General features: G+C 42.0%; 1 protein-coding gene across 1 annotated transcript; it reads left to right on the top strand.

Moving 5' to 3' along the window:
• Positions 1–81,285: 81,285 nt before the first annotated feature.
• Positions 81,286–266,959, top strand: WNT11 (Wnt family member 11). The gene is made up of 6 exons (XM_073661500.1): positions 81,286–81,744; positions 131,484–131,675; positions 156,559–156,794; positions 170,829–171,106; positions 171,249–171,541; positions 259,075–266,959. Exons 2-6 carry the CDS (start codon positions 131,599–131,601, stop codon positions 259,247–259,249), a joined length of 1,059 nt encoding a protein of 352 aa, XP_073517601.1. The 5' UTR covers positions 81,286–81,744; positions 131,484–131,598; the 3' UTR covers positions 259,250–266,959.
• The last annotated feature ends 21,399 nt before the right edge of the window (positions 266,960–288,358 follow it).

Raw genomic sequence — 288,358 nt, 5'->3', positions numbered from 1 at the left:
TTGGATTAGGTGCCTCCTTCTCGGTATCCAAGTTCCACCAACGTCTGCTGGTCCTTGGTAGTGCTTTCTGGCACAGGTACCTCCTGCTTAGTAACCGAGTTCCAGTAACATCAGCTGGTCCTCGGTAGTTCCATTGGCTCTTGTACCTTCTGCTACCCATCCGGGTTCCAGTACCGTCAGCTGGTCCTCGGTAGTTCCATTTGCTCTTGTATCTTCTGCTACCCATCCGGGTTCCAGTACCGTCAGCTGGTTCTCGGCAGTGTCTTTGGCACGGGTACTCCCTCCTGCCCAGCCTGGTTCCAGCACGCCAGCTGTTTCCGGGTAGTGTCAACGTCACTTTGCCTCCAATGCGTTGTCCTGTCGTGTTGCGGTCGGGTTAGCCGACTCTATGGTGCCTGCAGTTTAGGTGACTCCTATGTGGGCTGCAGGATCTGGCAATGAAGGCTGGTTCCATAGTGCCAATAGGACAAGCACCCTCTGTAGGACTGTGGGTTTTGGTAACTGCGGCCGGCTCGCGGCCTTGAACTTTTTTTTTACATGGGTACCTTCTGCTACCCATCCGGGTTCCAGTACCGTCAGCTGGTTCTCGGCAGTGCCTTTGGATTAGGTGCCTCCTTCTCGGTATCCAAGTTCCACCAACGTCTGCTGGTCCTTGGTAGTGCTTTCTGGCACAGGTACCTCCTGCTTAGTAACCGAGTTCCAGTAACATCAGCTGGTCCTCGGTAGTTCCATTGGCTCTTGTACCTTCTGCTACCCATCCGGGTTCCAGTACCGTCAGCTGGTCCTCGGTAGTTCCATTTGCTCTTGTATCTTCTGCTACCCATCCGGGTTCCAGTACCGTCAGCTGGTTCTCGGCAGTGTCTTTGGCACGGGTACTCCCTCCTGCCCAGCCTGGTTCCAGCACGCCAGCTGTTTCCGGGTAGTGTCAACGTCACTTTGCCTCCAATGCGTTGTCCTGTCGTGTTGCGGTCGGGTTAGCCGACTCTATGGTGCCTGCAGTTTAGGTGACTCCTATGTGGGCTGCGGGATCTGGCAATGAAGGCTGGTTCCATAGTGCCAATAGGACAAGCACCCTCTGTAGGACTGTGGGTTTTGGTAACTGTGGCCGGCTCGCGGCCTTGAACTTTTTTTTTACATGGGTACCTTCTGCTACCCATCCGGGTTCCAGTACCGTCAGCTGGTTCTCGGCAGTGCCTTTGGATTAGGTGCCTCCTTCTCGGTATCCAAGTTCCACCAACGTCTGCTGGTCCTTGGTAGTGCTTTCTGGCACAGGTACCTCCTGCTTAGTAACCGAGTTCCAGTAACATCAGCTGGTCCTCGGTAGTTCCATTGGCTCTTGTACCTTCTGCTACCCATCCGGGTTCCAGTAACATCAGCTGGTCCTCGGTAGTTCCATTGGCTCTTGTACCTTCTGCTACCCATCCGGGTTCCAGTACCGTCAGCTGGTTCTCGGCAGTGTCTTTGGCACGGGTACTCCCTCCTGCCCAGCCTGGTTCCAGCACGCCAGCTGTTTCCGGGTAGTGTCAACGTCACTTTGCCTCCAATGCGTTGTCCTGTCGTGTTGCGGTCGGGTTAGCCGACTCTATGGTGCCTGCAGTTTAGGTGACTCCTATGTGGGCTGCGGGATCTGGCAATGAAGGCTGGTTCCATAGTGCCAATAGGACAAGCACCCTCTGTAGGACTGTGGGTTTTGGTAACTGCGGCCGGCTCGCGGCCTTGAACTTTTTTTTTACATGGGTACCTTCTGCTACCCATCCGGGTTCCAGTACCGTCAGCTGGTTCTCGGCAGTGCCTTTGGATTAGGTGCCTCCTTCTCGGTATCCAAGTTCCACCAACGTCTGCTGGTCCTTGGTAGTGCTTTCTGGCACAGGTACCTCCTGCTTAGTAACCGAGTTCCAGTAACATCAGCTGGTCCTCGGTAGTTCCATTGGCTCTTGTACCTTCTGCTACCCATCCGGGTTCCAGTACCGTCAGCTGGTCCTCGGTAGTTCCATTTGCTCTTGTATCTTCTGCTACCCATCCGGGTTCCAGTACCGTCAGCTGGTTCTCGGCAGTGTCTTTGGCACGGGTACTCCCTCCTGCCCAGCCTGGTTCCAGCACGCCAGCTGTTTCCGGGTAGTGTCAACGTCACTTTGCCTCCAATGCGTTGTCCTGTCGTGTTGCGGTCGGGTTAGCCGACTCTATGGTGCCTGCAGTTTAGGTGACTCCTATGTGGGCTGCGGGATCTGGCAATGAAGGCTGGTTCCATAGTGCCAATAGGACAAGCACCCTCTGTAGGACTGTGGGTTTTGGTAACTGCGGCCGGCTCGCGGCCTTGAACTTTTTTTTTACATGGGTACCTTCTGCTACCCATCCGGGTTCCAGTACCGTCAGCTGGTTCTCGGCAGTGCCTTTGGATTAGGTGCCTCCTTCTCGGTATCCAAGTTCCACCAACGTCTGCTGGTCCTTGGTAGTGCTTTCTGGCACAGGTACCTCCTGCTTAGTAACCGAGTTCCAGTAACATCAGCTGGTCCTCGGTAGTTCCATTGGCTCTTGTACCTTCTGCTACCCATCCGGGTTCCAGTAACATCAGCTGGTCCTCGGTAGTTCCATTGGCTCTTGTACCTTCTGCTACCCATCCGGGTTCCAGTACCGTCAGCTGGTTCTCGGCAGTGCCTTTGGATTAGGTGCCTCCTTCTCGGTATCCAAGTTCCACCAACGTCTGCTGGTCCTTGGTAGTGCTTTCTGGCACAGGTACCTCCTGCTTAGTAACCGAGTTCCAGTAACATCAGCTGGTCCTCGGTAGTTCCATTGGCTCTTGTACCTTCTGCTATCCATCCGGGTTCCAGTACCGTCAGCTGGTCCTCGGTAGTTCCTCAGCTTTCTTGTACCTTCTGCTACATTTCCAAGTTCAAGCTTTTTGAAATGGTTCTTGGTAATCACTCTGGATCTCCCTGACGAGGACCCTGAAGACGAGGACCCTGAAGACCAACCCTAAGAAGACGAGGACCCCGAAGACAATGACCCTGAAGACGAGGACCCTGAAGACCACCCCGAAGAAGACGAGGACCCTGAAGACCACCCCGAAGAAGACGAGGACCCTGAAGACCACCCCGAAGAAGACGAGGACCCCGAAGACGAGGACCCAGAAGACCAACCCGAAGAAGACGAGGACCCCGAAGACGAGGACCCCCGAAGACGACGACCCTGAAGACCACCCCGAAGAAGACCAAGAAGATGACCCTGAAGAAGTTGACCAAGAAGACAAAGAAGAGAAGACAAGCACCAAGATACAGAAAAACAAGAGACAGAAAACCAAGAAGCAGAAATACAAGAAGCTGCAGAACAAAAAGCGGAAGAACATTAAGCATAAGACTAAAAATCAGAGCAAAAGATAATATCTAAATTATAAGCAGAAGATGACTAAGCAGTGTATGGGGGTGAGTCCGTTCCTCCTCGTGGTGCCCCTGGAAAAGACCTGCTGCTGCAGGCCAAACTGAACGCGGACAAATCCTGTTGTAAATCTTTTGTGACGGGCAGAACGAAAGGTGTAATGTCCAACCTTTTATAGATAACAACTACAGGAATGCCTGTCACAAATAAGAATATGATGAAGAAGAAGAATATGAAGAAGATGAAGAAGTAGAATATGAAGAATGTAAAAAAAAGAATAATACGAAGAAGGTGAAGAAGAAGAAGGTGAAGAAGAAGTGGATGAAAAAGATGCTGAGGATGATGAAGGAGAAAGTGTGGGAGAAGTAAAAAAGAAGGTGAAGAGCATGGAAGTAGTGAAACATAAATATCTGACAAAATATAAAAATACTTAACATAGTTAATATTTCCGTAACTCAGAACATAATAAAAAAATATTAATTCCTGCTATTCCATTTGACTGGGCTAAACCTCTATGCCTTTATTGTCTCCCCCACCTCCCCCAATACATTCTACATTATTCTTAGTTGTTTTCCTTCATGTAGAAATAACCTACAAGGAAAGAAAGGGTTTATTTTAATTCCGATATTTATGTCCCATTGACTTGCATTGGTTTCCGGTATCGGAATCGGCGATATCCGATACTTTTTCGGTATCGGTCCGATCCAATCCGATCCGATATTTCCCGATATCGGAAGGTATCGCTCAACACTAGTAGTGAGATGTTTTTTTTAAAAAAACTTCAGGAGGGGGTCGCGTAAAAAAGGTGAAAATCAGTTCTACACAGAAGGGTTAAGAATAGAAATTCTTCAAATTCATCAAACGTGCAACAATTTGATACATTTTAGAAAGTAAAAAGTGTACACACTGTTCTTTCCACCTAGTTTTTCAAGAAGGTAGAGCTTAGCTCCAGGGCAGTCTAATGGTGGTTTGATGAGGTACAGTGTCATGCAGGTGATGGCGCAGGTAATAACTCTAGGACACAGTGGGGTGCAGTCTTCAAAGTTTACTCACGGTTTTCAGACTCCAAGTTACCAGCGCCAAGGTAACCTCCCACGCCTTCCTGTGTTTACCAAGGCAGGGGTTCAGCAAACTCCCAGGTATCTCAGGAGTACCTAACGGGACCCCTTTCTATGTGCCTTCCTCGGTCGTCTTCCTGCGCTGGATCTCACCCTCCTGCCCTGCTCCTCGCAACCAGTGTCCCAAGCCGGTAACCTCGGATCTTGGCGGGCAACCTGTAGTCCCCTGAATCCTATGTGGCTACCTTTTTTCGGTTGTGAGCAGCTGCACCCTGACAGTGCAGTAGCCTCCGGTTTCTAGCTGAGCTTTGTAGTTCTCCACTAGTTAGGGGCCGGTCCCCTTTTGTGGCCTGATCCCTCCACGTTCAGGTAGATTCGGGCGCACGGGTGGCTTCCGTACTCGCCGTGCCCCTGGGATCCCCTCACTTCTGGAGCCTTCCCTCTGCTCCCTTCCTCTTCCAGCTAGTCCTCCTGGGCCTCTCAATCTAGGCCCTCTTCTCTGAGCAGAGCTCCTACAGAGCTACTGCTCCCACTACTTCTCCTCTCTAACTGATCTGTCTCTTCCCAAGATGGCTCCCCTTCCCAAGATGGCTCACAAGTTCTCCCCTGTGCTACTTCCTCCACCCACACCCACTACCTTGTTCCCCCTCACTCGGTTCCCCCCACTTCCAACCAGGGACAGGGCTCAGCATAAGCCAGTGCATCTTGCCCCTCCTGCTGGTCTGGAGTGGTGTAGCGTTGGATGCAGGTGGGTGGGTCCCGGGCAGTACTCCTTCCTTACCTGAGAGTGAGATACCACACCTCTGGGTGAGATGCAGTACATCTGTGGAGACTGAACCCGCAGGGGCGCCACATACCCCCCTGGTAAAACACAACACGTCCGCGGGCTGGAACAGAGTAAAACAAATTTTTAGACGTGCAAAATTTTTTAGATGCATCACATAGAAGAATATCACACAACTTTTCTTCCCTTTATGGGAGGCTCATCTCTTGAACATTACAGGTTTCTTAGCAGCTTACTAAACATTATTAAACTTTCTCCAATAAAATCTTCTTCACATTTATAAAACACTTTTCGTTATAAAACACATTTTTCAGCAAACTACAGTGAGATCTATAATCGGGTGTCCATCTCACTGGTGAAGGTGCAATTTGAGGGACCCCTCAACGTAGGACCTGGGCGTGGCTGCAGGGCATAACTGATCCACTTGTTGGACCATGTCTTCGGCCACGCCAAACGGGTTTTTGTTCAATGGTCAAGATAAAACCAATAAGAAGCACCTTAAGAAGTGCAAACTATTTGCAGTTTAAAAGTTTTGGGCTGCTCACTGTCCTCAGCCTGACAGTTTTTATACCCTTACTGGGTAACTATGCAAACACACAAACTTTCCAAACCTTCTCTAACAATGATGTACCCTTCCTGGTAACTATATACTGTTCAGTTCTTACAACGGGAGTTTAATAGTGGTGCTCCCTTCTGGGAGACACCTGTCCTGCACAGGCTGGCCCAGCCGGGTCATCAGCCTCGGACTGCAGGGGCATGTCCTCTTCCTCCTCCACTACCCTGTGCACAGGGAGGGCATACCAACCGCGCTCTCCCTTATGCCGGGTATAGGTGACACAGTTACCAGGGTACAGGTCTCGACCGGGATGTCCTTGCTGGAGGTGGGACTCCATGTCCCTCCTGTTTACAAAGAGATCCTTTGTCACTTGCGGTTCTCTTATGAAGCCCCACCAGGCTTCCAGGTCGAACTTTACTACAGTCACTTCTGCACGGGGACTGGGTGTGGCCGTCTTGGTCTTCGGGACCCGGTTTTGGCCTCCATGTTCCGGGCCTCCATCTTCTCCCACCTCTCTTGCCGTTCCCGGCGCTCTGCGGTCAGCTGCCTGAGCTCCCGTTCACACTGCTCTTCCCTCCGGAGGGCCTCCGTCTCCCTTGGGAACCCCATGAGGTTACCCTCTGGGTTGTCCCACCAGTAGGCTTCCACTCCCTGGCAGGCAAATGGGGGCGCGGGCGTGGGTAGAAGAGGGCTCTCTGCTGGTCCTCATACTTGGCTGACCAGTCCCACGCAGAGCGCCCGTACACCCATGCAGGTGCGGGGAAAGGAGGTTCCTGAAGGGGGCCCAGGAGCTGGTTGTCGCTGCAGGCACCCGGGACTTGCCCCGCCTACTGGTTTGGAATGGTGTAGCGTTGGATGCAGGTGGGTGGGTCCCGGGCAGTACTCCCTCCTTACCTGAGAGTGGGATACCACACCTCTGGGTGAGATGCAGTACCTCTGTGGTGACTGAACCCGCAGGGGCGCCACATACCCCCCTGGTAAAACACAACACGTCCGCGGGCTGGAACAGAGTAAAACAAATTTTTAGACATGCAAAATGCTTGCTTATTTCAATGTTTTTTGCCCACATTTTTTCCAGTCTTTTTGGACCGTCTTTTTTTACTGATATTTTCTGTTATTTTCTTTAAACTCCATTCAACAGTGAAGAAGGTTTTTCAAGCAAAAACACTGACAAAATGCTCAAAAAGACTCTTATATATCTTCTGGAAATCATTTGAGCCTGTCTATTGACTTGTATTGTAAAGTGTATAGTGTCTTCAGACCGAAAAATGCCTGAAGAATGGTCCGCTCTCTTCTTTTAACCACCTGGCGTATTTGGAAACGGGAAGTCTCTCAAAAGACTGAATATATGCACATCAAGTCATTTTTACATAGCAATACGCATGTTCATTATTTTGAGTATTTATTTAACGTTTTCTTCACTGTTTTTTGGAGGGGAATCCACCTCAAATATTCGTCTGTCATATGGCTGGTGGTGGTTCTCGGAGATGGCTCATTTCGTTCCTCTGCAGGGTTTTACCATTTACTCTAAAATGAGTCAGATGATTATTTAAGGTTGTGCATCGTCTTCACTATCTAATCTCAGACTGAAGTCAGGTCCAAAAGGACTATGCATGAAATTCTAGATATTTCCCTGGGTGTCATCTTGGGCTTTCATCTCCAGACCAATAAGCAGACTGAATGGACCAATCAATCCCTTGAACAATTTTTGTACTTTTACATTTGTAATCTATGTGGTAGTGGAACCACTGTGCCGTGAACCGAGGAGAGCCTGGAGGGAAGTGACTAGGCAAACACCTGACACTTCTCTAGATCCCCTGATGGTGGGGGTAGACTTGGCTCCAGATGGACGCCAAGTGCTACTCCAGGTCAGACCTTGGACACACGGCAGCTGACCTGCAAAGGGGCAGGTAGTTGGAGTGGCCAGGATTGGGTGGGCATGGCAGGTACAGGCAGGCACGACTGATATACAGGAAGGCATGGCAGGTGTAGGCAGGAAGAGGCAGGTATACAATAACAGGGGACCTGACAACTATCAAGCGTGCAGACAACCTGACAGAATACATTGCTCTGGCACCTCCCAACAGGCGAAGGTGCCTTAAATAATTAGTGTCTCCCAGCCATCGGCTGGGGACATTTTAGGACACTGTGCGCTGTCTGACAGGAAGCGTGCTCGCGCGCCCTAAGTGCAGTGCCCGGGGATCTGCCAGATGTGCGCAGACCCCATGAGACCACTGCAGTAGGAGGAAGCGCGGGTCGGGGCGGTGAGTGAGTCGGCGTCACTGCTGGTGGAGAGGAGGATGTGGATCAAGCAAGGACGCCGGCTCTATAATGTCTTTGCACGCCGAGATAATTAGCTCGACTTTGTGTTGTAAAGAATTCTCTGTTAACCATATCTTCATAGATTTAGGAATGCTTCAATGTAAAGGAGTTCTCAGATTCCAACCTTGTTTTCCTCTTTTTTTGTTTTGTTCGTTCCCGCAGTCAACACACTTTTTAAAGATGCCATAAAAGGCCCCAATTTTGGGGTTAAAAATAAATATTTGCTGAACAGTTAGCATTGCCCTGGCCCTATAATTCCCCCCAGAGACGGAGTTCAGTTGTCTATCGAGAAAATGAGTCTTCTCCTTCACGCTGACACCTTGCTCCCATATCTCTTTGGTCTTGCTTTTTGTCTATGTTTTCCAACTTTCTTAAGACTTCTAGACCAGATTCAGGTTCAGTTTCTGATTTGATGTAATTTGCTCAGTAGCCATAAGCTACACCTCCAACAATGCAGCGCAGCAGAGACCCCCGTACATTACAGGAGCACAATAACTCAGGGTTCTGGGCTTGATTACACTACAAAATATATGTATACAATACAGACTCCTGCTTCCGGCCGTGCAACAAATAGGTAGATTTTAGCTTTTAATGGTCTGGCTGTCACATTCATCCTATTAACTGGGGATAAGGCTCAGGCCCCCATTGACGTGGAATGTAGGGGTCTGGCATGTGTCACAAACTCCGATGACAAGTCCTCATCACAGGTGTAAAGCAAAAATACCATTCTCACCCTGCCAAAGTCTCGGAGAAGATAAATGCCCCAGTCCTGGTTATCACAACGCTGTAAGTCAGTGCCTGTAAACATAAGCGCATCTTAAAACGATGGTGTGTCATCCTATCAAAACAGTCGTGATGGGCTTATTGGAAGCAGGAAGCTAAAAGAGACTCGGAAAGGTAATATTTTGGGGTGTTGATACAAGAGATGCTGCAGTTTTATTGTACGTTCACAACCCTATTTTCCATTATAGTTTCCTGTTCAGCTGTCTGATTCATGAATAGAATTCCACATCTATAGTAAATACTGACACTTGCATAGACTGAGTAATAGGATGGATAGTATGCAATCATTGTTTGATTGTTGGGGGTGCAGGATCGCCAATAATGATGAGAATGAGGTGTTTTAATGTTAGTTAAGCTCTATTGCCCCTTTGAAGTTATTTTCCGATCCCGGGCCAGGTCTGCCATAGCTATAGCCACTTTTTTTTTTTTTTTTTTACCAGCTCTGCTATGGCTAATAACTTGGAGGCCCTTCTATATAAAACAAATGTAATGTAGAAATTAAAAGCTTGTCTTATAGAGACTTCTTTAAAAACAAAAAGGAAAGGTGATATAATTGTCATTAAAATTCTGTGATCTAATCCTCAACAATCCGCTGTAATCTGTGGAAATTTGGAAGCAAGCGTTTTCCTGCAGTGCCTCCGCAGGTTCAATGAAGTATTACATAATTAATAATAATTTTTATTTCTATAGCGCCAACATATTCGGCAGCACTTTACTATTCAGAGGGTACATAAACGGACAATATCAAACATTACAGAGTAACTCATAATGGAAGGGCAAAGCGGAAATAGTTATATAAGTGAGGTCGTAGGCCAGTCTAAAGAAATGTGTTTTAGGGCACGCTTAAAACTGTGAGCATTGGGAATTAATCAAATTGACCTGGGTAGTGCATTCCAGAGAAGTGGCGCAGCTCACGAGAAGTCTTGGAGATGGGAGTGGGAGGTTCTGATTGTTGAGGATATTAGTCTTACGTCATTAGTGGAATGGATGGCACGGGTTGGGTGATAGAGAGATGAGGGAGGAGATGTAGGGTGGTGCAGAACCGTGGAACGCTTTGTGGGTGAGATAGATGCGTTTATATTGGATTCTGTAGCGAATGAGTAACCAGTGCAATGTCTGGCACAGGGTGGAGGCTTTGGTGTAGCGGCTGGACAGGAATATGATCCTGGCTGCTGCATTCAGGACTGATTGGGGGGATAGTTTAGTAAGAGGGAGACCAATTCGTAGACAGTTGCAGAAATCCAGGTGAGAATGAATAAGAGCAACAGTAAGAGTTTTTTTGCAGAGTCAAAGGTAAGAAAAAGTCAAATTCTAGAGATGTTTTTGAGGTGTAGATGACATGAGTGAGTGAATGATCGGATCTGGGGAGTGAAGGAAAGATCTGGGTCAAATATAACCCCAAGACAGCGGGCGTGTAACGGTTCTCATTGAAATACTTTTTAATTACCCTCCGAGTATGATGATACTATGTATAACTAACAATATTAGTGTAGTGCATTTCCTGTATTCAAATAATCTAGAAAATCTCTTAATTTGACCCTTAAGAAAAATCTGTAAGCAGAAGACTGAGCAGATTGAAATAATCATAAACCTTTGTTATTTTGGGGGCTCCTCAACCCTCACAAATTAAAAATAAAATATATTAACAATCTGTAATCCAAAATTTTTGATCATCTGATACCAGATTAAAGGCATATAATCTAATAAAATATAATGAATAAAAGCGTACAATATAATAATACAAAAAAATATATTAAAAAGGTGCAAATAATGCTACCAGCTGCAACATTGTAGCAAGAGCTAGAAATAAAGGCAAGCTGTAAATCACATTTGTTTCCATTTAATTTTCTCCACTCTCTGTTTTGCATTACGATTTGCGCGGCCCCATCGTCAGTGAATTATTCATGATTTGGGTCCATTGTCTTGGACGTTTCCCTGATGGAGTCCTAAGAGCATTCAGAGGTGGAGCTGGATACTTAGAGAGATCTCGCTGGCTGCATTCAATATCTCTTGGTGACACTTTGTTATAAATCACATGGTAACAGACAGCAATTGTTTTCTCCATTTTGGCTCAAAGTGAAGTTTTTTGTAGGATTTGTCCAAACTCTCGGAAAGATTTCATTTAGAAAGGGTTTCCATGTTTCATACTGTACATTTTATAAGTTAGCCATAAAGTTGATTATTCTTGATGAATAGATGTAAAACAACTTAATTCTTAAGCAATCCTAAACCAGCTCATCAATATCAGATTGGTAGGGGTCCAACAGTCAGCAACCCCACCAAACTGCTGCTTTCAGCTCATCAGTCGTTGGCTGTAAGCTGGGAAAGGAACCAGAACAGCACGACTTCATTTGCTGAGTTGTGTCCGTTCTCAGGTGCTACAGCTCCGCTCCTATGCACTTCAATAGATGGCAGTTGTAGTACCTGTCAGTGGCCACTATATGGTGAATGGAGCTGTGCTGTTCAGCTCTAGCCACTGTTGTAGCTGAAAGCAACTGATTGTAAAGTCATCAATGCTATAATCATGGGAAGTCATTATCACCCAATAAGTCAATAATAAGTGTGGAAAAAGTGCTGCAAAGTAAGAATGGTTTCAATAGAAGTGTTAATAATATTTTTGTATCAGTTAACTCAAATCAAAGTGAATGAACAAAAGAGAAATCGAAATGTCATCAATATTTGATGTCCACCTGTCGCCTTCAAAACAGCATCAAAGGATAAATTATAAATTCTTCTTGGTATACTTGCAAACAGTTTTTTGCAGGAAGGTTGTTCCAAACATCTTGGAGACCTGACCCCAGATCTTCTGTGTATGAGGCTTGTGAGGATCCTTCTGTCTTTTCATGTGATCCCAGACAGATGGGATGATCTGAGATCAGGGCTTCCGGGGCCGAGTCATCACCTCCAGGACTCCTCATTCTTAATGACCTTGGCTGGATGTCGGGAGTCGTAGTCCGGCTGCAGAATAAATCTGGAGTCAATCAGATGCCTCCTGAATAGAGATGAGCGTTGTTCTACTCGAACTGTTCGCCAATCTCAAATTCGAGCTGTTTTGGGCGGTGTTCGAGCCGTTCGGCAAACACGAACAATTTGATAAAAATTCGGCTGTTCGAGGTTATGTTCGATAACTGTTCGTGCACCAAAATCATAACTGGATTTTTTCTCAGTAATGATGAAAATTAATGTTAATACGCAGTTTGAGTGTACAGCGGGGTGGGGGGAGGGGCAGGGGATGGATCTCTGCAGGAATAATGAAGATCTCCATTTTTTTTTTCTCTTTCCCGCATTTGCAGTGGGGAGGTGCAATCTGTCAGCCTATCAGCAGCGCACACACGGAGCGAAGTGCTTTTTTTCACACAAGCAAGGGCATGTGTGATTGGCAGTGTATGTCACATGTCCTTGCCCTATAAGACCAAGCCATTTTCCCCGTCGCCACCATTTTCTCACTGCTGCAGCTGCGCGTTAGACGGCACCGCTGTTGCTGTGTGCGCTATACCTTGTTAATTTCAAGCCAATTTTCGCACAAATCTACAGATAGCTTGGGAGTAGGGAATAGTTGTGATTGCAGTCCTTTTAAGGACTAGGTTACAGCATTTCCTACGACTTTTATCAGGCAGGTCTGTGCTCTTAAATAGATAGATTGTGGGAGTAAAGACTAATTGTAATTGGAGTCCTTTTCAGGACTAGGTTACATCAGTTCCTATCAGTTTTTGCCAGGCAGGTCTGTGCCAGTGCTGTGCAAGTTTTTTTTCACAGCATTTGGCTGAATCTAGCAAAGCTAATCCTTTTTGGCCTATTGCAGAGTGTGTTAGTCAGTGGAGTAGCCTATCTGTGTTGCAAGATATACCACCTGTGTATAGAATACCAATTTTTTTACTGCACCTAGTGAAGTAAAATCTTTTGGGCATAGCATCATTCTATTAGTCCATCTATACTGACCTCCATCAGGTTGCAAATTAAAAATAATTTTTTTCTGCATCTACCTCTGAAAAAATATTTGGGCTTCTAGCTGTGTGTGGGACTTGTTGTATTAGTCCATCTATACTGACCTCCATCAGGTTGCAAACTGAATATATTTTTTTCTGCATCTACGTCTGAAAAAATATTTGGCCTTCTAGCAGTGTGTGGGACTTGTTCTATTAGTCCATCTATACTGACCTCCATCAGGTTGCAAATTGAATATAATTTTTTTCTGCATCTAACCCAGCCAATAGTTTTGGCCTAATACCACAGTTTGGCCACTCAGCTCTGCTCGGTTACCATCCATTGTTTTTTTGTGCAAACAACTCCAGAGTTATGAATTAGTTAACCACCAAAATGAGTGGAAAAAGGCCTGCTGCTGGTGGAAAGGGGAATAGGCGTGTTGGGAAGGGGAAAAAAGGTTGTGTCCGTGGGGTAGGTGTTAAAGCAACAGTAACATCTGCAGAAGAAAGACCATCTTCCAGCCAAACTAAAATGTCTAGTTCTTTTAGCGGACAATGTGATAAGATCCCTTTCTTACGGCCACGCCAATCGCTACAAATTCCAGATGAGGCACAAAAACAGCAGGTGCTTCAACGGATATCAAGTGCTCCTTTAAGTGGGCTCTCCTCCACATCAACTTCAACATCACAAATACTCCAGTCCTCAAAGGTGTCACCCAAATCACACTTGCTTCCTCACAGCTCCCAAATCTCCAGCTGCCCGTCTGAGTATGAGGTAGAACAGATGGTTGAGTCTGCAGAGCTGTTTACTCATACTATAGCCTGGGAATCAGAGGTCGACTCCAGCGCTTCTGTGAATCCAGACGAGGAAATGATCTGCACTGATGCCCAGAATCTTTATGAGTCGGATCCAGGACCAGACGCAGAAGGTTCTGACCATAATGTAGACCCTCATTCCCAAACTGTAACTCCTGTTGGTGGAGACAATGAGGAAGATGATGATGAGACTCAAATACCTGATTGGAGCGACAACTTTAGTTTTTTGTCAGGGCAGGAACAGGTTGGCTCTGAGGACGACGGGTGTGATAACGCACAGGGTGATGATGATGAGGTTGGAGATCCCACTTACTGTCAACCCACAGTCAGCCAAGAGATGAGGTCAGCAGAGGAGGTGGAGGAAGATGCTAGTGACGACAAGGTCAGGTTGCGCCTTCCTGGACAGAGACGTAGTACTGGAAGCACGTCAACAACTGCATCCTCAAACACAACTCTGCCTCTCACCACAAGTCGTGGTGGCTCTTCAGGTCGCATGGGTGCTAAGCCTTGCATAGCCTGGGCATTTTTTCAGATCGATTAAGATGACCCAACTCGTGTTATCTGTAACATTTGTCAGCAAAAGCTAAGTAGAGGCCAAAAAATACATAGTTTGAGTACTTCATGCATGAACCGGCACATGGACATGAAGCATAAGTTGCAGTGGGAAGCTCAGTGTGCTACAATGCGGCCTAGCCGGCCGGGCCAACCACCGTCTGCCATATCTTGTGCATCCGCGGCCTCTTCATCCTCTGTGACTGGGGGGACAGCAGTCACACCTGTTTTGGGGCGCAGACCTGCCACCTCTTTACCCGCAACAGCCAGCGTGATTGGCAGGTCATCATTTTCTTTGGAGGTGGTAACAGCAGCTGGTGTTGAGCGCTGTCCGACATCGATAGCACCACCTTTGGATCAAGGCAACCTAACATGTCCGCCTGCATCTTCCTCACAGACTGGCAGTTTGCCGGGGACACCCTTATCAACCCCGTCTAAGCACAATAGCCAGCCCTCGGTCCCTCAGATGTGGACAAGTAAAAGACCATTTCCTCCTAGCCATGAGAAAGCTAAGAGGTTGAATTTCACCATCTGCAAGCTCTTGGCTACAGAAATGCTGCCTTTCCGCCTGGTGGACACAGAGGATTTTCGAGACCTTATGTCCGTCGCAGTGCCCCAGTACCAGATGCCCAGTCGGCACTACTTCTCAAAGAAAGGTGTGCCTGCGCTCCACCAGCATGTCGCACACAACATCACCGCTTCTTTGAGAAACTCTGTGTGTGACAGGGTGCATTTCACCACAGACACTTGGACGAGTAGGCATGGACAGGGGCGTTACATGTCGCTGACTGGGCACTGGGTAACTATGGTGACAGCAGGACAAGGGGCTGCTGTCCAAGTCTTGCCGTCCCCACGAGTTGTGCGTCAATCCTCTTTATGTCAAAGTTCCTCCACTGCTTCTGCCTCCTCAACCTCCTCTCGGTCTTCCACCTGCACCCAAAGCCTGTCTGGTCATGCCACAAGCTTTCTAACTGCGCAGAAGGGATCCTGCACACCTCCTTACTATGCTGGCAGTAGGGCTCAACGTCATCAGGCGGTTTTTACATTGAAATGTCTGGGAAATGTGAGTCACACAGCTGAGGAGTTGTGGTCAGCTCTGGAGAACCAATTTCATGAATGGTTGTCTCCACTGGACCTGAAACCAGGGAAGGCCGTGTGCGACAATGCTGCAAACCTGGGTGCGGCCCTTCGCCGGGGCAATGTCACACACGTGCCTTGTATGGCTCACGTGTTGAACCTGGTTGTCCAGCAATTTTTAGCCCACTATCCCAGACTAGATGGCCTTCTGCAGAGGGCACGGTCGCTGTGTGCTCACTTCCGCCGTTCGCATCCCGCAGCTCAGCGACTTACATCTCTACAGAAGTCGTTGGGCCTGCCACTTCACCGGCTAAAATGCGATGTGCCTACCCGGTGGAATTCAACTCTGCACATGTTGCAGCGACTGTGGCAGCACCGACAAGCCCTGGTGCAATACGTTCTGACGTATAGCCTGGGCCAACGAGATCCGGAGGTGGGGCAAATCACGCTGGAGGAGTGGTCTCAGATCAGGGACCTATGCACCCTTCTGCACAGTTTTGAAATGGCGACGAAGATGTTTAGTGCTGACGATGCCATTATCAGCATGACTATTCCGGTGATTTACATGCTGGAGCACATGTTAAACAGAATTCGGAGTCAGGTGGTGGCACAAGAGGAGGTGGAGGAAGTAGAGGAGGAGGAGTTGTATGCGGAAGGGCTAACATCTGCAAGGTCCAGACGGTCGGCAGCACCAAGGCGGCAGGCATGTGAGGGTGGGGGAGATGGTTTTACCAGGGCGCATGGTAGCAGCCAAACTAGTGAGGAAGGTGCAGGAGCCCAGGAAGAAGTGGAGGACGAACTGATGGAAGACTCATCAGATGAGGGAGACCTTGATCACATTTCTGTTGTGCGAGGTTGGGGGGAGAGGACAGAGGAAGGAAGCATGATTGTTACCTCGCCACCAACACAACAGGGACTTGGTGCTCCTGGATGCGCAACACACATGAGTGCCTTCTTGCTGCACTACCTGCAACATGACCCTCGAATTGTGAGAATTAGAAATAATCCTGACTACTGAGTTGCCACACTGTTAGATCCCCGGTACAAAAGTAAATTTGCAGAAATTATTCCTGCCATAGAAAGGGATGCACGCATGCAGGAGTATCAGCAGAGACTGTTGCAGAATCTTACATTTGCTTTTCCACAAAATACCAGTGGTGCACGTAGTGAATCTCACAGTTCCAACTTGCCAACCGTGGGACCGTCAAGTGTTCAGCACTCAAACCGTAACAGAACCACAGTATCTGGTGGTAACATCAATTTTGCGGAATCATTTCACCACTTTTTTAGCCCATCCTTTGCAAGGCCACAGGAGACAAGAAGTCTGACACATAGTCAACGCCTAGAGACGATGGTACAGGAGTATCTCCAAGTAAACATTGAAGCCACGACTGTGTCACTGGACCCTTGCTCTTTTTGGGCTTCCAATCTGGATAAATGGCCGGAGCTAGAGACTTACGCCTTGGAGATCTTGTCATGCCCCGCAGCCAGCGTTCTGTCTGAACGTGTGTTCAGCGCTGCTGGTGGTGTGCTGACAGATAAGCACACGCGGCTCTCCACTGATAATGTAGACAGACTCACGTTCATAAAGATGAACAAATCATGGATCCGAAACGACTTTTCTACCCCTGTGTCATCCTGGGGAGAGTAAAAGCTTGATGATTGGTTAAAATCACCCTACCAACCGTTTTAAGCTTTCAAATTACTAATCATGTTTATCTGTATCTTGACTGGAAAATAATTTGGGCTTTGTAGCAGTGTGCAGCACTGATCCTATTAGGCCATCTATAATAAGCTCCACCAGATTTAAAATTAAAAATAATTTTTAGCTGCATCTAGCCCGGAAAATAATTTTGGGGCTCCGAGATGCGCAAGACACATAAGTGCCTTCTTGCTGCACTACCTGCAGCATGACCCTCATATTGTCAGAATTCGAAGTAATCATGACTACTGGGTTGCCACACTCTTAGATCCCCCAAACTTTTCGATCAACCTTTTCATTTTAATAAAGACCAAAAAAATGGTCATTTTTGAAATTATAAGCATTAGCAGGTTGTTAGAAACTGAAATCAAACAGTTTTCAACTCAAAACTTTATTCTAGGTGATATTACATTTTCACATAGGACCCCTTGTTCGAAAGGAGCTTCTGAACTCTCTCGTCCATTGAATTTGTCAGGTTTTGGATGGTTTCTGCTTCAATTGTTTTGCATGAGGACAGAATACCCTCCCAGAGCTGTTGCTTAGATGTGAACTGCCACATAGACACTCCTTTTAATGATGCTCCAAAGGTTCTGAATGGGGTAGAGGTCAGGGGAGCATGGGGGTCACACCATAAGTTTGTCCCCTTTTATGCCCATATCAGCCAGAGATGCAGATGTTTTATGTGCAGCATGAGATGGTGCATTATCATGCAGAAAAATGATCTTGCTGTGAAATACACGGTTCTTCTTCTTGAACCATGGCAGGAAGTGCTGTTTGAGAAAATCCACATACATTATGGAGTTCATCTTTAGCGCCTTCAGGGATCCTAAAACATCTCCCCATGATTCCAGCCCAAAACATTACTCCACCTCCTCCTTGTTGGCGCTGTAGCCGTGTTTGCGTGGGGTGTCCATCAACCAGCCATCCTCCACTCCATCCATCTGGACCATCGAGCGCTGCACGGCACTCATCCGTGAACAAAACTGTTTTGAAATCAGTCTTCATGTAATGTTTGGCCCACTGGAGCCGTTTCTGCTTGTGTGAAGTGGATAGAGGAGGTCGACAGGATGGCGTATGCACAGCTGCAAACCTCTGAAGGACCCTGCATCTTGTTGTTCGGGGGACGTTGGAGGCACAAGCAGCTTCAAAAACTTGTCTGCTGCTATGACAAGGCTTTTTTGCCGCTGCTCTTTCAACCTGACGTAATTGCCTGTAGGAAAGAGTCCTCAATTTGCCCTTATCAGCACGCACACGTGTGTACTGTGAATCAGCTACATACTTCTTGATTGCCAAGACACTTCATCCTGATCATCGCACAATGTTGATTGTAGTCATGCCTTGACCTAAACACTCCACAATTTGTTGCTTCTCAGCAGCCGACACATCCTTTTTCTTTCCCATTTTGGCAGAAAATGTAGGCTGCTTAATAATGTGAGAGAGCCTTCTTAAGTAGTCTTGCCTTTCATTGGACACACCTGACAAACTAATTAGCACAGGTGTCTGCAATTGCTTACAGTGATATAAAGAGCCCTGACACACATCACCATCAATGAGTTTAACTGACAAACAAACAAATTCTTCCCTTATCACTCCTAAACACTTTTTGCATAATAATTTGGAACGCAGTGTACATGTGCTTTTCCACAAAACACCAGTGGTTCACGTAGTGAATCTTACAGTTCTAACTTGCCAACCGTGGTCTGTATGGAGTTGTTCAATAAAGGGCCCAAAATTAAGATAACATAGATGGGAGAGGTCTCTATGAATAGGAATCCCTAAGTATTTGATACCCTGTGAGGGCCAGGCAAAGGGAAGGTTGGACTGGATGGAATCCTATATGGATTTGGGGAGGGAGACATCGAGGGCCTCAGACTTCGCTGCATTGATTTTAAAATTTGACCATGTAACAAAGTGATCTATTTCAGCCATAACAGCAGGGATGGATATATGTGATTGAGTGATATATACTAGGACATCATCAGCAAATAGAGAGCACTTGTACTCGGTGCCTCCCACCTCAATCCACCTAATATTGGGGTTATGGCGAATTGATGAGAGCAGGTGCTCCGTCACTAGGATGTATAAGAGAGGGGACAGAGAACATCCCTGCCTTGTCCCATTGGTGATTGTGAAAGGTGATGAAAATGTTATGACGCGCCCCCTGGGCCTTGGGACACCCGGAGCCGGACCCTTTTTGGTGGATGCTGGTGGTTGTAGTCTTCGTGGCGGCGACCCGGTTCCGTGGCTCAGGGCGGTCAAACCAGTGGCGGAACTATTTATGTGGTTTTGATGTTTAAATGTCCGACTACGCCACCCGTGGATTGCGGTCAGAGTGAACCGCCGCTCCAGGGCAGACCGCTGAGGCTGGTGTTGTGGGTGCAGCAGAGCGTAGCATAACTCCCCACGGGAGGAGTATAGCCTCAGGGCAGTGTATGCGGAGGATGGGGGTGATGGTGCAGGGCAGCAGCAGTAACGACACGGAGTCAGTGATGCAGTTCAGGGCCTTTACTCACAGTTCTTATTATCCAGACCACGTCTGCAGGTAACGGCTGCCCACGTCGTACTGTGCTCACCAGGTGAGGGGCTCAGACAACTCCCAGATAACTTTGGAGCGCTTCACAGGACCCCCTTTGTGTGTCCTTTGTCTGGCCTTTCTTACCAACCCTTCTGTCCGGCTGCCTCAGGCCTCCTCTTGGTAAACTTGGCGCCAGTTTCCCTGACCCTATGTGGTGCCTTCCTAGCGGGTGTAGCGAGGGGCTGCGCCACATAAAATGTCACAGCCTCCTGTTTCTAGCTGAGAGTCGTTTCCTGCCTCCACTAGTTTCGGGGACCGGTCTCCCCCTTTGGCCTGACCCCTCCACGCAGGTGGATTCTGGCGTGCGGTGGCGACTCGCCCGTCCGCACCCCTGAGATCCCTTCGTTCCTCGTTCCTGGAGCCTTCTCCGCTCCTCTTCCTTCCTTCTCCCTCTTCCAGGCCTGGGCCTCTGTTACTAGGCCTGCCTCCGGAGCAGAGCTCATGCAGAGCCCCTGCTCCCTGCCACTTCTGCTCAGACTTCTCTGCACTGAACTAAGATGGTGCCCACCTTTTATACTCCCTTCTCAATGCACCCAGGAACTGCTTCCTCCCTGCTCTTGCACTACAGGGTTCCCCTTCCTCAGTGTTCCCTCCCCCCACTCCAGCCAGGGACAGGGACTGTCGTGCCCATCTCAGGGGCATATTGGTCGCCCTGCCCCACGGCAATGTGGTGTAATGCATGCAGGTGTCGGGTCCTGATCCACACTACATCCTTACCTGAGAGTGAGATATCACACCTCTGGGTGAGGTGCAATACCTCTGTAGCAACCGAGCCCTCAGGGTGCTATAGTTCCATTTATCTTCAGCCTAGGTGACGTATTGCGATACAGGGCCGTGATTTTGGCTATAAAAGGGTCCCCTAGACCCCTACCCCAAGCTTTTTAAGAGAATCATATATGGCGTGCCAGGAGACTCTATGGAATGCTTTCTCAGCATCCAACGAGAGTATCTAATTACAAATTTTTAACTGCATCTAGCCCAGGAAATACTTTGTGCCTAGTAGCAGTGTCTGCTAGTCAGCGGATTATCCCGGCTGTTAAGCAAGCTACACCACCTGTAGTTTGGACACTTCATTTTTTCAAAGGAAATGCTTCGGGACCACGGGATACTCAGTGAAGAGCATCAGGAGGCACCCCAAGGCATAGGGGCTGGGACTGGCAGTAGGATGCCTTGCGGTGGACAGCCGAGCTCGATCCTTATAAAAGCTTTTTAACTGCAGCAGCTTTAGTGGACGCTACTGGAGCTGGAATTACGCGGCTGCTGGCATGAGACTTGCCCTCCAATAGATCCTTGTAAATGGATTTAAAGTGTATTCATTCAAATTAGAGAGACAATTTAAATTAAAAAGCTTAGAGCTGCCTCCACCACAGGGGGGCTCGCTCGACCCACCAGCGGACAGGCACCAGTATTGGGAGAGGGGGGCTGGCCATCAGGGTTCACCGCGGCTCTGGCACAAACCCGGCGACACGGAGGTGGCACGGGCAGGAGCGGACTGGCCGTGTCGGCTTCTCACTTTTTGTATTTTAGAAGGGCATGACATGCCTATATCTGTGTCTCCCCCTCCTTTTACTCCTCCACCTCTTTTATTTTCGCATGACTATATGTACTTGTCACTTTTCCATGTGTTAGTTGTGTCTTCTGAGCAGTTTGTCAGCTTTTGGACACCTTTGAAGGTGTTTTCTATGTGTTTCTATGTGTTTTTGTTTGCCTGCCATTGGTTTTAACGGTGTTCGAAGGTGTTCGACGAACAGTTCGACGAACAGTTCGGCGAACACACGGGTGTTCGACGAACCGAACCGAACTCGAACACTACGGGGGTGGCTCAACACTACTCCTGATGGTATTATATGATGAATTATCTGCCTGGATTTCTCAGCATTGAAGACACCATTAAACCTGACCAAATTCCAAAACTCCATTCGCTGAAATGTAGCCTCAATTCTGCAGGACCCTCCACTGTGCTTCTGCTCCCACAGACCCTCACAATTGTGTCACCCTCCAGCCCCATTCGGGGAACAATCTGCTTCTGGTACAGCCAAATATTTCACATTGTGATACCTCAGTCCAGAGACCTGCTGACATTTTTCTGCCCCCCCCAGTGCCTATGATTTTGTACATAGCTGAGTCGCTTGTCCTTGTTTCCATGTGGAATGAAAAAGTTTTTGGCTGCAATTCTTTCATGATGACCATTTCTGGCCATACCTCTTTGAACAATAGATGGTTGCTGCCACCTCTGAGCTGATGGCACTGCTGGACATCTTCCGATTTCGAAGGGAAGTAACATGATGTGTCTTTCATCTGCTGCACCTTGGCCGATCACTACATGTACAGTCCTCAACATTGCCCATTTCTTGGTGTCTCAAATGCTGAGAAATGCCGGCAGATACTTATCCATCATGTAATACCATCAGGAGGCGTCTGATTGGCTCCAAATTTATTCTGCAGCCGGAGAACAGCCCCAAACATCCAGCCAAGAACGAGGAGTCCTGGGAGTGATGATCTGACCCCAGAGAGCCCTGATCTCACATCATCCAGTTTGTCTGGGATCACATGAAGAGACAGACGGATCTGCGCAAGCCTCAAACACAGAAGATCTGGGGTAAGTTCTCTAAGATGTTTGGAACAACCTCCTGCCGATATCCTTCGTAAACCGTCTGGAAGTTCATCTAGAAAAACTGATGAAGGCAAAGGGCGCGTCAGAACTTATTGATGGGATTTAGATTTCTCTTTTCTTCTTTCACTTGCATTTTGATGATAAAAAATAAACTAACACTTCTATTTTTTAATGTCGTCTTACTTTGCATTTTTTTTTTCTACAACTGCCTGAATCTTTTGCACAGTACTGTAGGTACACAGTGACTTGACTGTTTATGTAGATTGCTACGAACTAAAATAAAATGTAATTGGTGTCTGAAGTTGAACATCCTCTATACAGATTGAAAAAAGATAAGAATATTTGGTCTGCTATGCTCTCGACTTGGAGGCTGGACACGATTTATGTCTTCACTTTCCTCCAGAAATCATGTAACTTATGACATTAGATTTATGTCCCAAGCTCATATTACCCGGGAGCGGGATCCAGTTTTGGAGTTGGTATAAATCTTACACATAGAGATAACTGCATGAATTTATGAAGATGACGACCCCGACAGGATGTTAACAAGCTGCACAATAGGCGCTGCGCAAGGAAAACTAATGAGAACTCGTCACTTTTCCACGATTTACAGTCATCCACGCCACAAGTAAGCAGATCTCAACAGCAAAGAAGACTGCTCCAGCGCCACTGAGCTCAGCCCCTGTTAGGTTACCAGATTGGAAAGTTATATCTATTTTCCAGTATAGGAACTTTTAATTTAATTATAGTAAGAAACAAGACCCATATATAGTAACATATGGATGCGAAACCTGGACGATAAAGAAACAAGACAGAAGAAAAATCGACGCCTTCAAAATGTGGTGCTGGAGAAGAATGTTATCAATACCATGGATGGGAAGAAGAACAAACAAATCAATCTAGGACAAATCAAGCCAGACATGTCACTGAAAGCAAGGATCTCCGACTTAAGTCTTGCCTACTTTGGACACATCATACGAAGAGAGCAATCACTGGAGAAGGAGATCATGGTCAGAAGAATAGAAGGAACAAGGCGAAGAAGAAGACCAGCAACCCGATGGCTATAATCAAGATGACGTCGGAGAAGACCCTGGTGGACCTATCTAGGCTTGCACATGATTGATGTTCCTACAGAGCGTTCATCCATCAAGTCGCCATGGCTCGATATCGAACCGAAGACCACAAAATAATAAAAATTATTTTTTACATAGGGGCTGTGTTTGTACGTAACGGTTTGAAGAGGCGCATGACTTTTAATGAATCAGGAATGTCCGCTGAACGTCGTGTGCCATAAATCTTACTCCAGTCCCCAACCAATTCATGTTGAGCTGCGGCGTTACGCACCCGACACGCCCTTATCCTCCACTGAGGGAGCTGGGGAAAAGTGGCATGGAAACTCCAAAAGATGCAAAAATTTTGTGGCATTTCGAGTTGTGCAAAAATCTTGCTACATTCAGTAACAACTAACTCCTGAATTTTGACAAATTGTTTTGATGAATTGGGGGTCAATGTATTTATCTACATGACGGCAGAAGATCACATGTCAACGATAATAAGTTATCAGTATTGCCCAAAGTCATCACAATGTATCATCATGCATCATTGAGTTGTGGACCCAACCTTAAATCAGTAAAGTCTTTTTTGACAAGTTCTTAATCTATAGAAACCCTTTGGGCAATATGAGTTGGAGCCGAGACACCTAACCCAAACCTTACCCATATGGGGAATGCAAGTAATTTTACAATAAAAATCGACATGAAGTCCATTATCGTACAAAAATAAGGAACTGTATATTGTTTTAATGTCTAGATCTGCGGTGGAGGTTACTCGTAAAGGTTAACATTTTGGCTATGCTGCCGAATGAACCAGCTCTACCCTATTCACAAGCAGCATGTTATCCACACGCGTTGACCACCATGTTGAGAACTAGTAGCACTCCGGGTGGTGACATTGCTCGGCCTGCTCAGTCTCTTTTATGAAGTCTGATTATCTTATGACCTTTCACAACAGCTTGGAGAATTAAAAAGGAGTTCAGCTGTTATGTGTCCACAGTGCTAGGACAGGAGTTAGGTTACCTCCACATAATCCCCTACTGAGAACCAAGATTAACTCCTGAAATTCTTCATATAAAAATTACTAACACTTAAAAGTGCAATAACTGTCCTGTTTATTTAGTCTATGGAGTGAGGTATAATTCCCATCATCAACTACCCACAGATGTCCTCTGTATACAGCGAAGAAAGACTCACACTTTAAGCTACAAGCAAGGATGTCAAGAGAAAATTCAGTCAATGTACTTGTTAAGAAGAACTGTACGATTAGGATCATTAAGGTCTTACTACTTATCTTACTAACACACTACCCCAATGTATAAAACTATACTTACTATGATACTACCCTCTGTGTACAAGAATATAACTACTATAATACTGCACCTATGTACAAGAATATAACTACTATAATACTGCCCCTATGTACAAGAATATAACTACTATAATACTGCCCCTATGTACAAGAATATAACTACTATAATACTGCCCCCTATGTACAAGAATATAACTACTATAATACTGCCCCTATGTACAAGAATATAACTACTATAATACTGCCCCTATGTACAAGAATATAACTACTATAATACTGCTCCTATGTACAAGAATATAACTGCTATAATACTGCCCCCTATGTACAAGAATATAACTACTATAATACTGCCCCTATGTACAAGAATATAACTACTATAATACTGCCCCTATGTACAAGAATATAACTACTATAATACTGCCCCCTATGTACAAGAATATAACTACTATAATACTGCCCCTATGTACAAGAATATAACTACTATAATACTGCTCCTATGTACAAGAATATAACTACTATAATACTGCCCCTATGCACAAGAATATAACTACTATAATACTGCCCCTATGTACAAGAATATAACTACTATAATACTGCTCCTATGTACAAGAATATAACTACTATAATACTGCCCCCTATGTACAAGAATATAACTACTATAATACTGCCTCCTATGTACAAGAATATAACTACTATAATACTGCCCCCTATGTACAAGAATATAACTACTATAATACTGCCCCCTATGTACAGGAATATAACTACTATAATACTGCTCCTATGTGCAAGAATATAACTACTATAATACTGCTCCTATGTACAAGAATATAACTACTATAATACTGCTCCTATGTACAAGAATATAACTACTATAATACTGCTCCCTATGTACAAGAATATAACTACTATAATACTGTCCCCTATGTACAAGAATATAACTACTATAATACTGCCCCTATGTACAAGAATATAACTACTATAATACTGCTCCTATGTACAAGAATATAACTACTATAATACTGCCCCTATGTACAAGAATATAACTACTATAATACTGCTCCTATGTACAAGAATATAACTACTATAATACTGCCCCTATGTACAAGAATATAACTACTATAATACTGCCCCTATGTACAAGAATATAACTACTATAATACTGCCCCTATGTACAAGAATATAACTACTATAATACTGCTCCTATGTACAATAATATAACTACTATAATACTGCTCCTATGTACAATAATATAACTACTATAATACTGCCCCCTATGTACAAGAATATAACTACTATAATACTGCCTCCTATGTACAAGAATATAACTACTATAATACTGCCCCCTATGTACAAGAATATAACTACTATAATACTGCCCCCTATGTACAGGAATATAACTACTATAATACTGCTCCTATGTGCAAGAATATAACTACTATAATACTGCTCCTATGTACAAGAATATAACTACTATAATACTACTCCTATGTACAAGAATATAACTACTATAATACTGCTCCCTATGTACAAGAATATAACTACTATAATACTGTCCCCTATGTACAAGAATATAACTACTATAATACTGCCCCTATGTACAAGAATATAACTACTATAATACTGCTCCTATGTACAAGAATATAACTACTATAATACTGCCCCTATGTACAAGAATATAACTACTATAATACTGCTCCTATGTACAAGAATATAACTACTATAATACTGCCCCTATGTACAAGAATATAACTACTATAATACTGCCCCTATGTACAAGAATATAACTACTATAATACTGCCCCTATGTACAAGAATATAACTACTATAATACTGCTCCTATGTACAATAATATAACTACTATAATACTGCTCCTATGTACAAGAATATAACTACTATAATGCTGCCCCCTATGTACAAGAATATAGCTACTATAATACTGCTCCTATGTACAAGAATATAACTACTATAATACTGCTCCTATGTACAAGAATATAACTACTATAATACTGCTCCTATGTACAAGAATATAACTACTATAATACTACTTCTATGTGCAAGAATAAAACTACTATAATACTGTCCCCTATGTACAAGAATATAACTACTATAATACTGCTCCTATGTACAAGAATATAACTACTATAATACTGCCCTTATGTACAAGAATATAACTACTATAATACTGCTCCTATGTACAAGAATATAACTACTATAATACTGCTCCTATGTACAAGAATATTACTACTATAATACTGCTCTCTATGTACAAGAATATAACTACTATAATACTGCCCCCTATGTACAAGAATATAACTACTATAACACTGCTCCTATGTACAAGAATATAACTACTATAATACTGCCTCCTATGTGCAAGAATATAACTACTATAATACTGCCCCCTATGTACAAGAATATAGCTGCTATAATACTGCTCCTATGTACAAGAATATAACTAATATAATACTGCCCCTATGTACAAGAATATAACTACTATAATACTGCTCCTATGTACAAGAATATAGCTACTATAATACTGCTCCTATGTACAAGAATATAGCTACTATAATACTGCTCCTATGTACAAGAATATAGCTACTATAATACTGCTCCTATGTACAAGAATATAACTACTATAATACTGCTCCTATATACAAGAATATAACTACTATAATACTGCTCCTATATACAAGAATATAACTACTATAATACTGCTCCTATGTACAAGAATATAACTACTATAATACTGCTCCTATGTACAAGAATATAACTACTATAATACTGCTCCTATATACAAGAATATAACTACTATAATACTGCTCCTATGTACAAGAATATAACTACTATAATACTGCCCCTATGTACAAGAATATAACTACTATAACACTGCTCCCTGTGTACAAGAATATAACTACTATAATACTGCCCCTATGTACAAGAATATAACTACTATAATACTGCTCCTATGTACAAGAATATAACTACTATAATACTGCCCCTATGTACAAGAATATAACTACTATAATACTGCTCCTATGTACAAGAATATAACTGCTATAATACTGCTCCTATGTACAATAATATAACTACTATAATACTGCCCCCTATGTACAAGAATATAACTACTATAATACTGCTCCTATGTACAAGAATATAACTACTATAATACTGCTCCTATGTACAAGAATATAACTACTATAATACTGCTCCTATATACAAGAATATAACTACTATAATACTGCTCCTATGTACAAGAATATAACTACTATAATACTGCTCCTATGTACAAGAATATAGCTACTATAATACTGCTCCTATGTACAAGAATATAGCTACTATAATACTGCTCCTATGTCCAAAAATATGACTACTATCATACTACCTGGAATGTATAAGAATACAAAGGCTATAATACTGCATTTAGATCAAAGATCAAAGGATCGCAGGCTTAAAGGGGTTGTCCAAAGCTTACATTTATTTTAATCCCAAATGTCTGTATATGTAATGTAATAATCTAATCTCTTTTCTAATATATTTTATAGTCAAAATGTCCCTAGCCTTCTATCGCTACGCAATCTAATTGCTTTATTTTATTTGTTTTTACCGAATTCCTGTTTGATGACTCTTTGTTCGGGAACCCTCAATGCATGCTGGGATAGTCAAATGAGGCATCATCAGGGGGCAGAGGTTGCGGTCACTGCCGGATCTTCTGTTTCCTCCCTGAAACAAAGCGCCATCAGTGCCGTTCGTTTCAAGGTCTGGGCTAGTCCCTTCTCTATTGAGCATGTGCCGGTTGTCAATTCTGCTGTATGCTCAGTAGGATCTTGCTACTGTGTAATATTTTTATTCTTGTCAGAAAGAAAGAGAACAGTTTCTCACCGGCACTGCAAGCTCCGGCACATTCAGGCACTCTTCAGAGACAGGTGCATTAATTCAAGTAGGAACCGGTAACAATCCACATATGATCCCCAGACCAGTTATCCAGCACTGTTGCAGCGGTGCTCAGCTCAGTGTAGAGATACATCCATAATGGCAGGAGAAAAATTAGTGGCACTTGTTGGTTACATGAAAAAAAGCTGTTTTTTATTGAAACTTGTGGAAGTTGCACTGGCTGGACAGTGCACCCAGCTGGTGCGTACATAGAAGTAATGGGGGCCCATAGCTGAAATTCTAATTGACATCCCCTACCCCCCCCCCCCCAAAAAAAAAAAATTAACAAATTGTCGGGGTCACAGAAGAGCAGATCTCACAAATTTCCTGCCTTTATGTGGTAATTTTCCTCCTGCCGAAGTCCTAGATTCCTCTTTCATTGCCTCCATAAAGTATGATGCCAACAAAAGTGCCCCCCCAAACACCGTTTGATACTCCCATGGTGAATTCCTCCACATTAGCCTCTACATGCACGGTATACTAACCCTACTGTACTCCCGACGCAAAGTATGGCGACCCCAACTGTGACCTCCACACAGTCGTCCATGCAGTATAATGGGCCTCCTTACCGTATAATGGCCCCCACACTGTATAATGGCCCCTACTAGCCCTCCACACAATATAATGGCCCCTCACATAGCCCTCTAAATATTATAATGGACCCACACAACCTTCCACATAGTATAATGCACACACCATAATCCTCTATACAGTATAATGCACCCCCATGGTCCTCCATACAGTATAATGCACCACCCATGGTCCTCCATACAATATAATGCACTCCCATGGTCCTCCATACAGTATACTGCACCCCCCATGGTCCTCCATACAGTATACTGCACCTCCCATGGTCCTCCATATAGTGTAATGCATTCCCCATAGTCCTCCATACAGTATAGTGCACCCCCCATGGTCCTCCATGCAATATAATGCACCCCCATGGTCTTACATACAGTATAATGCACCCCCATGGTCCTCCATACAGTATAATGCACCACCCATGGTCCTCCATACAATATAATGCATCCACATGGCCCTCCATACAGTATAATGCACCCTCATGGTCCTCCATGCAATATAATGCACCCCCATGGTCCTCCATGCAATATAATGCACCCCCATGATCTTCCACACACTATAATGCACCCTCAAGGTTCTCCATACAGTATAATGCACCCCCCATGGTTCTCCATACAGTATAATGCACCCTCCATGGTTCTCTTTGCAATATAATGCACTCCCCATGGTCCTCCATATAGTATAATACACCCCCCATGGTCCTCCATACAGTATAATGCATCCCCCATGGTCCTCCATACAATATAATGCACTCTCTATGGTCAACCTTACAATATAATGCGCCCCCATGGTCTTTCATACAATATAATGTGCCCCCATGGTCCTGTATACAATATAATGTGCACCCCATCGTCCTCCATACGCTATTATGACCACCAGTCACTGATATAAAAAAATAAATCCAACACTCACTTCTCCTCGTTCGACCTGCTGCTCCAGTCTGCTGAGCCTGTGCTGTGAAGCGCCGCAGTGTCAGAACAGCAGGTGCGCTGTAATGACGTCATCGTGCCCACTGCTCTGACACGTCAGACGTCGAGGAAGAATGATGGGGGTGGAGGCATCTGCTGAAGCTCCCTCCATCATCATCATTGCTCGCACTGACGGCCGGAGCCCCCCTCCGTCCGTAAGTGGAAGCAGTGATGATTGAGTAGGGAGCATCAGCAGATGCTTCCACCCCCATCATTCTGTGCGGGCGGGCAGTGTGGGCGCTGACAGGCGGAGTTGGGGCCCGGTGCGGGCGTTGACATTGGGGGCACCCCCCAGCTCATGGACCCCATAGCAGTGGCCATGGCCTGCCACCACTGGCAGTACGCCACTGGCACCCATTTGCCAACGGCATTTTGCACGAACACGCGCTTTATTTAGGCCTTATTCAAAGGCCGTTGAGTGCCCTGTCTAGCCAGTGCAGCTTGCACAAATTTCAATAAAAAACAACACTTTTTCTTGTATGCAACGAGTGCCACTAACTTTTCTCCTGCTACTATATTCTTATTCTTGTTACTGTGCAAAATTATTTTTCATGCACATTGACAGCACATTTCCTCACTTGCTTTGATCAGAAGTAACAAGCCAGCTACAGAGCGCACTGTCATTGCACATTGTAAGGAGTTTACCTGTTGAGCATGAAAAGCAAAGACCACCCAAGCCCCTGCAACTGGTCTTTGCTCACTGGGTAATCTCCTTACAATGCGTACTAACAGTGCACTCTGTTGCCAGCTGGCTACTTCTGATCACAGCTGGCGAGAGTGTGCAGCCCCGGCCGGCTGCTGCAGTCATCGTACTGGTGCACGATGGTCCGAGTGCTGGTCAGGCCCGACCGGGGTCACGCAACAGTCTTTGTCAATTGTGGGGTTAGTAATAAAAAGAAAGGTTCGTGACGCCATTTGGGATGTTTGGCTTGGTATGGCTGGGCACTGATGTAGGCGCCTGGGAGTTTGGTGGCGATGAGCAGTGCCAGATTATTAACCCTTCCCAACCAGTGCTGGCTCCCAGGGGAGTTGGAGCAGGAATAGTGCAGCAGCGAATAGTCAGCGTTAAATGGGGTAATAAACAGTTTGTACTGAAGTTCTGCAAACAGTTCCAGAAGATTCCATACAACTCGCATACATTGTTTTGGTCAGACCTGCACGTTGAGAGCTCAGTTTCTCTGCTGTGAGGTAATGTAGCCTTCATGGTGCTAATTATACCTCTGGTAAATGATTCTTTGGATCCCCAGGGATCCAAGGTGAATAGTTACTGGATCTGTGATTCCTTCCAGCGAGCAGGCAACTTGAATCCCCTGGGAAAACACTTTCTCTTATAACAGTGTTCTTGAATCTATGTGGCTGCTAAGCCCCTGGGCAAAAGCACTTCACTGCTCCTTATATGAAGACTGAGCAGTCTCTCAGTTTAGCACAGACTCTGGAGGTCACTGTGCTCTAAGGACTGATACCCTGCCTTGTGCAGCTTGTACTTGCAGAGAGCACACTGCTCTCCTCTGCACCTCCATGATGTTCCATCTTCCTCATACTGCACTGCTCCACTGAAGCACACTACACGTCAGAAGCACCTCCTCCCCTCTGAGGCATCATGCACCCTTCCTGGTTCAGACAAAAGTGCACAATCCTCCAGTAAAGGATCAAGTAACAATGTGTGGATGGAATTATGACAGCAGAGAAACCAGCCCTTACCATAGCTGGCAATACATATGAAATTCTATCACATATGCAGGCATTTTGTGGCCCTACAGACACGGGTGCCACAAGAGAGTGCATTGTCACTGTTGAAAAACGCTGCAAAAATGCCGCAAAAACGATGTATCAGGTTTTGCGTTTTTTGTGAAACGCAGGTACAGCAGTATGAGAAACCCATTTATTCTTGTGATGTTCCCAAGTTTACCATCTTGTCTTGGTCACCTGAGATGGCAGTTTGGATTAGTACAGTTAAATTAAATTAGTGATGTGTACAAAGTAAACGTTGGCTGACCAAGGTGTGAAATTGAACAATACCTGTGGCCTGGGAAGGTGTGAAATTGAACAATGCCTGAGCAACTCAAAGGCAGACCAAAATGTGAAAGTAAACAGTGTCCTACAAACTCAATGCACTGCCAGTGTCTTAGGTAAACTATTCCTGAACAATTCACCTCCCCACACTGTTACATTTGTAATTCTGGTTAATATAGTTTCACACATGTCTAGCATTGGTGACCTGTGTTCATGCTTCTGTGGTGGAAGCAAAGCTGAACTTTGGGATCCTGAAAAACACACCAAAAACGCAAAAAAAAAAAGTACCAAAAACGCACCAAAACCTGCGTTTTTCACTCTGCTTCTTTTCTGCCAAGAGTGCAGGTTTTCCCGCAGAAAAAAATGCACCAAAAATGCCCTGTGTGAGCATACCCTTAAGTTCCTCTTTGGTATTTAAAAATGTAATATATTTTTTTTAAATGTAAGAATTAGAATCAGCTTTCTCTTTTTCCAGTTTAAAAATAAAGATATAAAAAAATAAATGTATATGAAATCACCATGTCCAGAAATGTCCAATCTATCAAAATATAAAATTTTTGAAGTTATATGTTTCATGACATAAAGAGAGAAAAAAAAGCAAAATGCAAGAATTGCTGTTTTTAGGTTGTTGCACTTATTTTTCTTTTTTTAAAAGTGCAATGAACATGCTGTAGGTACACCAAAATGTTATCAACATAAATGTCAGCTTACTTTGCAGAAATCAAGCCTCAACTCCAAAAATATGAGTATCGGAAAATGACGGCAACATATTTTTTTTTTTACAAATGTTATAATTTGTTTAAGTCACTAAAACAATAAAACTAAATATACAAGTTTGGTATCTCTGTGATTGTACCATCCTGCAAAATCATATAGCAAGGTTGTTCTTACCATGCAATTTACAGAAAATAATGTTGAAATCACATGTTTTTCACCAATTAATTTTACTTGGAACTCCTTTTCTAGTTTTTCAGTACACAGTATGCTAAAATTAGTTATGTATTTATACGACTCGTTCTGTAAAAAACAAGCCCTCACATGATTATGGACGGATAAATAAAGTTATGGCTCTTGGAAGAAGAGGACAAGAGTGCAAAATGAAAAATCGCCCTGTCCTTAAAGAAGTTGTCCACTAATTGGACAACCCCTGTTCATACCCCACGCTTGCCCCGATAAAATAAAAAAGCTTATACTCACCTCCCGTGCTGTCGCCGTTCCTGCGGTGTCAGCACTCGCTTTTCGCGGGACTTTGCTGTTGCTGTGATGTGATGCTGGAGCCCAATCAGCTCTTGCGTCAGTGTCCCCAGTGCAAGTGCTGACACTGCGGGAACGGTACCAGCACGGGAGGTGAGTATAAGCTTTTTTATTTTATTGGGGCCAAGCGTGGGGTATGGACAGGGGTTGTCCAAATTGTGGATAACTTCTTTAAGGACAGGGCGATTTTTCATTTTGCACTCTTGTCCTCTTCTTCCAAGTGTAGTTTTTTTTTTATTTTATCTGGGCCAAACATTTAGATCAAGGAGGGGTTTAATATTAATATATAAATTTTTGTGTGGTCCTATATACAGAGGCTTGCAAAAGTATTCACCCCCCTTTAGCATTTTTCGTGTTTTGCTACCTTACAACCTGGAATTTTACTGTTTTTGTGAGGGTTTGCATCAGTTCATGTAAAGAACCTGCCTACAACTGTGAACATTTGGTTTTCTTTATTTTTGAGAAGCAAACAACAAATAAGACAAAATAACTAACAAAGTCAGTGTGCATAACTATTCACCCCCCTAAAGTGAGTACTTTGAAGAGCCTCCTTTTGTCGCAATTACAGCTGCAAGTCTCTTTGGATAAGTCTCTGTGAGCTTTCCACATGTTGCCACTGGGATTTTTTCCCATTCCTCAAGGCACAACTGCTCCAGCTCCTTCAAGTTAGAAAATTAGATGTTTCCTCTGGTGAACAGCAAACTTCAAGTCTGACCACAGATTCTCCATTGGATTAAGGTCTGGGCTGTGACTAGCCCACTCCAAAACATTTACACGTTTCCCCTTAAACCACTCGAGTGTTGCTTTAGCCATATGCTTTGGGTCATTGTCTTGTTGGAAGGTGAACCTTCGTCCCAGTCTCAAATCATTCACAGACTGAAACAGATTTTGCTCAAGAAAATTCCAGTATTTCGCACCAGCCATCTTCCCCTTGACTTGGACCATTTTCCCTGTCCCTGCTGCCAAAAAACATCCCCAAAGCATGATGTTGCCACCACCATGTTTCACTGTGGGGATGGTGGTGTTGGGGTGATGAGCTATGTTGGTTTGGTATCAGACATAGCGTTTACCTTGGTGGCCAAAAAGTTAAAATTTGGTCTCATCTGACCTCAGCACCTTCATCCATACATTTGGGGAGTCTCCCACATGTCTTTTGACAAACTCAAAACGAGCCTTACAATTTTTGTGTGCAAGTAAAAGCTTTTTTCAGCCCACTCTTCCATAAAGGCCACTTCTATGGAATGTACGGCTTATTGTGGTCGTATGGACAGATACTCGAGTCTCTGCTTGGGAACTCTGCAGCTCCTCCAGGGTTATCTTTGGTCTCTGTGCTGTCTCTCTGATTAATGCCCTCCTTGCCTGGGCTGAGAGTTTGGGTGGGCGGCCCTCTCTTGCCAGGTTTGTTGTGGTACCATGCTCTTTTTATTTGATGATAATGGATGTTATGGTGCTCCGGGGGATCATCAGAGATTGGGAGATTTCTTTATAACCCAACCCTGACTTGTACCTCTCAACAACTTTATCCCTGACTTGTTTGGAGATCTCCTTGGTCTTCATGGTGTTGTTTGGAGATCTCCTTGGTCTTCATGCTGTTGTTTGGAGATCTCCTTGGTCTTCATGGTGTTGTTTGGAGATCTCCTTGGTCTTCATGGTGTTGTTTGGAGATCTCCTTGGTCTTCATGGTGTTGTTTGGAGATCTCCTTGGTCTTCATGGTGTTGTTTGGAGATCTCCTTGGTCTTCATGGTGTTGTTTGGAGATCTCCTTGGTCTTCATGGTGTTGTTTGGAGATCTCCTTGGTCTTCATGATGTTGTTTGGAGATCTCCTTGGTTTTCATGGTGTTGTTTGGAGATCACCTTGGTCTTCATGATGTTTTTTTGGAGATCTCCTTGGTCTTCATGGTGTTTGGTTAGTGGTGCCTCTTTTTAATGGTGTTGCAGCCTCTGTGGCCTTTCAGAAGAGGTAAAAGTGTATATAGTGACAGACATGTGACACTTAGATTGCACACAGGGGGGGCGTCCTGTTACTAAGCATGGGACTTATGAAGGGAATTGCTTGCACCAGAATTTTTTAGGGGCTTCATAGGAAACGGGGTGAATAGATATGCACATGCCAATTTTTATTTATTTGATCCCATACATTTCAATTTATTCCTGTATTTTTCTCACTTCACCAACTTAGACTATTTAGTGTTGATGCATCACACACAAATCGGATTACAAAAATATTTAAACACAGGTTGTAATGTAACAAAATGGGTAAAAAGCCAAGGGGGTGAATACTTTCACAAGCCACTGTACATAGACACAATGGTTGTTATGCAAGTAGTCCTCATAGGAAGTCATGGGATATAAAGAGGTTATGTTCCTCCCTCAATTGTTACATTGAATTCACTAATGATGATACATTGTATTATATGCAGTCATAGTGTTGTAGGTTGGTTGCGGTACATGTGACCTCTGAACTCTCACAGTATCTGTTTCCTAAATCTGTTAAAAATGGGCATTTTGCTCAATATGTTTGTCCTGTCAAGATGAAGAATATGAGATCAGTGCAGAACCCCTACTGGTCACATCCCGGACTAGGGAAGGAATGTGCAGGACAGAGGGGTCAGACCAGACGGGGATGTCAAAGGTTCATAGGGAAGACTGTCCAGATAATGGGGAAAAAAAACATTAAAGGAGGGAAAAAAAACTAAATGAAAGTCTCTTTTATGAGTTTAAAAAGTCAAAAATTATTTTCCTTTGTCATGTCAGAGGCTACATGAGAGAAGTTTTGGTGTCCCCAAGACAATACTCCTTGTTCCTCTATTCTGTAATCAAAATGATATATTATCGATCATGTTCTGTTCATATTTTATTATACCGACTACAGTACATTATTAACACATGAGCAGTATTATAGTAGTTATATTCTTGTACATAGGGGCAGTATTATAGTACGGTAGTTATATTCTTGTACATAGGGGCAGTATTATAGTAGTTATATTCTTGTACATAGGAGCAGTATTATAGTAGTTATATTCTTCTACATAGGGGGCAGTATTATAGTAGTTATATTCTTGTAGATAGGGGGCAGTATTATAGTAGTTATATTCTTGTACATAGGGGCAGTATTATAGTAGTTATATTCTTGTACATAGGGGCAGTATTATAGTAGTTATATTCTTGTACATAGGGGCAGTATTATAGTAGTTATATTCTTGTACATAGGAGCAGTATTATAGTAGTTATATTCTTGTACATAGGGGCAGTATTATAGTAGTTATATTCTTGTACATAGGGGGCAGTATTATAGTAGTTATATTCTTGTACATAGGGAGCAGTCTTATAGTAGTTATATCCTTGTACATAGGGGCAGTATTATAGTAGTTATATCCCTGTACATAGGGGCAGTATTATAGTAGTTATATTCTTGTACATAGGGGGCAGTATTATAGTAGTTATATTCCTGTACATAGGGGCAGTATTATAGTAGTTATATTCTTGTACATAGGGGGCAGTATTATAGTAGTTATATTCTTGTACATAGGGAGCAGTCTTATAGTAGTTATATCCTTGTACATAGGGGCAGTATTATAGTAGTTATATCCCTGTACATAGGGAGCAGTATTATAGTAGTTATATTCTTGTACATAGGGGGCAGTATTATAGTAGTTATATTCTTGTACATAGGGGCAGTATTATAGTAGTTATATTCATGTACATAGGGCAGTATTATAGTAGTTGTAGCATCGGCGTCTCTGCCCCTTGCTAGGCAGAGACGCCGTCCCTCTCACCTCCCCGCTCCTGGCGCGGCGTCCTCCAGCGCTTCTCTCCCCGCTGCTTTCGGCACGCGCTCCTTCCCCGGCAGTGTGCTTAGGGCGCGCGCGCTCCCCCTCTCTTAAAGGGACCGCGCGCGCCGTCCTAAGGAGTCCCCGGCCAATTGCCGGAGGACCTTCCATATATAAGGCACCTCCTCCAAAATGGAGGTGCCCGAGCAAAGTTGTTTGCACTGTGTCTGATCTGTGCTTCAGCCCTCAGGTCCCGCTGCTAGCCTGACTTCTCGTCCTGCCTGCCAGCCTGTTATCTGCCCGTTACCTGCCGAGCCTGCCAGCCTGCTCACCTGGAGCGCTCACTTGTTAGCTGCCTGTTACCTGCCTTGGCTATCTGTCCGCTCACCTGGGAGCATCCGCCTGCCCTGTCTGTCAGACCGCTCACCTGGGAGCGTCTACCAGTTTCCTGCCTGTTACCTGCCTCACCGCTTACCTGGGAGCGTCCACCAGTTACCTGCCAGTTACCTGTCTCGTCTGTCTGCCTGCTCACCTGGGAGCGTCCACCAGTTACCTTCCTGTTACCTGCTGTGTCCGTCAGCCCGCTCACCTGGGAACGTCCACCAGTTACCTTCCTGTTACCTGCTGTGTCCGTCTGCCCGCTCACCTGGGAACGTCCACCAGTTACCTTCCTGTTACCTGCTGTGTCTGTCAGCCCGCTCACCTGGGAGCGCCCACCAGTTACCTGTCAGTTACCCGCCTCGTCTGTCTGACCGCTCACCTGGGAGCACCTGCTTGTTTCCTGCCAGCCTGCCTGGAGACCCTGCCGTCACTTGCTGTGACCATCTTCCTGGTAAACCTAAAGACTGTTACCTGCCCCGCTTTCTTGAACTGTGACCACCTGCCAGCTACCAGAGACTTCCGCCTGCTTGCCGTGTCCATCCGCCATACCGGTCAGTCCCAGCCATCTGACCCGTGAGAGCCACCTGCTCTCTTACAAGGTCGTCCCCAGAGTAGCACCTGGTCCCTCTGCCCGGATCCTCCCTGGTCACGGTGTCGTTTGCTTCTGTACGACCAGGGTCAGTTCGGGTGGATACTTAGTCACGCCCCTCTGGGTCCCTCCTTGCACCTCGGCACAGAGGTTCCACCACCCGGCCCCGTAACAGTTTGCTCGGGCCATGGAACCCGGTGGCCCCCAGATCTCCGATCTGCACCAGGAAGTCTTACGTCAGAGAACTCAGCAGGAAGTGGTGCTGTCCTATCTACGGTCCGTTAACTCTCGTCTAGGCGCATTGTTTGACTCGTCTATGTCTATCTCTGGTCCAGTCGTGCCTGTTCCTGCGGCACCGCAATCCAGTCCCATTATGGCACAAGGCTATGGACCTTGGCTCCTGGCACCTCCCTGCTTTGCCGGCGACCCCGCCTTAGCTCGAGGTTTAATAAACCAGTGCACCCTGCACTTTGAGCTCTTGGCATACCAGTTCATCTCCGACCGGGCCAAGGTGGCCTTCATCATGTCCCATCTCACTGGGGAGGCACTGGCATGGCTAAATCCCCTGTGGGAGAGAGGGGACCCCCTGGTGTCCGACCTGTCGTCTTTCCTCACTGCTTTCCGGAGAGTCTTCGATGAACCTGGACGGAGAACCTCTTCTGCCTCTTCTCTGCTACGTCTCCGACAAGAGAGTCTCACCGTGGGCCAATATGCCATACGGTTCCGTACCCTCGCATCTGAGCTTGCCTGGGGAAACGAGGCTCTGGTGTCCGTCTTCTGGGAGGGTCTTTCCGGTCGGATTAAGGATGAGTTAGCCGGTCGGGACATTCCTATCACCCTGGATGACCTGGTGTCACTAGCTACCCGGATTGACATCCGGTTCCAGGAACGTACCAAAGAGACTACCCGGGAGAGAGAGTCTTCACGCCTTGCTCCTAATTACCAGAGACCGGCCTCTCAACCAGTCACTCCTCGGGCGCACTCGCCTGAACCAATGCGGATCGACCTAACCAAGATGGTCAAATCTCGCCAAGACTCACGCCGAGCCGAGGGAAGCTGTTTCTATTGTGGCAGTAAGGAGCACTTCATCCGTTCTTGTCTGGAGAAGACAGGAAACGCCAGTGTCTAGGACCGCTCGGAGAAGTCGTCCTAGACAAAAGTAAACCCTCTCCGTCCCTGACTTTGTCTGTCTCTATCTCTTGGGGAGAGAACCGTCACTTTGAACTCGCCCACCTGGATTCTGGAGCTGCTGGAAACCTCATTTCCCAGTCCCTGGTGGAAAAATACCGTATTCCCACCAAATCTCTGGCTGAACCACTGTCAGTCGCCTCCGTGGATGGAAGACTCCTTCCGGTGACCATCCTGCTCGTCACTGAACCCATAACCCTGCAGGTGGGAATGCTGCACTCTGAAAAGATCTCCTTCCATGTGCTCCCCGGACTCTCTCACTCCCTATTGCTAGGTCTGCCCTGGCTCCAGACACATGAACCCGTGTTGAACTGGCGATCCGGTGAAGTACTCCGGTGGGGTCCGGACTGCCATAGGACTTGCCTGGTTCCGGTTCGTCCGGTTCGTCCACTGCCCACTCCAGCTAATTTACCTGGTCTTCAGGCTCTTTACTGGCCCTATGTAGACGTCTTAGGTAAAAAGGAAGCAGAGACATTACCACCTCATAGGCCATATGATTGCCCGATCGACTTGGTACCTGGCGCCACTCCACCCCGTGGGCGTATTTATCCGTTGTCTGCAGCTGAAACCCGGGCCATGTCTGAGTACATAGAGGAGAATCTGGCCAGGGGATTCATCCAGAAGTCTACTTCCCCGGCTGGAGCCGGATTCTTCTTTGTCAAAAAAAAGGATGGCTCGCTACGCCCCTGTATTACTATAGAGGACTCAATCAGATCACGGTTAAAAATAAATACCCCCTTCCGCTCATCTCTGAGTTATTTGATCGCCTTAAAGGCGCCAGGATCTTTTCCAAGCTGGATCTACGTGGAGCGTATAACCTGGTCCGTATCCGTCAAGGAGACGAGTGGAAAACGGCATTTAATACCCGGGACGGACACTATGAGTACCGTGTGATGCCCTTCGGCCTCTGCAATGCTCCCGCCGTCTTCCAAGAACTGGTCAACGACATCTTCCGTGACCTTCTTTACTCCTGCGTGGTGGTATACCTGGACGACATCTTGGTCTTCTCTCCGGATCTTCCCACACACCGGAGGGATGTTCGTCAGGTCCTGCTTAGGCTCAGGCGAACCACCTTTATGCTAAATACGAGAAGTGCCTTTTTGAGCAGACCTCTCTTCCATTCCTGGGCTATGTTATCTCCCAGACAGGCTTGCGAATGGATCCCGAGAAGCTCTCTGCTGTCCTAAAGTGGCCCCGTCCTGAGGGCTTGAAGGCGATACAGCGATTCCGGGCTTTGCTAATTATTATCGTCTCTTCATTCCTCGCTTCTCGTCTCGGACTGCTCCCATATCTGCGCTCACCCGTAAGGGAGCAAATCCCAAGGTATGGCCACGCGAAGCTGAGGAGGCCTTCCTTTCCCTGAAGCAAGCCTCCTCCTCTGCCCCTGTGCTGCACCGTCCAGACTGCAACAAACAGTTCTACCTGGAGGTTGATGCTTCCTCCTCTGGAGCCGGAGCGGTGCTCACCCAAAAGTCTTCATCCGGGAGAATGGTAACCTGCGTTTTTTTCTCCAAAATCTTCTCCTCCTCTGAGCGCAATTACTCCATAGGAGACCGAGTACTGCTGGCCGTCAAATTGGCGCTGGAAGAGTGGCGCTATCTGCTTGAAGGGGCTCTCTACCCGGTGATCATTTACACGGATCACAAAAACCTGGCATATCTCCAAAATGCTCAGAGACTTAATCCACGTCAGGCCCGGTGGTCTTTGTTTTTTGCCCACTTCGATTTCATCCTTCATTTCCGCCCGGCGGACAAGAATGTCAAAGCTGATGCCTTGTCCCGATCCTTCCTGTCCTCCGACCAAGAGGAGGAGCCTATGCACATTATCGACCCCTCCAAGGTGATGAATGTGGCCCCCTTGGATTTGACTCGTCTTCCACCCGGTAAGACGTTCGTGGCGCCTCCTGACCGTGAGAAGGTTCTTCGCTGGGGTCATTCTTCTAAACTAGCTGGCCATGCCGGCCAAAAGAAGACCTTCCTACTCATTTCCCGGCATTACTGGTGGTCTACCCTGCGTAAGGATGTGGTAGACTTCGTCTCTGCCTGTTCATCTTGTGGCCGCAACAAAGTTCCCAGACACTTACCAGCTGGTCATCTCCTGCCGCTTCCCATACCTGTTGCCCCGTGGCAACACATCGCTATGGATTTCATTACCGATCTTCCTGTTTCTGCCGGGTGTACTGTCATTTGGGTGGTCGCGGACTGTTTTTCTAAAATGGCCCACTTCATTCCCCTGCCTGGTCTCCCGTCTGCACGCGAGCTGGCTAAGGACTTTATCCACCATATCTTCCGTCTCCATGGCCTACCCCTCCACATCATGTCGGTTCGAGGGGTTCAGTTCACCTCACGCTTCTGGAGAGCCACATGTAAACTGCTGGACGTCACCCTGGATTTCTCCTCCGCTTACCACCCTCAGTCCAATGGTCAAGTGGAGCGGATCAACCAGATCCTTACCAGCTATCTCCGGCACTTTGTTAATGCCCGCCATTCTGATTGGGTGGACCTCCTTCCTTGGGCCGAATTCTCTTATAATAACCACGAAAGCGAATCCTCTTCCAAGTCCCCGTTCTTTATTGTATATGGCCAGCACCCCCGGATTCCGTTTCCCGTCTCCGCCTCTGTGGACAACCCTGCCGCACAGTCTCTTGTCAGCGAGTTTTCTATCATTTGGGAGAGTACCAGGTCTGCACTTCTTCAGTCCTCCGAGCGGATGAAGAGATATGCTGATAAGAGACGTCTGGATCCGCCTCAATTCCGTCCGGGAGACAAGGTTTGGCTCTCCTCCAAACATATACGTCTCAAGATACCCTCTTACAAGTTAGGTCCTCGCTTCATCGGCCCTTTCGAAATCCTCAGGCAAATTAATCCAGTGGCCTACAAATTAAAACTCCCGGCCACCTTACGGATTCCCAACTCCTTCCACGTATCTCTCCTCAAACCCGTTGTCTTTAACTCTTTTTCCAACAATCCAGGTGCTCCCTCTGCTCCGGTTTCCGCTGAAGACGTCTTTGAGGTAAAGAGTATTCTGGCCACCAAGAGGGTAAGAGGAAAGACCTTTTTTCTGGTAGACTGGAAGGGGTTTGGTCCTGAGGAGAGAACTTGGGAACCCAGGGAGAACATCAACGCCCCGCTTCTACTTGAAAAATTTCTTTCTGGCCTAAAAAAGAGGGGGCCTAAAGGGGGGGTACTGTAGCATCGGCGTCTCTGCCTCTTGCTAGGCAGAGACGCCGTCCCTCTCACCTCCCCGCTCCTGGCGCGGCGTCCTCCAGCGCTTCTCTCCCCGCTGCTTTCGGCATGCGCTCCTTCCCCGGCAGTGTCCTTAGGGCGCGCGCGCGCTCCTCCGCGCTCCCCCTCTCTTAAAGGGACCGCGCGCGCCGTCCTAAGGAGTCCTCGGCCAATTGCCGGAGGACCTCCCATATATAAGGCACCTCCTCCAAAATGGAGGTGCCCGAGCAAAGTTATTTGCACTGTGTCTGATCTGTGCTTCAGCCCTCAGGTCCCGCTGCTAGCCTGACTTCTCGTCCTGCCGGCCAGCCTGTTATCTGCCCGTTACCTGCCGAGCCTGCCAGCCTGCTCACCTGGAGCGCTCACCTGTTACCTGCCTGTTACCTGCCTTGGCTATCTGTCCGTTCACCTGGAAGCATCTGCCTGCTCTGTCTGTCAGACCGCTCACCTGGGAGCGTCTATCAGTTACCTGCCTGTTACCTGCCTCACCGCTCACCTGGGAGCGTCCACCAGTTACCTGCCTGTTACCTGTCTCGTCTGTCTGCCTGCTCACCTGGGAGCGTCCACCAGTTACCTTCCTGTTACCTGCTGTGTCCGTCAGCCCGCTCACCTGGGAGCGTCCACCAGTTACCTTCCTGTTACCTGCTGTGTCCGTCAGCCCGCTCACCTGGGAGCGCCCACCAGTTACCTGTCAGTTACCCGCCTCGTCTGTCTGACCGCTCACCTGGGAGCACCTGCCTGTTTGCTGCCAGCCTGCCTGGAGACCCTGCCGTCACTCGCTGTGACCATCTTCCTGGTAAACCTAAAGACTGTTACCTGCCCCGCTTTCTTGAACTGTGACCACCTGCCAGCTACCAGAGACTTCCGCCTGCTTGCCGTGTCCATCCGCCATACCGGTCAGTCCCAGCCATCTGACCCGTGGGAGCCACCTGCTCTCTTACAAGGTCGTCCCCAGAGTAGCACCTGGTCCCTCTGCCCGGATCCTCCCTGGTCACGGTGTCGTTTGCTGCCGTACGACCAGGGTCGGTTCGGGTGGATACTTAGTCACGCCCCTCTGGGTCCCTCCTTGCACCTCGGCACAGAGGTTCCACCACCCGGCCCCGTAACAGTAGTTATATTCTTGTACATAGGGGCAGTATTATAGTAGTTATATTCTTGTACATAGGGGGCAGTATTATAGTAGTTATATTCTTGTACATAGGGGCAGTATTATAGTAGTTGTATTCTTGTACATAGAGGGCAGTATTGTAGTAGTTATATTCTTGTACATAGGGGCAGTATTATAGTAGTTGTATTCTTGTACATAGGAGCAGTATTATAGTAGTTATATTCTTGTACATAGGGGCAGTATTATAGTAGTTATATTCTTGTACATAGGAGAAGTATTATAGTAGTTATATTCTTGTACATAGGGGCAGTATTATAGTAGTTATATTCTTGTACATAGGGCAGTATTATAGTAGTTATATTCTTGTACATAGAGGGCAGTATTATAGTAGTTATATTCTTGTACATAGGGGCAGTATTATAGTAGTTATATTCTTGTACATAGAGGGCAGTATTATAGTAGTTATATTCTTGTACATAGGGGCAGTATGATAGTAGTTATATTCTTGTACACAGGAGCAATATTATAGTAGTTATATTCTTGTACATAGGGGCAGTATTATAGTAGTTATATTCTTGTACATAGGGGCAGTATTATAGTAGTTATATTCGTACATAGGGAGCAGTATTATGGTAGTTATATTTTTGTACATAGGGGCAGCATTATAGTAGTTATATTCTTGTACATAGGGGCAGTATTATAGTAGTTATATTCGTACATAGAGGGCAGTATTATAGTAGTTATATTCTTGTACATAGGGAGCAGTATTATGGTAGTTATATTTTTGTACATAGGGACAGTGTTATAGCAGCTACAGTTGTGCTCAAAAGTTTACATACTCCGGCAGAATTTTTCCTTTCTTGGCCTTGTTTCAGAGAATATGAATCATAACAAAAAAACTTTTTCTCCTCTCATGGTTATTGGTTGGGTGAAGCCATTTATTGTTAAACTACTGTGTTTTCTCTTTTTAAATCTTAATGACAACCAAAAATATCCAAATGACCCTGATCAAAAGTTCACATACCCCAGTTCTTAATACAGTGTATTGCCCCCTCGAACATCAATGAGAGCTTGAAGTCGTTTGTGATAGTTGTGGATGAGGTTGTTTATTTCCTCAGATGGTAAAGCTGCCCATTCTTCTTGGCAAAAAGCCTCCAGTTCCTGTAAATTCCTGGGCTGTCTATCATGAACCGCGCGCTTGAGATCTCCCCAGAATGGCTCAATGATATTGAGGTCAGGAGACTGAGATGGCCACTCCAGAACCTTCACTTTGTTCTAGTTAAGGGGACGGTTGCAAACAACTTTATTAATAATGAAAAGCAACCGAACCCGGGGTCCGCGATGCAGCCTGGAAGACTGCGGCCGAACACCTTCCGGGTAAGAAGGTAAAACAACCAATTAATATATAAATCCCTGTAGTGTTACTGCTCACCGGGACGGGAAAAGGGATTCGCACGATCTCCGTTAACTGCACGAGAGATGTGCGACAAATAACGTAGCCGTAGCCCTGTCAACTGCACAGAGGCTACGCAGTAGGCGCTAGTACGCGTGTGTGACTCACGCCGGCGTAGATGTGCTCCCAGCCGGCGTGCTAAGGGATTGCGGAGTAACGCTCCACGTGGCTAACAGGCGGTGCCAGGAATACGGAGTCCGCAGTCTGCTCGGGGTGTATAGCGACCCCCTAGTCGGAGCCAGACTGTCAAACGGAACTACCTGCCTCCCTCCAGCTAAGACTGCCTATCCCCAGCTAAACCAGCCTGTCCGAAGCTAGAGCAACCAGAAAGCAAGTGGAGCCCAAACAGACAAGCGAACACAACCATAGCTCAATGATCAGAGCGCACCGCCATGTTTGTGGGCGGGCAATTTAAAGGCTAAGCCCTGCCCACCGTCACATTATTGGTCGCGCTACTGATGACATCACCTGTGGCCAATCAGGCGGTGCCAGGTCACCGGATCAGTTGACACCAAACCACCAATCATGGTCCGCCATGTCACGGGCATGCTCAGTGCAGTGCATCCTGGACTTAGGCTGTAGCAGCCCTTGTTCTCCTCCGCAACCTATGCTTAACACTACTAGGAACAAAGACCTGAGAGACAGCCTGTACTTCTCATGCACTGGCTAGGTGTCGGGACTGACAGTGATGGTAAGCAGCATCTGCCCTGGCTGGACCAGAATGGGAGACCACAGATGATTCTGACCCAATTTCAGGTCCAGCAACCGCCCGACGCCTAACAGTTCTGCTGTAGCCAATGACAGGTCGACTTGGCCTTGTGTTTTGGATCGTTGTCATGTTGGAACGTCCAAGTACGTCCCATGCGCAGCTTCCGGGCTGATGAGTGCCAATTTGCCTCTAGTATTTGCTGATAATGTGTTGCATTCATTTTTCCTTCAACTTTTACCAAGTTTCTTGTGCCTTTGTAGCTCACACATAGCCAAAACATCAGTGATCCACCTCCGTGCTTTACTGTAGGAATGGTGTTCCTTTCATCATAGGCCTTGTTGCTCTCTCTCCAAATGTAATGTTTATGATTGTGGCCAAAAAGTTCAATTTTGGTCTCATCACTCCAAATTACCTTATTCCAGAAGTTTTGAGGGTTGTCTCTGTGCTGTTTGACGTATTATAGGCGAGTTACTTTGTGGCATTTGCACAGTAATGGCTTTCTTCTGGCAACTCGACCATGCAGCCCATTTTTCTTCAAGTGCCTCCTTATTGTGCATCTTGAAACAACCACACCAGTAGTTTTCAGAGAGTCCTGAATTTCAGCTGATGTTATTTGTGGCTTTTTCTTTGCATCCCGAATAATTTTCTTGGCAGTTGTGGCCGACATTTTTGTTGGTCTACCTGACCGTGGTTTGGTTTTTACAGAGCCCTTGATTTTCCATTTGTTAATCACAGTTTGAACGCTTCTGACTGGCATTATCAATTCCTTGCATATTTTTTTGTATCCCTTTCCTGTGTTATACAGTTCAACAATCTTTTCCCGTAGATCCATTGACTATTCTTTTGCTTTCCTCATAACTCACAATCCAGAAATGTCAGTGGCTAGATGAAAGATGCAAGAGTCTGTCTGGATCCCAGAAACTCACTCAGCTTTTATGCACACACACTGATTACAAGCAAACAGGTCACATGTGAGGATGTTACCTTTAGTAGCCATTCAAACCCATTTGTGTCAAATTCTGTGCATGTTATCAGGCCAACAATCACCAGGGTATGTGAACTTTTGATCAGGGTCATTTGAATGTTTTTTGTTGTCATTAAGATTTCAAAAGAGAAAACACAGTAGTTTGACAATAAATGGCTTCACCCAACCAATAACCATGAGTGGAGAAAAAATTTTTTTGTTATCATTCATATTCTCTGAAACAAGGCCAAGAAAGCAAAAATTCTGCTGGGGTATGTAAACTTTTGAGCACAACTGTATATTCTTGTACATAGGGGGCAGTATTATAGTAGTTATATTCTTGTACATAGGGGGCAGTATTATAGTAGTTATATTCTTGTACATAGGGGCAGTATTATAGTAGTTATATTCTTATACATAGGGGGCAGTATTATAGTAGTTATATTCTTATATATTGGGGCAGTATTATAGTAGCTATATTCTTGTACATAGGGAGCAGTATTATAGTAGTTATATTCTTGTACATAGGGGGCAGTATTATAGTAGTTATATACTTGTACATAGGGGTCAGTATTATAGTAGTTATATTCTTGTACATAGGAACAGTATTATAGTAGTTATATTCTTGTACATAGGGAGCAGTATTATAGTAGTTATATTCTTGTACATGGTGGCAGTATTATAGTAGTTATATTCTTGTACATAGGGGCAGTATTATAGTAGTTATATTCTTGTACATAGGGGGCAGTATTATAGTAGTTATATTCTTGTACATAGGGGCAGTACTATAGTAGTTATATTCTTGTACATATGAGCAGTATTATAGTAGTTATATTCTTGTACATAGGAGCAGTATTATAGTAGTTATATTCTTGTACATATGAGCAGCATTATAGTAGTTATATTCTTGTATATTGGGGCAGTATTATAGTAGTTATATTCCTGTACATAGGGGGCAGTATTATAGTAGTTATATTCTTGTACATAGGAGCAGTATTATAGTAGTTATATTCTTGTACATAGGGGCAGTATTATAGTAGTTATATTCTTGTACATATGAGCAGCATTATAGTAGTTATATTCTTGTATATTGGGGCAGTATTACAGTAGTTATATTCTTGTACATAGGAGCAGTATTATAGTAGTTATATTCTTGTACATAGGGGGCAGTATTATAGTAGTTATATTCTTGTACATAGGGGCAGTATTATATTAGCTATATTATTTTACACCGTGTGCAATGTTTTAATAATTATTTTCTTGTACTTTGTGCGCAGTATGTATTATGATATTACATAGTGTGAGAAGGTCACAGGTAAAATACTGAAGGGGAGATATGTGTCACTCAAGATGTTGGCCTCAGTGATGTGAACCTGGAAAAATACTCCAGCACACTATGTGCTGAGAGGGGTTAATTGGCCATATTAAGGGCTGGGTTTTTGTGAATAGCTGAAGAGTTGGTGGGAGGCTGTTCACCATATCTCCACCTAAGGGTGTGGTCCAGAAGGTAAATGTGGAGCCTTTGGACTCATTTATTGTTCGATGTGTCTGGAGATGAGATCTCCAGAGCTGTGCTCGTGTTAGAGAACTGAACCTTGTTTTTTTGTTCCTTGAGCAGGCGGATCCCCGCAGCCACACAGACTGTACTGTATGCTATTTTGTTTTTCCCGCTATGCCAGAAGTTCCGTGTTTGTTTTCCTAATTTTGGACTGGTTTTTGCAGTATGGTTTTAATAAACCAGTTGAAAACTTCAACGGAAAGTGTTCCTGCGACTACCTTTTTAAGAAGCCGAGTGAGTGGATCTAGTAATCATAATACACTGCTCAAATAAATAAAGGGAACACTTAAACAACAGAATATAACTCCAAGTAAATCAAACTTCTGTGAAATCAAACTGTCCACTTAGGAAGCAACACTGATTGACAATCAATTTCACAGGCTGTTGTGCAAATGGAAAAGACAATAGATGGAAATTATTGGCAATTATCAAGACACCCTCAATAAAGGAGTGGTTCTGCAGGTGGGGACCACAGACCACATCTCAGTACCAATGCTTTCTGGCTGATGTTTTGGTCACTTTTGAATGTTGGTTGTGCTTTCACACTCGTGGTAGCATGGGACGGACTCTACAACCCACAGAAGTTGCTCAAGTAGTGCAGCTCATCCAGGATGCCACATCAATGAGAGCTGTGGCAAGAAGGTTTGCTGTGTCTGTCAGCGTAGTGTTCAGAGGCTGGAGGCGCTACCAGGAGACGTGGATGGGGCCGTAGGAGGTCAACAATCCCGCAGCAGGACCGCTACCTCCGCCTTTGTGCAAGAAGGAACAGGAGGAGCGCTGCCAGAGCCCTGCAATATGACCTCCAGCAGGCCACAAATGTGCATGTGTCTGCACAAACGGTTAGAAACCGACTCCATGAGGGTGGTATGAGGGCCTGACGTCCACAGATGGGGGTTGTGCTCACAGCCCAACACCGATCAGGATGCTTGGCATTTGCCACAGAACACCAGGATTGGCAAAGTCGCCACTGGCGCCCTGTGCTCTTCACAGATGAAAGCAGGTTCACACTGAGTACATGTGACAGACGTGACAGAGTCTGGAGACGCCGTGGAGAGAGATCTGCTGCCTGCAGCATCCTTCAGCATGACCGGTTTGGCAGTGGGTCAGTAATGGTGTGGGGTGGCATTTCTTTGGAGAGCCGCACAGCCCTCCATGTGCTCGCCAGAGGTAGCCTGACTGCCATTAGGTACCGAGATGAGATCCGCAGACCCCTTGTGAGATCATATGCTGGTGCGGTTGGTCCTGGGTTCCTCCTAATCCAGGACAATGCCAGACCTCATGTGGCTGGAGTGTGTCAGCAGTTCCTACAAGATGAAGGCATTGAAGCTATGGACTGGCCCGCCCGTTCCCCAGACCTGAATCCGATTGAGCACATCTGGGACATCATGTCTCGCTCCATCCACCAACGTCACGTTGCACCACAGACTGTTCAGGAGTTGGCGGATGCTTTAGTCCAGGTCTGGGAGGAGATCCCACAGGAGACCATCCGCAACCTCATCAGGAGCATGCCCAGGCGTTGTAGGGAGGTCATACAGGCACGTGGAGGCCACACACAATACTGAGACTCATCAGGAGCATGCCCAGGCGTTGTAGGGAGGTCATACAGGCACATGGAGGCCAAACACAATACTCAGCCTCATCAGGAGCATGCCCAGGCGTTGTAGGGAGGTCATACAGGCACATGGAGGCCAAACACAATACTCAGCCTCATCAGGAGCATGCCCAGGCGTTGTAGGGAGGTCATACAGGCACGTGGAGGCCACACACAATACTGAGCCTCATCAGGAGCATGTCCAGGCGTTGTAGGGAGGTCATACAGGCACGTGGAGGCCACACACAATACTCAGCCTCATCAGGAGCAGGCCCAGGCGTTGTAGGGAGGTCATACAGGCACGTGGAGGTCACACACAATACTCAGCCTCATCAGGAGCATGCCCAGGCATTGTAGGGAGGTCATACAGGCACGTGGAGGCCACACACAATACTCAGCCTCATCAGGAGCATGCCCAGGCGTTGTAGGGGGGGTCATACAGGCACGTGGAGGCCACACACAATACTCAGCCTCATCAGGAGCATGCCCAGGCGTTGTAGGGAGGTCATACAGGCACGTGAAGGCCACACACAATACTCAGCCTCATCAGGAGCATGCCCAGGCGTTGTATGGAGGTCATACAGGCACGTGGAGGCCACACACAATACTCAGCCTCATCAGGAGCATGCCCAGGCATTGTAGGGAGGTCATACAGGCACGTGGAGGCCACACACAATACTCAGCCTCATCAGGAGCATGCCCAGGCATTGTACGGAGGTCATACAGGCACGTGGAGACCACACACAATACTCAGCCTCATCAGGAGCATGCCCAGGCGTTGTAGGGAGGTCATACAGGCACGTGGAGACCACACACAATACTCAGCCTCATCAGGATCATGCCCAGGCATTGTAGGGAGGTCATACAGGCACGTGGAGGCCACACACAATACTCAGCCTCATCAGGAGCATGCCCAGGCATTGTAGGAAGGTCATACAGGCACGTGGAGGCCACACACAACACTCAGCCTCATCAGGAGCATGCCCAGGCGTTGTAGGGAGGTCATACAGGCACGTGGAGACCACACACAACACTCAGCCTCATCAGGAGCATGCCCAGGCGTTGTAGGGAGGTCATACAGGCACGTGGAGACCACACACAATACTCAGCCTCATCAGGAGTATGCCCAGGCGTTGTAGGGCGGTCATACAGGCACGTGGAGGCCACACACAGTACTCAGCCTCATCAGGAGCATGCCCAGGCGTTGAAGGGAGGTCATACAGGCACGTGGAGGCCACACACAATACTCAGCCTCATCACGAGCATGCCCAGGCGTTGTAGGGAGGTCATACAGGCACGTGGAGGCCACACACAATGCTCAGCCTCATCAGGAGCATGCCCAGGCGTTGTAGGGAGGTCATACAGGCACGTGGAGGCCACACACAATACTCAGCCTCATCAGGAGCATGCCCAGGCGTTGTAGGGAGGTCATACAGGCACGTGGAGGCCACACACAATACTCAGCCTCATCAGGAGCATGCCCAGGCGTTGTAGGGAGGTCATACAGGCACGTGGAGGCCACACACAATACTCAGTCTCATCAGGAGCATGCCCAGGTGTTGTAGGGAGGTCATACAGGCACGTGGAGGCCACACACAATACTCAGCCTCATCAGGAGCATGCCCAGGCGTTGTAGGGAGGTCATACAGGCACGTGGAGGCCACACACAATACTCAGCCTCATCAGGAGCATGCCGAGGCGTTGTAGGGAGGTCATACAGGCACGTGGAGGCCACACACAATACTCAGCCTCATCAGGAGCATGCCCAGGCGTTGAAGGGAGGTCATACAGGCACGTGGAGGCCACACACAATACTCAGCCTCATCAGGAGCATGCCGAGGCGTTGTAGGGAGGTCATACAGGCACGTGGAGGCCACACACAATACTCAGCCTCATCAGGAGCATGCCCAGGCGTTGTAGGGAGGTCATACAGGCACGTGGAGGCCACACATAATACTGAGCCTCATCAGGAGCATGCCCAGGCGTTGTAGGGAGGTCATACAGGCATGTGGAGGCCACACACAATACTGAGCCACATCAGGAGCATGCCCAGGCATTGTAGGGAGGTCATACAGGCACGTGGAGACCACACACAATACTCAGCCTCATCAGGAGCATGCCCAGGCATTGTAGGGAGGTCATACAGGCACGTGGAGACCACACACAATACTCAGCCTCATCAGGAGCATGCCCAGGCGTTGTATGGAGGTCATACAGGCACGTGGAGGCTACACACAATACTCAGCCTCATCAGGAGCATGCCCAGGCGTTGTAGGGAGGTCATACAGGCACGTGGAGGCCACACACAATACTCAGCCTCATCAGGAGCATGCCCAGGTGTTGTAGGGAGGTCATACAGGCACGTGGAGGCCACACACAATACTCAGCCTCATCAGGAGCATGCCCAGGCGTTGTAGGGAGGTCATACAGGCACGTGGAGGCCACACACAATACTCAGCCTCATCAGGAGCATGCCCAGGCGTTGTAGGGAGGTCATACAGGCACGTGGGGGCCACACACAATACTCAGCCTCATCAGGAGCATGCCCAGGCGTTGTAGGGAGGTCATACAGGCACGTGGAGGCCACACACAATAATGAGACTCATCAGGAGCATGCCCAGGCGTTGTAGGGAGGTCATACAGGCACGTGGAGGCCACACACAATACTCAGCCTCATCAGGAGCATGCCCAGGTGTTGTAGGGAGGTCATACAGGCACGTGGAGGCCACACACAATACTGAGACTCATCAGGAGCATGCCCAGGCGTTGTAGGGAGGTCATACAGGCACGTGGAGGCCACACACAATACTCAGCCTCATCAGGAGCATGCCCAGGCGTTGTAGGGAGGTCATACAGGCACGTGGAGGCCACACACAATACTCAGCCTCATCAGGAGCATGCCCAGGCGTTGTAGGGAGGTCATACAGGCACGTGGAGGCCACACACAATACTCAGCCTCATCAGGAGCATGCCCAGGCGTTGTAGGGAGGTCATACAGGCACGTGGAGGCCACACACAATACTCAGCCTCATCAGGAGCATGCCCAGGCGTTGTAGGGAGGTCATACAGGCACGTGGAGGCCACACACAATACTCAGCCTCATCAGGAGCATGCCCAGGTGTTGTAGGGAGGTCATACAGGCACGTGGAGGCCACACACAATACTCAGCCTCATCAGGAGCATGCCCAGGCGTTGTAGGGAGGTCATACAGGCAAGTGGAGGCCACACACAATACTCAGCCTCATCAGGAGCATGCCCAGGCGTTGTAGGGAGGTCATACAGGCACGTGGAGGCCACACACAATACTCAGCCTCATCAGGAGCATGCCCAGGCGTTGTAGGGAGGTCATACAGGCACGTGGAGGCCACACACAATACTCAGCCTCATCAGGAGCGTGCCCGGGCGTTGTAGGGAGGTCATACAGGCACGTGGAGGCCACACACAATACTGAGCCTCATCAGGAGCATGCCCGGGCGTTGTAGGGAGGTCATACAGGCACGTGGAGGCCACATACAATACTCAACCTCATCAGGAGCATGCCCGGGCGTTGTAGGGAGGTCATACAGGCACGTGGAGGCCACACACAATACTGAGCCTCATCAGGAGCATGCCCGGGCGTTGTAGGGAGGTCATACAGGCACGTGGAGGCCACACACAATACTCAGCCTCATCAGGAGCATGCCCAGGCGTTGTAGGGAGGTCATACAGGCACGTGGAGGCCACACACAATACTCAGCCTCATCAGGAGCATGCCCAGGCGTTGTAGGGAGGTCATACAGGCACGTGGAGGCCACACACAATACTCAGCCTCATCAGGAGCATGCCCAGGCGTTGTAGGGAGGTCATACAGGCACGTGGAGGCCACTCACAATACTGAGCCTCATCAGGAGCATGCCCAGGCGTTGTAGGGAGGTCATACAGGCACGTGGAGGCCACACACAATACTCAGCCTCATCAGGGGCATGCCGAGGCGTTGTAGGGAGGTCATACAGGCACGTGGAGGCCACACACAATACTGAGCCTCATTTTGACTTGTTTTAAGGACATTACATCAAAGTTGGATCAGCCTGTAATGTGTTTTTCCACTTTAATTTTGGCGGTGACTCCAAATCCAGGCCTCCATTGGTTAATACATTTGATTTCCACTGATTTTTGTGTGGTTTTGTTGTCAGCACATTCAACTTTCTACAGAATAAAGTATTCAATGAGATTTCATTCATTCAGATCTAGGAGGGGGATTTCAGCGTTCCCTTTATTTTTTTGAGCAGTGTATATGTGCATGTTCTATTCGTGTATAGTGTGCTTTAATGCTTATTTCTTATTATTGATTATTTTGCTATATACAGTGCATTCTTTATTTATTATTGCTGTATGAGCTGGGGTCAAGGGCTGGCTAGATTGTTGGCCTGAAGATGACCTGTCCAGACGTTCAGCTTCGGTCAGTAATTGGAATATTCGAGGTCATGCTCATCATATACGTGTACAGAACCCTAGAAGACAATTAAGTTAATAGCAGAGGTCAATGGCAGCAGCATTAATAGCCATCCTCAGCCTTAGTGTGGAGACAGGTGCTCAGAGGATTTCCGCATAATCGGACAACAGGAATTTGTAAGTGTTTGCCTCACCTTTGAATACTGTGGTTACACCGTCTAAACAGCAGTCATAGAGTGAGTCTTATATTAGTCCCCATAGATACTTTGAGGAGCCTAACCCACTCAAGTGTGACATTATAAGACATGACTTCACTGCTTAAACTATTTACTTCAAACTTTTTAATATTACGGTTTGTTTGAAGACCCTAACAATGTAGACTTAGGTCTCCGCATAGGAGCTGTGTACCTGAAACGGTGCTGTCGTAATATATTCTGCTGCACTGCGGAAGATTATTGAAAATTATATACTATGCAAACAATGGAGCAACAAGGAGTAACAGAGATTTGAGGCCATGGAGCAGAAGATTTTCAATGTGGCTCTAGCTTTGACTAGCAGACAAAGCTTTATACGACTTGAAAAGTAATTCTTGTCAATTTTTATTTCATAAATTAATAGTACATGTGAAAATAAGTAATATTGCAATATATCTTATCTGGGAAATCTGCTTCTCTCTCCTCCTGGACTTATTTTTCACTCTCAATTCATTGGTAAAATGTGGAAAATGTGCATTTAGTGAAGACAGATCTTCCCATCACTAAGATAGGAGATAACAGTTGTTGCGTATACACAGCGGTGGTGAAGCCCTGCTATGTATAGCACAAGTGATCAGATGATCACAGCTTCAAGTCCCTCTAAATACAGTAAAAAGTGAAGAAGAAAAAAAGTTTAAAAAAAGCTCAAAAGTTCAAATCACTCCACTTTTTGCCCCATTAAAAATAAAATAATGAAAAAAAATACACATTTGGTATCGTTATGTTCATGAGAGACGGATCTGTCAAAATATAAAATAAATTAATCCGATGGGTAAACGGCATAAAGTGAAAAAAAATGTAAAACTCCAGAACTACCTATTTTGACCTCCACAACATTGCAATAACAGGCGATGAAAATATCCTATCTACCCCATAATGTAATCAGTAAAAAATGCCAGCTCAGGGTGCAAAAAATAAGCTATCACACAGCCTCATATCCCGAAAAATGAAAACGTTATGGCTCTCGGAAAATGGCGACAAAACTAAAAAAATTTTTGTTTCAAATTTCCGAAAAAATTTTCACCACTTAAATAAATTTAAAAAAAAAACGATACATATTTGGTATCTGCGTACTCGTACTGACCTAGAGAATCATATTGACAGAACAGTTTTACCGTACAGTGAACATGATAAAGAAAAAAAACAATTGTGGAATTGCACTTTTTTTTTTTACAATTTTAACACATTTTTTGCATTGTCTCTGAGCTATTGAGTGGAGAGTAGCTGCTATGATATAAACAGACATAGACTTGAGGTATGCCTCTATGTAGGACACGTTCAGAAGCAGCAGCAGCATGGAGGATATTACACAGCAGTACTGAGCAGTGTAGCTGTGAGTCCAGCACTTACTAGGAAGCAGTCTGTGCCTCTCTCTCTCTCTTTTTTCTCTATTTCTCACAATGCTCTTCCTTTCTTCCTTTTCTCTCTAGACTTCACTAGGCAGCTGTAATCTGATCCCTCAGTAAGCTGGCAGTTCGTATTGCTTTGACCAAGCAGTTTTTGAGAGTGAATAACGAGTCCAGCAGGAAAGGAATGAAGAAGTGGCTCATAAGTGGAGAAAGAAGCAGATTTCTCTGATAAAGTTTCTCATATTCGCTTGTACTATTGATTTACGGAAACTTTGTTGAAACGATAGCAACCATTTAATTTACAGTTATGTTTTGCATTCCGTGCGCCATGATGTCCGCAGCACGCCATGAAGAGCGTGCGCCATGATAAACATGACCCTGCACATCTGCTTGTCGTGCAGGGATTGACACCGCTAAAGGAGGCGAAAGAGGTTATTTTATGGCCGGCAGGCAAGAGTGATGGGCAGAGGTCCATGCACCATATTGAGATACATGAATACTGAAAAGAGGACCCACCAGAAATAAATGGGATTCCAAGGATCACAAGATTGATGTCCTAACCCTTACGTTTTAACTTTGAGAATTTTTTTTTAAGCTCTATCCAAAAACCAAAAATGCCCCCAAATGTAAGGGATACCACTAAACTTGGGAGTGACTTTCCTAAGTGACCCCCTCTTGCAATCTGATTTGCAGGACAGTCCCTGAGAGTTCAGAATTGTTGGCAACTATGTTATTTTCAAGATAGAACTTCATTATTGAATCGATCGGGTAGGACTGTCATGCCCCCCGCTTAACAGCTGTTTAAGGGGCTTAGTCTCTTTGATAGTGCAGTGGTATTAATAGTGAGGTAAGGATTCCATTGTATTATATGGACGGTAAGGGGCCGTATCGTAGGTGGGGTTGTGTGTCAGGGCTGTTTCAGTCTTAGCTCGACTGGCTTCCTCGCTTACTTGCATGAAATGGGAGCTAAGTAATGGATCACAGCCCATTTCTCAATGACTAAAGAGGAACAGGAGACCTGCATGCTTTATCTATGCGATGGGTCTGAACCTGTCCCGTTTTAGTAATGAAATGGCTCTGCTCGTTCTGCCAAAGTCTACATAGTAAAGCTGACAAGTGAGCTGCAGAAAACAGCAAGCATCCGCCTATTGTGTGTGATCAGGCGAACAGTATGAAAACTGGAATAGCTCGATACATTGTGTGTGATGTTCACGTAATTTAAAAAAAAAAAAAAAATTAAATAAATATGAAAAACAGCAATAATAATAATAAAAAAAAAATACATGATTGTTCTCTGATACTTTCCCTTGAAGACCTGTACAGCAAATGAAAGTGAAGTATTTGTGGTTACGCAGGCTCTGAAGATTAATAATAATTTATGATTTATTACTCTCGGATTCTGGGTCCTTTAAAGCAGGGTTCCCCAACTCCAGTCCTCAAGGCCCACCAACAGGTCATGTTTTCAGGATTTCCTTAGTATTGCACAGGTGATGGAATTATTGCCTGTGCAGGTGATGCAATTATCACCTGTGTAATACTAAGGAAATCCTGAAAACATGACCTGTTGGTGGGCCTTGAGGACTGGAGTTGGGGAACCCTGCTTTAAAGAATTTATTACAAAAAAAAAAAAAAATTGGAAAATGTGACCCTAATTTATCTTTCTTTTTGGATTTTTTTGAAGTATAAACATGTAGAGGTTGAGCGCCTACGGTGACATTGAATTCCCTTTCAATCTTCAAAGACTTTTCCGTAAGGACGAAGTGATAATACTTGGAGTGAAAGTCGCGCCTTTGTGTCAGCGCCAGTTATACAAGTCTCATCTCGAAGGGAGAATTTGGCACTAAAGTCTGGTTTGGTTCCCCCTCGATGGGCCATCTGAGGTCCACTGGCTGCACACCGGCCTCATTTTCACCCGCACGTCTCCATATAATTACCAAGAAAGATGTATTCTCCTAGACCTTCTTTGTATTTGCTCAGCTGCATACACAACTCATTTATTAACACCATCTATAGCATAAAAAAAAAAAATTGAAATAACAAATATGAGAGTGTGAAGTGCCAGGATTGTGATAGATGTCTGCTTTTTATGTCAAACACAATGGCCGAGGAAGGGTTGGGTAAAGAAAAGGTACATCTTGTGCGGAGGCGGCCAAACGTATTTACATGTACATGAAAAGAATTAAAAACACTTGTATATGAGGAATCGAAAAAAATCAAAAATGACATTACAATTATTTATATAGTTAATATATACTGTATCATATAAACCATGCAAAAAGCATTCCAAGTTTTTCCTAAAAGTTTTTTTTTTTTTTCAAAAACTTTAAAAAATATATAAACCTGAAATGAACCAAAAAAGTTCTAAATGTATCAATTTTCCACGTCTTTCCATAACAGACCTTTGGATAGTTTAGGCACCTTGATATGTATTTTTATTTTATTGCACCATTGTGCCATTAGTATCAGAAGCATGACTTTAAGTGATGAGCGAGCATGCTCGTTTAACCCTTTCACGGTTCTTGCCGAGTATCTTCGGCGTGCTCGTACATTATGTTCGAGTCCCTGCGTCTGCATGATTTACAGCTGTAAGACAGCCTGAACACATGCAGGGATTGCATGTTTGTTAGGGAATCCTCACATGTATTGAGGCTGTCTTACAGCTGTAAATCATGCAGACGCAAGGACTCGAACATAATGTACGAGCACGCCGAAGATACTCGGCAAGCACCCGAGCGTGCTCAGTGAAAGGGTTAAACGAGCTCACTCACTCATCACTAATGATTTTCACTGTGACTTGCAAAATCAGAGGTGTAAAGTATTTCTGCCCACAACAAATTCTAGTAGACAATATAACTGTGATGCTAGTCACTACTCACGGACAAGTTGAAGCTGGATAGTGAAGAGGTCCAAGGTCAGATACCAAGAGGGCTCATCATATACAATGGAGTAAGGCAAAGGCGTAATCAGGTCACAGTCCGAGGTCAGAATTCCGAGAAGGTAGCGGATCAAGACTAAAGGTCTAGGCAAAGGGATGGTCGAAGGCAAGTTCTAAGGTCGGGCAACAAAGATCAACTATGGGAACACAGAGAACAGAACAAGCGCACACCACTTGAGCAAAGCTACAACTGGCACTAGTTGGAGACAGAGAGCCAGTTAATAGCCAGGTAATCACTCGAATAGCAGACACATGGAGGGGGCCTCAGCACTCTCCGGCCCTGATTAGACGGCTGAACTGTCACTCAACACACTGACAGCTCAGGAAGCCCCAGCCCCCGATTGGACGGATGAGCTGTCCATCACCATACTGACAGCTCAGCACGCCCCTGTCGTAGATTGGACGGCTGAACTGTCACTCACTGCGTCCAGACACACCGATAGGTGGAATCGTGACAATTACAAGCAGATCGGCTCTCATATAAGGGCCCTTTTTGCATGAGGTCAATAAAAACTGTATTAAGATCGTTTAGACTGTGATATGCACTACGTACAACAATGACTTTAGGGCCATAAGTACATAGTATTTAAAGGGTTATTCCCAAAATAACAAACAGTTCCCAATCCCCTTTCAATAGGATAGGGAATAATGTGCTGATTCCTGGGAGTCAAACCACTGGGACCTCCAGCGTGCCCAAAATTGGTGCTCGGGAAGCCATGAACGGGGCTCTGCGGCCGATCATGCCCAACCTCCACTCCCTTCATTGTCAATGGAACTGACGGAGAGAGAACAAAGTACAGCGTTCTACTATTTCCGGCAGTCGGAGCATGCACACTTCTGCTGCAGAGCCCCGTTTTTGTGATTCCAGAGCCCCGATTTCTGGATTGACGGTATCCCAGTGGTCACACCTCTTTATCCTTTTGCTAAGGAATAAATTTTTATTTTAATAACCCTTTAACTCATTCAGGGCTGCAATCAAACTTGGAACTTGATTCTGAGGGCATTGCTACGTAGTAATAATTTTTTTCTTTAAAAATGTAATATAAAATGTACATTTTCCCCAAATTTATTTTTAAAATAAAAAGCATATATTATATTTACTAGATCTCATATAAAATAAAATATCTATTTTACATTAATGTATATCAATATTCAGCAAATATATATTTTATGTTAATTAATTCAATTTATATTAACATTTATCTAATATCTATTTTAGCAAATATATTCATGTTGCATTGGTCCGGCATCCATACTTCTCCCTTCTCTATCACTGGGATGTACCAGCTCCCTCCTCAATTACCCATGACATCACGGGACCTGGTAGATGCCAGAGCCACCTATGATTCCCGGCAGCAGAAGTGAACACTGCCCTGGTCCGGCTGCCACTCAGGACCGGAATGGATGCTGGACCAGGGTAATTCAAATTATTTTTTTTGCTCAAGTCTAAAAATAATCCTTTGAATAATTTATGTCCTTAGGAATTGAACTATGGGAAAAAAAAGATGGCTTGTCCCCACCCCAAATAAATTCATAAATATTTAACATTAATTATTCCTTCCCCAATATAATATATAAAAAGAACAATTTAGAGGGATTAAGTCCATTTGTAAAAGGGAGTGGTCATTGTGAAGGGCGGGAGGCCATTCACCATATCTCCACCTCAGGGTGTGGCCTGTAAAGGCATTCAGTGTTCTGTAGATCTGGAGAGAGAAACTCCAGATCTGTTTGTGTGGGCATATCCTGAACCATGTGGAGTTGCTGAACTCTAAGCAGGCAGATCCCTGCTACCACAAAGACTGTGCTTTTGTGTTACCATTTTGCTTTGTTTTGCCTGGCGGGCTGTGTTTTCTTTTATGGACTCAGTGTTGGTTTATGCTACATTTTAATAAACCAACCAGAAGTTTTAAAGAGACAGCGTACTTGTGTCTGCCTTCCGTGTGCAGCTGAGTGAGCAATCTGCCACGCTTGTCATAAATAGTTTTTTTTTTTTTACCTGGTGTAAATGCCGCTCTTCTCCTGAATCCGGCAATGTTTTTCTTTTTTTCCTGCGCCTCTCCTTTCTTGAGATATATCTCTCTTTCCTGTATATAAATCAAGTCAGTTTAGCCAAGTGGGCGTAACTTTCAACTCTCCTCTGTGGGTGTCTTCTTGAAGACCACACCCAGATGGCTTAAAAAAAAATAGATTTCTGTACAGGGAAGAAGGGGCCTTTTCTCCGTAACGGAGAGGAGTAGGAACAAAAGAAAAACATCGCCGGATTCAGGAGAACAGCGGCATTTACACCAGGTGAAAAAAATAGATATGTATGGCAAGTGACGGGTCCCCTTTAATCAGACACTGAAAAAAATAATAAAAATATTAAAAGAAACATTTTGTGTGGCCCTAAAGACGTTCATTTTAAATAAAATGCCTTAATTTCTCTAGTTTTATAAAGTAAAAAAAAAATGTAAAGAAAATACATTAATAGTGTTATCAATATGACGATAAGAACTGTTTCTATACCGCGGAGTGTCTGTATACCGGAGCATAGACTGTGGACAGAATGATGAAGTATCGGCCATTTCTTAAGTGCATCCCTGATCTACCGCTCATGGATGAGGGGATTAAGTTGTATTAAAGTCTGCGTGTGAAGGAATGTTATAATCTCTACTAGTGATTATAACACAGCAGTGATGTCCAGTCCTTTTCTCTCTCACATATCTTAAAGAGCCCGACCCCTAAAATATGCTTACCCGCATCTAAATCCCCAACCGTGGGACCGTGTAAGCTCTGCTGCTATTTTCTCAAGAGTGTCCTAAAATTGCCGTAAAAAGACAATTTAAATGCAAATTAGCACAATCTTCACCGAATGCAAGTCTGTGCAGCATGTTGAGGCATTCTCTAGTGCAGCACAGGGGACTTCTCATAATCACATGAGTGCACACAGCGGTATATGTAGTGGTGGTCACATTTGTTTTTATGCAGCTGAATTATGTGATGCAACTCCTAACTTATGAGCTCATACATTGTGAAAATGATCAGAGCCAATAATGCTGGGGTCCTCTGCTACAAAAATCAGTATGCCAACTTGCTTGGAAATTTTTAGAAACCCAGTGAAAGAGCCTTGTGTGCGCAGCTACCCACTCTATAATAATTGATTAAAATTAGATGTATCATTTTTTTAAGCCTAGACCATTGCGAGAAGGAAGTGGGAGTGTGAGCAGCTTTACAGGGAAAACCCACCGAGCTCCGAACCTGCAGCTCCACAAGCAAGTCTACTAAACAAAGGAAGCCATACAGAATGCATCACCTCGAACCACTTAGTAAAGATGAGTGAATCTACCAATTGGCAGATTTGATCAAATTGGGCAGGGATTATTAATTTGCATCAAATTTATTCAATGCGAAACAAATGTGCGTTATTATGTTCTGAAGTTACTCAGGACATCAGAGCATAGTAGAGTTCAAATTTAAAAAAAATACCTGCCTCTCCACAGTCCTCACTTGTCCCTCTGCCTGACTCCTCTCCTGGTCGTCCACGTAGCTAGCTCCCTCCGGCCCGGTCTTCTGTTTACAATGGTTTTCAGTAACAAACAACATCATGGTGTTGCGGTGCGACTGTGAAGATCTGAGGTTGTGGGTTTTAATAATCACCTAGGCAGGTTAAGGATGCAACAATATTTTATGCCTTACAAGGTTTTACAACAACTTAAGGTAAATGGCCAAAATACATTGCCTCTAGTCCACAAAATCCTCTCCCCGGGGTGGTAGTTCCACTGCCTTTGTACCTGGCGATACTCACTGTCTCCCAACTTTTGGTTGACCCACAGATTTTGTATATCCAGTCAGTGTAGTCTGTATTCACATTCCACGGTTCGCCAGGCAACAGATCCCACAACTGTGACACGTTTATCCAGTCCAATCGACAACTGATCTCCAAACTCATAAGCCATCCATGCATGGGCTCCAGGACCTCTGCCTAGAACCTATCCCTTCGACGTCATTCCACCAACTCCCTGACTAAACATGTAACTTCTTTTCCTCCCTCCCTGGGATCAGCCCCCTGAGTGGGCAGAAGTGTTCACACACTCCCCCTTAAACATTTGCCTTTAGCTGAAAGAATGAAGCCAACCGCTACACCGATGCCTATTCCCTGTGCCAGTCATTGCATTGGTTACCCATCCAATATAGAGTTCAATTTAAACTTATCACGCTTACCCACAAAGCGCTCCATGCTTCAGTACCCCCCTACATCTCCTCCCTTGTCTCAGTCTACCACCCTACACGTGCCTTCCGTTCTGCCAATGACTTAAAACTAAAATCCTCCATAATCCGAACTTCCCACTCCCGTCTCCAAGATTTCTCGCGTGCTGTGCCAATTCTTTGGAATGCACTACCCAGGACAGTTTGATTAATTCCCAATACCCACAGTTTCAAGCGAACCCTAAAAACACATTTCTTTAGACTGGCGTATCGCCTCCACACACTATCTGTCCGTCCCAGTTTTCCCCCATATTAAAATCTTCTTCAATTTCAGGTTCATACCAACCATGCACATAATAGCCTCGATCAGGACTGTACACATACTGGCTGGCGACCAGTCCATGTATTATTTATCCTATTTAGTATATCAAGGCTGCATTATACAATATATGTACATTCTACCTTTTGTGTCTCCCCAATTTCCTCATAGACTGTAAGCTTGCGAGCAGGGCCCTCACTCCTTTCCATATGAAATATGCTTATTCTGTATTGTCTGTATAAGTCCCCCCTAAAATTTGTTTTGGCGCTATAAAAATAAAAATTATTATTATTATTATTAAGCCCTTCACCTGGGATTGCATGTGAGACCCGCTGTGGTGACGGCTCCGGTAGGTCTACTATTACCATTCACACAATGGGACTAGTGACTGTTAGAACAATAGCTTGAGGTTCCTGAGATACTAATAAGAATAATGGCTTTCCTTGATTACCAATCTTGGATCTGGCCTTAAGTATGCATAAGATTCGGCCTGCACGTCTTCCTTTGCTCACTGTCACTGATTGGAAACATTTAATTTCTGAGGCTGAACTGACGAGCAAGCGAATGTCTACTAAAACACAGCAATAGGATTGACGTAACAGGTGCTCCGTGCTGGAAAAAGTCTGCATTAGTCCAATAGTATTTAAAACAAGGCCAGCTTCTCACAGCGACGGACATGATGATCCCTTGTGATGCCTAGTAAGTATCAGAGGTGCTGAAGAGTAATATGAAGACTATAGACTGGATAAGTGCAAGCTAGCTGTGTTCTAGGGCAAGGTGAGCATAATTATTTTTTTTTACCAATTTCAAACTGCTGGATTGTTTAATTCTCTGGGCAGAAAAGCCTGGACAACAGGGCTCTGGTAGCAGTTTAAAGAGGACCCGTCAAAAGGTCAAAATTGACTACATTTTTTACTTATTTTGTTCTTGCTCCTACCCTGAGTATTCTATTTTTTTTTAAATCTGCCATATGATATATGGGCCTTTTTTATTTAGTGCTAATTCTTATTCAGGGTCCTGTCTCCATTATTAACTTGTGAGCCACCTGCCCTTGTAAAGTTCAGAAAAATTAGTACATAATAAGAAGGCCCATATCTCTTGAACCTCATGGCAGATTTAAATAAAAGACAAAAAACGCAATACTCAGGGGAGTAGTGTGAATAACATAAGAGCAAAAGCTGGACACGTTTGACCTTGAGACCAGTTTTCTTTTAGTATGTGTTCTCTCCCCATAGAGAACACATGAACACTCGGCTGATCCAAACATTCATGTGCACGAGCAGATCTGGAGAAATAGGTTCTGGCTAAACAAGCTTTCAGTCAACAGTTATCTAAGGTGTATGGTCACCTTAAGACAATCAAAGCCCATGCAATTAAATTTGCTGTCCTTACTGTGCTTAGGCACTTTTTATTGTAGTGTCTTCAGAAATCAGTTCGCAGGCTAGAACAAAAGCACACAATTTTCTGTAAAAAAAAATACTATTATTATTATTATTATATGTATATCCATTTTTTTATTTCAAAAAAATGTTTCAATCATCTAAAAAAAAAAGTACAAAAATTGCAAAACACTCAATGATCTTAATCTATAATGTAATTTGTATCTTACACTAAGCAGGAACCTTAGATTGTATACTTTTATTGCATTATATGTACATGCTATTACAACGCTGTCACAAAAGAAAACTTTGCAAGAACTCATAATTTCAAAATCAAGTCTCAGTGAGATTTTGTTACGACTTCACTCACCTCATAATTGAAGATATCTAGTGCCTATTCCAGGAAAAAAAAAACACAATTAAAGGGTATCTTAAAATATCTTCATTTTGATGGTTGGCATAGGTCATGGGAACGCCCACTGAATTCAGAACCTGCAGCTCCACAAGGAAGTCTCTTAGACAACCTCTCCAAAGAAAATTATATTTTCATGACCATATTTGGAGCCAAGGAAATTGTACCCTTTACAAGTAATTAGTAGCTTCTATGGGTTGTTTTACATTCCTCTCAATCAACACTTTATAAACATTAGTTTAAGTACAGCTATCTTTTTTTTCATTTTAAACTAGACCATTGAAAGAAGGCAGAAGGAGAATGAGCAGCTTCACAGGGAAAGCTCACCGAGCTCTGAACCTGTAGCTCCACAAGCAAGTCCATAAAGTGAATTAAGCAATGCTGAATTATTTCAAGGTAACGCACATCTGGAACCTCTTAGACAACATCGCTAAACAAATATTTGGGAAGATATATTTTAAACCTTACAATTGATGATTACCTCCGAGAGGGTTATTGTAGCTTGCTCTGAATCAATGCCTTGTAAGATTTAGGTTAAAGTAGACCATTGAGAAAATGAAGAGGGAGAAAGAGAGCAGCCTCAAAGGTAACACCCACAGAGCTCTGAATCTGCAGCTTCACTAGTAAGTCTATAAACCGAAATGAAGCAATACAGAATTTATCACTGGCATAGCACAACCTGAACCTCTTAGGTAGCGTCCCCAAAAAACAAACCCTTTAGTTTTACGATCATATTTGGATCTGGGAAAACCATATTACCCCTTTAGAAATTGATGACTACCTACTATGGTTTGTTTTCCCTATCTTTTGACGTTTTGTAATGATTAATAAACCAAACATATGTTTTTTTAACCTAAACTAGATGATTTAATGAAGGAAGTGGGAGAGGTTAGCAGCTTCCTAGGGAACACCCACTAAGCTCTAAACTTGCAGCTCCACAAGCAAGTCTACAAAATAAATTAAGCAGATCTTGAACCCTTTAGGCTATTTGTAATATACTCATCCTGAATCTTGTAATCCATTCTCACGTGTTTATTAGACTTGATAATTTCCCTAGGTTTGAATAATGTACTTTGTGCTATCCACGCATCCATTGTTTCCTACCTTGTCTACTGCAATAATTATGGCCATCTGCATACCTTGGACACATCATAGGAAGAGAGAAAACACTGGAGAAGGACAATCATGGTCGGATGAAAAGAAGGCGTAGAGGAAGAGCCGATGGCTTGATACAATCAAGGTAACAGCGGAGAAGACCCTAGTGGACCTATCTAGGCTGCACAAGATCGATCTTCCTACAGAGTGTTCATCCATTAAGTCGCCATGGCTCCAGATCAAGCCGGAAGCCGTTAAAACAAAAACCCCAAAGCTTGGCACCACATTGTGCCCCTCCAAAGTAGAGGTATTTTTCCAAAAACATAGCATGTGGAAGATAAGCGTCGTCCGAAAAGAAAGGTAGTATGTAGTTTGTGGTTGTCAGTGGCCAAGAACCTACACCAGAAAAGAGTTCCATTTTGGCTTAGCTTTGATGCCCCCCCTTGCATAGTCCTGATACTATTATTATTATTTATTATTATAGCGCCATTTATTGCATGGCATGACTTATAATCGAGGTCTGTCTCACAGGACGTACTTAGAATTTCCCATGTCATGACTGATCAAGGCCCTAACATTTGACAGTATAATTTTAACTCAAAAAAAATTTGCCAATTTTTGGAAAATTGGTACCATAGAATTATAAACCCAGAACAATATATGTATCAAAGATATGGTGAGTGTTTCACAATGTTATTCTATGCTATTATGCTTTTGCCATTTTTTAAAAATGTGGCGGCTGCACACCCCTCCCCCAGTCCCAATCCACTGTGCGCAGCAGTCAGCATTAATCTGTAAATCACAGCTTCTCTGAAAGAGATTAGCGCTGTCTGCTGTAAGAAGTGGCGAGTGATGCCTCCACTCCTGAGCCCGCCTTTATCTTTATTTTTAGTCTGAGACAAGTACCAGGAACATCACTCTATGGCAGGGGATCTGAGCTCTGCTAGACGTACAATAATTTGTACTAATGACAGCATTTTATCATGTCTGACCCAGTCTCCAACCATAAATGGAGTCATAGTTTGCCCGGAAATTTTTTTCTCCATTTAAAGGGCAATTCCAGTTGGAGTCGATGGTAACCTCACGGATGCGGTAATCATTCCTAAGTTGTGTGGTAAGAGCATCACCTGTTACTGACCTCTTCGTGGACCAGGACCATGCCGTCCTCCATTGCTCTTTTGGTCATTCTCAGTACCTGACCATCGCAATTGGCATTGTCCAATAATGTCACCTCAAGTAGCATATTTAAAGGAAAATTGCCCATCAACCTTCATCTGAATATCAGATTAGGGTTTTTTACATCCTTGGATATGAGATGTGGATACGTGACCATTCACTTTTATGGATCTTTGGGGGTGGTAGTGCTCATGTGTGACCAGTCAATGGAGCAATGGTCACGAAGAATTACTACAGTTCTAATTCATGCACGACACAAGAACCCCATTCTTGAAATCGCTGAAGGTCCCATTGGTTGGACCCTCACCGATCATGTATGTATCAACTGTCTTTGTGTAGAATTTAAATCCTCCGAGGTTTAGAAGCAAATAGTTCTTGGAATGACCAAATTGTTTATTCATGGAAAGAAGAGAGTATGTTCATATTCATTGATGGTGGGCTTCCCTAATTCCAAAGTATTTAAGGGTAACAGTAGGAGATGTCCTCTTCCTTTTTGACCATTGTTTTATCTACTTCCTTATTGACCACAATATGATGGTGTAAGGGTCATCATTAATAAACCATTGGGACCTCTTAAGACTTCTGAGGATGTAAGACTTGCCCTGGCTGTGACACAATGATAGATCCTAAGGGAAGACCACCCCAATTAGAGGTGACTTTGGAACCAATCTCTTACCAGATTTTTTATTTCTTATGGGTTGATTCTCAAATAACCTATGAGTGGTGATAGGTTCTGGTCAACCCAATGAACCACAGTCCAATGTCAAAATGATTAATATGAGGTAGGAATATTCAGATGAGTTGAAGGAGAAGAGGACATCTGAATTGGATGGAGATAACAACAGCATTCATTGAGGAGACCCAAACAGAAGCCAGGACATTAAGAAACCCTATTGATACTGTTCTCAAGAGCCAAAATTGAGTTTCCCAGACACACAACATTACAGTATCAATTACAAGAAGAGAGCAAAGTATGTAGAAGTCTGATAGTCTTATCAGAACGTCACAATGACCATTCCTGGAAGATATATTTATGGAACGTTCATACCCTCGTCAACTTTTGTAGCACTGGTGGATCTAATCCTAATCTACTAGTTGACTAACCTTTTCTTATATAGAATATAGCAGAACTGCTTACAGGCGCTGACATAAGAATCTCTCTTCAGACTTACAAGACTTTAGTGTTTAGTAGATAAAGATTTATTAAAACAGGTTAACAGTGTAGATCATTACGTGTTTCAGTTCTCAGATCCGGAACCTGCCTCGGATGTATTACACCATTAATTTATCCGAGAAAGGCTCCAGTTCTGGGAGATGAAACGTGTAGGGAGCTACACTGTTAACCTGTTAATAAATCTTTATCAACTAAACACTGAAATCTCATAAGTTTGAAGAGAGATTCACATGTACGAGTGTATTCTATATATCTCTAGAGATGGGTGGATCGATTCACTGGTCTCCATTCCATGGTCCGGGTCAGTAGTCTTTGGCTGGTGTATAGAAGACTCGCAAATCTCTTAACTTCCGGGATCCCCGGCACAGCTTTTGATTAGCCAAGCTGGCATGACATTTTCTATTGATTAGCCAATTTTGACTAAGCAAAAGCCGTGGTAGAGATCCCAGAAGATTCCAGTCTAGCGGCCAGGCTACTGAAGTCCTGAAAATTGATCTACCCATCTCTGTCTCTAACCTTTTCCTATGGCCTCAAATAACACAAAAATTATCTCGAAGTCTAGCCTAGTCCCTTTTCTTTCCGTCAGGTACGTTTCTATCAGAAGAAAAAAATAAGTCCTGGTATAAGTTTTATGCTTAAGGATTAGACTTGACCATGTAGTACATCCCAATCTTTATCCTTTAGTGACCCCTCTAATAAAAAAGTAGTGACTGAGACTACTATTGGGCATCAGATTGCGATTGATAAAATGAAAACAATCTGGTGCAGCTGGGGCAAACTTAAGGATATTCAAGAAATGGAAGATAAATACCAAGGAACAGTGATGAAGCTTAGGAAGGTCTTCAAGAACCAAGAAGAATGAAAAATCTCATAAAGGAAATCACCATATGGCAGCATTGGATGTCCCTACAGTACAACGTTGACACTCTGAGGATCATAAAGAAGGACATATCCAATATTCGATGAGCGGTCAATTACCATTATCTAACAGGAACCTTACCCTGCTGTCTCTCTAGTTCTTGGTGGCTCAGTTGTTGGCACCTTTGACTTGCAGCACTGGGGTTATGGGTTTGGATCTAACAGACATCTAAATGGAGCCTGCATGTTGTCCTCATGTTTGCGCCGGTTTCCTTCAGATACATCGGTATCCTCCCATGCACATTATGAACCACAATAATCACCAGGAGCAATAGTGCACCCTAGACTTCTGTCAAAGGGCTCTCGCCCAACAATTAAACTACCACTAACTCAACTGGTGAGGTGGATCCTCTACGCCTCAGGTCGGGGAGCACACACAAATCTTGGGTGCTGAAGCAGCAAACCGGAAGGAACGTGGGCAGTGAGGACTTGGCACACACAGGAATCTCAGGAGCAGCATGATGGATGAACTGGAATCCAGCAGGGATGAAAGCAAATAAAGCACCGTATGCATGGAAGGTGGAACACATCAAACCTAGAAGTCTAGAGTCTCAGTTCCATGACACAGGTGTGTGTCTAAATTGCCTTAAATAGGTCTAGGGAGATGATGTCATTGATCCACTCCAGGCAGCTTGTAAAACCTAACGTGGAGCACAACAGAGGGCAGGTGACGCAGGGGAAGGGAGCAGAGCTCGGGATAACTGGCGCAGGTGTGTAACAATAGTTGGCCCTAGAGAGACTCCTTCCTGGAGAACTAATTTTCATGCATTTTTTTTTTTCCCAGGGAGCTTTTCATGTCCTATAAGACTCCCTACACCAGCAAGAACAAAGCGTACTCCTTAGATTACCCTCCATTATAGACACCTCCAACTTAGGTTGAGACAATTTCTTGATTTCATGGATGGGTTGCTCTTGCTTGGGGCTACCCAAGAAAACAATGGTAATAAGTAGTCTACTTTCTCATGTCAACATTCTTTTCATGTTGGATCATAAAAAAGCACTTGACCCTCTGGTTCCAAAAATGGGTCTGGTGGCTCCAACCAGGTAAATGCACCATACACATGACATGAATCCATACTCCAAAAGGCGATGAAGGGTCAGAAAAGCGACCAGACACTGACCTCCTAAGTGACTGAAAGCCATCAGTGCTGATGGTTCGGTGGCGGGGTGCTTTCACAAATGTCCGACAGCTGAATTATTTTTCTGGCAATGTGTGCAATATTTAATCATTTGTGTCTGGTTCACCCGGATACATCTAATACATAGGAGCCCAGCCTTAGAGATTTCGCATCCCGTCCCAGAAGCTTCTCCGATTCTCTAAGCATTAGATCTAAAGCCAAACACTCTTGGCCTGGAACATTTGGAAGACATCATCCACCTGCCGAATGGATAAACTCAATATTTAATTGAATTATCAGGAAAAAATTACCTTCGGATTTGCTCGTCCTGAACCACAGAGACCGCAAAGTGTGAATTTACGACTTGTGTCACGGAGATCCGATAAGATCCAACTATTTCGAAAATTGCAATTTTGGCGCACAGTAACGTCCCAATTAAGATGGAAAAAACCTCCAGGAATCCGGCAGATGTTTAAAATGTGCAATCGGATAATTGGTAAATGTGTATGGAGGAGACGTCTCCCGGATAAGACGGTAGAATTTACGACACGTAGAGACATAATAGGAAACACGGGTCTTGGGGTAACAACTATTATACAGTCCGTATGATTGCATCTATATATCACAGCTATTGACACAACCTGAATTCCTCCACATCTCTGGAGGAACGACGCGTTTCAGGTAGAAAATGGATCATCTACTGTGACCAAAAGTGCTGGACACATCAGTAGCCATTGATCTGTCCAGTCCTGGGGCAATGTGAGGACGAGAACAGAATCAACGGGTAATCACTGCCTCAGTTATCTAGTAGGAACACCAGGGTTCCCAGAAGCACAGAGTATTTCAGGAGAGGAATGTGCTGATCTTGTGAAGGGCAGCGACCTGTCCGCTTTTGGGTTGAGGTTTGGACTATGTGATCAGTGGCTTTGTCTTGATGTAAGGAGAATAATGCAGAATATTGGAAGGATTGGTTGACAAATAATGGAAAATTGCAGGGTCCTTCCAGCAGAACAGAGTATTTCAGAAGAGTGCTACGTATATCTGGCTTTATGGGTGCCAGTAATGATCTATACACTACTGGATGTGACAGGACAATTGAGAGGCTGAGTTTTATCTCGAAAGTAGAAGGGCCTCCCAGCAGCACAGAGTATTTCAGAAAATAAATGTGCTGATCTTATGGAAATTGACTTTTCTACAATCAGCAGCTTTCGTGGCAAGTTTTAACCAGAAAGTTAACTTTTTTTTTTTCTCCTAGCTATAGGAAAGAGAAAACATATATTTTTGCATTTCAGCTCATCGTCCTCCAAATCCTCCGTGGATAAGAAAAATGTCCGTCCTACAAATATTCCAATTCTATTATTCCAGAAATCTACTACAACCCCCACTGGATGGAGCTCAGCGCTGGGACTGATGACACGGACCCTGGTGACATGTGACCACATATGAAATACTTGTGTTACATTGTAACAAGTCATAAAGACTAAAAGGCTCCAAGAGGCCGACAACTTCTCCAGAAGGTGACCCCAGTGATGGTTTATAACTCGGAGACTAGAAAGTCCCTGCTGTGACAGATGGTCTCCAGGATAAAGCATGGCTTTGTGGAGCCCTGCGGCCTCGTAGGTAGTCCGGGCCCATATACAAAGGTCAGGAGGAGATCTGTCAATATTTAAAGAGATATTACTCACATAAATTATCAGTCACCAGTAATTACTATCATCAGAATGAAGCTTTGTCTTATTTTCCACCAGTCGGGAGAAGACATTGGAGAAGACGGCTGAACTCACAAGGAAGCAGATGACAAGGCTTAAGATGGATGGAGGCAATCGCCAAAATAGGGTCAAGGAAAAGCCCAAAGGACCCAACCAGAATATATTCATCATGAATAGTACCAACACTTTAAAATACCCATCATAGATCAGCAGCACATGTGAATATATGAGACTTTGTCCATCTGTTAGGCTCACTGGGTGCGGTGGATATTTTGAAGCCCAAGGTTCGGTTGGCATACGGGCCATGGGCGTCAGTGCAGTAATCACATGAACACGTGGGAAACAGGTAGCAGAGGTACTGGAAGCCGCAGGCAGATCATAGACATCCAGGAGGCCACAGACAGCTAGTAGAGGTACTAGAAGTCACAGGCAGACAGGAGACGTCCTGTAGGCCACAGACAGGTAGTAGAGCTACTGGAAGCCGCAGGAAGACCGGAGACACCCAGACAGCTACAGACAGGTAGCAGAGGTACTGGAAGCCGCAGGCAGATCAGAGACATCCAAGAGGCCACAGACAGGTAGTACAGATACTAGAAGCCACAGGCAGACAGGAGACGTCCTGGAGGCCACAGACAGGTAGTAGAGCTACTGGAAGCCGCAGGAAGACTGGAGACATCCAGACGGCTGCAGACAGGTAGTATAGGTACTAGAAGCTGCAGGCAGACAGGAGATATCCTGGAGACTGCAGAAAGGTAGCAGAGCTACTGGAAGCCGCAGGAAGACCGGAGACATCCAGACGGCTGCAGACAGGTAGAAAAGGTACTAGAATCTGCAGGCAGACATCCTGGAGACTGCAGACAGGTAGCAGAGGTACTGGAAGCCACAGGCAGACGGGAGACATCCTGGAGACCACAGACAGGTAGTAGAGGTACTAGAAGCCACAGGCAGACAGGAGACATTCTGGAGACTGCAGAAAGGTAGCAGAGCTACTGGAAGCCGCAGGAAGACTGGACACATCCAGAAGGCTGCCGACAGGTAGTAGAGGTACTAGAAGTTGCAGGCACACAGGAGACATCCTGGAGACTGCAGACAGGCAGCAGAGGTACTTGAAGCCACAGGCAAACAGGAGACATCTGGGAGACCACAGACAGGTGGCAGAGATACTGAAATATGCAGGCAGACATGCAGCAGAGACAAACTAAAAGTCCTAATACCAAGACACAGGTGTGTGTCTTGGGAGGTCTTGTATAGGCCAATGTAGATGATGTGCACGCTGGACCACTTGCAAAGCTGGACATGGAGATCAAAAAGTTTAGTGAACCAGGGTGAAGGGAACAGAGCCTAGATCTGGGACAGGTGTGTAACACCATCTAGTATATTACAATAAATTGAAAATAGTGATGAGGGGGATGCAGTTTTTCTTTCTCTGCCTCTGTGAATGGGGAATAGGAGCAGCAGCAGGGAGGAGACATCTGATTGGCTCTGACTACTTGACATAAAAAGACTTTGCTCACTGAGTCGACATGGAAAGAAAATGTGCAGAGCCTGGAAAAGCTGGATGGTAGGTTATAATGACTCCCATATCAGTTATTATCTAGTTTTCCAAAAGGAGTTGGAGAAGAAAGGAGAAGTGGATGACAAGAGACAAGAAATATGGGTCAATGAGAAGCTTAAAGGATCCAAACAGAAGTTAGAACTCTCTGGAGATATGCTAATAAAAGGGGAATCATGAATAGTACCAACACTTTAAAGTGCTCATCATAGATCAGTAGCACATGTGAATGTATGAGATTTGTCCATCTAGTATAGTACAGTAAATGGAAGGGAGAGGAGGGGGATGCAGCTGCAGTTTCTCTCTCTCCCTGTAGCTTGTGAGAGAGGAGGAGGAGCAGCAGGGAGGACACATCTGATTGGCTGAGTGCTCACACTAGGAAGACTCCGCCTACTCATCAGACATGGAGAGAGAGAAGGTTCATTTACAGATGGCAGAAGGATGGGCAGAGTTGGAAAATGCTGGGTGGTAGGTGATAATGAATCCCATGTTGATTGTTCTTTAGCTTTCTTAAAGGGGTTGTCCTGTTGGGACACTATGTTAAGACTGGAGACTTGTCTTATTTTTAACCTATAAGGAGAATAAATTGGAGAAGACAGTTTTAGTAATAAGACAGAAAGCAGAAATGGAAGATCAGTATAAAGAAATCAGAGTCAAAGAGAATCCAGAGGGACCCAACCATTAATGGGGGAACCATGAGTAGTAGCCACATCTTAATGTACCCATCATAGATCAGGTTCACATGCGGACTATAGGATCGCTGCAAATGTTCACAAAACTCCTCAGTCACTAAAAAGTCCATCTAGTATCTTACAGTAAACAGAAGACATAGAGGAGAGGAGAAAGGGGGGATGCAGCTGCAGCTTCCTTCTCTCCATGTGACTTGGGAAAGGGGAGCCGCAGGGAAGACACACCTGGAACACTATCAAAGAACTCTGCCACTCCACCAGCAGACATGGAGAGAGAATGTGCATTTTTCAGATGGAAGAGGGATAGTCAGACCCCCAAAATATGCGGGTTCTCTGTGCTGGTCTTCATTCCCATCTCAACATTCAAAGCTGCAAAGAAAACTGACTCCAGGGGGACTGAAACAATCTCAGAGCTGCGCTTACAAGCTGTACCGCAATGAGCTTGTAAGCACTGGACTCCTTGATTGGGAGACCGATCACTGCTGACAGACTGCAGAGGCAGTGGCGTAACGATTGCAGTCACAGAGGATGTGACTGCGACAGGGCCCATGTGGAAGAGGGGCCCGCCAACGCCAGCACCTATTTCATCTGGATGTGCGTCTTTGGACGCACATTCAGCTACAATGTCTTAAGATTCAACAGGTCTCTGCACTGCAATACATGCCATCAGAGGCCATCAGCTGATATCGGTGTGCCCGTCACAAGCGCTGCCAGTGGCGGGCATGACGAAGTCAGCTGCTGGCTTTTGCTGTAGAAGAGCATGCCGCACGTCGTCAGAGCAGGGGAAGTTAAGAAGAATCGTTTATTTCTTTTTAACGTGTTGGAGAAGAACAGAGGATATTATTACTGGAAGGGACCTGAAATGAGGGACATTATGCCAGGAAAGGGCCCAGGATGGAGGACATTACACCAGGATGGAGGACATTATACCAGGAAGGGGTCCAGGATGGAGGACATTACACCAGGATAGGGGACATTATACCAGGAAAGGGCCCAGGATGGAGGACATTACACCAGGATGGAGGACATTATACCAGGAAGGGGTCCAGGATGGAGGACATTACACCAGGATAGGGGACATTATACCAGGAAAGGGCCCAGGATGGAGGACATTACACCAGGATGGGGCGCATTTAGCAGGAAAGGGCCCAGGATGGAGGACATTACACCAGGATGGGGGACATTATACCAGAAAAGGGCCCAGGATGGAGGACATTACACCAGGATGGGGGCATTATACCAGGAAAGGGCCCAGGATGGAGGACATTACACCAGGATGAGGGGCATTATACCAGGAAAGGGCCCAGGATGGAGGACATTACACCAGGATGGGGGGCATTATACCAGGAAAGGGACAAGGATGGAGGACATTACACCAGGATGTTGGGAATTATAACAGGAAAGGGACAAGGATGGAGGACATTACACCAAGATGGGGGGCATTATACCAGGAAAGGGCCAAGGATGGAGGACATTACACCAGGATGGGGGGATTATACCAGGAAAGGGCCCAGGATGGAGGACATTACACCAGGATGTTGGGAATTATAACAGGAAAGGGCCAAGGATGGAGGACATTACACCAGGATGGGGGGCATTATACCAGGAAAGGACCCAGGCTTAAGGACATTATTACATGAGGAGTGAACACGTATGACTTTATAGGATCTACAATGCTACAGGGGTCTGAACATCTGAACAACATGCAGGTGGGGGCCCAGGTCCAAATTTTGCTCTAGTTACACCACTGTGCATAGGTGGCCGGTAACCTCAGCAATGAGCTGCTGCTATTGGTGATCAACTGTCAGCGACTAAAAAACCCTCAGACCTTAGGCTATGTTCAGACATTGCGTTTTTTCAGCATTTTTTTTTTCTGCAGCAAAATATGATCTGTTGCCAGGAAAGTTTGTTCAGGATTTTTATTGGTTCTTGCTGCGTTTTTTTTTTCACTGTCCTTTTGTCTCTTTATGAATGCACATAAAGTTCAGTGTAAAAAAAAATAAATTTCATTCTATTTCATCACATTTCTGCACCAAAAAAGCTGAAAAAAACTGACACCTGCATTTTTGGTGCGTTTTTTTCAGCGTTTTTTTCACCACCCATTACTTCCAATGGGTGAAAAACGCTGAAAGAAGTGACATGCAAAGCACAAAATACTGATCAAACAAAATCCAAGATTTGGGCTTTGCTGGTACTGTAAAACGCAGCTGAAAACTTGCATAAAAAAACGCAATGTGTGAACATAGCCCTATAGTAAATGGACACAGATCTACAGATGTAGTAAAGCTGATGTGGCAGAGCCGAGTCTGTCATTTTATACAACCCATGCTGTAGTTTGCTGTAGCACCGCAGGTAACATTAATAGTATATTCAGCTCTGCTCCGTGCCATAGCCATATAGGCAGCAGCCTGGTGTAAAGGGATCACTCGCAAATCCTATAGTGGAAGCATATCCATAGCGCCCTCTATTGGTCGCCTACTGGTGCAGCTCTTTTCTGTCCATCACAAATCTGCTTCCCTTTTTGTATAGTTTTGGGGGGTGAGGGTGGGATACTGATGCAACCACATGATACAAAGTAACACTGACTAGCTGGACATTAATAAATACGCCATGTATATTCACCACCGTAACATGTACGCAGCTCCCTCCCTATTCCTGCTGTATGGCCCCAGATGTAAATGACAAATCATTAACCGGCAATTAGGGTTTTACCAGGAGACACTTTGCTGCCATTTGCAAAATACAAAGGTCGCCGGCCGTCTGCAAGCTGCATATTGGATCAGCGTCGGCCTTGAAATGCGTTTCTCTATAGTCTGAGGTCAGTAAATCCGGATTCACTTGTTTTTTTTTTTTTTTAATATCCTTCGCGGTTAAACATTAAACGACCCATAGTGGAGGGGGCTTTATAGGCGACACCGCTATTTCTGCAAAGTTTTCTTTCCTATATTATTTATTTTTTGCACTTGCATTTAGAAAAGCAATGCATTACCTTGTTCATCCTAATCTTCCTGGTGCATGAATAAAATGCGAGAGCCCCAGTGATAACTGACATGTATAAAGGCAGTGCAAAAAGGAAGAGTGGAAAGCAACATTTTTTTCATTTCTTGCTTTCCCTCCCACCCTCTGCTGTCTGCACTCTTCCTCCTGACAAGCAGTGATGCCTTTTAGTGGATCATGTACTTATGTTGATTCCTTTTTAATAGACCGCCACTTAAGTGTCAGCCACTGATGACCTTGGACAAATCACTTTATCTCTTTATGACTCATGCACGGGACCTGCGTAAAACTAAGAATAGATTCCCCATTATTGGCGCTTGGGCCCTTTAAGAACTTATTGACACTTGTATTTTAAATCAATCTTAAAGGGACTATGCTCCCTTAATGGGATTTATTTTTAATGCCTGCCCTTCCCCCTACCTTTTGTCATGGGAAAAAAAAAATTGCATCTGATTGCTTATTTGTAAGCTTGAATTTACACGGCTCAATGAATGCGGGTCCTCTTCTACTATGATAACACTTCCTGTCACGTGGGCTGGCAGTTCAGGCTTTTCATAGGGACACCAAAGTATTGATCGGCTTTAGGCTATGTTTACATGGAGTGGGTTTTTTAAGAGTTTCTTGGGGAAATTCCACTCCAAAATCGTCCTACAAAAATAAAAAAAAAACGCTTAGAAAACTCATATTCCTATTGTTGCTGTTCATATGAAAAGTTTTATAAGTAATTTTTTTTTTCCCTGATGATGTTTTGAAAAATGCTCAGTGGGAAAAAAAAAAATGAAGGTGACTTCTTTGAAATGGAAACTGGTGAAAACGAGGCACTGTCCAATCAGACGGCTGCAATAAATGATTCCGGAGAAAACTTTTCCAAAACTTTTTCAAAAACTTTTTGGTAAATAAAAAACTTCACCAATAATTCCCACACGAAAAAGAAGCGTTTCCTGAATTGGCTTCCATTTGAAAAGTTTTATTTTTTGTTTTGTTTTTTTAACTCCTCCAAAAACTATGTGTGAACACAGCCCTGTAGGTGATATAATCACCTCCTTATAGGACTGTACTTCCCTTTAAATAACAAATGAATAATGATTCATGTTCACAGCGAAATATGCCTGAAATTACTTCTGGGTAATTTGGAGCTGAAGAAGCTTTAAAAAGTTCTCATAAAACATATAAAGATTTTTTTTAAAAAAGGGGGGAAAAAACAATTGTGATGTGAAAATGATTCAAAAAGTACTAAGAACATAGTAATAAAAAAGCAATGTTACAACAAAATAAATAAATAAATAGAATTAAAACAATAAGAATAAAAATGTGACAATCTAATGACACTTATAATAACATTAATAAATAAAAAATAATAAAAATAATAAATATAATGTAGCAAATAACACATTTAATAACGTAAAATAATACTAAAATAATAAAATAGAAATGAAAAAAAAATTTTAAAATAATAAAAATTTATTATTATAATACAAAGAAAAAAAAGGTGTATCTACCTATAAGTTAACACAAATGCAGATTTTGTGGGAGTGTTTTTAAATAGTTTTTGGAGCCAATCCCAGCTATGGGTATAACTTCAAGTCTATTCTTTATACTTTTCATTAGATCCATGTTTTGGCTTTGTCTATAATCTATAATTACAAATTGCTACATATATGACACGTGTGATTTTGCCTTCATGATAATAGAATTTTTTTTTTATGACCATTTACAGTTTATTTTTTTATGCAGTTTTTTTTTTGAGGCACAGCCAGTAGTGGACACAAAAAAAAGATGAAGTATAGAGAAAAAAAAGCTACATCCCCTCTGCCTTAAAAACGTCATGTGTGATTCCATCTCAAATCTGTGCAAAAATTCCGCAGGTCCAAGAAAAAGCAGTGGGAGTAGTAATTTATCTACGCTGTCTTTTGTTTTTTTTCGGTGTTTGTGTAGTGTTTTCGGGCATTAGTGGCGTTTTTTTTTTTTTTTAGTGTTTTCTTTCTGGACTTAAATTTGAAATAAATCCCGCTTTTTTAATGTAACAAAGTTAACGTCAGTAAAACATCTTGTAAAAAAATACTACAAAAATTGCTTGAAACTTATGGCAACTTTTGCAAAACTTTAAAAAAAACTTTTTAAAAATTGTGCGTGTGTGTGATGGAGGCCTAGAGATGAAATCACCCATGTGTTTTTTTTTTCTATGCCAAATTCAGTAGTAGATGTTAAAAAAAAGATAAAAAGCAGAAGGTCATTACTTTCCTTTTTTTTATCCACTCTTTGAATCAAACAGTTTGTGTGATTCCACCCCAAAATCTGAAACCCTGATGATTGTACTATGGTAATAATTTATAGTGACTGTATGAGAATTTTTCATGGAAATGTTTAGTAAAACTGGTTGTGACTATGATCCAATAAACAATCGTTCAGATCATGTCAGATTTCGAGACAAGTATACAAGTATATAGACTGTGCCGTCCTGCAGGATAATGAACACTTATTGCAATCTTTACATCACTGGCTAATACATTTGTAAAAAAAAAAACCCACAAAATTATTTTGTTGACAATAAAGAAATATAAGTAAAAATAATATATATTTGAAAATGTATTCATTTATTTTGCTCACTTATTTAGCACCAATAATTTCCACAGCGCTTTACAGACATCATCATCATCGTCCCCATTGGGGCTCACTATCAAATTGTTCTCAAATCCTAATTCATTGTGAAGCAATATTGTCTTTATATAATAAAGAGAAATAAGAATAATACATTGAATTATAATATTGATTAAAGCAAACAATAATTACAATAAAACAATGGAAAAAACTAAAACATTTATTTAAAAACACTGTGCTAATTATATTGTATTGATAAAAAAATAGCAAAAATGTTATGTAATATCTATCTCAAATATATCTCTATCTCATATCTTCTGTCTATTTATCTATCTCATATATTTATTATATATTTGTTGTCCATCACTATCGACCTATTTCCTATATATCTATTATTTTTCTATCTATTTATTATCTATCATCTATCATTCATCCATCTATTATCTATCTAATATCTATCTATTTATTATCTTTTATCTATACATATATCTATCTATCTATTATCTATCTATCTATTATCTATCCCTCTATCTATCATCTATCTATCTATTATCTATTATCTATATATCTATCATTATCTATCTATTATCTATCTATTATCTATATATTATCTATCTATCTATCTATCTATTATCTATCTATTATCTATCTATTATCTATCTATCTATTATCTATCTATAATCTATTATCTATCTATTATCTATCTATTATCTATCTATAATCTATATCATTCATCTATTATATATAGCAGCTATATATATATATATTTACATGCATTATTACTAATTATTATGCTTTTAATAATATTTATTATTAGCACTATTATCATTATTAATAATTAGTATCATTGTTAATAATTATTATAATTTGTATTAGTATTTTTATTTATTATTCTTATCATTACGCCTCCTGTTCTTTCATGTCTTGCATCCTGTGGGATCTGCTCCTCTCTATTCATAGACAAGATGCTGCCTGGGGACTTTCTCCATTGCTTCTTCCCCCAGAGTCAGTTATTTGCCCCCTTTCCCCATTTCTCTCAGTCTTGGCTTCTCCTAATCCCTATAGATGGACACAGAAGCCCCCACTAATACTCAGCAGCACCTCCTCAGTGCTCTCCTCCCCGGAGCCCCCTCTCAGCAGTGTCTCCCCCCAGCTGTCCTGCAGCTCATTGCCTCTTCCCTCTGTGCTGCTGCTGCTGCTGCAGATGCAGGAGGTGCTGAGGAATCCGCACATTCACTGAATACATCAAACAGTCATTTGTAGCTGCAAATCCGGAGCCTTTGTTATGTTAATGCGGCCTGACATCACTCCTGTGATCAAAGCCAATGACAGCGCATATAAGCAGCAGGTCCAGCCTGAGCAGCAGCAGCAGCAGCAGAGTGGCCTGTAGCTGGCAGCAGCGTCCTCCTGCAGAACAGCAGAGCTGGGGCTGATCCTGCTCCACAGCACAGTGCAGCTGGGTGTGCTGCTGGGTGGCTGCAGGGTGCACAGGCTGCTCCTCTCTGGACCTGGATCTACTCCATTCCCTGGCTGGTATCACCTCTATCTGGGACTTACAGGAGGTTTTGTAGAGTTTGGGATTTGCCTGGAAGTATTGGAGGAGCCTTCCTCCCTCCCTGGGATTCTCTACCCTCCTGCACAGGACTGAGCTGTCTGGGGCTGCAGACATCATGGTGAGTGCCTCCTCTGCTGCTTCTCTCTACAAAACTTCTGAAGACGTTTTGGGAACTTTTTATAGCTCAGAATCAGATGTGATTGTTGGGACCTGAGAATATTAATGTTTCTAGAAGTTGTGGAGGAAGAAAGTAATGGAGCAGAAACCCAGAGATCAGAGACAGCGCAGAGACCTCAGAGGCATCAGAGACCTCAGAGGCAGAGCAGAGACATCAGAGGTAGAGCAGAGACCTCAGAGACATCAGAGACAGCACAGTGACCTCAGAGGCAGAGCAGAGACCTCAGAGGTAGAGCAGAGATCTCAGAGGCAGAGCAGAGACATCAGAGGTAGAGCAGAGACCTCAGAGACATCAGAGACAGCACAGTGACCTCAGAGGCAGAGCAGAGACCTCAGAGGTAGAGCAGAGACCTCAGAGGCAGAGCAGAGACATCAGAGGTAGAGCAGAGACCTCAGAGGCATCAGAGACAGCACAGTGACCTCAGAGGCAGAGCAGAGACCTCAGAGGTAGAGCAGAGATCTCAGAGGCAGAGCAGAGACATCAGAGGTAGAGCAGAGACCTCAGAGGTAGAGCAGAGACAGCACAGAGACCTCAGAGGTAGAGCAGAGACCTCAGAGGCAGAGCAGAGACCTCAGAGGCAGAGCAGAGACCTCAGAGGCATCAGAGACCTCAGAGGCAGAGCAGAGACCTCAGAGGCATCAGAGACCTCAGAGGCAGAGCAGAGACATCAGAGGCAGCACAGAGACCTCAGAAACAGCGCAGAGACCTCAGAGGCATCAGAGACCTCAGAGGCAGCGCAGAGACCTCAGAAACAGCGCAGAGACCTCAGAGGCATCAGAGACCTCAGAGGCAGAGCAGAGACCTCAGAGGTAGAGCAGAGATTTCAGAGGCAGAGCAGAGACATCAGAGGTAGAGCAGAGACATCAGAGACAGCACAGAGACCTCAGAGGCAGAGCAGAGACCTCAGAGGCAGAGCAGAGACCTCAGAGGCATCAGAGACCTCAGAGGCAGAGCAGAGATCTCAGAGGCATCAGAGACCTCAGAGGCAGAGCAGAGACCTCAGAGACATCAGAGGCAGCGCAGAGACCTCAGAAACAGCGCAGAGACCTCAGAGGCATCAGAGACCTCAGAGGCAGAGCAGAGACCTCAGAGACATCAGAGGCAGCACAGAGACCTCAGAGGCAGAGCAGAGACCTCAGAGACCGCGCAGAGACTTCAGAGACAGCGCAGAGACCTCAGAGGCAGAGCAGAGACCTCAGAGGCAGCGCAGAGATCTCAGAGACACAGAGAGGAACTTATTACCCCACAGTGTATGATCATTGGGAGAAGAGAGGACATCTATTATCTATCTATTATCTATCTATTATCTATCTATTATCTATATCTATCTATCATCTATCTATCTATCTATATCTATCTATATCTATCTATCATCTATCTATCATCTATCTTTTATCTATCTATCTATCTATCCCATATCTATCTATCTATCATCTATCTATCTATCTATCTATCTATCTATCTATCTATCTATCATCTATCTATTATCTATCTATCTATCATCTATCTATCTATCTATCTATCTATCTATCTATCTATCTATCCCATATCTATCTATCTATCTATCATCTATCTATCTATTATCTATCTATCTATCTATCTATTATCTATCTATCATCTATCTATCATCTATCTATTATCTATCTATCTATCATCTATCTATCATCTATCTATTATCTATCTATCTATCATCTATCTATCTATCTATTATCTATCTATCGATCATCTATCATCTATCTATCATCTATCTATTATCTATCTATCTATCTATCTATCCCATATCTATCTATCATCTATCTATCTATCTATTATCTATCTATCTATCATCTATCTATTATCTATCTATCTATCAATCTATTATCTATCTATCATCTATCTATTATCTATCTATTGATCATCTATCATCTATCTATCATCTATCTATCTATCTATCTATCTATCTATCCCATATCTATCTATCTATCTATCTATCTATCTATCATCTATCTATCTATCTATCTATCTATTATCTATCTATCATCTATCTATTATCTATCTATCTATCATCTATCTATCTATCTATCTATCTATCTATCTATCTATCCCATATCTATCTATCTATTATCTATCTATCTATTATCTATCTATCTATCTATCATCTATCTATCATCTATCTATTATCTATCTATCTATCATCTATCTATCTATTATCTATCTATCATCTATCTATTATCTATCATCTATCTATCATCTATCTATTATCTATCTATCTATTATCTATCTATCGATCATCTATCATCTATCTGTCATCTATCTATCATCTATCTATCATCTATCTATTATCTATCTATCATCTATCTATCTATTATCTATCTATCATCTATCTATTATCTATCTATCTTTCTATCTATCATCTATCTATCTATTATCTATCTACCGATCATCTATCTATCTATCTATCTATCTATCTATCTATTATCTATCTATCTATCTATCTATCTATCTATCTATCTATCTATCTATCTATCATTTATACATTGAACCATATTTCTTCACCTGTAGTATTTCCATTATTTTCTTATACATTTTCATATAAATGTGATGTGAACAGATATCAGATATAGATGTGGGATAGGGGGATATATGCGATAGAGAGATAGAAGTAGCTATGCCATAGACTTCCATAGTCCTTATCCATCTTCCCCACAGTCCCTATTCCCCATTGTACACTTACTTGCTTTGGCAAAACTAATGTGAATTTGGTTCTGTGAATAAAGCTTCTTTGAATTTGATACTTTGATATTAGATGATAGATTAATAAAGGGTTTTTATTTGCATCTTATTGGAGAGCTGCCTTCTTGTATGGACTTATATGATGGCGGTTACTGTTCTCTGACCTGGAGACTGGAGCTGCTTTCTCCTTTCTCCTGTTTTTATTCTTTCTTTTGGATAGATAGTTGCACAGAGATAAGGGGGGATACAGGTCTCCTTTTGATTTTCTACTTTGAGAAGTATATAGATGATAAATAATAGATAGATATGGGATATATAGATAGATAATAGATGACAGGACAGTGCAGGGATCGGGCTGGCAGGAGGGGTGGACACGGAGCGGACAGTCAGTGATGGATCCGGATGGGGGAGAAAACAGAAGGGGGTTGGAAATAACAAAGTGGATGAAGAAGAGCAGTAAAGAGGCTGCAGATAATGGGGCAGAACAATGGGGGACAATGCCGGAGCCTGAGAGTGCTGGGGGAGATGGGCAGAGTGATGTCCTCCTCTGTATCAGGGGCTGCAGCATCCCTGTGTGTCCTGTGCAGCAGGAGGGTCTCGCTGTGCTGGGGGGCTGCTGACCTGATGCCTCCACAGGTACAGAGGTGACCCCCATCAGAAGACCCCGCCTGTGCGGCATTGTATTCACAGCTACATCCTTATAGTGGTACTGTAATAAGGCACAAGGGTATCTAAGCCTATATATGATATTGTCCACTGATCAGATGTATCTAAACCTATCTTGTGAAATGCAAAGTCTATAATTTGTAACACTGTCTGCTAAACTACTGTATCTAATCCTCTCCCGTGTGATACTGTCTGCTGAGCTGTATCTAATCCTATCCTGTGTGATACTGTCTGCTGAGCTGTATCTAATCCTATCCTGTGTGATACTGTCTGCTGAGCTGTATCTAATCCTCTCCTGTGTGATACTGTCTGCTGAGCCATGTATCTAATCCTATCCTGTGTGATACTGACTGCTGAGCCGTGTATCTAATCCTATCCTGTGTGATACTGTCTGCTGAGCTGTGTATCTAATCCTATCCTGTGTGATACTGACTGCTGAGCCGTGTATCTAATCCTCTCCTGTGTGATACTGTCTGCTGAGCCGTGTATCTAATCCTATCCTGTGTGATACTGTCTGCTGAGCTGTGTATCTAATCCTATCCTGTATGATACTGTCTGCTGAGCCGTGTATCTAATCCTATCCTGTGTGATACTGTCTGCTGAGCCGTGTATCTAATCCTCTCCTGTGTGATACTGTCTGCTGAGCCGTGTATCTAATCCTATCCTGTGTGATACTGTCTGCTGAGCCGTGTATCTAATCCTCTCCTGTGTGATACTGTCTGCTGAGCCGTGTATCTAATCCTGTCCTGTGCGATACTGTCTGCTGAGCTGTGTATCTAATCCTCTCCTGTGTGATACTGTCTGCTGAGCTGTGTATCTAATCCTCTCCTGTGTGATACTGTCTGCTGAGCCGTGTATCTAATCCTCTCCTGTGTGATACTGTCTGCTGAGCCGTGTATCTAATCCTATCCTGTGTGATACTGTCTGCTGAGCCATGTATCTAATCCTATCCTGTGTGATACTGTCTGCTGAGCCGTGTATCTAATCCTCTCCTGTGTGATACTGTCTGCCGAGCCGTGTATCTGATCCTATCCTGTGTGATACTGTCTGCTGAGCCATGTATCTAATCCTATCCTGTGTGATACTGTCTGCTGAGCCGTGTATCTAATCCTATCCTGTGTGATACTGTCTGCTGAGCCGTGTATCTAATCCTATCCTGTGTGATACTGTCTGCTGAGCCATGTATCTAATCCTATCCTGTGTGATACTGTCTGCTGAGCCGTGTATCTAATCCTCTCCTGTGTGATACTGTCTGCTGAGCCGTGTATCTAATCCTATCCTGTGTGATACTGTCTGCTGAGCCGTGTATCTAATCCTATCCTGTGTGATATTGTCTGCTGAGCCGTGTATCTAATCCTATCCTGTGTGATACTGTCTGCTGAGCTGTGTATCTAATCCTATCCTGTGTGATACTGTCTGCTGAGCCGTGTATCTAATCCTCTCCTGTGTGATACTGTCTGCTGAGCCGTGTATCTAATCCTATCCTGTGTGATACTGTCTGCCGAGCCGTGTATCTGATCCTATCCTGTGTGATACTGTCTGCTGAGCCGTGTATCTAATCCTATCCTGTGTGATACTGTCTGCTGAGCCGTGTATCTAATCCTATCCTGTGTGATACTGTCTGATGAGCCGTGTATCTAATCCTATCCTGTGTGATACTGTCTGCTGAGCTGTGTATCTAATCCTCTCCTGTGTGATACTGTCTGCTGAGCCGTGTATCTAATCCTATCCTGTGTGATACTGTCTGCTGAGCCGTGTATCTAATCCTATACTGTGTGATACTGTCTGATGAGCCGTGTATCTAATCCTATCCTGTGTGATACTGTCTGATGAGCCGTGTATCTAATCCTCTCCTGTGTGATACTGTCTGCTGAGCCGTGTATCTAATCCTATCCTGTGTGATACTGTCTGCTGAGCTGTATCTAATCCTCTCCTGTGTGATACTGTCTGCTGAGCCGTGTATCTAATCCCACCATGTGTGATACTGTCTGCTGAGCCGTGTATCTAATCCTATCCTGTGTGATACTGTCTTCTGAGCCGTGTATCTAATCCCACCATGTGTGATACTGTCTGCTGAGCCGTGTATCTAATCCTATCCTGTGTGATACTGTCTGATGAGCCGTGTATCTAATCCTCTCCTGTGTGATACCGTCTGCTGAGCCGTGTATCTAATCCTATCCTGTGTGATACTGTCTGATGAGCCGTGTATCTAATCCTCTCCTGTGTGATACTGTTTGCTGAGCCGTGTATCTAATCCTCTCCTGTGTGATACTCTCTGCTGAGCCGTGTATCTAATACTATCCTGTGTGATACTGTCTGCTGAGCCGTGTATCTAATCCTATACTGTGTGATACTGTTTGCTGAGCCGTGTATCTAATCCTCTCCTGTGTGATACTGTCTGCCGAGCCGTGTATCTGATCCTATCCTATGTGATACTGTCTGCTGAGCCGTGTATCTAATCCTATCCTGTGTGATACTGTCTGCTGAGCCGTGTATCTAATCCTATCCTGTGTGATACTGTCTGATGAGCCGTGTATCTAATCCTATCCTGTGTGATACTGTCTGCTGAGCTGTGTATCTAATCCTCTCCTGTGTGATACTGTCTGATGAGCCGTGTATCTAATCCTATCCTGTGTGATACTGTCTGATGAGCCGTGTATCTAATCCTCTCCTGTGTGATACTGTCTGCTGAGCCGTGTATCTAATCCTATCCTGTGTGATACTGTCTGCTGAGCCGTGTATCTAATCCCACCATGTGTGATACTGTCTGCTGAGCCGTGTATCTAATCCTATCCTGTGTGATACTGTCTTCTGAGCCGTGTATCTAATCCCACCATGTGTGATACTGTCTGCTGAGCCGTGTATCTAATCCTATCCTGTGTGATACTGTCTGATGAGCCGTGTATCTAATCCTCTCCTGTGTGATACCGTCTGCTGAGCCGTGTATCTAATCCTATCCTGTGTGATACTGTCTGATGAGCCGTGTATCTAATCCTCTCCTGTGTGATACCGTCTGCTGAGCCGTGTATCTAATCCTATCCTGTGTGATACTGTCTGATGAGCCGTGTATCTAATCCTCTCCTGTGTGATACTCTCTGCTGAGCCGTGTATCTAATACTATCCTGTGTGATACTGTCTGCTGAGCCGTGTATCTAATCCTCTCCTGTGTGATACTGTCTGCTGAGCCATGCATCTAATCCTCTCCTGTGTGATACTGTCTGCTGAGCCGTGTATCTAATCCTATCCTGTGTGATACTGTCTGATGAGCCGTGTATCTAATCCTATACTGTGTGATACTGTTTGCTGAGCCGTGTATCTAATCCTCTCCTGTGTGATACTGTTTGCTGAGCCGTGTATCTAATCCTATCCTGTGTGATACTGTCTGCTGAGCCGTGTATCTAATCCTATACTGTGTGATACTGTTTGCTGAGCCGTGTATCTAATCCTCTCCTGTGTGATACTGTCTGCTGAGCTGTGTATCTAATCCTCTCCTGTGTGATACTGTCTGCTGAGCCGTGTATCTAATCCTCTCCTGTGTGATACTGTCTGCTGAGCCGTGTATCTAATCCTCTCCTGTGTGATACTGTCTGCTGAGCCGTGTATCTAACTCTCTCCTGTGTGATACTGTCTGCTGAGCCGTGTATCTAATCCTCTCCTGTGTGATACTGTCTGCTGAGCCGTGTATCTAATCCTCTCCTGTGTGATACTGTCTGCTGAGCCGTGTATCTAATCCTCTCCTGTGTGATACTGTCTGCTGAGCCGTGTATCTAATCCTATCCTGTGTGATATTGTCTGCTGAGCCGTGTATCTAATCCCCTCCTGTGTGATACTGTCTGCTGAGCTGTGTATCTAATCCTCTCCTGTGTGATACTGTCTGCTGAGCCGTGTATCTAATCCTCTCCTGTGTGATACTGTCTGCTGAGCCGTGTATCTAATCCTATCCTGTGTGATACTGTCTGCTGAGCAGTGTATCTAATCCTCTCCTGTGTGATACTGTCTGCTGAGCCGTGTATCTAATCCTGTCCTGTGTGATACTGTCTGCTGAGCTGTGTATCTAATCCTACTCTCTGCAGAGAAGCAATCTGAGGGTCCTAAATTTTAAAGGGACATACATCCAATAATTAGCATTGCAGAGCAGATTGCAGCTGATGGGGCACAGCGGTGACATTGTGGCTATGATATGAAGGGTCTCTCCCGTGGAGGTGGGGGGATTACATAGGGGATCTATTTTAATCACTAAAGACGTGTGAAGCCTCCACAAGTTCCGCTGTGGGAGGGGGGCGACCCGAACATCACTGATCTGTCCCTGCACCATAATTGACATACATGACGTCCGGCCCCCCATATGTGTGCGAATAGGGCGAGAACTGGGGGCTGCGGGGGCTTCACTGTGCAGGGCAGGTGTCCAGAAATACCCCAAGGGGCAATTAAAGGGTCTGTCCTATAAATTCAAGGATAGGTGATAACTTGCTGATGACTCGGGGGTCCCTCCGATGTCAATATTCATTATGATCCAGGGTGGTGAAGTGGTTAATGGCAATCTCCCTGAGATCCTGGCATTAGGCTGCTGAGGTCTATTTCCCTGGTGGTCTAATATGTATTCTCTCTGCTCTACTGGTCTATGGTAGTGAAGTGGTTAATATCTATATCCCCGGGGTCCAGGGCAGTGAAGAGGCTCATGTCTGTCTATCTATCTAGTATCTATCTATTACAGTGGTGGTCAAAAGTATTGGCACCCCTGCAATTCTGTCAGATAATACTCAGTTTCTTCCTGAAAATGATTGCAATCACAAATTCTTCGGTATTATTATCTTCATTTAATTTGCTTGCAAGGAAAAAACACAAAAGAGAATGAAGCAAAAATCAAATCATTGATCATTTCACACAAAACTCCAAAAATGGGCAGGACAAAAGTATTGGCACCCTCAGCCTAATACTTGGTTGCACAACCTTTAGCCAAAATAACTGCGACCAACCGCTTCCGGTAACCATCAATGAGTTTCTTACAATGCTCTGCTGGAATTGTAGACCATTCTTCTTTGGCAAACTGCTCCAGGTCCCTGATATTTGAAGGGTGCCTTCTCCAAACTGCCATTTTGAGATCTCTCCCAGGTGTTCTATGGGATTCAGGTCTGGACTCATTGCTGGCCACCTTAGAAGTCTCCAGTGCTTTCTCTCAAACCATTTTATAGTGCTTTTGGAAGTGTGTTTTGGGCCATTGTCCTGCTGGAAGACCCATGGCCTCTGAGGGAGACCCAGCTTTCTCACACTGGGCCCTACATTATGCTGCAAAATTTGTTGGTAGTCTTCAGACTTCATAATGCCATGCACACGGTCAAGCAGTCCAGTGCCAGAGGCAGCAAAGCAATCCCAAAACATCAGGGAACCTCCGCCATGTTTGACTGTAGGGACCGTGTTCTTTTCTTTGAATGCCTCTTTTTTTTTCCTGTACACTCTATGTTGATGCTTTTTGCCAAAAACCTCTACATTTGTCTCATCTGACCAGAGAACATTCTTCCAAAACGTTTTAGGCTTTCTCAGGTAAGTTTTGGCAAACTCCAGCCTGGCTTTTTTATGTCTCGGGGTAAGAAGTGGGATATTCCTGGGTATCCTACCATACAGTCCCTTTTCATTCAGACGCCGACGGATAGTACGGGTGGACACTGTTGTACCCTCGGACTGCAGGGCAGCTTGAACTTGTTTGGATGTTAGTCGAGGTTCTTTATCCACCATCCGCACAATCTTGCGTTGAAATCTCTCGTCAATTTTTCTTTTCCGTCCACATCTAGGGAGGTTAGCCACAGTGCCATGGGCTTTACACTTCTAGATGACACTGCGCACGGAAGACACAGGAACATTCAGGTCTTTGGAGATGGACTTGTAGCCTTGAGATTGCTCATGCTTCTTCACAATTTGGTTTCTCAAGTCCTCAGACAGTTCTTTGGTCTTCTTTCTTTTCTCCATGCTCAATGTGGTACACACAAGGACACAGGACAGAGGTTGAGTCAACTTTAATCCATGTTAACTGGCTGCAAGTGTGATTTAGTTATTGCCAACACCTGTTAGGTGCCACAGGTAAGTTACAGGTGCTGTTAATTACACGAATTAGAGAAGCAACACATGATATTTCAAAGGGTGCCAATACTTTTGTCCACCCCCTTTTTTAGGTTTGGTGTGGAATTATATCCAATTTGGCTTTAGGACAATTCTTTTTGTGTTTTTTCATTGAAGACAAATTAAATGAAGATAATACCAAAGAATTTGTGATTGCAATCATTTTCAGGAAGAAACTGAGTATTATCCGACAGAATTGCAGGGGTGCCAATACTTTTGGCCACCACTGTATCTATCCATCTATCTCTATCTATCTATTATCTATCATCTCTTATCTATCTATCTATCTATCATCTATCTATCTATTATCTATCATCTCTTATCTATCTATCTATTATCTATCTATTATCTATCATCTATCTATTATCTATCTAGTATCTATCTCCTAACTATCTCTCTATCCCTTGCTTCTCTTTTTCATATGTACTTTCACCTTCCTTCCATCCTTCCATCCATCCTTCTTTCCATCCATCCATCCTTCCTTCCTTCCTTCAGTCCATCCTTCCTTCCTTCCTTCGTTCCATCCTTCCATCCATCCATCTTTCCTTCATTCCATCCTTCCATCCATCCTTTCTTCCTTCCTTCCTTCTATCCATCCATTCATCCTTCCTTCCTTCCATCCATCCTTTCTTCCTTCCTCTCTTCCTTCCTTCTATCCATCCATTCATCCTTCCTTCCTTCCTTCCATCCATCCTTCTATCCTTCCTTCCATCCATCCTTCTTTCCTTCCTTCCTTCCTTCCATCCATCCTTCTATCCTTCCTTCCTTCCTTCCATCCTTTCTTCCTTTCATCCATCCTTTCTTCCTTCCTCTCTTCCTTCCTTCCTTCTATCCATCCATTCATCCTTCCTTCCATCCATCCTTCCTTCCTTCCATTCTTCTATGCTTCCTTCCTTCCATCCTTCTATGCTTCCTTCCTTCCATCCATCCTTCTATCTTTCCTTCCTTCCTTCCTTCCATCCTTCTATCCTTCCTTCCTTCTATCCTTCCTTCTATCCTTCCTTCCTTCCTTCCATCCATCCATTCATCCTTCCTTCCTTCCTTCCTTCCATCCATCCTTTCTTCCTTCCTCTCTTCCTTCCTTTCTTCTATCCATCCATTCATCCTTCTATCCTTCCATCCTTCCTTCCTATAGTACCAGTCTCACCCCCTGAGCTTGCGGAGTCTGTGTTGTCTGTGTGTTTGTCTCTTTGCGCCCGTTCACACAGTGATTGCAGCAGCCGCAGTTCTCGCCGTCATGTGGGACTGTGGCCGGACACTCTCACAATATAAGGGCTTGTGTACACAGAGGTTTTCTTTGAGGCGTTCAAAAAACTTCCAATTCTCTAGCGGAAACGGCTGCAGGAAACGCTCCTCCGTCTTTCATTTCGTGAAAAAAGTTTTTGAAGAATTTTTTTTTTAAACGTTTTGATTGGACGATGCCGAGTTCGGAGCAGATTCCACCAGGAGACGCTTTTTATTTTCCCGCCAGGAAAAAAACACTCAAAACACTGCACACAGGAGCAGCAGAGAGGATTACAAGGAGGAGGCTTTTTAGTATTTCTTTAAGTGATTTTTCAGGCACTTTCTGGAGTGGAACAAAAATCTTCCAAGTTCTCAGTGTGAACAGGGGTTAAGTGTTTGCATCGTCCCTGCAGAGGAATGAGCCATAGAGATGCGCTCAGCTATGTCCTGATGATGCAGATGTAGCAGAGGTGAATTTGTTGTTGACTGTTGTTTCCATTTCTTCTCCGTTGACCTGCAGTCCTATGTAAAACCACATCTTGATATATGATATAGCAAGTGACAAACTCAGCTCTGCTGCACCTGAAGTAGCTAATATCATTGATGGAGAATGAACGGGCCACATAGAGACGAGCAGGAAGAATAAGAAATATCACTAAAAACAAAAATGGAACATATTTTAATTTATTATTCTTTCTATAGGTTTGTGTATTGCTGGCAGCACGGACAGATGTAGCAGAGCTGAGTTGTTTGTAGTTTTCCAGCTCTGTGGTCTCAGTTTAGACAATGGGGTAGGTTTACTTGCATCCACTGACAACAATGTATCGCCTCAGCTCTGCTGCGTGTGAATCTCATTACTTCCTTACATTGACAAACTCAGCTCAACATCACATAAATGCATCTGTAATTGAGATGAGCTCAGCAGCTCTGGTCACATAGCGCTCTGCTGAATGCAGAGAGCTCAGATCTGTGACAAATTTAGCTCTGCTGCATCTTATAAATGCAGCTTGTATGCCTGTAACCAATTCAGCTCTGCTGCGTCTTATAAATGCAGCTTGTATGCCTATAACCAATTCAGCTCTGCTGCATCTTATAAATGCAGCTTGTATGCCTATAACCAATTCAGCTCTGCTGTGTCTTATAAATGCAGCTTGTATGCCTATAACCAACTCAGCTCTGCTGCGTCTTGCATTCACTTTTTTTTTTTTACATTGACATACTCAGCTCTGTTACAACTCATACCTCTGCTAGATTTGACCACAGTGATAACCTCAGCGCTGCGGCACCTGACAACCTCAACTTTGTGGTGTCTGACAACCAATGTATCTGACTTACTGAGCTCTGCTGTGCTTGACAAACTCGGCTCTGCTGCATCTGAAAAAATATCATCTCTGAACCATCTGTGTGGGTAGGAATGGAGGTCTCATGCGATGCGCTCACAGCTGCGCTGCCTTGTCCCGTAGGAGCGGTGACTGCTAATAATCATCTCACTATGATACTTATGTGCTAAGAATATACAGTACAGACCAAAAGTTTGGACACACCTTCTCATTTAAAGATTTTTCTGTATTTTCATGACTATGAAACTTGTACATTCACACTGAAGGCATCAAAACTTTGAATTAACACATGTGGCATTATATACTTTCCAAAAAAGTGTGAAACAACTGAAAATATGTCTTATATTCTAGGTTCTTCACAGTAGCCACCTTTTGCTTTGATGACTGCTTTGCACACTCTTGGCATTCTCTTGATGAGCTTCAAGAGGTAGTCACCGGAAATGGTTTTCACTTCACAGGTGTGCCCTGTCAGGTTTAATAAGTGGGATTTCTTGCCTTATAAATGGGGTTGGGACCATCAGTTGTGTTGTGCAGACGTCTGGTGGATACACAGCTGATAGTCCTACTGAATAGACTGTTAGAATTTGTATTATGGCAAGAAAAAAGCAGCTAAGTAAAGAAAAACGAGTGGCCATCATTACTTTAAGAAATGAAGGTCAGTCAGTGCGAAAAATTGGGAAAACTTTGAAAGTGTCCCCAAGTGCAGTTGCAAAAACCATCAAGCGCTACAAAGAAACTGGCTCACATGAGGACCGCCCCAGGAAAGGAAGACCAAGAGTCACCTCTGCTTCTGAGGATAAGTTTATCCGAGTCACCAGCCTCAGAAATCGCAGGTTAACAGCAGCTCAGATTAGAGACCAGGTCAATGCCACACAGAGTTCTAGCAGCAGACACATCTCTACAACAACTGTTAAGAGGAGACTTTGTGCAGCAGGCCTTCATGGTAAAATAGCTGCTAGGAAACCACTGCTAAGGACAGGCAACAAGCAGAAGAGACTTGTTTGGGCTAAAGAACACAAGGAATGGACATTAGACCAGTGGAAATCTGTGCTTTGGTCTGATGAGTCCAAATTTTAGATCTTTGGTTCCAACCACCGTGTCTTTGTGCGACGCAGAAAAGGTGAACGGATGGACTCTACATGCCTGGTTCCCACCGTGAAGCATGGAGGAGGAGGTGTGATGGTGTGGGGGGGCTTTGCTGGTGACACTGTTGGGGATTTATTCAAAATTGAAGGCATACTGAACCAGCATGGCTACCACAGCATCTTGCAGCGGCATGCTATTCCATCCGGTTTGCGTTTAGTTGGACCATCATTTATTTTTCAAGAGGACAATAACCCCAAACACACCTCCAGGCTGTGTAAGGGCTATTTGACCAAGAAGGATAGTGATGGGGGGCTACGCCAGATGACCTGGCCTCCACAGTCACCAGACCTGAACCCAATCGAGATGGTTTGGGGTGAGCTGGACCGCAGAGTGAAGGCAAAAGGGGCAACAAGTGCTAAGCATCTCTGGGAACTCCTTCAAGATTGTTGGAAGACCATTTCTGGTGACTACCTCTTGAAGCTCATCAAGAGAATGCCAAGAGTGTGCAAAGCAGTCATCAAAGCTAAAGGTGGCTACTTTGAAGAACCTAGAATATAAGACATATTTCCAGTTGTTTCACACTTTTTTGTTAAGTATATAATTCCACATGTGTTAATTCATAGTTTTGATGCCTTCAGTGTGAATGTACAATTTTCAAAGTCATGAAAATACAGAAAAATCTTTAAATGAGAAGGTGTGTCCAAACTTTTGGTCTGTACTGTATACTACCGCCATCTTGTGGGATGCAGGAGGCTAACCCGCCCCCTCTGCAGAAAGGGGCGCCAGCATTGACCTGGCACAAAAGTAATTGTGTGGCGCTATCATATAGGCATTGCTCGATTACTTTATATATGGCAGTATTACTTGTTCCATATATTTTGGTATCTAGTCCGGGCTGTATTATGTGTGCACTGTATGTTCGTTTATAAGGACTGTGTGGCGGCATTATTCATTGGTCATTGTATGTTGGTATTAAGTGAGCCCTGTATGGAAGTAATATTTGGTCATTATTTACTGGTATTATGTGAGCACTGTATGGGGGTATTAATTGGTCACTGTATGCTAGTATTATGTGTGAAACCTGCATTGTGGTATTATTTGGTAACTGTATGTTGGTATTATGAGAGCAATGTTTGGCGTCATTATTCATCTTGGAATTATATGAGCACTCTATGGCACTATTATTTGGTTACTGTATTTTGATATTATACAAGCACTCTATGGCAGTATTCGTTTATTGTATGTTGGTTTTATATGCGCATTTTATACCAGTATTATTTGGTTACTGTATTTTAGTATTATTCAAGCACTCTATGGCAGTATTATTTCTTTATTTTATGTTGGTTTTATATGAACACTGTATGGCAGTATTTATTGTATGTTGGTATTATATGAGCACTCTATGGCAGTATTATTTGTGTATTGTATGTTGGTATTATATGAGCACTCTATGGCACTATTATTTGGTTACTGTATTTTAGTATTATTCAAGCACTCTATGGCAGTATTATTTGTTTATTTTATGTTGGTTTTATATGAACACTGTATGGCAGTATTTATTGTATGTTGGTATTATATGAGCACTCTATGGCAGTATTATTTGTGTATTATATGTTGGTATTATATGAGCACTCTATGGCAGTATTATTTGGTTACTGTATTAGTTATTATTAAGCAGTGAATGCCTGTGTGGCACTGCCATTTAGTCACTGTTCAGCATGTTATTTTGCAGGGTATGATAGTTTTTGCAGCAAACTCCCCTGACGTTAACCCTATAGAGAATCTATTATAGAGAATCTATGGGGTATTGTCAAGAGGAAGATGAGACCCCAGACCCAACAATGCAGACGAGCTGAAGGCGGCTATCAAAGCCATCTGGGCTTCCATAACACCTCAGCAGAGCCACAGGCTGATCCCTCCATGCCACAGGCTGATCCCTCCATGCCACATTGATGCAGTAATTGATGCAAAAGGAGCCCGACCAAGTATTGAGGGCATTTACTGAACAGACAATTCTGATTTTAAAATCATGTGTCAAGCTGTTGTTCTAAAGTATTCTAATTTACTGAGATAATGACTTTTGTGTTTCCATTGGCTGTAAGCCATAACCATCAACATTAACAGAAATAAACACGTGAAATAGATCCCTCTGTGTGTAATGAATCTATATAATAGATCCCTCTGTGTGTAATGACTCTATATAATAGATCCCTCTGTGTGTAATGACTCTATATAATAGATCGCTCTGTGTGTAATGACTCTATATAATAGATCCCTCTGTGTGTAATGACTCTATATAATAGATCCCTCTGTGTGTAATGACTCTATATAATAGATCGCTCTGTGTGTAATGACTCTATATAATAGATCCCTCTGTGTGTAATGACTCTATATAATAGATCGCTCTGTGTGTAATGACTCTATATAATAGATCCCTCTGTGTGTAATGACTCTATATAATAGATCCCTCTGTGTGTAATGACTCTATATAATAGATCCCTCTGTGTGTAATGAGTCTATATAATAGATCCCTCTGTGTGTAATGACTCTATATAATAGATCGCTCTGTGTGTAATGACTCTATATAATAGATGACTCTGCGTGTAATGACTCTATATAATAGATCCCTCTGTGTGTAATGACTCTATATTATAGATCCCTCTGCGTGTAATGACTCTATATAATAGATTCCTCTGTGTGTAATGACTCTATATAATAGATCCCTCTGTGTGTAATGACTCTATATAATAGATCACTCTGTGTGTAATGACTCTATATAATAGATCGCTCTGTGTGTAATGACTCTATATAATAGATCACTCTGTGTGTAATGACTCTATATAATAGATCGCTCTGTGTGTAATGACTATATAATAGATCCCTCTGTGTGTAATGACTCTATATAATAGATCGCTCTGTGTGTAATGACTCTATATAATAGATCGCTCTGTGTGTAATGACTATATAATAGATCCCTCTGTGTGTAATGACTCTATATAATAGATCACTCTGTGTGTAATGACTCTATATAATAGATCGCTCTGTGTGTAATGACTATATAATAGATCCCTCTGTGTGTAATGACTCTATATAATAGATCCCTCTGTGTGTAATGAATCTATATAATAGATCCCTCTGTGTGTAATGACTCTATATAATAGATCCCTCTGTGTGTAATGACTCTATATAATAGATCGCTCTGTGTGTAATGACTCTATATAATAGATCCCTCTGTGTGTAATGACTCTATATAATAGATCCCTCTGTGTGTAATGACTCTATATAATAGATCGCTCTGTGTGTAATGACTCTATATAATAGATCCCTCTGTGTGTAATGACTCTATATAATAGATCCCTCTGTGTGTAATGACTCTATATAATAGATCGCTCTGTGTGTAATGACTCTATATAATAGATCCCTCTGTGTGTAATGACTCTATATAATAGATCGCTCTGTGTGTAATGACTCTATATAATAGATCCCTCTGTGTGTAATGACTCTATATAATAGATCCCTCTGTGTGTAATGAGTCTATATAATAGATCCCTCTGTGTGTAATGACTCTATATAATAGATCGCTCTGTGTGTAATGACTCTATATAATAGATGACTCTGCGTGTAATGACTCTATATAATAGATCCCTCTGTGTGTAATGACTCTATATTATAGATCCCTCTGCGTGTAATGACTCTATATAATAGATTCCTCTGTGTGTAATGACTCTATATAATAGATTCCTCTGTGTGTAATGACTCTATATAATAGATTCCTCTGTGTGTAATGACTCTATATAATAGATCACTCTGTGTGTAATGACTCTATATAATAGATCGCTCTGTGTGTAATGACTCTATATAATAGATCGCTCTGTGTGTAATGACTCTATATAATAGATCGCTCTGTGTGTAATGACTATATAATAGATCCCTCTGTGTGTAATGACTCTATATAATAGATCGCTCTGTGTGTAATGACTCTATATAATAGATCCCTCTGTGTGTAATGACTCTATATAATAGATCCCTCTGTGTGTAATGACTCTATATAATAGATCCCTCTGTGTGTAATGACTATATAATAGATCGCTCTGTGTGTAATGACTCTATATAATAGATCCCTCTGTGTGTAATGACTCTATATAATAGATCGCTCTGTGTGTAATGACTCTATATAATAGATCCCTCTGTGTGTAATGACTCTATATAATAGATCCCTCTGTGTGTAATGACTCTATATAATAGATCCCTCTGTGTGTAACGACTCTATATAATAGATCCCTCTGTGTGTAATGACTCTATATAATAGATCCCTCTGTGTGTAACGACTCTATATAATAGATCCCTCTGCGTGTAATGACGCTATATAATAGATCCCTCTGTGTGTAACGACTCTATATAATAGATCCCTCTGCGTGTAACGACTCTATATAATAGATCCCTCTGTGTGTAATGACTCTATATAATAGATCCCTCTGCGTGTAATGACGCTATATAATAGATCCCTCTGCGTGTAACGACTCTATATAATAGATCCCTCTGTGTGTAATGACTCTATATAATAGATCCCTCTGCGTGTAATGACGCTATATAATAGATCCCTCTGCGTGTAATGACTCTATATAATAGACCCCTCTGCGTGTAATGACGCTATATAATAGATCCCTCTGCGTGTAATGACTCTACATAATAGATCCCTCTGCGTGTAATGACGCTATATAATAGATCCCTCTGCGTGTAATGACTCTATATAATAGATCCCTCTGCGTGTAATGACGCTATATAATAGATCCCTCTGCGTGTAATGACTATATAATAGATCCCACTGCGTGTAATGACGCTATATAATAGATCCCTCTGCGTGTAATGACTCTATATAATAGATCCCTCTGCGTGTAATGGCTCTATATAATAGATCCCTCTGCGTGTAATGGCTCTATATAATAGATCCCTCTGCGTGTAATGGCTCTATATAATAGATCCCTCTGTGTGCAATGGCTCTGTATAATAGATCCCTCTGTGTGTAATGGCTCTGTATAATAGATCCCTCTGTGTGCAAGGCTCTGTATAATAGATCCCTCTGTGTCCAATGGCTCTATATAATAGATCCCTCTGTGTGCAATGGCTCTGTATAATAGATCCCTCTGTGTGTAATGGCTCTGTATAATAGATCCCTCTGTGTGCAATGGCTCTGTATAATAGATCCCTCTGTGTGAAATGGCTCTATATAATAGATCCCTCTGTGTGTAATGGCTCTATATAATAGATCCCTCTGCGTGTAATGGCTCTATATAACAGATCCCTCTGCGTGTAATGGCTCTATATAATAGATCCCTCTGCGTGTAATGGCTCTATATAACAGATCCCTCTGCGTGTAATGGCTCTATATAACAGATCCCTCTGCGTGTAATGGCTCTATATAATAGATCCCACTGCGTGTAATGGCTCTATATAATAGATCCCTCTGCGTGTAATGGCTCTATATAACAGATCCCTCTGCGTGTAATGGCTCTATATAATAGATCCCTCTGCGTGTAATGGCTCTATATAATAGATCCCTCTGCGTGTAATGGCTCTATATAACAGATCCCTCTGCGTGTAATGGCTCTATATAATAGATCCCTCTGCGTGTAATGGCTCTATATAACAGATCCCTCTGCGTGTAATGGCTCTATATAATAGATCCCTCTGTGTGTAATGGCTCTATATAACAGATCCCTCTGCGTGTAATGGCTCTATATAATAGATCCCTCTGCGTGTAATGGCTCTATATAACAGATCCCTCTGCGTGTAATGGCTCTATATAATAGATCCCTCTGCGTGTAATGGCTCTATATAACAGATCCCTCTGCATGTAATGGCTCTATATAATAGATCCCTCTGCGTGTAATAACTCTATATAACAGATCCCTCTGCGTGTAATGGCTCTATATAACAGATCCCTCTGCGTGTAATGACTCTATATAACAGATCCCTCTGCGTGTAATGACTCTATATAACAGATCCCTCTGCGTGTAATGGCTCTATATAATAGATCCCTCTGCGTGTAATGGCTCTATATAACAGATCCCTCTGCGTGTAATGACTCTATATAATAGATCCCTCTGCGTGTAATGACTCTATATAACAGATCCCTCTGCGTGTAATGACTCTATATAATAGATCCCTCTGCGTGTAATGACTCTATATAACAGATCCCTCTGCGTGTAATGGCTCTATATAATAGATCCCTCTGCGTGTAATGACTCTATATAACAGATCCCTCTGCGTGTAATGGCTCTATATAACAGATCCCTCTGCGTGTAATGAGTCTCTATAACAGATCCCTCTGCGTGTAATGGCTCTATATAACAGATCCCTCTGCGTGTAATGGCTCTATATAACAGATCCCTCTGCGTGTAATGACTCTATATAACAGATCCCTCTGTGTGTAATGGCTCTATATAACAGATCCCTCTGCGTGTAATGACTCTATATAACAGATCCCTCTGCGTGTAATGGCTCTATGTAACAGATCCCTCTGCGTGTAATGACTCTATATAACAGATCCCTCTGCGTGTAATGACTCTATATAATAGATCCCTCTGCGTGTAATGACTCTATATAACAGATCCCTCTGTGTGTAATGACTCTATATAACAGATCCCTCTGCGTGTAATGACTGTATATAACAGATCCCTCTGCGTGTAATGACTGTATATAACAGATCCCTCTGCGTGTAATGACTCTATATAACAGATCCCTCTGCGTGTAATGACTCTATATAACAGATCCCTCTACGTGTAATGACTCTATATAATAGATCCCTCTGCGTGTAATGACTCTATATAACAGATCCCTCTGCGTGTAATGACTCTATATAATAGATCCCTCTGCGTGTAATGACTCTATATAACAGATCCCTCTGCGTGTAATGACTCTATATAATAGATCCCTCTGCGTGTAATGACTCTATATAATAGATCCCTCTGCGTGTAATGACTCTATATAATAGATCCCTCTGCGTGTAATGACTCTATATAACAGATCCCTCTGTGTGTAATGACTCTATATAACAGATCCCTCTGTGTGTAAAGACTCTATATAACAGATCCCTCTGTGTGTAATGACTCTATATAATAGATCCCTCTGTGTGTAATGACTCTATATAACAGATCCCTCTGTGTGCAATGACTCTATATAATAGATCCCTCTGCGTGTAATGACTATATAATAGATCCCTCTGTGTGTAATGACTCTATATAATAGATCCCTCTGCGTGTAATGACTCTATATAATAGATCCCTCTGTGTGTAATGACTCTATATAACAGATCCCGCTGTGTGTAATGACGCTATATAATAGATCCCTCTGCGTGTAATGACTCTATATAATAGATCCCTCTGCATGTAATGACGCTATATAATAGATCCCTCTGCGTGTAATGACTCTATATAATAGATCCCTCTGCGTGTAGTGACGCTATATAATAGATCCCTCTGCGTGTAATGACTCTATATAATAGATCCCACTGCGTGTAATGACGCTATATAATAGATCCCACTGCGTGTAATGACTCTATATAATAGATCCCACTGCGTGTAATGACTATATAATAGATCCCTCTGTGTGTAATGACTCTATATAATAGATCCCTCTGCGTGTAATTACTCTATATAATAGATCACTGTGTGTGTAATGACTCTATATAATAGATCACTCTGTGTGTAATGACTCTATATAATAGATCACTGTGTGTAATGACTCTATATAATAGATCACTGTGTGTAATGACTCTATACAATAGATCCCTCTGTGTGCAATGGCTCTATATAATAGATCACTGTGTGTATTGACTCTATATAATAGATCACTCTGTGTGCAATGGCTCTATATAATAGATCCCTCTGTGTGTAATGACTCTATATAATAGATCCCTCTGTGTGCAATGGCTCTATATAAAAGATCCCTCTGTGTGTAATGACTATATAATAGATCCCTCTGTGTGCAATGGCTCTATATAATAGATCCCTCTGTGTGTAATGACTCTATATAATAGATCCCTCTGGGTGTAATGCCTCTATATAATAGATCCCTCTGTGTGTAATGACTCTATATAATAGATCCCTCTGGGTGTAATGCCTCTATATAATAGATCCCTCTGTGTGTAATGACTCTATATAATAGATCCCTCTGGGTGTAATGGCTCTATATAATAGATCCCTCTGTGTGTAAAGACTCTATATAATAGATCCCTCTGTGTGTAATGCCTCTATATAATAGATCCCTCTGTGTGTAATGACTCTATATAATAGATCCCTCTGTGTAATGACTCTATATAATATATCCCTCTGTGTGTAATGACTCTATATAATAGATCCCTCTGTGTGTAATGGCTCTGTATAACAGATCCCTCTGTGTATAATGGCTCTGTATAATAGATCCCTCTGTGTGTAATGGCTCTATATAACAGATCCCTCTGTGTGTAATGGCTCTATATAATAGATCCCTCTGTGTGTAATGGCTCTATATAATAGATCCCTCTGTGTGTAATGGCTCTATATAACAGATCCCTCTGCGTGTAATGACTCTATATAACAGATCCCTCTGCGTGTAATGACTCTATATAACAGATCCCTCTGCGTGTAATGACTCTATATAACAGATCCCTCTGCGTGTAATGACTGTATATAACAGATCCCTCTGCGTGTAATGACTCTATATAACAGATCCCGCTGCGTGTAATGACTCTATATAACAGATCCCTCTGCGTGTAATGACTCTATATAACAGATCCCTCTGAGTGTAATGACTCTATATAATAGATCCCTCTGCGTGTAATGACTCTATATAACAGATCCCTCTGCGTGTAATGACTCTATATAATAGATCCCTCTGCGTGTAATGACTCTATATAACAGATCCCTCTGCGTGTAATGACTCTATATAACAGATCCCTCTGCGTGTAATGACTCTATATAACAGATCCCTCTGCGTGTAATGACTCTATATAACAGATCCCTCTGCGTGTAATGACTCTATATAACAGATCCCTCTGCGTGTAATGACTCTATATAACAGATCCCTCTGCGTGTAATGACTCTATATAACAGATCCCTCTGCGTGTAATGACTCTATATAACAGATCCCTCTGCGTGTAATGACTCTATATAACAGATCCCTCTGCGTGTAATGACTCTATATAACAGATCCCTCTGCGTGTAATGGCTCTATATAATAGATCCCTCTGCGTGTAATGGCTCTATATAATAGATCCCTCTGCGTGTAATGGCTCTATATAACAGATCCCTCTGCGTGTAATGGCTCTATATAATAGATCCCTCTGCGTGTAATGGCTCTATATAACAGATCCCTCTGCGTGTAATGGCTCTATATAATAGATCCCTCTGCGTGTAATGGCTCTATATAACAGATCCCTCTGCGTGTAATGGCTCTATATAATAGATCCCTCTGCGTGTAATGACTCTATATAACAGATCCCTCTGCGTGTAATGGCTCTATATAACAGATCCCTCTGCGTGTAATGACTCTATATAACAGATCCATCTGCGTGTAATGGCTCTATATAACAGATCCCTCTGCGTGTAATGACTCTATATAACAGATCCCTCTGCGTGTAATGGCTCTATATAACAGATCCCTCTGCGTGTAATGGCTCTATATAACAGATCCCTCTGCGTGTAATGGCTCTATATAACAGATCCCTCTGCGTGTAATGACTCTATGTAACAGATCCCTCTGCGTGTAATGGCTCTATGTAACAGATCCCTCTGCGTGTAATGACTCTATATAACAGATCCCTCTGCGTGTAATGACTCTATATAACAGATCCCTCTGCGTGTAATGACTCTATATAACAGATCCCTCTGCGTGTAATGACTGTATATAACAGATCCCTCTGCGTGTAATGACTCTATATAACAGATCCCTCTGCGTGTAATGACTCTATATAACAGATCCCTCTGCGTGTAATGACTCTATATAACAGATCCCTCTGCGTGTAGTGACTCTATATAACAGATCCCTCTGCGTGTAATGACTCTATATAACAGATCCCTCTGCGTGTAATGACTATATAATAGATCCCTCTGCGTGTAATGACTCTATATAGCAGATCCCTCTGCGTGTAATGACTCTATATAACAGATCCCTCTGCGTGTAATGACTCTATAATAGATCCCTCTGCGTGTAATGACTCTATATAAGAGATCCCTCTGTGTGTAATGACTCTATATAATAGATCCCTCTGTGTGTAATGACTCTATATAACAGATCCCTCTGTGTGTAATGACTCTATATAATAGATCCCTCTGTGTGTAATGACTCTATATAACAGATCCCTCTGTGTGTAATGACTCTATATAATAGATCCCTCTGCGTGTAATGACTCTATATAATAGATCCCTCTGTGTGTAATGACTCTATATAATAGATCCCTCTGCGTGTAATGACTCTATATAATAGATCCCTCTGTGTGTAATGACCCTATATAATAGATCCCTCTGCGTGTAATGACTCTATATAATAGATCCCTCTGTGTGTAATGACTCTATATAATAGATCCCTCTGTGTGTAATGACGCTATATAATAGATCCCTCTGCGTGTAATGACTCTATATAATATATCCCTCTGCGTGTAATGACGCTATATAATAGATCCCTCTGCGTGTAATGACTCTATATAATAGATCCCACTGCGTGTAATGACGCTATATAATAAATCCCACTGCGTGTAATGACTCTATATAATAGATCCCACTGCGTGTAATGACTCTATATAATAGATCCCTCTGTGTGTAATGACTCTATATAATAGATCCCTCTGCGTGTAATGACTCTATATAATAGATCACTGTGTGTGTAATGACTCTATATAATAGATCACTCTGTGTGTAATGACTCTATATAATAGATCACTGTGTGTGTAATGACTCTATATAATAGATCACTCTGTGTGTAATGACTCTATACAATAGATCCCTCTGTGTGCAATGACTCTATATAATAGATCACTGTGTGTAATGACTCTATATAATAGATCACTCTGTGTGCAATGGCTCTATATAATAGATCCCTCTGTGTGTAATGACTCTATATAATAGATCCCTCTGTGTGCAATGGCTCTATATAAAAGATCCCTCTGTGTGTAATGACTCTATATAATAGATCCCTCTGTGTGCAATGGCTCTATATAATAGATCCCTCTGTGTGTAATGACTCTATATAATAGATCCCTCTGTGTAATGCCTCTATATAATAGATCCCTCTGTGTGTAATGACTCTATATAATAGATCCCTCTGGGTGTAATGACTCTATATAATAGATCCCTCTGTGTGTAATGACTCTATATAATAGATCCCTCTGTGTGTAACGACTCTATATAATAGATCCCTCTGTGTGTAATGACTCTATATAATAGATCCCTCTGTGTGTAACGACTCTATATAATAGATCCCTCTGCGTGTAATGACGCTATATAATAGATCCCTCTGTGTGTAACGACTCTATGTAATAGATCCCTCTGCGTGTAACGACTCTATATAATAGATCCCTCTGTGTGTAATGACTCTATATAATAGATCCCTCTGCGTGTAATGACGCTATATAATAGATCCCTCTGCGTGTAACGACTCTATATAATAGATCCCTCTGTGTGTAATGACTCTATATAATAGATCCCTCTGCGTGTAATGACGCTATATAATAGATCCCTCTGCGTGTAATGACTCTATATAATAGACCCCTCTGCGTGTAATGACGCTATATAATAGATCCCTCTGCGTGTAATGACTCTACATAATAGATCCCTCTGCGTGTAATGACGCTAGATAATAGATCCCTCTGCGTGTAATGACTCTATATAATAGATCCCTCTGCGTGTAATGACGCTATATAATAGATCCCTCTGCGTGTAATGACTCTATATAATAGATCCCACTGCGTGTAATGACGCTATATAATAGATCCCTCTGCGTGTAATGACTATATAATAGATCCCTCTGCGTGTAATGGCTCTATATAATAGATCCCTCTGCGTGTAATGGCTCTATATAATAGATCCCTCTGCGTGTAATGGCTCTATATAATAGATCCCTCTGTGTGCAATGGCTCTGTATAATAGATCCCTCTGTGTGTAATGGCTCTGTATAATAGATCCCTCTGTGTGCAAGGCTCTGTATAATAGATCCCTCTGTGTCCAATGGCTCTATATAATAGATCCCTCTGTGTGCAATGGCTCTGTATAATAGATCCCTCTGTGTGTAATGGCTCTGTATAATAGATCCCTCTGTGTGCAATGGCTCTGTATAATAGATCCCTCTGTGTGAAATGGCTCTATATAATAGATCCCTCTGTGTGTAATGGCTCTATATAATAGATCCCTCTGCGTGTAATGGCTCTATATAACAGATCCCTCTGCGTGTAATGGCTCTATATAATAGACCCCTCTGCGTGTAATGGCTCTATATAACAGATCCCTCTGCGTGTAATGGCTCTATATAACAGATCCCTCTGCGTGTAATGGCTCTATATAATAGATCCCTCTGCGTGTAATGGCTCTATATAATAGATCCCTCTGCGTGTAATGGCTCTATATAACAGATCCCTCTGCGTGTAATGGCTCTATATAATAGATCCCTCTGCGTGTAATGGCTCTATATAATAGATCCCTCTGCGTGTAATGGCTCTATATAACAGATCCCTCTGCGTGTAATGGCTCTATATAATAGATCCCTCTGCGTGTAATGGCTCTATATAACAGATCCCTCTGCGTGTAATGGCTCTATATAATAGATCCCTCTGCGTGTAATGGCTCTATATAACAGATCCCTCTGCGTGTAATGGCTCTATATAATAGATCCCTCTGCGTGTAATGGCTCTATATAACAGATCCCTCTGCGTGTAATGGCTCTATATAATAGATCCCTCTGCGTGTAATGGCTCTATATAACAGATCCCTCTGCATGTAATGGCTCTATATAATAGATCCCTCTGCGTGTAATGACTCTATATAACAGATCCCTCTGCGTGTAATGGCTCTATATAACAGATCCCTCTGCGTGTAATGACTCTATATAACAGATCCCTCTGCGTGTAATGACTCTATATAACAGATCCCTCTGCGTGTAATGGCTCTATATAATAGATCCCTCTGCGTGTAATGGCTCTATATAACAGATCCCTCTGCGTGTAATGACTCTATATAATAGATCCCTCTGCGTGTAATGACTCTATATAACAGATCCCTCTGCGTGTAATGACTCTATATAATAGATCCCTCTGCGTGTAATGACTCTATATAACAGATCCCTCTGCGTGTAATGGCTCTATATAATAGATCCCTCTGCGTGTAATGACTCTATATAACAGATCCCTCTGCGTGTAATGGCTCTATATAACAGATCCCTCTGCGTGTAATGAGTCTCTATAACAGATCCCTCTGCGTGTAATGGCTCTATATAACAGATCCCTCTGCGTGTAATGACTATATAATAGATCCCTCTGTGTGTAATGACTATATAACAGATCCCTCTGCGTGTAATGACTCTATATATGACTATATGATAGATCCCTCTGCGTGTAATGACTCTATATAATAGATCCCTCTGTGTGTAATGACTCTATATAACAGATCCCTCTGCATGTAATGACTCTATATAATAGATCCCTCTGTGTGTAATGACTCTACATAACAGATCCCTCTGCGTGTAATGACTATATAATAGATCCCTCTGTGTGTAATGACTATATAACAGATCCCTCTGCGTGTAATGACTCTATATATGACTATATGATAGATCCCTCTGTGTGTAATGACTCTATATAACAGATCCCTCTGCGTGTAATGACTATATAACAGATCCCTCTGCGTATAATGACTCTATATATGACTCTATATAATAGATCCCTCTGTGTGTAATGACTCTATATAATAGATCCCTCTGCGTGTAATGATTCTATATAATAGATCCCTCTGTGTCTAATGACTCTATATAACAGATCCCTCTGCGTGTAATGACTCTATATAATAGATCCCTCTGTGTGTAATGACTATATAATAGATCCCTCTGCGTGTAATGACTCTATATAATAGATCCCTCTATGTGTAATGACTCTATAATAGATCACTCTGTGTGTAATGACTCTATATACTAGATCACTCTGTGTGTAATGCCTCTATATAATAGATCCCTCCGTGTGTAATGACTCTATATAACAGATCCCTCTGTGTGTAATGACTCTATATAACAGATCCCTCTGCGTGTAATGACTATATATGACTCTATATAATAGATCCCTCTGTGTGTAATGACTCTATATAACAGATCCCTCTGCGTGTAATGACTCTATATAACAGATCCCTCTGCGTGTAATGACTCTATATATGACTCTATATAATAGATCCCTCTGTGTGTAATTTCTCTATATAACAGATCCCTCTGCGTGTAATGACTCTATATAATAGATCCCTCTGTGTGTAATGACTCTATATAACAGATCCCTCTGCATGTAATGACTCTATATAATAGATCCCTCTGTGTGTAATGACTATATAATAGATCCCTCTGCGTGTAATGACTCTATATAATAGATCCCTCTGTGTGTAATGACTCTATATAATAGATCACTCTGTGTGTAATTACTCTATATAATAGATCACTCTGTGTGTAATGACTCTATATAATAGATCCCTCTGTGTGTAATGACTCTATATAACAGATCCCTCTGTGTGTAATGACTCTATATAACAGATCCCTCTGCGTGTAATGACTCTATATGACTCTATATAATAGATCCCTCTGTGTGTAATGACTCTATATAACAGATCCCTCTGCGTGTAATGACTCTATATAATAGATCCCTCTGTGTGTAATGACTATATAACAGATCCCTCTGCGTGTAATGACTATATAATAGATCCCTCTGTGTGTAATGACTATATAATAGATCCCTCTGCGTGTAATGACTCTATATAATAGATCCCTCTGTGTGTAATGACTCTATATAATAGATCACTCTGTGTGTAATGACTCTATATAATAGATCACTCTGTGTGTAATGACTCTATATAATAGATCCCTCTGCGTGTAATGACTCTATATAATAGATCCCTGTGTGTAATGACTCTATATAACAGATCCCTCTGCGTGTAATGACTCTATATAATAGATCCCTCTGTGTGTAATGACTCTATATAACAGATCCCTCTGCGTGTAATGACTCTATATAATAGATCCCTCTGTGTGTAATGACTCTATATAATAGATCCCTCTGTGTGTAATGACTCTATATAATAGATCCCTCTGTGTGTAATGACTCTATATAATAGATCCCTCTGCGTGTAATGACTCTATATAATAGATCCCTCTGTGTGTAATGACTCTATATAACAGATCCCTCTGCGTGTAATGACTCTATATAATAGATCCCTCTGTGTGTAATGACTCTATATAACAGATCCCTCTGCGTGTAATGACTCTATATAATAGATCCCTCTGTGTGTAATGACTCTATATAACAGATCCCTCTGCGTGTAATGACTCTATATATGACTCTATATAATAGATCCCTCTGTGTGTAATTACTCTATATAACAGATCCCTCTGCGTGTAATGACTCTATATAACAGATCCCTCTGCGTGTAATGACTCTATATATGACTCTATATAATAGATCCCTCTGTGTGTAATTTCTCTATATAACAGATCCCTCTGCATGTAAGGACTCTATATAATAGATCCCTCTTTGTGTAATGACTCTATATAACAGATCCCTCTGCGTGTAATGACTATATAATAGATCCCTCTGTGTGTAATGACTATATAATAGATCCCTCTGCGTGTAATGACTCTATATAATAGATCCCTCTGTGTGTAATGACTTTATATAATAGATCACTCTGTGTGTAATGACTCTATATAATAGATCACTCTGTGTGTAATGACTCTATATAATAGATCCCTCTGTGTGTAATGACTCTATATAACAGATCCCTCTGTGTGTAATGACTCTATATAACAGATCCCTCTACGTGTAATGACTCTATATGACTCTATATAATAGATCCCTCTGTGTGTAATGACTCTATATAACAGATCCCTCTGCGTGTAATGGCTCTATATAACAGATCCCTCTGCGTGTAATGAGTCTCTATAACAGATCCCTCTGCGTGTAATGGCTCTATATAACAGATCCCTCTGCGTGTAATGACTATATAATAGATCCCTCTGTGTGTAATGACTATATAACAGATCCCTCTGCGTGTAATGACTCTATATATGACTATATGATAGATCCCTCTGCGTGTAATGACTCTATATAATAGATCCCTCTGTGTGTAATGACTCTATATAACAGATCCCTCTGCATGTAATGACTCTATATAATAGATCCCTCTGTGTGTAATGACTCTACATAACAGATCCCTCTGCGTGTAATGACTATATAATAGATCCCTCTGTGTGTAATGACTATATAACAGATCCCTCTGCGTGTAATGACTCTATATATGACTATATGATAGATCCCTCTGTGTGTAATGACTCTATATAACAGATCCCTCTGCGTGTAATGACTATATAACAGATCCCTCTGCGTATAATGACTCTATATATGACTCTATATAATAGATCCCTCTGTGTGTAATGACTCTATATAATAGATCCCTCTGCGTGTAATGATTCTATATAATAGATCCCTCTGTGTCTAATGACTCTATATAACAGATCCCTCTGCGTGTAATGACTCTATATAATAGATCCCTCTGTGTGTAATGACTATATAATAGATCCCTCTGCGTGTAATGACTCTATATAATAGATCCCTCTATGTGTAATGACTCTATAATAGATCACTCTGTGTGTAATGACTCTATATACTAGATCACTCTGTGTGTAATGCCTCTATATAATAGATCCCTCCGTGTGTAATGACTCTATATAACAGATCCCTCTGTGTGTAATGACTCTATATAACAGATCCCTCTGCGTGTAATGACTATATATGACTCTATATAATAGATCCCTCTGTGTGTAATGACTCTATATAACAGATCCCTCTGCGTGTAATGACTCTATATAACAGATCCCTCTGCGTGTAATGACTCTATATATGACTCTATATAATAGATCCCTCTGTGTGTAATTTCTCTATATAACAGATCCCTCTGCGTGTAATGACTCTATATAATAGATCCCTCTGTGTGTAATGACTCTATATAACAGATCCCTCTGCATGTAATGACTCTATATAATAGATCCCTCTGTGTGTAATGACTATATAATAGATCCCTCTGCGTGTAATGACTCTATATAATAGATCCCTCTGTGTGTAATGACTCTATATAATAGATCACTCTGTGTGTAATTACTCTATATAATAGATCACTCTGTGTGTAATGACTCTATATAATAGATCCCTCTGTGTGTAATGACTCTATATAACAGATCCCTCTGTGTGTAATGACTCTATATAACAGATCCCTCTGCGTGTAATGACTCTATATGACTCTATATAATAGATCCCTCTGTGTGTAATGACTCTATATAACAGATCCCTCTGCGTGTAATGACTCTATATAATAGATCCCTCTGTGTGTAATGACTATATAACAGATCCCTCTGCGTGTAATGACTATATAATAGATCCCTCTGTGTGTAATGACTATATAATAGATCCCTCTGCGTGTAATGACTCTATATAATAGATCCCTCTGTGTGTAATGACTCTATATAATAGATCACTCTGTGTGTAATGACTCTATATAATAGATCACTCTGTGTGTAATGACTCTATATAATAGATCCCTCTGCGTGTAATGACTCTATATAATAGATCCCTGTGTGTAATGACTCTATATAACAGATCCCTCTGCGTGTAATGACTCTATATAATAGATCCCTCTGTGTGTAATGACTCTATATAACAGATCCCTCTGCGTGTAATGACTCTATATAATAGATCCCTCTGTGTGTAATGACTCTATATAATAGATCCCTCTGTGTGTAATGACTCTATATAATAGATCCCTCTGTGTGTAATGACTCTATATAATAGATCCCTCTGCGTGTAATGACTCTATATAATAGATCCCTCTGTGTGTAATGACTCTATATAACAGATCCCTCTGCGTGTAATGACTCTATATAATAGATCCCTCTGTGTGTAATGACTCTATATAACAGATCCCTCTGCGTGTAATGACTCTATATAATAGATCCCTCTGTGTGTAATGACTCTATATAACAGATCCCTCTGCGTGTAATGACTCTATATATGACTCTATATAATAGATCCCTCTGTGTGTAATTACTCTATATAACAGATCCCTCTGCGTGTAATGACTCTATATAACAGATCCCTCTGCGTGTAATGACTCTATATATGACTCTATATAATAGATCCCTCTGTGTGTAATTTCTCTATATAACAGATCCCTCTGCATGTAAGGACTCTATATAATAGATCCCTCTTTGTGTAATGACTCTATATAACAGATCCCTCTGCGTGTAATGACTATATAATAGATCCCTCTGTGTGTAATGACTATATAATAGATCCCTCTGCGTGTAATGACTCTATATAATAGATCCCTCTGTGTGTAATGACTTTATATAATAGATCACTCTGTGTGTAATGACTCTATATAATAGATCACTCTGTGTGTAATGACTCTATATAATAGATCCCTCTGTGTGTAATGACTCTATATAACAGATCCCTCTGTGTGTAATGACTCTATATAACAGATCCCTCTACGTGTAATGACTCTATATGACTCTATATAATAGATCCCTCTGTGTGTAATGACTCTATATAACAGATCCCTCTGCGTGTAATGACTCTATATAATAGATCCCTCTGTGTGTAATGACTCTATATAACAGATCCCTCTGCGTGTAATGACTCTATATAATAGATCCCTCTGTGTGTAATGACTATATAATAGATCCCTCTGCGTGTAATGACTCTATATAATAGATCCCTCTGTGTGTAATGACTCTGTATAATAGATCACTCTGTGTGTAATGACTCTATAATAGATCACTCTGTGTGTAATGACTCTATATAATAGATCCCTCTGTGTGTAATGACTCTATATAATAGATCCCTCTGTGTGTAATGACTCTATATAATAGATCCCTCTGCGTGTAATGACTCTATATAATAGATCCCTCTGCGTGTAATGACTCTATATAATAGATCACTCTGTGTGTAATGACTCTATATAATAGATCCCTCTGTGTGTAATGACTCTATATAATAGATCACTCTGTGTGTAATGACTCTATATAATAGATCACTCTGTGTGTAATGACTCTATATAATAGATCCCTCTGCATGTAATGACTCTATATAATAGATCCCTCTGTGTGTAATGACTCTATATAATAGATCCCTCTGCGTGTAATGACTCTATATAATAGATCCCTGTGTGTAATGACTCTATATAACGGATCCCTCTGCGTGTAATGACTCTATATAATAGATCCCTCTGTGTGTAATGATTCTATATAACAGATCCCTCTGCGTGTAATGACTATATAATAGATCCCTCTGTGTGTAATGACTCTATATAATAGATCTCTCTGTGTGTAATGACTCTATATAATAGATCCCTCTGTGTGTAATGACTCTATATAATAGATCCCTCTGCGTGTAATGACTCTATATAACAGATCCCTCTGTGTGTAATGACTCTATATAACAGATCGCTCTGCGTGTAATGACTCTATATAATAGATCCCTCTGCGTGTAATGACTCTATATAATAGATCGCTCTGTGTGTAATGACTCTATATAACAGATCCCTCTGTGTGTAATGACTCTATATAATAGATCCCTCTGTGTGTAATGACTCTATATAATAGATCGCTCTGTGTGTAATGACTCTATATAACAGATCCCTCTGTGTGTAATGACTCTATATAATAGATCCCTCTGTGTGTAATGACTATATAATAGATCCCTCTGCGTGTAATGACTCTATATAATAGATCCCTCTGCGTGTAATGACTCTATATAACAGATCGCTCTGCGTGTAATGACTGTATGTAATAGATCCCTCTGCGTGTAATGACTCTATATAATAGATCCCTCTGTGTGTAATGACTCTATGTAATAGATCCCTCTGCGTGTAATGACTATATAATAGATCCCTCTGCGTGTAATGACTCTATATAATAGATCCCTCTGTGTGTAATGACTCTATATAACAGATTGCTCTGCGTGTAATGACTCTATATAATAGATCCCTCTGCGTGTAATGACTCTATATAATAGATCCCTCTGCGTGTAATGACTCTATATAATAGATTCCTCTGTGTGTAATGACTCTATATAATAGATCCCTCTGCGTGTAATGACTCTATATAATAGATCCCTCTGTGTGTAATGACTCTATATAATAGATCCCTCTGTGTGTAATGACTCTATATAATATAGGAGTTTCACTTTTTGGATTGAAGAACTGAAATAAATTAACTTTTTGATGATATTCTAATTTAGTGAGATCCACCTGTAGGTGAGCTGCAGTGTAAAGCATAGGGAAAAGACTGAGCCGTGTCATGAGCCTCTATGGAGACAGAACAGCAACATGAGAAAGGAGGTTTGAAATTAGACCTCCATAGATTGCAACATAGAGTGCTGAGGACCAGTAGAGTAGAGCTGCACTGTAAAGCATGGCTAGGGGAAACAAGGCAGCCTAATCAGTTAAAGGGGTTTTCTCATCATCTTCAATGGATAGAATGCAAAGTGGTTGTAAAAAAAAATAGCAGCCTTGCAATTTACCTCATATCAAACTGTTCTCAGTTCTCAAGAACAAAGGAATTTTTTTTTAATTATTATAGTTTACTGCTTGTTGCCTAGGTTACCGGCCACCTCTGCGGTACATCAGAAGTGTCCGATCCCCTAGACAAGGAGCCGGGTTGCCTTTTTAAACAACCTTGGACTCCAACAGACAATGCAGCTAAGGTTGGGTTTACTTGGCCCGGTCACAGGACTATCAGTGATGGGATAGTATTATTCTCGGCAGCACGGGTCCTGTTTACTGTGCACGATGTGCTGCCGAGAGCAATGATTTCCTCGCACCCCATGAAGGAGCATTTTCCACCTTCGTACGGTGATTGGCGGCCAGTTTAGACTCTGATAATTGCCCCATCTAAGGCGGCATTCACATCTTGCAATTATTTTTTTCTTTTTGCAACTTTCCAAAAATTTCAGTAAAATTTCCTTGACTCACAAACGACAGAATGTTCCTGTTTATGGTGGGCTGTAAGCTGCCCCCGGATCACACAGGGCACTGCCCGTATTGGCATCTATGTGGCACAGATGGAGGTCGCCTGCTGCACGTGCCCAGGGGGACATGTAAGAGCGTCTCTTTAAATGAAGGTGTGCGGGGTGGGGGGCTTCCATCCTACTTAGGGATGTTGGGGGGCGGAGGACAGAGAATGGAGGTAATATGTCAGGATCCACCTTATATCTATTCTTAAAGGCACAGTAGATGTAGGATCTGCTGGAGGTGATGGGAAAGTGTATCCACACCTAGGGGTACCAGGGCTGAGCTACCAGGTATCACTTCAAAGGGGAGGGGGTAAGAGGATCGGGGTCAAGGATTTAGGGACCTTAGTGATCTCAATCTGAAGGGTGAAGACTAACAGTCATACAGTATCTAATCCTCTCCTGTGTGATACCGTCTGCTGAGCCGTGTATCTAATCCTCTCCTGTGTGATACTGTCTGCTGAGCCGTGTATCTAATCCTATCCTGTGTGATACTCTCTGCTGAGCTGTGTATCTAATCCTCTCCTGTGTGATACCGTCTGCTGAGCCGTGTATCTAATCCTCTCCTGTGTGATACTCTCTGCTGAGCTGTATCTAATCCTATCCTGTGTGATACTGTCTGCTGAGCCGTGTATCTAATCCTATCCTGTGTGATACTGTCTGCTGAGCTGTGTATCTAATCCTATCCTGTGTGATACTGTCTGCTGAGCTGTGTATCTAATCCTATCCTGTGTGATACTGTCTGCTGAGCCGTGTATCTAATCCTATCCTGTGTGATACTGTCTGCTGAGCTGTGTATCTAATCCTATCCTGTGTGATACTGTCTGCTGAGCCGTGTATCTAATCCTATCCTGTGTGATACTGTCTGCTGAGCCGTGTATCTAATCCTATCCTGTGTGATACTGTCTGCTGAGCTGTGTATCTAATCCTACCCTGTGTGATACTGTCTGCTGAGCTGAGTATCTAATCCTATCCTGTGTGATACTGTCTGCTGAGCCGTGTATCTAATCCTATCCTGTGTGATACTGTCTGCTGAGCTGTGTATCTAATCCTATCCTGTGTGATACTGTCTGCTGAGCCGTGTATCTAATCCTATCCTGTGTGATACTGTCTGCTGAGCTGTGTATCTAATCCTATCCTGTGTGATACTGTCTGCTGAGCCGTGTATCTAATCCTATCCTGTGTGATACTGTCTGCTGAGCCGTGTATCTAATCCTATCCTGTGTGATACTGTCTGCTGAGCTGTGTATCTAATCCTACCCTGTGTGATACTGTCTGCTGAGCCGTGTATCTAATCCTATCCTGTGTGATACTGTCTGCTGAGCTGAGTATCTAATCCTATCCTGTGTGATACTGTCTGCTGAGCCGTGTATCTAATCCTCTCCTGTGTGATACTGTCCGCTGAGCCGTGTATCTAATCCTATCCTGTGATACTGTCTGCTGAGCTGTGTATCTAATCCTATCCTGTGTGATACTGTCTGCTGAGCCGTGTATCTAATCCTGTCCTGTGTGATACTGTCTGCTGAGCCGTGTATCTAATCCTCTCCTGTGTGATACTGTCTACTGAGCCGTGTATCTAATCCTCTCCTGTGTGATACTGTCTGCTGAGCCGTGTATCTATCCTATCCTGTGATACTGTCTGCTGAGCCGTGTATCTAATCCTATCCTGTGATACTGTCTGCTGAGCCGTGTATCTAATCCTATCCTGTGTGATACTGTCTGCTGAGCTGTGTATCTAATCCTCTCCTGTGTGATACTGTTTGCTGAGCCATGTATCTAATCCTATCCTGTGTGACACTGTCTGCTGAGCCATGTATCTAATCCTATCCTGTGTGATACTGTCTGCTGAGCCGTGTATCTAATCCTATCCTGTGTGATACTGTTTGCTGAGCCGTGTATCTAATCCTATCCTGTGTGATACTGTCTGCTGAGCCGTGTATCTAATCCTATCCTGTGTGATACCGTCTGCTGAGCCGTGTATCTAATCCTCTCCTGTGTGATACTGTCTGCTGAGCCGTGTATCAAATCCTATCCTGTGTGATACTGTCTGCTGAGCTGTGTATCTAATCCTATCCTGTGTGATACTGTCTGCTGAGCCGTGTATCTAATCCTATCCTGTGTGATACTGTCTGCTGAGCTGTATCTAATCCTATCCTGTGATACTGACTGCTGAGCCGTGTATCTAATCCTATCCTGTGTGATACTGTCTGCTGAGCCGTGTATCTAATCCTATCCTGTGTGATACTGTCTGCTGAGCCGTGTATCTAATCCTATCCTGTGTGATACTGTCTGCTGAGCTGTATCTAATCCTATCCTGTGATACTGACTGCTGAGCCTTGTATCTAATCCTATCCTGTGTGATACTGTCTGCTGAGCCGTGTATCTAATCCTATCCTGTGTGACACTGTCTGCTGAGCCGTGTATCTAATCCTATCCTGTGTGATACTGTCTGCTGAGCTGTATCTAATCCTATCCTGTGATACTGACTGCTGAGCCTTGTATCTAATCCTATCCTGTGTGATACTGTCTGCTGAGCCGTGTATCTAATCCTATCCTGTGTGATACTGTCTGCTGAGCCGTGTATCTAATCCTATCCTGTGTGATACTGTCTGCTGAGCTGTATCTAATCCTATCCTGTGATACTGACTGCTGAGCCTTGTATCTAATCCTGTCCTGTGTGATACTGTCTGCTGAGCCGTGTATCTAATCCTCTCCGGTGTGATACTGTCTGCTGAGCTGTGTATCTAATCCTATCCTGTGTGATACTGTCCGCTGAGCCGTGTATCTAATCCTATCCTGTGTGATACCGTCTGCTGAGCCGTGTATCTAATCCTCTCCTGTGTGATACTGTCTGCTGAGCTGTGTATCTAATCCTCTCCTGTGTGATACTGTCTGCTGAGCTGTGTATCTAATCCTATCCTGTGTGATACTGTCTGCTGAGCTGTATCTAATCCTATCCTGTGTGATACTGTTTGCTGAGCTGTGTATCTAATCCTATCCTGTGCTGAGCCGTGTATCTAATCCTCTCCTGTGTGATACTGTCTGCTGAGCTGTGTATCTAATCCTATCCTGTGTGATACTGTCTGCTGAGCTGTGTATCTAATCCTCTCCTGTGTGATACTGTCTGCTGAGCCGTGTATCTAATCCTCTCCTGTGTGATACTGTCTGCTGAGCTGTGTATCTAATCCTATCCTGTGTGATACTGTCTGCTGAGCTGTGTATCTAATCCTCTCCTGTGTGATACTGTCTGCTGAGCCGTGTATCTAATCCTATCCTGTGTGATACTGTCTGCTGAGCTGTGTATCTAATCCTATCCTCTGGTGATACTGTCTGCTGAGCCGTGTATCTAATCCTATCCTGTGTGATACCGTCTGCTGTGCCGTGTATCTAATCCTCTCCTGTGTGATACTGTCTGCTGAGCCGTGTATCTAATCCTCTCCTGTGTGATACTGTCTGCTGAGCCTTGTATCTAATCCTCTCCTGTGTGATACTGTCTGCTGAGCCGTGTATCTAATCCTCTCCTGTGTGATACTGTCTGCTGAGCCGTGTATCTAATCCTATCCTGTGTGATACTGTCTGCTGAGCCGTGTATCTAATCCTATCCTGTGTGATACTGTCTGCTGAGCTGTGTATCTAATCCTCTACTTTGTGATACTGTCTGCTGAGCCGTGTATCTAATCCTATGCTGTGTGATACTGTCTGCTGAGCCGTGTATCTAATCCTATCCTGTGTGATACTGTCTGCTGAGCTGTGTATCTAATCCTATCCTGTGTGATACTGTCTGCTGAGCCGTGTATCTAATCCTATCCTGTGTGATACTGTCTGCTGAGCCGTGTATCTAATCCTCTCCTGTGTGATACTGTCTGCTGAGCTGTGTATCTAATCCTATCCTGTGTGATACTGTCTGCTGAGCCGTGTATCTAATCCTATCCTGTGTGATACTGTCTGCTGAGCCGTGTATCTAATCCTCTCCTGTGTGATACTGTCTGCTGAGCCGTGTATCTAATCCTATCCTGTGTGATACTGTCTGCTGAGCCGTGTATCTAATCCTGTCCTGTGTGATACTGTCTGCTGAGCCGTGTATCTAATCCTATACTGTGTGATACTGTCTGCTGAGCCGTGTATCTAATCCTCTCCTGTGTGATACTGTCTGCTGAGCCGTGTATCTAATCCTATCCTGTGTGATACTGTCTGCTGAGCCGTGTATCTAATCCTATACTGTGTGATACTGTCTGCTGAGCCGTGTATCTAATCCTCTCCTGTGTGATACTGTCTGCTGAGCTGTGTATCTAATCCTATCCTGTGTGATACTGTCTGCTGAGCTGTGTATCTAATCCTATCCTGTGTGATACTGTCTGCTGAGCCGTGTATCTAATCCTATCCTGTGTGATACTGTCTGCTGAGCCGTGTATCTAATCCTCTCCTGTGTGATACTGTCTGCTGAGCCGTGTATCTAATCCTATCCTGTGTGATACTGTCTGCTGAGCCGTGTATCTAATCCTATACTGTGTGATACTGTCTGCTGAGCCGTGTATCTAATCCTATCCTGTGTGATACTGTCTGCTGAGCCGTGTATCTAATCCTATCCTGTGTGATACTGTCTGCTGAGCCGTGTATCTAATCCTATCCTGTGTGATACTGTCTGCTGAGCCGTGTATCTAATCCTATCCTGTGTGATACTGTCTGCTGAGCCGTGTATCTAATCCTATCCTGTGTGATACTGTCTGCTGAGCCGTGTATCTAATCCTATACTGTGTGATACTGTCTGCTGAGCTGTGTATCTAATCCTATCCTGTGTGATACTGTCTGCTGAGCCGTGTATCTAATCCTATCCTGTGTGATACTGTCTGCTGAGCCGTGTATCTAATCCTATCCTGTGTGATACTGTCTGCTGAGCCGTGTATCTAATCCTATCCTGTGTGATACTGTCTGCTGAGCCGTGTATCTAATCCTCTCCTGTGTGATACTGTCTGCTGAGCTGTGTATCTAATCCTCTCCTGTGTGATACTGTCTGCTGATCTGTGTATCTCCTCCTCAGCTCTGCTACATCCATACAGAACTCACTGCCTCATCTACTTAATTGACTGTGCAGCAATACAGTACAGCGCATTATCCAGCAGAGGGCGACAGTGATGTTAAGAGTGACTGTACTTGCCCTTTAAATAATTTCCCTTCTGATAGACTAATATTAAAGGGGGACTCCAGAGCCTTCAGATAGGAAGCTACGTGTCACTGGTGGTCCGCCAACCCTTGAGACACCTGGCGAGCAGCAGAATGAAGAACAGCGCCGTACATATGAGTGTGGCAGTGTCCAGTACTGCAGGTTAGCTCCATTTATCCTCTAAAGACGACCCAGGGCCTGTGTAAGCTATAAACCTATCATTCAGCTGGGGGTCCTGAGGGACAAACCCCCACTGCTTAAAACTTGATGGCAGATCCTTAGTAATGCCCTTTAATGGTGGTGACAGCCTCGTAGTTTTCCCGTTTTTGCGCCAACAAGGACAAATCACAATAAAATTTGAAAAATTTATCTCCACAATAAAAAAAAAACGTCCTGCGGTCCGGTCTGCAAGTCATTTCAAGACTTTAGGAAAACATCTAAAAATATCCGGATAGATTGCCAAGAACGTTCCGAAAGATAAATGACGAGCGCGGCCAGACAGCGAACAAACCAATAAATTAAAGTAACAGGAGGGCGCAAGAAAATGTCGAAATAGTGTTTGTCAACCTTTACGCAGCAATGACACACGGAGCGTAAGACCCCGAATGGTCGTCTCCGTCACATTACTGAACACTCCTAACTGTATCTGAGTTGTATCTGTGACCTGACAATGTGCATTTCGCTCCATCCATCTTCCCATCACCTCTGACCGGCTTCCCTGCCCCTGCTGAAGAAAAGCCTCCCCACAGCAGGATGCTGCCACCACCATGTGTGACAGTGGGGATGGTGTTTTCAGGGTGATGTGCAGTATTAGTTTTCCCCCACACACAGCGTTTTGCATCAAGTGCAAAAAGTTCTCTGACCAGAGCCCCTTCCCCCACATGCTCGCTGTGTCCCCTACATGGCTTTTTACAAACTGCAAATGGGACTTCTTATGGCTTTCAAAAATATAATAATAATAATCTTTATTTTTATATAGCGCTAACATATTCCGCAGCGCTTTACATACATTATTGTCTCTGTCCCCATCGGGGCTCACAATCTAGATTCCCTATCAGTATATCTTTGGAGTGTGGGAGGAAACCGGAGAACCCGGAGGAAACCCACGCAAACACAGGGAGAACATACAAACTCCTTGCAGATGTTGTCCTTGGTGGGATTTGAACCCAGGACCCCAGCGCTGCAAGGCTGCAGTGCTAACCACTGTGCAACCGTGCCGCAAGAAGAAATGTCTTTCTTCTTGCGTCTCTGCAATAAAGGTCAGATTTGTGGAGAATACGACTAAGGCCACGGCCCCACTATCAGTATTTGGTCAGTATTCGGTCAGTATTTTTTCTCCGGAGTTGGAGCCAAAACCAGATGAGGAACAATCAGAGAAAAGGTAGAATAGAAACAAGTCACCAATTCTGCATTTATCACCCACTCCTGGTTTTGGCTCCCACTCCTGAGAAAAAATATTGACCGAATACTGACCAAATACTGATAGTGGGGCCGTGGCCTAATAGTTGTCCTGTGGACAGATCCTCCCACTTAAGCTGTGGATCTCTGCAGCTTCTCCAGAGTGACCATGGGCCTCTTAGCTGCTTCTCTCATTAGTGCTCTCCTTGCTTGGGATGTCAGGTTAGGTGGACGGCCATGCCTTGATACGTTTGCAGTTGTGCAATACTCTTTCCTTTTTTGTATGATAGATGATACAGTTCTCCGTGAGATGTTCAGAGCTTGGGCTATTTTTTTATAACCTAACCCTGCTTTTCTATTCTCCAAAACTTTATCCCTGACCGGTCTGGCATGTTCCTTGGTTTTCAGCTTTATCCCTGACCTGTCTGGTGAACTGCTTGTTTTTCAGCTTTATCTCTGATCTGTCTAGTGGGCTGCTTGGTTTTCAGCTTTATTCCTGACCTGTCTGGTGGACTGCTTGGTTTTCATCTTTATCCCTGACCTGTCTGGTGGACTGCTTGGTTTTCAGCTTTATCCCTGATCTGTCTTGTGGGCTGCTTGGTTTTCAGCTTTATCCCTCACCTGTCTGGTGGACTGCTTGGTTTTCAGCTTTATCCCTCACCTGTCTGGTGGGCTGCTTGGTTTTCAGCTTTATCCCTCATCTGTCTGGTGGGCTGCTTGGTTTTCAGCTTTATCCCTCACCTGTCTGGTGGGCTGCTTGGTTTTCAGCTTTATCCCTCATCTGTCTGGTGGACCTCTTGGTTTTCAGCTTTATCCTTCACCTGTCTGGTGGACTGCTTGGTTTTTAGCTTTATCCCTCACCTGTCTGGTGGACTGCTTGGTTTTCAGCTTTATCCCTGATCTGTCTAGTGGGCTGCATGGTTTTCAGCTTTATCCCTTGCCTGTCTGGTGGACTGCTTGGTTTTCAGCTTTATCCCTGATCTGTCTGGTGGGCTGCTTGGTTTTCAGCTTTATCCCTCACCTGTCTGGTGGGCTGATTGGTTTTCAGCTTTATCCCTCACCTGTCTGGTGGGCTGCTTGGTTTTCAGTTTTATCCCTCACCTGTCTGGTGGACTGCTTGGTTTTCAGCTTTATCCCTCACCTGTCTGGTGGACTGCTTGGTTTTCAGCTTTATCCCTCGCCTGTCTGGTGGACTGCTTGATTTTCAGCTTTATCCCTGCTCTGTCTGGTGGGCTGCTTGGTTTTCATCTTTATCCCTGACCTGTCTGGTGGAGTGCTTGGTTTTCAGCTTTATCCCTCACCTGTCTGGTGGGCTGCTTGGTTTTCAGCTTTATCCCTCACCTGTCTGGTGGGCTGATTGGTTTTCATCTTTATCCCTGACCTGTCTGGTGGACTGCTTGGTTTTCAGCTTTATCCCTCACCTGTCTGGTGGACTGCTTGGTTTTCAGCTTTATCCCTCACCTGTCTGGTGGACTGCTTGGTTTTCAGCTTTATCCCTCGCCTGTCTGGTGGACTGCTTGGTTTTCATGATACTGTTTGACCCCTAATGTTCCCATACAAAGCTTTGAGGCCGTCACAGAACAGCTGTAGTTACACTGAGAAGAAATCACACACAGGTGGATGCAATGTACTAATTATGTGACTTTTGGGCGCCATCGGATTTTATTTAGGGACATCAAACTACAGGGGGCGGAATACTAATGCACCTCACAATATTCAGATTTATATTTTTAAGACAAATAGAAAACTTTTTATCATTTCCTTTAGACGTCACAAATACTTGACACTTTGTGTCGGTATCACATAAACTCCGAATAAAATACATCTAAGTTTGTGAGTGCAATGTGAAAAAATGTGGAACAGATTAATCTATCTATCTATCATCTATCTTTTATCTATTATCTATCTATCATCTACCATCTATTATCTATCTATCTATCTATCTATCATCTACCTCTATCTATCTATCATCTATCTATCTATTATCTATCATCTATCTATCTATCTATTATCTATCATCTATCTATTATCTATCATCTACCTCTATCTATCTATCTATCTATCTATCATCTATCATCTATCTATCTATCTATCTATCATATATCAATCCATCCATCTATCTATCATCTATCTATTATCTATCATCTATCTATTATCTATCATCTATCTATTATCTATCTATCTATCTATCTATCTATTATCTATCATCTATCTATCATCTATCTATCTATCTATCTATCATCTTATCTATCTATTATCTATCATCTATCTATCATCTATCTATCTATCATCTATCTATCATCTATCTATCATCTATCTATCTATCTATCTATCATCTATCTATTATCTATCTATCTATCTATCTATCATCTTATCTATCTATCTATTATCTATCTATTATCTATCATCTATCTATCATCTATCTATCTATCTATCTATTATCTATCATCTATCTATCTATCTATCTATCTATCTATCATCTACCTCTATCTATCTATTATCTATCTATCTATCTATCTACCTATCTATCTATCTATCTATCTATCTATCTATCTATCTATTATCTCATTGTATCTATCTTTCTCTAAAAAAAGGCAGCACATTAATTCCAGAAATCAAGTGTAACACATTTTATTCAGCCTATAGTATGTGGCAAAATTTGGACTCAAAACATCAGAGTCTTCCTCATTCCTTATGTATTATTCCAAAACAGCACCACATGGTTGGAATGAAGTCCTTAACACTTGATTTCTGGATTTGATGTGCTGCCTTTCTTTTGGAAAAGTAGTATACATGAAGAGGTTCCCGGTATGTTTACAACACAGTTTTTATTTCTTATCTAAAATAATTCAATATTCAATGCTCAAAGTGTCATTTTACTGGATCTAAATCCTCTGGCTGTATACATTAGTAAATGAAGGCAATTCTCGCTACATTCAGCCACCACTAGAGGGAGCTCACTGCATACAGGTCATACACAGACTTCAATAATAGCACAGTCTGCAGTGTGCTCCATCTAGTGGTGGCTGAATGAAACAAGAACTTTATGTATTTCTCTATTTATGTATATGTATTTTTATTTCCCTCCCCGCTTAGGGAAGAACACAGATTACAAGAGATAGATTAAAAATGTCATGGATTTGCCCAAGCCTTAATTGGAAAAGCCTAGATATCTGTATGTAGCTTTATATTAAAAAAAAAAGTCCCTTCGTTATATATATTAGAAAAAATGCCCCTAAAGAATGTGAGAACATTTCCTTAATAGGCTGCGGAGGCGCTGAGGAAGGAGCGATCTGCTCAGCCTTGTGTGTTTATGGACCGGAGTAAGAAAGTAAATGAGGCGAAGAGAGAAGAGAAATTACCGTCACCTGATCCCGTCCTATATATTTATCAGACACATGTCAACATCTGCTGAGGAGAAGGACCCTAAATACTGAGGCCGGGGAGAGGGGGACCTCCGCACCGGACCCTCATTCCCACTGTACTGACAATCACTTACAATGTAGTGGGATCAGGGTCGGGGGTTTACGGCTGATTTTCTCTTCTCTGGCATGCAACCCCATATACAGCATAAATAAACAGATATCCGAATCCAACCATATGTAGAGGAGCGAACAAGCAGCGGAATAATCCAAGCCATACGTGTCCTTATAGGCAAGGGGAAAGTCTTAAAGGGATGTGGGCATTTTTATATGGTTTTCGTTATGGAATTTAAAGCAAAAATTCATACAAACACACACACACGCACACATGGGTATAGTATAGTAATTCTGTATAATACTCCGGAGCTGCGCTCACTCTTCTGCTGGTGCAGTCACTGTGTATATACATTACCTTACTGATCCTGAGTTACATCCTGTATTATACTCCGGAGCTGCGCTCACTATTCTGCTGGTGCAGTCACTGTGTACATACATTACATTACTGATCCTGAGTTACATCCTGTATTATACTCCAGAGCTGCGCTCACTATTCTGCTGGTGCAGTCACTGTGTTCATACATTACATTACTGATCCTGTACTGATCCTGAGTTACATCCTGTATTATACTCCAGAGCTGCACTCACTATTCGGCTGGCGCAGTCACTGTGTACATACATTACATTACTGATCCTGAGTTACATCCTGTATTATACTCCAGAGCTGCACTCACTATTCTGCTGGTGCAGTCACTGTGTACATATATTACATTACTGATCCTGAGTTACATCCTTTATTATACTCCAGAGCTGCACTCACTATTCTGCTGGTGCAGTCACTGTGTACATACATTACATTACTGATTCTGAGTTACCTCCTGTATTATACCCCAGAGCTGCACTCACTATTCTGCTGGTGCAGTCACTGTGTACATACATTACATTAATGATCCTGAGTTACCTCCTGTATTATACTCCAGAGCTGCACTCACTATTCTGCTGGTGCAGTCACTGTGTCCATACATTACATTACTGATCCTGAGTTACATCCTGTATTATACTCCAGAGCTGCACTCACTATTCGGCTGGTGCAGTCACTGTGTACATACATTACATTACTGATCCTGAGTTACATCCTGTATTATACTCCAGAGCGGCACTCACTATTCTGCTGGTGCAGTCACTGTGTACATACATTACATTACTGATCCTGAGTTACATCCTGTATTATACACCAGAGCTGTACTCACTATTCTGCTGGTGCAGTCACTGTGTACATACATTACATTACTGATCCTGAGTTACATCCTGTATTATACTCCAGAGCTTCACTCACTATTCTGCTGGTGCAGTCACTGTGTACATACATTACATTACTGATCCTGAGTTACCTCCTGTATTATACTCCAGAGCTGCACTCACTATTCTGCTGGTGCAGTCACTGTGTACATACATTACATTACTGATCCTGAGTTACCTCCTGTATTATACTCCAGAGCTGCACTCACTATTCTGCTGGTCCACTCACTATGTACATACATTACATTACTGATCCTGAGTTACATCCTGTATTATACTCCAGAGCTGCGCTCACTATTCTGCTGGTGCAGTCACTGTGTACATACATTACATTACTGATCCTGAGTTGCATCCTGTATTATACCCCAGAGCTGCACTCACTATTCTGCTGGTGCAGTCACTGTGTACATACATTACATTACTGATCCTGAGTTACATCCTGTATTATACTCCAGAGCTGCACTCACTATTCTGCTGATACAGTCACTGTGTACATACATTACATTACTGATCCTGTACTGATCCTGAGTTACATCCTGTATTATACTCCAGAGCTGCACTCACTATTCTGCTTGTGCAGTCACTCTGTACATACATTACATTACTGATCCTGAGTTACATCCTGTATTATACCCCAGAGCTGCACTCACTATTCTGCTGGTGCAGTCACTGTGTACATACATTACATTACTGATCCTGAGTTATATCCTGTATTATACTCCAGAGCTGCACTCACTATTCTGCTGGTGCAGTCACTGTGTCCATACATTACATTACTGATCCTGAGTTACATCCTGTATTATACTCCAGAGCTGCACTCACTATTCTGCTGGTGCAGTCACTGTGTACATACATTACATTACTGATCCTGAGTTACATCCTGTATTATACTCCAGAGCTGTACTCACTATTCTGCTGGTGCAGTCACTGTGTACATACATTACATTACTGATCCTGAGTTACATCCTGTATTATACTCCAGAGCTTCACTCACTATTCTGCTGGTGCAGTCACTGTGTACATACATTACATTACTGATCCTGAGTTACATCCTGTATTATACTCCAGAGCAGCACTCACTATTCTGCTGGTGCAGTCACTGTGTACATACATTACATTACTGATCCTGAGTTACATCCTGTATTATACTCCAGAGCTGCACTCACTATTCTGCTGGTGCAGTCACTGTGTACACACATTACATTACTGATCCTGAGTTACATCCTGTATTATACTCCAGAGCTGCACTCACTATTCTGCTGGTGCAGTCACTGTGTACATACATTACATTACTGATCCTGAGTTACCTCCTGTATTATACCCCAGAGCTGCACTCACTATTCTGCTGGTGCAGTCACTGCGTACATACATTACATTACTGATCCTGAGTTACATCCTGTATTATACTCCAGAGCTGTACTCACTATTCTGCTGGTGCAGTCACTGTGTACATACATTACATTACTGATCCTGAGTTACATCCTGTATTATACTCCAGAGCTGCACTCACTATTCTGCTGGTGCAGTGACTGTGTACATACATTACATTACTGATCCTGAGTTACATCCTGTATTATACTCCAGAGCTGTACTCACTATTCTGCTGGTGCAGTCACTGTGTACATACATTACATTACTGATCCTGAGTTACCTCCTGTATTATACTCCAGAGCTGTACTCACTATTCTGCTGGTGCAGTCACTGTGTACATACATTACATTACTGATCCTGAGTTACATCCTGTATTATACTCCAGAGCTGCACTCACTATTCTGCTGGTGCAGTGACTGTGTACATACATTACATTACTGATCCTGAGTTACATCCTGTATTATACTCCAGAGCTGCACTCACTATTCTGCTGGTGCAGTCACTGTGTACATACATTACATTACTGATCCTGAGTTACATCCTGTATTATACTCCAGAGCTGCACTCACTATTCTGCTGGTGCAGTCACTGTGTACACACATTACATTACTGATCCTGAGTTACATCCTGTATTATACTCCAGAGCTGCACTCACTATTCTGCTGGTGCAGTCACTGTGTACATACATTACATTACTGATCCTGAGTTACATCCTGCATTATACTCCAGAGCTGCACTCACTATTCTGCTGGTGCAGTCACGGTGTACATACATTACATTACTGATCCTGAGTTACCTCCTGTATTATACTCCAGAGCTGCGCTCACTATTCTGCTGGTGCAGTCACTGTGTACATACATTACATTACTGATCCTGAGTTACATCCTGTATTATACTCCAGAGCTGCACTCACTATTCTGCTAATGCAGTCACTGTGTACACACATTACATTACTGATCCTCAGTTACATCCTGCATTATACTCCAGAGCTGCACTCACTATTCTGCTGGTGCAGTCACTGTGTACATACATTACATTACTGATCCTGAGTTACATCCTGTATTATACTCCAGAGCTGCACTCACTATTCTGCTGGTGCAGTCACTGTGTACATACATTACATTACTGATCCTGAGTTACATCCTGTATTATACTCCAGAGCTGCACTCACTATTCTGCTGGTGCAGTCACTATGTACATACATTACATTACCGATCCTGTACTGATCCTGGGTTACATCCTGTATTATACTCCAGAGCTGCACTCACTATTCTGCTGGTGCAGTCACTGTGTACATACATTACATTACTGATCCTGAGTTACATCCTGTATTATACTCCAGAGCTGCACTCACTATTCTGCTGGTGCAGTCACTGTGTACATTCATTACATTACTGATCCTCAGTTACATCCTGTATTATACTCCAGAGCTGCACTCACTATTCTGCTGGTGCAGTCACTGTGTACATACATTACATTACTGATCCTGTACTGATCCTGAGTTACATCCTGTATTATACTCCAGAGCTGCACTCACTATTCTGCTGGTGCAGTCACTGTGTACATACATTACATTACTGATCCTGAGTTACCTCCTGTATTATACTCCAGAGCTGCACTCACTATTCTGCTGGTGCAGTCACTGTGTACATACATTACATTACTGATCCTGAGATGCATCCTGTATTATACTCCAGAGCTTCACTCACTATTCTGCTGGTGCAGTCACTGTGTACATACATTACATTACTGATCCTGAGGAGGTTAATTTTTTTTTTAATTCTGTGGAAGCAGGAAAGCAATGTCTGACTTTCATTTGTTCATTTTCATAGATTTTTCATTCATTATTACTTTTGTCAGATTGAAGTTATTTCTGTGACCATTGTGGCTTTTCTTTCATTAAACGAGCTGTACCAACAATTTTGACCACGTGTGTAATTTAAAAAAAAAACGGTGTGCATGATAACCAGTCAAGGTAAAGCAGTTGGCGTCGTCTTGGTGTCCAGCGCTTGTGGTTAGCAGTACAGGTGACGCTATGCACAGGTGCCGTCTGATCAGCATCGTCTCCTCTCGCTGCTGTCAGTGGCACCAGGCACAGGATGATGAGGGTTAGGGTTAGGATGGTAGTAGTAGTCATCAGCCCGCGCCTGACCAGCTGTAATCCACCAGTCAGAGCCAAAATACATTTTTGGTAAAACAAAAAAATTGGCTACAAAAGTGGACGACCCCTTTAATTCCTGACTGACCATTGGCAATCAATTACTGACTGCTATAAACTGGACAGAACCATCTGCTTTCAGGGGAGGGGGGTGGTCATTTATATATTCATCTCATAAGCAGTGCTATGACGTTTTTGAGTACTGGGATGACCACGGGGTCAGGGATTTATCTTTCACCCCCATCCCTTCTCCTTCATTTGCCACTTACAGCACAATATAGTCCTTTATCGGGGTAAATGTTTATTTGCACCCCCTCAAGTTCCAGGACGATTTGCCCCGCCTACAGTTAAACCCCCGCTTAAAGCTGTTGTTAAAGGGACAGGCTATATTTTTTGCAAACTCTAGAATAACCCTTATATGATGATTTATATTAACCTCTTGTCTCTTCCATAGGTTCCCCCATTGATGCCCGCGATATAACAGCTATACCTCGGCAACATTTCTGGATTTCATCATCTTTGGATTTTCTCTATTTTCCTGCTTTTGGATTTTTTTTTTGCTGTTCAAAATGAAGATTCATCTTTTCGTTGGGACTGTATTAACATTCATTCTTCATACACGGATTTGCCAGAGCATCAAATGGCTGTGAGTAATCTCCCCGTACATTATAATGGGATTATCGTCCAGCTGACTGTCATTATGTAACACATGGAGAATCTGCTCATATTTACGCAAGAGTCCACCTGTAGGTGAAATGGGGTACTGCAGTCATCTGTAGGCGAAGAAAATAAAAGTGCTTCCCATGCCTACCGTGCCCCCAAATGATCAGCAGATGCTAATTTTCCCCGTATAAGGGGGAAAAATTCCTTCCCGACTCTATATATGAATTCCCTGGATCATCACCCCATCTCCAAAATCTGCTACTCGTGACCTGTAATATTATATTTATCAAGAAAAGCATCCAGGCGCCTTTTGTACAGGTTTAGTACATCGACCATTACAATATGTTGTGGAAGAGCGTTCCTTAACCTCACTTCTCGTACAGTAAAGAATCCTTAGTCTCACTGCTCATACAATATTGAATTTATTTTCTTACTGCTTGTACAGGAAAGAATCCATAGTTTCATTGTTGGTTTAGTAAAAAATCCATAGTCTCACTGTTTATACAGTAATGAATCTGCTTCTACAGTAAAGAATCCATAGTCTCACTGCTCCTACAGTAAAGAATCCATAGTCTCACTGCTCCTACAGTAAAGAATCCATAGTCTCACTACTCCTACAGTAAAGAATCCATAGTCTCACTGCTCCTACAGTAAAGAATCCATAGTCTCACTGCTTGTACAGTAACGAATCCAAAGCCTCACTGCTTATACAGTAATGAGTTGATAATATTATTGTACCTACAATAAAGTAACGATAGTTTCACTAGCTTCAGTGCTCGTATAGTAAAGAATCCATAGTCTTACTGCTCGTATATAATCCATATTCTCACTGCTCGTAGAGAATCCATAGTCTCACTGCTCTTACAGTAAAGAAGCCATAGTCTCGCTGCTCGTAAAAATTTAATAGTCTCGCTGCTCTAACAGTAAAGAATCCATAGTTTCACTGCTCTTACAGTAAAGGATCTATAGTGTCACTGCTCTTACAATAAAGAATCCATATTCTCACTGCTTGTAAGAATCCACAGTCTCACTGCTCTTACAGTAAAGAATCCATAGCTCCATTACTCTTACATGAAAGAATCCATAGTGTTACTGCTCTTACAGTAAAGGATCCATAGTGTTACTGCTCTTACAGTAAAGGATCCGTAGTGTTACTGCTCTTACAGTAAAGGATCCATAGTCTCACTGCTTATACATTAATCTACATTCTCACTGCTCTAACAATAAAGGATCCATAGTTTTACTGCTCTTACAGTAAAGGATCCATAGTGACACTACTCTTACAGTAAAGTAAAGGATCCATAGTCTCATTGTGCTAGTGAAGAATCCATAATCTCACTGCTCGTACAGTAGAGAATCCATAATCTCACTACTCGTACAGTAAAGAATCCATAATCTCACTGCTCGTACAGTAGAGAATCCATAATCTCACTACTCGTACAGTAAAGAATCCATAATCTCACTGCTCGTACAGTAAAAAAACCATAGTTTCACTGCTTGTATAGTAAAGAATCCATAGTTTCACTGCTCGTATAGTAAAGAATCCGTAGTCTCACTGCTCGTATTGTAAAGAATCTATAGTCTCACTGCTCGTACTGTAAATAATCCATAGTCTCACTGCTCGTACAGTAAAGAATCCATAGTCTCACTGCTCTTACAGTAAAAAATCCATAGTCTCACTGCTCGTACAGTAAAGAATCCATAGTCTCACTGCTCGTACAGTAAAGAGTCCATAGTCTCACTGCTTGTACAGTAAAGAATCCATAGTCTCACTTCTCATACAGTAAAGAATCCATAGTCTCACTGCTCGTACAGTAAAGAATCTATAGTCTCACTGCTCGTACAGTAAAGAATCCATAGTCTCACTGCTCGTACAGTAAAGAATCCATAGTCTCACTGCTCGTACAGTAAAGAAGTCTCACTTCTCATACAGTAAAGAATCCATAGTCTCACTGCTCGTACAGTAAAGAATCCATAGTCTCACTGCTCATACAGTAAAGAATCTATAGTCTCACTTCTCATACAGTAAAGAATCTATAGTCTCACTGCTCGTACAGTAAAGAATCCATAGTCTCACTGCTCGTACAGTAAAGAATCCATAGTCTCACTTCTCGTACAGTAAAGAATCCATAGTCTCACTGCTCGTACAGTAAAGAATCCATAGTCTCACTGCTCGTACAGTAAAGAATCCATAGTCTCACTTCTCGTACAGTAAAGAATCCATAGTCTCACTGCTCGTACAGTAAAGAATCCATAGTCTCACTTCTCATACAGTAAAGAATCCATAGTCTCACTGCTCGTACAGTAAAGAATCCATAGTCTCACTGCTCGTACAGTAAAGAATCCATAGTCTCACTTCTCGTACAGTAAAGAATCCATAGTCTCACTGCTCGTACAGTAAAGAATCCATAGTCTCACTGCTCGTACAGTAAAGAATCCATAGTCTCACTTCTCGTACAGTAAAGAATCCATAGTCTCACTGCTCGTACAGTAAAGAATCCATAGTCTCACTTCTCATACAGTAAAGAATCCATAGTCTCACTGCTCGTACAGTAAAGAATCCATAGTCTCACTGCTCGTACAGTAAAGAATCCATAGTCTCACTTCTCGTACAGTAAAGAATCCATAGTCTCACTGCTCGTACAGTAAAGAATCCATAGTCTCACTTCTCATACAGTAAAGAATTGCCATCTGTGATAATGATAAAACCTTCTGTCCTCTGGAGGTAGAGGATGTCCCTTTGTCACCGTCACAGGCCTAAGCGAAAGTAGATCATTAGAGAGATCTCTGTATGGTTTCCACAACTCTTGCCTCTGTGTCGTACTCTCCGATCTCTTTTGGAATCCTAAAAACTAAAACCTTTAACCCCTGAACTACTGTCTTAAGACAGTTGCAACCTCCACCCGACAAGATGGGACCAGCAGTGCCCACATAGTAGTGTCACCGGACCCGCAATATCTCAGTACCACAATCTATGACCGCACCCAAGTTACTTGCCCCAAAAGTAGGGGTTGTAGCGGAGGTCATGTAAAGACGTCTGTCCTGTGGTCGCTATGCATCTTCCCGGTTGTGCCAGCCACCATGAGATGCCCATTGAGCAGTGCCAGCAGAACATTAATATACTGATCCTCAGACACTTGGAACATCTATAGAACAGTCACATATTGTTGCCTGATAATGTGAAAAAGGAGCAATCGGCTCACCTGTCCGGGTGCACGGCAAAATACTGCAGTAATAGCAACAGTCCAACCATTAGCCGGCACTCGCAGCTTCCTAAAAGAATTGCTTCATTGATCCAGTGGTATAAAAGGCACAAAAATGGATGAACACAACAGCACAAAAATTAAAAAGGCAGAAAAGAAATATCCGCTGCGCTCCCAGGCAACATGTGTCAGACCTGCATGGTCCTCTGTCAAGCCTTGTCAAAGGACCATGCAGGTCTGAAACATGTTGCCTGGGAGCACAGCGGATATTTCTTTTCTGCCTTTTTAATTTTTGTACTTTTTATACTACTGGATCAATAAAACAATTATTTTAAGAAGATGTGAGTGCCGGCCATCGTTTGGACTGTTACAACGTATAAGTGCCTGTTATACTGTCCTACTTTATTTCAGCATCCATGTAGCGGTACAGAACTAAGCCTGAGACATTTGCCTTCCTCTCGTCCTACCCTCTATGGATATATATTATTTTAATGAAGTAAAATGAATAGTATATTATTTCTGCACAACAATGGCGTTATTATCCATGCACCATATGGATCGGTTACTCTGACACTGTATGGCACTGTATTTCTTCTGCACTATGTGGAGGTGTAATCTGAGCACATTATTCCAGCGCTCCGGACCGGCCGCCGCTCTCCTAATGTAAAATCAGCAGCATTTCTATATACACCTTGAGGTGAGGCATTAAAAAACGTCCGTCTGAACACGGCCTTACGCCACTGCTCATCAGACCTGTTCGGATTGCATAGTATTTATGGAGGAGCTCAGTGGCCAAATCCTCAAAACTTTTTGTCTGATGCTGAAAACTTTTTTTTTTTCTTTCCAAAAATGTTAAAATGTAGCAAATAATTTCATATTTTTAATAGGATTGATTCTACTTAACACTTAATTTAAAGCGTTCGAAATTTTGTTGATTTTAACAAATTTTTGTCTCTTTTAATTTTTTTGGGGAAGAGGAACGTTTTGCATTCTTGCAGTTCTGCAAAACTTTTCTTCATGCCCTTGTAGGATCGGGGAGGGACCTTGTATTGTTGGCGGGATGATGTTATTTGCGAGCCTCTCATTCAGTCTCAATGGATACAAAAGAAGTCTCATTCTGAGGGAGGAATTCAGCTGTGGATAAGCATTAAACAGAATGATACGGGCGATCAACTCTGCACAAAGCCGCCCCGCCGCTGCATTGTGAGACGGCCGTACAGACAAATGTTACGGTTTTGAAAACATTGCCAGCGAACAATCGGGCATCACTCATGCACCTAATTATTGGAACATATCTGGAAGGCAAAAAAAAAAGAAAGAAAAAAAAAACGAAACTTTTTCCATCTTTACTTTTTAATTTGCGTCGTCTTGTTGGACGGATCGGCGTGATTATGGTTGTCTTTACACGTTTTCATTAAAGGATCTTGTTCAGGAATTCACTGTTATTCTCGCCGGCTCCCTTTAAGCCAGTGCACACAGTTTATGAAAGGCCGCTAATGATATTTGCCGTGCCATCGCATGCAAAAACTGGCTGCAATTAATTAACTTGACAGGCGCGCCTTAAAACAGATGCACATGAGAGATGTAGCAGAGCTGAAAATGGTCATTCACAATTAGCCAGAGTATTCAGGCAATTGCTTACAATACAATTCCACAGAGCAGCAGTGGGGAATTCCTAGGCTATGGGTCCAATATGCCTATGGGGCTGTAAAGTTTGGACCATACTCCAAACATGAAGGTTCTACATGGGAGCAAGTCGCTTTAGCTTGACCCCGTTCCATCAGATGACTAAAGGTAGGGATCGGTAATCTAGAAGACCCAGCATATCCATTAAATCCAGTGCATGTCCACATGGGATGTATCCTAATGGTTTTCTTACTGCAGATTTCCCCCACTAGTAATTGTTGTCTTAAGGGGCCATGGCATAGCTAAAGGGGTTCTAAACTCAGAACTTCACCTTAAAGAGGTTACCTAATCCCTGTGAATGTCCGGGGCCAACAAGTCCCAGCGGGCTAGATATGTCTATAAATGACATGGTTGGCCATTCATGCATTCGGCCACTGCAAGAGAAATGTGTTTTAGATGTAGCAAGATTGAACAGGTTGCAATCAGGTAATTTTTTTTCTCCTTTAAGGAGGACCTGTCACATTCTATAAATGCGGAATTATTTTACCCGGTGTAAATGCCGCTGTTCTCCTGAATCCGGCGCTGTTTTTCTTTTATTCCTGCGCCTCTCTGTTCCTGAGATATGGCCTTCTCTTACCTGTATGTAAATCTAGTCTTCTTAGCTAAGGGGCGTGGTCCTCAAGAAAATGAACAGTGGAGGACCACGCCCATTTTGATAAAAAGACTAGATTTACATACAGGGAAGAAGAGGCCCATATCTCAGGAACAGAGAGGCGCAGGAACAAAAGAAAAACATCGCCGGATTCAGGAGAACAGCGGCATTTTGTTAGGCACGCAGGTGGTTTCACAGACCCACTGTACCACGGGGCCGGGTTTACCTAAGAAGGGCATAGCTAAGCGGCTAATAGGTGTTCACTGGAGCCCCTGATGGTGGAGACAGACTTGAGCTGCAGGTAGTCGCCAGGTACCACTCCTAGGCAGTCCCCAGTACTGCAGCTGCAGGTACGCAGGCACGAAGGCTCCGTTCAAACTACTAAGTTCTAGATCCTCTGGCAGAAAGGTACTGGTACGGACACGGACTCGGACTCCATTCAGACCACCAGGTTCAGGATCCTCAGGCAGAACTGTTACTGACACGGAAGGACAGGACTGATTCAGGCACCGCTGGAGCAGCTTCATGGTTCAGGTGCCGCTGATGCGGCTTCAGTGTTCGGAGACTGGTTGTAGCAGTCCGGAGACAAGGAATACATGTTTAGGACTGGCCGCACAAGGACCAGGAACTTCGGGTTCAAGACTGGCCGCACTAGGACCAGGGACTTTGGGTTCAGGACACTGTCCACACCGGGACCAGGAATATGGGTTCAGTAAGCTGGCCACACCAGAATTAGGCATTCGGGTTCAGGTCACTGGCCACACCAAGACCAAGGGACCTCACAACTTCACTGGTAGAATACTACACTACCTAATGACTCAATGTGTTGCTTGGCACCTCCCTATTGGGGAAGGTGCCTTTAAAACAAAATACCTCCCAGCTATTGTCTGGGAGCCATCTTGCAGGTGAACACTCACATTAAATGCCTCTCAGCTATAGGCTGAGGGCATATTACTATATTCGGACTTGTTCCTTTAAGAGCAGGAAAGCGTGCCCACCCTAGGTGCGCCACCGGGACTCAGAACAGGAAGGAAGCAGGGCGCACGATGAGGACCATGCCGTGCTGCCGGCGTGGTGAGTATGCCAGTGTCCCTGCATAGAGAGGGAAGGTGAACCATGCAGGGGCGCCGGCAATAGCGTTACAGATTTACACCAGTTAAAAAAGTACATATTTATGGCAAATGACAGGTTCTCTTGAGATGTCATAATTTGACCAGCAATCCTTTGTTAAAGCACAGATACAGGATATGGCGCTAATATAAATTTCTGCCAAATACCAGCTGTGCTACATCCAGCCTTTGAGGGGTTAATCAGCTTTATTTGTGAGTAACATGTGAAGTGTTCGTGACAGATGAAAGTTTGGATTAGACTGCTATGTGAAGTATGATCTGCAGTCAGATGCACGTTTCCCGCACTCACACCTGTTGGATATTGGCTGGAAATGAAATCATAGATTCACTTTCATGAACCGGAAAGGTTCCCGCATGAGGAGCGCAGTAAGGCGAGATCCATCAGCCTATCAATATCCTGGTCCATTGGGTCCTGGTTTTGCGTCATAATCCTTTCCAGTCTGGAAATAGGTGGTCCATGGCAAAATTAGTTTATTCTTCATGGTCCAATATAAAGAACTAGAGAAAATTGCGTCAAACATAATAGGGTACGGACCGCATGGGTTAAGAATCATAATGGATACCTGCCTCTCCCTCCATCTCATATACTAGAAATGTCCTTTTCATCTTCATATTGGACATTATCTTATGGGAGCCTAAGATCCCTCAGCTCCCCCCCGCCCACTGTCAAATGATCCAGGAGAACCAGCACTGAGTTCCATCCACTGACGGAGTGGTGCTGCTTCTCCTTGGAGTGGTGTAAAGGTGCATCATTTGCCCGCCTCGCAGCTAGCAAGATAAATGAGTAAAGCAGCCAGCTGCCACTTCCTTTTTGTCTCAGTCGCTGCTGCCAGTTTCTAAGTGAAGTGTTACGCTCAAGATGATTTTGTGATCAGCTGCTGTACTCTGCATCTGCAGCGACTGAGAGGACAGAAGCTGAGTGTAACATACCTGGCGGCGTCCTTGCATGGTGGTCCATCTCCCACTGTGCAAGAGAGCGCACTTGATCTCCTGTCCAGAGTGTCTCTCTGGCTTCCCTCCATGCTGTCTGTTTGTGTCTGTCTCTGCTGCTTAAGGGCGGCGCCCGATCACTTCCTGCTTTTTGTACCTGCTGTGGGTCACACCCCTTGTGCGTCCTCAGCCTATTGCTGTCTGACACTTGGTATATAGCTCAGCAGCTCCCTTCTATCCCTGCCTGAGCATAGTGTTTTCCTTCAGTGTGTGTTTGCACTCTGAAGGTGCCAGGTCCCGTCTTTGTTTCCTTGTCTGCCTTTCCTGGAGGCTGTATTTCCAGGCCTGTCTGAACTTAGTCCTGTATGTCTCCTGCTTTGCGGTATTAGTTCCCGTGTCTGAACTGAGTCCTTTCTGTGTATCTTGTCTGTCCTGTCTGAACACGCTCCTAGCCTGTTCCTCCCGCCTTCTAGGGGCCGATTACCTAGACCCGCTCCTGTATCTTGTCTGTCCTGTCTGAACTCGCTCCTTGCCTGTTCGTCCCGCCTCTCTGGGGGCAGTATTCCCAGACCCGCTCCTGTATCCCGCTGCAGTGTCGGTCTCCTCCGTACACTCAGTTCCAGTCTGAACTCTCTCCTATCCTTTACCTGTTTTTCCTCTATGTCCGTTCCCTTCCTTTTTCTGCAGAGTCTGAACTCGTACCTAACTCCTGCCTGTTGTCTCTGTACTCCCGTTTGTGAGTTTGTGGTCCACTCGCTACTTCACTGCAAGTACCCTGTGGGTGTCTGGCTCTGTCTTTCCCTTCCTGTCTGTTCCGTGTGAACAGAGTCCTGTCCTGCCCTGTTTCTGCCCGCTGCTCCGGCAGTCCTGTCCTGCCCTGCTTCTGCCCGCTGCTCCGGCAGTCCTGTCCTGCCCTGCTTCTGCCCGCTGCTCCGGCAGTCCTGTCCTGCCCTGCTTCTGCCCGCTGCTCCGGCAGTCCTGTCCCGCCCTGCCTGTACCCTTCTGCCTGTATTGTTCCTGAGTCCCGGTGTGTACTGGGTCCTATCCCGCCTGTGTTCCTACCTGCTAGTGCCTCCCTGTCTGCACTCTTGCTGTGCTTGCCTATACCCCCCTGCCTGCTTACCCGCCTGCCTGCATACCAGTCGTGCCTGCCTATACCCACCAGTCAGTGTGCCAGCCTTCCAGTCTGTTCCTGTATTCCCCTGTGTGGGTCAACAGCCGTGTCCGGGGTCTGTCCTGGAGTAGCACCTGGTCCCTCTGCTCGGTTCCTCCTTGGTGCACTGGCGTCGTATGCCGTCGTGCGACCCTGGTCGGATCGGGTGAATACCTAGTTACGCCCCTCCAGGCATTCACTCTCCGGCACGGTCCAGTGGAATCACTACCAATCACACGCACACGCCGCTTAGCCCGGGCGTGTGCATAACACTGAGAAGGTAATCTAAATCTGTTTAGGGCTAGAGATAGTGTTAGGGCAGAAGTTGGAGTTGGGGCTAGGGCAAGGGTTGGAGTAAGGGATAGAGTTAGGGTTATGTCAAGGGTTGGACTTAGGGATAGAGTTAGGGTTATGGCAAGAGTTGGCGTTAGGGCTAGAGTTAGGGTTATTGCAAGAGTTGGAGTTAGGGCTAGAGTTAGGGTTAGGTCAAGGACTGCAGTTAGGCTAGAGCTAGGGTTAGGGCAAGGGTTGGAGTAAGGGATAGAGTTAGGGTTATGGCAAGGGTTGGAGTTAGGGTTAGGTCAAGGGCTGGAGTTAGGGTTAGGACAAGGGCTGGAATTTGGGCTAGAGTTAGGATTAGGTCAAGGGCTGGAGTTAGGGCTAGAGTTAGGGTTAAGGCAAGGGTTGGAGTTAGGGACAGAGTTAGCATTAGGTCAATGGCTGGAGTTAGGGCTAGAGTTAGGGTTAGGGTTGAAGTTAGGGATAGAGGTAGGGTTATGGAAAGGGTTGGAGCTAGGGCTAGAGTTAGCATTAGGTCAATGGCTGGAGTTAGGATTAGAGTTAGGGTTAGGTCAAGGGTTGGAGTTAGGGCTAGAGTTAGGGTTAGGTCAATGGCTGGAGTTAGAGCTAGAGTTAGGGTTAGGGCAAGGGTTGAAGTTAGGGATAGAGTTAGGGTTAGGTCAATGGCTGGAGTTAGAGCTAGAGTTAGGGTTAGGGCAAGGGTTGAAGTTAGGGATAGAGTTAGGGTTATGGAAGGGGTTGGAGTTAGGGCTAGAGTTAGGGTTAGAGCAAGGGCTGGAGTTAGGGTTAGGTCAAGGGTTGGAATTAGGGATAGAGTTAGGGTTAGGTCAAGGGCTGGAGTTTCGGCTAGAGTTAGGGTTAGGTCAAGAGCTGAAGTTAGGGTTAGGGCAAGGGCTGGAGTTAGGGCTTGAGTTAGGGTTAGGGCAAGGGTTGGAGTTAGAGATAGAGTTAGGGTTAGGTCAAGGGTTGGAAATAGGGACAGAGTTAGCGTTAGGTCAATGGCTGGAGTTAGGGCTAGAGTTAGGGTTAGGGTTGAAGTTAGGGATAGAGTTAGGGTTATGGAAAGGGTTGGAGTTAGGGCTAGAGTTAGCGTTAGGTCAATGGCTGGAGTTAGGGATAGAGTTAGGGTTTGGTCAAGGGTTGGAGTTAGGGCTAGAGTTAGGGTTAGGTCAAGATCTGAAGTTAGGGTTAGGGCAAGGGCTGGAGTTATGGCTAGCTTTAGGGTTAAGGCAAGGGTAGGAGTTAGGGATAGAATTAGCGTTAGGTCAATGGCTGGAGTTAGGGCTAGAGTTAGGGTTAGGTCAAGGGTTGAATTTAGGGATAGAGTTAGGGTTATGGAAAGGGTTGGAGTTAGGGCTAGAGTTAGGGTTAGAGCAAGGGCTGGAGTTAGGGTTAGGTCAAGGGTTGGAGTTAGGGATAGAGTTAGGGTTAGGTCAAGGGTTGGAGTTACGGCTAGAGTTAGGGTTAGGTCAAGAGCTGAAGTTAGGGTTAGGGCAAGGGTTGGAGTTAGGGTTAGAGTTAGGCTTAGGGTAAGGGTTGGAGTTAGGGCTAGAGTTAGGGTTAGGTCAAGGGCTGGAGTTAGGGCTAGAGTTAGGGTTAAGGCAAGGGTTGGAGTTAGGGACAGAGTTAGCGTTAGGTCAATGGCTGGAGTTAGGGCTAGAGTTAGGATTAGGGCTAGGGTTGAAGTTAGGGATAGAGTTAGGGTTATGGAAAGGGTTGGAGTTAGGGCTAGAGTTAGCATTAGGTCAATGGCTGGAGTTAGGGTTAGAGTTAGGGTTAGGTCAAGGGTTGGAATTAGGGCTAGAATTAGGGTTAGGTCAAGAGCTGAAGTTAGGGTTAGGGCAAGGGCTGGAGTTAGGGCTAGAGTTAGGGTTAAGGCAAGGGTTGAAGTTAGGGATAGAGTTAGGGTTATGGAAAGGGTTGGAGTTAGGGCTAGAGTTAGGGTTAGGTCAAGGGCTGGAGTTAGGGCTAGAGTTAGGGTTAAGGCAAGGGTTGGAGTTAGGGACAGAGTTAGCGTTAGGTCAATGGCTGGAGTTAGGGCTAGAGTTAGGGTTAGGGTTGAAGTTAGGGATAGAGTTAGGGTTATGGAAAGGGTTGGAGTTAGGGCTAGAGTTAGCGTTAGGTCAATGGCTGGAGTTAGGGATAGAGTTAGGGTTTGGTCAAGGGTTGGAGTTAGGGCTAGAGTTAGGGTTAGGTCAAGATCTGAAGTTAGGGTTAGGGCAAGGGCTGGAGTTATGGCTAGCTTTAGGGTTAAGGCAAGGGTAGGAGTTAGGGATAGAGTTAGCGTTAGGTCAATGGCTGGAGTTAGGGCTAGAGTTAGGGTTAGGTCAAGGGTTGAATTTAGGGATAGAGTTAGGGTTATGGAAAGGGTTGGAGTTAGGGCTAGAGTTAGGGTTAGAGCAAGGGCTGGAGTTAGGGTTAGGTCAAGGGTTGGAGTTAGGGATAGAGTTAGGGTTAGGTCAAGGGTTGGAGTTACGGCTAGAGTTAGGGTTAGGTCAAGAGCTGAAGTTAGGGTTAGGGCAAGGGTTGGAGTTAGGGTTAGAGTTAGGCTTAGGGCAAGGGTTGGAGTTAGGGCTAGAGTTAGGGTTAGGTCAAGGGCTGGAGTTAGGGCTAGAGTTAGGGTTAAGGCAAGGGTTGGAGTTAGGGACAGAGTTAGCGTTAGGTCAATGGCTGGAGTTAGGGCTAGAGTTAGGATTAGGGCTAGGGTTGAAGTTAGGGATAGAGTTAGGGTTATGGAAAGGGTTGGAGTTAGGGCTAGAGTTAGCATTAGGTCAATGGCTGGAGTTAGGGTTAGAGTTAGGGTTAGGTCAAGGGTTGGAATTAGGGCTAGAGTTAGGGTTAGGTCAAGAGCTGAAGTTAGGGTTAGGGCAAGGGCTGGAGTTAGGGCTAGAGTTAGGGTTAGGGCAAGGGTTGAAGTTAGGTCTAGAGTTAGGGCTAAGGCTATAGGTGGAGCTGGGTAATAAAATAGCTACATTAAAAGAAAAACACAATGTAGTAAAAAGTAGATTTAAATAAAAAGTGAAAAATATTGTAACAATGTAACAATGAATAACTCTTAATTTTATAATTTTGTGTCGGATTTCAGCAAAAAGTAGAAAAAATTAAAGGGCCAAAGGACAAACGATAATTACATCAGTAATAATTTCTTAAAATATAAAATGCTTGGAGAGATAAGAGGTTCAATACTGGACTGATAGAAGCGACTCAGGGTGAGGGATGCAAACCTTGCCACCGGTGCTGATGTCCTCCACAACACCACTGCCTAGTGGGGATGTACCAAGATATTCCCTATTAAATTTTATGTGTGGGCAGCCATAATTAGAGTTTTTTTTTCCCAAGGTTGTTCTGACTTCTCCTTCAGGCTTCCCAACAAATTGTTCACGATTCCTTGGATGTGCCATATTCAACTCATCATTATATTATTGCTAACTTTCCACCAGGGGCATTGTTCAGCAGGGGGCGTCATGGAGCACAGCTGAAAGAAAACCTCCTTCGGGCTCATTCACACGTCAGTTTTTCATGTATGAGTGCTATCCTTTTTTTTTTTTCAGAAGAGCACTCACAACTATTGGGCAGAGTTTTTCGTCAGACCGAGTGGTCCGTGCAGAATCACGGAGATGGATCAGCTATTGATCCGAGTGTCAGATCAAAGTTTGCAATGCAAGTCCAGGGGTGTAACTACAATAGGTACAGGGGTTGCAATCATACCCGGGCCCTGGGCCTAGGGGGGCTCCAAAAGTCTCTTTGGCCTGTATGAACAGACCAGTTCTATAAAAGACTTGCAATAATTGGGGGCCATGTTGGAGCTTTTGCATTGGGGCCCATGAGCTGCAAGTTACACCAATGTGCAAATCAATGGGTCAGCGAAAAAAATCACTCTGATCTGCGCGCTGTCCGTTATTTACTGACTGATATAAGAACCTGGGGAAACTTTTTCTTTCTCATCAGTGAAAAAAAATGCTGACATTATGTTGATAGCCCTGAAGCCAATAACTGAGCGCTGCAGCTCTCCCTTAGTTGATGGCTCAACCAAAGTGACGTCAGCCCTGCAGACAATAACAGACGCTTGGAGCAGTGGTGCAGACTCAGACCAGGACCTGGGGAGGATGAGTAAAGCAGAGGGTTTTTTTTAAACAAAGGGGTTTTCTGAAATATGAGTAAAAATACAAAACTTTTTATATTCTGAAATGTCTTTGCATAAACTTTACTTTTCATAGAAACTAGAGTTGCCCTTTAAATAGTGCAATGTTCAGTATCCATCCATCTCATCCGTCCGGAGAATGGCAAATGTTCCGTCTCGGAATGAGCGACGTCTCTTGTATCTTCTTACAAAACACAGCGGCTCTTGAAACTGAACTCCCTAAGAGGTTTCACAGATAGGTGCACAGTAATGATCTGATGAAGGAGTATGATCCATGGGAAAGCGCCACCTTTGTTCTCATGAAAAGGGCAATGACACCCGATACCCGGCACCTTGACGTGTGAATGGATAGGTGAGGGCCTGGACTATCTAAATATATCACCCACATCCATCTCCGGGATATCCTTCTGCAGCCGGGACCTGACTCATTATCACCTCCCCGCTTCAAAGCCTAAGACCCTGATGATGATTCTTATGTAGCAGGTGGAGGAGACGGACGTGATCTGCCTGTTGTGTGTCGCTATTGTTAAAATCTGATTTTTGTGTTACACGTAATTAAAAAAAAAAAAATTGTCAGTATTTTTTTTTTTCAATAACTCCTTCATCACCCCATCCTGTTTTGACCCTCCTGACGCGGCCAATTTTTGTTTAATTCTGACCAGTGTCGCTTTATGCAGTAATAACTCCGGAACGCTTCAACATATCCCAGTGATTCTGAGATTCTTTTTTTTCATGACACATTGTACTTCATCATAGTGGTAAATTTAGGACGATATTTTTTGCATTTATTTCTGAAAAAAAAAATAGGAAATTTGGTGAAAATTTTGCAATTTTCAAACTCTTTAATTTTTAAGCCCTTAAACTAGAACGTTATGTCACACAAAATAGTTAATAAATAACATTTCCCACATGTCTACTTTAACATCAGCACAATTTTTGAAACATTTTTTTTTTTTTTTGTTAGGAAGTTAGAAGGGTTAAAAGTTGATCAGCAATTTCTTATTTTTCCAACTACATTTACAAAAAACAAGTTTTAGGGACCACATCACATTTGAAGTGATTTTTGGGGGGGCCTATATGAAAGGAAATACCCAAAACTGACACCAATCTAAAAACTTCAACCCTTAAGGTGCTCAAAATCACATTTACGAAGTTTATTAACCCTTTAGGTGCTTCACAGGAATTAATGCAATGTGGAAGGAAAAAATGAACATTTTACTTTTTCCCACAAAAATGTTACTTTAGCCTCAAATTTTGCATTTTTGCAAGGGTAAAAGCAGAAAATGCACCAAAATTTGTTGCAATTTATCTTGAGTATGTCATAATCCCATGTGTGGGAAAACTACTGTTTGGGTGAATGTCAGGGCTCAGAAGGGAACGAGCACCAATCGATTTTTGGAATGCAAAATTGGCTGGAATCGAAAGCGGACGCCATGTTGCATTTGGGGAGCCCTTCATGTGCCAAAACAGTGGAAACTCCCCATAAGTGATCCCATTTTGGAATCTAGACCCCTCAAGGAATTTATCTATATTTGTGGTGACCACCTTGTGCTTCACTGAAGTTTATAACGTTGAGCTGTGAAAATAAAAACTCTAATTTTTCCCACAAAAATGTTGTTTTAGCCCCAAATTTTTCATTTTCACAAGGCTAACAAGAGAAAATGGACCCCAAAATTAGTTGTACAATTTCTCCTGAGTATGCCAAAGCCCCATATGTGGTGGAAAAACTGTTTGGACACACTGTCATGCTCCAAAAGAAAGGAGTGATGTTTTGGAGCTGAGAATTTGATGGAATGGTCTGCGAGTGCCATGTCGCCAACAGTGGAAACCCCCCACAAATGACCCCATTTTGGAAACTACACCCTCAACAATTTATCTAGAGATTTGGTGAGTACCTTGAAACCACAGGTACTTTACAGAATTTTACTATGATGAACTGTGAAAATGAAAAAATTCGATTTTTTTTTCCACAAAAATGTTGCTTTAGCCCCAACTTTTTTCATTTTCTCAAGGATAGCAAGAGAAAATGGACCCAATATGTGTTGTGCAATTTCTTCTGAGTACACCAATACTGCATATGTGGGGAAAAACTACTGTTTTGGCGCATGGCAGGTTCGGAAGAGAAGGAGTGACGGTTTGGAGTGCAGACTTTGATATAATGGTCTGTACGCTCCATGTCGCGTTTGAAGAGCCCCTGATGTGCCTAAACAGTGAAAATCTCCCATAAGTGATGCCATTTTGGAAACTACACCCCTCAAGGAATTTATCTAGAGGCATAGTTTTATAGTAATGATTATAATTTGGATTTACTGGTGTATGAATTTATAATGTGGTGGTATGTGTAAATTGTGCAGAGTACATCAGATTATAAAAGTGTGTTGTGCTAACAGAGTAAAGCCACATTTTATCAATTTATGGGCGTGTGGTACGCTTTGAAGCAATCCTTAATGCGAAGGCCAGGTTTCACAGTGGTAAATTGTGCCCTTTCGTACTCCCCTCTGGGAACTTTCTCTGCACCTTTTCTGTGTTCTTCCCTTCTTCGCTGCTTGGGGAACCTCACCGGGAAAATGGTGATTGGTACGATATGGGTACCATCAGTTTTAGAAGTACTGTACCCTCACCTTCCTGAGTGCCAAACATTAGGGCCTTGATGACTATCTCCTGAAACTAAAGGAAGGTCCACGTATTGCCTGCAGATCGAAACAGCACAAAAGCATTGTACAGTGCCATCTGTACAATGTGCACGGACAACTATTTGTACCATACTTTAGCTTTTTGCATGGCACTGTATGGTTTGAGGACCTGATATGACAGATCTACACCCCCATGAATTTATTATAATCCAGGATACAATCTGGCTTTGGGAGTTCTGTTGTGGTACCTTGGACAGTGACAAGGGAGCAGTTGCCACGATTCTGGTGGTCAAGATAAGGACATCCTTCATGTCCTTACACTTGACCACCAACATGTTGACGCTGCATTGGACTCTGCTGTCGCCCCCTTTCTCAGCAGTTGCCCAGTTAGCGGCTTAGTGAGACCTTTCTCATTTTTTCGCAGGGTGCTGCATGCAACTGTACTTCTGGCAGAGAGGGTCTTGAAGAGTTGGATGCTGGTGTAAAAGTTATCTACGTAGAGTTGATAATCCTGATCCAGCAGTGGGTGCAGCAATTCCCACACAGTTTTCCCACTCACTCCCAGGACAGGGGGGTCAATCCAGGTGTCCCTGCCGTCATAGACCCTAAATCTGTGTGTGTACCCTGAGGAGCTGTAAGGCTGTGTGCCCACGATGCTTTTTTGGTGTGTATTTGCAGTTCGTAAACGCTCCAGAAACGCATTGCATACCATATCCCATGACTTCCTATGACATTCTGCAAATTCTTTGCACATAGTCAGGATTTTTTCTGCGCAGATTTTTCTCGCAGAAAAAATACGGACATGACCAATTCTTCTGCGTTTCTGCATGCATATTTGCCTATACAATGCATTGGAAAAACGCATGGCAAATACGCATGCAAAAAACGCGTCAAATACACGTCAAAAACGCATGTAAAAACCACATTCGTTTTTCTGCCAAGGAGATGCAGAAATGCTCAGGAAAATTTCTGCTTAATTTCTGTATCGTGGGCACTAAGCCTAAGAGTGGTGGACTGTGCTGCTGAGTTCCTACCCCTGAAGACACAAATTGCGTCAATATTGTGTGATGTAAATAGTGTCATGCATTTCTATGGATCTAGTGTGTAATGTGACATGGGGTAGTATAAGTACTGTCAATATAGCAATGTAAAGCAACTAGCTGAAAGTATAAGATAAGATACAGTTAATGTTTGGTGCTAGCCCACACTAGGAGGGAAAGAGTGCTAGTGAAAAGCAGGCACTTCCTGGTAGTTGTCAGATAGGGAAGCACAGTAACAAGGTCAAGTTCAAGTGCAGTGGGCTGCTAGGGCTAGCATGTACCTATCGTTCAAGCAGTGGGAGGCCATACTAGAATCCCGTGCGGATATTCCGTTAATATCAGGAGCTCAAGGCCCGGCATAGGGGCTAAAGGGCACCTTGTGTCTTCTGATATTCAGGGGAAGATGGACGCGGAACTGTGTGAAGGGAAGGTAGCGGATCCCGGGTGTACTGCGAGACTGGACAGGAAATCCCAGGGGCTGACTGGGCCAGTGGGCATGGGGATAGTCCAGGAGGAACTAATGGTGGGGCTGAAGATGTGTTGTGCCTTATCATACATGCTACAACCTGAGGAACCTGAACTGTCCAGTAAACTTCTGTTTGTTGAAATGAACTTAATCTCCCCTGAATTGTAAAGACAGAGGCCTGGAGGTAGCGGAGGCCTGTGGCCTACAAGTGAGTGTGATGCCCCCCGCACCTGACAGCACACTAGGACTGGGGCACGGTTTTCCTGTAAAGTGCTAGAGCGTAATGGGACAGCAGCTCGGTCATGACTACCACTCTTGGCCACTTTACAGTACTCTCGCACAGCTTGTACAGTTTAATTCTTTACCTTGCCCTCTTAGTGGACAAGAATTCTAGCCTGTCTTTGAAATTAACTAGAGATTCATCTATAGAGATGTCTCTTTGAGGGTTGTACATCGCAGCAAATTTTCTGCTGAAGTGGTCTACTACTGGTCGAATTTTATATAGACGATTAAAGTTGAGATCGTCTCGGGGAGGACACTGTTCATTATCACCTTTAAGGCAAAAATTTTTGAATCGCTTCAAATCGTGTCCCTGTCATGGCCATATATAATACCAGTGTGCTGTAGAGAATATGAGTACTCCAGTATTGCCGAAGCGCTGGTTTTCTGACTATGCCCATATTCAGCACAATGCCCCAAAATGTCATCATTTCTGCTGCACTTACAGGGGTCCATCTGGTGTCTGATGATGTGGAATTTTGGGTGAAAAATTGATGTCTGGGCCACCATAGGATTTATTATTTCTTCGGCGAAAAAAAATTGAAAAAGTCAATTTCAGTGAGGCCTGTAACATCAAATTGGATTCCTGAGCTGAGAAATCTGGAATTACAGGCTTATAATTTTTTTGGGGGGAGTCCATATGGAATCAATTGCTGAAGGGGTTGTCTTGGTCCTATGGCGCCTTGTTGGGGGTCCATCCTTGCTAGATGAGGAGGAGGAGGACGAAAAATAGAGGAATGTGCGATCTTCCTCACTGCCTGAATCCATGTAGGAGGCAAGAAAAGAGCATGCTTCTTCTGGTGAATAGCGTCTTCTTGACGAATGGGCCAGTTTTATTCTTTTATATTTTTTCAAAACACTGGAGAAAAAAGTCGAGAAAAATAGTGAAAAGGAAACATTTTAGAAGAAACACTAATAATCAGAAAAAAAATTAGTAGAATTAAAAAAAAGGTTGTATAAAAAAATTACAGTGACGTTCACTATACTAATGCGCTACCTATAAAGTTATTCTTTTTTTTTGTGCAAAAGAAAATCGGACGTCACTAACACTGCGACGTCCGCTCCCCTAATGCGCTACCTCCCTACCTATAAAGCTATTCTGTACTAACTACTATTATTTTGTTTTTCTACAAGAAAATCAGACGCCACTAACACTGCAACGTCCTGTACTCGGCTTATAGCAAAAAAAAAGAAAAAGTCCCTTGGTGCAGCAGCGATACTGATCATAGCGCTGCGGCCACGGGAAGTGTCGCAAAAGAAAGTGTGCCAAAAATTGAGCACAAAGGCTCAGTGCAAAATACAATTGGGGTGTGCACATAGGATGCACACACATAAAAGGCACCAAAAATAAACATGCGCCAAAAATACAGTTGGGGATTGCACTTCATAGGAGCTCGTCCTTTTTTCTATATACTGTAGGACTGGAATATTGCAGTATTTAGAACAAGCGATTGCAGAGTCAAGATTCCCGAGGGGGCTAAAAATAGTAAAAATTAAGAAATATTAAAAAAATATTATGTTTGAATCAACCATCATCATTTTTGTTGCTCAAAAAAACAAACAAACACACTCTCTTCTGTATAAATATATATATATATATATATATATATATATATATATATATATATATATATATATATATATATACACTGCTCAAAAAAATAAAGGGAACAATCAAATAACACATTCTCATTGAATACTTTGTTCTGTACAAAGTTGAATGTGCTGACAACAAAATCACACAAAAATCATCAGTGGAAATCACATTTATTAACCAATGGAGGCCTGGATTTGGAGTCACCCCCAAAATTAAAGTGGAAAAACACACTACAGGCTGATCCAACTTTGATGTAATGTCCTTAAAACAAGTCAAAATGAGGCTCAGTATTGTGTGTGGCCTCCACGTGCCTGTATGACCTCCCTACAACGCCTGGGCATGCTCCTGATGAGGTTGCGGATGGTCTCCTGTGGGATCTCCTCCCAGACCTGGACTAAAGCATCTGCCAACTCCTGGACAGTCTGTGGTGCAGCGTGACGTTGGTGGATGGAGCGAGACATGATGTCCCAGATGTGCTCAATCGGATTCAGGTCTGGGGAACCGGGCGGGCCAGTCCATAGCTTCAATGCCTTCATCTTGCAGGGGCTGCTGACATACTCCAGCCACATGAGGTCTGGCATTGTCCTGCAGACACATGCACATTTGTGGCCTGCTGGAGGTCATTTTGCAGGGCTCTGGCAGTGCTCCTCCTGTTCCTCCTTGCACAAAGGAGGAGGTAATGGTCCTGCTGCTGGGTTGTTGCCCTCCTATGACTCCCTCCACATCTCCTGGTATTTGCTCCATGCTCTGGACACTGTGCTGACAGACACAGCTACCTTTCTTGCCACAGCTCGCACTGATGTGCCATCCTGGATGAGCTGCACTACCTGAGCAACTTCTGTGGGTTGTACTGTAGACACCGCCTCATGCTACTGTACCTCTAGGGGTGAGAGCAATGGCAAAATGAAAAAGTGACCAAAACATCAGCCAAAAAGGATGAGAACAGAGAAATGGTCTCTGGTCACTACCTGCAGAACCACTCCTTTATATGGAGTATCTTGCTAATTGCCAATCATTTCTACCAGTTGTCTGTTCCATTTGCACAACAGCATGTGAAATTGATTGTCAATCAGTGTTGCTTCCTAAGTGGACAGTTTGATTTCACAGAAGTTTGATTGACTTGGAGTTATATTCTGTGGTTTAAGTGTTCCCTTTATTTTTTGAGCAGTATATATATACATAATAAATAAAAAAAAACTATTCCCTCTCACAACTCCATAAACGGAAAACTAAAAAAGTTACGGGTCTCAGAAAATGGCAACACAGACCTGGATTTTCTTTTTTTTATTTTACAAAGCTCTGAATTTTTTTTAACAACTAAAATATAAAAAAAACTGTACAAGTTTAGTATGGGCTTAATGGCACTGATCTGGAGAATCGTATAACTAGGATATTTTTACAGCACTAAAAACGGCGTAAAAATAAAAGACCAAAAAACAAAACAATGGCGAAATGAAATTCTTTTTTCACTATTTTTTTTTTTTTTCCAATACATTATATGGTAAATAATATACGGTTATTCAAAACTATGACTTGTCCCGCAAAAAAACAAGGACTCATACGGCTATATGGACAGAAAAATAAAAAAAATAATGGCTTTTTGAAGAAATGGAGGGGAAAAAAAGAGCAAAAATAAAAAATTACTCGGTCTTGTGTGTTACAATTTTGGTGTACAGGAAGCCGACCAAGAATTGTCACCAGAAAATAATATTAAATTTCCCTCAATGTTTTAATAGAATGGGGCAGATTGATGAAAACTGAAAGGAAAACTGTGTATGTTGCCCATAGCAACCAATCACAGCGCAGCTTTCATGTTACCAGAGTAGAATATGAAATGAAAGGTGGTCTGTCATTGGTTGCTATGAACAACATTCTGCCCCATAGCTTACAGGACTGTTTACATACTATAGACGTTTATCGACCTAATACTTGGATGTTTAGGGTACGACCTCTGTGGCCCCTGACAATACAGTCTGGTGGTGGCTGCACATTCAAGGTCACTCTTCATTAAGGTGAATGAGATATGTGGACACAAAAGAATGAGTGACCATAGAAGCAGATGCGTACCTAGAAGTCATGGGCCCAATAGCCTCACCCCTTCTACGCCACCCTCAAAAATATGTATATATTCGGCTAAGTAAGCAGGGTGACGGCGCAGTGGAGCGTACTAACCAACTTTTAAAGACAAGGATAGGGACATGTATTTTGACATGTATACAGTATTTGTGCTGAAGTTCCTTAGTGTTCTCGCCCGCTACAATACACCTTTCATGACCCCAATAGAGTATAATCCCTCAAAAATGCATCTAGCACTAAGTATGATGATCCCCACAGTACACCCCACCCACATGCACACAGTATGATGACCCTACAGTGTCTGCAACACATTATGATGTCCCCTCACAGGATGAGGACCCCATAATGCCCCCATACACAGAATGAGGACCTCATAGTGTCCCCACACACAGGATGAGGACCTTATAGTACCCCCCCACACAGGATGAGGACCCCACAGTACCACACACACACACACACACACACACAGTATGATGGCCCCTAAATCTCATCCCACTGTATGAAACCCTGATTTCCCCTACACAGTATAAGGGCCCTCACAGCTTCCACACACAACATCAAAACTACCTCACACACTACTATGATCTGCACAGCCCCACGCACACAGTATCATGGCGTCAGGGCTCCTGACACATAAAAGTAGTCCCCACACATCATTATGGTCCCACACAATATAATTGCCACCACACACAGTATCACAGCCCCCACACATGGTATCATGGCCTCCATACTCAATATGATGCCTCCAGAGTTTCCTGAGGATTAAGATACTGTTGAAATTGAGATGCTTGGGGGGGCAGTGCTGATCAGACTGGGCCATAGCAGCCATATAATCTCCTGCTATTTGTGGATTACTGCTACGGATCTGGGTGGTGGAACCTCTGTGCTGTGATACAAAGAGGGACCAGAGGGGTGTAACTAAGAGCCTACCCGGTCCGACCCTGGCCACACGGCGGCTTTGTCGACTCTGTGAACCAAGGAGGGACCGGGAAGGTGAACCAGGTGCCACTCTGGGACCGACCTTGTGTGAGAGCAGGTGACTCCCACCGGACTGATGGCCGAAGCCGACAGGCGCAGCTGATGAGCACAGCTGGTAGACAGGCTGGTGATGCGGGTAGACAAGCAGGCGGGCTCGGCAGATAGACAGGCAGGCGGGCTCAGCAGATAGACAGGCAGGCGGGCTCGGCAGATAGACAGGCAGGCGGGCACGGCTGATAGACAGGCAGGCGGGCACGGCTGATAGACAGGCAGGCGGGCACTGCAGATAGACAGGTAGGTGGGCACGGCTGATAGGCAAGCGGGCACGGCTGATAGACAGGCTGGTGATGCAGGTAGACAAGCAGGCGGGCACGGCAGATAGACAGGCGGGCACGGCTGATAGGCAGGCGGGCACGGCAGATAGACAGGCAGGCGGTCACGGCTGATAGACAGGCAGGCGTTCACAGCTGATAGACAGGCTGGCGGGCACTGGAACCTGAGGGCTGGAGAGAGTGTTAGCACACAAACAACTTTGCACAGGCACCTCCACTATGGAGAAGGTGCCTTAAGTAGGGACAGTCCTACAGCCATTGGCTGGGAACTTTTTAGGACAGCGCGCGCGTCCCCTTTAAGAGGAAGGGAGCGCGCACATGCGTGCCCTAAGTACAGAGACTGGGGATCTACGCACTGTGCGCGCACCCTGGACAGACGCTGCGATGAAGCCGGGGGGAGGAGCGGGGAACGCCGCGGTGGTGAGTAGATCGGCGTCTCTGTCGGGCAGGAGGCAGAGACGCCGACATTACCATTACCACTACATGCAAGTCACCTTCCAAAATAAAATGGAACCGTGCATCACTGTCCTTTAGATGACTGCTGCAGAACCTCGTATTATTCATCCTAACTGCTGCAGAACCTCATGATACAATTCCTGACTGCTGCAAAACATTATAATATACAGTTGTTGCAGTGTGTATCGTTAGTAGAGCCTCGCTGGCTGTTAAAACCTGCTACAAAATTATGCATATCCAGACAGTAGCTTCTGGCAATGTTTCTGGGAATTATAGCCCACTTCTCTTGTGCAATGGCTCCCTGGTCAATAGTATTCTTTTTTCCTTTGTGCTGCAATAGCCTTCACCTTTCACCAAAGAGTTTCTTTGGGGTTCAAGCCAGGCGACTGTGACGGATACGCCAAAATTTTCAAGAACTTCTGGAAGCAAGCCTTGATGGACCATGAGATATACTTGGGATCATTGTCCTGTAGGAAGGTCCCATGACGCCCGAGCTTCATCTTCCTCACAAAAGGCATGATGTTTTCTCCAAGGAATTCCTGATTCTTGTTTGAATCCATCTTGCCCGCCACACTCTACAGGTTTCCAGTCTCAGAGGAAGAAAAGCAGCTAGATAGCATCATCACGCAATCAGCATACTTTACTGTGGGCTTCAGAGCCATCGACATACTTGACTGTAGGCTTCAGAGTCATTGGATTACTTCACTATATGCATCAGTCATTGGATTACTTCACTGTAGGCATCACCAAGCCACCTCCATGCTTCACTATAGACATCACTGAACCATTTCCATGCTTCACCACAGACGTTGCTGAGCTACCGTCATATTTTACTGAAGTCTTCACTAAGCTACCACCATGCTTTACTGTAGTCATCTCCAAGCCAGCCTCTACCATGCTTCACTGTAGGCATCACCAAGCCCCTGACATGCTTTACTGTAGTCATCTCAAAGCCTCTAATATGCTTCACTGTAGGTATCACCAAGCCCCTGCAATGCTTCACTGTAGGAATAACTCAGTCATCACCATACCTCCCTATAGGCATCACGTGCCCCTCAAATGCTTCACTGTAGACATCACCGAACACCCACCATTCTTCACTGCATGCACCTTACTGTGCAAACTGAAACCTCAGTACCTACTGCCACCACATCTTGCTGCCGGTCTTTTACAGTCACACAAGGGGTTTTGACCACCTGCCTTCTCAGGAATATGGTGGTTTCCTGTGACAGCTTTGTCTTTCTAGCACATCCAGGTAGTGTAGCCGGTGTTCCTATAATTCTGAAGTTGTTGTGACCTTTGCTTCCAGCTGTATCTCGAGGAACATTCAATACGTTTGTATCTTTTTGTTTCCTTTTCCTTGTTTCTGCAAGGCAGGGATCTCTTCTCGTAACTTTTTTGGACCACACTAACGACTTATTTTAACATCCAATAAAGTATCACAGTCAACAAACCCCCAGTAAATCCTGATATGTGATGTGTTTTATCTCAGGCACACCTAATGTAACTAATGAAGCAGTTTATTATTGCATCCGGTGCTGGAGACAAATGTTTGCTCGTATGGGGAGGATACTATTTCTGAGTTGAATAATCCTGACACGTCAGTAAAATAGGCATTTTGTAGTAAATTTGGAGAAACCTCTTGTTATATTAGTTGTGTTGAGATATTTACATTGTTTTTGTTTTATTGGTTAATTGCAAACAGCAGAAAGTTTGTAAAATTTGCTAATAAACCAAATTTACAATGCCGGCTGAATCATTCTAATTGCTACTACACATCCTGACTGCTGCAGAACCTCATTATATATATCCGGATTGTGGCAGGACTTCGGATTGTATGTTAATTGAAATGCTCTGTTTTCTTTTTCTTGCAGAGCATTGTCCAAGACCTCGGCCTCCCTGGCCTTGAATCAGACGCAGCACTGTAAACAGCTGGATGGTTTGGTCTCTTCCCAGATGCAGCTCTGCCGAAGTAACCTGGAACTGATGCAGACAATCATCCAGGCAGCAAAAGAGGTGAAGAAAACCTGCATCAAAGCATTCTCCGATATGAGGTGGAACTGCTCGTCCATAGAGCTGGCTCCAAACTTCAATCAGGATTTAGAACGAGGTAAGGTCATGCAATAACTTAATGATGTGTCCTAATACTCTGATGTGTTTGTATAAGAATTGCTCATCCCCTATATAAAAGTCACTATCTTACAGTATACCCTCTCAGCTCTATACTCAGATGTTCAGTGAAGCAGCTCTCACCCCCTCTCACAGCAGGAAGTCCCAGCATGATCTCTAGTGCCAGTCAGCAGATGGATTACATCCAGCCAACCAGCCGCATGTAATCAGACTCTTATTTTTTTTGTAAAGGTGGAGAAATTCACCACCACCCACACTCAGCAGTCAGCAAATTCTTCTGTTCTGGCAAGGGAAGTCATGGTTTTGATTGACAGAAGGCTAGCCTTCTGTATAGCTACAGTGTCACTGAAAGGAGTCAATATGAGGGGGAGATGTGAGCCATTTGGTTAGGCACAAAGACGTAACTCCAAACTCCTGGTCTCTAATGCAATATGGGGGGACCATTACGTACCACCTCTAACATGGCACAGCCGCCTTTGGGGCCCATCAGGTACCAGCACCTGAGTGCAACTGCTTCCACTTCATCCCCTATAGCTGAGCCTGAACCATGTTAGGACTTGCACAGAGTTTTCTCAGACTGGGCACATGGTTCTATAAAAAAAAAGATCAATATGTGAATAAGCCCATTGGCCAGTATGGGTCCATATAACATCGTGGTCTGAGAACGAGTGAATCCCAGAACCAAAGAAGTGAACAAAGTGAAGGTGAAATATAAATCTTTATTGATAAAATATCAAAGTACAAAGATTAAAATCAGATAGAAGGAATAACCTGGTAGCAATAGCTATATAACCAAAATGAGGGATCAAGTCAACACTCTAGGGTGGGGTAAGTCAGCACTGTAGGGTGGGGTAAATCAACACTAATGTGGAGTCAAATCAACACTGTAGGGTGGGGTAAATCAGCACTGTAGGATGGGGTCAAATCAGCACTGTAGGGTGGGGTAAATCAGCACTGTAGGGTGGGGTAAATCAACACTCTAGGGTGGGGTAAATCAGCACTCTAGGGTGGGGTAAATCAGCACTGTAGGGTGGGGTCAAATCAGCACTGTAGGATGGGGTAAATCAGCACTGTAGGGTGGGGTAAATCAACACTCTAGGGTGGGGTAAATCAGCACTGTAGGGTGGGGTAAATCAACACTCTAGGGTGGGGTAAATCAACACTCTAGGGTGGGGTAAATCAGCACTGTAGGGTGGGGTCAAATCAGCACTGTAGGGTGGGGTCAAATCAGCACTGTAGGGTGGGGTAAATCAGCACTGTAGGGTGGGGTAAATCAGCACTGTAGGGTGGGGTAAATCAGCACTGTAGGGTGGGGTAAATCAGCACTGTAGGGTGTGGTCAAATCAGCACTGTAGGATGGGGTCAAATCAGCACTATAGGATGGGGTCAAATCAGCACTATAGGATGGGGTCAAATCAGCACTGTAGGGTGGGGTAAATCAGCACTGTAAGGTGGGGTTAATCAGCACTGTAGGGTGGGGTAAATCAGAACTGTAGGGTGGGGTAAATTTACACCTTCTAGTGTAGGGTCAAATCAGCACTGTAGGGTGAGGTAAATAAGCACTGTAGGGTGGGGTCAAATCCACACTGTAGGGTGGGGTAAATCAGCACTGTAGGGTGGGGTAAATCAACACTTTAGGGTGGGGTAAATCAACACTCTAGGGTGGGGTAAATCAACACTCTAGGGTGGGGTAAATCAGCACTGTAGGGTGGGGTAAATCAGCACTGTAGGGTGGGGTAAATCAACACTTTAGGGTGGGGTAAATCAACACTTTAGGGTGGGGTAAATCAACACTTTAGGGTGGGGCCAAATCAACACTGTAGGGTGGGGTAAATCAATACCCTAGGGAGGGGTCAAAGCACTGTAGGGTGGGGTCAAATCAGCACTATAGGGTGGGTTTAAATAAACACTCTGGGGTGGGGGGAAATGTACTAATGTATATTTCTAATACTTCTACTTGTAGCATATAGTAGAAATCTATTACATTGGGGACCATGGGTCATTGGACTTTGTTGCCACGATCCAGTAATATATCCAAAGGATAAGTGCCCAGATTGTGTTCAGAAAAACAAATCCTGAATAAGAACCCAGAAGTTGCTACATCAAAACTAGAGGAAGGCCGTGTAGATTTCTCTGTTTCGGCAACAAGCAAATGATCCCATCCGTCATGATCAGTAATTATCTGCAGCTATAGCAGCGGAGACAGTGACAGACTGAGGGTGCCAATCAGAGATTTTTCACTATTTTGAGGTTCGTAAACCTCTTCTAAGCTCAGACTTTATTCAGACAATTTTTAATTTTTGTTTTCTTTGACTGAATTGTAGGTTGAAGCTTCATTGAGTGAGAGTAAAGGGAGAAAAAAAATAAAGATAATGACTGACAGGCTAGGAGGAAGCAGTAGATGGAAAGAAATACGGGAGAAAAACAAAAATGAGATCAAAAGATAAAGAGGGATGAGCAAGAGGCCGGCACCGAAAGCCAAAAAGAGTCTGGGAGTCCTACATAGATTGAAAGTAACAAAATTAATATAAGTGTCCATAATCGGTAAAATACATCTTTTTATTATTTGATATGAAATAAAATATAATAAAATAAATATCTAAATAAAGATAAGAGTATTTAGAAACCAAAAAATATTAATGTTCTGATGAGATGTAAAAACAAATAAAATAAAAATGAAAGGCCAAGCATTTGTAGTATTATTGTATTAAGGGGAAAATTAGACATGTATAAAACTATGAGGTTAAATAAAGAAATAAAAAAATAATTTTTTTTTTAAAACATAAAAATAATAATATAAATAAATAATAAATAAATAAAAATAAAATAAAAATAAAAATAAATAAAAAATATATATATATATATAGATACTAAAAAAGTTAGGTGCCAGTATGAAATTTCTACCATGGGTCACCTGGTTCCTGGCCATGGTTGGGCAAATCTCCGATGTGATCGTGGGTCTAGCGGCCAAAGCGAACAGCATATTAGGAATCTATGACACTAGTTTGGGCGCATTGGGCCCATGATTAGGCCAAAATTTGTGACCTTAATATGGGTGCAAAAAAAATCTGATATTACAATTGTTGATGCTGCCCTTTACTTAATGAGAGGTCTTAGGAGGGCAACATAGCGCACGATGCACCCAATTCATCATTCTTTGCGCCTTTTTTTTTATTAGAGTAAAAGTTTAGTTTTTTTTAAGCATTTTTATTTTCGATCCAAATTCATTATGGCTTTTGCACCATTTTTATGCTAGTTTTCTTTCAGTCCTTGTCATTGTTTTTGAATTTGCTGATCCATGTAGACCTGGTTTTCATTATCTTGATGTTTTTGGTTACTTTATTTTTTGTGCACAAGCGTACTCCAGTACCCTAGTGGAGTACAAAATCTAAATTTTATCTTTGTGTAGTTGAATACTGCCAAAAAATAACATGAAACCGTGTAAAACTTATTGCAACATTTTAGTCTAAAAAGGCACAAAATAAAAAAACAAGACAGAAAAGAAAAGCAGAAAAACAAGTCAATTCGAATTCATATACAAATCTTCACAAATGTGTGCGGTGGGCTTTTTTTTGGACAAAGACAGGATTATCTAAGAACAAATCAAAAAGTAAAACCTTTTCAAAGTAAAGATTATGTTTTCTTTTCATTTCCCTTCCATTTTTTTTTTTTTTAAAGCAAATAAAAAAAAATCTAATAAATAATACAAAAATTTACAAAAAGAATTTTTCAAAATCAAAAATTAAAGCCCCAGCCTAAAAAAAAAAAATGTCACATATATTTTTTTCACAGCTACATGATGGGATTGATGTAATGTGAGAGGGATCAGAATGAAGACGTAGCGAGATCGGGTCTCTCATGCTTGTTTTGGCCTTGGCGTGAACTTTCGACCTTGTGTAAAAATCGCACACAAAGCAGCCAGTTTCTTTTAAAACCGCATTTTAGACGACAAGAAAGAGCAGAAAAAAAAGAGTTAAAGAACATGGGGGGGCTAAAATGCAAAAGGTGAAATAAAAAACAGATATAAGAGGATGGAGGAGTACATGCAATTTTTTATTTTGCATTTTTTTTTCTTCCAATTTTTCTTGTTGTTTTTTTTTTTTGAGGAGGGGGGAGGTAAGTTAAATACTTTTTTACCTTTTTTTCCCATCAGGACATTAAATTATTTGGATTTTTCTGTAACAAAAAATAACAGTATGTAAAAAAAAAGGATATTTTAAAACAGTCAGAAAAAGTTAAAAGAGGTGACCAGATATACTGATTATAAAGGATATCACGGCTCACTGTTTTACTGATACTCTGGATCTTAGTGAATCACATGATGTGAAAAAAAGCAGAATCTCCATCTCTCCAAGGATCTGGTATCATATTGTAAAAGTGGAACTGAGACGACAACGGATTATAATCTAAAGTACACAGGGCAAATCAAACTTAAATCCTAGATTATCATTTTAATATTTCCAGGGACGTTTAAGCTCGGTAGAGACATGTAAGTAACAAAAAGTACTGACCTTGTAACAGCAGAATATCCCATCACAGCCGACGATGAAAGCTTTCATGTAATACTAACCTTATTATGGAACATGTTCTAATTCAACATTGTTCTCCGTGTTCACAAATATATGTACTATAATCAGAAGTCATGGGTGTAGCGAGGGGTTCAGCTCGGGTGGGGAGAAACATCTGAGTGGGCCCCTAACCAGGTAACCCTGATTAAAACTACAGTGGCGAGCCCTAATAGTGGATGTAGGAGAACCTCAACAGATGACCACGCTGTTACTGGAACAATACCCTATACAAAGGCCAACACTGATATTACCACCACACAGTGACCATCCCTGAAGGACATAGACAGACCAAGATAATATATAGTTCATGATAATGCACAATGCCACCTGCTTTGCAGTAGAAATGGACCCCTTTACCTCTTGGGCTCCTGTGCGGTTGTACAGGTTGCACCAATGGTATGTCCACCTCTGGTGACTATATAGTGGTAGATACCAGTGCTGCAGAACATGTAAAAGACAGTAGAGTTACAAATAGTGACTTGCGTCTGACGTTCTTTCTAATTGAGCCACTCACTTTTCCCGTCTTTTCCATCTGGCCCAGACCGACATGACAACTTCTCCAGTCAGGACTCGGCTGTAGAGATTACAATAAAGACACATCTGACTTCTCGCATTTCCAGCATCGTCTCCCATCTATTCCTCATCCTTTCGGGGCCCCATACTGGCAAAATTTTTGGGTACCCTTGAGACTTCACCCAAGCTCTACTCCAGGGAATAAATATGGCCAGCTCGGGTCCCCACTTTTTTGTTCAGAAGGAATCTCTGGACATTAATCTCCTCCCTCATTAACAAAGAAAGAATGGGTGAGAAAGTTCCATTTTCTTCTTTTATGTAATTGAATTGTGATAATTGTGTTTGGTCTGCACTCAGACTACACAGTGTGCAATTACGTTCTTATGTCACTTTTATCTTCATGAACTCTTGGATACTGGGTAAATGTGTGGTCTATGAGTACATGTTTAGTGATTATCTTGGCTAATTATACCTATGGAAAAACAATCTATATTTCAGAGGGTTTCTGTTTGACACAGGGTTGTTGCACTGATCCCTGTCCATCTACTCTCCCTCTGTTATAGAATCTATCCTAATGGTTTTTTGATCTCCAGACGGCAGGGTTGATTCAAAAAATATTTTAAATATAGGGGCGGTCTCTGAGCTATATTTCTGGTAGCTAACAGTTTGGCTTAGTGACTCGTTCTATGTTTTTTGAGTGGCACATTTTACATTTTATATATCGTTATTAAAAGTTATGTTTTAAGTTTTCACATTCCTGCTGTCAAATTGTCCACACCGTGACCAGACCACATGTTACTACCACATAGTGACCGAATAATACCACATACAAGGAATGTCGCTACATCCTAACCAGACCACATATTACCACCAAATAGTAACCGAATAATACCACAAACAAGGAACAAATACCACCACACCACGACCAGACCACATATTACCACCACATAGTTACTGAATAATACTACCTACAACGGACAAATACCGCCACACCGTGACCAGATCACATATTACCACCACATAGTGACCAAATAATACCACATACAAGGGACAAATACCGCCACACCGTGACCAGATCACATATTACCACCACATAGTGACCGAATAATACCACATACAAGGGAGAAATACCGCCACACTGTGACCAGATCACATATTACCACAACATAGTGACCAAATAATACCACATACAAAGGACAAATACCGCCACACCGTGACCACATCACATATTACCACCACATAGTGACCAAATAATACCATATACAAGGAACAAATACCACCACACCGTGACCGGACCACATATTACCACCACATAGTGACCGAATACTACAATACTGATCATTAATAAAAAAAACACAATACTAATATTACAATAAGTGCCAATAAACACAGAAGCTCTGTATATAGTATACAGTGTATAGTGTCAGTGTACAGCAAACACACTGACTCACCAGTGACATCTCTAGTTGAAGTCCTTCATCTTCGCTTTTCTTGTTCAGACAGCCATCACTTCTTCCAGCCAGGACTCCTCTCTGCATAAAATAACACAAGTTATCTAGAGCAGCTTCCAGAGCACATTCCCCAATTTTTCCCCATCTTCTACACTACACCAAATGAAGAAAAAAAGCAACATAATGTCACCCCGCACAGTAACAGGACCCCACACTGAAAATAGTATACTCTAAAATAAAATACATCACAGCAGTAATAATATCCTTTAATTAGCCCCTACAGTAATAACGTCCCACATCCTGCCCCCATGTCTCCATCCTGCCCCCAATGTCTCCATCCTGCCCCCATTATTTCCATAATTAGCCCCTACAGTAATAATGTCCCACATCCTGCCCCCAATGTCTCTATCCTGCCCCAATGTCTCTATCCTGCCCCAATGTCTCCATCCTGCCCCCAATGTCTCCATCCTGCCCCCAATATCTCCATTCTGCCCCCATTGTCTCCATCCTGCCCCTATTTGTCTTCATCCTGCCCCCATTTGTCTCCATTCTGCCGCCAATGTCTCCATTCTGCATCTATGTTTTCATCCTGCCTCCATGTCTCCATTTGTCTCCATTCTGCCCCCATGTCTCCATTCTGCCTCCATTGTCTCTATCCTGCCCCGATTTGTCTCCATCCTGCCCCCATGTCTCCGATGGTCTCCATTCTGTCCCCAATGTCTCCATTCTGCCCCCATTGTCTTCATTCTGCCCCCAATGTCTCTACCATCCTGCCCCCATGTCTCAATTTGTCTCCATCCTGCCACCAATGTCTCCATCCTGTCCCCAATGTCTCCATCCTGCCCCCATTTCTCCATTCTGCCCCATGTCTCTCCATTCTGCCCCAATGTTTCCATTCTGACGTCCTGTGTGCGCGCCGGTGCCTTAGCCACTGCGCCACTCTGTTGTTCTGTAGACTACAGGAATATAGCAATTTGCGGTCTACAAAAAGGAGAGCGGTAGTGCAGGGACATCATGTCTATGTACAAGAATATAATTACTATAAGACTGCCTCCTATGTACAAGAATATAACTACTATAATACTGCCCCCTATCATAGGGGGCAGTATTATAGTAGTTATATTCTTGTACATAGGGGCCCTATGTACAAGAATATAACTACTATAATACTGCCCCCTATGTACAAGAATATAACCACTATAATACTGCCCCCTATGTACAAGAATATAACTACTATAATACTGCCCCCATGTACAAGAATATAACTACTATAATACTGCCCCTATGTACAAGAATATAACTACTATAATACTGCCCCTATGTACAAGAATATAACTACTATAATACTGCCCCCTATGTACAAGAATATAACTACTATAATACTGCCCCCTATGTACAAGAATATAACTACTATAATACTGCCCCCTATGTACAAGAATATAACTACTATAATACTGCCCCCTATGTACAAGAATATAACTACTATAATACTGCCCCCTATGAACAAGAATATAACTACTATAATACTGCCCCTATGTACAAGAATATAACTACTATAATACTGCTCCTATGTACAAGAATATAATTACTATAATACTGCCTCCTATGTACAAGAATATAACTACTATAATACTGTTCCCTATGTACAAGAATATAACCACTATAATACTGCCCCCTATGTACAAGAATATAACTACTACAATACTATTCCTATGTACAAGAATATAACTACTATAATACTGCCCCCTATGTACAAGAATATAACTACTATAATACTGCCCCTATGTACAAGAATATAACTACTATAATACTGCCCCTATGTACAAGAATATAACTACTATAATACTGCCCCCTATGTACAAGAATATAACTACTATAATACTGCTCCCTATGTACAAGAATATAACTACTATAATACTGCCCCCATGTACAAGAATGTAACTACTATAATACTGCTCCTATATACAAGAATATAACTACTATAATGCTGCCCCTATGTACAAGAATATAACTACTATAATACTGCTCCTATGTACAAGAATATAACTACTATAATACTGCCCCTATGTACAAGAATATAACTACTATAATACTGCTCCTATATACAAGAATATAACTACTATAATACTGCCCCTATGTACAAGAATATAACTACTATAATACTGCCCCTATGTACAAGAATATAACTACTATAATACTGCTCCTATATACAAGAATAAAACTACTATAATACTTCCCCTATGTACAAGAATATAACTACTATAATACTGCTCCCTATGTACAAGAATATAACTACTATAATACTGCCCCCTATGTACAGGAATATAACTACTATAATACTGCTCCCTACGTACAAGAATATAACTACTATAATACTGCCCCTATGTACAAGAATATAACTACTATAATACTGCTCCCTATGTACAAGAATATAACTACTATAATACTGCTCCTATGTACAAGAATATAATTACTATAATACTGTCCCTATGTACAAGAATATAACTACTATAATACTGCTCCTATGTACAAGAATATAACTACTATAATACTGTCCCTATGTACAAGAATATAACTGCTATAATACTGCTCCTATATACAAGAATATAACTACTATAATACTGCCCCTATGTACAAGAATATAACTACTATAATACTGCCCCTATGTACAAGAATATAACTACTATAATACTGCCCCCTATGTACAAGAATATAACTACTATAATACTGCTCCTATGTACAAGAATATAACTACTATAATACTGCTCGTATGTACAAGAATATAACTACTATAATACTGCCCCCTATGTACAAGAATATAACTACTATAATACTGCTCCTATGTACAAGAATATAACTACTATAATACTGCTCCTATGTGTAAGAATATAACTACTATAATACTGCCCCCTATGTGCAGGAATATAACTACTATAATACTGCCCCTATGTACAAGAATATAACTATTATAATACTGCCCCCTATGTACAAGAATATAACTACTATAATACTGCCCCTATGTACAAGAATATAACTACTATAATACTGCCCCCTATGTACAAGAATATAACTACTATAATACTGCTCCTATGTACAAGAATATAACTACTATAATACTGCTCCTATGTACAAGAATATAACTACTATAATACTGCCCCTATGTACAAGAATACAACTACTATAATACTGATCCTATGTACAAGAATATAACTACTATAATACTGCCCCTATGTACAAGAATATAACTATTATAATACTGCCCCCTATGTACAAGAATATAACTACTATAATACTGCCCCTATGTACAAGAATACAACTACTATAATACTGATCCTATGTACAAGAATATAACTACTATAATACTGCCCCTATGTACAAGAATATAACTATTATAATACTGCCCCCTATGTACAAGAATATAACTACTATAATACTGCTCCTATGTACAAGAATATAACTACTATAATACTGCTCCTATGTACAAGAATATAACTACTATAATACTGCCCCCTATGTACAAGAATATAACTACTATAATACTGCTCCTATGTACAAGAATATAACTACTATAATACTGCTCCCTATATACAAGAATATATCTACTATAATACTGCTCCCTATGTACAAGAATATAACTGCTATAATACTGATCCTATGTACAAGAATATAACTACTATAATACTGCTCCTATGTACAAGAATATAACTACTATAATACTGCTCCTATGTACAAGAATGTAACTGCTATAATACTGATCCTATGTACAAGAATATAACTACTATAATACTGATCCTATGTACAAGAATATAACTACTATAATACTGCTCCTATGTACAAGAATATAACTACTATAATACTGTTCCTATATACAAGAATATAACTACTATAATACTGTTCCTATATACAAGAATATAACTACTATAATACTGCTCCTATGTACAAGAATATATCTACTATAATACTGCCCCTATGTACAAGAATACAACTACTATAATACTGATCCTATGTACAAGAATATAACTACTATAATACTGCTCCTATGTACAAGAATATAACTACTATAATACTGTTCCTATATACAAGAATATAACTACTATAATACTGCTCCTATGTACAAGAATATAACTACTATAATACTGCTCCTATGTACAAGAATATAACTACTATAATACTGTCCCTATGTACAAGAATATAACTACTATAATACTGCCCCCTATGTACAAGAATATAACTACTATAATACTGCTCCTATGTACAAGAATATAACTACTATAATACTGCCCCCTATGTACAAGAATATAACTACTATAATACTGCTCCTATGTACAAGAATATAACTACTATAATACTGCCCCCTATGTACAAGAATATAACTACTATAATACTGCCCCTATGTACAAGAATATAACTACTATAATACTGCCCCCTATATACAAGAATATAACTACTATAATACTGCCCCTATGTACAGGTATATAACTACTATAATACTGCCCCCTATGTACAAGAATATAACTACTATAACACTGCCCCTATGTACAAGAATATAACTACTATAATACTGCCCCCTATGTACAAGAATATAACTACTATAATACTGCCCCTATGTACAAGAATATAACTACTATAATACTGCCCCCTATATACAAGAATATAACTACTATAATACTGCCCCTATGTACATAAGTATAACCACTTACTGATGCACAAAAATGTAACTATTATAATAATATGACTTGCATGATAACATGTATCTGTCTATCTGTATTTGTTGGTATCTTGGACGCTGTAGCAGTCTGTTCTGCAGTTGTATGTCGTTAGCGTGTGTTGTAGAGATCAGCGTGACATACCATAGGTGGAATGGACTCGGTGAATGTCTTAGAAGAGATGCCAAACTGTAAGACTCCTGGACAGCAGTCAAATGTCCCTTTCATTTGTCAGGGGGGCGATCATCGGATAGATGACAGAGGTGGCACATGGTCAAAAGATTCTCAGGATTCCTCCACTCTCCTGCTGTTTGTATATTAGATACATGAGCCACTTCTCATAATCTTCCAATTAAAGGGGTTTTCCATTTTCAGGAAAGTTGTGTCCTTGGGTTTAATTTGCTGTTAAAAAAATTAATAAGCTTTTAATAAATGTGCTTTTCTTCCTCTCCAGTGCTAAGTCTCCACCGCTGCTCCCGGTGTTGTCTACAGTCTAGGTATCACATCGATATCTCTGCAGCCAATCAGTGAGTTCAAGGGCTAGTGGTATCTACATGAGTATTGCTTTCGAGCTCAGTGATTGACTGCAGCGCTGTCAAAGTGAAGCCAACATCAGAGACCAAGAGCAGCAGTGAAACTAACTTAATGTTCCTGCTTATCATTAAGACATTTAGGGTGTGATTCATTCTTGCATTTGCACCTTTCCAAGTTTTTGGTGTGTTGTTTTTTACGTTTTTTTCATTAGTGCCTTATTTTTTTTATTTGCACCTGTTCACCTATTTCTTTTTTTTTTAATGATTAGTCATTGTGAATGAAGTTTGGGGTTTTTAAAACTTTTTTGGCAGATTCATCAATTGCAACTTTTTAAAAAGTCACAAAATTTTGGCACAAATGTGCTCCAATCCCCCCCCCCCCCCCGGAATGAGTTTATGTACGTTCGAAATTTTTGTTCTAAATTTTTTTGTACATTTTATTGGAATGTGAGTGTTTTTTTGCACTAAAAACTGTTAAAGACAAAAATAAAGTACCTTTTCTATCGTGCTTCAAATTCATAAACCGCATGGGACGTTTCGAAAAATTTAGTGGCAAAAACGTCAATTAATACCGGAAAGCAAAAGACAAGAGAAAGTGACTTAAAAATCCTGCGAATAATAAATAGGGCCCTTCACAGTGTTTTCAGTTTTTAGGCAACCAGTTTAGTATTAATTGGCTAGTTTACAAAAAATCGTGAATGTGCTAGAATCTACTCTATCAGTCTGTTAAAAAATGTCTCAATCAAGAATTTTTTTGCATCTTTTCCATGATCCTGCTGAATTATTCCATTGGATTTTCATTTTAAAATTTTCTTTAATTAGTTTTACATTTTATTTTATACTTTTGTTTTCAAAAATTATTTTTTTGATTTTTTTTTTTTAAACCTTGTTATTTTTTTTTGCTTTCTTTCTAAATTCTGTTTTATTAATTCTACGGTATTTATTTAATTCCTATGTAACAAGTGGATAAAAAAAACAACAACAAAATTAAGTTATATTGTACTCTATCCTCATCAGTTCTCAGGAAATTCATAAAAATGTTTCCCCTTTTCCGCTGTAACATTAGCCATCAGAAAGTCGTAGACCGTGGCGATCCATCAAGGGTTAGGGGAACTCCTCTTGTGTGAGAAAGCTGCTCTTCATTAGTATTAACGAGTCAAAACCTCGGACTACGAGGATTGTGTTATTCTTTTTCATTATGTGGTTTACAGAAGCTAAACACCGCCAGGAAATGACAACTTTCCTACACCGAGTACAGAATTATTCGGCACCTCACTTTTCGAGAGCAGCGTTAATAATCTGAGAGTTACTTGTAGTTTGCAGACGATGAAAATGACCGATAAAATAACACGGTTGATGTTCATTTCCGCGTTTTTGCTGTCCATTAACTGTGATTAAGTTGGTGTTGGGTCATTGAGAGGCCTCATGTCTTGGATATTGTTATTTTTGGGATACTACTTATGTAAATTTTTAGCATTTTTATTTTTTATTCCCTTTTTCCATATTTTGTCAAATTTAAAGATTTGACCATCTACCCAAAAATTTAAGTCGGCCATTCAGTGGTCCGAACTTTCAGAAAACGGTGTAAACAGCTGCCAGTCTTATGTTTATAGTGGTCTTCCACCTCTGCCGTGACATCTGAACGATCAGGCATGTTGGGTTTTACCAATTTTTTTGTTTCCTGTGGCAAAGATGCCAGTCCCAGAGAGGTCTACTATGGCCAACTTTTTCCCCAATCAGCTAAGTGCTGATGCAGATATCCGTGTAAATCAGTTAGATCTCGAATTGACCAGAGCATAAGAGCTTTATATATTTCTAGGAGGCTGTGATACTCGGGTCGATAAAGCCACAACCAGTCCATGCATTGCAGTCTGAGATAGGACCGATTTCCACGGACGTCTGCATGAGCCCTTATAGGTGAAATATGAAACATGTAGACTTCTATGAGGCTTTACTGTACCTCCAAATTATGGAATGTCCCATCAAATGATCCTAGGGTTTTAAAACCTTTGTTATAAAGTGACACAATGTGGTGGCTCAGGGAGTTAGTATTGCTCAATGCATTGACCACATGGGAGAATTTTTGTTAAAGGTTGAGATGATTATAGAAAATATTTTTAAAAAGGCCCATTCCATATCCCATGTAGGATCTACAAGTCATGTCGGCACAATGACCGGTGTGATGAGTGGTCAACATCACTGAAATACAAGGAGTTGATGAATATTTTATTTATATTTTTTAGGTACAAGAGAATCAGCTTTTTTGTACGCTCTGTCTGCCGCTTCTATAAGTCATATGATTGCTAGGGCTTGCACCATTGGGGACCTCCCAGGTTGTTCTTGCGGCCCCATTCCTGGTGAGCCACTGGATCAAGGTTCTCGTTGGGGAGGATGTGCCGACAACGTCAACTATGGTCTTATGATGGGCTCTAAGTTCTCCGATGCCCCAATGAAGATGAAGAAGTCAGGATCTCAAGCCAATAAGCTAATGCATCTCCACAACAGCGAAGTCGGGAGACAGGTGCGTAGATTCTCCAAGATGGACATATATGTTGAGAATATCTTCCTAAAATTAAAAATATCTAAGTTTTAGGGATGTAAATGTTTATATACTTGTGTCTATAGATGTTCGAGTTTTTCAAAAACATTTTTTTTTTATTTAGGTGCTGAAATCCTCATTGGAGCTGAAATGTAAATGTCATGGAGTCTCGGGGTCTTGTTCTATTAAGACCTGTTGGAAAGGATTACTGGAACTTCGAGAGATCGCCTTGGATCTTAAAACCAAGTATCTATCAGCAACGAAGGTAGTTCATCGGCCAATGGGTACACGGAAACAGCTGGTGCCAAAAGACCTGGATATTCGGCCGGTGCGGGAGACAGAACTTATATATCTTCAAGGTTCTCCCGATTATTGTCTAAAGAATGAAAAGTTAGGATCTCATGGAACACAAGACCGGTGAGTTTGGCTTCAAGCACAAGCAAAAAAAAGTTTTGTGAAAACTTCTGTACAGTTAGTAGACGCCATGGAAATTGGACCTTTGTAGCGTGGTGTCCATACATCTACTGCTCTTTAATAGTTTGGCAAACAGTACCCTAACACATTGACCCCGTTTCCTCAAGACTGGCATTTCGTACGAAAGTCATAATGAGGGACCTGCAGGAATAAGATGCACATGCCACTTAATGAATTCGGTACATCTTATCAGTGGCGTGGGACTCCATGCACCTTGCCAGAAATGTTACTCTAGTCATAGACTGGAGTAACATTTCGGGTGTAATGTATGCAGCCACTTTTGATGAATTTGACCGGCGGGTGCAGCCACATCCTGGCCCGTCCAAGCTTTTCTCCAGGTCCGCCCTCTTTGGCGGAGTTTCTCGAAACTAACGTGAAAATATGAAATGTCGCAACAATTTGTGCAACTCTACAATGCAGAAAAAAATTGGCAACTTTACAAAGTGTTTTGTATTAGTTTTCTGGCACAAACAATTTGAGATATCGGGGGTATTGTCTTCCAACCATGGTTGATTCCTCACTTTGGTTCCTCCTCTTTTATATAGAACTAGAGATGAGCGAATCAATTTGAGGTGCATTGAATTCATTTACAATTTCTCAAAAAATGTGGATGTTTGAGACTCTCTTCCCCAGCCGCCATTTTGCATGATTCTTTGTAGGACTGGGAATGGGTTAAAAACAAAAATGAAAATTGTCTCTCACTAGTCCTAGGGGTGCACTGGTCCTTCGTTGGCTCGCTTCCTCTCTACAGCTCCAGACTTCTCTTCCATCTTCACCCTCGGTGCTGACGAGTGATGCCATGACGTTACTGGAGGCCTTGTCAACACTGGAGGTGCCAAGAAGTGAAGAAGACTGAAGAGAAAGCTGAAGGCAGAGGGAGGAAACGAGCCAGCAGAAGTCCAGACAGGGAGCTGCCCCACCAGGATGGGTGATGTCCGAGATGGATATAATATTTTTTTATTTTGTTTTATTATTCTGTGTGGTCTGGAGAGACCCTCAGAAAATAACAAAATGGACATTACCACCAATTCGATTCACATAGAACAAATTTGGCGCAAATCCTATTTCCCAATGAATCCAATTTCGGCAGATTTGCAGAGTTGCTCTTATGCAGAGCTCTGCAGACTCGAGCCATCGATGTAGACGACCGTTCATCCTCATAGAGGCCAATGTCATCTAACACTGCATATTTATAGTGGAGCTCACTGCATGGAAGATGCTTGGCTGGGAGAAGTTTCCACCAGCAATATCCACAGTTTCTTGAGGTGTGAGGGTGGACGGTCGTCCGTGTAAAAGGCAATGCCTTTCAGGAAGGAGACGCTCTTCACTACCCATTAATGAAAGAAAGTTTGGAACAAGATGCATGATTTGCTCGTTACATCTTAGGTCATGTGAAAAAAATTATAAAAGTGCCAATGCCACCCCGGGCAACCCATAGATATAGAGGTCCACATTGCAGTATAGACCGCTGTCGTAGAATGTACCGAAGTGCCAATGCCACCCCTACTGACCACCCACTGATTCCATCTTCTGAGCATTAATAGTGGACTTCCACAATAGAAATGAAGGATAGGAATCAATAGTATTGCCACACCGATAGGGCAACCTACTAATGGGATGAGCTTGACTGGTCATGCGGCGGCAGTAGAAGGCCCAATCCTACCTCTTTGGGCCATTTCATAAACTAACGTAATAAATGTGGGTAACATGTCAAGTGTTTGTTCTACATAGACTCCAGACTCTTCTCTCAAAAGCTCAACGACAATCACATTTTTACAAATCTTTGAAAATAAATTACCGTAATTCTGCAAATTTTGCATATTCAATTTCCCAGAGGAGCATGCATGGTTTATAAGTCTCACCAGGCTTGGCTTGTTACTCTCCACGAGGAGAAACATTACCCCTTAGACCCCAGAATAAATTTATAAAATGTAAAAATTGTAAAAAAATAAAATAAAATAAAGAAAAAAAATAAGAACTAAATCAAAATATAACAATTTAGGATGTAAAAAATGCGCTTTTTATAACTTCTAAAAAATGTCATGATAAAATCTGATTGTTAAAGATTTAATTTTTCTTTCAGAATAAATGTATAAAATGTCAAAATTATAACAAAAAAATAATAAACAAATCAAAATATAACAATTTAAGACTTAAAACGTGTGTTTTTTTTTATAACTGCTAGAATTTTCGTGATAAAATGTTATTTTTAAAAATTAATTTCTTTTCACAATGAATTTATAAAATATAAAAATAGAAAAGAATAAAAAAAAACAAAAAAAACAAACCCTGAAAGCTAAAGCAATTATTAAATGGAAATATAGCAATTCAGGCCGCACAATTAATAAATGCTAAAACTTTCATGATGAGATTTAACAAATGAATTCAATAATGCATTTTAGTTGTTTTTTTTGCAAGGAAGAAAACCTATAACATTTTCCCAGAAAATCTAAAATATTACGTAGATGTAGGTTTTTGCTCCTTCAAAGCGTTCAGCATTTATTTTTTTGTTTTCCAATGGTTTTTATTGAATTTTTAATAATATAAAAAATAACAACATTTAAAGGGATAAAAGATAAAGACAAAAGAAGGATTGGAAACTTTTTTGTTCATGGCCCCCTCTCAACCCCTACTCCAAAAATAAGTAAAAAATAAGTCACAATTTTGGTCACTAGTCACTGTGGATTTATGTAAAGTACATATAATTGTATGAGATTGCAAAACACTGGATCTGTCAGACATAACAACTTGCCCGCGGTTCTATAAAAACTGGTTTATGTGTGACTCAAGGTAGACACTGAATTTTTCTGCTGTCTGAACCTCTTAAGTTGCGTCTCACATATTCTCCGCACATGATTTGTGTCTGCATATTATGATAATGAAAGGTTCTTACCCACTGTGGATTCACGGCACGGGTGATGACTCACGACTGCATCAATGGGGTTTGTACAAAATATGCAGGAAAAAAATCTGGAGTTTTGGGAAAAAGAGGTTTTAATTAAAAGTGAATCAGAATCTCCAAATCCGTAGATATATATTGTATCAACAGTCCAAATGATAGGCGGCACTCACATATTCTTAAAAGAATTGCTTCATTGATCCAGTAGTATAAAAGGCTCAAAGAATGGTTGAACACAACAGCACAAAAATTAAAAAGGCATAAAAGAAATATTCATTGTGCTCCCAGGCAACATGTTTCAGACCTACATGGTCCTTTGTCAAGCCTTGACAAAGGACCATGCAGGTCTGAAACATGTTGCCTGTGAGCGCAGTGGATATTTCTTTTCTGCCTTTTTAATTTTTGTGCTGTTGTGTTCAACCATTCTTTGAGCCTTTTATACTACTGGATCAATGAAGCAATCATTTTAAGAAGATGTGAGTGCCGGCTATCATTTGGACTGTTGCTGTTACTGAAGTATATTGCCGTGCACCTGGACAGGTGAGCTGATTGCTCCTTTTTCACATTTATATTCTATGACCCCTATTACTCTAAAGAAAGAGAGAATTTAAAGTTGACATGTGACCAAATGTATGAAGGATTAAAAATAAAAAAAAGAACAGCAAGAATAAAATAAGAGCAAAAACTTTTGATCAGTTTTTTCTCTTATTTTATTCTTGCTGTTCTTTTTTTAATCCTTTATACATTTTTGTGGTCTTTACTAAAGGGGTGTGGATCACAGGGTAATTTATGCAGATCATCCTAAAAACACACCCCAGAGGATCCTATGAGCACCGCCCCCTTTGTAAATATCATAAAAATTTGCATAATTCCGAAACCATATGGCGGGTTTTAAAGTAACAAAAGATATAAAAGATTAGAGGGAATAAAATAAGAGCAAAAACTGGTCACTTTTGAACCGATCATAGGTCCCCTTTAAATCTTGTCAACTTAGAAAGTCACAATAAATCCAAAAAAAATGACGTATAAGAATTTTATGAATAACACTAAAACTGCAAAAAAATAAGTTTTTATCTGAAAATCCTCTAGTTAACAAAAATAAACTTCCTTCTCCAATTAATAATGATAATACTTGACTTGGATGATTGGCCATATTACAGGGGTAGTTTGATACTTTTATATTGACCTATTCGTCAGCCATGTGACAGTGTGAACAGTGCACGGACTGGAATAACAGAGCTGCCATGTCAGTAGGAATTGATCTGCAGGACCCAGCGGTGGTCACTAAAGAATGTATGGAGTTTTTCCTGTTGCAAGAGATGATAACATCTAAAAGGTGAGGGTGTCCGGTATCGGACCCTCACCAATCTGATATTGATGACATATACTCGGGATAACCCCTTTAAAGCAGTATAACCATGATTTTATAGTTTTATATAAAAAAAAGACATACATTGAAATTGTATTACTCATTGATCCTGAGTTACATTTTGTATTATACTCCAGAACTGCACTCACTATTCTGCTGGTGCAGTCACTGTGTACATACATTACATTACTGATCCTGAGTTACCTCCTGTATTATACTCCAGAGCTGCACTCACTATTCTGCTGGTGCAGTCAGTGTGTACATACATTACATTACTGATCCTGAGTTACATCCTGTATTATACTCCAGAGCTGCACTCACTATTCTGCTGGTGCAGTCACTGTGTACATACATTACATTACTGATCCTGAGTTACATCCTGTATTATACCCCAGAGCTGCACTCACTATACTGCTGGTGCAGTCACTGTGTACATACATTACATTACTGATCCTGAGTTACATTCTGTATTATACTCCAGAGCTGCACTCACTATTCTGCTGGTGCAGTCACTGTGTACATACATTACATTACTAATCCTGAGTTACATTCTGTATTATACTCCAGAGCTGCACTCACTATTCTGCTGGTGCAGTCACTGTGTACATACATTACATTACTGATCCTGAGTTACATCCTGTATTATACTCCAGAGCTGCACTCACTATTCTGCTGGTGCAGTCACTGTGTAAATACATTACATTACTGATCCTGAGTTACATCCTGTAGTATACTCCAGAGCTGCACTCACTATTCTGCTGGTGCAGTCACTGTGTACATACATTACATTACTGATCCTGAGTTACATCCTGTATTATACTCCAGAGCTGCAATCACTATTCTGCTGGTGCAGTCACTGTGTACATACATTACATTACTGATCCTGAGTTACATCCTGTATTATACTCCAGAGCTGCACTCACTATTCTGCTGGTGCAGTCACTGTGTACATACATTACATTACTGGTCCTGAGTTACATCCTGTATTATACTCCAGAGCTGCACTCACTATTCTGCTGGTGCAATCACTGTGTACATACATTACATTACTGATCCTGAGTTACATCCTGTATTATACTCTAGAGCTGCACTCACTATTCTGCTGGTGCAGTCACTGTGTACATACATTGCATTACTGATCCTGTACTGATCCTGAGTTACATCCTGTATTATACTCCAGAGCTGCACTCACTATTCTGCTGGTGCAGTCACTGTGTACATACATTACATTGCTGATCCTGAGTTACATCCTGTATTATACTCCAGAGCTGCACTCACTATTCAGCTGGTGCAGTCACTGTGTACATACATTACATTACTAATCCTGAGTTACATCCTGTATTATACTCCAGAGCTGCACTCACTATTCTGCTGGTGCAGTCACTGTGTACATACATTACATTACTGATCCTGAGTTACATCCTGTATTATACTCCAGAGCTGCACTCACTATTCTGCTGGTGCAGTCACTGTGTACATACATTACATTACTGATCCTGTACTGATCCTGAGTTACATCCTGTATTATACTCCAGAGCTGCACTCACTATTCTGCTGGTGCAGTCACTGTGTACATACATTACATTACTGATCCTGAGATACATCCTGTATTATACTCCAGAGCTGCACTCACTATTCTGCTAGTGCAGTCACTGTGTACATACATTACATTACTGATCCTGTACTGATCCTGAATTACATCCTGTATTATACTCCAGAGCTGCACTCACTATTCTGCTGGTGCAGTCACTGTGTACATACATTACATTACTGATCCTGTACTGATCCTGAGTTACATCCTGTATTATACTCCAGAGCTGCACTCACTATTCTGCTAGTGCAGTCAATGTGTACATACATTACATTACTGATCCTGTACTGATCCTGAGTTACATCCTGTATTATACTCCAGAGCTGCACTCACTATTCTGCTGGTGCAGTCACTGTGTACATACATTACATTACTGATCCTGTACTGATCCTGAGTTACATCCTGTAGTATACTCCAGAGCTGCACTCACTATTCTGCTGGTGCAGTCACTGTGTACATACATTACATTACTGATCCTGAGTTACATCCTATATTATACTCCAGAGCTGCGCTCAGTATTCTGCTGGCGCAGTCACTGTGTACATACATTGCATTACTGATCCTATACTGATCCTGAGTTACACCCTGTATTATACCCCAGAGCTGCACTCACTATTCTTCTGGTGCAGTCACTGTGTACATACATTGCATTACTGATCCTGCACTGATCCTGAGTTACATCCTGTATTATACTCCAGAGCTGCACTCACTATTCTGCTGGTGCTGTCACTGTGTACATACATTATATTACTGATCCTGTACCGATCCTGAGTTACCTCCTGTATTATACCCCAGAGCTGCACTCACTATTCTGCTGGTGCAGTCACTGTGTTCATACATTACATTACTGATCCTGTACTGATCCTGAGTTACATCCTGTGTTATACTCCAGGGCTGCACTCACTATTCTGCTGGTGCAGTCAATGTGTACATACATTACATTACTGATCCTGAGTTACATCCTATATTATACTCCAGAGCTGCGCTCAGTATTCTGCTGGCGCAGTCACTGTGTACATACATTGCATTACTGATACTGTACTGATCCTGAGTTACACCCTGTATTATACCCCAGAGCTGCACTCACTATTCTTCTGGTGCAGTCACTGTGTACATACATTACATTACTGATCCTGTACTGATCCTGAGTTACATCCTGTATTATACTCCAGAGCTGCACTCACTATTCTGCTGGTGCAGTCACTGTGTACATACATTACATTACTGATCCTGAGTTACATCCTGTATTATACTCCAGAGCTGCACTCACTATTCAGCTGGTGCAGTCACTGTGTACATACATTACATTACTAATCCTGAGTTACATCCTGTATTATACTCCAGAGCTGCACTCACTATTCTGCTGGTGCAGTCACTGTGTACATACATTACATTACTGATCCTGAGTTACATCCTGTATTATACTCCAGAGCTGCACTCACTATTCTGCTGGTGCAGTCACTGTGTACATACATTACATTACTGATCCTGTACTGATCCTGAGTTACATCCTGTATTATACTCCAGAGCTGCACTCACTATTCTGCTGGTGCAGTCACTGTGTACATACATTACATTACTGATCCTGAGTTACATCCTGTATTATACTCCAGAGCTGCACTCACTATTCTTCTGGTGCAGTCACTGTGTACATACATTACATTACTGATCCTGTACTGATCCTGAGTTACATCCTGTATTATACTCCAGAGCTGCACTCACTATTCTGCTAGTGCAGTCACTGTGTACATACATTACATTACTGATCCTGTACTGATCCTGAGTTACATCCTGTATTATACTCCAGAGCTGCACTCACTATTCTGCTGGTGCAGTCACTGTGCACATACATTACATTACTGATCCTGTACTGATCCTGAGTTACATCCTGTATTATACTCCAGAGCTGCACTCACTATTCTGCTAGTGCAGTCACTGTGTACATACATTACATTACTGATCCTGTACTGATCCTGAGTTACATCCTGTATTATACTCCAGAGCTGCACTCACTATTCTGCTGGTGCAGTCACTGTGTACATACATTACATTACTGATCCTGTACTGATCCTCAGTTACATCCTGTAGTATACTCCAGAGCTGCACTCACTATTCTGCTGGTGCAGTCACTGTGTACATACATTACATTACTGATCCTGAGTTACATCCTATATTATACTCCAGAGCTGCGCTCAGTATTCTGCTGGCGCAGTCACTGTGTACATACATTGCATTACTGATCCTGTACTGATCCTGAGTTACACCCTGTATTATACCCCAGAGCTGCACTCACTATTCTTCTGGTGCAGTCACTGTGTACATACATTACATCACTGATCCTGTACTGATTCTGAGTTACATCCTGTATTATGCTCCAGAGCTGCACTCACTATTCTGCTGGTGCTGTCACTGTGTACATACATTATATTACTGATCCTGTACCGATCCTGAGTTACCTCCTGTATTATACCCCAGAGCTGCACTCACTATTCTGCTGGTGCAGTCACTGTGTTCATACATTACATTACTGATCCTGTACTGATCCTGAGTTACATCCTGTGTTATACTCCAGGGCTGCACTCACTATTCTGCTGGTGCAGTCACTGTGTACATACATTACATTACTGATCCTGAGTTACATCCTGTATTATGCTCCAGAGCTGCACTCACTATTCTGCTGGTGCAGTCACTGTGTACATACATTACATTCTGATCCTGAGTTAGATCCTGTATTATACTCCAGAGCTGCACTCACTATTCTGCTGGTGCAGTCACTGTGTACATACATTACATTACTGATCCTGTACCGATCCTGAGTTACCTCCTGTATTATACCCCAGAGCTGCACTCACTATTCTGCTGGTGCAGTCACTGTGTACATACATTACATTACTGATCCTGAGTTACATCCTGTATTATGCTCCAGAGCTGCACTCACTATTCTGCTGGTGCAGTGACTGTGTACATACATTACATTACTGATCCTGAGTTAGATCCTGTATTATACTCCAGAGCTGCACTCACTATTCTGCTAGTGCAGTCACTGTGTACATACATTACATTACTGATCCTGTACTGATCCTGAGTTACATCCTGTATTATACTCCAGAGCTGCACTCACTATTCTGCTGGTGCAGTCACTGTGTACATACATTACATTACTGATCCTGTACTGATCCTGAGTTACATCCTGTAGTATACTCCAGAGCTGCACTCACTATTCTGCTGGTGCAGTCACTGTGTACATACATTACATTACTGATCCTGAGTTACATCCTATATTATACTCCAGAGCTGCGCTCAGTATTCTGCTGGCGCAGTCACTGTGTACATACATTGCATTACTGATCCTATACTGATCCTGAGTTATACCCTGTATTATACCCCAGAGCTGCACTCACTATTCTTCTGGTGCAGTCACTGTGTACATATATTGCATTACTGATCCTGTACTGATCCTGAGTTACATCCTGTATTATACTCCAGAGCTGCACTCACTATTCTGCTGGTGCTGTCACTGTGTACATACATTACATTACTGATCCTGAGTTACATCCTGTATTATACTCCAGAGCTGCACTCACTATTCTGCTGGTGCAGTCACTGTGTACATACATTACATTACTGATCCTGAGTTACATCCTGTATTATACTCCAGAGCTGCACTCACTATTCTGCTGGTGCAGTCACTGTGTACATACATTACATTACTGATCCTGTACTGATCCTGAGTTACATCCTGTATTATACTCCAGAGCTGCACTCACTATTCTGCTGGTGCAGTCACTGTGTACATACATTACATTACTGATCCTGAGTTACATCCTGTATTATACTCCAGAGCTGCACTCACTATTCTTCTGGTGCAGTCACTGTGTACATACATTACATTACTGATCCTGTACTGATCCTGAGTTACATCCTGTATTATACTCCAGAGCTGCACTCACTATTCTGCTAGTGCAGTCGCTGTGTACATACATTACATTACTGATCCTGTACTGATCCTGAGTTACATCCTGTATTATACTCCAGAGCTGCACTCACTATTCTGCTGGTGCAGTCACTGTGCACATACATTACATTACTGATCCTGTACTGATCCTGAGTTACATCCTGTATTATACTCCAGAGCTGCACTCACTATTCTGCTAGTGCAGTCACTGTGTACATACATTACATTACTGATCCTGTACTGATCCTGAGTTACATCCTGTATTATACTCCAGAGCTGCACTCACTATTCTGCTTGTGCAGTCACTGTGTACATACATTACATTACTGATCCTGTACTGATCCTGAGTTACATGCTGTAGTATACTCCAGAGCTGCACTCACTATTCTGCTGGTGCAGTCACTGTGTACATACATTACATTACTGATCCTGAGTTACATCCTATATTATACTCCAGAGCTGCGCTCAGTATTCTGCTGGCGCAGTCACTGTGTACATACATTGCATTACTGATCCTGTACTGATCCTGAGTTACACCCTGTATTATACCCCAGAGCTGCACTCACTATTCTTCTGGTGCAGTCACTGTGTACATACATTACATCACTGATCCTGTACTGATTCTGAGTTACATCCTGTATTATGCTCCAGAGCTGCACTCACTATTCTGCTGGTGCTGTCACTGTGTACATACATTATATTACTGATCCTGTACCGATCCTGAGTTACCTCCTGTATTATACCCCAGAGCTGCACTCACTATTCTGCTGGTGCAGTCACTGTGTTCATACATTACATTACTGATCCTGTACTGATCCTGAGTTACATCCTGTGTTATACTCCAGGGCTGCACTCACTATTCTGCTGGTGCAGTCACTGTGTACATACATTACATTACTGATCCTGAGTTACATCCTGTATTATGCTCCAGAGCTGCACTCACTATTCTGCTGGTGCAGTCACTGTGTACATACATTACATTCTGATCCTGAGTTAGATCCTGTATTATACTCCAGAGCTGCACTCACTATTCTGCTGGTGCAGTCACTGTGTACATACATTACATTACTGATCCTGTACCGATCCTGAGTTACCTCCTGTATTATACCCCAGAGCTGCACTCACTATTCTGCTGGTGCAGTCACTGTGTACATACATTACATTACTGATCCTGAGTTACATCCTGTATTATGCTCCAGAGCTGCACTCACTATTCTGCTGGTGCAGTGACTGTGTACATGCATTACATTACTGATCCTGAGTTAGATCCTGTATTATACTCCAGAGCTGCACTCACTATTCTGCTGGTGCAGTCACTGTGTACATACATTACATTACTGATCCAGAGTTACATCCTGAATTATACTCCAGAGCTGCACTCACTATTCTGCTGGTGCAGTCACTGTGTACATACATTACATTACTGATCCTGAGTTACATCCTGTATTATACTGCAGAGCTGCACTCACTATTCTGCTGGTGCAGTCACTGTGTATATACATTACATTACTGATCCTGAGTTACATCCTGTATTATACTCCAGAGCTGCACTCACTATTCTGCCTGTGCAGTCACTGTGTACATACATTACATTACTGATCCTGAGTTACATCCTGTATTATACTCCAGAGCTGCACTCACTATTCTGCTGGTGCAGTCACTGTGTACATACATTACATTACTGATCCTGAGTTACATCCTGTATTTTCCTCCAGAGCTGCACTCACTATTCTGCTGGTGCAGTCACTGTGTACATACATTACATTACTGATCCTGAGTTACCTCCTGTATTATACCCCAGAGCTGCACTCACTATTCTGCTGGTGCAGTCACTGTGTACATACATTACATTACTGATCCTGAGTTACATCCTGTATTATACCCAAGAGCTGCACTCACTATTCTGCTGGTGCAGTCACTGTGTACATACATTACATTACTGATCCTGAGTTAGATCCTGTATTATACTCCAGAGCTGCACTCACTATTCTGCTGGTGCAGTCACTGTGTACATACATTACATTACTGATCCTGAGTTACATCCTGGATTATACTCCAGAGCTGCACTCACTATTCTGCTGGTGCAGTCACTGTGTACATACATTACATTACTGATCCTGAGTTACATCCTGTATTATACTCCAGAGCTGCACTCACTATTCTGCTGGTGCAGTCACTGTGTACATACATTACATTACTGATCCTGAGTTACAACCTGTATTATACCCCAGAGCTGCACTCACTATTCTGCTGGTGTAGTCACTGTGTACATACATTACATTACTAATTCTGAGTTACATCCTGTATTATGCTCCAGAGCTGCACTCACTATTCTGCTGGTGCAGTCACTGTGTACATACATTACATTACTGATCCTGAGTTAGATCCTGTATTATACTCCAGAGCTGCACTCACTATTCTGCTGGTGCAGTCACTGTGTACATACATTACATTACTGATCCTGAGTTACATCCTGTATTATCCTCCAGAGCTGCACTCACTATTCTGCTGGTGCAGTCACTGTGTATATACATTACATTACTGATCCTGAGTTACCTCCTGTATTATACTACAGAGCTGCACTCACTATTCTGCTGGTGCAGTCACTGTGTATATACATTACATTACTGATCCTGAGTTACATCCTGTATTATACTCTGGAGCTGCACTCTCTATTCTGCTGGTGCAGTCACTGTGTACATACATTACATTACTGATCCTGAGTTACATCCTGTATTATCCTCCAGAGCTGCACTCACTATTCTGCTGGTGTAGTCACTGTGTACATACATTACATTACTGATCCTGAGTTACATCCTGTATTATACTCTGGAGCTGCACTCACTATTCTGCTGGTGCAGTCACTGTGTACATACATTACATTACTGATCCTGAGTTACATCCTGTATTATACCCCAGAGCTGCACTCACTATACTGCTGGTGCGGTCACTGTGTACATACATTACATTACTGATCTTAGGTTACATCCTGTACTATACTCCAGAGCTGCACTCACTATTCTGCTGGTGCAGTCACTCTGTACATACATTACATTACTGATCCTGAGTCACATCCTGTATTATACTCCAGAGCTCCACTCACTATTCTGCTGGTGCAGTCACTGTGTACATACATTACATTACTGATCCTGAGTTACCTCCTGTAGATCTTTTATTATAAAAATGAAAAACATAACAATAATAATAACCAGAAAATAAACAATGTAATGAACTGGTCCAGCCGCTCTCTCTCTCCTCACACACATATTATACATATATACACAATAATAACTACCTACACCATGACATCTGGTCCGGTCACCAAACAAATAATAACAATATAATAAACAATAACCGACAAATTATATACAAACTAATATATACATTCTTTTTTTTTTTTTTTTTAAATAAATAAAATAAAATAAATACTAACTATACAAATATATACAAGACAAAACAAAACACCCCACACTCAAGCCCACCAGTCCCTCCCCGGCACTGACCTGAGAGCTGGTCCTGCGCCTCATGCCTCAGTTCAACGTCCATAGGCCAGATCAGGCAGTGCCAGTTTTTCACCCAAATAACCAGTGTCCCACAAGATGAACCCACCTCCCCCCTTTTCCCTCCACCCAGCCTAACACCTACACCCAAACCCATATATACAATATATACAGAAACAAACAATACAATAACCACAACTGACAAAGCCCAAGTTCGGCGCCTGCAGCCCTACATCACTGTCTACTGATCAATAAAACAAAAATCTATGGTGTCAGCAGCAGCCCACCACCAGGAGAGGAGACGACCAGACTAGGGCACACTAAAAGAAAAGCTCCTCCAGAGGAGAGCGGCCCTCCGTGTACCCAGTATCTCATACTCCAGAGAACGCACCTTCACCAGGTCACCGAGTATGGTCCTAAACACATCGTCCATTGGGAGGATTTTCCGCTGCGTCGATACTAAGCACCGTGTGTTCCACGTGTGATACCTAACCACTGCGCTAACTAGAAATAAGGTGCAGCGGTCCCGACCACCCAGGTCCCCGAATGCTCCATAGGCCCATTCCGCATAAGAGAGACCGGCCAGCCAATGGAGGCGCCCACCCTGTTGTACACCTCTGTGTTAAAGGGACAACGAAGCAGGAAGTGGTCCATGCTTTCAAGCATGGTACCACAATGCTCCCGAGGACAGTTCCTGTCCTCAGAGCTCCTACACTTCAGATTGTCCCTCACACACAGTTTCCCATGGAAGCAGCGCCAAGCCAAGTCCCAAACCTTCGAGGGGATCCTGATAGAATTCAAAAGATGCAGACCCACCCCAAGATCCCGACTTGGGCAATCCCTGAGCGCCAGAGGCCTCTGAAAATGGGTCAACAGAACCCTTTTGTCAAGGAGCTTCCTTGGCAGAGTCCTGACCTCCCACATTCCCAGACCCCACCGGCGAATTACCTTCAGAACCACGGTAGCGTAAGCCGGGAGATGTCCATGCGGTGTGCGGAGATCCTTCACTTGCCCTCCTGTCTCCCATTCCTGGAAGAAAGGCTGAAACCATCCATTACAGGAGAATACCCACAGAGGAGCCCTCTCTTTCCAGAGGTTTGCAATATTGATCTTAATGAAGGTATTCACAAGGAATACCACAGGGTTGACCATACCCAACCCTCCTAGTCTCCTCGTACGGTAAGTAACCTCCCTCTTGACCAGGTTCAGTCTATTCCCCCATAACAGTTGAAAGAACAAACTGTAGACCCGAGTCCAGAGAGGCTCTGGCAAGATGCACACACTGCCCAGATAGATCAGCAAAGGGAGCAGGTAAGTTTTGATCAGGTTTACCCTTTCCCTTAGGGTCAAAGACCAACCCTTCCATTGGTTCACCTTCTGAGTGGCGATCTCTAGCCTGCTGTCCCAATTTTGTTTGGGGTAATCCCCCTGGCCAAATTTGATGCCAAAAACTTTTGCAGAGACTTTGGGTTCTGGAAGGGTGTCCGGGAGATCAAAACCAGGATCTCCTCCTCCCAGCCAGAGACTCTCACACTTATCTCGGTTGATCTTAGACCCGGATGCCTCCGAGTAGTGATTTACCTCTGACATCAGCCATTCTGCCTCCCCATCAGAGGAAACAAAAACGGTGACGTCATCGGCATACGCCACCACTCTCAGAGTGGCTTCCGGTGCTGCCCGGTCCATCCCGATCCCAGCCAACGGTCCACGCTCCACCCTCCTAAGAAGTGGGTCAATCGCAAACACGTACAGTAGCGGGCTCAAGGGACAACCCTGGCGAACACCACACCCAACCTCAAAAGAGCTGCCAATCCAACCGTTCACAAGCGGGAAACTCTCTGCCCCAGAGTACAAGGTCTTAAGCCAATCAACAACCCCCCCCGGCAGGCCATACCTCAGAAGGACAGACCAGAGGTACTCATGATTAACCCGATCAAACGCTTTTGCCTGGTCCAATGACAGCATGTACCCCTTCCAGTGGCCAGCCCTACCCTGCTCCACCGCCTCTCGGACACAGAGTACAGCACTAATTGTACTGCGGCCCGAAACAGAGCAATGCTGGGCCCCCGAAAGGAGCTGGGGTGCAAAATTCACCAGCCGATTAAACAGCACCTTTGCCAAAACCTTCCTGTCTGCATTGAGAAGCGCTATGGGACGCCAATTCTCAATGCAAGATGGGTCCTTACCCTTTGACAAGATGATCAGGGCAGACCTCCTCATTGACTTTGGCAGAGTGCCCGAGGAAAGACACTCATTGAATACCTCAGTCAAGAGGGGAACCAAGGCGTCCTTAAAGGTCTTATAGAATTCAGATGTTAAGCCATCCGGACCGGGAGATTTCTTCAGGGCAAGCCCTTCAATCGCCAACTTAACTTCCTCTTCCCTGATCATCTCTGTCAAAACGCCAAGAGAGGGGTCTACCCCTGGTTCGGGGACGGCTTCAGCCAGAAAAGCCGACATCTCATCCCAATCCAGATCCCTCTTCCCCAAGAGGTGCGAGTAGAAGGATCTGTCGACCTCCAGGATCCCTGATCTGGATCTTTTCAGGGACCCCGCAGTGTCAACCAGTCCTGTAACAACTTTACTATTCACTGACATCTTGCAGTTTCTATAAGGGTCGGGCGAGCGGTACTTCCCGTAATCCCTCTCAAAAACCAAAGATGCGTGTCTATCATACTGACACCTCATTAGCAAAGATTTCACTCTGGAGATCTCCTCGCGGCTACCTCCAGTTGAGACAAGATGCTCGAGTTTCCTCCTCAGGCCCTGATACAGGCGGTACCTGTCCAGGCTCCTGAGGCTCGAGAGCTGGCGGAAGAATCTCGCCACCCTTTTCTTAAACATCTCCCACCACTCTGACTTACTACTACAAAGATCCAGTAAGGGTACTGGCTCTGAAGAAAATCCTCAAAGGACTGTCTTATCTCCGCTTCTTCCAAGAGAGACGAATTGAGCCTCCAAAAGCCTCTTCCCATCCGGGGGGTCTCTGTAACATTCAGGGAAAACAAAATCTAACAGTGATCGGAGAACTCCACCTCAACAACAGATACTGCTGAAGAGACGGCTTCCTCCTTTAAATAAAACCTGTCTATCCTGGACCTACAGTTACCTCTATGATAGGTGAACCCCTCGTGGCCTGCGGTGTGCCGGATGTGGACATCCACCAGGCGAGCCTCACTAGCTATACTATTAAGGGCGACGCTATCATAAGTGAGCTTGTCTCTGGAACCTCCTCTATCCCGGGGCCTCGTGACAGTGTTGAAGTCCCCTCCAAAGACGACCTGCCGACTCGTAAAAAGGTAGGGCTTGATCCTCGTAAAGAGACACTTCCGGTCCCACTTAGATTGGGGACCATAGATGTTAATGAGCCGAAGCTCTTGTCCCTTCATGAGGACATCTAATATCAGGCACCTCCCCATTTCTAACTCAATAACCCGTCGGCATTCTACCGGTGCGGTAAAAAGGACCGCCACTCCGCTATACGGCTCGGCCGCAAGAGACCAATAGGAGGGCCCTAGTCTCCACTCCCTCTTAGCTATAAACACCTCTGCCATATTTGGCAGCCTGGTCTCTTGCAAAAAGAAAATGTCAGCTTCAACCCGGCTGAGAAAATCAAAGGCCGCAAATCTAGCCATGTTTGACTTAATGCTGGCGACATTAATGGACGCCAGCGTCAACGGAGTGGGTACCGCCATCATTGGTGATTGCGTTAGATGGCTTTCTTCTTCCCACTCCCCTTATCCTCTGCCTCAGAGGAGGAATCCTTCCCCCTCTTTAATGACTCAGAGGTGTCCATTCCCACATTTTTCCTTCTTTTTTCGTCCTCGTCTCCGGACTCTGGGCCAGTCCCTCCCCCCAAGGACCTTGCATCCCCAGGAGAAGGAGACTCGGCGTCCCCTGTAAGCTCCGCTGAAGCCGGAACCTCACCCTCAGCCTCCTCCTCAGAGGAAGAGATGTTATCAAGGGCTTGGAACCGGTTAGAAAGACCAACTAGAGGGGAGTCGGTTTTACCTTCCTTAGGTACCTTGGTCAGAGCGGGAAAAGATGTTTTATCTCCCTTCTTTCTCTTCTTTTTGGTGCCGAGCTTACGCTTGTGCTCTAGCCACCGCTTATTATCCTCATCCATACTTTCATAATGGGAGGATTCTGAAGCAGAGGCAGTTTCCTCCCTGTGGATCCTCCTGACCTCCTCATCCAACTCATCATCCCTCGGGGCCTCAGCAGCAACACTGGCATCCAGGACAGGGGCTGCCCCGGTAGTCTGGGGCTCGCCCCGCTCCCTCTCCTGTCTGCGCTTGTCTAGACGCCTCAGCTGGGCAGGCGTCTTTTTATTGCTTTTCTTCCCTGGCCCCTCAGCTCCCCCACCCCTGCTAGTCCCCTCTCCAGCAGAATCGGCCTCACGGCTTACTCCCACCGGGGTCTCGACTGCATTAGCAAAGGAGCGAGGACAACGGCTGAATGGGTGGCCTAACTCACCACACAGGTGACACCTAATCTCCACACAAGAGGCGGCAAGATGGCCGACACCCCCACACAACGCGCATTTCTGCACGGTGCAGTTTGCACTGAAGTGTGTGGGGTCGCCGCACCTGTGACAGAGCTTCGGTTGCCCCTGGTAGAAGACCAGGATACGATCCCTACCCAGGAAGGCAGACGATGGAATGTGGGCAACCGTACCACCTGAACGCTTAAGTTTTACCATAAACGTCCAGGCCCCTGACCAGATACCAAACTCGTCGCGGTTTTTCTTTGGCATCTCCACCACCTCTCCATACCGACCAAGCCACGTCATGATGTCATAGCAAGAAAGCGACTCGTTACGAGTCATCACGGTCACTTTCTTGATCTGGTTTTGGCGAGACACTGCCTGAACGGCAAAGTCTCGCCAGCCGGGCTCATTTTTTGCCAACTCATAATTCGCCCAGAAGAGCTCAAGCCCCTCCGGCCGAACAAAGCTGACATCAAACTCAGGCGTGGAATAGGGATGTATCAAGGCGTAGATGTCAATCGCCTTGAAGTCCATCCTCAGCAGGAGCTCCACAACTTTAGACCTTGGCGGACATGCATCACTGCCCCTCCACCGAAGACGGACCACATTCCTACGCACACTGCCTGGCCCGGCTCTTGGAAGGCCCCGAGGCCATGCCTCTCTATCCAGAAGGATAGATCAACCTCTCGACCCTCTACCATTAGTGATCTCTCCCCCTTCTTTAGAGCCTCCAGAAGGCGCCGTTGCAACATGCTGTCCCCAAAGCCCGGAGACGAGGAGGATGCCCTATTTGCCCCCGAGGTGACACTGGCATAACTCTGGACAGGTGTTGCCACCCCCGGGGGGGCAACCGGACCAGTGACCACATCAGCCCCAACAGTATCACCATTACCCACCTCCATCTCACCCTCCACCAAACCAGCAACCACACCACTAGACAATGAATTATCCTCATTCACCTCCACCACCACATTCATTCCTGCTGGACCAGTAACAATGGTGGATGACCTTTTGACCTCCGCATCAGGCACAAGGGGCTCAGTCACCTCCATAGAACTGGAGGCGACCTCACCCCCGGTCTTATGTGTGCCCTCCACATCATCGGTCGGTAATTTCCGCTGTTTGGCATTTGGTATAATGTGCCGCTGATCTTTAGCTGCAGTTAGGCGCCGCTGATCTTTAGCATCAGGATCTTCCGGACCAGCGACGCCAACACAAAATAGCACTTTCGTGGGAGGACCGGAACGCTCAGCCCCAACTGCCCCCTCACACTGCCGCCGCTTCTCAACTAAGTGATCAGCGGCAACAGCATTCAGAGGCGCCGAGGCTACCGGAGCTGCCCCCGACACCGGGCTGCTCCCCCCTCCCACTGAGGAGCGCACCACAGCATCGTGGCCTGATGGAACGCCCGCCGCCGGGCCGCCCTCACTGTCCAGCCTCTCGGCTGATGCACCTCCTGCTACGTCCCCACTACTACAAGCAGAGACGGAGCTCTGCGCCTCACTACCGCGCTCTGTAATCTCCCCGCGCCTTTACACCGGATCCACAGCAGAACCCGGGCTGGGCTGGGCAACGGGGCTTATACAGCGAGCTGAGCCTGCCCGTGACTCAGGGGGTACAGGGAGGGGGGCATAGACATAGCTTACCGCTTCCTGCAGCTTTGGATTGGTCTTCTTTGCCTTTTTGTGGCCCCCAGGTGCCTCTTCTGGTAGATCGTCACCAAGATGGAAGTTTTGGAGGCACACTGGGGACTCCAGGAGCTTAATCTCCGCCATTAGCGCCCCTCCCTGGCCGCTGCTGTCACTGTCCTCCCCAGAGCCAGCAGAACTGCGACCGGATGTCACTGTCGCCTGTCCTGCAGGGAGCTCGCTGCACGTGGCCTGCGGGTGACTTTGCAGGCTGCCAGGTGGGGCTTGCTGCTGGTCATCATCACTCTCATCATCCACCTGGCTCTCAGGCTGCAGCCCCATCTGCCTTTGCTCTCTGGGATCAGCCATTTCTCTAAAGCGGTCTTCATTTATAAGTTTTTCTTTGAAAGGACCACTCTGCTCCCTGATGGTGGCTTTCCTAAGTTCCAGGCGTTGAATTTCACTGCTCAGTCTTTTTACCTCGGCTTGGAGTTTTGCCTTCCTTGGTTTGGAGGCCCCCGCAGCTTTGGCGCTTGTGCAGCGCAGCTCCTCCCGGAGCCTCCTGATGAGCTTACTGGCATCTTCATACTCACGGAGGCGGATCATGACCCGGGAGGCATAGGTGGACACAGACTCCCGGGGTCCCTGCAGCGCCCATTCCCCCTCAGGGAGGTCGGCCTCACCTCCGTAAGCACTCCGCTTTCCTCCGGAAGGAGCGCCATCTTGCACGCCGCTGTCAGGCTTTTCCTCCATGCTGGAAGCCTTGCGGCTTCTGGGGGTCTCCACAATCCCGGGGGGAGTAGGAGCTATATTGCTGCGACTCCTGGTGCAGCGTCTCACCCCCGAGTCCTCTGATGTGCAGGCCGGTTGCTGGTTTCTTCTGCCCCCCGCCGGCCTGGTTCGGGAAGCAGAAGCCTGGGACTTGGCTCCATCACTCATCCCAGAAACCCGCTCCCTCCCTGGTAAAGAGAGAAAGCAGGTCCCCAGGTGGAGAGGTGTTGGTTTCTCAGAGATCAGGAGCTCACAGCAGGATCTGCAGCCACCACACCCGCAATCACCACACTGACTAGCAGCTGATCAGAGCTGCACCCAGTATGCTGCTGGTGCAGTCACTGTGTACAGACATTATATTACTGATCCTGAGTTACATCCTGTATTATACTCTGGAGCTGCACTCTCTATTCCGCTGGTGCAGTCACTGTGTATATACATTACATTATTGATCCTGAGTTACATCCTGTATTATACTCTGGAGCTGCACTCTCTATTCCGCTGGTGCAGTCACTGTGTACATACATTACATTACTGATCCTGAGTTACATCCTGTATTATACTCCAGAGCTGCACTCACTATTCTGCTGGCGCAGTCACTGTGTACATACATTACATTACTGATCCTGAGTTACCTCCTGTATTATACTCCAGAGCTGCACTCACTATTCTGCTTATGCAGTGACTGTGTACATACATTACATTACTGATCCTGAGTTACATCCTGTATTATACTCCAGAGCTGCACTCACTATTCTGCTGGTGCAGTCACTGTGTACATACATTACATTACTGATCCTGAGTTACATCCGGTATTATACTCCAGAGCTGCACTCTCTATTCTGCTGGCGCAGTCACTGTGTACATACATTGGCCCAGTACTGTACGAGTTTTTATACCTGGACCTGATAGTCTTAAAGTTCAGATCTCAGCAGAATTATAACGTCATGAAGTGTTTCAAGTCTTTGAGAGAACCCTAGAACATTATTAATATCCAATGGTCCAGAATTTTTTTCGGTTCACAGCTGCGCTCCAGACTATTGGACTTTTACCCATTAGAATGTATGTGGAAATCTCTTTCCTCGGGATCTTGTCCTTGCTGCTTTGGTATCTGGTTACTCTAAGCCGGCGTTTATGAGCACGTTTTGTTCTGTCCTCGATTTCTTTCTTCTGCTGAAAATTGATCTGGAGTTGAATACCCAGAGGATCAAAAAGAACATAAAGCGAGCCCCTGAATTTATGACAGTCAATAAGGAGAGAAAATCCCATCACAGAATGGAGACGTTGTTTTTTCCTTAGTGTTTCAGTCGTCTCGTAAGAACGCACCCTATAAGTTTCCTCTAATGAGGTCTTACCTAGTCCTGGAAAACCCATTATCAGACGTCCGACTCCAGTCGTGATGTCAGCAAAATATTTGTAAATACAAACTGTGTCCTGATTGGGGGGGGATCCGGCCCGGGGTCTGTACTATCGTCCCCCTCAATGGGGGAAATATTTATGTAATAAACATACTTATAAAAGAAACCAGGCTTTCCGTGCCGACATCTGCTCGCTTTCTGCTTTTTAAAGAGTCAATACACTAAAACTTGTTTGCCTCTATGTAATGATTACGCTATAAACTATTGCTGAAAAAAGGAAACTGACGTCTAATACAAATATGTTTTGCATTATAAACATTTAATCTTTTTTTTTTTTTAATATAACTGCTCATTAAATATGATTTGAAATATTGCAGTACTCACACTGACCACTAGAGCACACAGAATACGCTGACACTTCCTGCTGCTTACTTGTCAGCTTTGCTGTATAGACTGGGACAGAATGAGCAGAGTCATCTCGTTATCAGTACAGGGCAAAGGAGTTAATGATGCTCTACTGTACTGTTGGAGACGTAGAGGTAGCAGGGTGGTAAAACTATAGACACAGATAAGGCTCTTCATGTATCTCCCCTATATGTTGCAAGATGTAGATTATGACAAGGAATGCTCATTATTGTCCAAGTGGGTGAATGCTGACTCAATGGATATATACATTTTTTTAACATCCTACCATCCCGGGACAGGAGATTGGTTGCCCTCCTCACCCCCATCCCTGGAAGCACTGACTGGTGCTAGTAGAGTTGAGTGAATCCATGAATTTCAATTCTGGCTGATTCACTTAATTTTAGGGAAGAGATCTATTTCATATCCAATAAATTCAGTGCAAATCAAATTTGTAAGGGTGAGGTTTAAAGGGTAACATCTCTCCTTGTGTAGAGTGACATGCCTGACATGCCAGTGTAAGGAGACTTTATAGGCCATGCAATGCTCCTCTGGGAAATTGAACTCTAGCGCCACCTATTGGAAGCAGCAATCCTAAAAGTCAATATCAACCCCTTAATGAGCCTTGTCACATGACCTAGGATAAAAGTCCAAGCAGGATCTCAATTTACAGACACGTATTTCGGGGTGTTGCCCCTCGTCAAGGGAAGATATTGACTTTTAGGATTGCTACGTCCAAAAAGTGGCACTAGCCTTTAAGTCCTCTTCCTTTCTGAACAGTCAATTTGTATAGTTAAAGATATAAGGTTAAAACAATAGCAAACTCATGTCTCCTTGCACTCCCGCGGCCAATGCTCCTTATCCATTCCTCCACATGGCTCATCTTTGGTCTTCTCCTTCTAGGCCAGGTGTCTCAAACTCGGCTGGGTAAATTGGGTAAAATTTTGAATTTGCGGGCTGAATTCTTTGTAGGATGAGATAACGTTTTTAGTGATACCATTCTTTATATGACTTTTTGATAATTTTTTTTGAAAATTCATCGCATTGGTTATGGTACAGTTTTATAGCTTGGGTCATTATGGATGCAGCACTGACAAAAGGTGTACTTTCTTTTTGCCTACTTTAGTTTGTACAGAAAACAGCATTTTTAGTGGCAAATATTTTTCAATTATTTTTACATACTTTATTTTGAATTTTTTTTACATTTGTTTTCCTTTTTATTGTTCTCCATTTTGTCGCATGCAGTAATAGTGTCTTACAATTATCACCGTATAGTAATTCTGGCATCTTGTAATAATGTCCCCCATCCTTGTCCGCATCTTGCAGCAATGTCCTCCATCATGTCCCCCCTTTTGTAGCAATGTTCTCCATTCTTGCCCCCATCTTGTAGTAATGTCCCCCACCCTAAACCCCTCTTGTCGTAATGTCCCCCATCCTGGTCCCCCTCCTGTAGCAATGTTCAACATCCATGTCCCCATCTTGTAGCAATGTCCCCCATCCTGGTCCCCCTTTTTATAGCAATGTTCCCCATCCTAGTCCCCAACTTGTAGCAATGTCTCTCATCCTGGTCCCCCTTTTGTCATAATATCTCCCATCCTGGATCCCCTTTTGTAGCAATGTTTCCCATCCTGGTCCCTCTCTTGTAGCGATGTTTCCCATCTTTATCCCCATCTTGTAGCAATGTCCTCCATCGTGGTCCCCCTCTTGTCATAATGTTCCCCATCCTTGTCCCATCCTGGTTCCTTCTTACAGCTATCCTGGATCTCATCTTATAGTAATGTCCTCATCCTGGTCCTCATCTTCCTGGTCCTCATCTTTTAGCAATGTCTCCATCCATGTAACTATCTTGTAGCAATGTCCCTCATCCTTGTCCTCATCTTGTAGCAATGTCCCCCATCCGTGTCCCCTCTTGTAGCAATGTCCAACATTCTCGTCCCCCTCTTATAGTAATGTTCCCCATCCGTGTCCCCTCTTGTAGCAATGTCCAACATTCTCGTCCCCCTCTTGTAGTATTGTCCCCCATCCTCGTCTCCCCCTCTTGTTGTAATGTCCCCCATCCTCGTCTCCCCCTCTTGTAGTAATGTCCCCCATCCTTGTATCCCCCTTTTGTAGTTATGTCCCCCCTCCTCGTCTCCCCCTCTTGTTGTAATGTCCACCATCCTCATCTCCCCCTCTTACAGTAATGTCCCCTGTCTTCATCTCCCCCTCTTGTAGCAATGTCCCCAATTCTGCTGCTCTTCACATACACATTAATTAAAAAATAAATTATTCTCATCTGACCTCACTCCCTAATCAAACATCATCCTTTTTGCCCCCACAGCCAGGGCAGTACACGGCAGTGACATCATACGCTGCTCTCAATGGGCACGCCATCATCAGCTGCTTGCATGATCGGCCTGTGGCTGGTATTGCGGTGTGGAGACCTGGTCTCTGCACCTCGATCCATTTCAATTGCATGTGCATCTGAGGACACACATTCAGCTGAAAAGAAACGCTGGCGTCGGTGGCCCCCCTGGACCAGACATCGAACACGGGAGTTCCCGTGCTCACGGGCCACAGGATGCAGCCTCAGGGGACGCGCGTTGGAGACCCGTGCTCTAGGTCTTCCACTGGGTTTCACTGCTAACTTGGCTCCATGCTGTCACATTGGACATCCTTAACATCCTTTATACTTCTCGTGGCCACGACACATGACATTGACTCGCTTTGTGCCTCACTTGACTATTTAAGGCCTAGTCAGCGGCCACGCCTGATGGTAGACCAGAAGGGAGCATTTGACCAAAGAGGTGCAGATTGGAAGACTTGGGAAAGGTGAACATAAAGAGTTTGTTGGCTTTTTTTTTTAACACCCTCCCGTCCTTCAGGAAGAAAACCCACTTAAAAAAATGTCACGTGAACTTACCCTAATTAGAGTCACCTATTGTGATGACATTTTGGCAGTTTGAGGGTTTCTATAGATGACTGGTGGTGGAAACAAAATGGGAAGATCCACCAGTTTCCACAGCCAGAGGTCTGAAGACCCCTTGTGTTCTTACCCCTGAATTGTTGTATGGGACTGGTGAAGGCCATCGATCGGCTTAGATTCATACCTATTGTCTATCACTGGAGCAAGTCGTTTCACTTGGACTCACTCGTTTTACTAGTAAAATATTGAAAGCTGTCAGGTCTCATAGAAGTTTAGTGCAAAAGTCATCAGCATTAATTTCGGCAATTACACATATTTTTACGGCTTGGGTTAGTGCTGCCAGATGGCACTCCGTTCAGTTTATGATTGGCCGGACATAAATGCACTTTGGTTGAGACTCATTGCCGAAGTCTAAGTGCATTAATATGTTCATATAAATCATTGTGACTTCAAAAATAAACACGTAAAAGTTGTAACAATTGTATCCTGATTTACCCTTTTGCCACAAGCTGTTAGAGGTACATTTTTAGCTGCAAAGTGTAGAAACTATACTTGTAGGGAAGCAATTATCAGAAAATGATCTATTGATTAAATCAGGTTATTATGTTAAATGTATATATATTTTTACATTTTTGATAATTTTTTTTTTTTATTACAATTTGTATTAAAAAATAAATAAATAAATCTTGCAATTCCAACACTGGCCACTGGGGATTTTTTAGATTCTTACTTCCTGTTGTTTCAGGAAATGCACATGTACATTAGCTGCAATAAACAGGCTCGGACGCTATCTTGTATATTGAAGCATTAATGAGTGTGTGCAAAGGTTATTGTGAAAGCATGGAGAGTTGTGACATCGCCAGTTGTGATTGGTGGATCCTGTGTTATCAGCAGAGCATAGAGGAGTTACCTTTCATTGTAATCCTGCCTCTGATGATAAGGAGCCTGCTGAAAACTCTCCATGAAAAGACATGAACAAAATGCCATTGGGAAGTAGACTGACTCATGATACAGTTAGGTCCTGTTCATCGGTAAAGATAAATTTCTTTATTGTCAGATATGGCCAATTTTAGCTGGATTTGCATAAGACTGCACTAAGAAAACTGCAATTGTCTGAAGTTGCCCATAAATCCTAGCCTAACGTGACCATATAACCTAGATAGTTGTTGGCCGAACGCTTGTTCTGGGGATAGCTTGTCTTCTGGGAGATCAAAGGATTTTGGTATTGAAGATAAACATGTTCAATCTTTTCTCCCCCCACCGTCATCTGTCAGGGAAGAGTCAGTAGGACTCCATACACATTTCATGGTTGACCACTACTGAAGACAGTTAGTTTGGCCAACTTTTCTCTCTATTTTGTATTGGTCCCTTATATCTATAATGAGTAGTGTACCTGCTGTATTCGGGCAACGTGACCCTTTAACACAACGGCCAACTTACAGAAGCATAAATACCCTATACTAATATTGTAAAATTCCATTATTTGTCATTACTAGGGATGGGCGGACCCGTGGATGTTCGGGTCCATCAGGTTCGGCCGAACTTTATAAAAAAAAAGTTTGGTTCGGGTTCCAGAATGGTACCCTAACCCGGACCCCATTCAAATGAATGGGGAGCCCAAACATCTGGGGGTTTCTACACTGTCATCCGTGTGACAGCACGGGAAACACCGGCTCTGATCGGCAGTAACCTTACTGACGATACCGCTGGTCATAGCACTGCAGTTCCCATGCTGTCACACAGATGACAGCGTGTGAGCCAGCAGCTGTGACCGGCGGTGAAAAGGTTACCGCCGGTCAGGTGTCGACTGATGACTACTACTCTCATCAGCGTACGCCTGGTCTCACTGATAGCAGCAAGAGCAGGTGATACTGATGAGAGTATTAACAAGCCGGCGCCTGTGCATAGTAATAAAAGTGTCAGTGTGATATATAAAAGTGCAGTGCGTGTGTAGCTTACTGTACATTTATTTACTTAATAAATAAATAAATAAAAGAAAAATATGGTGTGGGGTCCCCATTATTTTTACTAACCAGCTGAGGGAAAGCAGACAACTGGTGGCTGGTGTTATTATTCTGCGAAGGGGCAAATATCCATGAAGCTTCCCAGGCTATCAATATCAGCTCACAGCTGTCTGCTTAGCCGTTACTGGTCATTAAACTGGGCCCCTCCCCTCCAAAAAAATTATGTGGGGTCCTCCTTATATTTAATAACCAGCAAAGGCTAAACAGACAATTGTGGGATGATATTAATAGGCTGGGAAGGGGCCATGGATATTGGCCCCCACCCAGACTAATAACACCAGGCCTCAGCCGCCCCAGGAATGGTTCATCCATTAGATGCGCCTGTTCTGGCGCATAGCCTCGTCTCTTCCCATTTGCCCTTGTGCATTGGCAAGTGGGGTAATGGTTTTGGGGTTGATGTCAGCTGTTTTATGTCTGCTGACATCCAGCCCAGGGGTTAGTAATGGAGAGGCATCTACCAGACGCCCCCATTACTAACCCCATGGTGAAAAATAATAAAGACACACACAGAAAGAAGTGCTTTAGTTGAACAAAACACTCTCCGACAAATCCCCTCTTTTTCCCTTTTATTAACATAAAAAATCAAAGTAATCCTCACCTGTCCGCAGATAATCCATAATAATGAGGTCCCACTATGAAACCCAACTTTGCTACATCCAGTGTGTGGAGCTCCATACACTGGACAACTACACCAATAATCCACAAAAATATATCTACTATAATACTGCCCACTATGTACAAGAATATAACTACTATAATACTGCTCCTATGTACAAGAATATAACTACTATAATACAGCTCCTATGTACAAGAATATAACTACTATAATACTGCTCCTATATACAAGAATATAACTACTATAATACTGCTCCTATGTACAAGAATATAACTACTATAATACTGCTCCTATGTACAAGAATATAACTACTATAATACTGCTCCTATGTACAAGAATATAACTACTATAATACTGCCCCTATGTACAAGAATATAACTACTATAATACTGCTCATATGTACAAGAATATAACTACTATAATACTGCCCACTATGTACAAGAATATAACTACTATAATACTGCTCCTATGTACAAGAATATAACTACTATAATACTGCTCCTATGTACAAGAATATAACTACTATAATACTGCCCACTATGTACAAGAATATAACTACTATAATACTGCTCCTATGTACAAGAATATATCTACTATAATACTGCTCCAATATACAAGAATATAACTACTATAATACTGCCCACTATGTACAAGAATATAACTACTATAATACTGCTCCTATGTACAAGAATATAACTACTATAATACTGCTCCTATGTACAAGAATATAACTACTATAATACTGCCCCCTAAGTACAAGAATATAACTACTATAATACTGCTCCTATATACAAGAATATAACTACTATAATACTGCCCACTATGTACAAGAATATAACTACTATAATACTGCTCCTATGTACAAGAATATATCTACTATAATACTGCTCCTATGTACAAGAATATAACTACTATAATACTGCCCCCTATGTACAAGAATATAACTACTATAATACTGCCCCCTATGTACAGGAATATAACTACTATAATACTGCTCCTATGTACAAGAATATAACTACTATAATACTGCCCCCTATGAACAAGAATATAACTACTATAATACTGCCCCTATGTAGAAGAATATAACTACTATAATACTGCCCTGTATGTACAAGAACATAAACTACTATAATACTGCCCCCTATGTACAAGAATATTACTACTATAATACTGCTCTCTATGTACAAGAATATAACTACTATAATACTGCCCCCTATGTACAGGAATATAACTACTATAATACTGCACCCTATGTACAGGAATATAACTACTATAATACTGCCCCTATGTACAAGAATATAACCACTATAATACTGCCCCTATGTACAAGAATATACTATAATACTGCCCCCTATGTACAAGAATATTACTACTATAATACTGCCCCTATGTACAAGAATATAACTACTGTAATACTGCTCCTATGTACAAGAATATAACTACTATAATACTACCCCTATATACTAGAATATAACTACTATAATACTGCCTCCTATATACAAGAATATAACTACTATAATACTGCCCGTTATGTACAAGAATATTACTACTATAATTCTGCCCCCTATGTACAAGAATATAACTACGGTAATACTGCCCCTATGTACAAGAATATAACTACTATAATCCTGCCCCTATGTACAAGAATACAACTACTATAATATTGTCCCTATGTACAAGAATATAACTACTATAATACTGCCCCTATGTAAAAGAATATAACTACTATAATACTGCTCCTATGTACAAGAATATAACTACTATAATACTGCCCCTATGTACAAGAATATAACTACTATAATACTGCTTCTATGTACAAGAATGTAACTACTATAATACTGCCCCCTATGTACAAGAATATAACTACTGTAATACTGCCCCCTATGTACAAGAATATAACTACTATAATACTGCCCCCTATGTACAAGAATATAACTACTATAATACTGCCCCCTTTGTACAAGAATATAACTACTATAATACTGCCCCCTATGTACAAGAATATAACTACTATAATACTGCTCCTATGTACAAGAATGTAACTACTATAATACTGCCCCCTATGTACAAGAATATAACTACTGTAATACTGCCCCCTATGTACAAGAATATAACTACTATAATACTGCCCCCTATGTACAAGAATATAACTACTATAATACTGCCCCCTATGTACAAGAATATAACTACTATAATACTGCCCCCTATGTACAAGAATATAACTACTATAATACTGCCCCCTATGTACAAGAATATAACTACTATAATACTGCCCCTATGTACAAGAATATAACTACTATAATACTGCTCCTATGTACAAGAATATAACTACTATAATACTGCCCCCTATGTGCAAGAATATAACTACTATAATACTGTCCCTATGTACAAGAATATAACTACTATAATACTGCTCCTATGTACAAGAATATAACTACTATAATACTGCTCCTATGTACAAGAATATAACTACTATAATACTGCTCCTATGTACAAGATTATAACTACTATAATACTGTCCCTATGTACAAGATTATAACTACTATAATACTGCCCCTATGTACAAGCATATAACTACTATAATACTGCCCCCTATGTACAAGAATATAACTACTATAATACTGCTCCTATGTACAAGAATATAACTACTATAATACTGCCCCCTATGTACAAGAATATAACTACTATAATACTGCCCCCTATGTACAAGAATATAACTACTATAATACTGCCCCTATGTACAAGAATATAACTACTATAATACTGCTCCTATGTACAAGAATATAACTACTATAATACTGCCCCCTATGTGCAAGAATATAACTACTATAATACTGTCCCTATGTACAAGAATATAACTACTATAATACTGCTCCTATGTACAAGAATATAACTACTATAATACTGCTCCTATGTACAAGAATATAACTACTATAATACTGCTCCTATGTACAAGATTATAACTACTATAATACTGTCCCTATGTACAAGATTATAACTACTATAATACTGCCCCTATGTACAAGCATATAACTACTATAATACTGCCCCCTATGTACAAGAATATAACTACTATAATACTGCTCCTATGTACAAGAATATAACTACTATAATACTGCCCCCTATGTACAAGAATATAACTACTATAATACTGCCCCCTATGTACAAGAATATAACTACTATAATACTGCCCCTATGTACAAGAATATAACTACTATAATACTGCTCCTATGTACAAGAATATAACTACTATAATACTGCCCCCTATGTGCAAGAATATAACTACTATAATACTGTCCCTATGTACAAGAATATAACTACTATAATACTGCTCCTATGTACAAGAATATAACTACTATAATACTGCTCCTATGTACAAGAATATAACTACTATAATACTGCTCCTATGTACAAGATTATAACTACTATAATACTGCCCCTATGTACAAGCATATAACTACTATAATACTGCCCCCTATGTACAAGAATATAACTACTATAATACTGTCCCTATGTACAAGAATATAACTACTATAATACTGCTCCTATGTACAAGAATATAACTACTATAATACTGCTCCTATGTACAAGAATATAACTACTATAATACTGCCCCCTATGTACAAGAATATAACTATTATAATACTGTCCCTATGTACAAGAATATAACTACTATAATACTGCTCCTATGTACAAGAATATAACTACTATAATACTGCTCCTATGTACAAGAATATAACTACTATAATACTGCTCCTATGTACAAGATTATAACTACTATAATACTGCCCCTATGTAAAAGCATATAACTACTATAATACTGCTCCTATGTACAAGAATATAACTACTATAATACTGCCCCTATGTACAAGAATATAACTACTATAATACTGCCCACTATGTACAAGAATATAACTACTATAATACTGCTCCTATGTACAAGAATATATCTACTATAATACTGCTCCTATGTACAAGAATATAACTACTATAATACTGCCCCCTATGTACAAGAATATAACTACTATAATACTGCTCCTATATACAAGAATATAACTACTATAATACTGCCCACTATGTACAAGAATATAACTACTATAATACTGCTCCTATGTACAAGAATATATCTACTATAATACTGCTCCTATGTACAAGAATATAACTACTATAATACTGCCCCCTATGTACAAGAATATAACTACTATAATACTGCCCCCTATGTACAGGAATATAACTGCTATAATACTGCTCCTATATACAAGAATATAACTACTATAATACTGCTCCTATGTACAAGAATATAACTACTATAATACTGCTCCTATGTACAAGAATATAACTACTATAATACTGCTCCTATGTACAAGAATATAACTACTATAATACTGCCCCTATGTACAAGAATATAACTACTATAATACTGCTCATATGTACAAGAATATAACTACTATAATACTGCCCACTATGTACAAGAATATAACTACTATAATACTGCTCCAATGTACAAGAATATAACTACTATAATACTGCTCCTATGTACAAGAATATAACTACTATAATACTGCCCACTATGTACAAAATATAACTACTATAATACTGCTCCTATGTACAAGAATATATCTACTATAATACTGCTCCTATGAACAAGAATATAACTACTATAATACTGCCCCCTATGTACAAGAATATAACTACTATAATACTGCTCCTATATACAAGAATATAACTACTATAATACTGCCCACTATGTACAAGAATATAACTACTGTAATACTGCTCCTATGTACAAGAATATATCTACTGTAATACTGCTCCTATGTACAAGAATATAACTACTATAATACTGCCCCCTATGTACAAGAATATAACTACTATAATACTGCCCCCTATGTACAGGAATATAACTACTATAATACTGCTCCTATGTACAAGAATATAACTACTATAATACTGCCCCCTATGAACAAGAATATAACTACTATAATACTGCCCCTATGTAGAAGAATATAACTACTATAATACTGCCCTGTATGTACAAGAACATAAACTACTATAATACTGCCCCCTATGTACAAGAATATTACTACTATAATACTGCTCTCTATGTACAAGAATATAACTACTATAATACCGCCCCCTATGTACAGGAATATAACTACTATAATACTGCACCCTATGTACAGGAATATAACTACTATAATACTGCCCCTATGTACAAGAATATAACCACTATAATACTGCCCCTATGTACAAGAATATACTATAATACTGCCCCCTATGTACAAGAATATTACTACTATAATACTGCCCCTATGTACAAGAATATAACTACTGTAATACTGCTCCTATGTACAAGAATATAACTACTATAATACTACCCCTATATACTAGAATATAACTACTATAATACTGCCTCGTATATACAAGAATATAACTACTATAATACTGCCCGTTATGTACAAGAATATTACTACTATAATTCTGCCCCCTATGTACAAGAATATAACTACGGTAATACTGCCCCTATGTACAAGAATATAACTACTATAATCCTGCCCCTATGTACAAGAATATAACTACTATAATATTGTCCCTATGTACAAGAATATAACTACTATAATACTGCCCCTATGTAAAAGAATATAACTACTATAATACTGCTCCTATGTACAAGAATATAACTACTATAATACTGCCCCTATGTACAAGAATATAACTACTATAATACTGCTCCTATGTATAAGAATGTAACTACTATAATACTGCCCCCTATGTACAAGAATATAACTACTGTAATACTGCCCCCTATGTACAAGAATATAACTACTATAATACTGCCCCCTATGTACAAGAATATAACTACTATAATACTGCCCCCTTTGTACAAGAATATAACTACTATAATACTGCCCCCTATGTACAAGAATATAACTACTATAATACTGCTCCTATGTACAAGAATGTAACTACTATAATACTGCTCCCTATGTACAAGAATATAACTACTGTAATACTGCCCCCTATGTACAAGAATATAACTACTATAATACTGCCCCCTATGTACAAGAATATAACTACTATAATACTGCCCCCTATGTACAAGAATATAACTACTATAATACTGCCCCCTATGTACAAGAATATAACTACTATAATACTGCCCCCTATGTACAAGAATATAACTACTATAATACTGCCCCTATGTACAAGAATATAACTACTATAATACTGCTCCTATGTACAAGAATATAACTACTATAATACTGCCCCCTATGTGCAAGAATATAACTACTATAATACTGTCCCTATGTACAAGAATATAACTACTATAATACTGCTCCTATGTACAAGAATATAACTACTATAATACTGCTCCTATGTACAAGAATATAACTACTATAATACTGCTCCTATGTACAAGAATATAACTACTATAATACTGCTCCTATGTACAAGAATATAACTACTATAATACTGCCCCCTATGTGCAAGAATATAACTACTATAATACTGTCCCTATGTACAAGAATATAACTACTATAATACTGCTCCTATGTACAAGAATATAACTACTATAATACTGCTCCTATGTACAAGAATATAACTACTATAATACTGCTCCTATGTACAAGATTATAACTACTATAATACTGCCCCTATGTACAAGCATATAACTACTATAATACTGCCCCCTATGTACAAGAATATAACTACTATAATACTGTCCCTATGTACAAGAATATAACTACTATAATACTGCTCCTATGTACAAGAATATAACTACTATAATACTGCTCCTATGTACAAGAATATAACTACTATAATACTGCCCCCTATGTACAAGAATATAACTATTATAATACTGTCCCTATGTACAAGAATATAACTACTATAATACTGCTCCTATGTACAAGAATATAACTACTATAATACTGCTCCTATGTACAAGAATATAACTACTATAATACTGCTCCTATGTACAAGATTATAACTACTATAATACTGCCCCTATGTAAAAGCATATAACTACTATAATACTGCTCCTATGTACAAGAATATAACTACTATAATACTGCCCCTATGTACAAGAATATAACTACTATAATACTGCCCACTATGTACAAGAATATAACTACTATAATACTGCTCCTATGTACAAGAATATATCTACTATAATACTGCTCCTATGTACAAGAATATAACTACTATAATACTGCCCCCTATGTACAAGAATATAACTACTATAATACTGCTCCTATATACAAGAATATAACTACTATAATACTGCCCACTATGTACAAGAATATAACTACTATAATACTGCTCCTATGTACAAGAATATATCTACTATAATACTGCTCCTATGTACAAGAATATAACTACTATAATACTGCCCCCTATGTACAAGAATATAACTACTATAATACTGCCCCCTATGTACAGGAATATAACTGCTATAATACTGCTCCTATATACAAGAATATAACTACTATAATACTGCTCCTATGTACAAGAATATAACTACTATAATACTGCTCCTATGTACAAGAATATAACTACTATAATACTGCTCCTATGTACAAGAATATAACTACTATAATACTGCCCCTATGTACAAGAATATAACTACTATAATACTGCTCATATGTACAAGAATATAACTACTATAATACTGCCCACTATGTACAAGAATATAACTACTATAATACTGCTCCAATGTACAAGAATATAACTACTATAATACTGCTCCTATGTACAAGAATATAACTACTATAATACTGCCCACTATGTACAAGAATATAACTACTATAATACTGCTCCTATGTACAAGAATATATCTACTATAATACTGCTCCTATGAACAAGAATATAACTACTATAATACTGCCCCCTATGTACAAGAATATAACTACTATAATACTGCTCCTATATACAAGAATATAACTACTATAATACTGCCCACTATGTACAAGAATATAACTACTGTAATACTGCTCCTATGTACAAGAATATATCTACTGTAATACTGCTCCTATGTACAAGAATATAACTACTATAATACTGCCCCCTATGTACAAGAATATAACTACTATAATACTGCCCCCTATGTACAGGAATATAACTACTATAATACTGCTCCTATGTACAAGAATATAACTACTATAATACTGCCCCCTATGAACAAGAATATAACTACTATAATACTGCCCCTATGTAGAAGAATATAACTACTATAATACTGCCCTGTATGTACAAGAACATAAACTACTATAATACTGCCCCCTATGTACAAGAATATTACTACTATAATACTGCTCTCTATGTACAAGAATATAACTACTATAATACCGCCCCCTATGTACAGGAATATAACTACTATAATACTGCACCCTATGTACAGGAATATAACTACTATAATACTGCCCCTATGTACAAGAATATAACCACTATAATACTGCCCCTATGTACAAGAATATACTATAATACTGCCCCCTATGTACAAGAATATTACTACTATAATACTGCCCCTATGTACAAGAATATAACTACTGTAATACTGCTCCTATGTACAAGAATATAACTACTATAATACTACCCCTATATACTAGAATATAACTACTATAATACTGCCTCGTATATACAAGAATATAACTACTATAATACTGCCCGTTATGTACAAGAATAATACTACTATAATTCTGCCCCCTATGTACAAGAATATAACTACGGTAATACTGCCCCTATGTACAAGAATATAACTACTATAATCCTGCCCCTATGTACAAGAATATAACTACTATAATATTGTCCCTATGTACAAGAATATAACTACTATAATACTGCCCCTATGTAAAAGAATATAACTACTATAATACTGCTCCTATGTACAAGAATATAACTACTATAATACTGCCCCTATGTACAAGAATATAACTACTATAATACTGCTCCTATGTATAAGAATGTAACTACTATAATACTGCCCCCTATGTACAAGAATATAACTACTGTAATACTGCCCCCTATGTACAAGAATATAACTACTATAATACTGCCCCCTATGTACAAGAATATAACTACTATAATACTGCCCCCTTTGTACAAGAATATAACTACTATAATACTGCCCCCTATGTACAAGAATATAACTACTATAATACTGCTCCTATGTACAAGAATGTAACTACTATAATACTGCTCCCTATGTACAAGAATATAACTACTGTAATACTGCCCCCTATGTACAAGAATATAACTACTATAATACTGCCCCCTATGTACAAGAATATAACTACTATAATACTGCCCCCTATGTACAAGAATATAACTACTATAATACTGCCCCCTATGTACAAGAATATAACTACTATAATACTGCCCCCTATGTACAAGAATATAACTACTATAATACTGCCCCTATGTACAAGAATATAACTACTATAATACTGCTCCTATGTACAAGAATATAACTACTATAATACTGCCCCCTATGTGCAAGAATATAACTACTATAATACTGTCCCTATGTACAAGAATATAACTACTATAATACTGCTCCTATGTACAAGAATATAACTACTATAATACTGCTCCTATGTACAAGAATATAACTACTATAATACTGCTCCTATGTACAAGATTATAACTACTATAATACTGCTCCTATGTACAAGAATATAACTACTATAATACTGCCCCCTATGTGCAAGAATATAACTACTATAATACTGTCCCTATGTACAAGAATATAACTACTATAATACTGCTCCTATGTACAAGAATATAACTACTATAATACTGCTCCTATGTACAAGAATATAACTACTATAATACTGCTCCTATGTACAAGATTATAACTACTATAATACTGCCCCTATGTACAAGCATATAACTACTATAATACTGCCCCCTATGTACAAGAATATAACTACTATAATACTGTCCCTATGTACAAGAATATAACTACTATAATACTGCTCCTATGTACAAGAATATAACTACTATAATACTGCTCCTATGTACAAGAATATAACTACTATAATACTGCCCCCTATGTACAAGAATATAACTATTATAATACTGTCCCTATGTACAAGAATATAACTACTATAATACTGCTCCTATGTACAAGAATATAACTACTATAATACTGCTCCTATGTACAAGAATATAACTACTATAATACTGCTCCTATGTACAAGATTATAACTACTATAATACTGCCCCTATGTAAAAGCATATAACTACTATAATACTGCTCCTATGTACAAGAATATAACTACTATAATACTGCCCCTATGTACAAGAATATAACTACTATAATACTGCCCACTATGTACAAGAATATAACTACTATAATACTGCTCCTATGTACAAGAATATGTCTACTATAATACTGCTCCTATGTACAAGAATATAACTACTATAATACTGCCCCCTATGTACAAGAATATAACTACTATAATACTGCTCCTATATACAAGAATATAACTACTATAATACTGCCCACTATGTACAAGAATATAACTACTATAATACTGCTCCTATGTACAAGAATATATCTACTATAATACTGCTCCTATGTACAAGAATATAACTACTATAATACTGCCCCCTATGTACAAGAATATAACTACTATAATACTGCCCCCTATGTACAGGAATATAACTGCTATAATACTGCTCCTATATACAAGAATATAACTACTATAATACTGCTCCTATGTACAAGAATATAACTACTATAATACTGCTCCTATGTACAAGAATATAACTACTATAATACTGCTCCTATGTACAAGAATATAACTACTATAATACTGCCCCTATGTACAAGAATATAACTACTATAATACTGCTCATATGTACAAGAATATAACTACTATAATACTGCCCACTATGTACAAGAATATAACTACTATAATACTGCTCCAATGTACAAGAATATAACTACTATAATACTGCTCCTATGTACAAGAATATAACTACTATAATACTGCCCACTATGTACAAGAATATAACTACTATAATACTGCTCCTATGTACAAGAATATATCTACTATAATACTGCTCCTATGAACAAGAATATAACTACTATAATACTGCCCCCTATGTACAAGAATATAACTACTATAATACTGCTCCTATATACAAGAATATAACTACTATAATACTGCCCACTATGTACAAGAATATAACTACTGTAATACTGCTCCTATGTACAAGAATATATCTACTGTAATACTGCTCCTATGTACAAGAATATAACTACTATAATACTGCCCCCTATGTACAAGAATATAACTACTATAATACTGCCCCCTATGTACAGGAATATAACTACTATAATACTGCTCCTATGTACAAGAATATAACTACTATAATACTGCCCCCTATGAACAAGAATATAACTACTATAATACTGCCCCTATGTAGAAGAATATAACTACTATAATACTGCCCTGTATGTACAAGAACATAAACTACTATAATACTGCCCCCTATGTACAAGAATATTACTACTATAATACTGCTCTCTATGTACAAGAATATAACTACTATAATACCGCCCCCTATGTACAGGAATATAACTACTATAATACTGCACCCTATGTACAGGAATATAACTACTATAATACTGCCCCTATGTACAAGAATATAACCACTATAATACTGCCCCTATGTACAAGAATATACTATAATACTGCCCCCTATGTACAAGAATATTACTACTATAATACTGCCCCTATGTACAAGAATATAACTACTGTAATACTGCTCCTATGTACAAGAATATAACTACTATAATACTACCCCTATATACTAGAATATAACTACTATAATACTGCCTCGTATATACAAGAATATAACTACTATAATACTGCCCGTTATGTACAAGAATATTACTACTATAATTCTGCCCCCTATGTACAAGAATATAACTACGGTAATACTGCCCCTATGTACAAGAATATAACTACTATAATCCTGCCCCTATGTACAAGAATATAACTACTATAATATTGTCCCTATGTACAAGAATATAACTACTATAATACTGCCCCTATGTAAAAGAATATAACTACTATAATACTGCTCCTATGTACAAGAATATAACTACTATAATACTGCCCCTATGTACAAGAATATAACTACTATAATACTGCTCCTATGTATAAGAATGTAACTACTATAATACTGCCCCCTATGTACAAGAATATAACTACTGTAATACTGCCCCCTATGTACAAGAATATAACTACTATAATACTGCCCCCTATGTACAAGAATATAACTACTATAATACTGCCCCCTTTGTACAAGAATATAACTACTATAATACTGCCCCCTATGTACAAGAATATAACTACTATAATACTGCTCCTATGTACAAGAATGTAACTACTATAATACTGCTCCCTATGTACAAGAATATAACTACTGTAATACTGCCCCCTATGTACAAGAATATAACTACTATAATACTGCCCCCTATGTACAAGAATATAACTACTATAATACTGCCCCCTATGTACAAGAATATAACTACTATAATACTGCCCCCTATGTACAAGAATATAACTACTATAATACTGCCCCCTATGTACAAGAATATAACTACTATAATACTGCCCCTATGTACAAGAATATAACTACTATAATACTGCTCCTATGTACAAGAATATAACTACTATAATACTGCCCCCTATGTGCAAGAATATAACTACTATAATACTGTCCCTATGTACAAGAATATAACTACTATAATACTGCTCCTATGTACAAGAATATAACTACTATAATACTGCTCCTATGTACAAGAATATAACTAGTATAATACTGCTCCTATGTACAAGATTATAACTACTATAATACTGTCCCTATGTACAAGAATATAACTACTATAATACTGCTCCTATGTACAAGAATATAACTACTATAATACTGCTCCTATGTAGAAGATTATAACTACTATAATACTGCCCCTATGTACAAGCATATAACTACTATAATACTGCCCCCTATGTACAAGAATATAACTACTATAATACTGCTCCTATGTACAAGAATATAACTACTATAATACTGCTCCTATGTACAAGAATATAACTACTATAATACTGCCTCTATGTACAAGAATATAACTACTATAATACTGCCTCTATGTACAAGAATATAACTACTATAATAATGCCTCTATGTACAAGATTATAACTACTATAATACTGCCCATATGTACAAGAATATAACTACTATAATACTGTCCCCTATGTAGAAGAATATAACCACTATAATACTGCTCCTATGCACAAGAATATAACTACTATAATACTGCTCCTATGTACATGAATATAACTACTATAATACTGCCCCCTATGTACAAGAATATAACTACTATAATACTGCCCCCTATGTACAAGAATATAACTACTATAATACTGCCCCTATGTACAAGAATATAACTACTATAATACTGCCCCCTATGTACAAGAATATAACTACTATAATACTGCCTCCTATGTACAAGAATATAACTACTATAATACTGCTCCTATGTACAAGAATATAACTACTATAATACTGCTCCTATGTACAAGAATATAACTACTATAATACTGCTCCTATGTACAAGAATATAACTACTATAATACTGCTCCTATGTACAAGAATATAACTACTATAATACTGCTCCTATGTACAAGAATATATCTACTATAATACTGCTCCTATGTACAAGAATATAACTACTCTAATACTGCTCCTACGTACAAGAATATAACTACTATAATACTGCTCCTATGTACAAGAATATAACTACTATAATACTGCCTCCTATGTACAAGAATATAACTACTATAATACTGCTCCTATGTACAAGAATATAACTACTATAATACTGCCCCTATGTACAAGAATATAACTACTATAATACTTCCCCTATATACAAGAATATAACAACTATAATACTGCTCCTATGTACAAGAATATAACTACTATAATACTTCCCCTATATATAAGAATATAACTACTATAATACTGCTCCTATGTACCAGATTATATCTACTATAATACTGTCCCTATGTACAAGAATATATCTACTATAATACTGCTCCTATGTACAAGAATATAACTACTATAATACTGCTCCTATGTACAAGAATATAACTACTATAATACTGCTCCTATGTACAAGAATATATCTACTATGATACTGCTCCTATGTACAAGAATATTACTACTATAATACTGCCCCTATGTACAAGAATATAACTACTATAATACTGCCTCCTATGTACAAGAATATAACTACTATAATACTGCTCCTATGTACAAGAATATAACTACTATAATACTGCCCCCTATGTACAAGAATATAACTGCTATAATACTTCCCCCTATGTTCAAGAATATAACTACTATAATACTGCTCCTATGTACAAGAATATAACTACTATAATACTGTTCCCTATGTACAAGAATATAACTACTATAATCCTGCCCCTATGTACAAGAATATAACTACTATAATATTGTCCCTATGTACAAGAATATAACTACTATAATACTGCCCCTATGTAAAAGAATATAACTACTATAATACTGCTCCTATGTACAAGAATATAACTACTATAATACTGCCCCCTATGTACAAGAATATAACTACTATAATACTGTCCCCTATGTAGAAGAATATAACCACTATAATACTGCTCCTATGCACAAGAATATAACTACTATAATACTGCTCCTATGTACATGAATATAACTACTATAATACTGCCCCCTATGTACAAGAATATAACTACTATAATACTGCCCCCTATGTACAAGAATATAACTACTATAATACTGCCCCTATGTACAAGAATATAACTACTATAATACTGCCCCCTATGTACAAGAATATAACTACTATAATACTGCCTCCTATGTACAAGAATATAACTACTATAATACTGCTCCTATGTACAAGAATATAACTACTATAATACTGCTCCTATGTACAAGAATATAACTACTATAATACTGCTCCTATGTACAAGAATATAACTACTATAATACTGCTCCTATGTACAAGAATATAACTACTATAATACTGCTCCTATGTACAAGAATATATCTACTATAATACTGCTCCTATGTACAAGAATATAACTACTCTAATACTGCTCCTACGTACAAGAATATAACTACTATAATACTGCTCCTATGTACAAGAATATAACTACTATAATACTGCCTCCTATGTACAAGAATATAACTACTATAATACTGCTCCTATGTACAAGAATATAACTACTATAATACTGCCCCTATGTACAAGAATATAACTACTATAATACTTCCCCTATATACAAGAATATAACAACTATAATACTGCTCCTATGTACAAGAATATAACTACTATAATACTTCCCCTATATATAAGAATATAACTACTATAATACTGCTCCTATGTACCAGATTATATCTACTATAATACTGTCCCTATGTACAAGAATATATCTACTATAATACTGCTCCTATGTACAAGAATATAACTACTATAATACTGCTCCTATGTACAAGAATATAACTACTATAATACTGCTCCTATGTACAAGAATATATCTACTATGATACTGCTCCTATGTACAAGAATATTACTACTATAATACTGCCCCTATGTACAAGAATATAACTACTATAATACTGCCTCCTATGTACAAGAATATAACTACTATAATACTGCTCCTATGTACAAGAATATAACTACTATAATACTGCCCCCTATGTACAAGAATATAACTGCTATAATACTTCCCCCTATGTTCAAGAATATAACTACTATAATACTGCTCCTATGTACAAGAATATAACTACTATAATACTGTTCCCTATGTACAAGAATATAACTACTATAATCCTGCCCCTATGTACAAGAATATAACTACTATAATATTGTCCCTATGTACAAGAATATAACTACTATAATACTGCCCCTATGTAAAAGAATATAACTACTATAATACTGCTCCTATGTACAAGAATATAACTACTATAATACTGCCCCCTATGTACAAGAATATAACTACTATAATACTGCCTCCTATGTACAAGAATATAACTACTATAATACTGCTCCTATGTACAAGAATATAACTACTATAATACTGCTCCTATGTACAAGAATATAACTACTATAATACTGCTCCTATGTACAAGAATATAACTACTATAATACTGCTCCTATGTACAAGAATATAACTACTATAATACTGCTCCTATGTACAAGAATATATCTACTATAATACTGCTCCTATGTACAAGAATATAACTACTCTAATACTGCTCCTACGTACAAGAATATAACTACTATAATACTGCTCCTATGTACAAGAATATAACTACTATAATACTGCCTCCTATGTACAAGAATATAACTACTATAATACTGCTCCTATGTACAAGAATATAACTACTATAATACTGCCCCTATGTACAAGAATATAACTACTATAATACTTCCCCTATATACAAGAATATAACAACTATAATACTGCTCCTATGTACAAGAATATAACTACTATAATACTTCCCCTATATATAAGAATATAACTACTATAATACTGCTCCTATGTACCAGATTATATCTACTATAATACTGTCCCTATGTACAAGAATATATCTACTATAATATTGCTCCTATGTACAAGAATATAACTACTATAATACTGCTCCTATGTACAAGAATATAACTACTATAATACTGCTCCTATGTACAAGAATATATCTACTATAATACTGCTCCTATGTACAAGAATATTACTACTATAATACTGCCCCTATGTACAAGAATATAACTACTATAATACTGCCTCCTATGTACAAGAATATAACTACTATAATACTGCTCCTATGTACAAGAATATAACTACTATAATACTGCCCCCTATGTACAAGAATATAACTGCTATAATACTTCCCCCTATGTTCAAGAATATAACTACTATAATACTGCTCCTATGTACAAGAATATAACTACTATAATACTGTTCCCTATGTACAAGAATATAACTACTATAATCCTGCCCCTATGTACAAGAATATAACTACTATAATATTGTCCCTATGTACAAGAATATAACTACTATAATACTGCCCCTATGTAAAAGAATGTAACTACTATAATACTGCTCCTATGTACAAGAATATAACTACTATAATACTGCCCCTATGTACAAGAATATAACTACTATAATACTGCTCCTATGTACAAGAATGTAACTACTATAATACTGCCCCCTATGTACAAGAATATAACTACTGTAATACTGCCCCCTATGTACAAGAATATAACTACTATAATACTGCCCCCTATGTACAAGAATATAACTACTATAATACTGCCCCCTTTGTACAAGAATATAACTACTATAATACTGCCCCCTATGTACAAGAATATAACTACTATAATACTGCTCCTATGTACAAGAATGTAACTACTATAATACTGCCCCCTATGTACAAGAATATAACTACTGTAATACTGCCCCCTATGTACAAGAATATAACTACTATAATACTGCCCCCTATGTACAAGAATATAACTACTATAATACTGCCCCCTATGTACAAGAATATAACTACTATAATACTGCCCCCTATGTACAAGAATATAACTACTATAATACTGCCCCCTATGTACAAGAATATAACTATTATAATACTGCCCCTATGTACAAGAATATAACTACTATAATACTGTCCCTATGTACAAGAATATAACTACTATAATACTGCTCCTATGTACAAGAATATAACTACTATAATACTGCCCCTATGTACAAGAATATAACTACTATAATACTGTCCCTATGTACAAGAATATAACTACTATAATACTGCTCCTATGTACAAGAATATAACTACTATAATACTGCTCCTATGTACAAGCATATAACTACTATAATACTGCTCCTATGTACAAGAATATAACTACTATAATACTTCCCCTATGTACAAGCATATAACTACTATAATACTGCTCCTATGTACAAGAATATAACTACTATAATACTGCCCCTATGTACAAGAATATAGCTACTATAATACGGCCCCTATGTACAAGAATATAACTACTAAAATACTGCCCCTTATATGCAAGAATAAAACTACTATAATACTGTCCCTATGTACAAGAATATAACTACTATAATACTGCTCCTATGCACAAGAATATAACTACTATAATACTGCTCCTATGTACAAGAATATAACTACTATAATACTGCCCCCTATGTACAAGAATATAACTACTATAATACTGCCTCCTATGTACAAGAATATAACTACTATAATACTGCCTCCTATGTACAAGAATATAACTACTATAATACTGCTCCTATGTACAAGAATATAACTACTATAATACTGCTCCTATGTACAAGAATATAACTACTATAATACCGCTCGTATGTACAAGAATATAACTACTATAATACTGCTCCTATGTTCAAGAATATAACTACTATAATACTGCTCCTATGTACAAGAATATAACTACTATAATACTGCTCCCTATATACAAGAATATAACTACTATAATACTGCTCCTATGTACAAGAATATAACTACTATAATACTGCTCCTATGTACAAGAATATAACTACTATAATACTACCCCCTATGTACAAGAATATAACTACTATAATACTACCCCCTATGTACAAGAATATAACTACTATAATACTGCTCCTATGTACAAGAATACTACTACTATAATACTGCCCCTATGTACAAGAATATAACTACTATAATACTGCCTCTATGTTCAAGAATATAACTAATATAATACTGCCCATATGTACAAGAATATAACTACTATAATACTGCCCCCTATGTAGAAGAATATAACTACTATAATACTGCTCCTATGTACAAGAATATAACTGCTATAATACTGCCCTCTATGCACAAGAATATAACTACTATAATACTGCTCCTATGTACAAGAATATAACTACTATAATACTGCCTCCTATGTACAAGAATATAACTACTATAATACTGCTCCTATGTACAAGAATATAACTACTATAATACTGCTCCTATGTACAAGAATATAACTACTATAATACTGCCTCTATGTACAAGAATATAACTACTATAATACTGCCTCTATGTACAAGAATATAACTACTATAATAATGCCTCTATGTACAAGAATATAACTACTATAATACTGCCCATATGTACAAGAATATAACTACTATAATACTGTCCCCTATGTAGAAGAATATAACCACTATAATACTGCTCCTATGCACAAGAATATAACTACTATAATACTGCTCCTATGTACATGAATATAACTACTATAATACTGCCCCCTATGTACAAGAATATAACTACTATAATACTGCCCCCTATGTACAAGAATATAACTACTATAATACTGCCCCCTATGTACAAGAATATAACTACTATAATACTGCCCCCTATGTACAAGAATATAACTACTATAATACTGCCTCCTATGTACAAGAATATAACTACTATAATACTGCTCCTATGTACAAGAATATAACTACTATAATACTGCTCCTATGTACAAGAATATAACTACTATAATACTGCTCCTATGTACAAGAATATAACTACTATAATACTGCTCCTATGTACAAGAATATAACTACTATAATACTGCTCCTATGTACAAGAATATATCTACTATAATACTGCTCCTATGTACAAGAATATAACTACTCTAATACTGCTCCTACGTACAAGAATATAACTACTATAATACTGCTCCTATGTACAAGAATATAACTACTATAATACTGCCTCCTATGTACAAGAATATAACTACTATAATACTGCTCCTATGTACAAGAATATAACTAGTATAATACTGCCCCTATGTACAAGAATATAACTACTATAATACTTCCCCTATATACAAGAATATAACAACTATAATACTGCTCCTATGTACAAGAATATAACTACTATAATACTTCCCCTATATACAAGAATATAACAACTATAATACTGCTCCTATGTACCAGATTATATCTACTATAATACTGTCCCTATGTACAAGAATATATCTACTATAATACTGCTCCTATGTACAAGAATATAACTACTATAATACTGCTCCTATGTACAAGAATATAACTACTATAATACTGCTCCTATGTACAAGAATATATCTACTATAATACTGCTCCTATGTACAAGAATATTACTACTATAATACTGCCCCTATGTACAAGAATATAACTACTATAATACTGCCTCCTATGTACAAGAATATAACTACTATAATACTGCTCCTATGTACAAGAATATAACTACTATAATACTGCCCCCTATGTACAAGAATATAACTACTATAATACTTCCCCCTATGTTCAAGAATATAACTACTATAATACTGCTCCTATGTACAAGAATATAACTACTATAATACTGTTCCCTATGTACAAGAATATAACTACTATAATACTGCTCCTATGTACCAGATTATATATACTATAATACTGTCCTTATGTACAAGAATATAACTACCATAATGCTGCCTCCTATGTACAAGAATATAACTACTATAATACTGCCCCTATGTACAAGAATATAACTACTATAATACTGCTCCTATGTACAGGAATATAACTACTATAATACTGCCTCCTATGTACAAGAATATAACTACTATAATACTGCTCCTATGTACAAGAATATAACTACTATAATACTGCTCCTATGTACAAGATTATAACTACTATAATACTGCCCCTATGTACAAGCATATAACTACTATAATACTGCTCCTATGTACAAGAATATAACTACTATAATACTGCCCCTATGTACAAGAATATAACTACTATAATACGGCCCCTATGTACAAGAATATAACTACTATAATACTGCCCCTTATATGCAAGAATATAACTACTATAATACTGTCCCTATGTACAAGAATATAACTACTATAATACTGCTCCTATGCACAAGAATATAACTACTATAATACTGCTCCTATGTACAAGAATATAACTACTATAATACTGCCCCCTATGTACAAGAATATAACTACTATAATACTGCTCCTATGTACAAGAATATAACTACTATAATACTGCCTCCTATGTACAAGAATATAACTACTATAATACTGCTCCTATGTACAAGAATATGACTACTATAATACTGCTCCTATGTACAAGAATATAACTACTATAATACCGCTCCTATGTACAAGAATATAACTACTATAATACTGCTCCTATGTTCAAGAATATAACTACTATAATACTGCTCCTATGTACAAGAATATAACTACTATAATACTGCTCCCTATGTACAAGAATATAACTACTATAATACTGCTCCTATGTACAAGAATATAACTACTATAATACTGATCCTATGTACAAGAATATAACTACTATAATACTGCCCCCTATGTACAAGAATATAACTACTATAATACTGCTCCTATGTTCAAGAATATAACTACTATAATACTGCTCCTATGTACAAGAATATAACTGCTATAATACTGCCCCTTTGTACAAGAATATAACTACTATAATACTGCCTCTATGTTCAAGAATATAACTACTATAATACTGCCCATATGTACAAGAATATAACTACTATAATACTGCCCCCTATGTACAAGAATATAACTACTATAATACTGCTCCTATGTACAAGAATATAACTACTATAATACTGCCCTCTATGCACAAGAATATAACTACTATAATACTGCTCCTATGTATAAGAATATAACTACTATAATACTGCCTCCTATGTACAAGAATATAACTACTATAATACTGCTCCTATGTACAAGAATATAACTACTATAATACTGCTCCTATGTATAAGAATATAACTACTATAATACTGCCTCCTATGTACAAGAATATAACTACTATAATACTGCTCCTATGTACAAGAATATAACTACTATAATACTGCTCCTATGTACAAGAATATAACTACTATAATACTGCCTCTATGTACAAGAATATAACTACTATAATACTGCCTCTATGTACAAGAATATAACTACTATAATAATGCCTCTATGTACAAGAATATAACTACTATAATACTGCCCATATGTACAAGAATATAACTACTATAATACTGCCCCCTATGTAGAAGAATATAACCACTATAATACTGCTCCTATGCACAAGAATATAACTACTATAATACTGCTCCTATGTACATGAATATAACTACTATAATACTGCCCCCTATGTACAAGAATATAACTACTATAATACTGCCCCTAGGTACAAGAATATAACTACTATAATACTGCCCCCTATGTACAAGAATATAACTACTATAATACTGCCCCCTATGTACAATAATATAACTACTATAATACTGCCTCCTATGTACAAGAATATAACTACTATAATACTGCTCCTATGTACAAGAATATAACTACTATAATACTGCTCCTATGTACAAGAATATAACTACTATAATACTGCTCCTATGTACAAGAATATAACTACTATAATACTGCTCCTATGTACAAGAATATAACTACTATAATACTGCTCCTATGTACAAGAATATATCTACTATAATACTGCTCCTATGTACAAGAATATAACTACTATAATACTGCTCCTACGTACAAGAATATAACTACTATAATACTGCTCCTATGTACAAGAATATAACTACTATAATACTGCCTCCTATGTACAAGAATATAACTACTATAATACTGCTCCTATGTACAAGAATATAACTACTATAATACTGCCCCTATGTACAAGAATATAACTACTATAATACTTCCCCTATATACAAGAATATAACTACTATAATACTGCTCCTATGTACAAGAATATAACTACTATAATACTGCTCCTATGTACAAGAATATATCTACTATAATACTGCTCCTATGTACAAGAATATTACTACTATAATACTGCCCCTATGTACAAGAATATAACTACTATAATACTGCCTCCTATGTACAAGAATATAACTACTATAATACTGCTCCTATGTACAAGAATATAACTACTATAATACTGCCCCCTATGTACAAGAATATAACTACTATAATACTTCCCCCTATGTTCAAGAATATAACTACTATAATACTGCTCCTATGTACAAGAATATAACTACTATAATACTGTTCCCTATGTACAAGAATATAACTACTATAATACTGCTCCTATGTACCAGATTATATCTACTATAATACTGTCCTTATGTACAAAAATATAACTACCATAATGCTGCCTCCTATGTACAAGAATATAACTACTATAATACTGCCCCTATGTACAAGAATATAACTACTATAATACTGCTCCTATGTACAGGAATATAACTACTATAATACTGCCTCCTATGTACAAGAATATAACTACTATAATACTGCTCCTATGTACAAGAATATAACTACTATAATACTGCTCCTATGTACAAGATTATAACTACTATAATACTGCCCCTATGTACAAGCATATAACTACTATAATACTGCTCCTATGTACAAGAATATAACTACTATAATACTGCCCCTATGTACAAGAATATAACTACTATAATACGGCCCCTATGTACAAGAATATAACTACTATAATACTGCCCCTTATATGCAAGAATATAACTACTATAATACTGTCCCTATGTACAAGAATATAACTACTATAATACTGCTCCTATGCACAAGAATATAACTACTATAATACTGCTCCTATGTACAAGAATATAACTACTATAATACTACCCCCTATGTACAAGAATATAACTACTATAATACTGCCCCCTATGTACAAGAATATAACTACTATAATACTGCCCCCTATGTACAAGAATATAACTACTATAATACTGCCCCCTATGTACAAGAATATAACTATTATAATACTGCCCCTATGTACAAGAATATAACTACTATAATACTGTCCCTATGTACAAGAATATAACTACTATAATACTGCTCCTATGTACAAGAATATAACTACTATAATACTGCCCCTATGTACAAGAATATAACTACTATAATACTGTCCCTATGTACAAGAATATAACTACTATAATACTGCTCCTATGTACAAGAATATAACTACTATAATACTGCTCCTATGTACAAGATTATAACTACTATAATACTGCCCCTATGTACAAGCATATAACTACTATAATACTGCTCCTATGTACAAGAATATAACTACTATAATACTGCCCCTATGTACAAGCATATAACTACTATAATACTGCTCCTATGTACAAGAATATAACTACTATAATACTGCCCCTATGTACAAGAATATAGCTACTATAATACGGCCCCTATGTACAAGAATATAACTACTAAAATACTGCCCCTTATATGCAAGAATATAACTACTATAATACTGTCCCTATGTACAAGAATATAACTACTATAATACTGCTCCTATGCACAAGAATATAACTACTATAATACTGCTCCTATGTACAAGAATATAACTACTATAATACTGCCCCCTATGTACAAGAATATAACTACTATAATACTGCCTCCTATGTACAAGAATATAACTACTATAATACTGCCTCCTATGTACAAGAATATAACTACTATAATACTGCTCCTATGTACAAGAATATAACTACTATAATACTGCTCCTATGTACAAGAATATAACTACTATAATACCGCTCGTATGTACAAGAATACAACTACTATAATACTGCTCCTATGTTCAAGAATATAACTACTATAATACTGCTCCTATGTACAAGAATATAACTACTATAATACTGCTCCCTATATACAAGAATATAACTACTATAATACTGCTCCTATGTACAAGAATATAACTACTATAATACTGCTCCTATGTACAAGAATATAACTACTATAATACTACCCCCTATGTACAAGAATATAACTACTATAATACTACCCCCTATGTACAAGAATATAACTACTATAATACTGCTCCTATGTACAAGAATAATACTACTATAATACTGCCCCTATGTACAAGAATATAACTACTATAATACTGCCTCTATGTTCAAGAATATAACTACTATAATACTGCCCATATGTACAAGAATATAACTACTATAATACTGCCCCCTATGTAGAAGAATATAACTACTATAATACTGCTCCTATGTACAAGAATATAACTACTATAATACTGCCCTCTATGCACAAGAATATAACTACTATAATACTGCTCCTATGTACAAGAATATAACTACTATAATACTGCCTCCTATGTACAAGAATATAACTACTATAATACTGCTCCTATGTACAAGAATATAACTACTATAATACTGCCTCTATGTACAAGAATATAACTACTATAATACTGCCTCTATGTACAAGAATATAACTACTATAATAATGCCTCTATGTACAAGAATATAACTACTATAATACTGCCCATATGTACAAGAATATAACTACTATAATACTGTCCCCTATGTAGAAGAATATAACCACTATAATACTGCTCCTATGCACAAGAATATAACTACTATAATACTGCTCCTATGTACATGAATATAACTACTATAATACTGCCCCCTATGTACAAGAATATAACTACTATAATACTGCCCCCTATGTACAAGAATATAACTACTATAATACTGCCCCCTATGTACAAGAATATAACTACTATAATACTGCCCCCTATGTACAAGAATATAACTACTATAATACTGCCTCCTATGTACAAGAATATAACTACTATAATACTGCTCCTATGTACAAGAATATAACTACTATAATACTGCTCCTATGTACAAGAATATAACTACTATAATACTGCTCCTATGTACAAGAATATAACTACTATAATACTGCTCCTATGTACAAGAATATAACTACTATAATACTGCTCCTATGTACAAGAATATATCTACTATAATACTGCTCCTATGTACAAGAATATAACTACTCTAATACTGCTCCTACGTACAAGAATATAACTACTATAATACTGCTCCTATGTACAAGAATATAACTACTATAATACTGCCTCCTATGTACAAGAATATAACTACTATAATACTGCTCCTATGTACAAGAATATAACTACTATAATACTGCCCCTATGTACAAGAATATAACTACTATAATGCTGCTCCTATGTACAAGAATATAACTACTATAATACTGCTCCCTATATACAAGAATATAACTACTATAATACTGCTCCTATGTACAAGAATATAACTACTATAATACTGCTCCTATGTACAAGAATATAACTACTATAATACTACCCCCTATGTACAAGAATATAACTACTATAATACTACCCCCTATGTACAAGAATATAACTACTATAATACTGCTCCTATGTACAAGAATAATACTACTATAATACTGCCCCTATGTACAAGAATATAACTACTATAATACTGCCTCTATGTTCAAGAATATAACTACTATAATACTGCCCATATGTACAAGAATATAACTACTATAATACTGCCCCCTATGTAGAAGAATATAACTACTATAATACTGCTCCTATGTACAAGAATATAACTACTATAATACTGCCCTCTATGCACAAGAATATAACTACTATAATACTGCTCCTATGTACAAGAATATAACTACTATAATACTGCCTCCTATGTACAAGAATATAACTACTATAATACTGCTCCTATGTACAAGAATATAACTACTATAATACTGCTCCTATGTACAAGAATATAACTACTATAATACTGCCTCTATGTACAAGAATATAACTACTATAATACTGCCTCTATGTACAAGAATATAACTACTATAATAATGCCTCTATGTACAAGAATATAACTACTATAATACTGCCCATATGTACAAGAATATAACTACTATAATACTGTCCCCTATGTAGAAGAATATAACCACTATAATACTGCTCCTATGCACAAGAATATAACTACTATAATACTGCTCCTATGTACATGAATATAACTACTATAATACTGCCCCCTATGTACAAGAATATAACTACTATAATACTGCCCCCTATGTACAAGAATATAACTACTATAATACTGCCCCCTATGTACAAGAATATAACTACTATAATACTGCCCCCTATGTACAAGAATATAACTACTATAATACTGCCTCCTATGTACAAGAATATAACTACTATAATACTGCTCCTATGTACAAGAATATAACTACTATAATACTGCTCCTATGTACAAGAATATAACTACTATAATACTGCTCCTATGTACAAGAATATAACTACTATAATACTGCTCCTATGTACAAGAATATAACTACTATAATACTGCTCCTATGTACAAGAATATATCTACTATAATACTGCTCCTATGTACAAGAATATAACTACTCTAATACTGCTCCTACGTACAAGAATATAACTACTATAATACTGCTCCTATGTACAAGAATATAACTACTATAATACTGCCTCCTATGTACAAGAATATAACTACTATAATACTGCTCCTATGTACAAGAATATAACTACTATAATACTGCCCCTATGTACAAGAATATAACTACTATAATACTTCCCCTATATACAAGAATATAACAACTATAATACTGCTCCTATGTACAAGAATATAACTACTATAATACTTCCCCTATATACAAGAATATAACAACTATAATACTGCTCCTATGTACCAGATTATATCTACTATAATACTGTCCCTATGTACAAGAATATATCTACTATAATACTGCTCCTATGTACAAGAATATAACTACTATAATACTGCTCCTATGTACAAGAATATAACTACTATAATACTGCTCCTATGTACAAGAATATATCTACTATAATACTGCTCCTATGTACAAGAATATTACTACTATAATACTGCCCCTATGTACAAGAATATAACTACTATAATACTGCCTCCTATGTACAAGAATATAACTACTATAATACTGCTCCTATGTACAAGAATATAACTACTATAATACTGCCCCCTATGTACAAGAATATAACTACTATAATACTTCCCCCTATGTTCAAGAATATAACTACTATAATACTGCTCCTATGTACAAGAATATAACTACTATAATACTGTTCCCTATGTACAAGAATATAACTACTATAATACTGCTCCTATGTACCAGATTATATCTACTATAATACTGTCCTTATGTACAAGAATATAACTACCATAATGCTGCCTCCTATGTACAAGAATATAACTACTATAATACTGCTCCTATGTACAAGAATATAACTACTATAATACTGCCTCCTATGTACAAGAATATAACCACTATAATACTGCCCCTATGTACAAGAATATAACTACTATAATACTTCCCCTATATACAAGAATATAACAACTATAATACTGCTCCTATGTACAAGAATATAACTACTATAATACTTCCCCTATATACAAGAATATAACAACTATAATACTGCTCCTATGTACCAGATTATATCTACTATAATACTGTCCCTATGTACAAGAATATATCTACTATAATACTGCTCCTATGTACAAGAATATAACTACTATAATACTGCTCCTATGTACAAGAATATAACTACTATAATACTGCTCCTATGTACAAGAATATATCTACTATAATACTGCTCCTATGTACAAGAATATTACTACTATAATACTGCCCCTATGTACAAGAATATAACTACTATAATACTGCCTCCTATGTACAAGAATATAACTACTATAATACTGCTCCTATGTACAAGAATATAACTACTATAATACTGCCCCCTATGTACAAGAATATAACTACTATAATACTTCCCCCTATGTTCAAGAATATAACTACTATAATACTGCTCCTATGTACAAGAATATAACTACTATAATACTGTTCCCTATGTACAAGAATATAACTACTATAATACTGCTCCTATGTACCAGATTATATCTACTATAATACTGTCCTTATGTACAAGAATATAACTACCATAATGCTGCCTCCTATGTACAAGAATATAACTACTATAATACTGCCCCTATGTACAAGAATATAACTACTATAATACTGCTCCTATGTACAGGAATATAACTACTATAATACTGCCTCCTATGTACAAGAATATAACTACTATAATACTGCTCCTATGTACAAGAATATAACTACTATAATACTGCTCCTATGTACAAGATTATAACTACTATAATACTGCTCCTATGTACAAGCATATAACTACTATAATACTGCTCCTATGTACAAGAATATAACTACTATAATACTGCCCCTATGTACAAGAATATAACTACTATAATACGGCCCCTATGTACAAGAATATAACTACTATAATACTGCCCCTTATATGCAAGAATATAACTACTATAATACTGTCCCTATGTACAAGAATATAACTACTATAATACTGCTCCTATGCACAAGAATATAACTACTATAATACTGCTCCTATGTACAAGAATATAACTACTATAATACTGCCCCCTATGTACAAGAATATAACTACTATAATACTGCTCCTATGTACAAGAATATAACTACTATAATACTGCCTCCTATGTACAAGAATATAACTACTATAATACTGCTCCTATGTACAAGAATATGACTACTATAATACTGCTCCTATGTACAAGAATATAACTACTATAATACCGCTCCTATGTACAAGAATATAACTACTATAATACTGCTCCTATGTTCAAGAATATAACTACTATAATACTGCTCCTATGTACAAGAATATAACTACTATAATACTGCTCCCTATGTACAAGAATATAACTACTATAATACTGCTCCTATGTACAAGAATATAACTACTATAATACTGATCCTATGTACAAGAATATAACTACTATAATACTGCCCCCTATGTACAAGAATATAACTACTATAATACTGCTCCTATGTTCAAGAATATAACTACTATAATACTGCTCCTATGTACAAGAATATAACTGCTATAATACTGCCCCTTTGTACAAGAATATAACTACTATAATACTGCCTCTATGTTCAAGAATATAACTACTATAATACTGCCCATATGTACAAGAATATAACTACTATAATACTGCCCCCTATGTACAAGAATATAACTACTATAATACTGCTCCTATGTACAAGAATATAACTACTATGATACTGCCCTCTATGCACAAGAATATAACTACTATAATACTGCTCCTATGTATAAGAATATAACTACTATAATACTGCCTCCTATGTACAAGAATATAACTACTATAATACTGCTCCTATGTACAAGAATATAACTACTATAATACTGCTCCTATGTACAAGAATATAACTACTATAATACTGCCTCTATGTACAAGAATATAACTACTATAATACTGCCTCTATGTACAAGAATATAACTACTATAATAATGCCTCTATGTACAAGAATATAACTACTATAATACTGCCCATATGTACAAGAATATAACTACTATAATACTGCCCCCTATGTAGAAGAATATAACCACTATAATACTGCTCCTATGCACAAGAATATAACTACTATAATACTGCTCCTATGTACATGAATATAACTACTATAATACTGCCCCCTATGTACAAGAATATAACTACTATAATACTGCCCCTAGGTACAAGAATATAACTACTATAATACTGCCCCCTATGTACAAGAATATAACTACTATAATACTGCCCCTATGTACAATAATATAACTACTATAATACTGCCTCCTATGTACAAGAATATAACTACTATAATACTGCTCCTATGTACAAGAATATAACTACTATAATACTGCTCCTATGTACAAGAATATAACTACTATAATACTGCTCCTATGTACAAGAATATAACTACTATAATACTGCTCCTATGTACAAGAATATAACTACTATAATACTGCTCCTATGTACAAGAATATATCTACTATAATACTGCTCCTATGTACAAGAATATAACTACTATAATAGTGCTCCTACGTACAAGAATATAACTACTATAATACTGCTCCTATGTACAAGAATATAACTACTATAATACTGCCTCCTATGTACAAGAATATAACTACTATAATACTGCTCCTATGTACAAGAATATAACTACTATAATACTGCCCCTATGTACAAGAATATAACTACTATAATACTTCCCCTATATACAAGAATATAACTACTATAATACTGCTCCTATGTACAAGAATATAACTACTATAATACTTCCCCTATATACAAGAGTATAACTACTATAATACTGCTCCTATGTACCAGATTATATCTACTGTAATACTGTCCCTATGTACAAGAATATATGTACTATAATACTGCTCCTATGTACAAGAATATAACTACTATAATACTGCTCCTATGTACAAGAATATAACTACTATAATACTGCTCCTATGTACAAGAATATATCTACTATAATACTGCTCCTATGTACAAGAATATAACTACTATAATACTGCCCCTATGTACAAGAATATAACTACTATAATACTGCCTCCTATGTACAAGAATATAACTACTATAATACTGCTCCTATGTACAAGAATATAACTACTATAATACTGCCCCCTATGTACAAGAATATAACTACTATAATACTTCCCCCTATGTTCAAGAATATAACTACTATAATACTGCTCCTATGTACAAGAATATAACTACTATAATACTGTTCCCTATGTACAAGAATATAACTACTATAATACTGCTCCTATGTACCAGATTATATCTACTATAATACTGTCCTTATGTACAAGAATATAACTACTATAATACTGCTCCCTATGTACAAGAATATAACTACTATAATACTACCCCCTGTGTACAAGAATATAACTACTATAATACTGCTCCTATGTACAAGAATATAACTACTATAATACTGCCCCTATGTACAAGAATATAACTACTATAATACTGCCTCTATGTTCAAGAATATAACTACTATAATACTGCCCATATGTACAAGAATATAACTACTATAATACTGCCCCCTATGTAGTAGAATATAACTACTATAATACTGCTCCTATGTACAAGAATATAACTACTATAATACTGCCTTCTATGCACAAGAATATAACTACTATAATACTGCTCCTATGTACAAGAATATAACTACTATATTACTGCCTCCTATGTACAAGAATATAACTACTATAATACTGCTCCTATGTACAAGAATATAACTACTATAATACTGCTCCTATGTACAAGAATATAACTACTATAATACTGCCTCTATGTACAAGAATATAACTACTATAATACTGCCTCTATGTACAAGAATATAACTACTATAATACTGCCTCTATGTACAAGAATATAACTACTATAATAATGCCTCTATGTACAAGAATATAACTACTATAATACTGCCCATATGTACAAGAATATAACTACTATAATACTGCCCCCTATGTAGAAGAATATAACCACTATAATACTGCTCCTATGCACAAGAATATAACTACTATAATACTGCTCCTATGTACATGAATATAACTACTATAATACTGCCCCCTATGTACAAGAATATAACTACTATAATGCTGCCCCCTATGTACAAGAATATAACTACTATAATACTGCCCCCTATGTACAAGAATATAACTACTATAATACTGCCCCCTATGTACAAGAATATAACTACTATAATACTGCCTCCTATGTACAAGAATATAACTTCTATAATACTGCTCCTATGTACAAGAATATAACTACTATAATACTGCTCCTATGTATAAGAATATAACTACTATAATACTGCTCCTATGTACAAGAATATAACTACTATAATACTGCTCCTATGTACAAGAATATAACTACTATAATACTGCTCCTATGTACAAGAATATATCTACTATAATACTGCTCCTATGTACAAGAATATAACTACTATAATACTGCTCCTACGTACAAGAATATAACTACTATAATACTGCTCCTATGTACAAGAATATAACTACTATAATACTGCTCCTACGTACAAGAATATAACTACTATAATACTGCTCCTATGTACAAGAATATAACTACTATAATACTGCCTCCTATGTACAAGAATATAACTACTATAATACTGCCCCCTATGTACAAGAATATAACTACTATAATACTTCCCCCTATGTTCAAGAATATAACTACTATAATACTGCTCCTATGTACAAGAATATAACTACTATAATACTGTTCCCTATGTACAAGAATATAACTACTATAATACTGCTCCTATGTACCAGATTATATCTGCTATAATACTGTCCTTATGTACAAGAATATAACTACCATAATGCTGCCTCCTATGTACAAGAATATAACTACTATAATACTGCCCCTATGTACAAGAATATAACTACTATAATACTGCCCCTATGTACAAGAATATAACTACTATAATACTGCTCCTATGTACAGGAATATAACTACTATAATACTGCCTCCTATGTACAAGAATATAACTACTATAATACTGCTCCTATGTACAAGAATATAACTACTATAATACTGCTCCTATGTACAAGATTATAACTACTATAATACTGCCCCTATGTACAAGCATATAACTACTATAATACTGCTCCTATGTACAAGAATATAACTACTATAATACTGCCCCTATGTACAAGAATATAACTACTATAATACGGCCCCTATGTACAAGAATATAACTACTATAATACTGCCCCTTATATGCAAGAATATAACTACTATAATACTGTCCCTATGTACAAGAATATAACTACTATAATACTGCTCCTATGCACAAGAATATAACTACTATAATACTGCTCCTATGTACAAGAATATAACTACTATAATACTGCCCCCTATGTACAAGAATATAACTACTATAATACTGCTCCTATGTACAAGAATATAACTACTATAATACTGCCTCCTATGTACAAGAATATAACTACTATAATACTGCTTCTATGTACAAGAATATAACTACTATAATACTGCTCCTATGTACAAGAATATAACTACTATAATACCGCTCCTATGTACAAGAATATAACTACTATAATACTGCTCCTATGTTCAAGAATATAACTTCTATAATACTGCTCCTATGTACAAGAATATAACTACTATAATACTGCTCCCTATGTACAAGAATATAACTACTATAATACTGCTCCTATGTACAAGAATATAACTACTATAATACTGCTCCTATGTACAAGAATATAACTACTATAATACTGCCCCCTATGTACAAGAATATAACTACTATAATACTGCTCCTATGTTCAAGAATATAACTACTATAATACTGCTCCTATGTACAAGAATATAACTGCTATAATACTGCCCCTATGTACAAGAATATAACTACTATAATACTGCCTCTATGTTCAAGAATATAACTACTATAATACTGCCCATATGTACAAGAATATGACTACTATAATACTGCCCCCTATGTAGAAGAATATAACTACTATAATACTGCTCCTATGTACAAGAATATAACTACTATAATACTGCCCTCTATGCACAAGAATATAACTACTATAATACTGCTCCTATGTACAAGAATATAACTACTATAATACTGCCTCCTATGTACAAGAATATAACTACTATAATACTGCTCCTATGTACAAGAATATAACTACTATAATACTGCTCCTATGTACAAGAATATAACTACTATAATACTGCCTCTATGTACAAGAATATAACTACTATAATACTGCCTCTATGTACAAGAATATAACTACTATAATAATGCCTCTATGTACAAGAATATAACTACTATAATACTGCCCATATGTGCAAGAATATAACTACTATAATACTGCCCCCTATGTAGAAGAATATAACCACTATAATACTGCTCCTATGCACAAGAATATAACTACTATAATACTGCTCCTATGTACATGAATATAACTACTATAATACTGCCCCCTATGTACAAGAATATAACTACTATAATACTGCCCCCTATGTACAAGAATATAACTACTATAATACTGCCCCCTATGTACAAGAATATAACTACTATAATACTGCCCCCTATGTACAATAATATAACTACTATAATACTGCCTCCTATGTACAAGAATATATCTACTTTAATACTGCTCCTATGTACAAGAATATAACTACTATAATACTGCTCCTATGTACAAGAATATAACTACTATAATATTGCTCCTATGTACAAGAATATAACTACTATAATACTGCTCCTATGTACAAGAATGTAACTACTATAATACTGCTCCTATGTACAAGAATATATCTACTATAATACTGCTCCTATGTACAAGAATATAACTACTATAATACTGCTCCTACGTACAAGAATATAACTACTATAATACTGCTCCTATGTACAAGAATATAACTACTATAATACTGCCTCCTATGTACAAGAATATAACTACTATAATACTGCTCCTATGTACAAGAATATAACTGCTATAATACTGCCCCTATGTACAAGAATATAACTACTATAATACTTCCCCTATATACAAGAATATAACTACTATAATACTGCTCCTATGTACAAGAATATAACTACTATAATACTTCCCCTATATACAAGAATATAACTACTATAATACTGCTCCTATGTACCAGATTATATCTACTATAATACTGTCCCTATGTACAAGAATATATCTACTATAATACTGCTCCTATGTACAAGAATATAACTACTATAATACTGCTCCTTTGTACAAGAATATAACTACTATAATACTGCTCCTATGTACAAGAATATATCTACTATAATACTGCTCCTATGTACAAGAATATAACTACTATAATACTGCCCCTATGTACAAGAATATAACTACTATAATACTGCCTCCTATGTACAAGAATATAACTACTATAATACTGCTCCTATGTACAAGAATATAACTACTATAATACTGCCCCCTATGTACAAGAATATAACTACTATAATACTGCCCCTATGTACAAGAATATAACTACTATAATACTGCTCCTATGTACAAGAATATAACTACTATAATACTGCTCCTATGTACAAGAATATAACTACTATAATACTGCCTCCTATGTACAAGAATATAACTACTATAATACTGCCTCCTATGTACAAGAATATAACTACTATAATACTGCCTCCTATGTACAAGAATATAACTACTATAATACTGCCCCTATGTACAAGAATATAACTACTATAATACTGCCCCTATGTACAAGAATATAACTACTATAATACTGCCCCCTATGTACAAGAATATAACTACTATAATACTGCCCCCTATGTACAAGAATATAACTACTATAATACTGCTCCTATGTACAAGAATATAACTACTATAATACTGCCCCCTATGTACAAGAATATAACTACTATAATACTGCTCCTATGTACAAGAATATAACTACTATAATACTGCTCCTTTGTACATAAATATAACTGATATAATGCTACTCTCATAGATAATATGTAATTTAAGTCTATATAAGTGAAGATGAAATTCAGGGGTAAATACGATGGACGTTACCCCTGGGCTGTCCCTGGAGGATTTTAGTGTTTTCACCTTTTTCTTCAGGAGGGTAATGAAGTTACAGTGTGTCACCGGATCTGTGCAGTGTTTAGTTGACGCTATGACTCCACTTTCCATACGTTCCAGCTTCTCACATAACCTCTTGGTATTCGCTGCTGTTAGACGCTTTATCATTGATCTGGGCGTCCACACCCTGATATCTGGCCTTAAAAATCTCCTCAGTCTGACACTTTGGAGCCCTGCAATGTACATGAACTGTAAATCTCTTGTAGTTTTGTTCTGTTTTCCATCGTCCATGGGCTTTGATTTGACAGGCATATATTTTTATGACCCCCGATACATTGCACTGGAGACATATGAGCGGTGGAGAACGATATGATTAACATTACCATAAAATATACATATTGTGCTTGTCAGGATCTGCGCGGCTTTTGGTCCTTATTGTTTTTTTAATACGTTTTCTGAAATCTAAAAATGTTTAGGATTTAAACAAAAGGTCAAAAATTATATAATGTGGTGTTCCTTGTACAGGGTCAGGGAATGACTCCGGGATGTTCTCTATGGTGGTCATCCTCGACCTTCTTCCTGCACTAGGATTGCCACTTCGTATACATTTTGCCCATAGAGTTTCTTTAAGGCTTCGTTCACACGTTCAGTATTTGGTCATAGTCACATAGTTTTTAAGGTTGAAGGAAGACTAATTCCTTGTAGTTCACCCCATAGCCTAACATGTTGATCCAGAGGAAGGCAAAAAAAAACCATGTGGCAAACACTAAGCTCCACATTGGGGAAAAAAATTCCTTCCCGACTCCATACGACAATCAGACTAGTTCCCTGGATCAACGTCCTATCAAGGAATCTAGTATTTATAACCTGTAATATTATACTTTTCAAGAAAGGCATCCGGGCCCTTCTTAAATTTTATTAGTGAATCACTCATTACAACATCATGCGGCAGAGAGCTCCATAGTCTCACTGCTCTTACAGTAAAGAATCCCCGTCTGTGATTATGATTAAACCTTGTTTCCTCCAGACGTAGAAGATGCCCCCTTGTCCCCGTCTCAGGCCTCAGAGTAAAAAGATCCGTAGACAGGTCTTTGTACTGTCCCCTCATATACTTGTACATAGTAATAAGATCACCCCTAAGCCTTCGTTTTTCCACAGTAAATAACCCCAAGTGTAATAACCTGTCTTGGTATTGCAGACCCCCCAGTCCTCTAATAACCTTGGTCGCTCTTCTCTGCACCCGCTCTAGTTCAGCTATGTCTTTCTTATACACCGGATACCAGAACTGTACACAGTATTCTAAGTGTGGTCGCACTAGTGACTTGTATAGAGGTAAAATTATGTTCTCCTCATGAGCATCTATGCCTCTTTTAATGCATCCCATTATTTTATTTGCCTTGGCAGCAGCTGCCTGACACTGGCCACTAAACGTGAGCTTGTCGTCCACCAATACACCCAGGTCTTTTTCAGTGACAGTTTTGCCCAGTGTTTTACAATTAAGCATATAATTATACATTTTATTTCCTCTGCCCAAGTGCATTACCTTACATTTATCCCCATTAAAGCTCATTTGCCATTTATCAGCCCAAGCTTCTAGTTTACATAGATCCTCCTGTAATATAAAATTGTCCTCCTCTGTATTGATTACCCTGCAGAGTTTAGTGTCATCTGCAAATACTGAAATACTACTCTGTATGCCCCCTACAATGTCATTAATAAATATGTTAAAAAGAAGCGGGCCCAATACTGACCCCTGTGGTACCCCATTACTGACCCCTGTGGTACCCCACTGTTAACTGAGACCCAGTCTGAGTGTTTTCCATTAATAACCACCCTTTGTTTCCTATCACTGAGCCAATTCTTAACCCACATACATATATGTTCCCCTATCCCCATTGTTCTCCATTTATGTATCAACCTTTTGTGTGGAACCGTATCAAAAGCTTTTGAAAAGTCCATATACACAACATCCACTACATTTCCTTGGTCCAGTCCGGAACTTGCCTCCTCATAAAAACTGATCAGATTAGTTTGACAGGAACGGTCCCTCGTAAACCCATGTTGATATTGGGTCATGAGGTTATTCTTCTTCAGATACTCTAGTATAGCATCTCTTAGGAAACCCTCCAGGATTTTACCCACAGTAGAGGTTAAGCTTACCGGCCTATAATTTCCAAGTTCGGTTTTTGTCCCCTTTTTGAATATTGGCACCACATTTGCTATACGCCAGTCCTGTGGTACAGACCCTGCTATTATGGAATCTTTAAAGATTAAAAATATTATATTATATACATGAGTATTTGTAAACCAAAATCAGGAGAGGAACAGTAAGAGAAAAACTATAATAGAAACACGTCACCACTACTGCATTTATCACCCACTCGTAGTTTTGGCTTACAAATACTGATGTAAAATACTGACCAAATACTGAACGTGTGAACGTGGTCTAAGTGGAAGATCCACTTTCTCAGTGTTTATACATTATACTTGCCAACTTTCACATACACTCCCTTCTAGGAGACTCAATTGTGGTGCATAAAGAATGCCGTTAACCTTTGGTAGACCAGGTCCTCACCATGCTAATTCCATACTCCTCGTACCTGCCCCCTGAATATGGACTTCGGGGCTCGTTCTGTTGATGGAGCATCCCGACATCACGCACACGAAAACTTTGGGGATTAACTGCTTCCCAGGACGTTTTGGTTGCATCGTGATGATTTGTAAACACTTCTGGGAGTTTGGGAGGTCTCTAATTTTTAGAATGTTCCATGAGATGTTCTATGGATGTTCCTTGAGATGTTGCACATAAACTCAAGGTTCAACTCGAAGCTCTTGGATCTCATTGCAAAATTTGTAATAAACCACCCAGTTATCCTGAAAAATTTAGATTACTGGTCACTTCATATAGGCTTCAGAGCTCATCATGCCCATTCTTCAAGATCTCTAATCATAGGTAGGTCTTTCTCTTAGGCTAGAACATCATACTTACTACTCACAATTGTGCTTACGGGACTATCAACTCTTCCAGAGCGTCCAATAGGTTCTTGGGAAAAGGGGAGACATCCATGACTCCTTGAAGTTTGCAAATCTCCCAGGTTTTGTTGAAGCCTCTCAATACTTCCTAGAAATCAGCTCTTCCAGAAGCTTCTTTTGCATGACACATGGGGAGCAGGACATACAGTGCCTACAAGTAGTATTCAACCCCCTGCAGATTTAGCTGGTTTGATAAGATGCAAATAAGTTAGAGCCTTCAAACTGCAAACGAGAGTAGGTTTTATGAACAGAAGCATAAATCTTACAAACCAAAAAGTTATGTTGCTCAGTTGAATTTTATTAAATTTTAAACATAAAAGTGTGGGTCAATTATTATACAACCCCTATGTTTAATATTTTGTGGAATAACCCTTGTTTGCAATTACAGCTAATAATCGTCTTTTATAAGACCTGATCAGGCCGGCACAGGTCTGTGGAGTTATCTTGGCCCACTCCTCCATGCAGATCTTCTCCAAGTTATCTAGGTTCTTTGGGTGTCTCATGTGGACTTTATTCTTGAGCTCCTTCCACAAGTTTTCAATTGGGTTAAGGTCAGGAGACTGACTAGGCCACTCCAACACCTTGACTTTTTCCCTCTTGAACCAGGCCTTGGTTTTCTTGGCTGTGTGCTTTGGGTCGTTGTCTTGTTGGAAGATGAAATTACGACCCATCTTAAGATCCTTGATGGAGGAGCTGAGGTTCTTGGCCAAAATCTCCAGGTAGGCCGTGCTATTCATCTTCCCATGGATGCGGACCAGATGGCCAGGCCCCTTGGCTGAGAAACAGCCCCACAGCATGATGCTGCCACCACCATGCTTGACTGTAGGTATGGTATTCTTGGGGTCGTATGCAGTGCCATCCAGTCTCCAAACGTCACGTGTGTGGTTGGCACCAAAGATCTCGATCTTGGTCTCATCAGACCATAGAACCTTGAACCAGTCTGTCTCAGAGTCCTCCAAGTGATCATGAGCAAACTGTAGACGAGCCTTGACATGACGCTTTGAAAGTAAAGGTACCATACAGGCTCGTCTGGAACGGAGACCATTGCGGTGGAGTACGTTACTTATGGTATTGACTGAAACCAATGTCCCCACTGCCATGAGATCTTCCCGGAGCTCCTTCCTTGTTGTCCTTGGGTTAGCCTTGACTCTTCGGACAAGCCTGGCCTCGGCACAGGAGGACACTTTCAAAGGCTGTCCAGGCCGTGGAAGGCTAACAGTAGTTCCATAAGCCTTCCACTTACGGATGATGCTCCCAACAGTGGAGACAGGTAGGCCCAACTCCTTGGAAAGGGTTTTGTACCCCTTGCCAGCCTTGTGACCCTCCACGATCTTGTCTCTGATGGCCTTGGAATGCTCCTTTGTCTTTCCCATGTTGACCATGTCTGAGTGCTGTTCACAAGTTTGGGGAGGGTCTTAAATAGTCAGAAAAGGCTGGCAAAAGAGATCTTTAATCCACACATGTGAAGCTCATTATTCTTGGTGCCTGAACTACTTCTTAATACTTTAGGGGGACCAAACAGAATTCTTGTGGTTTGAGGGGTTGAATAATAAATGACACTCTGAATTAACTTTTAACGTTTTTAAAAAAAACAAAAAACAAAAACAAAAACAAAATTTGCTGCAGTGCATTTCCCACTTCCAGGCTGATCTACAGTACAAATGTCACAATGCCAAGTTAATTCCGCATGTGTCAACCAGCTAAATCTGCAGGGGGTTGAATACTACTTGTAGGCACTGTATATGGGGTGGGGAATAGTAATGGATTTTAAAAAGGCATGGCCATGGGTAAAAGTCTTCAACACCACTCTTTGTACCCGTAGTAGTGTCTATGTCCCAGAGCCGCAGTTTTAAGGCTGGGTCCATATAGGTCCGGCTCTGCGCCAGATGAAAACTAATGAAGGAACTGATCCTATTGTTTGCAACAGGATCATTCCCACCTTTCCGGAACATCAGCTTGTGCCGCAACAGTTGCAGATGCCTTCATGGTGGCAGGATAACAATATTTCATGTAATTTTGGGATATGGTCCTGGACCACCTCTTGGGAGTAAGTGGTAAAAAAGCCTGAAGTCAAGTAATGCATTTTTTGCATTTTGGGGTTAGGGTTATAAGGTAGGAGGTGCACCAGGCTCGAAAAAACAAAGCTAATGCAACAGATATCTGTAGACCCAGCCTCAACTTTAGCAGGTATGGTATCGAGAACTCCTGTGGTCTCCACAATGTTTTTGTTACCACTTATTCCACCTCCCCCATACTATAACATTCCTAGTGTTTATTCTACACTTCTATTGCCCAGACTTCAGTGCAGAATGGTGAATGCTGCTCTGAATGTAACCGTATAAGACCTGATACAGAGTGGCCACTTCTCTGTAATTTCCTCTGTAGTTTAGGACGAGGTGGGAGGGGGGGTGCCGGACTTTGGGAAACAGAATATCTTTGCAGTCTCTGTATCTGTGGCTACTTTGTGTATTTTCTCTTCCCTCCATTACTCCTCTTATCATCTCCCCATTGTCTCAGTCTCACCCTCCCCGGGACACCATGCAACGTTCCTTCTTTTCTTACTTCCAGCCTAATTGTTGAGCTGCACAGATCAATTTCCAGGATCTTCTCCTGTGTATGGCGACTCTGTCAGGCTCCATTCTTCCTTTTGTCTTCTCATTTAATGTTTTGCACAATGAAATCCTCTGGTGACCCCAGAGAGGTTCACCCACATATGTCAGATGTCAGCGACCTGTAATGGCTCTGTGATTGCCGCTTATCTCTAGAAAGATAATATTGTATGGTTATTATTATTGGTTATTATTATTTTATTGCTATGGTTAGCATAGAAACATTCATAATATTTATTATTATTATTATTATTATTATTATTACTTTTGTAGCATTTTATATAATAATATAAAACAAATAAATATAATACAAGTAATTATATAAAATATAGAATTTATAACAATATTTATTATTATTATTGTTTTTATTATTATTACTTTTGCAGCATTTTATATAATATCAAATTAATAATTACATATATATAAATATATATAATTCATTATATTAAATATTAAATGTATAATATTAATTATTATTACTTTTGTAATATATAATTAATAAATATGTTGTATATTATACATAATATATATAGTTAATGATATAAAATATTATAAAATGTATAATATTTATCATTATAATTTTTGTAGTATTTTATGTAATAGTATAAATGCTAGTATCAATATGTACATCTAGCTGTCTTTTATAGACTATTATAAGCTTTTACACATTGTAGTATTTTATATTATGTAGATTTTTTAGAATTAGTAATATTAGTAACATTTTATATTGTTGTAAATCATATTAGATTTTATCCTTTTTTTTATACAGGAACCTGCCAGATTATTTATTTTCCTTTCCAACCACAAAAACCGCCATAAAGTCTGGGGATGACGTACCCTGTTTTCGGGGATGTCAATCAAAACAGATTATGCTTATTTAGGGTGTTGAAACCTTGATTTGGCTGCACAGCGGCTCCACCTCCTTGACTGCAGACAAGTAGTTTTCACACGACGCAAGCAGTCTTAAAAATTGTGTCTTATCAAAATTATCTATCATCCTGATACTGAACAAAATCCACTATAACAAGACCAGTATGCGAATAATACACCATATATAAGGCATACATACCTGCACACCGGGCCACGTATTACCACCACATAGTGACCGAATAATACCACTATACTGATCATTATCAAAAGCCACAGTACTAAAAAATTATATATCTACCACTGACATTATGCACCGGCGCTCTGTAGATATAGTATACATAGTACAGGTAAATCCAGCGACACATCCAACTGAAGTCATTCATCTTCTTTCTTTTCTTCCTCATCCGGCGCAGACCGCTATGACTTCTTCCTGTCAGGACTCGTGTTCACTGAAAACAATACACAGACATCTATGACTGATCACTTCTACCGCACCCTCCGTGCATTTCCACCACTTCTACATTGTGCCAGATGAAGAAGAAAAATGCAGTAGAACCGCCCTGGTGCCCTGCTAAGTGCAACACGAAGGGAAGATGGGGAGGAAGCCCAAACACTAGGGAAAGGGGGAGTGGAGGCCCCTAGACAGATCTAATATCACCCTGCCTACCCTATTGTCCCTATATAGGTTCCACACCTATCGCCGAGCAGGAACCTAAGCCCTGAATGTCCCTAGAGCTTGGCCCTAGATAGGGAGGGGACGGGGTGAGCACTAGTCAAGCCACACTACAAACTAAAGACAACAAGGTAGACAAACAATGGGGATACACTTAGCTTGAGCAGACACTAGAGATATAACGCAAACTGTCCTCCAAGGACGTTGATGTCAGCTGCCGGCCTCTGATTGGCCGGCTTATATACAGATTGCGGTGTAGGGAGCAAGTGACTCTGCGCTGCAATACATTTCTGCTGAATGTGAGTCCAAAGTTGCACATTCAGCTGAAAAACGGCACCGGCGTCTGTGGACTCCCTTCCTGCATGGACCTGGTCGTGGTCGGTGCGTAGAAGGTGTCTCTACGACCATGATTGTTAGACGTACTGATAGGGAATTTAGATTGTGAGCCCCAATGGGGACAGCCATGATGATGTCTGTATAGCGCTATGGAATTAATGGCGCTATATAAGAGAGCAAAAAAACAAATTATCGATATCTGAAAGTGGCATTTATGTGGTGTGGAGGGAAGAGTTAAAGATGGGCTAGGGATATGGCTACAATTAAGTAGGATTGAGGATGGGGTTAATGTTATAGCTAGGGATAGGGCTAGTATTATCGCTAGGATTATGGTAAGGCCACAGCCCCACTATCAGTATTTGGTCAGTATTCGGTCAGCATTTTTTCGCAGGAGTGGGAGCCAAAACCAGGTGAGGAACAATCAGAGAAAAGGTATAATAGAAGCAAGTCACCAATTTATCACCCACTCCTGAGAAAAATACTGACCAAATACTGATAGTGGGGCCGTGGCCAAATACTGATAGTGGGGCCGTGGCCAAATACTGATAGTGGGGCCGTGGCCAAATACTGATAGTGGGGCCGTGGCCAAATACTGATAGTGGGGCCGTGGCCTTAGGGAAATAAAATAGTTACATAAAATATAATAAAATTATAAACTAGAAAAATACAACAATGTTTAACAACAGATTAGTGGAAGAATTCAGGGAGCTCGAACGGTTCACATGTTGGAGCACGCAGAACACGCGCCTTCCCCAGGTGCTGGCAACCCACGCTGTGCCACTCATATTATTACTAGCAGTGGTTAACAATAATATAGTATCGTAATATATTAGTAGAATATTATTATTACTTACATTTTTATTAGAACTAGTAAAAGCACTAGTCTATAAGAATTTTTATTCTTAGTAGTAGTATATTAAATTATGATTACTAGTAGTAGTTTATTAGTAGGGGATATGCTATCCACAGAAGGGGTCATACATTTTTGATCACAGGTGGTCCAACTGCTGGGACCCCTACTGATTATAAGAACATGGGTCCTGTGTCCCATGGTGCGCATGCATCACCTCTGCTCCATTCACTATCAGAGAGGTGGTCGCACATTCCCATTACCGCAGAGAGGTGGTCACACATTCCCATTACCACAGAGAGGTGGTCACACATTCCCATTACCACAGAGAGGTGGTCACACATTCCCATTACCGCAGAGAGGTGGTCACACATTCCCATTACTGCAGAGAGGTGGTCACACATTCCCATTACCGCAGAGAGGTGGTCGCACATTCCCATTACCACAGAGAGGTGGTCACACATTCCCATTACCACAGAGAGGTGGTCACACATTCCCATTACCACAGAGAGGTGGTCACACATTCCCATTACCACAGAGAGATGGTCACACATTCCCATTACCACAGAGAGGTGGTCACACATTCCCGTTACCGCAGAGAGGTGGTCACACATTCCCATTACCGCAGAGAGGTGGTCGCACATTCCCATTACCACAGAGAGGTGGTCACACATTCCCATTACCGCAGAGAGGTGGTCACACATTCCCATTACCACAGAGAGATGGTCACACATTCCCATTACCACAGAGAGGTGGTCACACATTCCCATTACCGCAGAGAGGTGGTCACACATTCCCATTACCGCAGAGAGGTGGTCACACATTCCCGTTACCGCAGAGAGGTGGTCACACATTCCCATTACTGCAGAGAGGTGGTCACACATGTCCGCTGTCACAGAGAGATGGTCACACATTCCCATTACCACAGAGAGGTGGTCACACATTCCCATTACCACAGAGAGGTGGTCACACATTCCCATTACCGCAGAGAGGTGGTCGCACATTCCCATTACCACAGAGAGGTGGTCACACATTCCCATTACCACAGAGAGGTGATCACACATTTCCATTACCGCAGAGAGGTGGTCGCACATTCCCATTACCACAGAGAGGTTGTCACACATTCCCATTACCGCAGAGAGGTGGTCACACATTCCCATTACTGCAGAGAGGTGGTCACACATTCCCATTACCACAGAGAGGTGGTCACACATTCCCATTACCGCAGAGAGGTGGTCGCACATTCCCATTACCACAGAGAGGTGGTCACACATTCCCATTACCACAGAGAGGTGATCACACATTTCCATTACCGCAGAGAGGTGGTCGCACATTCCCATTACCACAGAGAGGTGGTCACACATTCCCATTACCGCAGAGAGGTGGTCACACATTCCCATTACTGCAGAGAGGTGGTCACACATTCCCATTACCGCAGAGAGGTGGTCGCACATTCCCATTACCACAGAGAGGTGGTCACACATTCCCATTACCACAGAGAGGTGGTCACACATTCCCATTACCACAGAGAGATGGTCACACATTCCCATTACCACAGAGAGGTGGTCGCACATTCCCATTACCACAGAGAGGTGGTCGCACATTCCCATTACCGCAGAGAGGTGGTCACACATTCCCATTACCGCAGAGAGGTGGTCACACATTCCCGTTACCGCAGAGAGGTGGTCACACATTCCCATTACTGCAGAGAGGTGGTCACACATGTCCGCTGTCACAGAGAGATGGTCACACATTCCCATTACCACAGAGAGGTTGTCACACATTCCCATTACCGCAGAGAGGTGGTCACACATGTCCGCTGTCACAGAGAGATGGTCACACATTCCCATTACCACAGAGAGGTGGTCACACATTCCCATTACCGCAGAGAGGTGGTCACACATTCCCATTACCGCAGAGAGATGGTCACACATTCCCATTACCACAGAGAGGTGGTCACACATACCCATTACCACAGAGAGGTGGTCACACATTCCCATTACCACAGAAAGGTGGTCACACATTCTCATTACTGCAGAGAGGTGGTCACACATTCCCATTACCGCAGAGAGGTGGTCACACATTCCCATTACCACAGAGAGGTGGTCACACATTCCCATTACTGCAGAGAGGTGGTCGCACATTCCCATTACCGCAGAGAGGTGGTCACACATTCCCATTACCGCAGAGAGGTGGTCACACATTCCCATTTCTGCAGAGAGGTGGTCACACATTCCCATTACCGCAGAGAGGTGGTCACACATTCCCATTACCGCAGAGAGGTGGTCGCACATTCCCATTACTGCAGAGAGGTGGTCACACATTCCCATTACTGCAGAGAGGTGGTCACACATTCCCATTACCGCAGAGAGGTGGTCGCACATTCCCATTACTGCAGAGAGGTGGTCACACATTCCCATTACTGCAGAGAGGTGGTCACACATTCCCATTACCGCAGAGAGGTGGTCACACATTCCCATTACCACAGAGAGATGGTCACACATTCCCATTACTGCAGAGAGGTGGTCACACATTCCCATTACTGCAGAGAGGTGGTCACACATTCTCAATACCGCAGAGAGATGGTCACACATTCCCATTACCGCAGAGAGGTGGTCACACATTCCCATTACTGCAGAGAGGTGGTCACACATTCCCATTACCGCAGAGAGGTGGTCACACATTCCCATTACCGCAGAGAGGTGGTCACACATTCCCATTACTGCAGAGAGGTGGTCACACATTCCCATTACCGCAGAGAGGTGGTCACACATTCCCATTACTGCAGAGAGATGGTCACACATTCCCATTACCGCAGAGAGGTGGTCACACATTCCCATTACCGCAGAGAGGTGGTCACACATTCCCATTACCGCAGAGAGGTGGTCACACATTCCCATTACCGCAGAGAGGTGGTCACACATTCCCATTACCGCAGAGAGATGGTCACACATTCCCATTACCGCAGAGAGGTGGTCACACATTCCCATTACTGCAGAGAGATGGTCACACATTCCCATTACCGCAGAGAGGTGGTCACACATTCCCATTACCGCAGAGAGGTGGTCACACATTCCCATTACCGCAGAGAGGTGGTCACTCATTCCCATTACTGCAGAGAGGTGGTCACACATTCCCATTACCACAGAGAGATGGTCACACATTCCCATTACCGCAGAGAGGTGGTCACACATTCCCATTACCACAGAGAGGTGGTCGCACATTCCCATTACCGCAGAGAGGTGGTCACACATACCCATTACCAGAGAGAGGTGGTCACACATTCCCATTACCAGAGAGAGGTGGTCACACATTCCCTTTACCACAGAGAGGTGGTCACACATTCCCATTACCGCAGAAAGGTGGTCACACATTCCCATTACCTCAGAGAGGTGGTCACACATTCCCATTACCGCAGAGAGGTGGTCACACATTCCCATTACCGCAGAGAGGTGGTCACACATTCCCATTACCGCAGAGAGGTGGTCACACATTCCCATTACCGCAGAGAGGTGGTCACACATTCCCATTACCGCAGAGAGGTGGTCACACATTCCCATTACCGCAGAGAGGTGGTCGCACATTCCCATTACCGCAGAGAGGTGGTCACACATGTCCGCTGTCACAGAGAGATGGTCACACATTCCCATTACCGCAGAGAGGTGGTCACACATTCCCATTACCGCAGAGAGGTGGTCACACATTCCCATTACCGCAGAGAGGTGGTCACACATTCCCATTACCGCAGAGAGGTGGTCGCACATTCCCATTACCACAGAGAGGTGGTCACACATTCCCATTACCACAGAGAGGTGGTCACACATTCCCATTACTGCAGAGAGGTGGTCACACATTCCCATTACCGCAGAGAGGTGGTCACACATTCCCATTACCGCAGAGAGGTGGTCACACATTCCCATTACCGCAGAGAGGTGGTCACACATGTCCGCTGTCACAGAGAGATGGTCACACATTCCCATTACCACAGAGAGGTGGTCGCACATTCCCATTACCACAGAGAGGTGGTCACACATTCCCATTACCACAGAGAGGTGGTCGCACATTCCCATTACCGCAGAGAGGTGGTCACACATACCCATTACCACAGAGAGGTGGTCACTAGTGTTGAGCGATACCTTCCGATATCAGGAAATATCGTATCGGATTGGATCGGGCCGATACCCAAAAAGTATCGGATATCGCCGATTCCGATACCGGAAACCAATGCAAGTCAATGGGACACAAATATCGGAATGAAAATAAACCCTTTCTTTCCTTGTAGGTTAATTCTACATGAAGTAAAACAACTAAGAATAATGTAGAATGACATGAAAAGCCGGCAATTCATCAGCGGCATTCACCGGTACCCGACAATTTACAACAGAAAGAATAGAGCTTCACACATAGATTAGATAGATAGAAACATGTCAGTCACATATATATGAAGTACAGTGACAGTGTTGCTTACTGTACTTGTCATTTAGTGTAAAGGATTTATTAAAAAAAATATTAGTGTTTTCGTGCACCGTCTCTTTAAAAAAGCCGGCCGGCAATTCAGCATCTGTACCCGACAATTTATAACAGACAGAATAGAGCTTCACACATAGATTAGATAGATAGAAACATGTCAGTCACATATATAAGAAGTACAGTGACAGTGTTGCTTACAGAACTTGTCATTTAGTGTAAAGGATTTATTTAAAAAAATAATAGTGTTTTCATGCACCGTCTCTTTAAGAAAGCCGGCCGGCAATTCAGCATCTGTACCCGACAATTTAGAATAGAAGGAATAGAGAATCACACATAGATTAGATAGATAGAAACATGTCAGTCACATATATATGAAGTACAGTGACAGTGTTGATTACTGTACTTGTCATTTAGTGTTAAAATAAAGGATTTATTTAAAAAAAAATTGGCGTGGGGTTCCCCTTAATTTTAGGCTCTAGCGGAGGTTAAGCAGACAGCTGGGGCAAATGTTTGAAGCCTGGGAAGGGGGTAATACCCACGGAGCTTCCCAGGCTACTAATATCAGCCCCCAGCTGAATACCTAGCCTTTACTAGCTATTAAAATGGGGGACCCCCCCAAAAAAATGACGTGGGGTCCCCCCTAATTTAATAGCTAGCACAGGCTAGGCAGACAGCTGGGGGCTGATATTAATAGCCCAGGAAGGGTGCCATGAATATTGGCCCCCTCCCAGGCTAGAAACACCAGCCGTCAGCCGCCCCAGAAATGGCGCATCCATAGGATGCGCCAATTCTGGCACTTAGCCTCGCTCTTCCACGCTGCCCTGGTGCGGTGGCAGGGGGTAATAGGGTTGGGGTTGATGTCAGCTTATAATGCCAGCTGACATCAAGCCCAGGTTAGTAATGGAGAGGCGTCTATAAGACACCCCCATTACTAACCCCATAGTCAAAGTTAAAAGAAAACACAAACACCCAGAGTAAAGTCCTTTAATTGAAATAAAGACACAATTCTTTATTGTTCTAAATTAAACCATACTTACCATCACGCCCATTCCAGCTGAAGCCAACGATCTCCTGCAATAAAAGTAAAATAATAAAGCAACCTCATCCTTACCTTTCGATGGTTCCCAGGACAGCTCCAGCTCTGCTACATCGAGATGACAGGCTGGACCGCAGCAGAACGCCGCCATCCAGCCTGTCATCCCGCAGACACTGAGAAGAGCAGGCATGCTTGCGCTCCTCAGTGTCTCTCTGTGACGTCATCCAGATGAGCCGAGTTCATGTCCAATGAACTCAGCTCACCTCATGCACGTCACTGACAGCGTGGGAAAATTCTCCTGCACTCAGCGCTTCAGCGTGAGAATTCTCCCACGCTGTCAGTGACATACATGAGGTGAGGTCATGTCCAATGAACTCAGCTCACCTCATGCACGTCACTGACAGCGTGGGAAAATTCTCACGCTGAAGTGCTGAGTGCAGGAGAATTTTCCCACGCTGTCAGTGACGTACATGAAGTGAGCGGAGTTCATTGGACATGACCTCGGCTCATCTGGATGCCGTCACAGCCAGACACTGAGGAGTGGAAGTATGCCTGCGCTTCTCAGTGTCTGCGGGATGACAGGATGGATGGCAGCGTTCTGCTGCGGTCCAGCCTGTCATCTCGATGTAGCAGAGCTGAAGCTGTCATGGGAACCATGGAAAGGTAAGGATGAGGTTGCTTTATTATTTTACTTTTATTGCAGGAGATCGTTGGCTTCAGCTGGAATGGGCGTGATGGTAAGTATGGTTTAATTTAGAACAATAAAGAATTGTGTGTTTATTTCAATTAAAGGACTTTTTTCTGGGTGTTGTGTTTTTTTAAATACTTTACTAGAAATTCATGGTGGTCATGTCTAATATTGGCGTGACCCCATGAATTTTGGGCTTAGGGCCAGCTGATAATGCCAAGCTGGCCTTAACCCCTTTATTACCCAGTGAGCCACCGCACCAGGGCCCTGGATGAGTTGGGTACAGCGCCAGAAGATGGCGCTTCTATGAACGCGCCATTTTCTGGGGCGGCTGCGGACTGCAATTTGCAGCGGGGGTGGCCCAGAAAGCTTGGGTCTCCCTGCGCTGCGGATTCCAGCCCCCAGCTGCCTAGTTGTATCTGGCTGGGCACAAAAATAGGGCGAAGCCCCACGCATTTTTTTTTAAAATTATTTCATGAAATTCATGGAATAATTAAGAAAAAAAGGGCTTCCCTATATTGTTGTGTCCGGCCAGGTACAAATAGGCAGCTGGTGGTTGGGGGCAGCCTGTTCCTGCCTGCTGTACCTGGCTGGACACAAATATAGGGCGAAGCCCCACGTCAATTTTTTTTAAAATAAGTCCTTTATTTTAACACTAAATGACATTTGAGGAGTTAATAAAGATGCAGTCCCTAAATTATTATTTATTTTTTAATTAATTTTTCCCAAAACTTTTGACGTGGGCTTCGCCATATTTTTGTATGCCAGCCAGGTACAGCATCCAGCTTCTATGAACGCGCCATTTTCCGGGGTGGCTGCGCACTGCAATTTTCAGCGGGGGGAGGGGGGGGGGCAGAAAGCTTGGGCCTCCCTGCGCTGCAGATTCCATCCCCCAGCTGCCTAGTTGTACCTGGCTGGACACAAAAATAGGGAGAAGCTTCACGTATTTTTTTTTTTTAATTATTTCATGAAATTCATGAAATAATTAAGAAAAAAAGGGCTTCCCTATATTGTTGTGTCCAACCAGGTACAAATAGGCAGCTGGTGGTTGGGGGCAGCCCGTTCCTGCCTGCTGTACCTGGCTGGACACAAATATAGTGCGAAGCCCCACGTCAATTTTTTTTAAATCATTTCAGGAAATTCATGAAATAATTTAAAAAAATTGATGTGGGGCTTCGCCCTATATTTGTGTCCAGTCAGGTACAGCAGGCAGGAACGGGCTGCCCCCAACCACCAGCAGCCTATTTGTACCTAGCCGGACACAACAATATAGGGAAGCCCTTTTTTTCTGAATTATTCCATGAATTTCATGAATTTAAAAAAAAAAAAACGTGGAGCTTCGCCCTATTTTTGTGTCCAGCCAGGTACAACTAGGCAGCTGGGGGATGGAATCTGCAGCGCAGGGAGGCCCAAGCTTTCTGGGCCCCACCCGCTGCAAATTGCAGTCCGCAGCCGCCCCGGAAAATGGCGCGTTCATAGAAGCGCCATCTTCTGGCGCTGTACCCAACTCATCCAGGGCCCTGATGCGGTGGCTCACTGGGTAATAAAGGGGTTAAGGCCAGCTTGGCATTATCAGCTGGCCCTAAGCCCGAAATTCATGGGGTCACGCCAATATTAGACATGACCACCATGAATTTCTAGTAAAGTATTTAAAAAAAACACAAACACCCAGAAAAAAGTCCTTTAATTGAAATAAACACACAATTCTTTATTGTTCTAAATTAAACCATACTTACCATCACGCCCATTCCAGCTGAAGCCAACGATCTCCTGCAATAAAAGAAAAATAATAAAGCAACCTCATCCTTACCTTTCCATGGCTCCCACGACGGCTCCAGCTCTGCTACATCGAGATGACAGGCTGGACCGCAGCAGAACGCTGCCATCCAGCCTGTCATCCCGCAGACACTGAGAAGCGCAGGCATACTTCCACTCCTCAGTGTCTGGCTGTGACGGCATCCAGATGAGCCGACAATGAACTCGGCTCACCTCATGTACGTCACTGACAGCGTGGGAGAATTCTCCTGCACTCAGCGCTTCAGCGTGAGAATTTTCCCACGCTGTCAGTGACGTGCATGAGGTGAGGTCATGTCCCATGAACTCGGCGCACCTCATGCACGTCACTGACAGCGTGGGAGAATTCTCACGCTGAAGCGCTGAGTGCAGGAGAATTTTCCCACGCTGTCAGTGACGTGCATGAGGTGAGCTGAGTTCATTGGACATGACCTCGGCTCATCTGGATGACGTCACAGAAAGACACTGAGGAGCGCAAGCATGCCTGCGCTTCTCAGTGTCCGCGGGATGACAGGCTGGATGGCAGCGTTCTGCTGCGGTCCAGCCTGTCATCTCGATGTAGCAGAGCTGAAGCTGTCCTGGGAACCATGGAAAGGTAAGGATGAGGTTGCTTTATTATTTTACTTTTATTGCAGGAGATCGTTGGCTTCAGCTGGAATGGGTGTGGCGGTAAGTATGGTTTAATTTAGAACAATAAAGAATTGTGTCTTTATTTCAATTAAAGGACTTTTTTCTGGGTGTTTGTGTTTTTTTTAAATACTTTACTAGAAATTCATGGCGGTCATGTCTAATATTGGCGTGACCCCATGAATTTCGGGCTTAGGGCCAGCTGATAATGCCAAGCTGGCCTTAACCCCTTTATTACCCAGTGAGCCACCGCACCAGGGCCCTGGATGAGTTGGGTACAGCGCCAGAAGATGGCGCTTCTATGAACGCGCCATTTTCCGGGGCGGCTGCGGACTGCAATTTGCAGCGGGTGGGACCCAGAAAGCTTGGGTCTCCCTGCGCTGCAGATTCCAGCCCCCAGCTGCCTAGTTGTACCTGGCTGGACACAAAAATAGGGCGAAGCGCCACACATTTTTTTTTTTAATTATTTCATGAAATTCATGGAATAATTAAGAAAAAAAGGGCTTCCCTATATTGTTGTGTCCGGCTAGGTACAAATAGGCAGCTGGTGGTTGGGGGCAGCCCGTTCCTGCCTGCTGTACCTGGCTGGACACAATTATAGGGCGAAGCCCCACATAATTTTTTTTTAATTATTTCATGAATTTCCTGAAATAATTAAAAAAAAATTGACGTGGGGCTTCACACTATATTTGTGTCCAGCCAGGTACAGCAGGCAGGAACGGGCTGCCCCCAACCACCAGCTGCCTATTTGTACCTAGCCGGACACAACAATATAGGGAAGCCCTTTTTTTCTTAATTATTCCATGAATTTCATGAAATAATTAAAAAAAAAAAAACGTGGAGCTTCTCCCTATTTTTGTGTCCAGCCAGGTACAACTAGGCAGCTGGGGGATGGAATCTGCAGCGCAGGGAGGCCCAAGCTTTTTGCCCTCCCCCCCCCCGCTGAAAATTGCAGTCCGCGGCCGCCCCGGAAAATGGCGCGTTCATAGAAGCTGGATGCTGTACCTGGCTGGCATACAAAAATATGGCGAAGCCCACGTCAAAAGTTTTGGGAAAAATTTATTAAAAAATAAATAATAATTTAGGGACTGCATCTTTATTAAGTCCTCAAATGTCATTTAGTGTTAAAATAAAGGATTTATTTAAAAAAAAAATGGCGTGGGATCCCCCATAATTTTAGTCTCTAGCGGAGGTTAAGCAGACGGCTGGGGCAGATGTTTGAAGCCTGGGAAGGGGGTAAAACCCACGGAGCTTCCCAGGCTACTAATATCAGCCCCCAGCTGAATACCTAGCCTTTACTAGCTATTAAAATGGGGGACCCCCCAAAAAAAAATGACGTGGGGTCCCCTCTATTTTAATAGCTAGCAAAGGCTAGGCAGACAGCTGGGGGCTGATATTAATAGCTCAGGAAGGGTGCCATGAATATTGGCCCCCTCCCAGGCTAGAAACACCAGCCGTCAGCCGCCCCAGAAATGGCGCATCCATAGGATGCGCCAATTCTGGCACTTAGCCTCGCTCTTCCACGCTGCCCTGGTGCGGTGGCAGGGGGTAATAGTGGTGGGGTTCATGTCAGCGCCAGCTGCCATGAAGCCCAGGTTAGTAATGATGGCCGTCTATATGACACCCCCATTACTAACCTACAAAGTGTTAAAAAGAAAAAACACACTACACCCAGAAAAAAATAATTTATTTGAAATAAAACACCATTTTATTTAATTCTTAGTTTACTAAAAAAAAAATAGTTACCTGTCCACGTTCCTGCGCTGATCTCCCATGCACAGCTGTCACATCTGGAGATGGTGACAGCTGTGCATGGCTGCTGTAAGCTCAGGCTGCCGGGAACACGTCCGCTCCCGGCAGCGGGAGCCACTGACTGAGGTCACCGGAGTGCATTCAGGCAGCGCAGCTCCGGAGACCTCCTTTACGGCAGTGCTGTACCGTGGGAATTTCTCACGATACAGCAGTGCCGTAAAGGAGCTAACCGGAGCAGCGCTGCCTGAACTCCGGTGAACCCTTACGGCCCCGTCATTCTAGCGGCGGCAGCGGTTCAGAGCGGTCACATTCTATGTGGCTGCTCTGAACTGGAGATCTTCGTGGGACACTCGTGGACTACTACGGAGGGGTAAGGATAAGGTTGTGGTTTATTATTTTATATTTTATTACAGGAGATCGATGGCTTCGGGGAATTAGGTGTCTTGGTGAGTATAGGTGTAGTTTTTTATTTTTTACTTTATTTTAGGTGGCGATCGGCGGGGACAGGTAATGTATAAACTAATTTCTTTTAGGTAACCACTGGCCACCAATGACATGTATTTAACATTTATTGGGGACACAGTAGGGCAATTTAAATAGCAGGATCAGGCTGATGGGAACTACTGCTCCCATTGAGCTGATCCTGCTGGCACGAGTGGACGGGGGACAGACATAGGCCGATGGGAGTAGTAGTGTCACATCGGCCTATGTCTGCCTGCACGCACAGACACCCGCACAGACACCCGCACAAACATCGCACAGACACCCCGCACACACACACACCCCGCACACACACACACCCCGCACACACACACACCCCGCACACACACACACCCCGCACACACACACACCCCGCACACACACACACCCCGCACACACACACACCCCGCACACACACACACACACACACACCCCGCACACACACACACCCCGCACACACACACACCCCGCACACACACACACACACACCACACACACACACCCCGCACACAGACACCCCGCACACAGACACCCCGCACACACACACCCCGCACACACACACACCCCGCACACACACACCCCGCACACACACACACCCCGCACACACACACACCCCGCACACACACACACCCCGCACACACACACACCCCGCACACACACACACCCCGCACACACACACACCCCGCACACACACACACCCCGCGCACACACACACACACACACACACACCCCGCACACACTAATCATGACGGGTCTGGGAGGTGAGGCTGACCTGTGCGGCCGTGGGAAAGTTCATGTGAGTTCATGCAATGCAGTGAAGCATGAACTCACATGAACCCTCTGAGGGCACCGCGGCTACTTCAAATGAACAGCTGATCGGCATCACCTGATACCTCAGCTGTTCATTTGAAATAACCGGCGGGAAAGCGCAGCACAGAACGGGAAAGCCGGCGGTGAAGTCTTTTCACTGCCGGCTTCCCCGCCCGGGTCCTTCGCTCCTTGGTGCTGCGCTCCCCGCCCGGTCCTAATTTACGATCGGGATGGGAGGTGGCGAGGGGAGCGGAGGATCGGGGTGGGAGGCTGCGGGGAAGCAGTATGGGGCTGCGTGATTGTTTAAAAGCCGGCGGCTTTTTACCGCGCGCCGGCTTTTAAACAATCAGGAGAATTCTCCCACGCTGGGATGGCATTCTGATGACAAGCTGGATCGCAGCTGAGCGCTGCCACCCAGCTTGTCATCCTTCACAGACACTGCAGAGCGCAGGCATTATGGGAACTTCCGATTCCGGTATTCGATATTATAAAAGTATCGGAATTAAGTATCGGAATTCCGATACAGTGAATATCGGCCGATACCCGATATTTCAGTATCGGAATGCTCAACACTAGTGGTCACACATTCTCATTACCACAGAGAGGTGGTCACACATTCCCATTACCGCAGAGAGGTGGTCACACATTCCCATTACCGCAGAGAGGTGGTCGCACATTCCCATTACCGCAGAGAGGTGGTCACACATGTCTGCTGTCACAGAGAGATGGTCACACATTCCCATTACCGCAGAGAGGTGGTCACACATTCCCATTACCGCAGAGAGGTGGTCACACATTCCCATTACCGCAGAGAGGTGGTCACACATTCCCATTACCGCAGAGAGGTGGTCGCACATTCCCATTACCACAGAGAGGTTGTCACACATTCCCATTACCACAGAGAGGTGGTCACACATTCCCATTACTGCAGAGAGGTGGTCACACATTCCCATTACCGCAGAGAGGTGGTCACACATTCCCATTACCGCAGAGAGGTGGTCACACATTCCCATTACCGCAGAGAGGTGGTCACACATGTCCGCTGTCACAGAGAGATGGTCACACATTCCCATTACCACAGAGAGGTGGTCGCACATTCCCATTACCACAGAGAGGTGGTCACACATTCCCATTACTGCAGAGAGGTGGTCACACATTCCCATTACCGCAGAGAGATGGTCACACATTCCCATTACTGCAGAGAGGTGGTCACACATTCCCATTACCGCAGAGAGGTGGTCGCACATTCCCATTACTGCAGAGAGGTGGTCGCACATTCCCATTACTGCAGAGAGGTGGTCACACATTCCCATTACTGCAGAGAGGTGGTCACACATTCCCATTACCGCAGAGAGATGGTCACACATTCCCATTACTGCAGAGAGGTGGTCACACATTCCCATTACCGCAGAGAGGTGGTCGCACATTCCCATTACTGCAGAGAGGTGGTCACACATTCTCATTACCGCACAGAGGTGGTCACACATTCCCATTACCACAGAGAGGTGGTCGCACATTCCCATTACCACAGAGAGGTGGTCACACATTCCCATTACCGCAGAGAGGTGGTCACACATTCCCATTACCACAGAGAGGTGGTCACACATTCTCATTACCGCACAGAGGTGGTCACACATTCCCATTACCGCAGAGAGGTGGTCGCACATTCCCATTACTGCAGAGAGGTGGTCACACATTCTCATTACCGCACAGAGGTGGTCACACATTCCCATTACCGCAGAGAGGTGGTCGCACATTCCCATTACCACAGAGAGGTGGTCACACATTCCCATTACCGCAGAGAGGTGGTCACACATTCCCATTACCGCAGAGAGGTGGTCACACATTCCCATTACCGCAGAGAGGTGGTCGCACATTCCCATTACCACAGAGAGGTGGTCACACATTCCCATTACCGCAGAGAGGTGGTCACACATTCCCATTACCACAGAGAGGTGGTCACACATGTCCGGTATTGCAGAGAGGTGGTCACACATGTCCGGTATTGCAGAGAGGTGGTCACATATGTCCGCTGTCGCAGAGAGATGGTCACACCGTCCTGCTACCGCTTCTATATACCCATAGTGAATAGGTGATGCGCGCACTATGCCGCTCTTTTCACTAAGGGGACTTTACAGCCTGAGTGAACTAAACCCTAAACTAGGGGGTCTGTCCTCAAGGGGTGCACTTAGATAGTCCTAGGCAGCCTGCCTAATCAAATAGTATAGGTTTCAGTAATAGGCTGAAAGTCAGATACTGTGCACTACTAATGTGTGAACAGCACCCTATACAAACCTTTTTTTGTGTGCAATTTTAATACTAAGCAATCACCTCCTCCATGAACTGGTAGGTTGTGAGTGGTAGTCTCATCAGTATTTTGCACCTGTGTTGCCGCCATCTGTATTATATGGGTTTGCTGCCCTTTTTTGCTGTTTTTCTTGAATCTTGAGGGAATTTTAATTCCTTTGATTGTGGCTTTGTTTTTAGTTTAGTTTTTTGACTTGACAGCCTCTGTCATTGGGATCAGAATGGGTCTCGATGGTCGGACCCTCAACAATCATATAAATAAAGTGTTTTTATATTTTATATGTAGTGTTTGTAGCAGTAGTAATATTTTTTATATTCTTTCCGTTCCATAAGCAGTGGCCATTGCAGGATAAAGGTTTTTTTCCCCTGCAAAACCAACTGATTGCCAAGGGTGTCAGCAGCGGGATCATGTCTGATTGCCCCAAGGGACGCGTTTCCATTAGGTCTTATCTTCTATTAGTCAAAACGAAGAGCCATTCATAAAGAAGTCTTGTGGATCCTTAACATCCATGTGCTACAGGGTTGACACCTATATGGTTCCAAAGGTCCCTCTGCCATGTAAGACACCAGTATTATCAATGGCATGTGGTTAGAGCGGGGATGGGGGGCTATTGGTGCCCCCCCGAAGTTACGTTTCTGCTTGTGTGACTTGAGCCTTAGACTTTATATAATACGCAAATAAATTTGGTTTTAATTGTTTCAACTTTATGATATCATCCAAATAAAATCTCAATAAAAATGAAATGCCCAGCTGCATATGGTCACATGAAAAAAAGGGGAAAACAAAATCCTAATAGGAAACAAAAAGAAAAATAAATGTCCATTGTTTTACATCTGGTGCCATTAAGTTCTGCGCAGTTTCCCATCGTTTGACTTTCCGGAGCACATTCCATAGAGCGGTGGCATTTAAGGACATTTAAACATCACGTCAGCCTCATTCAGGCCCATACAGAATGTATTATGGTCGCCCTGTTGTGGTTGTTTTTTGTCTTTTTTCTTTTTTTGCTATTGCAGAATCCAGAATCGGATGATGCATCTGCTGCCAGGTTATGTTTGACATTAACTCTGTCCATCCGCTGAATGCTCCATATGCTGAAGGAAAACTTATTAACCCTCCATTGTCTCATTGTTTTCTTTCAGACAATGCAATAAAACCTCCTTTGGAAGCGACAGTTGTGACTTAATGTGCTGCGGCCGAGGATACAACCCTTACATGGACACGGTGGTGGAGCGATGTCATTGCAAATACCATTGGTGTTGCTATGTAACTTGCAAAAAATGTGAGAGGACCGTGGAGAGATACGTTTGCAAATGAAAAATAACACAAAAAATGTTTTGTATCCGTTCCAGACCTCACAAAACCATGAAAAACCAAAGCACTATCCACGGTCGGAAGTACTTTCTTCTAGTAGACAAAGACGTTCAAAATAATTGTGCCAAATGAGATGTGATAATAGGAAAATATCAGGACCGACATGAATGTTTTCAAAAATTGCAAAAAAAAACCAATAAATGTAAAGACTGCGGTCACCATTTGGGTCGTCCAACCACCTCCTGGTGCCGGCCATGTTGTAAATATTCACGACTCTTTATGTTGATGCAGTGGGGTCTACCTTGGTACTTTTATTGACCTACTAGCGAAGAATAAAGGATTATTTTTTACCTAACCTGTGAAGAAAAAATGCTGGACTGGACTTCAAAGCCCCTTTAACCCGTATTATTCAATGGGCTCTATCTGGAAAATAAAACTGAGTGGAATTCAAGCCATTTCAGGTTCACTTTACTAAAATGTAACTCTGGACTGAAAATACTGTGTAGAGAATATCAAGGTATTGGTTAGACCTTAATATAAGAGGGGAAATTCACAAATTCTGCACAAAAGAAAAGGAAAAACTTCGGATTTCCTGCTTTTAACAAACTGCCCTATAATCTTCTGCACCAAGCAGAAATTGTCAAGGAAATTTTTGAAAAATTTTTACAGTATTTTTGAATTTCCTGGAGCTAAAAAAGAAAAGGGGATTTTTTTTTTCATAAAAAAAAAAAAAAACATTTTAATATATTCTACAAAGTGTCCCCAAACCAGAGCATCATTTTAAAGTGGACCTGTCACTTGCCATAAATATGTAATCTTTTTACACGGTGTAAATGCCGCTGTTCTCCTGAATCCGTCAATGTTTTTCTTTTGTTCCTGCGCCTCTCTGTGCCTGAGATATGGCCTCCTTTTCCCTGTATGTAAATCCTAGTATTTTTCGGAAAAAGTGGGTGTGGTGTATCTTTGAAGACCACGCCCCTTGCCTAACAAGACTAGATTTATGTGCAAGAAAGAGGGGGCCATATCTCAGGAACGGAAAGTCGCAGGAACGAAAGAAAAACATCGCTGGATTCAGGAGAACAGTGGCATTTACACCACGTAAGAAAAATGACATATTTATGGCAGATGACAAGTCCCCTTTAAGTATTGTTTACATTTTTTTAGAATTCCATGCATCGATTTCAAAGCATCTCAAGTCAATGCCCAGACAACAGTGTCCTGCCACTGTCGGTGGATGTACAAATTTTTGTTTTGTATGCAGAACCTACAGAGAGAGAGAGAGATATTTATGAATATAGCGTTCGCTTTCTTTATTCTACCTTTTTATATATATAATTATAAATGTAAGTAAACTGCTTAAAGTTTGTATGAAATAAAAAAAAACAAAAAAGGTAAAATATGAAATAATTTCTACAATTATATTTTTATATTCATTGTTTTATATGCTGTTTTTGTGAAATGCCACTTGTATATTTGCAGGGTTTTCATGTAGGTAAAAAATGTAAAATGTTTCCTGGAGGGCAGGTGGGGATTTTTTAGTAGTCATTATAGTACAGCTTATAGATTACTACACTCTCAGAGAGTGGATTCATACAACACATATTCAAGACATTTAAAAAAAATCAAAAACTTTTTTAAATTAACTTTTTTTTCTAGTTTTGGAAACCAAATTATGACATGAAAAATGTGACTTGCTGAAAATTTAGAAAATATCAATGGATCTACAAACTCTTTTTCTTCTATAAAGATACCTCTTTGAAGTCCCTCTTGAATTAAATGTTTCATTTATTGAGGCTAAAAACTATATTTTAATAGCTTTACCGAGTATGGAGGGTCCTGGAAAGTATTGTAAATTGTTTTTCCCACTCCAAGGGGGGTTTTAAATCTGTTAAACTCAAAACAAAAGATGGCGTCAGGGTTGACACGTCGTCAACCCATCCCCCAGAGCTAATGCTGGAAGAAAGGGGTGACTACTGCTCACCAATATGCTGAGACCTGTTCAATGGCAGGTATGACCTTTAAAAAGAGGTTATTTTTCATTTCTTAGTTTTGTCTCCTTTTCTTTTAAGAGCCATAACAACTTTTTATCTTGTCATCGACATAGCCGTACTAGGGTATTTTTTTTGCAGTATGAGTTGTAGTTTTGAATTACACCATTTATTTTAGCTTATAATATACTGAAAAACAAAGGAGGAAATTCCAGGTTGTATGAAACAGTGAAAATACAATGCAACTCAAACCCTTGTCTTTTTGCGTTTTGTTTTTGCAGCAATCATTGTACTGTAAAAATTACAATTTTATTACATTTTATTTGGGAGGTGTGGGGGCCGAAAAATTGCAGTTCTGGTATTAAATTTGTTTTTTTTTTGGCGGGGGGGGGGTGGTGTTTAAAGGGTTATTACCAGAATCAAATTACTTTTCACCAAGCACAGCATATGCATACTTATTGTTGATGTACATATTAATCCCAATATAAAGTTTCTTTCTTGTAACTTTGTGTCTTTTTTCATTTCTATCTGCCCCTCTCTGAATCCATCTTTACAAAGCTGAATGGACGGTCCTATTCTTATCTGTTAAAACTACATTTCCCAACAGCACCTGCTTCTCTTTGGTACTGCAGACACTGCTCCCCTTTCCTGTCTGCTCCTGACTAGCCCTACTTTCCTGGGTTGTCATCAAGCTTATGTAAATGTAGAATTCATCTTGTGTCTCTGTGGACTTTCTGTTTCTGCACAGTACGCTGCCTGGCCAACTTTATCTTCTGCCATCTACATCAGTTTTGCTGCCTGTGTGGGTTACGTCATTTTTAGCTGCTTTATAGCAGAGCTGAACTCTCCTGCATGCCTCCACAGTGACATCATTGAGTGATTTGGTGCTTGCTGCTGACATCAGTTTTGTAAAACTAAAAATGCTGGTCTGTTGATGCTTATGGGAGAAGATAATCCTCTGTCATGTGTATCAACAGAGCAGCCTTTACACTTTCATATTACTGGTCTCTCAAAAGAAGGCTACAAACATAGCTCAGCTAATCTCAGCCCCTGTATACAGTCCCATCTTGCAGTATATCACTACTTTCAGTCCCTTTATACACAACCCCATCTTGCAGTATATCCTATAAGCCCTTCTTAGCCATATCCTTGAGTATTTTATTTTTCTCCACCCCTTTATATACAGCCTCAAGCTACAGTATAACATCTCACCCCTCTATACACAGCCCCAAACTGTAGTATATCGTCTCAACTCTTCTATATACAGCCCCATTCTGTTGTATAAGATCTCATTCCTTGTATACACAGCCCCATTCAGCAGCATATATTTTTAGCCCCTGAAAAAACAGCCCCATCCTGCAGAATATCACTCTTCTCAGCCCTTCTACAGAAGATATACAAAGTCGACACACCCCAAGTAAAATGCCAGGTTTTTGTCATGTAAAAAAATCGTACCCAGAAGAGTCATATCAGAACTTTTTTCACTTTTAATGTTGCCCGTAATCTGTAGAAATCCATTGAGAAACAAAGTAAAATCATTTTGAGGAGAGAAATAAAAATAAAAAAACTAAAATAATGTGATTGCATAAGTGTGAACACCCCCTTATAATTGGGGATGTAGTTGTAGAGACAATTTTTTTCCAAGGCAAGGAGTGCTTTGGAAACAATTTACCTATGGATTTGCTGATAACTCGGTGGGAAGTTGCCTCAAGGAAGCACAGAGCCGGTGGAGTGGTGCAAAGGAAATTACCATTACGGACACTGGGATGTGGTAGTGTTCAGAATTAACCAATCACATTTAAACTAATGTTAAATAGTAGTCAGTGCACGGCCAACATCATTTACAGTGATTCTGATTAACCCCATATGAAGTTTAAGTGTGCTAGTAGGATTTTCTTGACATTTTCTTAGTAGCAAAAGCCATTGCCCATAAACAGCTTACAACACACCAAAGGGATCTCATAGTTGAAATTTATCAGTGAGGAGAAGGGTACAAAAATTTTTTCCATGGCATTAGACATTCCATGGAACACTCTAACAATGGTCATCAAGAAAAATGTTAAATGTTGTACAGCAGTGACATTAGTTAGAACTAGACGTCCCTCAAAAATTGATGAAAAGGCAAGAGAAAATTGGTTCGGGGGCAGCCAAGACACCAACAGCAACATTTAATGAGCTGCAGGAATTTCTGCCAAGTACTAGTTGTGTACTGCATGTGACAACAATCTTCTGTATTCATATGTCTGGCCTTTGGGGTTGGGTGGCAAGACAGAAGCTTTTATTAAACATCCAAGCCCAGATATGTTTTGCCAAAACCTACATTAAGCTTGCCAAAAGCATGTGGGAAATGTGTTAGGGTCAGATGAGGCCAAAGTTTAACTTTTTGGCCATAATTCCAAAAGGCATGTTTTTGGAACACTGCGCATCACCAAAAGAGCATGAGACCCACAGTGAAGCATGGTGAAGGCAGCATTACGCTTTAGGACTGTTTTTCAGCAGCAAGAACTGAGGCTTTAGTCAAGGCGAAGGGGATTCTAAACCGTCAAAATATGGATCAATTTTGCAACAAAACCTTCAGAGCTCTGCTAAAAAGGTCATTATGAAGAGGGATTTTACCTTTCAGCACAACAACCCTAAAATTACCTCCAAATCAACAAATTAATTTTTTCACCAGAAGAAGATCAGAGCTTTGAAATGGTCAAGCCAGAGCCCAGACCTCAATCTAATTGAAAATCTGTGGGTGACCTGAAGAGGGCACTATACACAGCAGATTCCCCAGCAAACTGACATGTTGAGCTACTTCAAGGAAGAGGGGACAAAGATCGGCAATTCTAGATGTGCTGCGCTGATAGACGCCGACCTAGAAAGACTGAACACTGTCATAAAGTCAAAGGGTACTTCAACAAAATACTAATTTAAAGGTGTGCATATTTGCAACCACATTACTTTATTTCTTTAACTTTATTTTTCTACCCAAAAAGATTTCAATGTGTTTTACAATTGAATTGTACAGATTATGAATGACAATAAATATGGAAAAAGTTCTGAAATGATTCTTATTAGTATGATTTTTTACATGACAAAAACCTGGTATTTTAATATGGCTGTGTAGACTTTATCTTATATCCACTGTGTATATACAGGCTCATCCTGCAGTGTATCTTTCCTCTCAGCCCCCTTTGTACAACCCCATAATACAGCATATCTCTCCTTTCAGCACCCTGTATATAGCCCCATCCTATCGCTCTTCTCAGCCCCTCTACACAGAGCCCCATCCTGAAGTATTACGCTCTTCTCAACCCCCTATATCCGGCCCTATCCTTCAGTTTCTCTCTCCTCTCAGCCCCTCTATACAGAGCATTATCTTGCAGTATATCTCTCCTTACAGCCCCTCTATACAGAGCATTATCTTGCAGTATATCTCTCCTTACAGCCCCTCTATACACAGCCCATCTTGCAGTACATCGCTCTACTGCACTACTGCTTTCTAGTATGATCTCTGCACTTCACTGAAGGTGGCTCCGCTCCTTTCCGTGACATTAACCCTCACAGTACAAGTTGCTTCTACACACCTATCAGAGCAGAGCTATCCTGGCAGGAAGCCCAGAGAAGAACATGTTCGATCTTGAGGACTGGAAATACTACAGGATGGTTGTAGCTGCCACTTGAGGATAAATAGATCCTGGAGGGGCATCCTTTAGGGAATGATATGTGCAAAACATGGCAAAATTAAAAATGAGTTATATTAGCTCAACTGAATAAATATATGGGTATGTCATTACAAGACCACTTTGCTATTTTAGGAATAACCCTTTAACATACAGTTCTACTAACTTTATATTTTGATGGATGGGACTTTTATGGATATGACACTATTTGTTTTACTTTTATACAGGGAAAAGGACAGTGATTTAAACTTTTAGATCTATTTTTTAGATTATAGATTTTTATGTTCTTTTTTAGCCCCCCTGCCCCTCAGGGATTTGAAACTTTAATCATACTAAATATTGCAATACCGAAGCAACACACAAGGTTGAAATGATGTTCTCCTAGGAAGCCCAGCCTAAGGCTTCATAGGATGACCAAGATGGTAGCCGTGTGGGCCTTGAGCAGGCCCCTTGCTGCCACGTTAACTCATCTGTTCCGTTTGATCGCAGTGATTGACAGCGGAATTTAAATGGCTAAACAGCAGCGAGCTGAGCTAGCTCTACTTTCTGCTGTTACAGGCAGATAATAGCCGTACAACACAGCCACCATCTGCTCCAAGTCCACTCTATACACCCGCACATCACAGATCATACAAAAACATACCGATAAGATCTCTCAGGGATATAAAATATCACAGTAATAAAATCCATTGGAAGTAGCTACCCTATAAGTCAACTAATTAAAGAGGTTGTCCAGGACTACAATATTGATGTCTTTTCCTTAGGATAAGTGGTGGTCCTTCAGCCAACACCCACACCAATCTGCTACTAGTAGGTTTTGTGGCTGGTGGAAAAACACCACGTACCCCTCAGCTAGTGGACATTCTCCATTCAACTCCCATTGTCTGCAAACTGTTTCTCCTGTGGTGCTACTGCTGAATTCTACCAAAGGTTATAGTTGATCGCTAAGAATTTCGGACATCAGGACCTCCCCAGCGGTGACCGACTCATCCCTGCAGCAGTCACACACCACTATTCACTTCAACTTAAGAAGAAATGATACCAACAAGGGACCCAGGCAATGATGCAGAAGATCAGCAAGGATTGGTGGGCAAGACTATATGTTTGTTTAGATCTTTCTTGGCCCCCATTTCGGAAAATAAAGGGGTTTTTAGTGTTTTTTTGTGCTCTCCTTCCTCTTCATGACCATTCGTTGTTCGGTCTTTTATACTGCGTGTCAGATGTTACGTACTGTTGGATACATTGTGTCTGGTTTGATACTTTTCGGGATTCTGTGTTTCTTCCCATTGTTAAATTCTTCAATAGCTATTTTAATTTGTTGAGAAATATTAAAGGTTTCATTTTCTTTATGTTGTGGTGTTCGACTGTAAGCACTCTTTTTGTAAATTAGATTTTAATTTTACTTACAGGATATTTACAAAATACAACCCCAAAAAATAGTAATATTAGGGATGTAACAAAGAGCGAGCTTTTTACTTTTATTAGTGCAGTGCTGCACTCAGTGACTCCAGCTCAACTGCATTGCTTACGAGAGACTGAGATAGTCTGAGATCCACCTGAAGTGCTCAGACCGTTCCTTTGTTCCTTACCCATTTCATACACTGCAGCTCTGCGTTTTCTAATCGACTGCTGTTTATTAGCATGAGCCCAGCAGAAAATAATTACAAGAAGAGCAAAAATCGAATTCTGACTATAAGAGCTAAAGGCGTAAAGGACATATTGATATTCATGCTATGGCAACTCCATTTTGTCTGCTTGCTTCAAAATCATGTTATACTCTTTGCATAACATACATTCTTTCCTTCTTTCCTTTTGCAACTTTCCCACACTAACCTTTTCTCTCAGGAGCATTCTATGTGACACCCTGCTCCTGTTATCTAGCTAGTCTGAGCCGGAATGTATAACCTTGTAACTTTCCACCATGCACCGATGTATTTCCGTAATAATTGTACTAACATTGGTTCAAGCTTGTAGTATGGCTGTAGGTGATTGGCCATTGATAAACTCAAAACAATATAAAATGCTAAGTAGAAATAAACGGGGTTAGAGATTCTTGAATCCCCCCATACTGAGCTTTGCCTTCGTCTGGTTTTCTGTTGGATTGCGCAATCAACCTTGTATCATAATAATTTGACACTCACTTGGTCAACCGTGAAGGGTCATTGCTGCCCTCCCTCAACAAAGGGTAGAAAAATTATTTCCTGGTTTTCTTTTTTTATATGTGAAATTAGGATCTTAGGAAGTTTTTTTTCTAGTTTGATGATTCAAATAAATTTTGCTACTTTTCTTTCCATGATATGTGACACCAAATTGTTATTTTTTATATGCATTCTTTTCCTTTTATTCTTCACAAAAAAAAAAGAACAGGAAAAAAAAATATGAATATTTAAAACATTTTTTAAAAATGTCAAAGGATGAATAAGATACATTTTAAATTTTAGTTCTCTTTCATTAACAATTATCTTTACATATCAGATTTGGGTTTTTTTTCCGTGCAGGTTTAGGAACAGCGTTTTGGACTGGCAGTGGCTTTCTTCTTTTTTAATTTTCTTTTCTTTTTTTTTTTTTTTTGCTGCTCTTTCTATCTTGTTTTTAAAATTTATTTCACATATTGTGCCACCCATAAGGTGATAAAAGACCTTTGGGAGAACTCTGATATTTAAGTACATTTTTATTATTGATGATTTCCCCTGTAACTGGGGTTGGCATATTAGCCCCGGTTACAGGTCAAATTCAGTTTCTAATGAGCTGATTTGGGTCTGCTAAGACCCAGCACCACCTGATCTCTCCTGGCACCCAGCGATCACATGATCTCTAGGGTGGGAGGGTGAAGTGATGTTTTTGCTTCCTGTACTGTATTCTTAGCAATCAGGAAGGCAGAGATGGTAATAAAGCATTTCTGCCTTCTCTTTGGGGGAGTCAGAGGCAGCAAGCTCCTGGCTACTTAAGCTGCATGATCTTCATGCAGTTGCTGACTCTGCAACAGCATTCTAAAATGTCCTTGCAGAGCTATATGCAGGCCAGCCTCATGTTTTAAAACAAAGGTTGGTCTGCAAGTAGGTAAATGAATTTATAAACATACACGCAGGGCTGCCACTAGGAATTTCGGGGCCCCATACTGTCTTCCCACCCCCCACTCTCAATTCTCCATGTGTTCTTCCCACCCCACTCCCAATTCTCCATGTTCTCTTTCCACCCTCCACTTCCAATTCTCCATGTGCTCATCCCACCCTCCACTCCCAATTCTCCATGTGCTCTTCCCACTCCCAATGCATCATGTGCTCCCCCCCCCACTCCAATACATCATGTGCTCTCCCCCAAGAACATTTAATTCTATTAAAAAAAAAATAATAATTTTCATACTTACCTCTCATACGATCCCCGCAGCTGTGCTGGCATCCAATGAGTCATCGCATACGCGTCTTCACCAGCGCGTCACTGAAGGGGAGGAGGGACTCCTTAGTCCCTTGGAGCTGCTGCACAGCCGTTCAGTCTTGATGGCTGTGAGCGATCCTAGGGTCCCTGCGCCGAGGAGATGTACGCCGCCGGCCCGGCACATGAACACGATAGCCCGGGACCCGGTGAGCAGTAGCACAAGAGGGGGGCCCTGCACCGCCTGGGCCTCTGTTCTTTGCTTTTGATCACCGGGCCCCATACAGCAGTAAGGGCAATAATGCCCTGATGGCGGCCCTGCGTACACAGCCTTCTACCAGAACTTGTGCTGCTCTTCTACAGTTCTCTTGTGTGGCTCATACAGTGCCTTAAAGGGAACTTGTCACGTCCTAGCTACTATCTACACTGCCCTCATAGCATTGGCAGTGATGCACTGTGCATCACTAACAAGCTTTTTTCACTAAAATTGTTGGTATGATAATGATTTTATAACATTATATACACTTTATTCTACCTGCTCGTTTTCAGTCATAGAGGTGTGATTCTCACATTCAGTCAGGGGCGGGCGCCGCATCCAGTCACTGCTGGCGCCGCCCATCTATTTCAATATTGCCTCCCGCAAGCGCTACCGCTGCGAACTACACAGCTTCACTGCGCACGCGCGGGGAACATAGCGCATGCGCAGTGAAGCTGGTAATCACACAGCCTCACTGCGCAGGCGCGGTACAAATGCGCCCCACAATAATAGTGCTTGCCGGTAGCAGTATTCAAATAGATGGGCGGCGCCCACCCATGACTGAATGTGAGAATCACACCCCTATGACTGAATGAGCAGGTAGGACAGACTATATCACAGGTTATAAAATCATTATACTACTACTAATTTTAATGAAAAAAGCTTGTTAATGATGTACATTGCATCACTAACAACGCTATGGGGCCAGTGTAGATACTAGCTAGGACGTGACAGGTTCCCTTTAAAAAAGTATTCATACCCTGTGACTTTTTGCACTTTACACCCACAAACTTAAATGTATTTCATTGGGATTTTATGTGATACCAATACAAAGTGGCAAGTATTTGTGAAGTGTAAGGCTGAGTGCCCACGATGCAGATTTAAATCGCTTGTTAAGAGGTCTGGGATGTATCCCAATGATAATCCGCGTCTGCTGTGCACATGCTGCCGAAATTTCCGCTGCGTATTATCGTTGTGGAAAAATCCGCAGCACAACCAGTTTGCGAAATCGCGCCCATTGACTTGCGTTGAACCGCATAATATCCGCATGTATACATGTGAATGTTATGCGGTTCAATGCGCGGATGGTACCACGGTCTGGAGAAGAGGAGACTCTCATCCGACCCGTGTACCATCGTACCTGCAAGTAAAAAGTAAAAAATAAAAAAAATTATTCATACTCACCTCTCTGGCGGCCCCCGGTCTCCTCCCAGGTTTTTTTTTAATTTCTTTTTACTTTTCAGATTCTTTTTTTTTTTTTTTTTTACTTTAGATGCAGCATTTGATAGCAGAAATTTCCTCTAAGTTGGTCACACAATATAAATCAATGCCAGTTGCATGGATTTATATTGTGTGACCAACTTGTCAAGCCCTTTTCCAATTGATGCTCAAAATCGCTTGGAAAAGCGCTTGAAAAAAAAGCATGTAAAAACGCTGAAAAAACGCATGTAAAAACCGCATGCGTTTTTTTCTGCCAAGGAGATGCAGAAACGCTCAGGAAATTTCTGCTTCAAATCTGCATCGTGGGCACATACTCTAAAGGAAATGATACGGGGTTTTCTAATTATTTTAAAAATATAAATCTGAAAATTGTGCCTTGCATTTGTATTCAGCCCCTGAGTCAGTACTTTGTAGGACCACCTTCCTCTGCAGTTACTGTTGCAGTCTCTTGGGATCTGTCTCTACCAGATTTGCACATCTAGAGGTGACATTTTTGCCCATTTTTCTTTGCACACTCGCTGTGAGAGATTGGATGGAGACGTCTGTGAAAAGCAATTCTCAAGTTTTATCACAAATTCTCTGGGATTTGGGTCTGGACTGTGACTGGGCCGTTCACACACAGGAATATGCTCTGATCTAAACCATTCATTGTTGCTCTGGCAGGATGTTTAGAGTCGTTGTCCTGCTGGAAGGTGAACCTACACCCCAGTCACAAGTCTTTTGCCGCCTGTAATTGGTTTTCCTCCAGGATTGCCCTGTATTTAGCTCCAGCCATCTTCCCATCAACTCTGACCAGGTTCCCTGGCCCTGCTGAAGAAAAGCCTCCCCACAGCATGATGCTGCCACCATGTGTGACGGTGGGGATGGTGTTCTCAGGGTAATGTGCAGTGTTAGTTTCCCACCACACATAGCATATTGCATTTAGCCCCAAAAGTTCTACTTTGGTCTCTTCTGACCAGAGCACCTTCTTCCACATGCTCATTGTGTACATTACATTGCTTTCTGCAAACTTAGGGCTTATTTTCAAAAAGTGCTTTTTTCTTGACACTTTTCCATAAAGGCCAGATTTGTGGAGTATACAATTGTGACTTGGGATTATATTTTCAATATTCTTCAATCATTGTGCGCTGTTTGGCTAGGATTATACAGCTCTACAGTGTACAGCTGTAACCGGACACTTTTGCAGCAAGCCGAAGGGAGGGGACTGAGGGACAGTGAGTGACAAAACCCCCACACCTCAGCTGTTGAGCTGCCACAGAAGGACCCCCTGTGGACCCCAGCCATGCGGCTCCCTTTGTGTCAGATACTATAATTCAATACCGAGTTATGGGAATACTATATGTCCCAGTAATTCATAACCTAGATTTTCGAGATCCCAAGAGAATGGGGAATGTCACCCTGGCTTCCAGCCCTGTCTAGCGCGTAGGGATGGAGAGATACATGGCACAGCCTTTTGGAAACCCCTTAGGCCACTGTGTTTGTGTGTCACCCTGGCCTGGATGCCACAAGTGTAATTAAAGCTGTGTCTGAGAGCAGGGGGGAGGTTCTCTGGTCAGGGGAACATTAGCATGCAATGCCTCCTGTCTCAGGCCAGTAGGGGGAGCAGGCTGCCCCTATAAAAGCTGGTGCTGGGGGCAGGGTTAGAGAGAACTTGAAGGCCTGTCTCAGGACTGAGACGTGTCCCAGAGCAGAGCAGGGACAGACAGTTTTGTATTGCACCTAAGAGGAAGTGTGGCAGGAGGAGAGCCACAAGCCAGAGACAAGAGGCGAAGAGAGCCTGTCTTGGCAGATAAAAGACTTAATCTACCAGACTTTGGTGTCTGAGGCTGGGAGGATTCTACATCCTCCAGCAGATAACCAGTCCGCAAGGGACTGTATATTCCTTGGCCTAAGAAGCCTGGAGGCCCTGCCACAACAGAAGGGACCAGTAAAGCCGTACAAGGCTGGGAGCAGAAAGGAACCCACGTCGCAGGCCATACAGGCGAGAGTACACGGAAAGGTCGGAAACGTGGGCTGTTACCCTATAACGAGGAGATAGCCAGAAGGAGCGCAGAAAGCACGGTAGGCCTACACCCTCACCCTGACCAGGGCCAATTTCCCCATTGCTCTCAGACATCCAGGTCCCCTCCTAGCCGGGACTGTTTATGGGTCAGTTTACCTGTTTTAGTAAAGACCCAGGACTGCAACCTGTTGTCTGTGTGCTCCTTGCTCCTCCAGCACTATTAACACTGGGACTCTCACTACCATCACTCCCAACATCCACTACACTGCCCTGGGGCCGCACTCTTCCCGTGGGGAGTCACACCATCCCAGCTGCATACATCATCAGCCCCAGCGGTCTGCCTTGCAGCGGCGGTTCCTAATGACCGCAAATCCACGGGTGGCGTAGTCGGACATAATCATCAGCACATAAAGGACTACCACTGGCCTGACCACCCTGAGCCACGGAACCGGGTTGCCACTACTACTCCCATCGTTCCCCTATTGCCCGGATCCGAGTGCCCCACGAGTCAGCTTTGGCGTAGTCGGCAGGATTTCGTGCCCGCAACCACCGGGTACTGCGTGCCTGAAAAAGACTTTTGTAACTTACCTGTGGCGAAGTTTCCCGCCGTCCGGAGTCATTTCCCGCCATCCGGAGCGGATTCCCGCCATCAGACGCCATCTTGGACCGTTTCCCGCCATCTTCTGCCGTCTTCCCGCCATCCGCAGCTGTTTCCCGCCATCGGACGCCATCTTCAGGACGCCGCGCGGGAAGAAGAGGGGCGTGGACGTCAAAACCGCGTGAGATCCGAAGCTCCGCCCCACGCACCGACGCTGCGCAAGGTCCTGGAAGGGAGAGAGAGCGACGCTGACGTCATCAGGACGCGACGCCAGGTCCTCGTCCATAGCAGCAGCAGCGGAGCCGCGGCCTACAGAAGAGGATCGTCGGAAGGTAGGCCACGCTTAACTAGGGGGGAGGAAGATGTCGGACACAGAGGCGCCCACTACCACCAACGCAGCTGCAGCAGCGGTGATGCCCTTTTCCTTGCCCTACATCCCTGGAGCGGCCTGGCTGCCCAAATACTCAGGGGAGCCCCATGCCCTAACTGACTTCAAGGAAAGGCTGTACAGTTTGTTCCACGTTTACCCCCTGACAGAGGAACAGAAGGTCAGCATATTAACAGGGCAGTTAACTGGTGCAGCCCAGAGGGAGGTAAAATCATGGCCCACTGAGGAGAAAAGAATTGTGAAGGGTATTCTGTCCCGGCTGCAGGGTACCTTTGACACACGTACCTCCGCTGAAATTAAAATGAGGTTCTATGGGTGTAAGCAGCGGCCACAGGACAGCATCAGAGACTATGCCCTAAATCTGCAGGAAGCCTTGAGGGCTATTCAACAAACTGACCCTGGCAGTGTGCAGGAAACGGATAAGCTGCTAACAGAACAATTCATAGAAGGTCTGCTGTCCAGCGCCCACAGGACCCAGCTGCGCCTCATGTTCTTTCAGAACCCTGATCTGACCTTTGCCCAATTGAAGGACAGGGCCATAAGGGTGCTCCGTGAACTGCAACCAGTGGCGCTATAAACCCCCGGCGCCCTGCTCTCACATACCACCAGGAGGCGGCGCCCTCCTCTATGGACTCCGTGGAGGCTGACGAACAGGCCCTGAACCAAGCCCCGTCGAAAGACCTGCACCACCAAGTCCAGGAGCTGACCAGGAGCGTCGCGGCGTTGACCAGGACCGTCCAGGCGTTACAAGTGGACCCGTCAGGACCCATCTAGCTGGCTTCAAGTCCGGAGGATGTCCCGTGGCGTCGACAGAGGAGGATCCCGTCGTTCCGAGGGAGGCCCACAGACCGCTACGCAGAGGATGGACAGCCCATTTGCCGTCGATGCAACCAGCCCGGACACATTTCCAGGTACTGTAATTTAAACGGGTCCAACCTGGGGCAGAGGGCCAACCCCCAGGCATAAGATCACCAGGCCCTTACAATTGGCGTGATAAGTACGTTGGGGGGCGCCCGGTTTTACCCGTGGTGCTGGACGGTATCCCCATGAGCGCCTTGCTGGATACTGGGTCACAAGTAACCACTATCCCTTATGTACTTTTTAAGCAGTATTGGACTGATGCTGATATCACACGGTATCCAGACAGTAACTTGAGCATCATCGCCAGTAATGGCTTACCCGTGCCGCAGATGGGGTTCAAGGAGATGACCATTAAAATTGGTAAAGTTGAACTGCCGGCACAGGGAGTGATTATTGTGGACATTGACCGTCGTGAAAGTCACCCTAAAATAACTGTGGGTACTAACGTAATTGAAAATTGTCTTTCAGAGGTAATTGTAATCTTACAACAGGTGGCGGTGAATGCTAGTTCCAGCCAACAGAGAGTTCTCAACAAGGAGATAAAAGCCCTGATGAGACGGCAGCAGGTAGAACTGTCTGGTGGTGAGATCGGTAGCGTAAGACTGAGTGACCCATTCCCCATTTCCATGCCTCCCAAAAGTGAAATGATGATCTGGTGTCGGACTGCAATCGGGTTGAGAGGTAGAGACTACCAAGCTATGGTAGAACCCGTGTACTCAGACAGCAGGCCCACCATTTTGACAGCCCGGGGGGTGGTTGATATCCGTCATGGGAGGGTGCCCGTCCGCATCCTCAACATTGGGGAGAGGGAAGTACACTTACCCAGGTACGCTACACTCGCCAAACTGTTTGTCGTCGAACACAAAGCTATCAGTGCCGTGGAACCCTTGCCTCCATCTCCACAGGCGGAGGGTAATGGCTCCCAGAAACAAAAGGAGGACTGGTGCCAGAAACTCCATGTGGGTGCTGACTCCACTCCCCTGCACCAAAAACAAGGAGTCTACCGGGTGGTACAGGAGTACGAGAGAGTCTTTAGTAAGCACCCGCTAGACTTCGGCCGATAGAACACCACACCCCCACAGGGAGCCACCCACCGATAAAAGAAAGACACAGACCTGTACCCCCTGCACATTATCAGAACGCAAAGGGCATGCTAAGAGAGATGAAAGAAGCTGGGGTCATTAGAGATAGCTGTAGCTCCTGGGCAGCCCCCTTGGTTCTGGTGAAAAAGAAAGACGGCACCATGAGAATGTGCGTGGACTATAGACAAATCAACCGTATCACCCACAAAGACGCATATCCGCTGCCTAGAATAGAGGAGTCTTTAGCCGCACTAAAATCAGCTAACTTCTTTTCTACTTTGGACCTTACTAGCGGGTACTGGCAGGTTCCTGTGGCAGAGGCTGACAAGGAGAAGACCGCCTTCACCACCCCGATGGGACTGACCGAATTCAACTGTATGCCTTTCGGGCTCTGCAACGCACCAGGGACCTTCCAGCGGCTGATGGAATGCTGTCTAGGGCACCGAAACTTCGAGACGGTCCTCCTTTACCTGGACGACGTGATCGTCTATTCGAAAACCTACGAAGACCACCTAAAACACCTGGCCGAGGTGTTCAAAGCCCTGGCAGGCTATGGCCTGAAGGTAAACCCATCGAAGTGTCACCTGCTGAAACCAAAGGTCCAGTACTTAGGGCACGTGGTAAGCGCGGAAGGAGTGGCCCCCGACCCTGACAAGGTCACGGCAATCAAGAGCTGGCCAAGCCCCTCGAACATCAAAGAGGTGAGACAGTTTCTCGGGTTGGTAGGCTACTACCGAAGGTTCATCCCCGGGTTCACTAAGATGGCAGCTCCTATGCAGGACCTCCTGATCGGACAGTCTAAGTCCCGAAGTCAAAAGCTACCCTTCAAGTGGGATAAACCGGAAGAGGAATCCTTCCGCCAGCTAAAGATGGCCCTCACGGGGGATGAGATCCTGGCCTACCCTGATTATGGCCAGCCTTTCATTCTCCACACAGACGCCAGTAATGTGGGACTGGGAGCCGTACTGTCCCAAAACCAACAGGGCAGAGAACGGGTGATCGCATACGCCAGTCGGAAGCTGAGGCCCACCGAGAGGAACCCGGAGAATACAGCTCCTTCAAGCTAGAATTCTTGGCAGTGGTGTGGGCCGTGACGGAACGCTTCAAGCATTACCTGGCCTCCGCAAAGTTCACCGTGTACACGGACAACAACCCGTTGACACACCTGGACAATGCAAGACTGGGTGCCCTAGAACAGCGGTGGATGGCCCGTCTCTCTAACTATGACTTCGTGATCAAGTACCGGGCAGGCAAAACCAATGCCAACGCGGACGCTCTATCAAGAATGCCTCACTTACCTGAAGGTGACGAAGACCCAGAAGAGCTGGAGGAGGTAGAACTCCCCGCGTTTCACCGGTATGGAGCCACTCAATACTCCCACCGCGTGAAGGAGGAGGATCTAACAACCGTGATGATCAATCCCCTACCTCACCACAGCTGGGCCGAGACCCAAGATAGTGACCCTGCAATCCGCCTGGTGAAAGATCTGCTGACCCGGGAAGATGCCCGCCTAGATCCAGATGCCCCAGAGGAAGCCAAGCAGCTATGGAAGGAGAAGAGCAAGCTGTTCCTCTACGAAGGCAAGTTGTGCAGAAGGATTGTTAACCACCGGACGCACGAGCTGACCTGGCAAGTCGTGGTCCCAAGGCGGGATGCAGCTATGGTCCTGGGGGCTTACCATGACCGAGCGGGACACTTCGGTTGGAAGAAACTGGAGTTCCTGCTAAGAGGAAGGTTCTTTTGGGTCGGCATGAGAGGAGCAGTAGAAAAATGGTGCAGAGACTGTGGCCCTTGTCACCTAAGGAAGAAGGACCGTGCCAGCCAGAAGACACCCTTGAGGCCCATCGTCACCACGCAGCCTCTTGAGCTGGTAGCTCTGGACCATGTCAAATTGGCTCCCAGCCGGTCAGGATACAGCTATGCCCTGACAATCGTGGACCACTATTCCCGTTTTCTAGTGGTGGTCCCGGTAAAGGACTTGACAGCCCAAACAGCGGCCAGAGCCTTCCAGCAATACTTCTGCCGTCCACACGGGTATCCGGAACAGGTCCTGACAGACCAGGGTCCAGCGTTCGAGGCTGAAATCTTCCAAGAGTTCTGCAACCTCTATGGCTGTAAGAAGATTCTGACAACGCCTTACCACCCCCAAACCAACGGGATGTGTGAGAAGATGAACAATATAGTCATTGATCTCCTGAAGACGTTGCCCCTGGAGGAACGCAGCCTGTGGCCAGAAAAACTGCCGGACCTGATAGACCTATACAACAATATCCCGGTGAATGCTACAAACTGCACCCCGGCTTACCTGATGCGAGCTAGACCAGGTAAGCTGCCCGTAGACCTGGAGATGGGAGTCCTAATACCTGAGGACACCTCCCCGGATGCGGACTGGGATACGGAAAGGCAACTGCAGTACAAGAAGGTACAGGAGAGTGTGGAGAAGAGCCTGGCCCAGGTGAGAGAGAGGCAAGAAAAACTCTTCAATCAACACGCCCCTGCTGGTCCCCTAGAACCTGGTGAGCAAGTCCTAAAGCGAAAAAGAAGGCTACATAAGTTGGACGACCAGTGGGAAAGGGAACCCTACACCGTACTGCAGTCTGACCACGACAACCCAAAGGTGTGCGTAATCACCAAGGACGGAGGAGAAACCACTAGTGTCATCTCCAGAGACCACCTCAAAAGGTGCCCCGAGCAACTCCGTAGTGCAGAAAAGGATCAGAGTGACCTTGAACCCGCAAAGGACAAGGAAGAAATGATCAGCACCGTTCTCGGAGAGTTCCCTCAATCCTGGACTCGCATAAATGATGCCATAGTGGTACCCGTCCTGCATTTCCTGCAACCGGCACAGCAACAACCAACACCAGAGCCGGAAGGTGAAGAGGAGCAAGCGGTTCCAGAGGCAGAAGAGCCTGTACCAGCAGCCCAGGAGAGTCAACCCTCTGCTGACAGTGAGCCTGCCATGCCTGCGGTAAGCCAAAGGACCCGCAGACAGCTGCCTGCCCTACCTGTACACCCAGCTGGTAGCTGTACCCCTAACGCTAGTGGGGAAAGCCGGGTAGGTCCACCACCAGACAGTGGGTTAAGGAGGTCAACCAGGAGCACAAAGGGGCAAATACCCGCTCGCTGGAGAATATAGGGTGCACTAAAATTGTAAATAACCCTGTTGCCGAATGTTGAAATGTTTGCCAAGTTACCTGCACGTTTATTAATAGTGTGTTTCAGTTTCTTGCAGCTACCGTAAGGACTCAAAGGTTATGGACTCTTTTATAACCGGGACCTTGTATGGACTGCGTTTGGAGCCTAACCCAGGAATGAACTCAGACTGTAAAGGACTTGGGGTAGGACAGACCCCCACCTGGTTAAGGCTCCCCGTTGTGCTGGTGATATGGACACCCGGTCACAGGCCACACTGTGACCTTAAGAACTCAATTTGTGCGTCGTCTGTCTATTAATGTTTTATGGTTATGCATATTGTCTTTGTTTATTGTTTAGTCCCGGAGTACTAAATTTCACTAGGGGGGAATGTGTCACCCTGGCCTGGATGCCACAAGTGTAATTAAAGCTGTGTCTGAGAGCAGGGGGGAGGTTCTCTGGTCAGGGGAACATTAGCATGCAATGCCTCCTGTCTCAGGCCAGTAGGGGGAGCAGGCTGCCCCTATAAAAGCTGGTGCTGGGGGCAGGGTTAGAGAGAACTTGAAGGCCTGTCTCAGGACTGAGACGTGTCCCAGAGCAGAGCAGGGACAGACAGTTTTGTATTGCACCTAAGAGGAAGTGTGGCAGGAGGAGAGCCACAAGCCAGAGACAAGAGGCGAAGAGAGCCTGTCTTGGCAGATAAAAGACTTAATCTACCAAACTTTGGTGTCTGAGGCTGGGAGGATTCCACATTCTCCAGCAGATAACCAGTTCGCAAGGGACTGTATATTCCTTGGCCTAAGAAGCCTGGAGGCCCTGCCACAACAGAAGGGACCAGTAAAGCCGTACAAGGCTGGGAGCAGAAAGGAACCCACGTCGCAGGCCATACAGGCGAGAGTACACGGAAAGCTCGGAAACGTGGACTGTTACCCTATAACGAGGAGATAGCCAGAAGGAGCGCAGAAAGCACGGTAGGCCTACACCCTCACCCTGACCAGGGCCAATTTCCCCATTGCTCTCAGACATCCAGGTCCCCTCCTAGCCGGGACTGTTTATGGGTCAGTTTACCTGTTTTAGTAAAGACCCTGGACTGCAACCTGTTGTCTGTGTGCTCCTTGCTCCTCCAGCACTATTAACACTGGGACTCTCACTACCATCACTCCCAACATCCACTACACTGCCCTGGGGCCGCACTCTTCCCGTGGGGAGTCACACCATCCCAGCTGCATACATCATCAGCCCCAGCGGTCTGCCTTGCAGTGGCGGTTCCTAATGACCGCAAATCCACGGGTGGCGTAGTCGGACATAATCATCAGCACATAACGGACTACCACTGGCCTGACCACCCTGAGCCACGGAACCGGGTTGCCACTACTACTCCCATCGTTCCCCTATTGCCCGGATCCGAGCGCCCCACGGCCCAGGGGGCGAGTCATTTGGTCTCCACACAGCAGGGACCCGGCTGGATCCGATGACACCAGAACTGTCTCCCTAGGACCATTCATGAAGGAAGTATAACCCATTTATTTTTTAAAGTTTGTAGCTGAGAGGGACCAGGGGTTGAGATTTAGGTCCAGCCAGGGGGCATGAAGGGGAGTGACCCAAAGGGGTTAAGAGCTCCAGCAGCCCTAGGTCATTGTCTTTTTCCTGGGAGGTCGCAAAGATACATCATGTGGGAGAAGTCCTGCAACCAAGGGGATCAAAAGCCTCCCATGTGGCAGCCCCTCACCCGCAAGCCAGGCCCTCCATCTGACTGGTAACTGACTCTTAATAACTGCTTATATCTTTTGTACCACTACTATTATGTTTGCAACTCTGACCATTATGTATGTACCCTTATGTATATAGTGTACAGTCTAGTGTGCCCTTAAGGCGATTAAATATATAATTTAACCTTGGGCTGCTCTTTTATCTCGATCCACGAAGCCTCACTTCTGTTGTTCGGTCCAACTAACACGCTACCGGGGCTGGTTTCTTGCCCGATATACCTCCCGTTAATGGGCTGGGGGGGCTATATCTAATAGAAACTGGTGGCAGCTCTACAAGGCCGACAAGGTTCTGCTTCACTGGGGCTAGTAAAGGGGCCTCAGCCTGTCAGGGTTGTGAGCAAGTGTGGTACCACGTCAGTGACTGAGTGGACCACCTCTTCTCACTCCCGGTGCCTTCCTGTACTTGTGTGGACAAGGGATGTCTGTGTAGAACTATACAAATCTGACCTTACGTGTCCCCGAGGGGGTGTGGAACGTCATGTTGGTGCAAAGGGCAGATCCGTATCACATGATCCATCTGATGTAATTGTGACGTCAGGTGGGTGTTGAGGTGTGGATCCTTCACAAGTGGTGGCAGAGGTGGGATTCTGCCGGATCTCTCTGCTGCCATTCATCACAACGACCAATAGTTGCCCTGTGGACTGATTCTCCCACCTGAGCTGTGGATATCTGCGGCTCTTCAGTGACCATGGGCCTCTTGGCTGCTTCTCTAATTAGTGCTCTCCTTGCTTGGGATGTCAGGTTAGGTGGGTGGCCATGTCTTCGTAGGTTTGCAGTTGTGCCATACTCCTTCCATTTTAGGATGATGGATTGAACAGTGTTTGGTGAGATGTTTAGAGCTTGGGCTTTTTTTTATAACCTAACCCTGCTTTACTCGTCTCAACAACTTTATCCCTGTCCTGTCTGGTGGCCTCCCTGGTTTTCATGATGCTGTTTGATCCCTAATGTTCTCACACAAACCACTGATGTCTTCACAGAACAGCTGTAGTTATACTGAGAATAAATAACACACATGGACGCAATTTCCTTATTATGTGACTTCTGGGGGGTGATTGGTCACTCAGGATTTTATTTAGGGGTATCAGACTATAGGGGGCTGAATACTAATGCGCCTCCCAATTTTTAGATTTATATTTTCAAGACAATTGAAAAACCCTGTATTATTTCCTTTACATGTCACGACTAATAGTTGCTCTGTAGACTGATTCTCCCACCTGAGTTGTGGATCTCTGCAGCTCCCCCAGAGTGACCATAAGCCTCTTGGCTGCTTCTCTAGTTAATCTAGTTAGTGCCCTCCTTGCTTGGGATGTCAGTTTAGGTGGACGGCCTTGTCTTGGTAGGTTTATAGTCGTACCATAATCCTATCATTTTTGGCTGATGGATTGCACAGTTCTCTGTGAGATGTTCAGAGATTGGGCTATTTATTAATAACCTAACCCTGCTTTACTCTTCTCCACAACTTTATCCCTGACCTGTCTCGTGTGTTTGTTGATTTCATTATGCTATTTGATCCCTAATGTTCTCACACAAACCTCTGAGGCCTTCACAGAACAGCTGTAGTTATACTGAGAAGAAATCACACCCAGGTGGATGCAATGTACTAATTATGAGACTTTTGGAGGCGATTGGTCACTCAGGATTTTATTTAGGGGCATCAGACTACAGGGGGCTGAATACAAATGAACTTTACCATTTTCAATTTTATTTTGTTAAAATAATTAGAAAACCATGTATCATTTTCTTTACATTTCACAAATACTTGTTACTTTGTGTTGGTATCAGATAAAATGTAGAAAAACTCACAGGGTATGAATACTTTGTCAAGGGACTATAAATGGGGATTATGGGGTCTTAAAGCCCTAAAAGTGTTTTATTCCGTTACTCGGATTAAATTGCGCTGCTGACCCAAAGTGTGCACGCTCGATGCTGCAAGCAGAGGTAGCTTTATCTCGGTAGCATTGGAAGAGCTCACCGAAATCCTGAGATCTAGCCAGATTCCGTGCAGCACTTACAAGCTGTATAGCTAAGAGGTTGTAAGCACTGCACTCCTTGCCTAGGAGACCAGCCACCGCTAATAGATTGCAGAGGTGACCAGTAACCTAAGCAATGATCTTTAAACGGTAAAATTAAAAATCTCTCTGTTTTTAAGAAATTAGAGGATTTTTTTATGAAGCAAAATGCTAAATATCTTGTTTTTACAAACATTTTGCAACTTTACCTATTCAAAAAGATGAGACAACCCCTTTAAAATAATAATTTGCACCACAAATAAAAATGAATACTTGGATTCACAAGCCATATATGAGAAAAAATCCTTTAAGCACCATGGCTTCATAATGGCTTCCCAGGTAAACTAAGGACAGAACTAACACAGACATAACACTGTCGAATATTTGGGGTGGAGTAACATTTTACGACTATGAATCATTGTTTTTTAGCAATTAAACTTCATCAAGAAACCATTGTAGTCACATAGCTGCAGGAGTGGAAGGAGGTTAGAAAAACACAAATTAATAATCATAAAGTGATGAAACAACTTTAATTAAAAAGATGGCGGTGATAACATCTGCAGATAGAGGATTGCTACATCGCACCTCCCAGCTATTTACTGTAGTCACTGGCACCAGACAACAAAGTCAGTTTTATGTCTCTGTCAGTTCTCTATTTGAGGACAGCATAGGATAAAGGGAGAAAGGCTGAGCTCGGGGATATATAGTTTTCTATTTGATCCAGTATTTTCATTTAAAGAACTGTCTAAGTGCTGCCCGGAATCATGGAGAAAGCTTGTGAGTCCTGCTTCTTTGTCCACTCGGAAAGAAAGCCTGTGAATCTTGTTCCTCCACCAAGAGAAGACCTTTGAGTCCTGATATCTCTTCAAAGAGAAAGCTTGTGAGCCCTGCTTCCCCTGACCAGGGTAGATGCGGTATAGTATATCTCATACCTTCCTTATTGAAAAAAATGACCAAGTATGGGATTGACAAGCCTACGGTTAGGTGGATTCATAACCGTCTCAGTGATCGTACTCAAAGAGTGGTAATAAATGGTTGCACATCCAATTGGAAGAGTGTTTCAAGTGGGGTACCACAGGGCTCTGTCCTGGTCCCAGTGTTGTTCAACATTTGCATCGATAATCTAGATAAGGGAACTGAAGGTAAACTAATCAAATTTGCAAAAGATGCGAAGCTAGGAGGGATAGCTAACACTAGAGAAGGCAGTGAAAGGATTCAGAAGGATCTAGATAAACTGGAACAATGGGCAGTGACTAATACAATGGTATTTAACAGGGAGAAATGCAAGATTCTACATCTGGGCTAGAAAAACTAAAATGACATCTACTGAATGGGAGGAATAGGACTAAGCATCAACACATGTGAAAAAGACTTGTGTATACTAATAGATCACAGACTGAACATGAGTCAACTGTGTGATGCAGCAGCAAAAATGGCAAACACCGTTCTGGGATGTATAAAGAGAAGCATAGATTCTAGATCACGTGAAGTAATTATCCCCCTCTACTCCTCCTTGGTCACACTTCATCTGGAATACTGTGTCCAGTTCTGGGCACCACATTTAAAAAAAAAGACATTGAAAAACTGGAGCAAGTTCAGAGAAGAGCTACCAGGATGGTGAGCAAACTGCAAAGTATGTCTTACAAGGAATGATTAAAGAATCTGGGCATGTTTAGCTTTCAAAAAAGAAGGCTATGACGTGCCCCCAGGGCTGTGGGGTACTCGGCAGCCGGGCCTCTGGTCACCGGGGGATATCACGGTGGCTGGCCCGGTCCGTGGCCCAGGGCGGTCACTCAAAAGGGGGAATATGAATATATGGGGGATTTGGGAAAGTTTGTGACGCCACCTGTGGTGTCTGGTGAGGATCACCAGCGCTGCAACAGTCCTCTGAGGCAGATGTTAGGGCAGCTTGAGATGGGACGACTCCCCACAGGTGGAGCAGGCCTCAGGGCAGTGTAGTAGAAGAGAGTGGGTCGCGCTGGGCGTTGTGGTGCAGGGGGAACGATAGTGCCGATGAAGAATGGGCGGAGGCAGTGCAGTGCAGTCATCCAAGATTTTACTCACAGTTCTTTAGAACATTTCACAGGTGTACTTTACAGGTAAAGGCCTCCCTCGTCACGCTGCGTTCACCGGGCAGGGGTTCAATCCTTCCTCAGGCAATTTGGGAATACCTGGCAGAACCCCACTTTCTTGTGTTCCTACTTTGACCGTCTCTACTCTGGTCCTTCTCCCTCCTGCTCTGCGCTGCCCACTCTCAATCCCGCTCGGGTGCTCTGAAGTCCTTCCTTTACGTCGGATCCGGGACCTACTTGACCCTCCTGGGGATTAGAATGCCGCAGCGATCCTTCTGTCTTCTTACAGATGCGGGGCGTACGGGTGCCGTCCTGCACGCGCCGTACCCCCTGGGATCCTTTCTGTAGAACGGAGCCTACTCCCTGCTCCCCTCCGGGGCCTTCACACTAGACCCTAACTGTGGAGCAGATCTCCTCCTGAGACTCTGCTCCCGGACTGTTCTTCTGAACAGTCCCAAGCTGTTCCTCTGAACAGCTCCCTAGAACTCACACTACTACTGAACCTGCCACCCTAAGATGGTTTCCCTATTTATACTCCTACTAAAGTGCTCCCTCTAACTACTTCCTCCTTCCACACCCACTACTAGTTCCCCCTAACTTTGGGTTCCGCACACTCCAGCCAGGGTCAGGGCTCAGCAGCTGCGCTCTGCATGTTGCCCCTCCAGCCGGCCTGGAGCAGTGTAGTGTTGGATGCAGGTGTTGGGGTTCCGGGCAGCACTCCCTCCTTATCTGAGAGAAGGGAGGCACCACACCTCTGGAGGAGGTGCAGTACCTCTGTGGCGACTGAACCCTCAGGGGCGCCACAGCTAAGATGAGACTTAATATCTGTCTACAAATATCTGAAGGGATATCGCAGTGTAGAAGGATCATCTTTATTCTCATTTGCACATAGAGACATGAGAAGCCATGGGATGAAACTGAAAGGGAGAAGATACAGATTAGATATTAGAAAACACTTTTTGACAGTTAGGGTGATCAATGAGTGGAACAAGCGGCCACAAGAGGTGGTGAGTTCTCCTTCAATGGAAGCCGTCAGAGGCTGGACAGACATCTGTCTGAGGTGGTTTAGTGAATCCTGTATTAAGCAGGGGGTTGGACACGAGGACCCCGGAGGTCCCCTCCAACTCTAACATTCTAGGATTCTATGACTACTCATAGAGAAAGACTGCGAGTTCTGCTTCCTCCTCCCGCTTATAGAAAGCTTGTGAGTCCGGCTTCCTCCACGCACTCATAGAGAAAGCCTGTAAGTCCTCCTTCCCCTCCCACTCACACAGAAAAAAGCCTGTGATTCCTGCTTCATCCACCAACTTATCGAGAAAGCCTGTGAGTCCTGCTTCTTCCAATAATAAAGAAAGCCTGTGAGTCCTGCTTCTTCCAGTAATAAAGAAAGCCTGTGAGTCCTCCTTCCCCTCCCATCAGACGAGGTGGCACCATAGCAGTTAATTCCTAACGTTTAGGAGAAAGTCACTATGGACAACTTACCGTCACAATAGCTAATGTCTGCTGCGGTCATGGGACAGAATGACAAAACATCATGTACTAATAACATCAAACATTTTACTAAAGTCTTCAAAGTAGTAATTATTCAGAAACAATCAGGACCAGAAAGCAAAAATAAATATACGAAACCTAAAATGTAACGTTTTACATTTTTGTTAATAAAACGAGAAAACGAAATGTTTAAGGCAACAAGCATACGCCGCGCGGAGCGCCTCTTCCTCGTGGTCCCCAGCAGAAGAACTTCAGAAGGCAAATTCACGCATTTATATAACCTTGATTTTATTCAAAAGTTTACACAACCTTGTCCGTGTCTGTCGTAGAAAATATGTGCGAACATTAAAATTCCAGAAAAAAAAAAGAGTCCTGTACGCCGTAGAAGATAAGAAACACATGTCAATAGTCTTATATTAACCACTTGTACTCAGCGAAAGGGCAGACGTGTTTTCCCTCGGGAGGGGAGGACGTCAGAAGAAATATTAGAACTCAATTTTTTTTTCCCCTCTTCAAAAAAAAATTGTTCAAGAATTTCATCAAATCCTTTAAATTAAAACCAACAGTGCGGTAGTCAAAATTAAACGTGTTCCATGGAGTGGCTGTGGACTGAAATAAAAGGACCTCTGTGAAGACCGGCGTAGACTGGAGGATCTGTCTGTCTTGTTCATGTGTGAAATAAAAAGAAAAAATGAATAAAGAAATTGTTGAATTTTTTTCTTTTAAAGGGTTTTATTAATCCTCAAGAACATGATCTTTTTATCCATCTTCAGAATCGGAGCAGATGTGTTTTCTAATAAGTGTTATACTTATTATTTTACACTTTCAAAAGTCAATGTAAGAAAAGAAAAAAAAAATATAAGGCGGAATAGTATCATATATTTTTGGTGCATAATTTGTAGCCAGAATCAACACAAAGAACGTGAAATTACATTTTGTGAAATTTACAATAAAATTAAAGAATTAATGGCTGAAAACTATTTTTTTTTTGTAATGAATGACTACAAAAATGGTCAAAATGTGAACACATTCAACATGAATTTCAAATTATATAAATAAATGGCTCAAAATATATTTTTTTAATGTTATGAATGGCTGAAAAATAAAAATTGAAAGCCAAATTTACACACAATTTTTGAACAATTTTAACAAAATTTTACAAAAAAATAACATTCAAGAAGAAGCAAAAGATTTCTAAAAATAATCTAGTGTTAATGAGGTCATGAATTCAGTCTGCCATTCACAAAATATTCATTCTTTAGATGAATATCCCCACCAGTCTTCTCAATATTAAGGGGTCCTGCAGTTGGTAAACCACCAAGCCCTTTTGGCCCCAAATGGGTCTATGGCCTGATCAATTATACAACTCGGAAAGGGCTGGAACAGTAGCCGCACTTCCCTACTGTTCATCCTATTTTCCATGGGATTTTCCAAGGAAATGTATTTATTTTTATTTATTTTACTCACTTATATAGCGCCATTAATTCCACAGCACCTTACAGACATTATGGGCACTGTCCCCATCGGGGCTCACAATCTAAATTCCATATCTTTGGAATGTGGGAGGAAACCGGAGAACCCGGAGGAAACCCATGCAAACACGGGGAGAACATACAAACTCCTTGCAGATGTTGTCCTTGGTGGGATTTGAACCCAGGACCCCAGCACTGCAAGACTGCAGTGCTAACCACTGTGCAAAGTGGCAAAGTGCCAGAATCAGCGCATCTAATGGATGCGCCTTTTCTGGGGTGGCTGCGGGCTACTATTTTTAGGCTGGAAAGGGCCCAAGAACCATGGACCTTCCCAACCTGAGAATACTAGCTGCCAGCTGTCTGGTTTACCCTGGCTGGTTATCAAAAATGGGGGGGATCCCACACTGTTTTTTTAAATTATTTATTTAAATAATTAAACAAAAAAAAAAGGCTTGGGGCCCCTCTATTTTTGATAATCAGCCAGGGTAAAACAGACAGCTGGAGGCTAGTATTCCCAGGTTGGAAAGGTCCATGGCTCTATTTTTGATAATCAGTAGTGTTGAGCATTCCGATACTGAAATATCGGGTATCGGCCGATATTCGCGGTATCGGAATTCCGATACTTAATTCCGATACTTTTGCAATATCGTATACCGGAATCGGAAGTTCCCATAATGCAATGAGCCATTTTCATTTTATTCAGCCAATGAGGATCCTAAGAAGTGTGGGCACATCCTGTTAGGCATGTAGGCATCTTAACTAATGGCATGGCTGTGATTGGCTGCTGAAATGATGTCATGATGCACTATAAAAGCCGCCGCCGCCATTTTGAGCTCACTCTGCTGTGAATTCAGTTAGGGATAGGATGCTGTTGTTCTGAGGGACAGTTTTAGCTACCTATTTGGTCTATTCTGCTTTACCCAAGCTACTTTATAAATCGCTGTGCCTTGCAGTACTAGCGCACAGCTCTCTGTGCTGTTCACCGCTTTCTGCAAGGTCTCTGTGTGTGAGTGCAGCTCACCCTGTAGTGTGTGCTTCAGCCACGTCTGGTTGTAGTGCACTCAGTGTGTGTCACTGCCTCATACATTGTCCTTTTTTGCCAATTCATAATTTTTCCTGATATCTCCTATTAGTGTGGTGGTTCCATCCGTATTCAGCTAAATTGGTTCCAAACACACTATATAGGAGTAGTTAGAGGAGCCTTTCTGCAGCATTGGGCCCTGCTGCCCCAGCCAGATTAGTATTAGCCTATTTTTTGCAGCCTCATCTATTGCATTGTAGGTTACCTTCCTACATTGTAATAGCTACAAAAAGTTTGTGATACTATCGTTATTACATCTTTAGGCACATCCAGTGTCTTTTTGTGACAAAAAAAACCTAAATAAAGTTCACCAAACACTCCACTTTACAGTTGTGTAGGCCACATTAGCTCATATTAAAGTCTAGTCCACACTTTATAAAATTAGTGTTTCTTATACCTGTTAGCAGCTGTTCAGGAATAAGCACACTAAGCCCTTAGTACTTTTCTGCCTATCTTTATCAGTCTACCAAGATGAAGAAGGCAGGGAGTAAGGCATGTGGTCGTGGGCGTGGGCGTGGGCGTGGAGTTTCTGCAGGGAGAGGACGTGAGGATTCTGTGCCTGCAGGGAGAGGACGTGGGGATTCTGTGCCTGCTGCGGGCACCAGTGACTCAGCATCCCCCAGTTTTACCAGGGAACAGTCCTTTATGCG

This window comes from Phyllobates terribilis, unplaced genomic scaffold (assembly GCF_046119375.1).
Source record: "Phyllobates terribilis strain yellow unplaced genomic scaffold, ASM4611937v1 Scaffold_2__4_contigs__length_985480577, whole genome shotgun sequence".
NCBI lineage: Eukaryota > Metazoa > Chordata > Amphibia > Anura > Dendrobatidae > Phyllobates > Phyllobates terribilis.
This window is presented reverse-complemented; position numbering and strand designations above follow the sequence as displayed.

Bases quoted from the DNA above. Each gene is read 5' to 3' on its own strand.
- WNT11 (XM_073661500.1), top strand. From the start codon at position 131,599: ATGAAGATTCATCTTTTCGTTGGGACTGTATTAACATTCATTCTTCAT. The intron at 156,795-170,828 runs GTAAGGTCATGC...TATATTTTTTAG, and splicing joins CAATCAGGATTTAGAACGAG to GTACAAGAGAATCAGCTTTT. The intron at 171,542-259,074 runs GTGAGTTTGGCT...GTTTTCTTTCAG, and splicing joins TCTCATGGAACACAAGACCG to ACAATGCAATAAAACCTCCT.